We start from the raw sequence: 270,112 nt of genomic DNA, 5'->3' as shown, positions 1-270,112 counted from the left end.
AAGTGAGGAAGAAACTCTCTTAATTAAAGAGCTGTCTGCAGCCTGGTTTAATAAACAGTCCTGACCATAGTTCTTTGTTGGAAATAAACGCTGGCTGAATTGTTGTTGTTCCTGTGTAGTCTGGTCATGTAAAACCCCCTGAAATTCTGGCTTTGAGGGAGGCTGGTGAACCTGGCTTGGCTTTCTGAATTTTGGACTAGGCCAGGGATAGGCAACTGTTCTGGCCCATATAGCTCTATGGCCCATATAGTTCTATGGCCCAGCTCTACGTTGGAGTGTCTGGCAGTTATTGGGTTAAATGCTAGTTATGTGGATGGGTCAGTGGGAGGAGTTCCAAAGGTCATTGGGAGACTTCCTGGACATAAGCCACTTGGGAATCTCTTTGTCTGTAAGGAGCATGGGCCATGGAAGGTCTCCCTATAAGCATAAAGATGGTATAAAGAGCAATATCTTCTTACCTAAAGGACGGATCTAAAAGATGAACAAACATGTATTTCCAGCAGCACAATCTCAACGTGAACGCAAGTAATCTTTCTCATTAAAATATATTTTGTTTATAATAAGATCGTTTCTTTTGAGTTAACTATCTGACAGGATTTAAAAGAGATCACTTAAGTTTGTGTCAGAATAGTAAGAAGATATACTCATAATTTGTGCCATCCTTTGAAAGCAAATAGTAAATTGGCAAAGATTAATTCTTCTCTCAAAGCTGCAACAGTTTGAAGAAAGAGAATCAAATTGGTTAGCCCTTTCTCTACATTAACCTTCAAGGAAGTAAAGATTCTCTTGATGCCTTTAAAAGCCTGCAAAGCAAAGCCAGCGTGTTTGTGTAAAAGACAGCTTTCAAGGAGTGATTCAGAAGTTTTGTTATGCTAATTCGCTTCCTAGCTAACCTTCAAAGTGAAAAGTGCCTTGTATCTGATTCAAAATTACTTTGGACCTGTTCTCAAATTAATGTTTATAGCGGGGAAAAAGAAAAACAAAAATCTACACTTTTGTTCCTTGCATGAAAAGTTTGAATTTTAACACCAAAAGGAGCATGGGCTTTTCCCCCTCCCCTCTTTGCCAGTGAATCATGCAGCCTGAAACAAAGAACTGTTTAATGACTGCCTCTAAAGTTCAGACAAAAGCAAGGTTTATTGCCTTTCAATAAACTCATCTGTTGCCATAGTGACAGCCCTAGGTATGCTTGGAATTTCAGCCAATGTTATAAGGAGGAATCATCGCAGAAGCACCCCCTGGTGGTCATGCAATTTTTTTTTCTAGCTGAGTCACAACAGCCACAATTAATTCAGCACACAACAGAGCAAATCTGTTAGTTAAAGTGCAAGCTACTTAAAGTTATCCCAAGCTACCAACACTCCCCAGAGGGCACAGAGTGATCTTACCAGAAGCATTCACTCACTCACCCAAGCTGAGCACTAAGCTGTTCCAGCTTGAGAGAACTTAGGCAGAAGAAATCAAAGCCAAGTCTCTTTGCTTATTATCACAGCTGATGACCCAGAGTTCCAGGTGGGAGTTTGTACCTCTACATTCTCTCAGTGGCTCACTAGCAGTAACGTGGCAATAGGAAGAATTTGGCTAGCCTTTCTCCAGATGCCCCCTAGTGGTTAAAGGAAGCTCTACATGCAAGCCTTTAACCGCACCCAGAGAAGCCCCTCTAGTGGACAAAGGGTGAACCTCGAAGCCAGAGCACCCCGGTAGCTGACCCACAGCAAGTGATCCCTAGTGGTGAAAGGGTGAACTGCACTGAAGTACCCACATACACAGGAGAACGCACCCAGTGGCATCTCCACCCACAGACAGCACCTCAGAAGCTGATCTACAAGTAGCGACCCCCAGTGGTCAAAGAGAGAAGTTCTTCAAATTCTCTTCAAAATAGCTGAGAAGGACACTGAACCTATCCTAGCCATAGCTGAGCATCTAGCAGAAGGGGTTCAACCTATCAGCCTAGTTGAGATACACCAACCAGCCCACTGCAGCCATGCACTCACATCTGATGGAAAGATGGGAGTCAATCTACAAGCGCCATGAAAGAGGCTGGGAGAGATTGTACAAACTCCACCATGAACAGAAGGAGGAACTCTCCCCAGAATGCGCACACGCAGTAGAAAGAGATAAGGAAGATGCCCTTGAGCAATGGATGGACTCTGAATGGCAACTCAAGGATATTCAGGAACAATTAAGAGACTCAAGAATCGATAGCAAGATGCACAACCTCAAGGTACTAAACAAGGAACGCAAGAAGTTTCTAGAGAGCTCACAGGGTTCCCCACAGCCCAAGCCTCGCCAGAAAAGCAGACTGGTCGACAGGACCGAGTCTGAAGTCTCCCGCTATTCATATGCACCATCCCAATGGTTGCATGCAGATCCATCCCACGTGTCTGGAACAGCCTCATCTTTCCGCCACATATCCAAGACACATTCCAGCATGTCCCAACAATCGCATATCACAGGACCCTCCCGCCTTTCAAAGGCATCTTCCCGTCATAGCCGAACCTCCCGAATCTCACAAATCGAACAAATGATCATAGATGCTAAAGCTGCTGAAGCTGTCTTTCGCATGGCACAAGAGGAGAGGCAGAGAAGGAAGGAGTTGGCAGCCATAGAACTTGAGGAAGCTGAAATAGAGGCCAAGCTAGAAGCCGAAGCAGCTCAAATGGAAGCCAAACGAAAGACTATAGCAGCCAAAATGAAGGCCAAAAGAAAAGACGCCCAAGAAGAACTTGAACTTACCCAAAGCCAAAGAGTTATGGCAGACAAAATGGCTAGAGCGGAAAGCCTTCAGAAAATACTCCAGCACACCACTTTCTTGCCAGACAGGCAACAACTGGAAAATGAAGAGCGTCGTAGCTGCGTACAGACCTACGTGGACAACCAAAGTGCATTCCAGAATGCACAGGTGAGAGCACCTCAGCCAACCACAAGCCCCCCAAGACCAAGTAGACAAACAGAGGAATCTCAACGACCTGATTTGCTGGTCAACCACAGAGTTGATGACACGACACCTAGGTCACAAGATCCTCCTGCCGTTGCTGCCACATCGAACCTGATGGCAACGACTGCACAGCGGGGAGTGCCACAAGATCTTGCCACCATTATTACCCCAGCAACGGCAACAACTGCACAGCGGGGAGTGCCACAAGATCTTGCCACCGTTATTACCCCGTTGAACCCCATAAAACCACACCTACAACACTGCATGCTTGTGACAATCAAACCTGTTTTGGTAGCAACAGTGTTCCAATCGCGCCTAGAACAACACTGCACGCTTGTGACAACCAAACCTGTTTTGGTAGCAACAGTGTTTCAACCGCGCCTAGAACAACACTGCATGCTTGTGACAACCAAACCTGTTTTGGTAGAAACAGTGTTCCAACCGCGCCTAGAACAACACTGCATGCTTGTGACAACCAAACCTGTTTTGGTAGCAACAGTGCTCCAACCGCACCTAGAGCATCGCACGCTTGTAACAACCAAACCTGTTTTGGAAGCAACCGTGTTCCAGACAAGCAAGACTTACTACAACTTAGCCTTGTCCATGAAGGACAAACAAGACAAACAACGTCTCCAAGACTGGGAGTCATGGAGCATACTCCCAAGAAGTATTCAAAGCATGCAAGTGCAGCGTACGTATGTCTCCAGCTCACCTGCCCCAATGCAGAAGAAAGAATTGTATGCTTCCTTAGATGTGTCTACGAAGGTTAACACAGCCTTAAGATACATCTCACTCTACAGCGGGGAGAGCCACACTTACGTTATCTTGTTTGTGACCATAAGATGCATCAGAGTCTACAGCGGGGAGTGCTGCAGTCTCAGTGTCTTCTTAGGAAAAGCGAGACTAACAATACAAGAAGGCCACACCGTACCAAGGTTACAGCTATATGGCACCACTTTGGCTGTAAAGCTGACCAACTTGACAGCAAAGACGTTGTGCCTTGAACTACAGTCCACCACCTTCTACGCAGACAGCAAGGTGATGTCAAGCTACATCTGCAAACAAAGTGGACACTTCTACGTCCATGTAAGCAACAGAGAGAAAAGGATTGAAACATCCTTAAGCCCTGAACAATGGCAACATGTGCCAACAAATAAGAACTTTGTTAACCAAGTGAAGTGGCCCAACCTTGCCACGCAGATAACAGAACTGATCTGGCTAGAAAGTCTTCAGCTCTTGGCCTGTCCAAATAGACAGATGCTACATAGACCAAAACGTTATGCACTTCCAGCTTCAGATCAAAGTGCCAACCTTCAACCTCAGACACCCGGTAAACGTCAACCAATCCACTTCAAAACCCTGTCTAAACGCAGACAACTGAAGTTAAGCATAGTTTTGATCGTCTTGATCACTTGTCTCAGCACCCCAAGAATTAGCCTTGTAGAAGCCTGCAAGGACTTACTGCCTTTCATGGACTCCATGTCATTAAATACACTGACACCCACACATGAAGTCCTCACCCTGACGACAACAGTAGCAGACCTCTTCAGTACTCCACCGGTGGCTCCAGACCCTTCGGTTCTTGAGTATCCTGAGTCTTCTGCTCAAGCTGTTGTTCCTGATTCTTCACTTCCAGCTACTGTTCCTGACCCTTCAGTCCCAGCTGTTGTTCCTGATTCTTCAGCTCCGGCTGTTCCTGAGTTTCCAGATGTTCCTGATCCTGAGTTTCCAGCTCCAGCTGTTCCTGAGTTTCCTGATGTTCCTGATCTTGATTCTTCAGCCCCAGGTGTCCCTGAGTTTCCAGGTCCAGCTGTTTATGTCTTTCCAGGTTTTTCAGTTCCTGAGTATCCTGTGAATCCAGTTCCCCTCATTCCCGAGAAGCTTGGGTTCCAGTTTTTTCTGTTCCAGATTTGGTTCCAGTTTCCTTCACAGGAAGAAGACCTTGTCTCATTGGGAGACAAGACTGCATACCAGAACTATTGGCCCACGGTTCCTGCGCACCGGGCCCACCCACTTGATGAACTAGTTTACCCAGCTGAGATCCAGATCATGAAGCCACGTGAGTCAGGTCGTGACTCAAAGACACTTGTACCAGGCTGATCACCGATTTGGTCTGTTGCTGATGAAGACTGAACCAGAAGATTAAACCTCAAATTATGTATTGTCTTATGCATTATTTGATGTAACACTTGCCTTTTAGCATAATCATGCATGTTTTATGTTTACCTTATAGTTATGCATGTTTGATACCAAGTTTTATCTATTTAGTCACAAGTTAACCACAATGAGTATTGCATGCCTTGATGCTACGTTTTTACTATTTTAGTAGTGGAAATATAAATTTCCAAGCGGGGAGTGTTCTGGCCCATATAGCTCTATGGCCCATATAGCTCTATGGCCCAGCTCTACGTTGGAGTGTCTGGCAATTATTGGGTTAAATGCTAGGTATGTGGATGGGTCAGTGGGAGGAGTTCCAAAGGTCATTGGGAGACTTCCTGGACACAAGCCACTTGGGAATCTCTTTGTCTGTAAGAAGCATGGGCCATGGAAGGTCTCCCTATAAGCATAAAGATGGTATAAAGAGCAATATCTTCTTACCTAAATGAAGGATCTAAAAGATGAACAAACATGTATTTCCAGCAGCACCAATCTCAACGTGAACGCAAGTAATCTTTCTCATTAAAATATATTTTGTTTATAATAAGATCGTTTCTTTTGAGTTAACTATCTGACAGGATTTAAAAGAGATCACTTTAAGTTTGTGTCAGAATAGCAACCTTGGCTCTTTTATCACTCGTGGACTTCAACTCCCAGAATTCCTGAGCCAGGCATGCTGAGGGGAAAGGGAGAGGTTTCCAAGCTGAGCCATGCTGGCTCAGGAATTCTGAGAGTTGAAGTCCACGAGTCATAAAAGAGCCAAGGTTGCCTACCCCTGGACTAGGCTTTAACTTCTCTATGTTCCTTTTCAAAATAAAAGTCAACAGGCAAGCTTGCTTTCTAAGAGACTTCGTTTTGACTTGCATTCCTTTCCTCATCTATTATTTATTCAGCCTTGAGTAACTTACTAGTACCTCATAGTAACTTTGTGTGTGTGTGTGTGTGTGTCTGTGTGTCTGTGTGTCTGTGTGTGTGCATGCGTGTGCGTGCGTGTGCGTGCGTGTCCACGTGTGTGAATCTGAAATTCAGCACACGTCACCAACAAGCATGACCGATGCAATCTCTGTCCTGTTGTATGTCATGCTGCCTTTGTTTTGCTTGTCAAAAGGAGATTTAATGTGGAAATAGGGATGAATTTCCTGGTAGAGTGATCAATCAGTGGAACAGCTTCTCCTGCAGTTCTGGATGCTCCATTGCTGGAGAACTTCATAGATAAAAGTGGACAACCATTTCTCCAGGATAACCCCCTCTGCATCATGGGTGACCAATTGTGATGATTCCTCCCCTCCCCCCTCAAGCTTCCCCTGACACCTCTCCAGATGTCAGCTATGAGGTGTCAAGGTAATTATGATTTAGTAGCTGACCGACACAAGTGATATATAGAGAATGAGTCAGCAGAGTGTTTGGGGGTAGTATCCCTTTAAGACAGAAGTCCCCAACCTTGGCAACTTTAAGACTTGTGGACTTCAACTCCCAGAATTCCTCAGTCAGCTTGGCTGGCTGAGGAATTCTGGGAGTTGAAGTCTACAAGTCTTAAAGTTGCCAAGATTGGAGACCCCTACTTTAAGGGACTATGTCCGAGAAAAACAGCAGTTGGAACCTGTTTGCTCACTTCAACCGTTTGAATATAATTGATTATCTTGTATTCTGTATACTCCCTGAATATTGTTGTTGCATATTGTATATTAAACCAGAGTTTTTTTAACAAACCACTGTCAGATATTTATGCTCCTGTGTTATCACAAGAAGAAAATAAGAAAAAGGCTGTGATAATTTATATTTTAAACAACAGGAGGAGGATGAACCAGTCCCAGGCATATCTGGAGGGGAGTTGGTCAATGGCTCCAAGCAACGATTTGAGAAGATTGGCTGAAGCGCAGCTGAAGCAGGACAGCCCCGAGGCTTCAGGTGGGGAAAGTACACAGTGATGAGGAAGAGAAAATGCCTTCTGGACCTGATCCAAGAACACATAGGGCAAACAAAAGGCAGGAGCAGAGAAGGTCAGCCAGATTACTTGTGAGGAGAAAGCCTCGCCTTTCTTGATGGTTTGCACCAGAAGCTGACTATTTAGCACAGCAGATGGGTGGAGGCGATGCTGGGAACAATGTGTTCCCAGCCTGGCTGTTTCCTGGTCATTGTGATACCTGTCTTGCTTTGGATTGACACCATGCCTTGACTTTGGGTCGTGCCTTATGAACTCTGGACATTTGTTACCTAATGAATTCTCTTGTGTTGTGAATTTATCTTGTCTGGAAAACTTTCAAGTGCCTTGTGGACATATCCTTCCCCCTCTGTTGAGAGACGACTGTTCAGTTTTGACATAGATGGCCTCTTTGACCCCCCCTTTCAAACCAGTGGTGCTCTGTGAAAAAAGGCCCCCCACCAGAGGGGGAGAGGTATGACATCTATCTTCAGTCTACAACACAGTCCTTTCAACAGTTCCAAGAAAGCTCCACACTCATTTGCATTACTCAGGTGACCCTGATGACACAGATAAACCTCCAGGTGGCCTCAGTGACACTCAACAAGAATGCAAATGACCAGCTGTCTGCCAGGAGCATAAATCCTTCCATTCCCCTCCATCCACTCAGAGCTGGAAAAGCTTCTTGGGTGAGAAGTAAAACATCTTCAAAGGAAAAACAAGAAGGTCCAATTGCCTCGTGAAGAAGCATCTTTGGGACAACGATGACTTGGATGACTAAGAATCTCCATAGACACTTAAAGACAAGAAGTGGCCAGATCAGGAGACCAGAGAATAACCTCCCTTACACCCCCATTTCCTGAGAGCTCCTCAAATCAAACCTGTCTGCCTGCAGAGAACACTTTCCCCCCCAGGGAGAAGCCAAGACAAAATAAGGGGGGAAGTACCAGAAAAGGCCTTGAACCTCAGAGTTAGCTTTGAGGCCCCTCCCTCCAGGGGGAGGCCCTACCCAGCCTCTTCTGGAAACCTGCAGATTTTATTTATTTATTTATGAGACTTATATACCGCTTTAAGTGCAAGCACTCTCTAAGCGGTGTACACCATAAGCAATGTATATATATATATTTACATTGCCCCCAACAATCTGGGTCCTCATTTTACCTACCTCGGAAGGATGGAAGGCTGAGTGAACCTTGAGCCAGTGAGGTTTGAACCGCTAACCTGCTGAACACAGTCAGCTAAAGTGGCCTGCAGTACTGCACTCTAACTGCTGCGCCACCTCGGCTCAGCAGTTGGCACCAAGGGAGCTTCTGAAAGACTAGGGAGGCCGATGCTACTCATAGAAACATTTTATTGGAGAAGAGGGTCTCATGGGTAAAGTAGGAAGGGTCATCCTCCCCATTTCCCCCCAAACGCAGAAACAATGGAAGGCTGGCTCTCTTCACCCTCTTGAAGGTGTCCGTGCCAACACTACAATGAAACAGGAAGGACAGAAATATCAAAATTCACGGTGGCATGATTGGTGTCCCTTCCCCAAGCTGAGCATCCAATTCCCTCCTCCCACCCACTCACGTGAGAAAGAAAAGGGAGGCAAAGGAAATGGACGCTGCTTGTTCTCAGGGGCGGACAGGGCCGGCTAGGTCCCCAACCACGCATTGCAGGCCACGTCTGATGAGGGGAAGGACACTGACCCAAAGCAGGCTGGGCGAATTCTCCTCGGTCTTTGGGGGCCTCCCTTGAAGAAGCTCCATCCAGGTGACCAAGAAGGAGGCCTCTTTGGTGGGGAGCAGAAGAGCTGCAGGCCTTGTGCTTGGTCGGAGAAGGCACCCAGGTGGCCTCTTTGCCCCATAGAAATATGGGGGCTGTGCTGGGCTACTGCTCCCCAATTTGAGTAGAGCAATTAATGCCAAATCTGAGTGTTGTCAGCTGTGGACAACCCACACTGTGTTGCCACCCAAAGCACAATTGTCAGTGAGAACGATCTGGGGAACCTCCTCAAAAGCTTTACTGTATTTCTTTCTGGGGGAAGTGGCAGAAAGGGAGTCTCCAGGCTCTCCCGCAGGAGCTGCTCAGCCCTGAGTGCGAAAACATCCCCAAGAGAGGCAAACCATTGGGGCGTCTTTTCAAGAGCCACTTTGGGAGGGGGGAGGGAAGAGAGAGAAAAAGAGGTGTGCAGGGCCCTTCCAGTTGGGGGGCTCAACAGTTGAACCCCTGTGTTTCCTTACCTGGTTGCCTTCCAATTTTCTGCCGCGGATGGCAAGTTTCTTTGCAGCAGCCAGGCTGTCTCCAGCTGCTCCTCTCTGTTCTCATCTTGGAAACACTGGCCCACAAAGACAGTGGTGAAGGCTGAGGGAGGAATCAGCCAGAGACTCACTGGCAGGTCATGGTGTTAGAGCAGTTGGGAGGGGGGGACTATGGTCCATAGATCAAAATCCCAATGGTTTATTCCAGGCTAGTGGTGCCTGGAGGCTCAAGGAATCTTATGGACTCCAAAGTCTTTGGTCAGCTCTAGCTAATGGTGGGGGAGGGGAACATTCAGTGAAAGAACCTGCAAGAAGCAGATTTAAGGAAAGGGAGATCCACTAGATTCCCTCCTCCCCTTCTATTTGCTTCCACCCCAAATAGTGAGTGACTCTACCAGAGATGTTTGACTTGAGAATGAAGCCAAAAGTGGGTTGAGGATCCAGGTGCTGGATGCCCTGCAGCATGAGTGGCGGGATGGTCTTGTTGGTGGCACTTGGGGCCGCCACGTAGACGCCGCTGAACACCCCATTAATGTTGTGGCTGATGACTATCTTGGCGCCCCTGTCATTCACCCATCTGCCAGTCAGGGAGCACTAACGGAGAGCGGGAGAGGGAAGGAAAGCGAGTCACGGCGCTAGCCAAGCCTAGCTGTCCAACAGGTAGAGACTCTGGCTCCATTTTCTCCGGGGGATCTGAAAACACCCGCTGCTCCCACGTGCCCGACCCCCAAGGCTGCCCACGCCGGGTGGGGCTGGCAAAGGGGGCGCATCCCAAAGCCCGTCGGTCGAGGCGCCTGCCAGACCGCGTCGGGGACGACACCCGCCTGCAGATCGCTCTGCCATCTGCGCAGCGAGCGAGAGCACCAGCCCCGGCGGCAAGCTGCCGAAATCGCGGCCGAGCACGGAGGAGGAAACGCTGGGCCGTCCGTCCGTCGGGGACTCAGGGCCTCTGGCGCTCAGCGCGACGGCACCGGGTGCGGTCAACCCCGAGGAAGCGGCACTCTCTGCGCAGCCCGCCGGCTCCCACCAGCTGTTCCTGCCGCCCACCCGAGCAGAGGCTGGTGGCGGGGGGTTTCCCCGGGGGAGGCTGGGACCCTCTGCCCGCCACCCCGCATCTGACCTTGGCGGTTCGCTCCGAGTTTTGGGGTTCGACAAAGGTTCCGGAGCAGCCGAGCAGGAAAGCGAGGAGCCCCAGAGCTGCCAGGCCAATCGCCATGGTGGTGTCCAGGAATCTAGACGTGCCAGCTCCAGGAGGGACGCCCCTTATAAAGCCCCGCTCGCACCGGCTCCCCCCACCCCGAGTTGCCGCCTCCTCCAACCACCAATCCCCTCGCGGCTGGCAGGATGCCCGCCCGAGGGGTCGGACGTTTCTGGGAAATCGCTGAGGAGCACTTCGGCAGCATGGGGGGGGGGGGTAGGCGGGACGGGGGCAGACCACGAAGGCCATCCTGGGGGTCTCCAGGCTTTTCTTGGTTTGCTGCCGGAACATATTTCTCGGTTTCTGGAGAAAACTGGCGAAGGATCGGGCTGCTTCGCTCAGCAATTTCGCTCCACTTTAAGCCACCACCACCACCCTTCCTGCCCGCACGTCGTAGCCCGAGTTACTCCTTGCCCTGCCTGGTGGGGTCCGAAGGGAAGCAAGTCTGCCCCAAACCTACAGCAGTCCACCTGGGGAGGAGCGGGGGTCGGGGGGGGGAGCCTTGCCATTTCTCCAAAAAGGTCCTAAGAAGAGGGGGGGGACGGATTGCCTTGGCCGTTTCCTGGAGCTCCCCCTGGAGTTTCGCTCGCTCGCTCCGCTGGCCTCCCAGCCTGCGAAGGCAGAGAGGAGCGACGGGACACCCCCTACCCCGCGCTCACTAGTTCCCTCGCTGGCTCGCTCTGCGGGAACGACGGCGCCCAGATAAGGAGATGAGCACCATTCAGAGATCCCGAGCAGGGATTGATCTCCGGGAGAAGCTGATCCGCGGAAACGGCCGCCGCGGGGACCTTCTGGGCGCAAGGGCCACGCAGCCTCAGGAGGACCCTACCGTGCCCGTCGTGGCCCAACCTTGGCTCTCCTGAAGCGACTGAACCGCACGGGGGGGCGAGGGGAGGGGACGCGGCAGAAGTTACTTTACGCGCAGACAAGCAACAAGGAAGTGCTTGATGTGAACCCCCCCAGGGGGGCTCGGAGGCTTTGCTGAGCGGCCATTGGGAAGGCTCGGACACCCTTGGCCCGTTTTTCCCCTTCCAGGCGACGGTTTCATTTTCACCCAAGGCGGGAGCCAAAAACGGATTGCAATGTTTTAAATAAGCCTATATGTGTGACCTTCTTCTTCTTCTTCATCATCCCTTCCTACTAGGTCAGCATGAAGACAAACCATCCTTGAGATGTTCGGGTCAGCGAAGAAAAATATTTTGGCTTTTTGGGCCATGAGTTCCAAGCTGAGACGCTTTTTCGGCAGGTAGGGGTGTGTGTGTGTGTGTGCTCCCGCGCACGTTCGTTCGTTAACGACCCAACTAGGTAATTTCATCAATGCCTGTAAGGAGTGGGGTTTCCTCTCACTTTAATATTGTACTGCAGGGGTCCTCAATTTTGGCAACTTTTAAGACTTGTGGACTTTAAGTTTTGCTGCCTGAGGAATTCTGGGAGTTGAAGTCCACAAGTTGCCAAGGTTGAGGATCCCTGTTGTAGTGTCTTGCCCTGTGGGTGTTGGTTGGGACTGCTGTTAGAGCAGTGGTTCTCAACTTTTCTAATGCCGTGACCCCATAATACAGTTCCCCATGTTGTGGTGACCCCCAAGAGGGTGTGGCCACCAATAAGAGGGAGTAGGACAGCTAGGGAAAAGGGAAAAAAATGGCGGACAGTGTGGTTTGGCGACCCCCGTGAAATGGTCGTTCGACCCCAAATGGGGTCCCGACCCACAGGTTGAGAACCACTGTGTTAGAGGTTCTTTGGAAATGCCTGCAAGAAAATAACCAATAAGCTCAGAGAGCAACAAACAACCAAAAGTGGCAATGAGAATCATGCTGCGCATCGCTGGCGGAGGGGGGAAGCTTCCTTTATTTATTCAGGTCTTTACTTTTAGTGTCATGGAAAACAAGATTTTCTCGGTAGTGTTTATGCAGTGTGGAAATCCTATGGAGCCACAGGTGCCTTGGCTGCAATTCAAGCAAAGGCCCAGATGTCCGAGACGGGCTCCTCCTGGGAATCTGGGGGAGGTGGCCACGCAGCCCCCAGGAGGAGCCAGCAGTGCCTTTGGTGACCCTGCTCTGCCTCCCCTAAAGGCACCAAGTCATCTTGGAGATGCAACAGAAGTTCCTTTGCAAGAATGCAGTATGTATTGGGCCCTCTCCCCACTTTCTCCCCCAACCAAAGAGACCCCAGGCGGTGGCCTTCCCTTCTAAAGCACACAAGTGACATGGCCCCCAATCCCCCTCCCCTCAGCTCCAAGCCCTCAGAAGCACTTTGCCGGGCGGGGTGGTGGTGGTGTCTGGCTGCCCTTCACAGCACTTCTGCCATCCCGGTTTTCCTCCTCCAGGCATTGGCTTCATTTTCAGAAGGGGGGGCGCCAATGCCCACTTCCTCCTACTCTTGGGCCAGGCGCTGCCCAGCTGCCTGCAGGACTGACCTGGAACTCTTTTGCTCTCTGGATGGGGGACTCCTGCACTGCTCCTCTGAAGAGACGCCTTGGAACCATGACCACCGAATGGCTTTATCTCCGGCTTGGTCCCTTTGCCAAAGACACGCTTGCCTTGGCCAAGAACCTGGTGCCTCTGCAAGCAGGGGCAGGGGCAATCCCTTGACTTGACTAGGCAGCCACAATGGCCACCAGCAAGAACCTCATTTCACTTAATTATTGAGGGCATCTCATCTGGGGGGACTTATCAGTCCTGGAGCTTCCCAGAGTCTCCAGAGGTCCTGGGAGCAGTTGGGCGGGCTGGCAGGACCCTGGCAGAGAGATTCGCACCAGGGCTGCAGCAACCCCCCTGCCCTGGAAGAAGGAGAGAGGAGAAGCACAGACATCCCCACCTCCAGGAAAGATCAGGCTGCAGGAAGGAGATGCACCTACACTAGGCCAGGGGCACCCATGCAACAACGCCCCTGCTGCCTTCTAACATCATGGTCCTCCTCATCAAGGGCTCTGCAAAGTCTTCTTGCCAAGTTCTATCTTCAGTCTACAACCCAGTCCTTTCAACAGTTCCAAGAAGGTTCCACACTCATTTGCACTACTCAGGTGAACCTGGTGACAGAGATAAACCACCAGGTGGCCTCAGTGACACTCAAAAAGAATGCAAATGACCAGCTGTCTGCCAGGAGCATAAATCCTTCCATTCCCCTCCATCCACTCAGAGCTGGAAAAGCTTCTTGGGTGAGAAGTAAAACATCTTCAAAGGAAAAACAAGAAGGTCCAGTTGCCTCGTGAAGAAGCATCTTTGGGACAACTATGACTTGGATGACTAAGAATCTCCATAGACACTTAAAGACAAGAAGTGGCCAAATCAGGAGACCAGAGAATAACTTCCCTTACACCCCCATTTCCTGAGGGCTCCTCAAATCAAGCCTGTCTGCCTGCAGAGGACACTTTCCCCCCCAGGGAGAAGCCAAGACAAAATAAGGGGGAAAGTACTAGAAAAGGCCTTGAACCTCAGAGTTAGCTTTGAGCCCCCCCTCCAGGTGGGGGTCCTACCCAGCCACTTCTGGAAACCTGCAGACTGGCACCCAGGGAGCTTCTGAAAGACCAGGGAGGCCGATGCTACTCATGCAAATATTTTATTGGAGAAGAGGGTCTGATGGGTGAAGTAGGTAGAGTCACCCCCCCATTTCCCCCCAAATGCAGAAACCATGGAAGGCTGGCTCTTCACCCTCTCATTTGACGCGGTAGAAGGTGTCCGTGCCAACCCTACAATGAAACAGGAAGGACAAAAATGTTAAAATTCACGGTGGCATGATTGGTGTCCCTTCCCCAAGCTGAGCATCCAATTCCCTCCTCCCACCCACTCACGTTAGAATGAAAACGGGGAGCAACAAAATGGACGTTGCTGGTTCTTGTGGGTAGCCAGGGCCGGGTAGGTCTCCAACCACGCATTGCAGGCCACGTCTGATGAGGGGAAGGACACTGACCTTTGGGGGCCTCCCTTGAAGCAGCTCCATCCAGGTGGCCAAGAAGGTGGCCTCTTTGGTGGGGAGCATCAGAGCTGCAGGCCTTGCGCTTGCTTGGAGAAGGCACCCAGGTGGCCTCTTTGCCCCATACAAATATGGGGCTGTGCTGGGCTACTGCTCTCCAATTTGAGTAGAGCAATTAATGCCAAATCTGAGTGTTGCCAGATGTGGGCAACTCAGACTGTGTTGCCACGCAAACCACACTTGTCAGCGAGAACGATCTGGGGAACCTCCTCAAAATCTTTGCTGTATTGAGGGTGGGCGGGTGGGTGAGTGGGTGGGTGGGTAATGACAATATAGACATGGTAAACACTTGGGCATTTCCCCTATGCTGCGTTCATGTGTGTGAGAGGGATGAGAGGGGAGGAAGGAGTAGGGAGCAAGTAGGATGGTTAGAGGAGAAGGGGAGGGGAAGAGAGTAGGAGGGGAGGAGAGAAAGAGGAGGGAAGTGGGGAAGGATTAGAGAGGGTGGACGCAGCCTGGGGGGAATGGGCAGGCGGTACCAATGGTTAGGAATTTAATTGTATTTTGTATGGAATGGAAATGGAAAATAAAAACTTTTTTAATTAAAAAAAAAAAAGCTTTGCTGTATTTCTTTTGGGGGGAAGTGGCAGAAACGAATTATCCAGCCTCTCCCGCATGAGCTGCTCAGCCCTGGGTGCTGAAACATCCCCGAGAGAGACAAACCATTGGGGCGTCTTTTCAAGAGCCACTTTGGGAGGGGGGAGGGAAGAGAGAGAAAAAGAGGTCCGCAATGCCTTTCCAGTTGGGGGGCACAGCAGTTCAGCCCCTGTGTTTCCTTACCTGGTTGCCTTCCAATCCTCTGCCACAGATCCCACCTCTGCACGCAGCAGCCAGGCTGTCTTCAGCTGCTCCTCTCCGTTCTCATCTAGGAAACACTGGCCCACAAAGACGGCAGTGGAGGCTGAGGGAGGAATCAGCCAGAGACTCACTGGCAAGTAATGGTGTTATAGCACTTGGGGGGGGGGACTATGTTCCATAAATCAAAATCCCAATGGTTTATTCCAGGCCAGTGGTGCCTGGAGGCTCAAGGAATCTTATGAACTCCAAAGTCTTTGGGCAGCTCTAGTCTAGCTAAGGGTTATGGTGGGGAGGGGAACATTTAGTGAAATAACCTGCAAGAAGCAGATCTAAGGAAGGGGAGAGCCACTAGATTCACTCCTCCCCTTCTATTTGCTTCCACCATAAATAGTGAGTACCAGAGAAGTTCCACTTGACAACGAAGCCAAAGGTGGACTGGTGTCCCAGGTGCTGGATGCCCTGCAGCAGGGATGGCCGGATGGTGTTGTCGGTGGCAGCCACGGCTGTCAGGTAGAAGCCTCTGAACACCCCAGCATTATTGCTACGGTAGATGGCTATCTTGGAGCCCTTCTCATTCACCCATCTGCCAGTCAGGGAGCACTAAAGGAGAACAGGAGAGGGGAGGAAAGCGAGTCAGGGCGCTAGCCAAGCCCAGCTGTCCAACAGGTAGAGACCCTGGCTCCATTTTCTCCGGAAGATCTGAAAACACCCGCTGCTCCCACGTGCCCGACCCCCAAGGCTGCCCACGCCGGGTGGGGCTGGCAAAGGCGGCCCATCCCAAGTCCGTCCGTCGAGGCGCCTGCCAGACCGCGTCCGGGACGACACCCGCGGGTGGATCGCTCTGCCATCTGCGCAGCGAGCGAGGGCATCAGCCCCGGCGGCAGGCTGCCGAAGTCGCGGCCGAGCATGGAGGAGGAAACGCTGGGCCGGCCGGCCGTCGGGGACCCAGGGCCTCTGGCGCTCAGCGCGACGGCACCGGGTGCGGTCAACCCCGAGGAAGCGGCACCCTCTTCGCAGCCCGCCGGCTCCCACCAGCTGTTCCTGCAGCCCACCCGAGCAGAGGCTGGTGGCGGGGGGTTTCCCCGGGGGAGGCTGGGACCCTCTGCCCGCCACCACGTATCTGACCTTGGCGGTTCGCTCCGAGTTTTGGGGTTTGGCAAAGATTCCGGAGCAACCAAGCAGGAAAGCGAGGAGCCCCAAAGCTGCCAGGCCAATCGCCATGGTGGTGTCCAGGAATCTAGACGTGCCAGCTCCAGGAGGGACGCCCCTTATAAAGCCCCGCTCGCACCGGCTCCCCCCACCCCGAGTTGCCGCCTCCTCCCATTCCCCCGCGGCTGGGAGGGGCAGGATCCCCGCCCGAGGGGTCGGACGCTTCTGGGATATCGCTGAGCAGCACTTCGGCAGCATGGGGGGGGCGGCAGGCGGGGCTGGGGCAGACCACGAAGGCCATCCTGGGGGTCTCCAGGCTTCTCTTGGTTTGCTGCCGGAACATATTTCTCGGTTTCTGGAGAAAACTGGCGAAGGATCGGGCTGCTTCGCTCAGCAATTTCGCTCCACTTTAAGCCAGCCCTCCCCCTCTTGCCCGCACATCGTTGCTCGAGTTACTCCTTGGGTAGCCTGGTGGGGTGCGAAGGGAAGCAAGTCTGCCCCAAACCTAAAGCAGTCCACCTGGGGAGGAGCGGGGGTCGGGGGCGCCTTGCCATTTCTCCCAAAAGATCCTAAGAAGGGGGGGCGGGTTGCCTCGGCCGTTTCCTGGAGCCACCCCCCCTGGAGTTTCGCTCGCTCGTTCCGCTGGCCTCCCAGCCTGCGAAGGCAGAGAGGAGCGGCGGGACACTCCCACCCCGCGCTCACTAGTTCGCTCGCTCGCTCTGCGGGAACGAGGGCGCCCAGATGAGATGAGCGCCATTCAGAGATCCCGAGCAGCGATTGATCTCCGAGAGAAGTTGATCCGCGGAACCGGCCGCCGCGGGGACCCTCTGGGCGCAAGGGCCACGCAGCCTCAGGAGGACCCTACCGTGCCCGTCGTGGCCCAAACCTGGCTCTCCTGAAGCGACTGAACCACACGGGGGGGGGGCGAGGGGAGGGAACGCGGCAGAAGTTACTTTACACGCAGACAAGGCAGCGCTTGATGTGAACCCCCCCCCAGGGGGGCTCGGAGGCTTTGCTGAGCGGCCATTGGGAAGGCTCGGACGCCCTTGGCCCGTTTTTCCCCTCCCAGGCGTCGGTTTCATTTTCACCCAAGGCGGGAGCCAAAGGCGGATTGCAATGTTTTAAATAAGCCTATCTGTGTGACCTTCTTCTTGTTGTCCATCATCATCTTCGTCCCTTCCTACTAGGTCAGCATGAAGACAAACCATCCTTGAGATGTTCGTGTCAGCGAACAAAAATATTTTGGCGTTCTGTGCCAGAAGTTCCAAGCTGAGAAGCCTCCCTGTCGCCACTGGGGGGGGGGGGGAGGCGCTTCGGCTCGGCTTGGGGTGAAGGTTGTATTTTAAGCAGCTCATATGTTTTTCGGCAGGTAGGTTTGTGTGTCTATGTGGTCGTTCATGACCCAACTAGGGTGCGAGATTTTTGGGCTTGCTGTGAAGGTTGTCTTCTTACAAGGGCATTTTATGTTTTGGCAGGTAGATGTTTGTGTATGTGTTCATGATCCAACTAGGTAATTTCATCAGTGCTAGTAAGGAGTGGGGAAGTGCAGGGGTCCTCAACTTTAAGACTTGTGGACTTTAAGCTTTGCTGGCTGAGGAATTCTAGGAGTTGAAGTCCACAAGTCTTACAAGTTGGCAAGGTTGAGGACCCCTGTTGTAGTGGAGGGGTCTTCAAACTTGGCCCTTTTATGACTTGTGGACTTCTACGACTCCCAGAATTCCTCAGCCACGTGGTTGTATGTTCTTGCCCTGTGGGTGTTGGTTGGGGCTGGTGTTAGAGGTTCTTTGGAAATGCCTGCAAGAAAATAACCAATAAGCTCAGAGAGCAACAAACAACCAAAAGTGGCAGTGAGAACCGCGCTGCGCATAGCTGGGGGAGGGGGGAGGCTTCCTTTATGTATTCAGGTCTTTACTTTTAGTGTCATGGAAAACAAGATTTTCTCGGTAGTGTTTATGCAGTGTGGCAATCCTATGGAGCCACAGGTGCCTTGGCTGCAATTCGAACAAAGGCCAAGACGTCTGAAATGGCCCCTCCTGGGAGTCTGGGGGAGGTGGCCACGCAGCCCCCAGGAGGAGCCTGCAGTGCCTGTGGTGACCCTGCTCTGCCTCCCCTAAAGCCCTCAAGTCATCTTGGGGATGCAGCAGAAGTTCCTTTGCAAGGAGACAAACAATGCAGTATGTATTGGGCTCTCTCCCCACTTTCTCCCCCAACCAGGGACCCCAGGCGGTGGCCTTCCCCTTCCCCTTCTAGAGCACACAAGTGACATAGCCCTCAATCCCCCTCCCCTTAGCTCCAAGCCCTCAGAAGCACTTTGCCGGGCGGGGGTGGTGGTGGTGTCTGGCTGCCGTTCACAGCACTTCTGCAATCCCGGTTTTCCTCCTCCAGGCATTGGTTTCTTTTTCAGAAGGGGGAATGCCAATGCCCCCTTCCTCCTACTCTTGGGCCAAGCGCTGCCCAGGTGGCTGCAGGACTGACCTGGAACTCTTTTGCTCTCTGGATGGGGGACTCCTGCACTGCTCCTCTGAATAGACGCCTTCGAACCGTGACCACCAAATGGCTTTATCTCCGGCTTGGTCCCTTCACAAAGACACACCTGCCTTGGCCAAGAACCTGGCGCCTCGGCAAGCAGGGGTAGGGGCAATCCCTCGACTTGACCAGGCAGCCACAATGGCCACCAGCAAGAACCTCATTTCACTTAATTATTGAGAGCATGTCGTCTGGAGTTTTCCAGAGTCTCCAGAGGTCCTGGGAGCAGTTGGACAGGCTGGCAGGACCCTGGCAGAGAGATTCGCAACAGGGCTGCACCAACCCCCCTGCCCTGGAAGAAGCAGAGAGGAGAAGCATAGACACCCCCACCACCAGGAAAGATCAGGCTGCAGGAAGAAGATCCACCTAGACTAGGCCAGGGGCACCCAAGCAACGATGCCCCTGCTGCCTTCTAATGTCATGGTCCTCCTCATCAAGGGCTCTGCAAAGTCTTCTTGCCAAGTTCAATTTATTTTAAATTAAAATTATTCATCATCTAAAAATAACTTCAGATTATACAGAGCGTGATTGTATGCAAATCAAAGGGGGGGAGGTGTGTTGAAGATTGAAGAAGATCGAGACGTCCAAGCTGCCTCCTTGCCAAAGAGCTCAGCTCTGCCCCTGTCTCGGGGGAGGAGGGGCGGCGGGGCTTCCTTCATACCACCCAGGGCGGCCCGAGTGGCACCCGTCGACCTGCTCTGGTTCAGGAGGGCCAAGTGGAGGCAGCTGTCTGTCCACCTCACCTGGCTCACGGGCCAACGGATTTGGCCGCAGGTGGAGCTGGGAAGGGCTGCCCTTGTGCTGCCCGCCGCTCCAAGGCCAGCTGCATGCTCCAGATGCTGAGGGGGCGCATGTAGGCCAGTGAGCGGAAGACCTTCCTCTCACAGTAAGCCTCCGGGGTCTGGAAAGCCATGCCTAGCTGCTCCCAGACGGTCCGATAGCAGCCCTCAGCAGTGCAGAAGCCCTCTTGCACCAGGCCCTGTGCCAGGCAAAAGGAAGCCCAGTCAGCTGGGTGGCATCCCGCACCCACCCTGCCACCCTCCCCCAGTCCCCGTTACCCACCTCCTGGATCATAGTGGCGGCCAGGCCGTACACCACACCCACCCACACCTCATCCGACTGCAAGCTGGAGGTGTCAGGCAGCCCCGAGGGGCGCATGCCGTTCACAGCCCCCATGGACCCCCCTGAAAAGCCGAGCACGTTGAGCTCGAAGATGGTCTTTAAGGCGCTGAGCACGTGGCTGCGTGGGAACACCTGTGGACCAGAGGGAGATGCGTGGAGGCTCGGCTCATCCCCCCACCCCCGCAAGACTCATGGCCCCTGCCCTTACCTCTGACTGCCCCTCGCCCAACCCACACGCCCGTAGGAACCACTGCCCAGCCAGCTGGTCGGCCATGATGCTGTCCGAGGAGGGGCCGCTGCCGCTGTCATAGTTGTAATATTTCCCTGCAAGAGAGAAGGGGGAGATGGTGGCCAGGGGCTCTTTCTGGCCCTGCTGACCCCTCCACAGGAGCCCCCTGCCCTGCCTGGACCTACCGTTCCAGAGCAGCCGCTCAAATGCTGCCGTGCCCTTAGCCAGGATGCCTGAATAGCTCTCAAGGGCCAGCCCATCTCCCAAGGCCTCCGCCATTCTGCACATCACGCAGACGGTTGCCAGCCAGAGGCCCCCGCAGTAGGCACTGGCGAAGCAAAGGAGAGGAGAGGGTTGCCCAAAGGGGGGGGAAGAGGCACCTGCCCAGGACCCAGTTCTCCTGCGTCCCTCCGAGTGGCAGCTGAGCACTCTTCCCTGGCATCAAGAGAGCAGACGGCCAGGCAGCTCTGCCCCGGAAGTCTGCTTCTGCCAGCAGCACTCCGTGGGCTGGTGAGGAGAGTCGGGCAGGGGACCCCAAAGAAAACAGGAGCAAAGTGAGCCGATGGGGCAATGAGACACCCCTCGGGCGTGGCTCAGCCAGGCTCTCCTGGCCAACTTCGGGAGGCTGAAGAGGGATCAATCCTCAGAGCCCATCTCCATAAAGCAGTGGTTCTCAACCTTTCTAATGCCGTGACCCCATAATACAGTTCCCCATGTTGTGGTGACCCCCAACCACTTATACATCACTGGGTGTCAGGGGCATGGCCAAAGAAAAGGGGGAAAAATGGCGGACAGCCTTGTTTGGCGACCCCCGTGAAATGGTCGTTCAACCCCAAATGGGGTCCCGACCCACAGGTTGAGAACCACTGCCATAAAGGAACCGTTCTGTCCTCTTCTGACCTCATCCACCTCGCAGGGCTGGTATCGACTGGCAGCAGAATCCCACAAGGCTGAGGTTGCTTTACTTCCCCCAACCACCCCAAGGAATTGGGGGGGGGAGGAAGCCTCTTCCTGGTGCTACCTTCTTCAGGAGCACTTGGCCCTTCTGACGCCTCTATTTCCCACCAGGCTGCCATCCTCTCCCTCCCTGACACTACAGACGTAGAGGCCATGGAGTAAGCCTGGGATCAAGGCCATGGGACGTGTTGCCCCCCTTTTAGTTCTGCCACCTCTGCAGAGTAGGGCACCCGCTTCTCTCCTCCTCCTTGGCCTCATCCAGACAGGGCAGCAGAATGCCCAGCCCCTTCAGCAGGACAGCCATTCTCTCCACGGAAGCGTAACATCGGGCACCCAGCCAACAGGGGTGTTGTGCAGGGGAGACAGGCGGAGGGTCCTTGCAATTCCCTCAACCAGGGAAGGCAGCAAGGCACTCCGGGGAAGGAGGGGCTCAGAGGGAGGGTCTTAGCTGCCAAGAGGCCACTTCCTCTGGGGGGGGGGTTTTAAACTCAAGCAGGAATTAGCCTTGAATCGTTGCACAGCCGCAAGAGAACCAGGACTGACCCCCACACAAATACACACCCTGGGTGCCATGCAATCTTATCTGCCTGTTCCCAAGGGAAGGCAAACTGTCTGGGAAGATTCCTATATATCAGAATATAATAAAGTAGATGGCTTGAATTCTACAATTGTCGATCTGGTTGCTTGGGTCCGCCACCAGGACCTCCCTCCGGGCACAGGGCCTTTGGCTGACAGGCTCAGTGAGTCAAAAAATCTTCCAGAAAGGCTACGATAGGTTTGGAACTAGGACGCAACACTGGGCATTGGGGTCTCAGGATCATGGTTCAAAGCCCCTGAGAGAAGACCACCCACCCCTGCTACTTAGGGGAAAAGAAATATGAAGGGACAGCAAAGCTACACCAAACAGCCCCAGGCCACACAGCTGGGGTACGAGGAGAGGGCTAAGTCAGCCTTTCCACACAAGAGGCTGGAGAGGGGTTCCCAACACCCACAGCTAGTGGCTTTTCTGACCTGGATTCTAGGATGTGGGAGGAGGGCAAGGCTCCTGCCCCATCACCCACCTGGCTCCAGTGGCCACCCAGGCATCATAGGTTTGGTCAGCAAAACCTGAGTTCTCAATGAGGCCGTCCCCATCTGTGTCAAATCTCAGTTCCGAGTCCACCACGGCCTGAGGGAGGCAAAGGAGTCTGAGGAGGGGTCTGTGGGGGCCCCTGGATGGCTGGCAGCCCCCGCCCTCCCTGCCACTGCACCTGGCAGATAGGCCACATGTCCCGCAAGAACGCCATGTCCTGCATGAGGAAGTAGTCCCGGTACACCTGCAGCACAAACTTCAGGTTGAGGTCTTTCCAGGTGGCCGTATCGTGGATCAGGTAGGCGTTGACCCGCTGCCAGGGCTCGTCGTCTGGCCGAAGAAAGCAGGGGAAGGGGTGGCAGCCCTGTTTTCCAGAAAGCCTCACCCCCCCCCTTCCAGCTTGCAAGAGGCCCCACCATATTCCTCAGCAGCCCAAGGAGGGACCCCACAACCCAAAGGCTGTGACCAGCTGACCTCTGAGCTGCGTACAGACTCTCAGGGAATTTTGCCCAGAAGCCCAAGGCTTCCTCCCATCCATCCAGAGACACAGAAGGCGGGGGGGATGCACAATCTCCTTCCCCAACAGCCCCGCTCACCCCAAGAGCGGCCACAGGGGAAGCTGTCTTGGGGATGCATTCAAGCAAATTGGAGACACCCACCTTCCTGAGGGGCAGCCCCAGGAAGGTCCACACCCTCCCCCACGCAGCAAAGCCCCAGGCTGAGGGAGGGCAGCTGCTGAAGTCCTTGCTAAGGGCAATTGCTGTGAGCTCGCCTATCTTCAGACCGTGCAGCTGCAGAACGAGGCCTGACCTGCATCCAGACACGAAGTGCTTTACCTGGGTCTCCAATGTCATGCGGAACCATATTGCGCAGCTTCACTGGGGCCGTCTGTCCGCTCATGAGGTATTGCCGAGGGTGAGCATCCTCGTTCAGCACCGCAGCAGCTGGGGCAGGGCAGGGCAGGGATGTTAGCAGCAGCCCAAACACCCAGCCAAGCACAGGCCAGGCCATCAGGAGCATTCAACACAGCTCAAGGGGGTGGGCATTCCCTCCCATCCCTGCCAGGGGCACCCCTCCAGCCCAGAGCTCTTCCAATGCTGGCTGAAGGGCACTCCAATATTCAAAGCTCAAGGGAAGGCACCTACCCACATCGTACTGCAGGCTGAGCTCTAGCTTAGGCCACAGCATGGCGAGCGCAAAGGAGGCGTAGAAGTGTACGTCGTAGGTGTTGTACATCCGGTACTCCTGGCCTGGAAGCAGAAAGTAGTGGCAGCTGCGCATCACACTGGCATGCCAGAAGCACCTGGAGCTCCCTCCAGGAGGAAGCCAGGATACCCCCCCCATCCGGGCCCCAAAGCAAAACCTCACCTTCCAGATAAGCAAACCTCCCGTACTCTTGCAAGACCGGGAGCAGCTGGGAGAGGCCCTGGGTGTCCCGCAGGGCGTCTCTGTCCTCGGGTGGTAGCTCCAGCCAGAGGGTGCCTCCGTCGGCCAGAAAGTACAGCTCATTGAAGAGGGCTGACTTGTACCAAGGGGGCAGGTTGCTGCAAGAGGCATGTGCGGGTCCTCAGTGGGGCTTCCTCTCAGGGGCAATCTCAGTCTGCCCACAGACCCCTGGGGGGCCTGCCCACCTGGCTTGGTGACCCAGGGAGAGCCTGGGTGCAGTCACCCACTCAACAGGAATGAGGCAGTCCCCATCGCTCATAGAGTCTGGACAGCCACAGGTGGGGGGGAGGGAACGGGGGGGGAGGAGACAACCTGGAAGTAGCTTAGTTTGGCTGGAGTGGATCATGGAGGCACCTCAGCAGAGGGAGTGTGGGAAAACTCTGGCATGGGCACCTTCCGGCACCTCAGAAGCCTCTCAGCCGCAGGGTGCTACCTGTTCTCCAAAATCGGGCCCTGCCAGGCCTCAATCTTCTCCTCCCAGACCTTGTAGCGGCTGAAGAGATGGTGGGAGAGTGCCGGGCAGGCGTTCCCATCACTGCCAAAGAAGCGGGTGTACCACCTGCAGGCAGAGAGGAAGACGGACCTCAGCCAGAGCATCAGTCAGGAAGCAAAGATAGCCCACCCAGAGGCCACGTCCCCGTCACACACAGGGGACCCTCCAGATGGGGGGGGGGAAGGGAAGCAATTTTCCCAAGAGGTTGCCTGGGAAACTGGGACTGTTGTGGGGCTGCTGTCATGGCTTTTGCCCCCACCCCACAGGCTGGACAGGGACAGCCAAAGGGTCGGATAACCCCACAGGCCGTAGGATGTCTGCACCAAGCAGGGCTGCCCCCTCCAGCCCACAGTTTGATCCTGAGACAGCCCCATCTTCTAGATCAGGTTAGGGTTGGCTTCATGAGTGTGCTGCATGGCGGCTCACCCCTGGAGACCCCCCCCACAGGCAGAGCTGTGTGGGTTGCCCAAGTATGCCCAAACCCAAAGCAGAGAAACCCCCGGGAGCCAGCCCTTCCCAGCAGGCACCCACCGGCGATGCTCCTTCTCCGCCGATCCAAAGCGAACACGAGGCATATCCCAGGCCAGGCCCAGTTCCAGCACTCCGTGGCCGTGAGCTGCCACCACGCACGTGGCACACACGGCTGCTGCACACACCTCCCCTTTCTCCGTAGGGGGGCTCTGACCTACAAGAGAGCCGTGAGCATCAGGAGCCTGTCCTTCTGCCTTCTTCTGCCCACCTTATTGCCCAGAGCTCACCTTGAGGAGATTCCAGCTGGCCATCTGCCAAGAGATCCTGCCAAACCTCTTGCCCAGTGCCAGCAGGGTTGAACGCCGTGAAGTGGGTAACAGTGACACCTGCCTGAGGAGGAATCAAGAGGGGAAATCAAGAAAGGAGGGAACAAGAGAGGGGAAGGATAGGCCAGGCCCCTCTCTCCCTCTCCAGCTTTGCCTCAGCGGGACAGGAGTGAAGGGAGAGGCGGGGAGGAGCAGGGGAGCAGGGCAGCCATGGGAGATGGGAGGGCAGTTTCCATAACAGGCTTACAAGATGGGGAGAAGGCGTTAGGAAGGGGGCCTTCTAGAGTCCAGAGACACCAGAGGTGGGGAATTCACCCACCCCATCTCAGGGCCTCGTAAGGAGAGACGTGGCAAAGAAGCCACAATGGGTCACCGCTGCCACTCCAAGAAGCCTCCCTGCCAGCCTGCAAGAGAGCCCCAAAGGACGTGGAAGGCTCTGGTCCCAGCTGCTGCCCATGGACCATTCCTAACTCTTGCGGGGGTCTCCGTGACATCTACCTTCTCCCGGGCAGAGATGGCCAGGGTGTAGGGGTTGGCAGGGGTCACATGGTGCAGCATCACCCCACGGACGCAGCAGCCCTCCTTCTCCACGCTGAAGGGCTCGTTCCAGTGGCCGCCCTGGCGGTCGTCCTTGGTCTCTGTGCCGTTTTGGAAGGTGAACATGATGGAGACCTCCACTTCCTCTGCACTCTCATTCTCCACCTCCCAGACGAAGGCGCCCACCGGGAGGCTCGAGTCCTAAGCACACAGCACAGGTGGCATATGCCGGGGTCAGAGCCCCTCCCCAGGTTGCCCAGCCTGATCCCCCCACCCCCCCGGGCTTCCTTCCAGGAGCAGCGCCTGGGTGCGACCAGATTAAGAAGCAAATGTGCCCCCCATCCGTAAGAAAGTCTACTTTGGGCTAGAACACGTTGACCATCCCATAGTCCCCAAGTTACAACCGTTCATTTAGTGGCCCAAAGTTACAACAGCATTGAAAAAAATGACTTGCAACTGATCTCGCTTGCAACCATCATGGGAGCATTCCCACGGCCAGGTCAACAAAATTGGCAACCAGCATGTGTTTACGACAGTCGCAGTGTCCTGGGATCACATGGTCCTCTTCTGCGACCTTCCCAGCTGGCTTCCGACAAAGTCAATAGGGTGGTAAGGTGGATGATTTGCTTAGCAACCGCAGTGATTCGCTTAACCACGGTGGTAGATTGCAAAATCAGATGCGACTTATTTAACAAACTCTGTGCTCTCCATTGTAGTGGACTGCCTGTGCAGCATTTTATTGCCTCCCTCAGGCGGCCCTGCCTGCCGTCCTTCCCTTCCAAATCTCCACCCCTCTCATACGTCCCACAAGCTCTAACTTGCAACTCCTCCAGGCAGCCCAGAGACCAGCTCCTGCGCCGTGCCTGGTTGGCCCTTGACCTCCATGAACTGGAAAAGGGCCTCCGGAAGGGGGCACGGTGGTCACCTGGAGGGGCACATCTACAGCCTGCTTCACTCTACAGCTGGCTCAGCTACCTTTTAAGTTGCAACTTCAAGCCTGAACTTAATATATAATCACTCAAAGATTTTGACAGCGATTAAAAATTACAGAGCCTAAGGAGGAGATATTCTCTCCAAGCAGAAGCTCCAGATGAAGAAATTTGCTGGAACAAAGAACTCCAGCAGGTGTGTGGTTGAGAAGCCAAAGGGAGGGGCATGAAGCAGACCTGCAAGTGCAGGGGGGAGGGACAGGGGCTTCCTCAGCATGGGGCACTCCTATTAAGGGGGTCTCTGTGGGAAGATCCCGGCTCAGGAAGGTTTTGGGGGTCCCTTTCCCTGGAAGAGCAGGTGCCGTCCCACATACAGGAGAGCCCCGGGCTTAGAACCACCAGGGCCACCCTTCCCCACAGCGAAGACTAGGGAGCTCACCTGATAGTCGTGCGGGATGATGGGTGTGATCTGCCTGCAGGTCAGCACAACCTCCTGCCCGGGCAGCTGGTAGACGGTCCAGGCGCGGGGGTAGAGCGCGTGGTAGAAAGCGTAGTGGCCACAGAAGCCCCAGTTCCAGCCCTGCAGCCGGCTGGGTCGCCCGGTGGAGAGCACCTGCTGGTAGACCGTCCGGCCCTTCCGGCGCAGGCAGACCGTAAACTGGGGCGGGAACACAGAGACCCCGTGAGGAAGGCGCCGCGGCGAAGGGCCGCGCCGGGGAAGCCCCAGGGCGCTCCTTCCTGCTCCCCCCGCCCGACAAACCTGGTCCGCCACCACGGTCCGATGCTGGTAGAGGCCCGGTAAGAGCTGCCACCTGCAGAAGTCCCCGCGCCAGCCCCGCGTGACGGTGCCGCCGCCCAGGCCCCCCAGCGGGCAGCCTGCGGAGAAGGAACAAGAGGAGGAGGAGGAGGGAGAGGAAGACGGTCAGAGCTCCCCCCCTCCCCTCCCCCAGCCTCGCTCTCCCACACCCTCCCGGGCGGGCCCTACCGTAGATGGGGCGCAGGGGCTGCGGGTGCAGCAGGTCGATGAAGGGCTGCCGCTTCTCCACGCGCGTCTTCCGGTACCACCAGCCGAGGTACCTGGGGGGGAGGGGGCAGCGTCTCAAGCCTGGGGAGGGGCGCCCCCTTCCGCCTCCCCCCTCCCGGGGGAAGGGCCCCCCTTACCTGAAGGCCAGCCCCAGGTGCCGAAAGGCCTGCCCGGGGGAGACGTCGCCGGCCTGCAGGGGCTTCCTGCGCTCGGCGAAGCGGTGGGCTAGGCACAGCCGCCACCCGAACCGCGGCACGCCGCGCCCCGCCGCCCGGCCCTCGTAGCGGCTCATCAGCAGCTCCTCCGCAGCCGCCGCCGTCCCCTCCCCGCGAGTGCCCCCCCGCCCGCAGCCCGCGCAGCCCCCCGTCGCCATGGCGGGATCGCCCGCCGCTGCACAGCCGACGCACCAGCGGTGCCAAGCCTGAAAGTGTAGGGGGCGGGGCCTAGTCGGCGGCTCCGCCCCGCCCCGCCCGGGGAGAGAGAGAGAGAGAGAGAGAGAGCGGAAGAGAGAGAGCGCGAGTTGGTGCGCGTGCGCGCGTGTCCACGTGGCCCTCCCCGCCCCCTGCGGCCATGATCGAGGTGTTGGCGTCGCTGCAGCGGGGCGCCGCGTTCCTGGCGGGGGAGGCGCTGGAGTGCGTGGTGACGCTGCGCAACCCGCTCCCGCCCGACGCCACCTCCGCCTCCAGGTACCCGTCCCGGGGGGGGGGGGATTGAGGTGGGGGGACTCTCTGCCCGAGCCGCTGCAGGCCGGGTGATCCTTGGCCCAGGCTCTCGAGGCCTCCGCTGCTCTCTTGGGTGTCGCCCCCCCCCGCCCGCAGTTCGTTAAAGTCCCCCTTCGTAACAGAATCGCAGAGCTGGAAGGGACCTCGAAGGTCATCTAGTCCAACCCCTTTGCCCGAGTAAGGAGTCCGGAGAAGTGGCTGGCTGTACGTGGTTGGCTGTAGCTACACCATTGTTCTTTTTTTCCAGCCTTATTTTGCTCTACCTTGAATTCCCCTTTGCCGGGCAGGGTTCTGGGTTCAAATATGCGGAGATCCAACTCGGTGGACTCCCTAGACTAGGGGTCTCCAAACTTGGCCCTTTTATGACCCCTGTCCCCCAATTCCTGAAAGGCTGCCACAGGGAAGAGGGCATTGATATATTCTCTAGGGCAGGGGGTAGGCAACCTTGGCTCTTTTATGACTCGTGGACTTCAACTCCCAAAATTCCTCAGCCAGCATATATGGCTGAGGAATTCTGGGAGTTGAAGTCCACGAGTCATAAAAGGGCCAGGTTTGAAGACCCCTGCCCTAGACTCTGCAGTGTGGGAGACCCCCTTCCCCCAAAAGACACGCCCTTTGCTCTAGGGAGGCGGGTTGTAGCTGCTTCCCCCCCCCCCGTCAGTTGGGAGGAGGCCCTGCATTTGAGGAGGTGATGGGGCGGCAGCGGCAGTGGCCTCTTCTGGGACGGGGGTCCCTGGTGGGCCCGACGCCCTATGCTGCCTTCAGCTAAACAAGGATGGCAGTGATGGGAACTGGGCCCAGACAGAATCTGGAGTGGGTGGGTGGGTGGGGGTCCCGTTTGCATATCTTGTTAGGTTCCTATGCCCCCCACCTGTCCTGCAAGGTGACTCCGGGTGGCATATAAATTATAGGAACAAGTGAAGAATAATTTTAAAAGGCTAAAAGGAACTGGCATTAAAATGTTCAAAACTGCGCTAAAAGCTCCCCTGCAAGAACCAAAAGAGGTGGGTGGGAGGGGAATGGCCCTCAGAGGCCTCCAGACAAGAAAGCCCATCTTTGATTCCCCCCCCCCAGTAGGGCCAAAAGGGAGGGGGCAGCTTTCACCTCTGGGGCCAGACGGGGCCGCAGGGGCTGGGCCAAGGCAAGAAAAGCTCCCTTCTTGACCTGCCTGCTTCGGTTCCCTAACAGGCCTCTCCCGCTAGCGCGATTGGCATGGTCTGGTCCCATCTCCGGATACCCTGGGTCTATGGGGGGGCTTCAAAGGTAACTACCAACACCTTGGATCCAAAAGCAAACTGGCCACCAGTGCAGCTCGCACACTGACTGTGTTAGACGTGCAACCGGAGGTGTTCCCAAGACTACGCGCGCCCACCTTGCACTCTGCACCAGTTGCACCAGCCAAATACTCTTCAAGGGCAGCCCCAGGGTTGGTAGAAATTCTAGCCCGCTGAATAATATCAAACAGCAAGTTGAAATTAGACAGAGATTTATTGGACACAACGGTTTGCAAAGCGTGGTGGACTCCAAATAAATATTTGAGCCACACCTAGTCACAACAAAGACACACATTATATGCATTCTATCCCGAAGCCTTGGCCCCTCCTCTGTGGCTTCATTGGCTGAGCTTTAGAGGTTACAATCTTATCAGAATCGCCTAAACAAAATACATTATCCCTGCCCCTTACTATTTTGCTTCACCTATTCCCTTATATGTATGTTAGCATGAAATCCTACAGCCTAGTGTGGAAATCCTATAGCCCAGTGGTTCTTAACCTGGGCGATATCGCCCCCCAGGGGGCAATTTCATTTTTCAGGGGGGCGATGGAACAAAAAGGGGGCGATATGGGGGTGATAGAGTGAGAAGTTTTGGGGACACTTTTGAGCCTACCCCTGTAGCTCCGAGCCTCCTCCGCCATTTGGAGAGACAGACAGAGACAGAGAGAGGCACTTGTGCTTCTCTCTCTCTGGTGCGGATTTGCCCCCTTGCAGGGCTCCTGATTGGCCCTGCGCCTGGGTGCCCCGCCCCCTGGGAGAAGTGCAGCCAGGAAGTCCGTTTCCCTGGCTGGCCCCGTCCCAGGTGCATGTGGCTGGGGAACCGCGTGGGGGATCCACGGGATCCCCGCTGGAAGCAGCCCGCCAGAGCCTCAACTTCCTGCAAGCCACGACCCCGAGCGATCCCCAGCCGCGGGACCGTTGACTGGGAAGGCTGCTTTGTCGGCGAAGAATGTGAGGTGAGTAGAAGATGGGGAGAGAAAGGGAGAGGGGAGGCATTTTCCAATCAGCAACAGAAGAGCCCCGGCCAGACCCACGGGAACGCCTCCTCCTGGAGCCCGGCGCCAGCTTCCTTGCCTTCCTTCTCCTCCCTTCTTCCTCCTGCTGCCCTCCAGGGCAGCAGTCCCGGCTGGGCCGGCGGCCAGCGGGGGCATCGCTCCCTAGGCAACGCTGGTGGGTCGCAGATCGCCGGGAGCGTTGCGCGGTGCGGAGCGGCCCCACTCCTCCACAATGGACCTACCGGCAGCACAGGAGGCTCCAGCGTTGGTCCTGGCAGGAGGCGGATCATTGCCCTGGTTCCGACCGAGGATGCCGGCGGCGCAGGAGAAGGTTTGGCAACGCAGCTGATGGGGGTGTTCCGCAGATGCCCTGGGAGGCTTGGCGATGCAGCCGACGGGCGGGGCATTTCGCAGATGCCCCGTGGCCCCGACTTGAGCCTGGGGACGCCAGCAGCACGTGGGACGGCCTGCCAACATGACCGTGAGCAGCAGGCAGCAGAGCTGGGTGCCTCCTGCGGCGACAGGGGGTCTTCTGCTGCCTCCTGCCGCCCCTCCCCGCCCCTTCGGTGGCCTCTGCCTTTTCTCTCTCTCTCTCTCTCCTCACCTCACCTGGAGAAAGAAGGGGGGAGGGAGAGGAAAGAGAGGGAGAGGGGAAAGAGAGAAAGGAAAGAGAGAGGAAGCGCAAGTGCCTCTGTCCCCCCCTCTCTCCTCACCTGGAGAAAAAAGGGGGGAGGGAGGGAGGGAGAGGAAAGAGAGAGGGAGAGGGGAAAGAGAAAAAGAGAGAGAGAAAGAGAGGCAGCACAAGTGCCTCTCTCCCCCCCCCTCTCTCTCTCCTCACCTGGAGAAAGAAGTGTGGAGGGAGGGAGAGGAAAGATTTGACCACCCACCCAGTCTGCTCTAAAGGCACAGTGAAAACACAGCCAGCACTCCCCCTGAAAATCTCTCATTTTCACTCATTTCAAGCTAGCAGTTGTGGGTCTAAATAGCTTGACTACTCCTGTGATATATAGATTAAAATGTAATTATTAAAAGTCTCTGAATATTCGAACCTTGCCCAGCCCTCACATCCACAAAATTATTAGCTTTATTTTGGGGGAGAGAAATGAAAGTTTATATAAATTCATTTCACATTTTTAGAGGTCTGCAGTATTGCAAAGTTTAAAAGCCCCTGGCAGACTAAATCAGTTAAAGTTATGAGCAGTTTATCAGTGGGCGTTCCATTTTAATCTGTTGGGCTATCGGAGATATGGGGAAAAGACTGGAAATAAATTATTTGCATCGATATGTCCTGATGACAATTTTAAAGAAAACAAAAAAAAAAAAAGGGTTTGCATAAATTGAAGAATTATTTCCTATGTTGTGATTGAGAGGTTATGTTGGGGGAGGGGGGCGATGACAACCTCATTGGCTCAAGGGGGCGATTCGGTCAAAAAGGTTAAGAACCACTGCTATAGCCTACGTGTAGAAATCTTACAAGGTACGTGTACATGTAGAAATTGTGTAGAAATCTTGCAGCCTATGTGTAGAAAATTTTGTGTAGAAATCTTAACAGTCTACATGTAGAAATTTTACAGAATTACGTGTCACTTAACTTCACTTTTCTAAAATTTTATTCCTTACACCAGGTAGAGGGCATTGTTAAATTGTTATCTGAGCAAAAATCACTAGACTTGAGATGGGGAGCCATATATATTGTTTAAGTAAATTATAAAGTATTGGAAGAGGTTATACTATCCCAAATAGACCCAATGTGCAGTTTGGGGGTCCTTCTAGACTCATGACTCCTGCTCAAGGAGCAGAAGGGCTGGAGGGCCTTAGCGCAACTTCCTGTGGGGCACCCATCTTCGGCATGAGACTCATCTCACAGTTTCTCCTGCTTTGGTCACCTCCACGACCTGTATAGGGCTGCCCTGGAGGAGCATCCAGAGCAGACATGTCAAACTGCCGGCCCACGGGCCGGATGCATCACACCAAAACCGCACCCACCCCATTGCCGGCAATGGGGAAAAAGTTGTGATATGTTGTGTGACGTCACGAGTCTGACATGCCTGGTCCAGAGGCTTTGGCTGCTGCACAGTGCAGTGGCGCAGGAGTTATGGATGTTCCTAGGTGTGTATGTGCTGAACTTTGTGCCGTGAGTTTCCTTGCTTGCCAGTTTACCTCTTGAGTGCCTCTTTGATTGGATTTTATAATCGGTTTTAATGGTTGGTTTTATTGCACACTGTCCAAAGTTCCCTTGTATAAAATGGGCAGCCCTATAAATTTGATAACTAAAAATAAATAAATTACCTAGATGAGGCAATAGAAGGAATGCTCTTCAAATTTGCAGATGACACAAGGCTGGAAATGGAGGAGCATTGTTGATAACTAAAAAGGCAGAATCGAACAGAAACCTAGCGGGGGGAATTGCTAAAACTTTAGAACAGTGGTTCTCAACCTGTGGGTCAGGACCCCATTTGGGGTCGAACGACCATTTCATGGGGGTCGCCAAACAACGCAGTCCGCCATTTTTCCCCCCTTTTTCTTAGCTGTGCTACTCCCTTTTATTCTATTGGCTTTTGAAAGCCGATAGAATAGACTCTCTTGAATAGAGTCTAATTCTATTGGCTTTCCAAAGCCATTAGGAATTGTCCAGGCTGTCTCTGCCTTGCTGAGCCCGCCAAAAGTCCCAGTCTGCCAACGGTGCTGCACCAGTTGAGTAGTCCTCGACTTACGACCGGTTGAGTAGTCCTCAACTTACGACCGGTTGGGGGGTCGCGGCATTAAAAAGGTTGAGAACCACTGCTTTAGAAGATAGACTCAAGATTATTCAGGAGGCTCCTGAGAGACTTGAGCTTTGGGCCCTATTCAACAAGATGCAATTCAGTGATGAGAAAAGGAATGTCCTGCAGTTAGGCAGGAAAAACCAGATACACAGGTAGGAGACAGGCAGTACCTGGCTTAACAATGGTGAGAGTGATCTAGTAGACAATCACTTAAGTATGAGTCAGCAATGTGCTGCAGCTACCAAAAACACCAGTGCAGTTCTGCAATGCTGCATCAACAGAGGGGCAGTATCAAAATCACCGGAAGAGATAACACCATTTTATACTGTGCTAGTGAGGACACATTGGGAATACTGCATTCAGATCTGGTCACGGCAGTACAAAAATGGCGAGACTCTGAAAACATGCAGACAAGAGCGACAAAGATGATCCTGGGTCTTGTAGCCGTGGTTTTAGCGCAGTTTTTAGTAATATTTTAATGTCGGTTTGTTTTAATCTTTCAATTATTTTTCACTTCCATGATTTATAAGAGGCTAAATTGTACAATGAGCTACTAAGGGAACTACAGGTCAGTGTGTTTAGCTGAATGAAGGGAAGGCTTAGGGGAGACCTGATACCGGTAGCTGCCCCCCAATACCTGAAGGGCTGCCACAGGGAAGAGGGCATTGATATATTCTCTAGGGCAGGGGTAGGCAACCTTAGCTCTTTTATGACTTGTGGACTTCAACTCCCAGAATTCCTGAGCCAGCCACGCTGAGGGGAAAGGGAGAGGTTTCTAAGCTGAGCCATGCTGGCTCAGGAATTCTGGGAGTTGAAGTCCTCGAGTCATAAAAGAGCCAGGGTTGCCTACCCCTGTTCTAGGGCAAGAAGCAATGGGTGGAAGCTCCTCAGAGGGAAATGGAAATAAGAAGGAATTTACTGACAGTGGGAATGATTAATCAGTGGAACAGCTTGCCTCCTGGAATTATGGGTACTAGAGTTTTTTTAAAAAAAGATTGGACGACCATTTCTCCGGGATGTTATAAGAACTCCTGCCCCGGTCAGGGAGTTAGACTAGAACAGCGGTTCTCAACCTGTGGGTCGGGACCCCATTTGGGGTCAAATGACCATTTCATGGGGGTCGCCAAACAATGCAGTCCGCCATTTTTTTTCCCCTTTTCCTTAGCTGTGCTACTCCCTTTTATTCTATTGGCTTTTGAAAGCCAATAGAATAGACTCTCTTGAATAGAGACTAATTCTATTGGCTTTTGAAAGCCAATAGAATAGACTCTCTTGAATAGAGTTTAATTCTACTGGCTTTCAAAAGCCAATAGGAATTGTCCAGGCTGTCTCTGCCCTGCTGAGCCCGCCAAAAGTCCCATTCTGCAAAGGGTGCTGCACCAGTTGAGTAGTCCTCGACTTACGACCGGTTGAGTAGTCCTTGACTTACGACCGGTTAGGGATCGCAGCATTAAAAAGGTTGAGAACCACTGGACTAGAAGATCTCCAAGGTCCCTTCCAGCCCTATGTTTTTATGATTCTAAGTTCAGGAGTATATTGAAATACTTGAATATTGTGTCTCATCTAACAAAATGCTTTTACATGCTGAGGAATATAGAATGTTGCGCTTAATAGGAAAAATCTGGTAAAAAGGTACAGGGTAGGAGATACACAGTTTGGCAGCAGTGTGTGTGAGAAAGAACTGGGTGTCACAGCACGCATCAGCCAACAATGTGCTGCAACTGTTGAAGGATGTGATGTTGGCTTCCAAGATAGCGTTGAGATCCAGACAGTTCTGCTTCGTCTTTTCTGCCTTGCTCAGCCTACGCCTTGGACACCGGCTCCGGTTCTGCTTATCACCCTAAAAAGAAGGGGGGAGGGCAGGTTATGGCATGAAAGCTGGAGAGGGTCTTGGGGGCCAAACCCTATACAGGGAGCAAGACCTGGGCGTGTTTAGCCTAAGAAAGAGGCAGGAGAGCAGCTTTCCCAGCCCCAGGGAACATGGGAGGAAGCAGCCTTAACAGGGAGAGATCCAGATTCAAAAATAAGGTGGAAATTCCTGCATCGGAGAGCTCTGAAGCAGCTCCAAATCTCTTGGATTCAGGGAGGTTTCGAGGTAGAGGCTGGATAGCCAGTTATTGGAGTGGGGTCTGAGGCTTTGGGAGAGGGTTGGAGTCCCCGATTCTGTGATTCTGTAGCGATGCCTGTTTGGAATGCAACAGTCCCGTTGTGCGCCACTGACCAGCGTTTTATAGCCAGTACAACTCGCTTTTTTTTTTTTTTTGATGTATAGAAACATTTCCAAAATGCTCATTTAGTACTTGAAAGGGAAGGTTTTGTGAGGTTTCATGCTCATATTCTTTCCATACTCTGCCCCAAAATGGATTAACAGGAAGTAATGATTGTGAGCGGCCTCAGTGAGCCTTTTGGCTTAGCAGTTCTGCCCCATTCTTGGCGTTTGCTGCTGAACGAATGCAACGCAGGCAGGTGTGCCTCCTGCTGGTAGTGGTGCATCAGCAGCTGCCAAGCCCTTCTCTGCATGGCGGTTCCCCTCCTGGCCTTGGGGAATCTCTGCTCTCCGGCATCACAGCCTTCATTCTCCAGAAAGGGTGGGGGGGTGTCTGCAAAGGCCCAAAAACTGCTCTTGACCATTGGAGATGCCAGATGCCCTCTTTGGCTCAAGCTTCAAGTAGCCACTCTTTTTCGGGGAGGGGGGGGCTGCTGCTGGAGGTGTCTGTCTTGGGGGGCACGAGGTCTGTGATGTCTGTACTTGTGCAAACGAATGGCAGGGGTTCTCCTGCAAGAAGACAGGAAAGGATTGTGTAATTTTCCAGATGTGCTTGTCTTATTGGTTGTCAGGAGCCCCTGTGATCTTAGCTTCCTCAAAAGGAAAAAGCACCACCCTGATGTGGCTCTTTGGTTCTTCTGTCATGCTCTGCAGCCTCCCTTGCTTCTTCTCGGGCCTTTTGAGGCCTGCAGCCAGCAAGAAAAGTCCTCAGCACAAAATGTGCAACAAAGTGTGTGTGGTGTGTGTGTCTGTGTTTCAGCTCTTCCTCCTGAAAGGCACTTCCTCTGGGCAGGCTTCCTTCAGAGCCACTCTAAGGCCATAGCTTGCTACCCCGAGCTGTAGCTACCCCGCTCAGGCCCAGATCCTTCCTGGATCCTGAGCGGGAGGACCAGCCTCTACAACATGCAGGCTTGATGGTCTAGTTTGAAGACAAGACCGGCTGGTCACTCTTCCTAATCAGGTTCCTAGGCTATTCTGCAAGTTGTTTGCAAGGATTAAGGATGGTGCTGTTCTATGGGCAGAGTAGCCCTCCCCATGCCAGCCAGACAGGCAGCAAAGAGGAGGGCTGCAGCAATGGGGGCCTTGGCTGGAGATTATGCAAAGAGCAGACTTGTTCTTCAGTGTGGTGTTTCAGGATGAAGCTGTCAGCTACTTGTGAAAACACGTAACACTTTGCTAGGTTCACATGTTGACTGGATCAGTGGTGGGCTTCCACTGTTTTTCGGGCCCTTGGAGCTGATTCTCCCCCCCCCCCAGGGCCAAGTACCGTCTTTTGCTGTCCAAGTGCTGAGATGTGCAATCCACTCTAGCTAAGTTCACACAGCTGTCCAATCCAAAACCCCAAACCTACATATTTCCACCTTCCGTTCCCATCTTGAGGCCTTTGGGGTGTGAAGCATCCCCGCCTGCTACTGGCAGCTCCCTGGACTCTTGCCTTGCTGCAGGAGGTCTGGCAGTTACAACTCTGGCCTCCTCAGAGCTGGGAGCTGCAATGATGATGATGGTGGAACTGGGATCTTTTGTAGAACGGAGGTCAGGACAAACCGAAAGCAAGAAGGAAGAGAGATGCTGGTCAAAAGGCAGGAGGATGTGGACCAGAGCCCATTGGAAAAGGGAGCTTCTCCGTTGACCAGGTGCTGGGTGACTGGCCTTGAGCTGATCCAATCAGATAACAGGTTAATGAATGGACGGTCAAGAGGCCACTCCCAGCGCAAAGCAAAGAGGGTGGACAGCCTGGGAAAGAGGAACGCAAGGGTAGCTGGAGCGGCCTCTTTTGCAGGTCAATCCCATTTGGTGGTTTTTTGTGTTCCGCAAGAGAGTTCCAGAGGCCAGGATTAACTAGTTGGGCTGATCGTGGCTTGTATCTAAACCAGTGATGGCGAACCTTTTAGAGACCGAGTGCCCAAACTGCAACCCAAAACCCATTTATGTATCATCGGGTGCCGGGTGGGCGTGGCCCATTGGGTGAGCGTGGCTGCAGTGGTAAGGGCAGGCTGGGTGGGACTAAAAAGTTCAATCAATTCCAACTTTGCAAGATCTTTTTTTTTCCTGCGAGAAGTTGAAATTGATTGACTGAACCCTTTTTTTTTTTTTTGCACACGGCGGCGGAGGCCTAAAGCAAAAACATTTTATAAAACCCAGCTGAAGGCCTAGGACTGGGGCAATGGCATGCGTGCCCACAGAGAGGGCTCTGAGTGCCGCCTCTGGCACCCGTGCCATAGGTTGACCACCACTGATCTAAACTCTGTTACAAGGTGATCACCCGAGCAGAGTCCTGGCAAGCTGAAGCTGGGGCTGTGGAGGAGGCAGCGGGCTTTGGGTCACTTAGGTTCTCCACCAAAGACTGTGGCCGCCCCGGGTGGGGCAGAGTGCACCAACCCCATATCCTGCGCAGTGACGCAGCAGCCCCTGAAGCTGCCCAGGAGCCCCATCCGCCCCCCAGGGACATCAGGAAGGGCGACATAATCGCGTAGAGCAGCCAGGAGGATCAGCTGGGACTTGCTCCTGGTGAAACTGATGGACTGCAGGCAGGAACTCTGTATGAACTGTCCTCGGACGATTGGACAAGAAATACGAATGAAAATCGGCTTCAGAATGCTTTCTACAGAACCCTGTTGAACTCATGCAGAGTGTCAGAAATATTACGCAGTTACACATGTTATAGTCGTTAAAAGTTAACCACATTTCTCAAGATTCCTATGCAATACAGTCACTTTGAAATTATATTTGTATTCAATCTGAAGGGTCTGCCGTAACCACCAAAAGTTTTTCAGGAAGCAAAACCGTGGAAAAAAGGTGTTGACTGGTGATGAAGCGAGCCATAGCCGGGCCGAAAGCCGTCCCCCACCCTTCCAAGGGGGTCGTCTCCTTTCCTGAGCAGCATGGCTGGCAGCCTGACCTCGGAAGACAGCTGGAGCCTGAGCGGTCCAGGCTGACCAGGATTCAAGCAGCAGGGAAGGCAGGCTCCTGAGGGGTCCTTGAGAGGAGCCAGAGCCCCAGACCCTCCATTAGATGGGGCCAAATAGAGGCCGGCATCAGGGTTGTAGGAGGGAATAATTTCACAAGAAACGGGTTCTTGGGCAGAGCACAAAAGGTGCCTGCTGATTAGAGGATTTTGTGGGCTGAATAGCCCAGCGCCCTCCCCATGCCCAGTTCTCTCCTGGCATCCTGGGAGCAGCCAAGGCTGCCTCAGAAGTTCCAAAGGGGGCTTGTTGAAAAGGTAAAGCAGAGTATGGGCGCTGTAGTCCTAGAGAAGGAGGAGAAGGCACGAACCTTATGTAGAAAATGGCACTTGCTATGAGAAGGTCCACCTGGCCCTCTGAAGGTTTTTTTTTCCCCATCGGACTCTAGCAGTGACCTGCCAGGTGGCCTGGCCCTGGCCTTCGCTTGCCTTCCTCTTCCTGACAATCCTGTCCTCTTTCTTTCTTCCAGTGAAATTCTGGCCTGGGCCAGTGCTCAGATCCACTGCCAGTTGCACACCAGCGAGACCCGGGTTGCTCTGCCACCTTCACAAGATACCAGCTTTGATGCCCAGGCGGAAAATGAGACTGTCTTTGTGCCCAATAGAGGTAAGTTGCATCTCAAGGAGGGAGCCTCAGGGGGGCTGGGCTGGTGTCCATTGCCTGATCCCAGAGGATCAAAATGGGAGCCCCTGGGACTTGGAAAGGGAGGCCATTGCCGGTCTTCCAAGTGAGGTACGACAGACTGAAGAGTGCCCTGAAAGTGGAGCCAACAGTCGTGGCAAAGACCACAGAAGCAGTGAGTGGACCGCTTCCTTGGAGTTTCTCTGGATAAGGAGAGGATGGGAGATCGCCTGCATAGGCTTTGGATGACTACTCTTCATGAGTGTAGGCTGCAGGACGGTGCTTTTCTGTGGTTTTGAGTGCCAGGAGACAAAGGGATCGCTTGGTCACAGCTGCTGCAGAGACTTTGAAAGGACACTGTCATGGTTCTGATGCTAAAGACCAATTAAGTCAGAACTCCAAGGCTAGAGGTTTCCTCAAAGAACATGTTTATTGCTTACAAAATATCTGCACGGGCAAAAGTGAAACCAAGTCTGAAATTCCCTCCAAAGAGATTATTACAAAGTCAAGCTTTCCACCCTAGTGCTATGCAGTCGGCTATGTACTAGAATAATTTGATGGGCTTTCTAACAAAACACCCAACCCTCTAAGCCAGTGGTGGTGAATCTATACCACGCGTGCCAGAGGCGGTACTCAGAACCCTCTCTCTGGGCATGTGCGCCGTTTCCCCAGCCCCATCTCCTCCCGCGGCCCCTTCCTCACCAGCAGCCCCAGGAGGAGAGTCACCCCCAGCACGGCCTGCAAGGAGCAGCGCAGCCAAGGACATGGCAATTGGGCAGCGGAGACAAGAGTCCGCCCTTGTGCCCCAGTGCGTGCAGTTGATGCTGAGGGGCACAGGTGGAGGGCGTGGCTACCATTGTGCTGCTGGGCCGCCTGGGCGATCTGCAGTGGACCGTGGAACCGGTGGGTGGGCAGGACGGGAGTGGGACAGGGTGGGTGTGGAGCATGCGGTGCAGGGTGAGGACGGTTTTTGGGCACTCGGTCTCTAAAAGGTTTGCCATCACTGCTCTAAGCTAACCAATAGAATGACCTTGGTTCCCACGGACACAGAATTGTTTAGACTAGCAAAAATAGTCCACACCCCCTCCCTTTCAGGTGGCAACCTAGAACGAGCATGATGGCTGCAGCCAGGTTCCTTGTAGAGTTGACAGACACAAAATTTGCAAACCTCACTTGCTAATTACTTTTGGAAATTGCCCATTAACTCCTCATAAGCTATTAAAGGCTTTTGGACCATAAGTCTTCCTTCAATCCTGAAGGGCAGCCCAAAAGGGCAGAGGTGGGGAGAATAGGCGGGGGGGGGGGGAGTTGCAGGGCTCCTGTGGTCATATGTGCTGCTAGGTAGGGGGGTTGAGTCTTCCAGGGGCAGCTGCGGCTTTGCAATGCAGCCCCCTCCTCCCCCCTTTGCGCACACAGCCTGTGCTGAGCCTCCCCCACTCCTTGAGCCACCCCCACAATCCTTATCTGGGGTTCTGCCCTCTTAATGGATCACAATTCTTGTGTAACCACAACCGGAAGAGCCCAGATTGCAGTTGTGAAGCGAAGTGGTCACCTGGCATCTCACTTAATGATTGCTCTGTTCAGCGACAGAGATTTTGGTCCAATTCGTGCTTGTACGTCGAGGTGACTTGTACATTGTTACTTCTGATAATCCTTGGCAGGCTGGTTGCTGGCACCGGGACCGATCGAGGAGGAGGATCATATAGATTACAAGAGAAGGGATCTGGGATCAGGAGATTGACATTTGTGGCCTTCAGGGGGATGAGGGGGTGGCTAAATTTCTTTATTGCTTGAGATGATGGTTGGAAGTCACCATTTTTTTTCTCTTTATTGCATTCTTGTTTTTCTTTTCTTTTTTTTGTATTTTTCTCCTTTAAGTCTAGTTTGTATTAGATTTCACTATTATAACCAATAAAAGTTACATTAAAAAAAATAGAACAGGAAGGGGAAGGCCTTGCTGTGGGCTAGTGACATGCGTTGCCTTGCAGGGGAGCGGGGTCAGTGCATCCTGTCGACACCCCCAAAGATCCTCTTCTGTGACTTGAGGCTGGATCCCGGCGAGTCCAAAAGCTGTGAGTGCTGCCTTCCCCCCGGGTTGCCCAGAGGGGGGATGATGGGTGGGTGGTTGCCCCAGAGCCGCAGATGGGCAGCAGGAGGGGCTGAGAGCAGAACCCGCCTAACGAGGTTCAGTTTCCTTGCCTGCCCGTGGCTCAGCTGGCCTGGCTCAGCGGCCCCTCCCTCTGCCCCCAGACTCCTACTGCGAGACGCTGCCAGTGGACGGACCGCCCTCCTTCCGTGGCCAGGCAGTAAAGTATGTCTACAAGCTGACCATCGGCTGCCAGCGGGTGAACTCGGCCATCAAGCTGCTCCGGGTCCCCTTCCGTGTGATGGTGCTGCAGGGTAAGCCCCCCTTGGCCTCCGCCTGGAACTCCAGCCCGCCAGACCTCTGACTTTGTGCCCCCGTCTCCCCAGGGCTCAGAGACTACCCCTTCCCCCAGGATGAGGCCGTGGCCCCCTCAAACCCGTTCTTGGAGGAGGAAGAGGGCAGCGTGAAAAAGACATCCCGCCTGGTGGACCTGGCCACAGAGCTCCTGACGGTCGCGACTTCACGGCGGAGTTTGCGTGAGTCCCCTCTCCCGCCGGATGTTCGTCCCTTGTGGCCCTCACCAAAACCCACCAGGGTCCTCTGTGGCTGTGGGCCCCATCCTTGGTCTCCAGTCCCCCATAGGGGGCTCCACCTGTGCCCTCCCTTCCATCGTGCCCAGTGGTTCCTTTGGAAGAAGGTGTCCAAGTGTCCCACAGCCCCTTCCTGACCCCAGCAGCCGATGCGAGGCTCTCCTTGTGAGGCTGAGCACAGCAGGCCTGGACCCCTGACCTTCCATCCTGGGCACCTCTGTCAGCCTCAAGAGGCAGCTCCCCATGGGGCCCTGCAGCCCAGGTGACTCCCTCCCCTTTATAAGCAATGCTGCTTCACTTGGGGCCTGTGCTGGGCCACAGAGCCGCCCCAACCACCCCCAGCCTTAGGGCAGCGCTGTCCATCCCCAGACTTGTTCAACATCAGCAGTGCCCAGGGCCGAGTGGCCACCTTCTGCATCTTCAAGACCATCTACAAGATTGGGGAGGACGTGGTGGGGACCTTCAGCTTCTCCAAGGGTGACACGCCGTGTCTGCAGGTGAGGGGGGGGCTACCCAGGGATTGTGCAGACGGAGGATCAGGAGGCCCACCTTTGCTGACAGTCTCTGTCCCCGCCAGTACCTGGTGAGCCTGCAGACGGAGGAGCGGGTGCAGGACGCCTTCCAGCGCCGCAGGGGGCAGGCTGCGTCCTATAGCACCCACGCCCGGCACCAGGAGTCCTGCCTGCACACGGCCCGGACCAGCTTCAGCCTGCCCATCCCCCTCAGCTCGGCCCCAGGATTCAGCACCAACGTCGGTGAGCCTGCTGAGTCGGAGCTCCTGAAGCAGCCCTGGTCTTCTGGGGGAGCCCTCCCAGAAGGGAGCTGGGGCAATGGGGGGGGGCTGCTCTCACAGCCTCGTGTGGCGGGGAGGTGAGCAGACCAGCCTGGCTCCCCTTGCCCTGAGTGCCCACCTGCCTGCCTTCCACAGTGTCCCTCCAGTGGAGGCTCCACTTTGAGTTTGTCACTCTGCGGGACGTGGCCGAGGCGCCCGTGACGCCCAAGGACCCATCGGAAGCCGCCAGCTGGACAGGAGTGGAGCAGATGGACGTGGACACTTTCAGCTGGGACTTGCCCATCAAGGTGCTGCCCACCAGTCCCCTGCTGGCCACCTCTGTCTCGCAGTTGCCCAGCTGCAGCGCTCTCACCATCTAGACTGGCTGGCAGGAGAGAAACTGGGTGACCCTGGAAGGCTCCTTCTGACACTACCTGAAGCCTGGGGACTCTTCCTCCTCCGTTGGCAGGCTGTGGCCGGCAAGACCTGGCCCCTGTTCTGGCTGGAGCATTTTTCCTCCCCATGGAGACCCAGTGAAGCCCTTGCCCTTCCCTGTACCTTAGGAAACAGCTATGTTGAAAAGGGGAGGGGCCTCTTTTCTGCTCTTCCACCCCACCCAACAGTCTCTTTTGTGTCTGTCAATAAATGGTTCTCCTACCCCCCCCCCCATGTGCCCATGGCAGCTTCCCCACCCCAGGATGCAGGGGAGCAGGCCAGGGGCCCGCGTGCCTGGCTGGAGGATGAGCCCTGCCCTTTGACCCAGGAGCCCCACTTCTGCAGCAGGAGGAAGGAGCAGGAGCCCAGGATAGTCCCTGGCTGCCCTGCCACCTACCTGGGACCAGGGAGCAGTGTCGGAGGGCACCCTCTGTGTGCCCAGGAGTGGGGGAGAAGGGTGCAGGCTGGGTGGGGCTTAGGGGGAGAACAGAGCGGGGGGTAGTGGATGGAAAGTGGCCATTCTCCACATTTATTGTGGCTGCCAGGAGGGAGTTGGTTGAGGAAGGAGGTGGTACTCATGCTGGGACCCCCAGCGAACAGGCAAGCGCCCTTTTGGCCTGGCAAAGTCTGCTCTAGCTGAGCCAAGGCAGATCCTGGCCCCTCGGCCAGTGCCTCTGCTGTGGACATAGCTGCTTCGGGAGGGGGAGGCCTTGAGGAAGCCCTGTGCGGGCAGGGCCAGATGGGGCCACGTGGCCGACAGACGGCTCCTCTTGCAAGGCCAGCACAGCTGAGGGCAGTGGCCGGTTCTTTGGCTTCACGCAAGTACACAGAACACTGAACCTGTGGCTCCTGTGAGGCCTCCGTGCCTCAGCCTCTCCTTTGGCTTCAGCTGGTTGCCCCTGGGAAAAAGCTTCCCTTGTGGAAATCCAGGTAAAATCTCCCTCCTCACACCTGAGCTATTCTCTCTGGTGCCCGAGGGGTGCTGTGCAAACATCTCTGTCTTATTTGCGCAGCTCGCCAAAGGGGCTCCCTGGCTGCCTTTGCCGTGCAGAGAGCTAGGCGACTTTTCGCCTTGGTTGGCTTTCTTCACGTCTCTCGCACGCAAACCATCGGCTTCCCCCAGACTCCACCTGGGCTTCCACTCTGGAGAGGAACCGCTGAGGGGTGGGGTCCCAGGTGGGGGGCCCTGGCAGGAGCTGGATCCCTGCTTAGTGAAGACTTCTGGAATTAATGGGTTCCATTTCATTCCTGATAACCTGGGAAGAGGGTTCTCCAGTCGAGCCCTTCTCCCACCCAGCACTGGTTGGCTGAGACCGGAGGGACAAAGGCTCACCCCCTGATCCCAGCAGCCCCTCTTGCTGGAGGAGTACTAGGGCAGGCCCCGGAGCCCCCATGGTTCTGGTGGGCAGGACTCGGGTGGCGCAGTGGTGGGCTCCATTCCGAAGCATCGGGCTCCTCCCTGAGGGGCTTTGGCTGGTAGACAATCCCCACCTGGGTCTTTGTGGGTTTCAGTTCCTGCTAACCTGGATACTTCTTTGGCATTTGGGGGGGAGGGGTCTGCTTGGTTCACGGTGGGGTCTTGTGGGAAAACAGTTCAGTCTGGCCACTGCCCTTCCCGGACCCTTCCCCGCTTGGCTCCTTTCCAGAGCCCTGCAGCAACTCTGGTTTCAGAGATTATGAAAAGAAGTGGCTGCTGGGGTGGGGCATGAGACACAAGGTCCCTCTCCCCACTGGAGGTTCCCAACAACCCAGTTCTGGCCAGGATTGCAGTGTGGGCTGTGCTCCATTTAATAGCCGGGGGGGAGGGGCATTTTCCTGGGTTTCATGTTTGATCCCAGGCCTGCTTTGTATTGTGTGATTCTGCAAGAACGTAGCCAAGCTCTTCAGATCTTGTAATCCAATCTTACTTTGGTCAGTGAAGAGTTTGGCTTTTCTTACAGCCCTTAAGTTACTCTGTAACTCAAGTTACTTCTTTTTACCTTTTTAGGGAAGAAATTTTAGTATAAGTGGTGTCGTTCCCTGTGAATTTAATTGAACGATCACTAAATAAATGGAAGTAACACTAGGGAGTTGTGTCTTGCTGGTGTTTTGCCATCAGGCTCAGTGGAGGTAGAACGTCATTAGTGCCTGTTTCAAATGATAATTATCAAATTTATTGACTTGGTTTGATTTCCACAGATGGACACAAAATCTAACCTCCACTTGCTTTTGGGATGGAGGGAACCGATGCTATCCACTCACTAAGAGGCTCCATGACTGCTAGGTTAACCCTTGTCTGCCCCTCTTTCCTTGCTGTATTTCTTAACCTCTCCAAAGTCCCTTCCAACATTATTATTATTATTATTATTATTATTATTATTATTATTATTATTATTATTATTATGGATCATCGCATAGTCAGCCAGCTGTTCAGACTGGATTTGGCATTTTGTCTACCTATCGAGTCCTTATCCAGGACCTGGGATGGGCAGATGTGGATGTTTGATGGTATTACAGATATCGTCGCAGGATGGAAGCAGTTCCTAGTAAGGCCGCCTTTTGCAATTGACTGATAGCGAATTTGTCAATGCCAATGGTGTTCAAGTGGTGCTCCAGTTGTTTTGGGATTGCACCCAAGGCGCCTATTACTATTGGTACTACCCTTGCTTGCTTTTGCCACAGTCTTTCTATTTGTAGGTCTTTGTATTTTGTTATCTTCTCCAGTTCTTTCTCATCTATTCTGCTGTCTCCAGGCACTGCCACGTCCCACTATCCAGACTTTTTTGTCTGTCTTATCGACAATTATTGTTGTTATTATTATTATTATTAAGAGGTAAAAGCAGCCAGGAAGGGAGTGAGTCCAGGAACCCTGAGGGAAGGAGGCAGAAGTCCTCACTGGACCAAGAAATAAATACTTCCTCACTCATTGCCCTGTCCTCCTTCCTGGTTGAGATGCCCTCTGGCTGGATTGGAGCAAGGAAGCAGAAGCACTTCCGTTCCTTTGGCTCCCTCTGCTGGTGGTGATTGGAGGTGGGTGGTCTGGACTTAGTGAGATTGGGCGAGGGAGAAAAAGGGGACATGGATGCCAATAGAGGGGGTGCAGTTTCCTTGAATCTACTATGGAGCTGGTCCAGCGTGATGCTGTAGAGAGTAAAGACAAAAGCCTGGATAAAGGGGAGATTGCTACCAAAGCAATAGGGAGGGAAACCTAAGAAGGCATGAGCAAACATCAGAAGGAGACTCCCCCTGCTCCACAGGAGAATAAGAAACTGAGGAGAGGAAATATAATCAAACTTGCAAGGTTCTGGTCCTGTAGATCCTGCCAATCTTTTAACAAAGTACTTTTAATATGGAGCCTGGTCTAAGTAAAGCCACTGAGAGATCCAAGAGGTCCAGGATGGTTGCATCCAGTGGTGGGATTCAGACGGTTTGCACCACTTCGGCAGGACTGGTAGCTAATTTTTTGTTGCCCGGGCCCAGAATGGACTTCTGGAAATGGCATCCACACAGAGAACCAGTTGCATCCCCTCCATCTGCTTCAGACGGGAAGGTGGTGCAGAGAGTGGTGAGGATGGCCAAAAAGATCATTGGCAGTTCCCTCCCTCCCATCCAGAACATAGCATAGAAGCGCTGCTTGAGCAGGGTCCGCAAGATTGTCTGGAACACTACACATCCTCTTCATGACCTGTTTTCCTTGTTCCCTTCTGGGAGGAGGGGGCTTTGTGGTATCCGTAGTAGAACATCCAGATTCAGCCATAGTTTCATCCCATACAGCAGTGTTTCCCAAACTTGACAATTTTAAGGCATGTGGACTTCAACTCCCAGAATTCCACAGCCAGCGTTGCTGGCTGTGGAATTCTGGGACTTGGAAGTCCTCATGCCTTAAAATTGTCAAGTTTGGGAAACACTGCCATACAGGATTAACCTTGTGAACTCTCAAGCTTCTTCCTTCCGTTATATATTCAAGATGGACAATATTTAATATTTATTTGTTACGTATTTGTAGGGGTGTCGGTCTATACATATGTATAGTATGTTATAGGTGTGTGTCATGTATATGTTTCACTTTGAGAGCAGGCAACTAAATTTAATTTTTTGATGTGTGCCATTGTGCCCAGTAAAAAAAAAAAAAGACAATAAAGGTTATCTTATCTATCTTACCTTATCGTGAGACTTCCAGAGATCATCCACGAGGGCAGCCAAGGCTTCCTCCAGAACCAGGACTGAACCCAGACCGAAAAGGGTCCGAATAACCCGCTGCATCCGGGGCTTCTGCACCTGAGCACCACCCACCCTCTCAACAGCCCCCCTCCCCTCCCCCAATCTCTTTTTGCTCAGTTATCTCCTGTTGCAGTTTCTTTGTTTAAGTAGGTCTGTTCTCTCAGCATTTGGACATGATGCCACTTACATGTGACTTTTTCAGAGCAGCTGGGGACCCTTCCAAAGTAGCCCTTTCCTCTCTTTGGGGCTGCATGTCAGCTGTGCCCAGGGGTCTTCTCCCACTGCAGGCCAGGGCCAAGAAAGTTCAACACTGAAGATTCTTGATCCATCCCTGCAAGCCTTTTACAGCTGAGGTGGCCCTTCTCTGCAAGGCTTCTGGAGGAGGGAAGGTCAGAGGGCTGCATGGAAAAGCTGCCCTCTTCCTCTTAGCCTCTGGTCAGCCTCTCTCCCTCCAGAATTCTCTCTCTCTCTCTCTCTCTCACACACACACACACAATCCCACACTCCTTCACTGACAATCCCTTGCAAGCAAAAACCGAGTCTGGGAAAGAGTCTGGCAAAATGAGTTAGGGAACAAAAGGGAGGAGGTTCGTTCTCCGAGCTTATGGGTTGGTTTTTGAAAGTTTCATTATTAGGCTAGGTAACATATTCAGCGGAGTTAAGGGAATGAGCCCCAGTACCTACAGTTGTTAGTTGCGAAGTCGTGTCTGACCCATCGCGACCCCATGGACAACGTTCTACCAGGCCTTCCTGTTCTCTGCCATCTTCTGGAGTCCATTTAAGCTCACGCCTCCTGCTTCAGGGACTCCATCCAGCCACCTCATTCTCTGTCCTCCCTTTCTTCTATTGCCCTCAATCTTTCCCAGCCTTAGGCTTTCTCCAGTGAGTCCTTCCTTCTCATTAGGTGGCCAAAGTATTTGTTTCAACTTCAGGATCTGGCCTTCTAAAGAGCAGTCAGGGTTGATCTCCTCTAGGACTGACCGGTCTGATGGCTTTGCAGTCCAGGGGAGTCGCAGGAGTCTTCTCCAGCAACATAGTTCAAAGACCTCAATTCTTTGGTGCTCTGCCTTATAGTCCAACACAGTCATACATTGCAACTGGGAAAACCATGGCCTTGACTATACGCACTTTTGTTGGCAGGGTGATGTCTCTGCTTTTTAGATTTGCGATAGCTTTCCGTCCCAGGAGCAAGCATCTTTTAATTTCTTGGCTGCAGTCCCCATCTGCGGTGATCTTGGAGCCCAGGAAGATATAAAATGTCACTACCTCCATTTCTTCCCCATCTATTTGCCAGGAATTGAGAGGGCCGGATGCTATGATCTTGGTTTTCTTAATGTTGAGTTTCAAGTCAACTTTTGCACTCTCCTTCACCCGCATCAAGAGGCTTTTAATCTCAGCTTGTTACCTGTATAAAAGACACCTGTCCACAGAAGCAATCAGATTCCAAACTCCACCATGGCCAAGACCAAGGATGTCAGGGATAAGATTGTAGACCTACACAAGGCTGGAATGGGCTACAAGACTACCACCAAGCAGCTTGGTGAGAAGGTGACAACAGTTGGCACGATTATTCGCAAATGGAAGAAACACAAAATAACTGTCAATCTCCCACAATCTGGGGCTCCACGCAAGATCTCACCTCATGGAGTTTCAGTGATCATGAGAATGGTGAGGAATCAGCCCAGAACTACACGGGAGGATCTTGTCAATGATCTCAAGGCAGCTGGGACCATAGTCACCAAGGAAACAATTAGTAACACTATCCTGTGAAGGACTGAAATCTTGCAGCGCCCACAAGGTACCCCTGTTCAAGAGAGCACATGTACAGGCCTGTCTGAACTTTGCCAATGAACATCTGAATGATTCAGAGGAGAACTGGGTGAAAGTGTTATGGTCAGATGAGACCAACATTGACCTCTTTGGCATCAACTTGCCATATTAGGAGGAAGAGGAATGCTGCATGTGACCACAAGAACACCATCCCCACCATCAAACATGGAGGTGGAAACATTATGCTTTGGGGTGTTTTTCTGCTAAGGACAGGACAAGTTCATCGCATCAAAGGGATGATAGACTGGGCCATGTACCGTCAAATGTTGGGTGAGAACCTCCTTCCCTCAGCCAGGGCATTGAAAATGGGTCATGGATAGGTATTCCAGCATGACAATGATCCAAAACACACAGCCAAGGCAACAAAGAAGTGGCTCAAGAAGACATTAAGGTCCTGGAGGGGCCTAGCCAATCTCCAGACCTTAATCCCATAGAAAATCTGTGGAAGGAGCTGAAGATTGGAGCTGCCAAACGTCAGCCTCAAAACCTTCATGACTTGGAGAGGATCTGCAAAGAGGAGTGGGACAAAATCCCTCCTGAGATGTGTGCAAAACTGGTGGCCAACTACAAAAAATGTCTGACCTCTGTGATTGCCAGCAAGGGTTTTGCCACCAAGTACTAAGTCATGTTTTAATAAGGGGTCAAATACTTCTTTCACTCATTAAAATGCATTTTTTCTGGATTTTTTTGTTGTTATTCTGTATCTCACTGTTAAAATAAACCTACCATTAAAATTATAGACTAATCATTTCTTTGTCAGTGGGCAAACGTACAAAATCAGCAGGGGATCAAATATTTTCCCCCCTCACTGTATAGACTTGGTTTACCTCCTGGTTACTGGAACAGGTAGCTTATGAAACTTGGCTTAAGGAGGCCTCGCTCCTCTGGCTGGCATTATCCCATGACTTTGGGCAATAGCTAATAGTTTTTCGCAGTAATTGTTAAGAGTGGAAGACTAAATCTTGTCCTTTCAGATGCACATTTTGCTTTCCAAGAAGTCCAGGGTGTGGGGGGGGGCAGAGGAGGACTCTGGGGAAAATGAATTTTCAGGTGAATGGAAGAATTTAAGATAAATTGAGACCTAAAGAATGTGGCCTTGCAACACTTAACTCAACAGCAGCCCATTGTGCGTTTCTAATCAGAACATTTCTATTGCAACCCCTGAAACTCAAGGTGCAAATATTTCTCCTAACGAAAACGATTGTTCTTTGTAGATAACAGAAGGGCAGGAAGTAACCCGAGGCCCTGGCAAGAAGCAAATAATGGAGGTTCCCAGCAGTGTTTATTAGACAGTCCCTGCTGAGAAAGAAGGGCACTCAGATACATAGAGAAAATGATCCCATCTTTGGTTCCATGGTAGAAAAATGTTTATAATAAGAGGATGATTAAACCATCTGCTCCAGGCTCTCTTCCTGTTTTGATTTTTTTTTTTAAGGTTTCATAAACTTCTCTTAATTCAGGAAGGTTCATTAGAGAATTCTATTTTTTAATTTTTACTTGCTTGTTTTTATGCTGCCCATATAAGGCAACTGTTTATGTTTGCTAAATTTTGTTTCTTTAACTGTTCATCAACCTTTGCCAGAGAAACTTCAACCCTTTTGTCTCTTTTTACAGTAATATTGATAAAATATTATTTGCAACATAAATTATCTGCTATGGTGTTTTCATTTTGTAATTGTAACAATATTTTTTTCTGTCTTCTTTCCTCAGTTTACACGCCAATCATTTCCCTGGCTTATTTACAAATCCAAAATTATTTTGTTTACCTTATTTCATATTTACATCAATTTCCCTTCATGTTAACTTGGACAATTGCTCCTGTAGGACTTTCATTTGTGGTGAAATAATTATCTTTATGCGGATGTTTTTAATTCTTCTTTAATTTTTATCTCATCTAAAAGTGTTTGTATTTTCTCTTGTTCTTTTTTTGAGCTTGCTATAATAAAACATAGAATAAAATATACAACTGAGGGAAATGGGCAATTAAGAAATAGGAAATATAAATAATATAATAAATTTATGTATTATATGGTGTATTATTTGCCAAAGCGCCTGAAGGCAGGACAAGAAGCAACAGATGGAAACTAATCAAGGAGAGAAGCAATCTAGAACTAAGGAGGAATTTCCTGACAGTCAGAACAATTAACCAGGGGAACAGAAGTTGCCTCCAGACATTGTGGATGGTCCCTCACTGGAGGTTTTTAAGAAGAGACTGGACAGCCATTTGTCTGGAAGGGTAGAGGGTTTCCTGCTTGAGCAGAGTGTTGAACTAGAAGACCTTCAAGGTACCTTCCAACTCTTGTTAAGTGTATATTCTGACAAAGTGAGGAATTTGTGACAAGGGATGTACAAAACACAGATTTCTCTGCCTTGAGTTGGGACAGAAGCAGGGAGGGAGGGAGGGGTGGGGAGGGAGCAGAGAGGAAGGGAGGGCAAGGAGCAGGGAAGCAGGAAGAGCAGGGAAGTCCGGGTTAGGATAGACAAGAAAAGGGGCTACTTAAACCAAATTCAATTCTCTAAGGCCAAATGCATTACATCCCAGGATACTGAAGAAAGTAATCAGAAATGGTTGCATAGCCATTCTCCCGGATCCCGAGAAGGACTCCTAGAGGCCTGGGGAGGTCCCAGAAGACTGGTGGAGGGCAAATGCCATCCCCATGTTCAAAATGGTGAGGAATAGAATGCAGCCTTAACACCTGTAGTGAGCAAAGTCCTGCCACTGATCATCAAGCAGTGTGGTTGTAAGCCAAGTGTGGTTCCATGTTTCCAGGAGTCAGGATGTGTAGCTGGCAAACAATACAGGCCTGGCTGGCCTTAAGAGTTACTATATCAGTAGACAACCCCGGGGTAGATCTGCTTTCAACAGAGAAGTTGCCCTCGGAACAGTGGACTGTCTGCTGGGTCCTGGCTGTCCCAGGTCTAAAAGGAAGGAGGCAAATTGGGGTGAGCTCAGAGGGAGGAAACGAGGCCAAAGGGTCTGGATACGGTCGGCTTGCAGATGACATGATTCTCTCTTGGCCCAGAGGGTAAGACCTGTGCTGGTCAGAGTATACAGCCATCTGGTCAGCATATAGCTAGCTTAGGAATTAAGAACTTTTCCCTAAAGAGATAGCCTTCTGATTAATGTAGTTTATGTTACCTGGTCATATCTGTGTTAGGATTGGCTACTGGGAGGGACTTTTGTTTTATTATGGGATATCCTGGTTATGTGCCAGTCAGCGAGGTTTCTATGAATTCCGCCATGACTGTTAGCTCCGTTAATATGGAAGAAGCTATTTTCCTTTTACCTATGTGATGGGTCCAGATTACAATCTATATTCCAGAAGAATCTCTACAGTAACTGTGAGTTATTGACTTGAGGATGCCTGATGAATAAAGTAATTTGTATGAATCTCTTCCATGGAGTTATTCTGCCTGTATCAAGTAATATCCGGCAATCTCCTTTGCTTGAACCAGGATAGGACCAGACCCATCGAGTTCAAAGCGAAGGAAGGAGGTTCAGGCTAGATTAACCAGAAGGAATTCATTTATTTATTAACATTTATGAAAGATGTTTATGAGGCTGTCTGATTCCAAATGACTCAGAGTTAACAGTAGAAATAAATGCAAGGAAGGAGGCCGGCCAGGAGCCAATGTACAATTTTGTGGTGGCCATCTATGCTGAAACGCATTCAGTCTTAGCTCCAAAGGCCGTCTGGAAACAGCGAGGAACTAGCCCCTGCCGCATTGGCCCCGCCCCCTGGGTGCATGCTGGGGAGGTGTCACCCTTTGTGAGGAATGAAGAAATGCACCATCGCCTGGAAGTGGCCAGCAAATGGCCCTCGTCTACTTCACGTATCCAGCTTGATGGGCTCCAGGGGAGGGGTTTCTGCAGGCTCTTCCAGTGGACCATGCCTTGGCGTTTGCCCTGGTCCCACCCCCTTCTGCCAGAGACCCTCAGATCTGTCCCACTCCTGCCCAGGCCCCCACAGGCACCCTTGATGCGAACGATATAGAGCTGACCATGCCCCCCCAGCAGGCCACACCCACTCCAGCCACGCCCACCCAGTAGGCCATGCCCACCCTGGCCACACCTACTTGCCCCCCCCCAGGACAACCGCAATGCTGATGCAGCCCTCAATGAAATTGAGTTTGACACCCCTGCTCTACAGGACTGAATGAGATTACTTCTAAGGTCCATTCCAACTCTGTGATTCAGACGTCTTCTCTATGGAAAATATTCCGGGCACCATTTGCATTTTAGGAAGAGCACTGGCAAGGTGGGGCTTTCAAGAGAAAGCTGTGGAAGAGACTGCCTGTTCTGTTTCAAGCAAAGATGGGTGCTGTTGCTTGATACAGGCAGATAAACTCCACTTAAAGGGTTTCATGCAGATTACTTTAATTCAGTGTTTCTCAACCAGGACAATTTTAAGGCATGTGGACTTCAACTCCCAGAATTCTACAGCCAGCAATGCTGGCTGTGGAATTCTGGGAGTTGAAGTCCACATGCCTTAAAATTGTCAAGGTTGAGAAACACTGCTTTAATTCATCAGGCATTCTCTAAACATTAACTCACAGTTACTGGAGAGATTCCTCTGAAGCACATTTCATAATCTGAACCCAACATACAGGTGAAAAGAGATAGTCTCTTCCATGTTAAAAGAGCAAACAGCTCCCGTGGCTGGAATTCATAAAAAACAAAACTCGCTGGCCTGCAGGTAGCCAGTAATCCCTGGTAGCTGATCAAAAGTCCCTCCCAGTGGCCAATCCGAAACACAGATATGACCAGGTAACTTAAACTACATTACCCAAAAGGCTATCCCTGAAGGGGACAGTTCTTAATTCCTAAAATAGCTATTTACTCTGACCAGCACACTGCCTAGGTCAGGGGCCAAGGGATGCTCTGTCCTGGGAGAGGTTGAAGAGGAGGGATTACTTAGCAGTAGATTCCTGCGCTGGGCAGCGGGTTGGACTAGAGATGGTCTCCAAGACTTTCCAATCCATACCTTCTTTGTCATACCCAGATGATGTAGGAAAGGCTACCTTGCTCAAATGGAGCTGTTTGATCCCAATGCCTGCAAGGCAGGACCGGAAGGGGCCCAGGCCAGGGGTGGCAGGCTTCTTTTGCCAAAGGCTGTGGAAATCCTTCTGCACTGCAACAGCAAAGTCCTACTTGGGTCTTGGCACATGATGGCTGCCAGCTGATTGGTTCAACAACTCTCCTTTGCCCAATTTGCTTGTTCTGGTGAGGCCGGGCACCACCATCCATCTGGAGCCCAGGCATCCAATGCTCAGAAGGTGACCTGGGTGCTGCTCCCTCTCTGGCAGGAAATCAGTGGCTGCCAGCTTTCTTCAAAGAGCTACAGAGCACTGGTCAGCTCTTCCCCTGTCTCTAATTGGGGGAACCCCCTCTGGGGTGCCGAATGCACTCCTTTGTCCACTCTTCTCTTTCCCCCTCCCATGAGCCAAGGCTGTTGCCATCCTGGGTCTGAGGTAGCCTCCCAGAGGGGGATCACAGGCAAGAGACCTGCTGGGGGATGCCCAGTGTCTAGGGCAGTGGTTCTCAACCTTTTTAATGCCGCGACCCCCAACCGGTCGTAAGTCGAGGACTACTCAACCGGTCGTAAGTCGAGGACTATTCAACTGGTGCAGCCCCGTTTGCAGAATGGGACTTTTGGCGGGCTCAGCAGGGCAGAGACAGCCTGGACAATTCCTATTGGCTTTCAAAAGCCAGTAAAATAAAAGGGAGTAGCACAGCTAAGGAAAAGGGGGGGAAAATGGCGGACTGCATTGTTTGGCGACCCCCGTGAAATGGTCATTCGACCCCAAATGGGGTCCCGACCCACAGGTTGAGAACCGCTGGTCTAGGATTATCCTGGACAGCTTGACTGTCCCAAGTCTCCTGTTTCTCCAGGTGCCCAGAGCTAACAATTTGGCCTCCACGAGGTGGCCAGCTGGGTTAAGATACCCCTGCCAACAGGCAAGAGCCTCCAGCCGCTGTTAGGCAACTCCGAGGAGAGCCAGGCCTTTCGGCTGGGGGAATTTGGAAGGCTAATCTTATAAGAAACTGTTTCAGAAGTTTGGGAGTCAGGGCGTGTGGGCGTGTCTCTGTGTTGTGCCTCTCTTCTCTCGTGGAAACCCCGCCGAGGCATCTGCTCTCCTCCTGCTCCAGAAAATTTCAGCCAGGGTGCTTTATTCAGAGCCAACTTTCCTCCATCGGAGCCATCCAGGGCTCTGCACCCAACATTCCGCCTCGGCACGGCTGGAGACGTCTGGGAGGAGGGCGGGCGCCTGGCAGGAGGAGCTGCCCAGTTACGTCCGAGACCGAGTCCAGGTGGCACGCAGCCTCCGGACTCCGACGGGGAGTCCCCCCCCCCGGGGAGGGGGGACGAGAGGCACCATTTCCCCACCGTTTCCACCCACGGCCCCTCTCGGCATCCTCCGGGACAGCCCGCCTTCCTCCCTCGGGGGGCGGGAGCTGCTTGCAGCTTTCCTCCGCTCCGCCGAGGCCTCAGATCCCGTTCGCGGCGCTGCGGTGGGGCGCTCGCTGACTTCCTTCCCCAGGCGGCGGAGGTCGGGGACCGCCTTGCAGTGTGGCCGAATCTGGCCGGGGGACCCTCTCTCTCTCTGCCGGCCGAAGAGCCGCGGGGCAGGCAGGGCGGTCGCGAAAGGGTCCGGCGGCGGCCAGACAGCTGCTCCGCTGCCGGCCCCGCCGCGAGCCTGCCTGAAGCCCCGGGGCCTTCTGTGAAGCGCGGAGACGCCGGCCGGCCTGCCTCTCCTCGGAGGAAGCAACGCCGGCCGGGACGGCGGCCAAAGGCAACGGCGCTGCGGACGGCCCCCTCGCCCGGGCTGCTGGTGCCCGAGGAAGCCGAGGGAGGCGCCAGGGGGCGCTGCCCGCCCACCTCTCCTGGCGCGGGCAACGCATCCGGAGGGAGGGGAGGGTGGGCGGCTGGGGCGGCCTCTCCGGGGGGAGCGCGGGACAGCACGCCCCGCAGAGGGATCCGGCGGCGGCGGTCGCGCAGGAGCCGAGTCGAGTGGAGCCGAGCGGGCGAGCAGATTCCTTCAGCCGCCGCCGGCCGCCCCCATGGCCTCGCCGCCCCCTCCGCTGCCTGCGCTGCTGCTGCTGCTACAGCTGGCCGCCTGGGCGACGACTCTCGCGCCCTGCGCCGCCCTGCCGCCCGGAGCCAACGGTAGCGCGCCGGCCCCGACCGTCCTGACCGTGGCCATGGTGCTGCCCAAGGACAACCCCAACTACCCGTGGGCGCTGCCGCGCGTGGGCCCCGCCGTGGACCTGGCCCTGGAGGCGCTAGAGCCGGCGCTGCGGGCCGCCGGGCTGGTGGTGCAGAAGGTGGTCGCCACTTCCGAGCTGAACGGCGCCTGCTCGGAGTCGGTGGCGCCGCTCAAGGCCGTGGACCTGAAGCTGTACCACAACCCGGACGTGCTGCTGGGGCCGGGCTGCGTGTACCCGGCGGCCGCCGTGGGGCGCTTCGCCTCGCACTGGAGCCTGCCGCTGCTCACCGCCGGCGCCGTGGCCACCGACTTCAGCCGCAAGCAGGAGCACTACACCACCATGGTGCGCGTCGGGCCGTCCGCCTCCAAGCTGGGCGCCTTCGTGGCCCACCTGCACGGGCACTTCAACTGGAGCTCGCGCGCCGCCCTGCTCTACGTGGACCGCAAGACCGACGACCGGCCCTTCTACTTCACCATCGAGGGCGTCTACGAAGAGCTGCGCCGCGCCAGCCTGATCGTCGGCTACCACATCTACGCGCCCCGCGACAACGGCACCGCCACCGGCGACGAAGCGGGGGGCCCGGACGCGGCCGTCCAGTTCATCCGGGCTAACGGGCGAGGTGAGAGTCGGGACAGAAGGGGGCGGGGGCGGCACCGGCGGCGATGACTTGCCCAGCCCAGCGCTCGGAGCGCAGCCCGATGGCGGGTGAGGCTCGCCATTCCTCCTCCCGCGGAGAGGTCGACCTCTGTGCCAGCCGCGGGGCCGGCTGGGGAGGGCGCAGGTCCTCCCGCCGGAGGCCCGGACCTTCCTCCGACGGGGCTCGGGACCCAGGGCGGAGGGGCTGAGGCGGGGGCGAGGCCGGGAACGGGGAGGGGCCGGGCAGCCAACAGCCGGACGGCGCCAGCTTTTCCCTGCGCGTCGCCGCCCGGCCCCGGAGGCACTTATCGATCCGTCGGCCTGCTGCAGCTGCGCCCCTCCATCTTGGCGGCGGCTACCTCTGGAGCTGCTTTGTCATTGGGGCGGGCAGGAATCCGGCGGGGACGGCCCAATGGAAGACCCAGATGCCGCCGCCACGGCTGCCTGCCTGCTCGACCGCCCCCGCCTTTCCGGGAGGAGGCCTGGACGGGCTCGCCCGCCGGCGGATCTGGAGGTCAGCCCAGAGGCAGAGGCTCCGGACCTGGTGGCCGTCGGGTCCGTAGCGCTGCAGTCTGGGGAGGCCCCCGGAGGCGCCAGGGTTATAATGCTCCCGAAAGGCTGGGGAAGGCGAGCAGGGAGTCGCGGTTGGTGGCCCCAGTGGGGGGGGGAGTTTCAGACTGCCCCATCAGCGTCGTCTTCCATCAGAAAGAATCTTCCTCGAGGTGGATCTGCGGACAAGGGACCAGCAGGGTCCGGAGCCCCCTCCGGGAGGTTGCCCTGCACAAAAATGGTGGCAACAGAAGCCATTTGCAAGAAGGAGGAGGGAGCTGTTGATTTTAATCCGGCTTTATTATTTTTATCAATAACTCAGGGTGGTGAACATATCCAGCAAACTTTCCTTTTCCCATTTTTCTGCACAACAACCCTGTGATGTGGGTTGTCAAGAGAGAGAGAAGGGAAGAAGGAGGCTAGGTCGCAATGCTACAGTTAGGGATTGTCTTACAGAAAACCCACAACTTGTAACATTGCCACCTAACCTCCTCCTTCCCATTTCCCACTAGCATCGCACATCTTTGTTACCCCGCAACAGGGGCCTTTCCACTCAGCAACTTCCACCTTCGCCGCCAGAACACCCAATTTCCCCTCATCTTGTTTGGAGAGTCCATCCAGTCCTGCTGCCAGCTGTTCCAGCATTTTTACTGCTTTCCCAAGATGCCACATTCATAATGTCTGATTGCCGTTCTACAGTAATCCTCTCAGTCTTTGGTCAAAAACTGCCGAGTCTGTCCTGCTTCCAGATTTACCTTCATTTGGTCCCTAAGTTCGCAGCTGGGCAGCTGTGCTTTCCTACCTGAAACGGGCTTTCCCCAAGCAGATGAATGCCCTCTCGCCCCGCTCTTGTATCCTTGGTCTTGCCCCGTCCCATTCACCAGCAGTTCTCTAGCAGAAACCTCTTTCAGATTAATTCAGGATCTCCCAGAGGTGCTTTTTCAGGAGGCAACTTCTTTCAAAGAAAACCAAGAAAGTCCAGTTGCCTCCTGAAAAACACTTTCGGGACAGCCGTGATCTGGATGACTGAGGATCTCCATAGACCAGTGTTTCTCAACCTTGACAATTTTAAGGCATGTGGACTTCACAGCAATGCTGGCTGTGGAATTCTGGGAGTTGAAGTCCACATGCCTTAAAATTGTCAAGGTTGAGAAACACTGCCATAGACATTCATTCAGGATGTTACTCAATTTTTTCCAAAATTAATTTCAGGTTTTTCAGTGATCGGCATTCACTAAAGCGTAACTCTAACCAACTCAAGGACATTGTGTGTGTTGTGGGTGAGTGTGAAAATAGACACACCCACAACATACATAACCTCACTTCCTCCTTTCTGACGCGTTTAGCCCTTCTGGTCTAAGTTGCTTGCAGATAGATGTTCGTTACTTCATAAGGTGGAGATGGCTTCCTTTGGCTGCATTATATCCTCCCCTTTTTCCTCACAGGTCTACAGACTCACATTCCTTTCTTTTCTTAGTTTGTGCCCTTTGCCATTCCCCCCCCTTCCATCCCGAGTTGTCTGAGGGCTTCTTCTGATGGGCCCATCAATGTTGGCTTCTGTTGCCCATTGTGGCTTCAGTCAACCAGGGCTTTGCATGACCCTAATTAGTAACAAAGAGGAAGGGTAGACTAGGTAACCAGCCTTAGTGGCATCCAGGCCACAGGCCCAAATTGAGTCCATTGTGACATGTGCACCCAAGCTCACTTTTGCCCCAAACATGCTCATGTTATCCTAGGCAACCCAAGGTCTGTAACAAGGAAGATAGGTTACCTACATCTTAACTTAGAGCAGTGTTTCTCAACCTTGACAATTTTAAGGCATGTGGACTTCAACTCCCAGAATTCCACAGCCAGCATTGCTGGCTGTGGAATTCTGGGAGTTGAAGTCCACATGCCTTAAAATTGTCAAGGTTGAGAAACACTGGCTTAGAGGAAAGTGCCCTTACCAACAGTATGGTACCTGATGTGAGCTGATATGAATTTCTTCACACATTTAAAGGGTCATTTCATGGGTCATCGGTATTTGCAGAACATACTGACCTTGGGGAGGGAACTATACAGTACCAGACTGAAGTGACCAATAGAAAACGTACAAATTAAGGAGATCCAGGAAACGGCAGCTTAGCTTAACAACTCAAACAGCCCCAGAATTCTGTGTTCAGAAAGGCTGGTGCTGGAAAGCATCCAGGACAGAACAAATAAGCATGTGGAAGAAGACCAGTGCCCGAGATCCTCCCCAGAATGTGTTTCTCGTGGCTTCTGAATTGTTTCATCCTCATCTGGGTCGACTCATATGCCAATCTTGGATCACTTCAGTTCATCAAGTGGTGAAGTAAAAAAAAGTTTCAACGTATAAATAACAAAAGAAAAGTCAAAGAAACAGTCACTCCACTTAGGAGAGAAGATGGCAAGGAAATAACAGGCAACAGAGAGAAAGCAGAGCTGCTTAACTCATTCTTTGCACAGGTCTTTACGCAAAAAGAAACTGTAGCCCAACCTATCAAAAACCTAACTGTAAAAGACAGACTAGAAATAAAAATTAAAATAAGTAAGAAAATGGTGAGAGAATACCTGTCTGAGCTTGACCAATATAAATCACTTGATGGTTTACATCCCAGAATTCTGAAGGAGCTGGCAGATGTTATCTCAGAATCACTGTACCATATCTTTCACAAATCGTGGAGCACCAGAGAACTACCAGAGGATTGGAAAAGAGGTGTTGTGGTTCCCATCTTCAAAAAAGGGGAAAAAAAAAAAACAGACCCAAGAAACAACAGACCAATGAACCTAATATCAATATCTGGGAAGATACTGGAAAAGATAACCAAAGATAATCAAAAAACAGATCTGCAAACATTTAGAAACAAATACATTTATAATTAGTAGCCAGCACAATCTTATTTCATTCTTAGACAGAGTGACTAAGTTAGTAGACCAGCAAAATGTTGTGGACATAATATGGTTAGACTACAGCAAGACATTTGACTAAGTAGATGATAACCTATCTCTTGGGAAACTAGAAAAATATGGGATAGACAGCATCATCACCAGATGGATTTGTAACTGGCTGACAAACCATACTCAATGAGTTGTCCTTATTGGTACTACAGCTACATAGAGGGAAATAAGCAGTGGGGTATCACAAGGTTCCTTCTTAGGCCCAGTACTCTTCAGTATCTTCATAAATGACTTAAATGAAGGAATGGGGGTGAACTCATCAAATTTCAGATGACACTAAGCTGGCAGGAATAGCCAACACCCCAGAAGACAAGCTCAGGATCCAAAAAAATCTTGACAGAGTTGAACAATGGGCCCTATCCAACAAAATGAAATTTAATGTGGAGAAAAGCAAGGTTTTACTCTTAGAAAAAAAACAAAACTACAAGTACAGATTAGGCAAAATCTGACTTAAAAACAGTAATTCTGAGAGGGACCTTGGAGTCCCAGTGAACAATCACTTAAATATGAGCCAGTTGTGTGCGGCAGTAGCCAAAAAACGAATACAATCCTTGGTTGTATAATCAGAGGCATAGAATCAAAATCACATAAAGCATTAGTACCATTTTATAAAGCCTTAGTAAGGCCACACCTGGAATGCTACATCCAGTTTTGGTCACCACATTACAAAAGAGATGTTGAGACTTTGAAAAAAAAGTGCAAAGAAGAGTAACTAAGAAGATTAAAGGCCTGGAGACTAAAACATATGAAGAATGGTTGCAGGAATTGGGGTTTGGCTAGTCTAGAGAAAAGAAGGACTAGGGGGGACATGCTAGCAGTGTTCCAGTATTTGAGAGGCTACCACAAGGAGGAGGGAGTCAGTTTATTTTCCAAAGCACTAGAAGCCAAAACAAGAAACAATGGTTGGAAACTGATCAAAGGGAGAAGCAAACTAGAATTAAGGAGAAACTTCCTAACAGAGAGGACAATTACCCAGTGGAAGAGCTTGCCTTCAGAAGCTAGGGGTGCTCCATCACTGGAGGTTTTTAAAAAGAGACTAGACCAGTGGTTCTCAACCTGTGGGTCGGGACCCCATTTGGGGTCGAACGACCATTTCACAGGGGTCGCCAAACTTTTGAAAGCCAATAGAATAGACTCTCTTGAATAGAGTCTAATTCTATTGGCTTTCAAAAGCCAATAGGAATTGTCCAGGCTGTCTCTGCCCTGCTGAGCCCGCCAAAAGTCCCATTCTGCAAACGGTGCTGCACCAGTTGAGTAGTCCTCGACTTACGACCGGTTGGGGATCGCGGCATTAAAAAGGTTGAGAACCACTGGACTAGACAGTCACTTGTCTGAAATGGAATAGGGAATTAGTTGTTTAGCAGAATGATGGCATGAGGGAAAAATGTCCTTGTGTCTAGCTGTGCAATGCCCTATAGCGACATCCTGAGGGGAGGAGTTGAAACATTGGATGTCCAGGATGTGAGAGATCTGTAGACTCTTTCTGGCTTGTGCATTATACAGGTCCTCAATCGATCAGTTGAAGTCTGTGTCTGTCTTGTTTGATTGCTGTTCCAAACCAGACAGTTATAGAGGTGCAAATGACAGGCTCAATAATTCCTCAGCAGCTCTTCGGGCAGTCTGAGCTTTCTGAGTTGGCGCGGGAAGAACATTGTTTGTTGTGTTTTTTTTGATGTCGTTTTTGATGTTAGGTGTTCCTTTTAAATCTTGAGATATTATAGCGCCTAAAAACTTGAAGGTCCCTACAGTTGATACTGTGTTGTCTAGTATTGTAAGAGGTGGTAGACTAGGAGGGTTTCTCCTAAAATCTACTATCATTTCTACAGTTTGTATGTTTAATTCAAGATTGTTCGGCTAGTAGTTGTTCAACCTCACCTCTTTTGAGATGCAGTCACTGGTATAGCAACAGAAGAAAAGTGGAGAGAGCACACAACCATGGGGTGGAGGGGGGGCTGTGCCAATTGAGCTGGTATGCATTGTGATTTTGCCTAGCTTCACTATAACTTGTTGCTTGTATCTTACAATTTATATTGTTTTATTTAGTGTCCTAGTATGATTTATGTCGACCGGTTATTTTAGTATCCTACGACTATCACTAGGCATTGTACCTTAGGATGAATGTATTTTTACAATGACTATGACCGTGATTTATCACTTATTGCTTGTATGTACAGTGAGAGCTTATGCACTGGAGACAGATTCCTTATGTGTCCAATCACACTTGGCCAATAAAGAATTCTATTCTAGCTTTTTAAAAAAAAGACCTCCAAGGTCCCTTCCAGCTCTATTCTGATTGAAGTAGTCAAGGTCCACCTGAGCACAGCGCACAAAGGCAGCTTCTCAGTGGTTCACTGACTGGATGAAGAGGGGAAACCAGACTGGGATTCTCTGCCTGCGTTGCTTCAGACTTCCGTTAGCTCGGTTGGTTGGATGTAGAGTCCTCCCCAGGCCCTTATGTCAACCGCCGGGGGCCTCCCAGGGGCTGCACGAATCCTTGGGAGCTGCAAGAGCCAGCAGAGAACCCAACTGATTGACAGCCCCAAATCGTTCAGAGAGGACCAACCAAGCCGGGGGAGGGGAGTGGGCCTGCCCAGCCAGGAGAGGCCTTTTGGAATTGGAGTGGAGCTTAATGGAAACAGTGACCTAGTGTGTGGCGGTGGCAAAGAGACAACACTGCCAACATCACACTGTGCTTTTATACAACGCGTGGGGTGTGGGGCGCCCTTAGAAGGTTGTGTACAGTTCTACTCCACACAGCGGGGGGAAATGAAGGAAAGCAAGTAGGAGCTACCAGCTCCAGCCAGGCCTTGGGCGCACCTGGGGCTCAGTCCAGAGGCTGAGAGCAAGGTTCTGCCAACTTCTAGACAAGGGGAATAAGCAGCTTGTATTGCTGCTCAAAATGTGACAATTGTGTGGGGGAGGGGGGTGATAGCAAAGACCAGGGGGGAGGTGGGGCGAGGTAGATCTGTGGAAGATGCATTTGAAATGGCTTTCTGGTGGGGTTGGGTGAAGTTATGGCCCTCCAGGGTTCCTGGTAGCAGCTGCTGGGCTGGGCTGGCAGATCCCCTCCCCCTCTGCTGATCAAGGGAGCCTGATATAGCCCCTCCCTGCCCATTTCACAAAGGGAACTGGGGGTTTCTGGGATGTCTTCTTCCTTGAGGTGTTTCATGTCTCCTGGCTGGGAGCTGATGAACACCAAGAGCTGGAAGGGGCCTTGGATGTCTTCTAGTTCAACCCCCTGCTCAAGAAGGAGACCCTATAGTCCAGGGGTAGGCAACCTTGGCTCTTTTATGACTCGTGGACTTCAACTCCCAGAATTCCTGAGCCAACCATGCTGAGGGGAAAGGGAGAGGTTTCCATGCTGAGCCAGGCTGGCTCAGGGATTCTGGGAGTTGAAGTCCACGAGTCATAAAAGAGCCAAGGTTGCCTATCCCTGGACTATACCAAAAACCGTCACTCTCTCTGCCCATCCCTGCCTCACAAATGGAGCCGGGGAGGAAGAGAGGATGGTCTGGCAGCATCTCAAGCACCTTCTCTTCACTCTGCAGGCAGAATCCAGGCTTAGGGCTGCAGGCCACAAGTGGGGACAGGAGCAAGCATGGACCTGACTCCCCATTCCCAGCCCTTGAGGTGATGAAGGAGGGCAGAGCCTCCTCACGGCTTCTCCTTTTCTGCCTTGATTGATGTGTGGCTAGGCGGAAGGGGAGATGGCCAACGGGAGGTTGAATAGGAGCAAATTCCAAAATGGCCCAGCAACCGAGCCTAAAGAGGAAGGATTGAGCCTGCAGGAGAACTGGGGCTGGAGGCATCTGAAGTGTTCCCACCAAGAAGAGGACAATGTCTCTACTGCCCAGAAGCCATGAGTCAAGACTGCAAGGAAGAAAGTTGAAGCGAAACATCAGGAGGAACATAGGAAGGATTAGCAGCCAGGGGAACAGACTGCCACATGAGTGGCAAGTTCTTCATTAGAGGTCTTCAAACAGATGCTGGGTGGCCATCTCCAAGATCTCCTAATCTGAGCAGAAGTTGGATTCTATGATGGGGTTATAGGGTGATTCCATAACTCCCGAGTTCTTTCGAGCAGCTGAGTCCAGGGACTGGAGCCCATTTATATCCTGGATCTGAATCTTGGACCTGAGAAGCCATCAGCAGGACAGTGGCTGAGCATCCTTCAGGCCATTTGAGTGGTCTCCAGCACAGGAGTCAGAGTAGCCAAGCTCAGGAAAAGATGGAGATCCCCCTCTCCTCCCGAGCACTAGGAAAACTTCCTACACACCTGATCCAGAAGAGGCCCTTCATGTGGGAAAGACTGGCCTTGCAGGACCTGGGCAGGGAGCAGCAGTAGGAACCCAAGTTAGAGCAAATAACCAGTGCCCATGGAGAGCTTTGAAGCTATTCACTGATTTGTAACCATGTGATGCGCTCTTAAAGGAGAAGACAAAAGTTTATAGCCAAGCAAGCAATTTATTAAGTTGGCTTACACGCAATACATCACCTTTTCCCGCCTTCCTTATTAGAAACAAACAATAGCTTCAGGAGAAGAACCCAGTCCTACTTTGACCAGACATTGTTTGCTTGCTTCTTTCTTTGGGAATTTGCACGGAGTGGTTTCTTCCAACCTTTGGAGAGCCGGTGCTACTTATTGTGGTGCCATCTCTGTTCTGTGAAGCTTATTCTGCTGTGCACCTGAAAGAGGCCGTTCCTCACTTCTGCTGAGGGCTGCCAATTGAGAGAGGGGGTGGGGTTCATGGAGGCCAGCCTGGTTCAGCCCAGCTCACAGCTGCACACAGGGCAGCTGGCCCCAGTCACAAGCTTTTCCTAATACGTGATCTGCCAGAGGGAACAAAGATGGCATAATGAAGGGTGCCAGTGGCAAGATGGACTCCCCAGCTTTGCATTCAGTCAGGAACTCCCTTGCTGACTGAAGCCGGCTCGCTTCACACATTTAGGATGTTGGCTTAGCTATTAAAGATGGCTCCCTCTGGAATAGCAGGTCAAAAGAGTCCCTGACTTGGATCTAGATTCCCCCCCTGCCCCCCCGTGGCTCAATAGCTCAGACTTGACCTCACACCCTTCCTCCTGACAGCCGTTTGACTCTTCTGCTGCTCTGGCAGACGCTTAGCTTCCTTTTTCTAAAATCTCTCCTATTGTGAGGGAGGCTGGCTGGCTTAGTCGACTAAGGTATCCAAGTCCAGAGGGAAGCTGGATTCAGCCAGAGGCTCTTTTCTCGCCCTCACCCATTGCGTGAAACCACAACGTGAGAAAGTAGTCACTTTTGCAAGCCCTGGTTTTGAAGTATAAACTAGAAAAACAGGTTGTTCAGATAATTCAACAAAAACGGGGGTTTAGTGTATGCCAAATAATTGCTGGCTCTCCTCGTTTCTCCTTATTTCAGCCAGAACTGACTAGGCAGCTGTTTCATTTAGGCTACTTCTGCACATTCAGAAAGGAGGCGAGGTTGTCTTGCAGGAATACAATCTAATGTGAGGGCTAATCCACACGGAGCTCCATTTCCATCTGTCCTGTTTGCCATCGTTCGCTCCCTAGAGATTAAAATGGACGATCTGAAACTTCAGCTGGAAGCCACGAACAAGGAGTGTATATCAGAGGTGGTGGCCCTTTGAGAGCTGTATGCAATGACATTTCATTTTGGCGTATGCCAATTGGTGTACATTCAAAATGACAATAAAGTTATTATTGTTATTTACTAACGTGAGTTTTCCCATGCAAGCTTGGGTGCTCATTTCCTGGCAGGACTTTCCCCACTTCTTCAGATGCAACTCAAAAGAGTTGGCATTTCTCTCCTGGTGCTTCCAGAGACGGTGCCTCCCTTGCAGAGCATGTCTTTCTCCCAGGTGCAGCTCAGGTGACATCCAGTCCCACCTTCTCTCCTAATACCTGCTGCCCTGGCACAGAGCCAGGCCCAGCCCTGCCCTCTATGGAGAAGGGCAGGCAACCTTGTGACCTCAGGGGCAGGGCCTCTTGTCCTGACCCCGACTTGTCCAGTCCTATCACTGCAAGGAAGAAAGGAGGCTGAAAACAGCCCCTCTGGGTTGGAATTCCCAGCCCTCCACAAGTGAAGTTTGTGCTCCCCGATGGAGAGAATCTTCACAGCTAAAGGCTGAGTTGTGGAGTCCTTGGTGCTCCCTGAGCAAATTTCCTTAGAGACGTGCTGAGCTTGCCTTCTTAGAAAAGCAGGAACCCAGGCCCAACCTCCCCTCCCCCTGCTCCTGAGATCAGGCTACAGATCCCATTCTCACAATCAGGCTGGCTGGGCCTAATGCTTGAGGCGGGCACACTGCTGGGAACCCTAGCTCTGGGGTGGGAAGGTGAGCAAATGGGGAGGCTGCCCCAAGGCCTTCCTTCCCAGGAAGGGCTGCTGGGGATCAACTGGCCGGTGGCCTTTTCTCTTGACCCTCCGTGCCTTCCCTCCAGGAGGGCAAACATCTTCCCCAGAGTGCCTGGAATGCCAATCCTGGGTTGGCGAAAACTTCTCAGCCATCCGTATGCCCTTCCTTGTGGGCAATACTTGTTTATTCCACTGTTACAAACAGCATTTGCAGAAGAGAACTAAAACCTCACTACTGAATAATGTCCCCAACCGCAGTTAAAACTAAGCAGGTTTAGCATGTCTTTTGGTCTTTCATGCGCTGGTTGAGCATACTCACGTGGCTGGGTTTTTTCGAGGGAGCATCTCTCCCCAGTTAATCCACTTGTCCCATCAGACCTGGCCAGGGGTTCTGCCATGCAGGCAGCCTTCTCTGCCATGTGCCCCCCTCCCCAAGTGAGGCCAGCTCTATCCCTTATTTCCCAGAGGTCCCTCAATCCTTGGGGATTGGTCAAATTTTGGGTGCCCCTATTTTGTGTGTGTGTGTGTGTGTGTGTGTGTTTTTTAAAGAAACATTTTAAATATGACTATGTTTGACACGTTTACTGTTTTACATGTTTTTCCTGTAAGCTGCCCAGGGATGCTTCTTGTGAGATGGGCAGCCATATAAATGTGATAAATAAATAAAGGCATAGACTCTGCAAAAACGGTCGTTGCATCTTTCCCTGGAGATCACTATCTTCTTTTACTGAGGATTATCTTTGTGTTCACGACTCCATTAGGCACTGTTATGTGTGCCCTACAATTTTATTTTTATCCTGGAAAGCACATTTACCCTGCAGAGTCCTCAAAAGCCAGGTTTTGCTGCTTGGACACTGCAGAGCAGAATTATGCCAGGTTTCACATCCAATACAAAAGACGAGTCTTCACACGTGTCCAAGTGTTCAGATGTGCAACCTGGCAGAAAAGATCTCCGGATCCCAGGGCCCCAAAACGGGGTGAGGGAGGCCTTGTTAAGCAGGGGAGCCTTCCAGTTGCAATCCCAGAGGATGGGGGGGGGGGAGGATGTTGTGGCCAAGTCCAGCACAGCTGGGCCTGCTCAAAGGCCGGGTCATTGCACCAGAGGGCAGGACAAGAAGCTTACAAATAAGGAGAAATTTCCTGACAGTGAGACCAGAGTTGTGAGTGCTCCATTCCTGGCGGTTTTCAAAAATAGAATGGACAACCATTTAATCGGGATGGTATAAGGCCTCCTGCCTTGAACAAAGAGTTGGACTAGAAGACCTCCAACGTCCCTTCCAGCCCAAGGGTTCTATGTTCTACACGCCGGGTTCGGCCGTGGGAAGGCGCCGGGCCGAGCGACGGTCTCTGTCCCCTGAGCCGCTCCTCCACCAAGCGGGTCGGCCTCCTGGTGCTGCCGCTCGCGCTGGAAGGAAAAGGCCTTCCCGCTTCCGCGGGGGGGGGGGAGGCGCGGCTCCCTCCTGCCGGAAACCGCCGGCTGCCTCGGGTTGGCTGCGCTGCTTCGAGGGCTGCGGCTGGGACGGGGAGACGCCTTTGCGGGGCCTGAGCTCCGCTCTCCCCGCCAGCTGGGTGGCCCGGCCAGGCCTCGCGGGCTGCAGGCTGCAGGCCTCCCGCGCGGGGCCGAGCCTGCGGGGCGCTCCCTCGATCGCAGGCTTTTCCGTCGGGGCGCGGCCCCTGCGCAGCGCCGGCCCGGATAGCCGGGCGGATCCCGCAGGGTCGGGGGAGCGGACGCGTGCCGGGGCGGCGGCCTCGCCCTCTTGGCTGAGGAGGAGGGCTGCCCTCCCTCCCTCCCTCCCTGCCGTGGAGCTGCCGGGCCGGCGACCCCTTTCCAGCTGCGCAGCTGGGCCGCCGGTGCTGGAGGGCGGCGGGCAGCCTCCGGCACACCCAAGCAGTATCCCGCCGGCACCGATCTCCCCCCCCCCCTCCCTCTCCGGGACTGGCTTTTATCCAGCCTTCCGCAAAACTGCCCGGTTTGCCCCTTGCATTAGGGAAAGTGGGGAGGGGTTGTGGCAAGGGGCTTGTGGCAAGGGGACCCGGATGCCTCCATCCCACTTTGTGCAGCGGTTGCTAAAATAATTGAATTTGCGCAAAGGGCGATGAGGGGATGGGGTGGCTCTGTGCTCCTCAGCGAAAGAACCTGAGAGTGCTTTGAAGTAACAAAGTTTAAGTTATGTAAACATTAAGGCGCCAGCTATGTTTGCACACATTTGTGTTTCACCTGAACCGCTCAAGGGCCAAGCTTCAACCTTTGGTGAGATTTTGTTTGGTAGCTTCGTCTGGGAATCCCCCTCTCCTCTTGTTTGACTCCCAGAATGTAATCTAAAACTCCACAAGGGTCAGTGGGGGATGGTGCTGTCCACAGAGGAATAATTGCCTGAGCCCAGACAGCCCTTCCCTCGGCCATCAGCTTTGCCACTCCAACCCAGAGGGGAGCTGAGAGGGCAGAGGATGTAGGCCCAGTGCTCTACAACATCTTTATCGATGACTTGGACCAGGGGATAGATGGGGAACTCATCAAATTTGCGGATGACACCAAGCTGGTAGGAATAGCCAACACTTCAGAAGACAAGCTTAACATACAGGAGGATCTGGAAAGACTTGAACACTGGGCACTATCTAACAAAATGAAATTCAATGGTGAAAAAAGTAAGGTTCTACATTTAGGCAAGAAAAACCAAATGTACAGGTATAGGATAGGGGGTACCTTGCTCAATAGAGAAGGATCTCGGAGTCCCAGTGGACAACCACTTAAATATGAGCCAGCAGTGTGCTGCAGCTGCCAAAAAAGCCAACTCATTGCTGGGCTGCATTAACAGAGGGATAGAATTAAGATCACGTGAAGGGTTAATACCACTTTACAATGCCTTGGTAAGGCCACACTTGGAATACTGCATCCAGTTTTGGTCACCACAATGTAAAAAAGATGCTGAGACTCTAGAAAGAGTACAGAGAAGAGCAACAAAGACGATTTTAGGGGACTGGAGGCTAAAACATATGAGGAACGGTTGCTGGAATTGGGTATTTCTAGTTTAACGAAGAGAAGGACGAGGGGAGGACATGATAGCAGTGTTCCAATATCTCAGGGGCTGCTAAAAAGAAGAGGGAGTCAAACTATTCATCGAAGTGCTTGAAGGCAGGACAAGAAGCAACCGATGGAAACTAATCAAGGAGAGAAGCAAGCTAGAACTAAGGAGAAACTTCCTGACAGTTAGAACAATTAGCCAGTGGAACAACCTGACTCCAGAAGCGGTGAATGCTCCAACAGTGGAAGTTTTTAAGAAGAGACTGGACAGCCATCTGTCGGAAATGGTGTAGGGTTTCCTGCCTGAGCAAGGGGTTGGACTCGATGACCTCCAAGGTCCCTTCCAACTTTTTTATTATTATTGATCATCGCACAGTCAGCCAGATGTTCAGACTGGATTTGGCATTTTGTCTACCTATCGAGTCCTTACCCAGGACCTGGGATAGGCAGATGTGGATGTTTGATGGTATTACAGAAATCGTCGCAGGATGGAAGCAGTTCCTAGTAAGGCCGCCTTTTGCAATTGACTAATAGCAAATTTGTCAATGCCAATGGTGTTCAAGTGGTGCTCCAGTTGTTTTGGGATTGCGCCCAAGGAGCCTATGACTATTGGTACTACCCTTGCTGGCTTTTGCCACAGTCTTTCTATTTCTATTTGTAGGTCTTTGTATTTTGTTATCTTCTCCAGTTCTTTCTCTTCTATTCTGTTATCTCCAGGCACTGCCACGTCCACTATCCAGACTTTTTTGCCTTTCTTATCGACAATTGTTAAGTCTGGGGTTATGTTGCAGGTGCTTGTCTGTTTGAATTCTGAAGTCCCAGAGCAGTTTAATTTTATCATTTCTATGACTTTCTCTATTTTATGATCCCACCAGTTTTTGCTTACAGGCAAATGATATTTTTTGCAGATCTTCCAATGCACCATTGTTGCTACTTTGTCATGCCGCTGCTTGTAGTCAGTCTGTGCGATCTTCTTGCAACAGCTTACCAGGTGGTCCACTGTTTCTTCAGCTTCTTTGCATAGGCGGCACTTACTGTCTTTTGCTGTCTTCTCAATTTTGACTTTGTATGCATTTGTCCTTAAGGCTTGGTCTGTGCAGCCAGAATTAGTCCCTCGGTCTCTTTCTTCAATTTTCCTGCTCTTAGCCATTGCCAGGTTTTATTGTTATCTGCTTTCCCAGCTATTTTTTTCATGTATTGGCCATGTAGTGCTTTGTCTTCCTATGCCTCTATTCTGTTCTTCATTTGGTCTTTCTTGTAGGCCAGTTTGGTCTCTCCAGTAGTTAGTAAGCCTTCCTGATATACTAATTTCAGTGCAGCTTCATCATTGTTCTTCAGATATTCTTCCAAAGCCATTTTTTCTTCTTCAACCATCTGATGTACTTGTAGCATTCCACGCCCACCTATCTGCCTTGGTAGATAAAGTCTGTCAATGTCACTGCGTGGATGAAGGGCATGATTCGTTTTTGTTGTTGTTGTTATTATTATTATTATTACACCTCGCCAAGGCAGGGCAACTCTGGCAAATCCACCTCGTATTTTGCACCCTTGCCCCATGGCCACAGAGGAGCTAGTGCAGAGTGGCATAATTCTGAATTCCAGCCAGTTGAGCTGAAAAAGCATTTAAAAACAAAAGAAAAGCAAGTGGGCACTTCCAGGGCGCCCCTAAGGGAGCTCCTCAGCCATGTCCTGTGCTTGGCAGCTACAAGCCAGAGGGATTCACACTGGGGATCTTAAGAAAAAGGAGGAACCTTCCACAGAGCCACGAAGGGCTGGCTTTTCTCCCTTCTCTTGGGCCACGCCAGTAATTAAGCCCCTCAACTCTACTCAAGCCAGAACAGGAGGCTTGCTATGCTCGCCTTTCAAACCTTCGTGGCTTCAGATGATCACGCCAATGTGCCAGGGCATTGGTTGGTTTAGCAGCACACTCTGCCCGAGAGCGATGTGCGAATTGGCACCCACAGCTCTGCTAAGCTTGCTTGCTTGCTTGGACTGAATCTCAGGGCTGGTTCTGAGGCTCTCCTCCAAGGGGAGGCTGGCTACGTGGTGCAGATCCAACCTATTGGATCGGTTTGGGGTTTGGCACATGAGTACAACGTGTTGACGAGATTACTACAATGACCAAGTATTTTGCGAGTTGTTGTGGCTACCAGACCCAAAAAGAAGCAGCAGAAAAACTGCAGGAAAGGAGGACTGACTGGCTGGCTGGGCAAAAAGACGTCCCGAGGAGAACGTGGCAAAGGCCTATTGGAGAAACTGGAAGTTTTTTCCTTGTCTTTACTGATAGGCACCTTGAGGGCTTGTCCCGAGAACTGCAGTTGCCAGTTGAAAAGAAAGGGCAGCCTCCATTCCGTTGCGCGTGGTCAGTCTGTGGAATCCACCCCTGCAGAAAGTAATGATTATCCCCAACTCGGTAGCTTTGGGAAAGCTTTCAGGAGGGAACTTCTGCGAAGAGTTTGAGATTCATTCTGCTGGGTCAGGCTAAGGTCCAGCAGTTGGTTTCTCAGTGTGACCATCCCAGGTGCTTCTGCTTTAGTCATAAATAGACCAAAACATAGTTCCTTCTCCATATTGGTGCTGGAGATAAACATTCTTCAAGACTGTTTTCTGAGTTTTTTCCATCTCCTTGAAACTCTTGTGTTCTGCAGAAGGAGACAAGCCAGTTTGATGGCAGACCTAGCAGGCCCAGATTATACAGAAAGAGAGAAGGCCAAGGCTGCTTTTGCAGGGTCCTCTGAACTAAGAGTTTGCCCAACTGCCTAGGGCAGACATGTCAAACACAAGGCCCGGGGGCCGGATGCGGCCTGCAAAGTATTTTCATGGAGCCTGCGAAGCCATCCTGGAAACAGTGAGGGAACGGCCCCCACTGCCTTGGCCCTGGCCCAGGCCAGCCGGGAACCAATGTACAATTTTGTGGTGGCCATCTTGGCACTTGCCCCAGTGGACCATGCCTTGGCACTTGCCCCGGTCCCACCACCTTCTGCCAGAGACCCTCAGATCTGTCCCACTCCTGCCCAGGCCCCCCATAGGCACCCTTGATGCAAATGATGTAGAACTGGCCATGCCCACCCAGTAGGCCACACCCACTCCATCCACGCCCACCCATTAGGCTGCACTCACTCTGGCCACACACATCTGCCAGGACAACCACAATGCTGATGCAGCCCTCAGTGAAATTGAGTTTGACATCCCTGGCCTAGGGAATCTAGGTCCTTTCTGGGCTGTTAAGGCTGCTTGGGAGGTGACTTGGGTTCATTCTATGCTCCTAGCATCTTTCAGAAAGGGGGTCCTCAGCCTTAAAGCAAGCAGTCATGCGGCCCCTCCTTTGAGGAGCTGACAGTGCTGGATAACTCGCCGCAACCTGACAGTTCTTGACAACCATCATCCTGTTTCTAACCATCCTCCAAACATTAGAGTGTTGACAGCAGTCCTTGGCCTGGGGTAGACATGTATAAATAAATAGATACTCCATGCCAGTGACTTTGCCCATCAGCTTCATGTAGATGCTAAAGAGGAGTGGAAAGGCATACAGCCCTGAGAGCTGGCTTGCAGCGGGATCCCTCCCTCTCCCTAAACACCAGCTGGCTCTAGAGGAGGAAGGAGAACCACTGCAGCACCACTATTCCTCATATCTCAGCTGGTTCAGAAAGATACCAGGATCAGTAGTGTTGAAGGCTGCTGAGAAATCAAGGAGAAAGAAGACGAAAGGAAGAAGGAAGAAGGAAGAAGGAAGAAGGAAGAAGAAGAAGAAGAAGAAGAAGAAGAAGAAGAAGAAGAAGAAGAAGAAGAAGAAGAAGAAGAAGAAGAAGAAGAAGAAGAAGAAGAAGAAGAAGAAGAAGAAGAAGAAGAAGAAGAAGAAGAAGAAGAAGAAGAAAGTTGGAATGGACCTTGGAGGTCATCTAGTACAGTGGTGGCGAACCTATGGCATGCGTGCCAAAGGTGGCACTCAGAGTCCTCTCTATGGGCACGCGCGCCTTGCCCCAGAGATGGCAACTGTCCGTCTTCAACCAGCTGCCCGCTAATTCACTGAGGTCCCACTTGGCTGGGTGCATCCCAGCATGGCTGGTTTCCCTCCCCCCCGTCCCATCCCTCCTGGCCTCACCTGCTCTCCTTTTCCTGGGCATGATCCACTGCATCACCTCCTCAGCTGTCAGACGGCCATCCAGCTCAGAGGCGGCTTCTCTGAACTGGCAGCGGGCTGTGGAGCCCCAGAGTGCGCTGGTCGAGGACCCGGCAGGCTGTGGCTGCTGACGGACATTGCTCGCTGGCCGATGGTGTCAGGCAGCAGCTGCCTCAGCCCCTGCCTCGCCTTGCCCTGCAATAGTGGCACTCTTACCTCGCCTTGCCTCGCCTCACCCCGCAGGACAAGCCTCCTGCCCACTGCCCCACCTGACAGAGACCCCTGGATCTCCCCCAACCCTGCCCGGCCCCCACAGGCATCCCTCCACACAAGCAACATCAAGGTGACCACGCCCACCTTGTCTCCACTCATCCAGTCTGTCATGACCACCACAGCCACACCCACCCAGTGGGCCACGGCACCCGGTGATAAATAAGTGGGTTTTGGGTTGCAGTTTGGGCACTTGGTCTCTAAAAGCCATCACTGATCTAGTCCAACCCCCTGCTCAGGCAGGAAACCCTATACCATTTCAGACAAATGGCTGTCTAGTCTCTTCCTAAAAACTTCCAGTGTTGGAGCATTCACAGCTTCTGGAGGCAGGTTGTTCCACTGATTAATTGTTCTGACTGTCAGGAAATTTCTGCTTAGTTCTAGGTTGCTTCTCTCTTTGGTTAGTCTGATAACTTTGGATCCTGTGAGGGTCTTTTGTGTGGATGCACTTCTCCCTCAATCAAGGGTGAAGTCCAAACCCTGGTATTGCCCCACAGGACAGACCTGGTCAGGAAATAGGCCCCAGAAGCTGCACCTGATCTCTGCTTATATAGGCTATAATAACAGTATCTCTGTGAGCCTCTCTTCCCTTGCTCTTATAGCAGGGGCATCTTTTAATTTCTGTCCTCCTGAGCTTAACTGATATTTTTGTAACAGCTGCCACATAATTTGATCAAGACTATCTCTGTACCTGGGCCCAAGCACGCATCATCTCCCAGAAGACCTGAGTTAGACTATGGATCTAATGCACGCGGCCAAGGACAGATCCTGGGGACTGTGCCCACTTCCTCAGAACTAGGCTCAAATTAATAGGCTCAAATTCTTCCCAGATAATCAAGCCAGACCATGCTCTGCAGGACCTGCATAGCCAAATTCCAACTTGGAGCCAATCCTAGTAACTCTATCCGAGAGATGCTGAGCACGTTCCTCACAGCAGTCCTGCTGATGTTCCTTCCCACTTCCCACGAGGCACCAGGGCCCCTTAAGCAGGGCTGCCGGTGGGCTCTCTGTACACAGGAGAGTTATCTTTGCTGCTCTTTTCACCTTGAGGTGGCCCTTAATAAAGGCTCCGTCAAAATTCATTCTTTGTTTTCAGGGAACTTCCCCAGTTTTGTCACTCAGGGCTTCTCCAAAATCCAGGGGAAATCCTGGAGACCCCAGTCAGAGGCTACCTAAGTTGGGTGGTTCCTCTCGTTCCAAGTGGTGGCTGAGCAATGCCAGCTCCACAAGAAAGCCAGCAGAGCCCACCAGGTGCCGATTGTGGGCAAGGAGCATCTTCGTTGCTGAGGAGCAGCACCGGAGCACTCCAGAGCAATTGGAAGGCAGACAAGGGCGTGGTGAGACAATCTCCCCCCCTCATCCAGATCACATTTGCCATTTCCATAAGGCAAAAAAAAGTGGTACAACCTCCACCATCTGTTGGGGCTTCAGTGGCCAGAACTGGGTCTTTTCCTCCTGTCTTCTGTCTTCAAAGGAAGGAAGTGACTGGCTCGGTAGCTTAATTGCTCTACCATTCCACGATTTCCCTGCTTGCAGTAAATTGCTTCTGCTAAGATGATTATGTGCATCGCGTAAACGGTACAGTAAATTCTTCTCATTTGTCTGTTGAAAACTAACTGGCAATTTCTCACAGTTAGTCCAGCCTTGATCTTCCTATATTGTGTCTTTGGATCCCCTGCTTCCTCAAACCACACCCCTTACTAGCACTGATGATGTTACCTAGTTTGGCTAATGAAACATCTGCAAGGAAACAACCAAGCTCAAGAGAGAACCAAGGATTCCTTTTCTTTGTCTGGATAGCTGCACTTTTCTCCTTGTCAAGAACTTGAGTGATCTTAACAGAATAACAGAGTTGGAAGGGACCTTGGAGGTCTTCTAGTCCAACCCCCTACTCAAGCAAGAGACTATACCCTATCCAGGAGTAGGCAACCTTGGCTCTTTTATGACTCGTGGACTTCAACTCCCAGAATCCTGAGCCAGCCATGTTGAGGGGAAAGGGAGAGGTTTCCAAGCTGAGCCATGCTGGCTCAGGAATTCTGGGAGTTGAAGTCCACAAGTCATAAAAAAGTCAAGATTGCCTACCCCACCAGTGTTTCCCAACCTTGACCATTTTAAGGCATGTGGACTTCAACTCCCAGAATGCTGGCTGTGGAATTCTGGAAGTTGAAGTCCACATGCCTTAAAATTGTCAAGGTTGAGAAACACTGCCCTAGACTATACCCTATACCATTTCAGACAGATGGCTGTCCAGTCTCTTCTTAAAAACGTCCCATGATGGAGCAGCCATAACTCCGAGAGGCAAGCTGTTCCATTGATTGTTCTCGCTGTCAGGAAATTCCTCCTTCATTCCAGGTTTGCTTCTCTCTTCGATAAGCTTCCATCTGTTGCTCCCTGTCCTGCCTTCAGGTGCTTTGGAGAACAGGTTGACTCTGACTCACCCGCAGTTGCATCTCTTTCGAGGCTGCCTAAATCTGTCTTTGTTTGTTGGCCTTTGTTCTTCTTTTCCCAGCTCTGATGCTCCTATTCTTGCCAGCTCCTGAGCCCCTTTCAGCTCTTGCTGTGGGGTGCCCCTCCCCTCCTCTTCTTCCTCTGACTCCCCAGAGCTGCAGTCTGGATGTTTGGGAGTCAGATGGGGGGAAGGAATCATGTTGACCTTCTCTGTTCTCTTACCTGGACCAGAGAGGAAGCCCAGTTGCAGATGAGATGCCCTCTCACCTGGTGACGAAGAGTGACTGCTGGAGTCAGGCTATCCATGGGGAAGCTCCCTTCCCCTTCACATCCCAGGAGCTCTCCTTCCACTGAAAGCAGGTGCTTGCTGCTGGGGGAACGTCCCCCCCCCTTTGAATACTTCTTGTGGCACAGAAGAACTATTTGCAGTGGGCAGGGGGGCCCCTCTCAATGCCTCCATTCCTGGAGAGGTCAGAATGGTCCCTGCTGTCCACATGTGGCCGCCCCCCCCCCTTGGGAGGATTGTGATGTATACCACATGGGGAAAAACTCAGATTCTGGGGGTGGGGGGTGGATTCTCCACAAGCACCTGTCACTCTGCAGAAGCCCCTAAAAGGTTTGAGGCCTGCCCTTCTGGAGAAACAGTCCCATCCCACCCACCCACCCACCCCCCGTTGCACTGTGCCCAGCAGCTGCCATCTTTGGCAAAAGGTTTGTTTGCACAGGCTCCTCTGTCCGTCTGTCCGTCCATCTGGGAAGAGGACCACCCGGGGTCAAGCGGTCTTCTGGACAGCGGTTTTAGAAAGCAGGGAGTACCTTGCCCTGAACCCGCCCTTTGCCTTGGCTTTGGCTTCTTTCAAGAATGCAAGGATCCATTTTTACGCTCTAGCTTGAAAACATTTCGTGTGTGCTTTGTGTGCATCTCTCTGTCTGGATTTTTTTATATATATAGAATACAATATTATACAATGTCAGGTTCTTTCTTTTTTTAAAAAAAAAGTTTCTTATTTGTATTTATTGTAACTGACTATTGGATGTGGATCAAATGTCTTTGCTAGAGCATGAATGATAAATAATTCCAGAAGCTGTGAATGCTCCCAATACTGGAAGTTTTTAAGAAGAGACTGGACAGCCATTTGTCCGAAATGGTATAGGGTTTCCTGCCTGAGCAGGGGGTTGGATTAGATGACCTCCAAGGTCCCTTCCATCATCATCATCATCATCATTATTATTATTGATGATCATCACACAGTCAGCCAGATGTTCAGACTGGATTTGGCATTTTGTCTACCTATCGAGTCCTTACCAAGGACCTGGGATAGGCAGATGTGGATTTTTGATAGTATTACAGATATCGTCACAGGATGGAAGCAGTTCCTAGTAAAGCTGCCTTTTGCAATTGACTATTGGCAAATTTGTCAATGTTATTATTATTATTGTTATTATTATTATTAAATGTCTCCAGCTGTAGAAGGATCAGTGGGGGCAGGTGGGGCTCAGTCCCAGTGGTGGGATTCAGCCAGTTTGCACCGGTAGAAACGGTAGCTAATTTTTTGTTGCCCTGACCCAGAATGGACTTCCGGAAGTGGCATCAACACAGAGAACTGGTTGTTCACATATTTGAATCCCACCACTGCTCAGCCCTGATAACTTTCTGTGGAACCCGTCTGGGAGTTTCATCAGAGCACCGAACTCGCCTTTCTTGGGGATGGGGCAAAGGTCCAGCTGTGGAGGGAGGCTGGCAGTCAGGGTCCACCACAAAAGGGGGGCCCTGCTCCACATTTCTACATGGGGCTCCATATGTGCGGTGGCCGTCACAGCCTGCCTTCTGCTGCCCAGGAACGAGGCTGCACGGGGCCTTTGAGTGCAAACAAAAAAGTTGGGATCGAAGCAATAAATTTGTTTTCTTGGATTTAAATGTAAGTGATATTTCTCATTCACTATATACAATTACATTTGAGGCTTCCCGTGGAGTACGAGCTCTCCCCATTTCTAACCAGAAACAGGGCAACGTAGGGGGATTTTTTAGAGGCCTTCAAGAGCCCCCCGGGAGCTCTGCTGTCAACCACGGGGTGGGTGGGGTGTTGCAGGAGAGCGCCAGCGCAGACGGGCAGAAGAGCAGCTGATCCAAGGGGGTCCCTCCTGCCTTTTCTCTTGGCAGTCATCTACATCTGTGGCCCCCTGGAGATGCTTCACCAAGTCATGCGCCGGGCCCAGTCGGAGGGCATGACCAACGGCGACTACGTCTTCTTCTATATGGATGTCTTTGGAGAGAGCCTGCAAGGGGACGGGCACCAGGGGGCTGCCAAGCCCTGGCAGAGCAAGGAGGGCCAGGACTCGGGCACCCTGCGGGAGGCCTTCCAGGTCAGTCTAGTAGCTGAAGATAAGGAGCCTGCACCTTTGGACACCCAAGCGTGGGGAGGGCTGAAGTGGAGCAGCAGGGATGCCGAGGCTGCCCTCTGGGGGGGGGGAGGAAGGGCCTCTAGCCTTCCGAGGGCCTGGGCTGGGGAGCAGGGAGCCCCACCAGCTGCTCTTCTGGAAACCTGATGCTGGGAGGCTGGCTCTACCCTCCAGGACAACGGTTCAGAGAGTGTCTGTGTACGGAGGTGGGGTGGGGTGGGGTACAGTGGTGGCCAGGTTGAATCCTCCCCTCCTCCCCCTACCCTGCGGTTTTGGGACCCTTAGCTCCTTCTCTGCTCTTGGGGTCTTACCCTGGGCCTGGACCTTCTCTTACTCAGAGGGGAAGGACTTGTGGGTCCCAGCCCTCTAAGCAGGGAGCTGTGCTTGTCTCTTTCCGGCCAGGGTCTGGCAGGAACTCAACTGCTAGAAGAGCTGAGGTGCCCAGTGTGGAGTGCCAGGGGGGATGCATTGGGGTGGTAGTGCTGGTGATCCACCACTTGCTACCAAGTCTGTGCATAAACCCCCAGCAGCCTCTTCTGGCGCCTCCTCTGCTCGCTGCAAGGGAGAAGCAAGGATCCCAGATCTCTCTGCAAGAGCAGCTTAGAAAGGCAGGGATGGGGGGGGGGCAGGAATTCAACCCTTTGCTGCAGGGTGGGGGTAGATATGCTGTGGGGGGGAGCAGAACAGAAGCCCCTGGAGAGCAGCCAGCTTCAGACCCTGAGCTGCTTTAATTCTCTGGCTGCCTGGCCCTGAGCAGCCAATCAGGCCTCTACCTGGCCAATATCAGCTTGACTCAAATTGTGTGTGGGGTGTGTGTGTGTGTGAAGCCAAACCTTGCTGGAAGTGCAGACTGGCTTCCTTGCCCCTTCCTCTCAGCTACTTCCAAATGCAGGTCTTGAGCGTGACAAGCCGTCTCTGCCCCTCCCCCCAAAAGAGGCTGCAGGCTTTGCAGAAATGCTCAGCAGCAGATGGGAAGGGGGAGAGGCAGGATGGGCCAGGGAAGGGGGGAGGCCAGTGCCTGAGGCAAGGGGAGCCACATGCAGCCCCCAGAGGTTGCAAAGCCCCCACCTATTGGCTGTGACAGCAAGGGCAGATGGGAGTCATCTTGCAGCCTGGTGTGAGATTTCCAGACAGCTACGTGCAGGAAGCATGGTGTGTGTGTGTGTGTGTGTGTGTGTGTGTGTGTGTGTGTGTGTGTGTGTGTGTGTGTGTGAGAGAGAGAGAGAGAGAGAGAGAGAGAAGGGGGGGAGGTGTGTATGTGAGTGTGTGTGTGTGTGTGTGTGTGTGTGTGTGTGTGAGAGAGAGAGAGAGAGAGAGAGAGAGAAAGAGAGAGAAAGAGAGAGAGAGAGAGAGATTGCAGAGAGGGAAAAGGCTGGTGCCTCACCAGCAGGGGCATATGGGCTCCTGTGTCCCTCAGCCAATGGCTTTTCTTGCAGACAGTGCTGGTGATCACCTACCATGAGCCCCAAACGTCTGAGTACCAAAACTTCCAGAACCAGGTGATCCTGAGGGCTCGCCAGCACTATCAGGTGGAGCTCAGTAGTTCACTGGTAAGCGCCCCCCCCCCCATCCCTCCAGCACCTCTTCCCCCTCTCTTGAGCTTCTAGCTGGGCGAGAGGAGTCCCCCATAGCCAAAGCCTCTGGCAGAAAGGAAGGCCGCCTGAAGACTGACCAGGGCAAACCTCACACGCAGAGCCTCCTTGAGCAGGGGGAGCCCGGCGGATGCTGGGCCAGCATAGGCAGCCTTGACGCAGAGCGACTGGCCATGCCCATCTTCACAGAACGAAAGCCGGTGGGATGGTTCCCAGCCTGCATGGGGAAGTGGCTGGTAGCAGGGCTGGCCTTGGCCCTTCACTGCTTTGGGAGAAGCACTCTCTTGGGGTCAGCCGGCCTGCTGTAGCTTTGCATGGGGGGAGGTGTCACCCAGTGAGCAGCAGCTCCTTGCGGTACTTAGGGCTTGAGGTCATTCCGGGGCTTCCCGAGTACAGATTGAGCCATTGACACTGTAACTTTAAAGAGGGTCCTGGAAATGAGGCGGGTCCCAGCTCCGTTTCCTGGTCCCGCCCGGGTGAAGGGATCAGAGAAACTGCCTGGTTCTGGAGCTCCTTTCTTGATGCATTAAGGTAGCTGGGTTTGGTGCAGCTGCTTTGAGGGCCTGCCCAAAGCGTGGTGCCCCATTTTGGCTGGAACTGTCAGCCAAATTGCTGGCCAGGGACCTGGAAGCAGCTGCAGCAACCCTTGGGAGGACTTGACTGCTTCATGGCGTCGGGAACATCACACAAACACTAGTCTGCTGTGCAGAGGGCTCCCTCCAGCAAGCACACGAAATCAGGAGGCAAGGCGGTTCAAATGAGTCCACACGCTCACTCACACACGCACGCACTCTCGTGGGGGGGGAGGGAGGGAGGGAGAGAATCCTCTCTGCAAGTTGTCTTAATCCCTCCCCAGCTAGTGTCTTTCCAGGAGTTTGTGCCAGACCCTCCACCCTGTTTCTCCCTTCTCCCTCTCCTTTTTCCTTCTCCCAAGAGTTGTCCAAAGGTTTCTATCCTTTTCACCTCCTTGGGTGTGATGGCCTCACTAGGAGTAGTGGGAGACACACAGATTGTATGTTATGAAAATCCAAAGTTGCAGTCTAGAGCTTTCCATATAGTCCAGTCAGATCCTTCCCCCATCTGTGAGCATGAAAGCTCACAGAATGATTGGGATCCTTCCCCATCCAAGGTGTCCCTTGGTGGAGGTCTCCAGAGGGGGATCCAGAGAGTTTTGCCTCCCACTTTGAGTAGGGACTCTCAGCTGGCAGAGGAAGCCCTGAATGTGGGCGTGGGAGGGTCTTTCTTGGCCTCCTCACCCTTTGCTTGCAGCAAGCTTTGAGACGCTGGCAGGTGGAGTTCAAAGCCCCCTCTCTGGAAGGGGATCCCCACAAGCTCTGGGCTGCCTAGAGCAGAGAGGCCACAATGGAACCTTTTCAGGACCCCTACAGCCAGCCAAGGCCAAGTCTGGGGGGCTGGGAAGGAAGGGAACTCCCAATTGGTCCAGGCAGCCACTAGCCTGAGGGGCTGGGTAGAAGTGGGAGGGGTATATGTGTGTGTCACGCCCATCCTCCTAGGCTGAGGGCAGGGGTCGCTGCCAAAACTTCTGCCTGCAATGGCACAGGAATTACTAGCTGCCATCAACCAGGCACATAGCTACTCTCGTCCAAAGCAAGGCTGTGAGTAGGTTCTGCTCAGAAGGCCGTTCCGTACTGGGCAACTGGAGCTGCCCCCAAGATAAGCTTCACTATGCCCGTCCTGGTTGGCATAGGAGGGGGAGTGTTCTTCCGGAAAAAGAACCAGTCCTGCCCTCTTGAGCTACTAGCAGGGAGGAGCAGCCTGCTCCCCCCCCCACTGCCCAGATGGGTGGCACCTCCTAGGCCCTGGAAAAGTGTTTGGCCTGGAAGCCCTCTGGAAGAGCAGGTGACTCTCAAGGGCCAGCACTGGGGGGGGGGGAAGGAAATTAGGGGCAGTGTTGCTTGCAGGTCCCTTGGAGTCTCTCAGCACTGGTGGCTGGGAGACTAGTAGAGTCCCCTTCTGAAAGAGGCGGGTGCAAGTAATTAACCTTTTCCTTCCCTGGGGGGGGAGAACAGCAGGAACCCCTTTTACCAGGCTTTGGAAGCCAGTCTGGGTGCAGACAGGAAACAGCGGCCACCTCCCACGCACATCCTGCCCCCTCCCCACAGGGCTGCTCCTATTTTTAGGCTCCCCTCCCCATTTTCTATGCAGTTTCCCAGGAACCCACAGGCAGGCAGAAAAAGGCATTAAGGAGAAGGGGGGCTGCATTCACACCTCTCACTCTTCACTGAGCAAGCCTGTTTCCTGATTGGCTGTTCACCTGTTGACCAATCTACTGGCTAAACAGCTGGGCCTGCTCATTCACGGGCCTCCAAGCACTGAGGAGTCCGCAGGACCTGCTGGCGGCATTCCGTCCCCTGAGGGGGTCTGCAGCAGTGAACCCCACTCGCCTGCCACCTTCTGGGCCTTCTACAGCAAGAGCCTTGAACGCCCAGTCACGGTTCAGCCGAGCCCAGCCTGTTGGGTGAACCAGCCAGGGAGGGATACTGGTGACCGGTTCCTCCCACAGCGGGCCATGGGGCCCAGGAAGATAGCAGGCTAAAGACTCTTCACACACTCTGGGTTGCTGGCAAAAGCTGACCTTACAACCGGAGCTGTTCCTAGTCTCCTTTGGGACAATGGAGAGATTTTGCTCCCCTTTTCTGAAATAAACAAGTTCATGTTTTCTACCCTGAAATCAGAGTAAAAAGTCCCTAGTTTTAGCCTCCGGATCAAAGGGCCTGCAGTCACCGGCTCCTCCTGACCACAGGGATACACTGGAGGAGAGGCCCCTTTGCCCAGGGCGCAAGTGGGCCCCTCGGTATCCAAGCAGAGAAGGGCTCCTGTGTTCTGGCATTTAGAAATGTTTGCTTGTTGTGGATTGGGACCAAGGGGAGTTTGAAGTATCTGGAGTTAGCTCACAACTGGTGCCAGGTTAAATTCCTGCTGCCTCCCTGGACAAGGGGGTCTTCCCAAGGGTGGGCCCTTCAGCTGCATGGCTCTCCTGGTCTCCTAGTCTCCTGCTAGAAGGAGGCGCCTCGGAGGGCACTGAGCAATGCCTCCGTCTCCCTCTTTGGCTCCTCCACAACAGAAAAACCTGGTGGCAGGCTGCTTCCACGACGGGCTGCTCCTTTACGCCCTGGCCTTGAACGAGACCCTCCACGAGGGCGACACAAAGCTTAACAACAGCCGCATCCTGGAGAAGATGAAGGGGCGCAGGTTCCAGGGTACGGGGGTTGCAAGGAGGGGGGCTCCCAGACCAAGGGCCAGGCTGAAGATCATCCAAAAGAGATCTTAGAAGGTCTTCCTTATTAGGTGGTTGGGGGGGGGGGCTGGAACGGCTGGAGGGGAGGTCCAGGTTTGGGGCCCAAGCTCACCTGGGTGAGGTGCCCTGGGGAGTGACTTTTCCCCAGCTCCATCTACAAGGGTGACAGCGCTGCTGGCCCCAACTGCTCCTAGGGGCCTGACCCAAATGTGTGGCCACTTTTACTCCTCCAGGGATCACTGGGACCGTGAGCATGGATCAGAACAATGACCGCGACACAGACTTCAACCTGTGGGCCATGGTGGAGGGGGATAGTGGCGAGTACAAGGTAGGCCGCTGCCCCCCAGCAGTCCCTAACTGCAGCCCACCCAGCAACCCAGTTCTCCCTTGCCAGGAGACACCAGCCCTTCTCTCCTGGAGGGAGAAAGTCTGGGGCAATCATCCCCCTCCATTTTCCTGGCAGAGGGGTGAGTGACTGAAGAACAGCAACATCTGGCCAGGTGAGCCAAAGGCCTTCTGCCCACAGGTGGTGGGACACTACGTGGGATCGGAGAAGCAGCTGAAGTGGCTGGGACCCATCCTCTGGGTGAAGGGGCAACCGCCTCTCGATAATCCTCCCTGTTTTGACATGGATGACCCCTCCTGTGACAAAAGTGGGTGTCTGTGGGCTTGCTGCCCAAAGAAAGTTGGGGGAAAGACAGGCTCCACCCTGGGAGAGCTTTGGAGAAAGACTACCCTCAATGATACCCAGCTGCCTTCCTGTGCCCTTCAGGGTGCCTTCCTGGGGGTGGCTGGTAGGCAGAGGCCCTCCCTGATTTGCTTTGTCCTTGCAGGCGCACTTAGCACCCTAGCGATCCTAGCCCTGGGGGCCGGACTCACCTTCATCATGTTTGGAGTTTCCAGCTTCCTGATCTTCAGGTGCCTAAGCAAACTCTTTGGGAGAGAGCAAGAAGGGGTGGTGCCCTGGCCAGACAAGCAGTGTGCAGCCCAGGAGGAGGAGGAGGAAGAGGAGGAAGAGGAGGAGGAGGGTCATTGTTGCAGTGACCACCTGTGTGATGTGTGGTCAGAGGCAGTTTGGGCTTAGCCAAGTGCTTCCTCCTCAGCCTTTGGTGGAGGCTGGGCTGCACCAGAAGGGCCTCCACAACCTCTGAGCGAAGTTCACACAGTAGGCTAAACCAGAGGAAGGTCTGGTTGGTTTGTTCACACGTGCCAGGTTGCTTGGGGTGAACCGGCTATGTGCCCTTGGTTGGCGCTTGGGCTGGGGTGCGGTAGGTGCCTCAGGCTAGGGCAGGTTTAGGCTCTTGCACTGCAGACTCAGCCCTGAGTCCAGGCTGGGTCCAACTGCAGGGCACTTGGGGGGGGGGAAGCTGGGGGCCTGTGGCTGGGTCAGGAAGCTCAGGAGCTGCTCTGCCTTTTGGTAGGAAGCTGATGCTAGAGAAGGAGCTGGCCAGCATGCTGTGGCGGATACGCTGGGAGGACCTGCAGTTTGGTGGCTCGGAGCGCTACCATAAGGGGGCGGGCAGCCGACTCACTCTCTCGCTGGTAGGTACTGTGGGCTACCCACAGAGGATCCGTCCAGGGCCCAGCCCCCCCACCTGTTCCCCAACCCCTCAGCTTTGATGGGGCCCTTTCCCCCTCCTGCCCACTAGGCCTCGGTTGGCTGTGACTCTCTGCCTTGGCTTCTCTCCAGCGCGGCTCCAGTTACGGCTCCCTCATGACAGCCCATGGCAAGTACCAGATCTTTGCGAACACAGGACTCTTCAAGGTGAGCCCCCCTCCATCCCCCCCTCCGTCCCCCTCCCCAGCCCCAGCCGTGTTGGAGGCCAGGCCAGCTCACGCCCTTCCCCCACTCCTCTCTTGCCCTGCAGGGAAACGTGGTGGCCATTAAACATGTCAATAAGAAACGGATTGAGCTGACGAGGCAGGTGCTCTTTGAGCTCAAGCACGTATGTACTGGGGGGGGGAGGGCTGACTGCTCTGGGGGTCTTGTGGAGGGTGGAAGCCTCTGCTGCAGGGACTGCCAGACAGGAAGACACTGGCAGTGGCCTCTGCTCCACTGGTCCATGCTTGCTGCCCCATAGATGCGGGATATTCAGTTCAACCACCTGACTCGGTTCATCGGGGCCTGCATTGACCCCCCCAACATCTGCATCGTGACAGAGTACTGTCCTCGTGGCAGTCTGCAGGTGAGGCAGCTGTCCAGTATGGAGGGGCAGGGGGCAGGGCTTTCCCTGCTGGGCCGTAGCCAAAGCTGACCTGTGCCCCTCCTCGGCCTGCCCAGGACATTCTGGAGAACGAGAGCATCAATCTGGACTGGATGTTCCGCTATGCTCTCATCAACGACATTGTCAAGGTGAGGAAAGGTGCTCCTGGCATTCGAGTGAGGGGATTGGGGGGGGGCTGCCATGCTGTTTTCCCCACCCTGGAATTCCTCCCAGTGGGGCTCTCTGCAAGCTTCTCCAGGCTTCTGGCTGGGCATCCCAGGGACCCCCATCTCCGCCCCCCATTCAGATGGGGCTCAACCTCAAGTGGGCCTCCCTCCATCCTTTGGGGATCTCCTTCTACACTCAGCAGCTGCTTGTCCCCTCTCTCCCCTCCTGCCCCACACAGGGCATGGCCTTTCTGCACAACAGCATCATTGGCTACCATGGCAGCCTCAAGTCCTCCAACTGTGTGGTGGACAGCCGCTTCGTGCTCAAAATCACAGATTACGGTCTGGCCAGCTTCCGCCAGGGCCATGAGAGTGAGGGCAACCATGCGCTCTATGCCAGTGAGTGCCCGGCAAGCCCCTCTAGAGCCTGGTCTCCTGCCCATCCCCTGGGGAAGCCTGAGCCCTGTGCCCCCCTGACCCCAGACTCTCTGGTTCCTGCTTCAGAGAAGCTATGGACGGCTCCAGAGCTGCTGCAGAAGGGGACCCTGCTCCTGCTCCCCCCGGCCATGCAGAAGGCGGATGTGTACAGCTTTGGGATCATCCTGCAGGAGATTGCATTGCGCAGCAGCGCCTTCTACGTGGAGGGCATAGAGCTCAGTCCCAAGGGTGAGAAGGGGCCAGGGGTCTGAGCAGAAACCTACAGCCTAGGAGCCTATCCTGGTAAATGCCAGCCCTGCCCGCCTACAGCCTCCGCTGACATGAAGGGGGATGCTGCTTAGCCCAAAGAGGATCAGGAAAGGTCAGCAGCGGAGGCTGTCTGTCTCTCCCTGCCATGCCCTGTACTGACCTCTTGCAGCTGAGGTGTCCTCCAGCCTGGATGGGTTCAGCAGTGGGCCCAGCCATCTAAGGAGTGCTGCAGGAGGGGCAGGGGAAGTAATGTCTCTGGGTTCCTTGGACACGTACTGCTTGGAGCCCATCCAAGGGGAGAAACTGGGGCTCACCCAGTTTCTTCAGGGGCTCACCCGGGGACTCCCCGGAGGTAACCCCAGCCCAGCCTGTTCCAAAAGCTCACCTGGGCTTTGGCTGCCATGGCCACACCTGGGTGGAGCGAGAGGATGGTACTACCTGAATTCAAGATGGAGGCTTCCACACCAGAGAACGGTAAAGGGGTGATGCTGCTGGCTGTGCCATTGGCTGGTGTTCTGCTGCTTGTGATGATGCAGGTTTGACCCTGTGACCTCTGTCTTTCCAGTCTCCTCCCTCATCCTCATCCCTCACCACCCTTCAGGATTGCCATGTTCACTTCTCTCTCCTCATTGCTCTAGCAGCCAAGTCACCACCTCCCCCCACAAGTCAGCTGCGCCTCCATCCCATCACCCCCACATTCACTCCTGTGCATCCCGCCCCACTCCTCCCCCCCAGAGATTGTGCAGAAGGTGTGCAACAGCCAGCCGCCCTACTTTCGGCCCACCATCGACACTCGCCTGCACAGCGAGGAACTAGCTGTCCTGATGGAACGCTGCTGGGCTCAGCACCCGTCCGAGCGCCCAGATTTTGCCCAGATTAAAGTCTTCATCCGGCGGTTCAACAGGTAAAGTATCCGGAAGGGATTGGGAGTGGGAGTGGCAGCAAGAGACCTGCTTCAGCTTATGCTCCTCTGGGCGGGGAAGCACAGAAGGTCTCCTCCTCACACAGCCTTGGAGAACCTCTCAGGAAGATAGGCAAGGTGCCTGGTTGCGACCATCCCAATGTTGTCTTCTCATGAGATGCACATGTACCTCAAGAAGGCTCCAGTTGGCCCTGAAGAGAATCTCCCTGTATTCCTACCAAACATGGGCTGAGAGTCTCCACGGGGAGGCCCCCAAAGCCTGTGGCTTCTGCTGGATCCCTGAGACAAAGTGGCCACAGGATGAGTGTGTGGTATCCAGGAGAAGCTCACTGTGGCAGAAAATGAATCTGGCTGTGGGAAAGGAGGGTCTCCCAGACTGGGCCCCAAATCTAGCCAGTTTGGCTCTCTCAGGCACTTCTGTGGCTTGGCTGACAGATAGCTCCCCCCTCCTGCCCAAGAGGCAGGCACTCTTCCCACCTACTGGATTCAAGGATGGGCTGTCTAGAGGAGATCAGGGGCAAGGGGGGTTAGGGGATAGATACAGAAGCTGACCCCAGCTGGTTAGATGCTCCATAGTCTTGTGGGGGAGGCTCAGTCCCCAACCTGCAGCAGTATTGCCTGTCATCCAAAGGCTTCAGAGTGAGGGGTTCAGTGGTGGGGGAAGTAATGGCACAGCACCCGCCATACCCTAGCACCATTCCCCTCACCCTGCCTGCACCACTGTGAACTCTGCCCTCCCCCTCTTCCTCAGAGAAGGAAGCACCAGCATTCTGGACAACCTGTTGTCACGCATGGAGCAGTATGCCAACAACCTGGAAAAGCTGGTGGAAGAGCGCACACAGGCCTACCTGGAGGAGAAGCGCAAGGCAGAGAACCTACTCTACCAGATCCTGCCCCAGTGAGTCCAGCCTGCCTCCCTCCAGGGTGCTGTAGCTTGACGCCATCTCCTGCTTGGAGGGTCAGCAGCTCCTGTCCTTTCTATTCCACAGTTCGGTAGCCGAGCAGCTGAAGCGGGGTGAGACAGTGCAGGCTGAAGCCTTCGATTGTGTCACCATCTACTTCAGCGACATTGTAGGGTTCACCTCCTTGTCAGCAGAGAGCACTCCTATGCAGGTAGGCTGCAGCATGGGTGGGTGGGTGGGTGGGCAGTACCTTGCATGCCTGAAATGGATGTGTCTGACTCTAGTCCTGCTTGATTTGTGCTTGGAAAAGTCTCCTCCACACAGCCCACCCCCTGGCTGGAGCAGGTCCAAGGACAGATGCCTGCTAGAGAGTTTTCCCATGAATGTGAGGCGCTCCCTGGTTCCTCTGTTTAAGAATTGGGCTATGGCTTGTTTTCTTCACCCAATGTAGATATGGAGCCCTGTCCTACTTGCATGTGGTGCTGCAACCAAACATGGCTGGCACATTGCAGAAGACTAGTACTTAGCTATCAGTTGCTGAAAAAAGTGGAATGGCTATGTTAACATGCCAGGCCTCCAGAAACTCAGGAAGTGTTCTCTGAGAGTATAGTCCAGACGAGAGGGCAGAGGGAAGAGGCGGGGAGAGGGAGGGAGATCTGGAGAGGCCTCTTTTGACCAGGGTGAATGTGGAGGGTTACATGGCACAGAGTCAAAGTAGGCATATTCTGAATTTTTGACATGCTGAGCCCAAAAGGTTCACCATCTATGATCTATGTTTATGACCATGGCCGATAGATCCCAGTTGCCATGTTCTTACCAAAGAGTTTAGAATGATTATGAATCAGGCTGCTACTTTTACATCCTCCTGTGGATCATTGCTTCGGCATGACATATTACAGGGACACAGCAATCAGGTTTCGCTGCAGATTTGGGCTGTTGTGTCAACGTAGCTATTGGGAAGCAGAGGAAAGGCAGAGCTTGCTATTAATTACCCTCCCAATGTTCACTTATCCCTTCTGCAGGGTGTGGGTGTGGGGTCCCAATTTGACCCTTTTTGTTCAACTTTGTCAGTTGGTCTTTACTTGCTTTCCCAAAAATGTCTTTCCATCTGCCCTGGGCATTTGCAAGCACTGCTGTGCCACAGCCGCGTCTGGTCTTGCCCTGGGCAGCCACCTGTTCTTGCTAGATTAGACTCCCTCCACCTGGCCAGCCAGCTCACCCATCTCCCCCCATCCCAATCACCAGGTGGTGACGCTCCTCAATGACCTCTACACTTGCTTCGATGCCATCATAGACAACTTTGATGTCTACAAGGTGAGATTGGCTGGGATGGGAGGGGGTGTCTTCCTGGATGACCCCCAGCTCAAAGCAATGCTGCAGGGAGCCCCCCCAGCTCACCCTGCTCCTTGGCCCTGGCCATAGGTGGAGACCATTGGTGATGCCTACATGGTGGTATCCGGCCTGCCTGTTCGAAATGGCAAGCTCCACGCCCACGAGATCGTCCGCATGGCCCTTGCACTCCTGGAAGCTGTGAAGACCTTTCGCATCCGGCACCGTCCCAGTGAGCAGTTGCACCTGCGCATAGGGGTCCACTCTGGTGAGTGAGGCGGGCAAGCACGGTCTACCTTTCCTGAGCATGCACAAAGCACCAGCGGTTCAGCCATCCTCTTCTACCTACCTGCAGGGCCAGTGTGCGCGGGAGTGGTGGGCCTGAAGATGCCACGCTACTGCCTCTTTGGGGACACAGTCAACACGGCTTCACGTATGGAATCCAATGGCGAGGGTGAGATACCCCCCCATACTCTTTCTGTAGGGCCCGTGTATCCTTACCTCCCCTCCCTTGGAGCCTGCTACTGGTGCTTCTCCCCACCCAGCCTTCTTTCCAGCCTCCCCCCCCTCCAGCTTCCTTGTGAACTTTCATTCCCCTTCAGTAGATGCTCAGTGGGATGCAATCCAGCCCAGCTGTGCCCCATTTCTGGGAGGCTGAGGGGACTGAGACATTGCCTCTCCTTGAGGGCCTCCTGAACACAAGAGGGTTCCCATCAGGAACAGTTAAAAGCTTCACTAGTTTAGACTAATCAACTTTATTGTGGTACTCTGTAATTGCTGTGGACCGCGAGACTCCCAAGCATGCCACTGGGCCCCTTTGGCAGGGGATCCTGGGGGGCACTCACTCTCCTGCCCCTGTTCCTTCCAGCCTTGAAGATCCACATCTCTGCTGCCACCAAGGAGATCCTGGATGAGTTTGGCTGCTTTCTGCTGGAGCTCCGGGGGGACGTAGAGATGAAGGTGGGCATGGGAAGGAACAGGCTGGGCCCTGCATGGGGGGGGGGGAGGGGAAGGAGGGCAAAGTGGAGGTATGCCTCTCACTTTCATTGCTCTGGGGGGGGCTGCATTGCAAGAAAGGGGGCAAGAGCGCTTCACCTGTCTGCTTTCTGGCAGGGCAAAGGAAAGATGAGGACCTATTGGCTGCTGGGCGAAGAGAAGACGGCCGTCATCTGAGGGGGCCCCTCCCTCTGCAGGGACCCAGCAGCAGCAACTGCTCCCATGAACTTGCGGGGGATTCACTCTGCCTTGGAACAGGGAGGGAGGGTGAGAGGCAGCCAGCCTGCAGGCGAGGATGGCTTTGCCCGAGGGAGGCAGCGGCTATGACTGGAGGCGGAGAGGGGGGCTCTAGTTGCCCCAGACATCAAGGGGTCTTCCCTGCCCAGTCAGCAACAGCCAGGCAGCAGGCACTTGGGAACCCACCTGCTGAGGCAATCACAAAAGCCCTTTGCCCAGCTGGGGCTCCTGGTCCCAATCGATGCACCCCCACCCCTTGGCTCAGCAGGCTGAGCCAGTCTTCCAGCCCTGCTGCTCATTTTCCCCCTCTGGTTGCAAATCCAGGAATCAGGCAAGCAGTCTTGTCCAAACAGAAAGGGGAGGGGAGAATAGCCCCCTCCCCTTCCATTTAGCAAGAGAAAGGATGGCAAACGGCTCTGCCCAGCCCCGGCTGCTTTTGTGGCAGGGGAACCGTAAGGAAGCTTCCTGGAAACGACTCTGGCGGTTGGGCCTTCAGCTCTTGCAGGAATTTAGCAGGGAAATCAACATTTTGAGGAGGGGACTCTGCATCCCCCCCCACCTGCATAAGCTTGGTGTTTCCCAACCAGCCCAGATAGTGCCAAGGTAGCATTCATAGCTTGGGGTAGTTTTCTGGGCTGTACGGCAATGGCTGGTCAAGGTATTCGGACATGGGAGTTGTGAACGTTGCGCACTTCCTGAAAGGGGTGTCGCCAGTCCGGATGCTGGAGATGCCCTGTGGAGAGGGGTAAAGAAGCTGAAGAGCAGCCGGGTGGGCGGGGCTGCCCTCCGGGCCTGCGTCACCCACCCTCGTGGCTGGCTCCGAGCTGCCTGGCCAGAACATACCCTCCATGCTAGGACAACAGGTGCCCGGGCTGCCTGCCCGCCTGCCATGTCCTTTGCAGCCTCTCAAGGACAAGCCTCATGGGAGGAGGCAGGAAAGGCATGGCAACACCAGGTTGGTGCGGGACAGGATGGCACTCACCGGCACCTGCTGGGCATGTTCGAGCCAAAATGTCTGCGGTTGTTCCAGCCGGTAGTCGTGGGGCTGCAAGAGGAGAGGTGGTCACGGAGCAGCTGGGGTGTGTCCAGGAGGGAGGGGGTGGGGAGTCTGGCTGCTACTCTGGCCTGCAAGGCCCCCTACCTGGGTGGGGGGCAGGGGCACAGAACGGAAGCCCTCCTGCTTGTAGTCCCGGTGGGTGATGGAGAGGGACTCCATGGGCTCGGGCGGAGGGTACATTTCGCTTGCTAGGAGGCTCGTCCTGCAAATCAACAGCGACAACAGCAGCTGAGCCAGGAGCTGCACTGGCAGAAGGGGGGGCTGGGCACAGAGGGCTCTTGCCCCCCACCCCAGGGCAGAAACCACCTCCGGGAGTGACAGTGCTTCCTTCATCAAGCTCTGTGAGGGACCTCAAGCACCGTCCACAGCACTGAACCCAGGAAATCTTTTCTTCTTGTTGTCACCAGCACTTGGAGGGAGGGAGGCTGAGTAGGGACAGTGCGGCCCCCAGCCCCATTGAAACCTCATCCTGGAGAGATTTTATACATTCATTTTCTAGGCAGAGAGCAGAAGGGCGAGGCTTCGTTTTTCAACTTGTCCCAAGTGTTTTATGAATAAAAGAGAGCACCCTGCATGGTTATTTCAATGGTTTCCCAAACAAAATGGGTTTTGGCACTGCCGGACCTCTGTGTGCTAATCTCAAAGACTGCCACTCCTGCCGGGTAAAAGGTTGGAAGCAACACTGCAAATATTTATGGGGCTGTATGTCCAAGTTCTAACTTGGCTGCCTCCTTTGTTGTCCAATCACCACAGCCGAGGGGCGGGATCTCCCCTCAGGCACAGAGAAAGGTTGTGCAAAGGGTTGGCACAGCCCTTGCTGGTTTGTGCCATGGTGTCCACCCTGCCTGCCGGTTGGAGGAGAAGGGCAACAAGGAAACTCCAGGGAGCAGCACCAGCACCGCTGAAGGGAGCTTCTGCTGGGCCCAAGGTCCCCCCCCCTCTGTCACTGGTGGATAAGAGGGCCCTGTGCATGGATCACTTGTTTTCAGCAGGGAAAGCCACAGCGGGGGCTCCAGTACTTCTTGTGCAAATGGGGAGGGGAGAGAATTCCTTTGCACGGCTCCACCTTCCAACTTGTTCTCGTCAGATGTCTTCCCGCAGCTGCAGTAGGCCCCGGGGAGTGTTCTTGCACGTGTACCAGCTACAGTGGGCTTCTGCAGCCATGGGCTTGCTGAGTTGTTTCAACTCAAGGAAACCCTAATCGAGTGGGAGAGGAGACGGGGGGTGTGTGTTGTGGGAACAGCCCACCTCCCTTTCCCCAGTACTTCTGTGGAAATGCTCAGTCCTGCTGCTGCTACTTGCCTTGGAGATGGTTCTCTCCACCCCGGTCCCCCTGTGCTGCTGCTGCTCTCTGCCCCGCTGATTTTTGCTCTCCCATGTCCCACATCCCACACTAGTCCTTTCTCCATGGTTGCCCTTCATCCCCCTTTCATCTTCCAAAGTGGAGGCAACGTGGCCTCCCACCAGTCTTTGGGCAAGACTGGAGGCAGTGGCCTTCCATGGTTGCTGCTGCTGTTCAACTGCCAGGCAAAAGGCCCTTGGAGGACCTCGGCTCTTTCCTTCTCTAAGGGAAGAAATGCCCGTGTAGTCCCAACCTCTAGTTTCAGTCCTTGCACCAACCACCTCAGGCTGGCACTCGACCACTCACTCCTAGGCTTCCCCTTCGGAAGGTGCTGATAAGCAGGCTCAAGGATGCCAGCTCTGATCACCCCAGAAAACTTTTTTAGGCAGCTGAAGATGAAGAACGATTGCAAGAACTGGGTATGTCTAGCTCAGACATGTCAAACACAAGGCCCGGGGGGCCGGATGCAGCCTGCAAAGTGGTTTCATGTGGCCCGCGAAGCCATCCTGGAAACAATGAGGGAACGGCCCCCGCTGCCTTGGCCCTGGCCCAGGCCGGCTGGGGGCCAATGTAAATTTTGTGGTGGCCATCTATGCTGAAACGGATTCAGTCTTAGCTCCACAAGGCCATCTGGAAACAGCGAGGAACCAGCCTCTGCCGCGTTGGCTCTGCCCCCTGGGTGCATGCTGGGGAGGTATCACCCTTTGTGAGGACTGAAGAAATGGACCATACCTTGGTGCTTGCCCCAGTCCCACCCCCTTTTGCCAGAGACCCTCAGATCTGTCCCACTCCTGCCCAGGCCCCCACAGGTACCTCTGACGTGAACGATGTAGAGCTGGCCATGCCCACCCAGTAGGCCGCACCACCCTGCCCCCCCCACCCGAGGGCAACCGCAATGTTGATGCAGCCCTCAATGAAATTGAGTTTGACACCCCTGGTCTAGCTTAATGAAAAGAAGGACTAGAGTGGACATGATAGCAGCCTTACAATATCTAAGAGATTGTCACAAAGAAGATGAGGTCCACCTGTTCTCCAAAGCTCCTGAAGGCAGGACAAGAAGCAACGGATGGAAACTAATAAAAGAGAGAAGCAACCTAGAACTAAGGAGAAACTTCCTAACAGAACAATTAACCAGTGGAACACCTTGCCTCCAGAAGTTGTGGATGCTCCATCACTGGAGGTTTTTAAGAAGAGATTGGACAGCCATTTGTCTGAAATGGTATAGGGTTTCCTGCCTGAGCAGGAAGTTGGACTAGATGACCTCCAGGGTCCCTTCCAACTCTGTTGTTCTGAAGCAAGGTGGCCTTGACTCAAGATCTCCACCTAGGCTTGGGAAAGTCCCTGAAGATACAGTGGAGGAGGACTCCCACGCTAGTACAGTATTTAAACTCTCACCCAGCAATCTGACATAGAAGGACAGTGCTCAGAATGGCTAAGGGAGGTCTTCTTGTCTTCTGCAGCTCTGTGGCCTTGAGTACCCCTAGGGTCCTCTATCTCTGGGTCAAGGTTTGATCTGCAAAGGGGCGAGTGGCTCTAGAAAAGGGCTGAGCAAGTTCACAATCCAGACCAGTTGAAGGAAAGAGGTCACCCGTTGACCTTGACAGGTCCACAACAGCTCAAGCTGCTAAATGTATGGGGTGGCAGCGGGGGGGGGGGAGAAGATCCTGTTCCTTACCTGTGTTTCTGGTACAGAAGATGCTCCATCATGGCCTCTCGCTTCCCTGGGGATATAAGGAGGAGACAAGTGAGGTGGGGAGCATCTATGGAGTGGCTGGAAAAGACCCTTGCCCAGGGACGGAGACAGGAAGGTGGGCCCCGAGCCTTCCGCAGGGAAGGAGACGGGAGAGAGACATCCCCACCAGCCCACACACACCCCAGTGCCCTGAATTGAGCCAGGCACTATATTGATGCCAACCTTCTTCCAACTCTCTGTGCTTCATTCAAGGGAGAACCGGAAGGCCTGCTGGGGGCTCAAGCAGGCTCTACTTCCCATTACGGAGGATTAGGTGCCTCCCCACATGACTTGGGGACCACACACAGCCCATTTTAAGAGGCTCTAGGTGGACTTCTGTTTAAAACACCATGGAGCCATTTTTTAAAAAAGTAGCATATTCACAGCCACACTCTGGAAGGATTTACTGCCAGGGCCCTCCAAGACTCACTGCAGCTGCCAGCTCCAGCTCTGTAGATGCTCTGCTGGCCACAAAGCAGCTGATCTACACGCCAGCTGTTTCTTAGGACCTTCCCAAGATTTTTAACTGAGTCCCCTGGCCCTTTCTGCTCAAGGAGATCTGCATAATCCATTCCAACTTTGAGAAATTAAAGCCCTTCCTAGAAGTTGCTTCTTGTCTTTGCTCGCCCCCCACCCCAAGGAGTCCGACCGAAGGCAAGATCTCCCATCCCAAGGAAAGGGATGTCAGAGATTGCCTGTTGTCCCTCTACACAGTTTTACAGTACAGGCAGTCCTCAACTTATGTCCATCCTTGGAACTGAAACATTCACCCTTCAGAGAGACATGGTATGACTGTGATTTACAATCCTCCTTCCAGCTTTCCCACAGAAGTTGCTTGTCGGAAGCTGTCTGGGAAAGTTGCAAAGGGCGATGACAGGACCGCAAGGATCCTTCAGCAGTTGTAAGTCACTTTTTGAAGCACTATTGTAACTTTGAGCAGTCATTAAACAAATGGTCGTAAGCTGAGCACCCCCATCTAATTACAAAAACAATCCCTCGATTTGGGGTAGGCAACCTTGGCTCTTTTATGACTCCTGGACTTCAATTCCCAGAATTCCTGAGTCAGCTGACTCAGGAATTCTGGGAATTGAAGTCCAGGAGTCATAAAAGAGCCAAGATTGCCCACCCCTGCCCTAGATGCTTTAAAGGACAAAAAAAAAAAAAAAAGGGGGGGGGGGAGAGACTAGAAGCCAAATTGTCTTTTTGAAGTATTTTCGGAAGGAATTGCTGTTCACCAAAGAACTGGCCCAGGGGGCTGTCCCAAAGATGGTTTTTTTTTTCAAAAAGCAACTGAATTTTTTTTCGCCTTGAAGATGTTTCGCTTTGAGGAATGGAAGGATTTATATTCCTTGCAATCATCTGGTTGTTCGCTCTCTTTCTGAGAGTCATTGAGGCCACTTGGAGGTTTATCTCTGTCTTCCAAGTAGCCTCAACGACTCTCAGAAAGAGTGCTAGATGTGCCAGATGAGAAAGAGCGCCAGACCAGAGGACTGCAAAGAATATAAATTCTCCCATTCTCCACCATTCAGTTAGAACTGAAGAAGCTTCTTGGATGAGGAGCAAAATGTCTTCAAGGGAAAACCAGTCCAGTTACCTTTTGAAAAAGCACCTGGATGACTGAGAGCCTCATAGACTTGCGGAGGGGGCTGTTTAGGGGGAAGGCCAAGAAGTGGGCAGGGCAGCAGTTGCACATCTGGGCTGCCCAAAGGGAGCAGCCAGACTGTTGCCTAGGGTTCAAGGAGTTCGGTTCCAGCTGCTAATAACTGCATCCTTGACATGGGCTGGGGGGGGAGTCTGCCTGGCTTTCTAATGTGAGTGGAAAACTGCACCTAACTAATTCTCCAGAGTAGCATTGCAACCAACCCTGGGCCGGACCCCCTTCCTCTCCCTGCGTAGATGTTGTTGGCTAAGCCCATCCTGGGCTCCACTCCAGGCCTCTAGCCGCCTCTTGTCCCGCTGCCCACCTCGTACAGGAAGCCCTGTCTTCATGGGACGAGGGTAGGAGTCCTTCAGGGTGGTGGTCGTGGGCATGCCGGCTAGGAAGTCAAGGGTGAGGAGGCCAGGATGCCCGTGCCGGTGGAAGGACCCCTCGGTGCCACACTCGGGTCTTGGCACAAGGTCCAAATCTTTGGTGGCTCTCTGGGAAAAGCAAAAATGAAAACAAAGGAGGCTCCTTCCTCTTGGGGCCATGGGGGGGGGGAGGACAGTTGCTCTTCCCCCACCCCTGGGGAGGGCACAGCTTGGTCCCGCCCTCTCCTTCTGCAGGTCAGGAACAGAAGGGTCGCGCTCCAATTCCTGGAGAGGCTGCGCTCATCCGAGGGGATGCCAGGCTGGGGCTGCGGAGAACCCGGGTGGGGAGCGCCTGCCAAGGGGCAGCAGAGCCTGGGCGCCGTCCTGACCTCCCACCGCCAGCGCCAGACCGCCAACTGGGGGCGAGGAGCCCCGCAGAGCAACCTCACCTCTTCCTGCCAGTTGTGCATCAGGCACTGGCCGCGGGTGGGCGGCTCCCTCGGCGGCTCCGGGACGCAGAGCGGGAGCGGCTGCAGATCGGCGGCCGGCAGCTCTCCCAGGTAGGGCCCCGGCACGCCGTGACAGGGCGGTAGCTCCACCGGGACCGTGGCTCCGGCCTGCGGCTCTGCCTCGGGCTCCGGCGGCATCTCCGCGGGACACGGGGCCGTCTCCGCCGGGCTCCCGCGGGGCTCCTCCGTGCTGCTCTGGGCGGCCTCTCCGCCGCTCGGCACCTGGGCTCTGTCCAGGGAAGAGACAGGAGAGCGCCGGGTCGCGGGCGGGAAGGGGCCCCGGCTGCTCCGGCGAACCAGCGCCCTGCCGAGAGCGCCGCGGGCCCCGAGGGCCCCCCTCCCCGAGTAGCGGGCGGGGCGGTTGACGGTCGCGCCCAAGCTCACCCTTCCGGCTCCATCCTGGCTCCTGCGCTTGGTTGGTCTCCACGGAGACGCGAAACCCACCGCGGGCTGTCCTGGGAGGCGGGCGAGCGGCCGGGGCGACCGTTGGTTGGCCGAGGGCGAGGAGGGGGAGGGGAATGGGGAGGGGCCTCGGGACTCTCCCTCCCGGCCTGGCCCTCCGACCCGGCCGGCGCAGGCGAGGGGGGCGGGGCGAGAGGCGGGGCGGAGAGACCGGCTCAGGACGTGCGTGGACCAAGCGAGGCAGCCGAGAGCGCTGTCCGGAGACTCGGCGGGCCCGGAGAATCCCCGAAGGAGGCGATGAATTGCCTCGCCCGGCGGCAGGTGAGCCTTGCCCCCCCTCCCCCCGACATCCTCCCCAGAAGCGGAGGCCCAGCGGGTGGCTTCTTACGTGCTTCGCTTGTGCTGACTTTTGCTGCTCGCTTAGAGGTTTGGGGGATCTGGTGGGCGTCGGACGGGGGTCGTTGCTTCCTTGTCCTCGGTAAAATAGCACAGGGAAACCCGTAAGAATACGGTCAAAGAAGGCAAGAGGGCAGTTGCGACAGTGCGATTTAAAGTCCACCCAGTTTTTAACATGTCACACATTGTCCAGGTCCGTGGAGACAGGTTGGACTGTCCTCTAACCTCATGTGTCTCTGTGCGCGTGCGTGCGTGTGTGTGTGTGTGTGTGTGTGTGTGTGTGTGTGTGTACATGCACTCATGCACCAAGGGAGAGGAGAGACTGCTTCTATCCAAAGTAGAAGGAAGAGAAAGAAGGGCTGAAGGCGGGGGGGGGGGCTCTGTTGCCTGCAGCCCCGAGGCCCAAGGAGCGTCCTTACTGCCCTTTTCTCCTCCTGAAGGAAGAGATTCTGGCTCCTGTCATTGGTGTGGGGCTAACTGCAGCCAGCACCCTCTTTGGCCCAACCTTGGCCCCTCACTGGCTTCGCTAAGTGGCCTGCATGCCATTTAGCCATCCTGAAAGTAGCATGCAAAGACACAGCCAGCCTGCTGGGAGGCAGGTGGGAAGCTCCTCTAGAGTGGGAGAAGAACAGCTGGGACAAGAACAGCGCCTCTCCTTCTGATTCCTCCACCCACCTCAGCAGCAAGGAAGGGGAAAAGCCATTTGGAGGCCTGCAGGAGCCTGCTCTGAAGCACTTGCGTGGGAGGCCAGTGCTTAAGTTGGGCCAAGGACCAGTGGAGGGTCTGCTTGGAGCCGCTTGCCCTGCTGCCCAGCCGATGCCCTTCTGGTGCTGCAGATTGCGTGGCCTGGGGATTGGCACCTTCCATGCCCATCCTGCGACAGGGCGAGGCTCTCAGCGAGGTGGCCCCGTTGCAAGTGGGGACAGGCTGGAACATCTTCAAACTGCTATCATGATGTGTCTGCACAACATTTGCCAGTAAAAGTGTTTAAATTCCCCTGAGCGTTGATGCTGGTAAAATGTTTGGTAATTGTGAAGGTGGTGGGAGCCCCACTTGCAGAAATGGATTCTCTGCACATTGTCAGTCAGGTTCTTTAGCCTCTAAGGCAGGGGTGTCAAACTCAATTTCATTGAGGGCCACATCAGCATTGCGGTTGCCCTCTGGGATGTGTGTGTGTGTGGCCAGGGTGGGTGTGGCCTACTGGGTGGGCATGGCCAGCTCTACATTGTTCGTATCAAGGGTGCCTGTGGGGGCCTGGGCAGGAGTGGGACAGATCTGAGGGTCTCTGGCAGAAGGGGGTGGGACCAGGGCAAGCGCCAAGGCATGGTCCATTTCTTCATTCCTCACAAAGGGTGACACCTCCCCAGCATGCACCCAGGGGGCGGGGCTGACACAGCAGGGGCTGGTTCCTCGGTGTTTCTAAACGGCCTTGTGGAGCTAAGACTGAATCCGTTTCAGCATTGATGGCCACCACAAAATTGTACATTGGCTCCTGGCTGGCCTGGGCCAGGGCCAAGGCAGCGGGGGCCGTTCCCTATTTCCAGCATGGCTTTGCGGGCCACATGAAACCACTTCGCGGGCCACATCTGGCCCCCGGGCCTTGTGTTTGACATGTCTGCTCTAAGGCCCTCGCCATTCGTGCTGCTTTCCTCTGGACTCTTTTCTGTTCCTCACCATCCCTCCCGTATGGTGGCTGTACAGCTGCAGAGAGGATTCTCAGGGCAATCTGACAGTGCAGCGGAGAGCAGAACTGGCTTCCCGTGATGTCAACATTGTGCCTCTGTTGGTGCAGCTCAAGGTGGCTGTTTTTGGCTGCTGCAGCACACTGCTGGCTCATGCGCAATTTATGGTCTCCTTCGAAGGGCTACTCTTGAGCCAGGCACTGCCCATCTTCTTAAATGTGACTTCTGGGCTACTGCGAGGACCTCCCAAACCAATTCACTTTAATGTATTTAGGTATTTACTACCAAGCCAAGTTGTAGTCAGGTATACTTTATTTTAAGGAGACCGGGGGAGGGGGGATCAGAAAAAGAATGGTTAAGGGTGGCCCTTTTCATTCTCAGTGAACCTCCAGCTTCCTTGTTTGGTTGCCTCAGACCCTTGAGGCCACCAGGGCCATCCCTTGTCGACAACCAATCAATCAGAATAGAGCTGGAAGGGACCTTGCAGGTCTTCTAGTGCAACCCCCTGCTCAAGCAAGAGACCCTTTAGTATTTGAAGTTCACCCTGTTTGTTCCCTAAGCTTCGAGCATTCGTATATAGCCATTTGAGTCCTTTATGGATCTTGGGTATGTTTCTTATATTTCCTACTTTGCTTCTGGGTTTTCCATCCTTCTTCTTCTTCTTCTTCTTCTTCTTCTTCTTCTTCTTCTTCTTCTTCTTCTTCTTCTTCTTCTTCTTCTTCTTCTTCTTCTTCTTCTTCTCCTTCTCCTTCTCCTTCTCCTTCTCCTTCTCCTTCTCCTCCTTCTCCTCCTTCTCCTCCTCCTTCCTCCTCCTTTTTACTCCCTACTTCCTTATATGATTGGTTATCTAGTGGTTTTTGCTTGGAATCAGTTTTTAAGCCAGTGGTTCATTTCTAAAACCCTTTGCTCCCTCATTGGATGTTGGCCTTTTGTTGGAAGTATAGATGAAAACACCACAAGCTCCTAATTCTTCAACTACCTTCCTTAGCTGCTCGTAATCTCTTGTTATTGTTTTTAGATTCATTGTTGTATCATTAGTCCCTATGTATAAGAGAAGAAAGGGGTAGTAATCCATGGGGTTGGTTATTTTAATAGGTTTCTCCATTACATCTTTGATTTTTATTCCAGGGGAGACAACATACTTCCCTAGACTGACTGTTTAGTCTGCAGACTATAGTTTCTGTTCCCCAAAGAATTGAATTTCCTATCGCCAATATTCGCTTTTTTCCTTGGAGAGTGTGGAATATTATACTTCCTGTCAACAGGAATGGTGGATTGTGCGATTATTAGAAACTATTGATGACTGCTCTTTTATAGGGGTCTGTATATTTTCTTCCAGAGGGAGGCTATGAAAGCAGTTGTTAGTTCCAGAGGGGCTTCACTGGATACTAGGGTAGATAGTAGGGGCTTTGCACTTGGTTTCTTCTAAAAGCGACAAGTTTCCATCGATCTTCCTCTTCGGGTGCATGAATAGGGTCATTGTTTTCGGAAGCTGTTTGTTCCCTATTGTTTTCAATTTAGATGTTTTGGTTTTCTTCTTTTTGTTCATATATTGCAGGGGTAGGCAATCTTGGCTCTTTCATGACTCGTGGACTTCAACTCCCAGAATTCCTGAGCCAGCCATGCTGAGGGGAAAGGGAGTTTCCAAGCTGAGCCTTGCTGGCTCAGGAATTCTGGGAGTTGAAGTCCACGAGTCATAAAAGAACCAAGGTTGCCTACCCCTGGCCTAGTCTATTAAGCCTGACAGGAGTAGATTATCAGAAACTGGTAGGCCTAGTCCACGGGTAGGCAGCCTTGGCTCTTTTATGACTCGTGGACTTCAACTCCCAGAATTCCTGAGCCAGCCATGCTGAGGGGAAAGGGAGAGTTTCCAAGCTGAGCCATGCTGGCTCAGGAATTCTGGGAGTTGAAGTCCACGAGTCATAAAAGAGCCAAGGTTGCCTATCCCTGGACTAGATGGTGCTGGTGGAGGGAGGCTGGATCCAGGCCCAGCCCAAACTTCGCCTTTCCCTGCGCTCGTGTGAGAGCAGCGCCTTCTACACTCGATCCCCCACCATACGGCCTCCCTCGTGCTTGGGTTGGGAGCCCGGCCGTCGGCATCAGGGGACCGGCTGGGCAGGGAAGCGCTTCCTCTAAGGAGCGATTCGGGCAAAGGGCTCACTGGCGGGGTACGGGGGCGAGAGCTCGGCGACGCCGTGGCCGGCTTCCCGGGAACCCCGTGGGACAGCAGCGCATTCAGCCGCCTGCGGCCGGACCGACGATGGGGCCTAGTTCCTCAGTGCTTCTGCCAGCCGCTCCCGGAGAACCGGAGCAACTCGGCGGAGTCCACCATTAGCCGGCGCTGCTGGCCCGCTTCGGGCTTAGTACGGAGGGTAGCGCCGCGGGGCGATGGCGGGGGGGGGGGTTGCCCGTCAGCGCCGGCCAGGCTATTATTAGCCGGGCGGGCGGCCCCTAATTGGCGGCCAACAGACGCACCTTCCATTGCAGGCAGCACGTCCGCAGCGCTCCAGGCCCCCGGCTCCCCTTGCAGGCTGGCGAAGAGCGGGAGGGGGGGGGCGAAAGGGCCTTCTGGCGGGTGCATCTGCCGCCTGGCTCTTCGCCTTGGCCATCGGTCTGCACGTAGCCGATCGCTCCAAGAGAAGAGGCTGTTCAAAGGGAGCCCGAGCCCGGGACAGGCGGGAGGGAGGGACTCTCATGGCCTCCCGGGGACGTCCGAGGGGGACTCCCTGCGCCCTTCGACGGCCAGGCCCACCCCAGCCAAAGGCTCCGGTGGGAGGGAGGCGAGACGCGTCTGGAGAGACCGCTGGAGACGAGCCTTCAAGCCTGCTCCATCCCCCCCCCCCCTCGCCCGGAGGTCCCGGTCCCAAACCCGCGTGAGCCCTTGGCTCCCTATCGGCAATTGGTCGCGGGGGACCCCGTGTGGGAATCCTGGGCTCCCCCTGGCTCCCGGTTCCTCATGTCCAGGGTAGCCGCAGAAACTGAGCGGCGCCGGAGATGCGCGGCCCACCTGAGCCCCCAAGCGCGGAGGGGTCGGCCAGAACCGCCTCTCCCCTGGGGAACCGGGCGGGCTCGTTCCGCTCTCCTTGCAGCGCAGCAGCGCCCCCTGGCGTCCGTCCCGCGCACGGCCCACTCCGCCAGAACAAGAGGGTCTTTCATCCCGCGCTGCTCCCCGCAGGGCCCGAACCTCGCCCCGCCGGCCTTCCTCCCGCGGCGAAGCCTCGAGCCAAGCGGCTAAATTTAGACGCGCTGGGGCGGAGTAAGGGGTTCCCGGTGGGCTGCTTAGGGAAAGGCAGCCGAGTGACGACAGGCACAGGAGGAGACCCTGACATAGTCCAGGCTGGGGCGGGGAGGTGGACTCCCCCGCCCCCTGCAGCCGCGGGACTCGATCCCGCCCCAGAGAGGCAAGGAAGGAGGTGCCCCAACTGACCGTCGGGTATGAGTTCCCTGCTCACTTCTCCTGTCTTCCCACAGAGACCCTGTTCCCGCAATACACAGACCAGGTCCTTGAATTCAGGCGTTTATTGGATTCCAGCCATGTGTTTAACCATACATTGCTGCTGCCTTTTCTTTTAATGTTTAAGATTCTTATAACAGCTGCAAGATTATTGGTGGGGCTATATTGGAAGAAAAACTCACTGCCTACCTTGGAAGAAAGGATACTTAAGGTGTCTAATTTAGCAGAAATGGCGAAAATCTCAGCCTATTTGAAGGATCAATCACAAGAAAAATATATTATGGTTTGGAGAAGATGGATTAATAATATTCAAAAGAAATATGAAACTGATAAGTATTTTGCATATGTGTAGATGTTAGATAATTATTAATAGTTTTAATTATATTATTTTTGTTTTAATTTGTTAATATTTGTTTTGAAAAGGAGTTAAAGTGCATTATGGTTTTGTTTGATAGTATAGTTGGTTTACGTTAGATAGATTATGTTTGTTTATTTGTTACCCTGTAATCAGCTCTGGGAAGGGGGGGAGGGGGGAAGGGGTGGGAGGGGTTTACATTGTAATTTTTTTAAAAAACTTTTAATAAAAAATAAGACAGATTCAAAAGAATATCAATACTTAATGAGAATTACATACCACTTGTTGTTGTTGTTGTTAATTGCGAAGTCGTGTCCGACCCATCGCGACCCCATGGACAACGTTCCTCCAGGTCTTCCTGTCCTCTACCATCTTCTGGAGTCCATTTAAATTCACACCTACTGCTTCAGTGACTCCATCCAGCCATCTCATTCTCTGTCGTCCCCTTCTTCTATTGCCCTCAATCTTTCCCAGCATTAGGCCTTTCTCCAGTGAGTCCTTCCTTCTCATTACGTGGCCAAAGTATTTGATTTTCAACTTCAGGAATTACATACACTAGTGATGCTCAATATAACAAATGATATAAAAGCATCATACAACGTATAATCCTTTCAGTGCGGTACCAAAATCTCCAGTATATATTATCTGTAAATGGTAAAAATCCACCCAGATAGTATAGAGAAGTGTTGAATGTCTGCCTCTCTCGTGCTGATGGCCGGCTGGTTGGGGCCTTCCAAGCGCCCTGCAGTCAGCAATGCCCCTGTGGGGACCCAGCAGCCCTGCCCTCTGGAGCGAGGTTCCCTTCCCCCAATTTTAACAGGTCACTCTCTCCTGGGATTTTGAAGGGCCCTAAAGACTGGCTCTGCACCCAGACTCAAGGACCACTGAAGCCCTCCTTCCCTCCCTCTTCTCTTGGTTCATCGTCTGGGCCAACATCCTTCTCTTGTCTTGTGTTGTTTTTGTAGCTTTTGTACTGAGTCGCTGGGAGTGAAGCGGCATATAAATTATTATTTTTTAACATAAACTTTAGAAAGCACACTGTATTTGCGTTGCCATTCTTAAATTCTGCTAAATTTCTGTTGTATATAGAAATGAGTTTCACCACTGCTATACATATTCTCCAATCAAGATATTGTGTCTTTTCTCCAAAGTTGTGCAAAATTTGTGCTTTGCAGCTGTGAACACCATATGCTTGATACTTTATGGTACTTTTTAGTGATGTCTTCCGTTATCTAAAGGTAGCCCTCACTTAACAAAGGTAATTGGGACCAGAAAATATATCGCTAAGAGGCACAGTCATTAAGATGACACATGACTTCAATATCACCCCAGCAGTTAAGGATGCCACATGGCTGCGACATGCAACTTCTTGTCAGCTTTTCCCTTGACCTGGCTTGTGGGCAGCTGGCAGGGAAGGCCACGTTATGCTCAGAACTGTGGGATGTGCAGTGGTCAGAAATGTGGATCAGTTAACCGCATTGTTTGTGATCACGTGCTGTAACAGCCACAGCTACAAGGACTTTGGATGTTTGTGTTATTACTAGTCAGCTGATATGCACAATTTTGTCTTTTTGGGCTTATTTTTTCCAAATCAATGTAACTACCCTAACTGTGCTAACTAAACGGATATGTTGGACAAAGTAGGTGCCATGAATGTAGGTGCCAACAGTCACTGAATGAGTGGCCATTAAGGGAGGACTACCTGTACAAAAAAAAAATTCATTTTGAGGCTTTTTACTGAATCTGGATTAAGAGTGCTGTGTGAACCCAGCCTCCAGCAGGTGCTGAGAGACCTGTGCCCTCTTGCACCCAAATATTATCCAGGGACACCTGTTGGGAAAGTTTGCTGGCACAAATCTTTGGCTGGCCATAGCACTGTGGGGGGAAAACCCTTTTGGGGACACTGGATATTGATGCTTCAGTTCCCCTAAGGACACCGGCCCTCACTCGCTCTTCTGACCAGCTTCTGCTTTGAACTTCTGCATTAGTACAGAATGGCAGGTCAGCGTAGCCCAGATCTGCCTATGAATTTGAACTCTGCTGCCAACTCTCGGGTGCCGTGCCCTTTTCCAACCCATCAGTCCTTACAGAGCTTCCTGCGGCTCCCCAGAACCTCGTGATCAAGGACAGGTGAGGGGCATTGAAAGTGTGCAGCAATCCTTACGTCAGTGGTTCTCAACCTTTCTAATGCCGCGACCCCATAATACAGTTCCCCATGTTGTGGTGACCCCCAACCACTTATACATCACCGGGTTCCAGGGGCGTGGCCAAAGAAAAGGGGGAAAAATGGCAGACAGCCTTGTTTGGCGACCCCCGTGAAATGGTCATTCGACCCCAAATGGGGTCCCGACCCACAGGTTGAGAACCACTGCCTTAGGTGGAAGGAGCCCCCCCCCCGGAAGGCACAGCTGCTCTGCTCAATAGGAACTGGCACTGGAAGGCCTGAATCTGCTCAAGGCTGCTGGGAAGCAGGCTTTGGATGGGGTTCAAGCACTTCTTGGAAGCCCCCAATTGGGTTCACTGGATCGGGCAGGGGAGGCTGAAAAGATCAGGCCCAGACTATATAAAGGGCTGCCCTCCCACTATCAGCTCCTCAGACCTTAAGACAGAGATGGGATGTGCACCATCATGTGCCTGGGCTTCTCCTGCAGAACTCAGGTGTGGCAAAGCCTTCCTTTCAGCCCTCTACAGAGACATGTCAGGGGCCTAAGGGCTGCCACTGCCCTCACCCCCGGGGGGAGATGCCCCAAAGCCGCTTTCCCCTCCCAGATGTGCATTTGCCAGGAACTACAGCAAAAGCCCATGAAGAAGCCTGGTTTGGTGGCACCCAGACGCTCAGCTCCTGCTTGGCTGCTGTTGGAAAGGAAGGTGACCTGGCTCGCCATCTCCACCTTCCAGGCCCACCTTGTACCAGATTCCATGCCTGGGGGTGGGTGGGAGATGACTCCACACCTGTCAGCACTCACACACCTGACTTACTTTAGTTCTCAGGGCGGTTGTGATGAAATCTATGGTTGGAGGAATACCTGTGTTCTGACACAGCCAGATCCTCCTTAAGGCTTTCGGCTTGCTGGTGCTGGCTCCCTCTTCCTGCAGGATGATGGATCAGGAGCTTGGCAGGACCCTGAAGGCTTTCAGAGGGCCCTTGAGATGTTTCCCAAGAACAGGGGTAGGCAACCTCGGCTTTTTTATGACTCATGGACTTCAACTCCCAGGAATTCTGGGAGTTGAAGTCCATGAGTCATAAAAGGCCAAAGTTGCCTAGCCCTGCCCAAGGACCTGCTGGGCACCTAGAAGGTGGCTAGTTGCTGCCTGGCATGGACAGGCAAGAAGGGCCTGCCTGGGAGTGAACGGCTCACCTGAAGCTTTTCATGGCTCAGTTGAACCCAGCAAGAGATGCCTAGAGCAAGCACCATGGGGAGGGGGGGGAGGCAATGCAACAGCAAGTCCAACCAGGGATGTGCAAGTGCCATATTAACATTGTGGGGTTGTATGTACCTAAACACACTAATTTCTCCACTCTTCTCACCTCTGTGCAGACAACCAGCAACCCTTTTTGGGAGGAAGAGCCTCAAGGACACCTGCTGAGCTCCCGTGGGGATTTTTTGTAGGCATCTGGCAGAGGAAGCGGCTTGGATCCAGCTGGACTAAGCTGGCCCAGTTGCTGGGTCTGGGTCTGCCGATCTTGCCGGCTGATCTGGGAAGCCCTTGAGCAGAAGACCCAGGACTCGTGAACTTCCGATTCCTGTCCCTCCTGGCTGGCTCAGGTTACCTGGAAGGCCAGGTGGATCCATGCAATGATGGTGGCCTGCTTGGGGGAGGGGTGTGTGTGCTGGGCCTGAAGGCAGCAATGCCCCTTCCCCATCACAGGGCCTTCCCTGCAGGTGGAGATTGGGCTTCTTACAGAGGGTCCCAGAAAGAATGAGTTAGGGCAGGGGTAAGCAACCTTGTCTCTTTAATGACTTATGGACTTCAACTCCCAGAATTCCTGAGTCAGCATGGCTGGTTCAGGAATTCTGGGTATTGAAGTCCACAAGTCATAAAAGAGTCAAGGTTACCTACCCCTGGATTAGGGAGACCCTTTTTCAGGCAGGAGTGTTGTTGATGCTTGTGGACAGCTTGTACTTGCTATAACTGATAAATGAAGTAAATAAATTGGTGGCACAAGCACAGCACTGGGCGGTTCTCCTTTCTCCAGAGCCGGCTCATCAATGTTGGCAAGAGACGGCCATGTGTGAGCTGAGCCTCAGAGCTTTTATTTAATTCCTGCGTGAAACCTCTGGTCAGGGTCACCTGTCAGTTTGAGGTCAGGTGTCCTTATTCTGAACTGCCAAGAGCGTGGCACAAGATGTGTAGTTATAAAATTCATCATCTGCACACCCCCTCTCAAAAAACTTCTCCCCAGAAACCAACTCTTCCCCCCCCACACACCATTTGAGGGCCTTTAAAACAAGGGTCCTCAACCTGTGGGCCATGAGGGCTTTGCAACCAGGCTGCGGAAATGGCTGGAGAGCACACGTGTGTGCACACGAATCCTCACTTGCGCAAGCAGGTGAGAACGTGCTCCATTTAAGTGAGCGGCAGGCACACGCAGAACCATTCCCCCCCCCCCATCCAGTGTGCAAAGCCAGAAATAGTGGGGAACTCTGCTTTAAAAAGGCACTGGTACTCCCAAAGGCCTGTTCATGCAGGCTTTCTTCTATTTCAGTGTTTCTCAACCTTGACAATTTTAAGGCATGTGGACTTCAACTCCCAGAATTCCACAGCCAGCATTGCTGGCTGTGGAATTCTGGGAGTTGAAGTCCACATGCCTTAAAATTGTCAAGGTTGAGAAACACTGTTCTATTTCCTCTTTTGGGTTTTATTTCTTGATTTTATGTTTTTTTATATGTCAAGCAGGCCTGGGGTTTATAAAATCTGACCCCTGGATGACTGTTCTTGTACTGTTTGTTTTGTTATGTTTTATGTGTTTTTATTGTTAGCCACCCAGAGTCCTCCAGGAGTGGGGCGGCTTATAAATTTTAAAAATAAAATAAATAAAAATAAGCCAACCAGAGGTGACCAGGCTAGAAATCTGATTAATAAATAAACCATCGTGGCTGGAGAGGAGGAACATCCCCTTGTCCACCAGTTCCCGGGTGTCTACTTCAGAATCCAGCCCCAGGTCTTCCTCCCTCCCCCCCACGGTCATTTGGCCAAGCCCTAGAAGATGCAGTAGCAGCTGTGAGTCCCCAGACAGAGTGGGGGGAGGGGGGCCTGCCAGGGTGGCTCCTGAACATTTTGTGTGTTTTTTCATTGCTATTTCACAAGGTTTACTTGCCTCATTTTCCAACTCCCAATCTAATCAAAGCCCTGCGGCCTCTGGACGGTCCCCATCAGCCAAACAGCCACGGCCAGCAAGGCCACCCTTTGGGAAGAAAGAGACCCACGCAGACTCCCTGCAGCCCGTCCAGCGCAGGCCTTTATTGAGAACAGCTTCTGTCCAGGGCAGCTTTACTCAGCCGGGTGGCCAGCCCATCTGGCGCCCCCCCAGCACGTGGAGGTGGAGATGATAGACGGACTGCGCCCCATGCTTGCCCTCGTTGATGACTGCAAGAGGAGGGAGAAAGGGCTGGAGGGGGCACAAGGCGACAATGGACAAGTGCCAGGACCCCTTGCAGCAGGATGAAGGACCAGCCCCTCCCCAGGACAACAGTGGGGCTTCCCAGCTCAGCCCCCTGCACACTTTTCGTGGGGAGGGAGACATCTTTCTCAGCAAAGCCCTGTTCGAGGTCCAAAACAGATCCAAAGGATGAGTTCAGAGGACCAAAGACAGGAAGCCCAGCAACGGGGGCCCCTTCCAGAGAACTTGAGCGCATCCGTCTCCCCTCACTGGATCTCAGGAATTATCAGGCAAGACAGCCCCCGCCCTCCACCCCCGTCCCTGACACTGTTCCTGGTCCTGCTCCTGCCCAGACAGGCAGCCTTCTACTCACCCACTCGATAGCCATCCGAGAGGCCCTCTGCCTTGGCTGTCTGGCTGGCCACCACCAGCAAGTGTCCCAGGAGCTGGGCAGGGAGGGAAGGAGATCGAGTGGTGGTCGCACAGCCCCTCCTCCCGCCAGGCTTCAGAACTGAAATCCAGCAACGAAGCAGGAAAGCATCGACGGAAAGCCCCGCTCCCTGCCAGTGACCCCAGATGGCCCCGGGTTCACCAAGGGCCCGCCCGCCTTTGGCCTGGCCGGCCAGATCCCCGCTCACCTGGGCGTCGCTCGCGGCCACCCGGCTGAGGCGCGCGAGGGGGCGGCGCGGGATCACCAGGAAGTGCACCGGAGCTTGCGGCGACACGTCCCGAAAGGCCATGCACTGCGAGAAAGCCCGGTGAGCCTCCTGCGCCCGGGGGGGGGGGGGAAAGAACCCTCCGGCCGCACCTCCCCACCCCCGCCCGCCCCCTCTGCGCTGCCCACCTGGTCGTCCTCATAGAGCAAGTGCGCCGCGATGGAACCGTCCAGGATCCGGCTGAAGACGGTGGGGCCGGGCTGCTCGGCCGCGCACTGCGCCCGCTCCACTTCCTCGTCCGGCCCGCGTGCCACCAGGCTCCTCTGCCGGACAGACGGCAGCCGGTCACCCGCTGCGGCCCAAGCCTGCCGACCTTCGAGGAAGTTCCCGCGGTTCACCCCCTCCCCACTGCAGCGGGGACGCAGGCCGGGAAATCCCGCAGGTGGGCTCCGGAAAAGCCCTTCTCCGCCGCCCTACCTGCCCGGGGCGCCCCCAGGCACGAGCCAGCAGCGCTTTCCTCGCGGCTGCCACCACCACCGCCATGCCTACTAGCGCCGCCCCCTCTGCCAAGCGCAAGCGCACTCCCGCGCCTTCCCACCTGGCGGCAGGACAAAGGATTGCAGCCCCCCCCCCTCCAAAAAGCAAGACAACCAGCATGGCTAAGAAAGAGCCAACTTTATTCACCAGGTGCTCAGCTGTGCCCAGACAGGCAACCCCCTCCCCACTCAGAAGCCCATGCGGGCCCGTTTCTGCTGGGGTCCCTGGGAAGAGGAGGGGCCCCGCTGGCTGCTGCCCAGGGCTGAGGACTGGCTGGCCGGCAGGTCGTCCTCAGGCGGCTCCGGGGGTTGGTCCAGGACCGCCAGGTACCTTCGCAGGGTCTGGCGACGCTCCCTGGGGATGCCCCGAGCGCTCAGGCTCTGGGAGGACAGCAGTTCTGAGTCCTCCTGGGAACTGAGCGGCAGGGCTGGGGGAGCCTGGAGGGGGGGCTCCATGGGCAAAGCCGGAGGGGACCTGGGGGCCCTGCTGTCCCTCCCGGACCAGTCGCTGAGCTCTGACTGGTAGCTGGTGGAGGAGGTGAAGCTGCCGGACAGGCTTTGCGTCCCCCTGCGCCGCTTGGCTCGCCTCCGCTTCTCCCTCAGCGCCTGTTGCCGGGCCTTGGTGGAGCCCAGCCTCTCCAGCCACCAGGCCACCCAATCGCCGGCCCAGTTAGCTGCCAGCCGCTGGCCAAGCTCTCCCAGGGGCCCCAGGGAGACAGGAGGCACAGGGACCCTACTCTCGTCCCCCCAGGAGCAGAAGAGTCGCTCTTCCTGCATGGCCATGCGCAGGCAGTGGGAAGCCTCCAGAGAGGACGGGACACTCCCCTCCACTCCCCTCGTCTCTCGGTGGGCGAAGAGGCAGCCCTGGTTGAGCGTGGCCGGAGGGAACTGCCAGTTTTGGGCGTGTGGGGTGGCCCGCTTCCAGGCCCTCAGCCAGCGCCGGTAGAGGGCTGCGGCTACTGGGCTACTAGCTGTCTTTGCTCCATCTGGAAAACTGGGTTCTTGGCAGGCTCTGTCCACCACGGCATCTCCGAAGCTGGCCTCCGGGTCCAAGTCAGTGGGAGCGTGCCCCCCGGCCTCCTCCCCACTGGCCTGTGGGAGCAGCGGCTGGTAGAAGAGGTCCCCGGCCTCAGAAAGCTGGAAGACCAGCAGTGTCTGGATGCCGTCCTGCTGACCGAGGGCTGCTGCAATGCCTGGATCGGGGAGGGGGGGCGAGAGGAGGGATGAGATGGGGTGGAGGGGCGGACTCATTCCTGAAGCCCAGCTGGGAATGGCAGAGGGACAGCTCAAAGGCTTGGGTCAGACATGGTATCCTGCCCACCTGCTCGGGGCCAGCCCCAGCCCCTCTTTTCACAAGAAGGGAAGGTCTCTGACCAACCAAGGAGGATGCCCTCCGTTGAGCCCAGGGGAAGAGGACCATCTGCAGGGGAGCCTGACCATCTGGGGGGGAGGCCATGACTCCTACGAAAGATGTCATCACATGCTTTCCTCCCCCCCCCCCCCATGGACCCAGCCATGAAGATGGCAAAGTATATTAGATTATGCTTGATCACATGCAGAAAGGCAAGAGAAGCCAGCCTGTTTCTTGGATTTGGGGGGGGGGGGCAGCCTCTCTTCTGGAGCTGCAGGGAGGCAACCCAGAGCCCTCCTCGGAATGCAGAGCCCGTTTCCCTCCATCTGGTGTCGCTGCCAGCCCCACCTCCTTGCCTGGCCCCTACCTGTCGTGGGGACGGAGAGACGCTGGTTGAGGGCGCTCTGCCTCACAGGCACCTGCACAGGGAAGTGGGGCAGGCACTCCTTGATGGATGGCAACTTCTGGGGGGCACCTTGGAGCTGGCAAGGGAGGCTGTGGCCACCTGTGGAGACAGCCCAGCCCAGCAACCTCAGAGTCCGGCAGCCCCCAGGACATAATTGCCCCAGTGACAGGGGACAGTGAAAGGCGCAGGGGCTGCTTCCTGTGCTCACCTGAGTACTGCAGCAGGAGCAGCTCCTGAGAATGGTGGGCACTCAGGAGCACCCTGTGGTTGTGCTGTGGAGCCCCGGCGGGCGTGAGGTGGGCGTAGATGGGTGGCCACTGCATCATGTGCTCCCAGCGCAGGACAGGCACCAGGGGGAAGCGTTCGTCCAGCACAAAGACCGAAAACTGTGGAGGAAGAATGTTGCAGAGTGTATGTGTGTGTGTGTGGGGGGGGTGTTTTCCAGACAGAAGGACCCTCCAGCCAAGGAACCAACCGCCTGCCTCTGCCAAGCCATGCCAGCTGGGTAGAGACAACAGGGAAGGCGACCTAGCAGCCTCTGCAGAAGGTGGAGAGGTCGGGGGAATGCCCCAGTCTGCGCAACAGAAGGTGCCCACAGCTGCCCCCAGTTCCCAAACACACACACACACACACACACACACACACACACCGCTCCCTGTTACCTGTGTGGTCACTAAGTGGTGGAAGGGCTCTGAATGGCCCAAGTACTTGGAGAGAACCAGGCGTTCCCCACGCTGGCAGTCTGCTTCACTCCCTATCTTGAAGAGCTCAAAGCAGCCACCAGAGGACACCTGGGGGGAGGCCAGGAAGGTCAGCAGCCAGGTGGGGCTTCCCCACCCCCTGGGCCCAGGGCCTTTCCCAGCAGCCCCTCCATCACAAGGGGGAAGGGTCGGCAGCCAGCAGCACTGCTCAGGGGCACCCCCTGCCCCCCACCCACTCAAGCCTTACCCTCTGGTCGAGACCCTTCAGGCCAGTGCGGTCGGCAAATGTCAGCACTCGTGGGTGGGCAGAAAACTCACTCCAGCGCCAAGGAGAAGGGTCCCGGAAGAAGAGGCTGTCGCGGTCCTGGTGCAGCCGTCGGAGCCTGGTGGGAAACGTGGTTAGTCCCTGCCCCCTTCGCAACCAAAAGCTGGCCTGCTGGCAAGAGAGCAACACCCAACTTTCAGAAGCAGCAGGGCCAAAGCACATCCCCCCCCCCGCTCAACGTGTTCAGGGGAGACTCTTTGACCCATTGGCTATTCTCTCTGGCTCCCCCCATCATCACATTTGGGCCAGAGCTGCTTGAACCTCATTCCCCTCCCCCCAGGCCCGGAAGAGCTAAGCAGTACATTCCCCTTAAGGCTGCAAGAGTCCCCCACCAAAGCCCTTCAGTCTGGGGCCCCACCCATAAAGGCCATCAGCCCTGACCTGGCTCACCCCGTCTCCACGTTCCACAGGTACAGCTCCCCTGCCAGGGTGCACAAGGACAGCTCGCCGGGTAGGTGGGGGCTGCAAGGAGAGAGTGGGGCTGGGGAAGGGCAGAAAGACCATCCTCCTGGCCAGGTCTATTGCCCCTACCCCCCCACACATGTCCCCTTGTCCCACCAGCAGATAGCTCCATGAACCCCCACCCCCCACCCCAGCCCCCCCTTGGAGAGAGGCCATGTACCTGACTGTGATGGAAGAGCAGGGGGCTTCTGTGCAAACCACTTGCAGAGGGGTGGGAGCCCTTCCACGCTGCTGCCTCCATGCCGCACAGAAATGGTCCGAGCGGACCCCCAAGAAGTCTGGGATGGGTGGAACAGAAAGGCCCCTTTCAGGACTGGAGCAGCAAGGACAGCAGAGCATGGCCAACCTTCCCGGGACCTGGTGTACCCACCGCTGCCCTCCAGGTGGGTGGCTGCCACTTGCCGGACTGCACCGTTCAGCTCGAACTGGGCGGGGCAGCCACGGAGTTCAGGTCTCAGGGCATTGCTGCTGGCCGCTGGTCTCAGGACCGCCTCCTGGAAGCCTGCAGCAGCCGCTAAGGAAAAGCCCTGCTGCAAAGGGGGCTGAAGACACCCTTGCGCCACGGCCCTGGACCCCATCCCCATCCCCTCCTCACGGAGGATACAGAGCCGGTCCTTGGCCTCCCCGGCTGGGAACACCAGGCAACCCCGGCGTGTGGGTTCTCCAGGGGTGCGGTCAGGCAGCCAGGCCAAGGCACCGCCGGTGGGGGTGTCGTCGAACGATAGGCGCCGCCGCCGTTCGGCCAGGTCCTCGTGGAGCCACTCGGCCACCAGCTTCAGGGGTAGCTCAGACAGCCAGTCGCGGCACACCGAGGCAACGCCGGAGAGGCTGGAACGGGACAACAGAGCAGCCGCCAGTCACACGCCGTTCCGCCTCCCCGACGGCCGCAACGGGAGAATCCTCGGGAGGGCCTGGCCGGACGGGCGGGGACAACGAACCACCTCCCATCCCGAGGGCGGCTCGGGGAAGCAGGCTCGCTGGCCGAGAGCACGTCCCGGGATCCCCCCGCCGCTCGCCCCGCGGAAGGCACTTACCTGCCGCCTCGCGTCGGGCCTTCCAAGGCACGAAGAAAGCGGGTCATCCCGCAGACGCCTCCGGCTCTCCGCTGCGGAAGAGAGAGGCCGGCGGGGGTGACGAGGAACCGGCGGGATCCCCTCCCCGCAGGGCTCCATGGAGGAGAAGCAGCAGCAGCCGGCCGCCCCCCTCCCCCCGTGCGCTCACCCAATTCGTCGAGTCCCCCAGGTAGACGTGCTGGTGCAGCAGCCGGGCCGTGGCCCCGAAAGCCGCCTCCGGGTGGTCTAGGAAGAGCCGGCCCAGCTGCGGGACCAGGGCGGTCAGGGCCGGGCCGGCGGGCGGGCCGGCGGTTCGGGGCGCCGCGTCCGGGGTCTTCAGCGGCAGCGGGGCGGCCTCGGCGGGCAGCCAGTTCTCCCGCGCCCTCCGGCAGCGGCGGGGCAGGAAGAGCGGCGGCGCTCCCGGCTCCCTAGCCGCGACGCCCACCTGTCCGCACTGGCCCCAGCCGGCCACCCGCAATCCGGCCCCGGGACCCTCGCGCCCGGGCGGCCCCGGGCGGAAGAGGCCGGGCAGGAGAGCATCAGGGAAAGCCGCCATGGGCGCGCAAACGTGCGAGACTGCCCGGCCGCGCATGCCTGGAGCCGCCGCGCGACGGTCGCGCCTGCGCCCCCTGGCGGCCAGAAGCGGCGCCGGCGATCTCCGAGCGAGGGGCGGGGCGAATTGCCCCGCAGCTGCGAGCGCCCGCCGTCCGCCCGCAAAGCTCAGAATCGCTCGCCTTTGGCGAGTCCAGACGGCCAGACAGGCGGACGAAAAAGCGGCGGGGCTGAGCAGCCCGAAAGCTTTCTCTCAAGGGAAAAGTGCTACGACTTTGCTTCCTTGCGACGTCCAGGAAGGAAACAGACGGGCGTGCATCACGCTGATCGTTTCCAGCCAGCCGAAGGAAGCAGAGCAGAAAACACGGAGCATTCCCACCCCCCCTTACCCCGATTAGCGCTGTTCTCCTTCACAGGTAAGTTCGGGTGCAGAAAAAGGCCATTTGCACCCGGGCCGGCCTGGAGCCATTCCTCTCCCGCCATCGCTCAGCCCCTTCTTTCCACTCTTCCCCCCCCCCCATCACCTAATCCAAAGCAAAGAAATGCTGGCCAGTTTGGGGGGAAGGAAGCAGCCGTTCAACCCACAAGCCAGAGAACTCCTGTCTCCTGTCGGTGCTCAGGACCATCGGAACAAAATTTCTCTTTCAGCCAAGCCCCCCCCACACACACACTTTCTTCCATGCCCAGAAGACAATTCCCAAAGCCAAGCGCAGCAGGCAGCGGGACTCCTGGATGGAAGGCTGAGGCCCTCTGCTGCTTCCAGGGAGCAACCTGGAGATTCTTGTCCTGCAAGGCACCCCAATTCTTCCAGGCAGTTCCTTAACTGGTCCCACCCCCCCCCCACTTGTGCGTGACAGAGGGTCTGCGCTCACACAGCCCAAATTGCCTGTCAGGTCCCCATAGATCCCTATCCGGAGGCTGCCATTCTGGTGGGAGGGGGGAACCTCGGGGCTTTTTGTGATGTAACCATTTTAACCTTCTTCCTCTTTCGATTTGACATATCTTCCTGGGAAATGGGAGAGGGGAAATGGGAGAGGGGAAATGGGACAAGCCTGGCGACTGGAGGCTAAAACATATAAAGAGCCGAGGTGGCACAGCAGTTAGAGTGCAGTACTGCAGGCCACTTTAGCTGACTGTGTTCAGCAGGTCAGCGATTCAAATGTCACCGGCTCAAGGTTAACTCAGCCTTCCATCCTTCCGGGGTAGGTAAAATGAGGACCCAGATTGTTGGGGGCAATGTAAATATATATATACATTGCTTACTGGTGTACACCGCTTAGAGAGTGCTTGCACTTAAAGCGGTATATAAGTCTCATAAATAAATAAAGAAAGAAAGAAAGAAAAAAAGAAAGAATGGTTGCTGGAATTGGGTATGTCTAGTTTAATGAAGAGAAGGACGAGGGGGGACACAATAGCAGACTTCTAATATCTAAGGGACTGTCTCAAAGAAGAGGGTGTCAAGCTATTCTCCAGAGCACCTGAAGGCAGGACAAGAAGCAACTGGTGGAAACTAATCAATGAGAGAAGCAACCTAGAACTAAGGAGAAACTTCCTGACAGAACAATTAACCAATGGAACAACTTGCCTCCAGAAGTGGTGAATGCTCCAATACTGGAAGTTTTTAAGAAGAGACTGGACAGCCATTTGTCCGAAATGGTGTAGGGTTTCCTGCCTGAGCAGGGGGTTGGACTAGATAACCTCCAAAGTCCCTTCCAACTTTATTATTATTATTATCGATCATCGCACAGTCAGCCAGATGTTCAGACTGAATTTGGCATTTTGTCTACCTATCGAGTCCTTACCCAGGACCTGGGATAGGCAGATGTGGATGTTTGATGGTATTACAGATATCGTCGCAGGATGGAAGCAGTTCCTAATAAGGCCGCCTTTTGCAATTGACTAATAGCGAATTTGTCAATGCCAATGGTGTTCAAGTGGTGCTCCAGTTGTTTTGGGATTGCACCCAAGGAGCCTATGACTATTGGTACTACCCTTGCTTGCTTTTGCCACAGTCTTTCTATTTCTATTTGTAGGTCTTTGTATTTTGTTATCTTCTCCAGTTCTTTCTCTTCTATTCTGCTATCTCCAGGCACTGCCACGTCCACTATCCAGACTTTTTTGTCTTTCTTATCGACAATTGTTAAGTCTGGGGTGTTATGTTGCAGGTGCTTGTCTGTTTGAATTCTGAAGTCCCAGAGCAGTTTAATTTTATCATTTTCTATGACTTTCTCTATTTTATGATCCCACCAGTTTTTGCTTACAGGCAAATGATATTTTTTGCAGATCTTCCAATGCACCATTGTTGCTACTTTGTCATGCCGCTGCTTGTAATCAGTCTGTGCAATCTTCTTGCAACAGCTTACCAAGTGGTCCACTGTTTCTTCAGCTTCTTTGCATAGGCGGCACTTACTGTCTGTTGCTGTCTTCTCAATTTTGACTTTGTATGCATTTGTCCTTAAGGCTTGGTCTTGTGCAGCCAGAATTAGTCCCTCGGTCTCTTTCTTCAATTTTCCTGCTCTTAGCCATTGCCAGGTTTTATTATTATCTGCTTTCCCAGCTATTTTTTTCATGTATTGGCCATGTAGTGCTTTGTCTTCCCATGCCTCTATTCTGTTCTTCATTTGGTCTTTCTTGTAGGCCAGTTTGGTCTCTCCAGTAGTTAGTAAGCCTTCCTGATATACTAATTTCAGTGCATCTTCATCATTGTTCTTCAGATATTCTTCCAAAGCCATTTTTTCTTCTTCAACCATCTGATGTACTTGTAGCATTCCACGCCCACCTATTTGCCTTGGTAGATAAAGTCTATCAATGTCACTGCGTGGATGAAGGGCATGATTCATTGTCATTATTTTTCTGGTCTGCCTATCCATTGCTTTTAGTTCTGCTTGAGTCCAGTCCACTATTCCAGCTGTGTACCTAATGACTGGGATTGCCCAGGTGTTGATTGCCTTTATGGTATTTCCTCCATTGAGTTTGGATTTTAAGATCTTCTTCACTCTCTTGATGTATTCACCTCTAATCTTTTTCTTGACTTCAGTGTGCTTGATGTTGTCAGCTTGAAGGATACCCAAGTATTTGTAGTACTCTTCCTCATCCAGACTCTTAATGTTATTTTCGTGGGGCATCTTGATTCCTTCAGTTTTCACTATTTTTCCTTGTTTGATAGTAAGTGTGGCACATTTGTCCAAGCCAAACTCCATTACAATATCTTGGCTATATATACGGACAGTGTTGAGCAGCGATTCTATTTCAGATGATGTTTTTCCATACAGCTTCAGATCATCCATATAAAGGAGGTGGGATAGTCTGGCAGATGTTTTTGATGTTTGATAGCCATGTCCTGAGTTATTCAGTATTGTTGACAGAGGAAACAGTGCAATAACAAATAGTAATGGTGATAATGAATCTCCTTGAAATATTCCTCTCTTGATATTAACCTCTCCCAGCCTCTCACCATTGATCTGCAACTGTGTCTTCCATTGTGCCATCGATCTTTGCACAAATTTTCTGATGTTTCTACTGACTCCTGTTATTTCTAGGCACTTTATTATCCAATCATGTGGCAGAGAGTCAAATGCCTTTTTGTAGTCAATCCATGCCACATTCAGGTTGGTCTTCCTTCTCTTGCAGTTTTCCAAGATCATTTTGTCTATTAGGAGTTGATCTTTTGTTCCTCTGCTATTGGGGCGGTTTCCTTTCTGCTCAGGTGGAAAGAGATTGTTTTCAACTAGATGCTGTTGTACTGCATCAGCTACCACACCAGTTAGTAATTTGAAAGTTGTTGGTAAGCAGGTAATTGGCCTGTAGTTACCTGGTGTTGCCCCTTTTGCTGGATTTTTCATTATTAGGTAGGTTTTCCCAGTTGTTAGCCACTTTTCAATTTCTCCTCCTTGTAGTATATTGTTGAACTGCTTGGCAATGAGTGGGTGTATAACAGTTAGATGTTTCAACCAAAACCCATGCAGTTCATCTTCACCTGGTGCTGACCAATTTTGATTTTCTTTGCTCTTTTTTCTACCATTTTTGTTGTTATTACTAGTTCTTTCATTTCAACTTCTGTTTTATTTGCATCCACCTCTTTTAACCAAGCCGCATCCTTGTTGTATTTCTTTGGGTTATCCCATATCTGCTTCCAGAACTGCACTGTTTCTTCCTTGTCAGGTACTGACTGATTCCTTGCAGTTTCTCCATTGATGGATTGGTAGAAACGTTTCTGATTGGATTGAAATTGGAGGTTCTGCCTATAGTTTGCAATTCGAGCTTCATATCTACTGATTTTCCTGGCTATAGCTGTTATTTGTTGCTTTATTATTTCCAGTGCTTCCTTGATCTTCCTTGTTTCTAAGTGGTATTTCTTGATTAGGTATTCTTTGGTCTTCTTGTTCTTCAGCTTCTTTTCTTTCATCTGTTCTAGCTTGCTTGCATGTGATCTTAACTTGCTGATCTTATTTTCTAGTCTAACCTTCCATTTTTCTGGTGCACTGTTTGTTTGTTTTTCTTTTTTGTTGATTTTGCATCCCAGGTATTCTGTTATAACTGCAGCTGTGCTGTACATTAGTTGGTTTGTTTCTTGCAGTGAATTGGTGCTTATACTTGATATTGCAGTATTTGCATCTTTTAATGCTTGTGCTAGCTGTTTCTTTGGAACAAGCTTCAATGCAGGCAGCCTTATTCTGTTGTTTTTGTGCTGTTCTAGATGCTCAGTTATTCTTTGTTTCAATTCTTTTATTTCTTTAGTTAGAGGGTTTTGTTCTTCCTGAGGAAGAGGTGCCTGGTTTCCAAATGAGAACAGTTGTATATCTCTGCTGGATTCCTTCACTGCCAACTCCCCCTGGTTTGCCTCTACATTCTGAATTACTTCTGGTAAGGCTTTGATTTCTTTGCCCTGGGTAAACCTTTGCAGTTCGTCCAATTCTGTTTCTGTGAATACTTTATTTCGTGTTATAAATCGGCGTTGATCTGCTAGTCTCTGTTCTGTTATTTCTGATTCTGGATGTTGTTCTTTCCAGAACTGGTGCATTCATTTTAGATATCCTCTTCTTGTTGGACTTGATCTGTAGTAACAGATCATTATTTCTTTGTTTTCCATCACTGTGTATCTGCGACGGGTAAACACCTTTTCTTCCAGTAGTTCTGCAGCTGCTGGCCCTGGTTGCTCAGCCAACAGTCCTGAGTCCTGTAACCCATTTTTCACCAGATATCCAGGAACTCCATATCTAGCGCAGACCTTGTTAACCCGGGCGACGTCCGAGCCGGTATGGCATTCTGCAATTTACGTCTCACCATATTTTTTATGGGAGAGACACTCTTTGTCTGACTCCTCTGATGAGACCTGTCCAGTATGGTTGAACCTCTGGCATAGCTCTCATCTTCCTCAGAGTACACAAGCCCCACAACCACGTCAAGGTAGTGCCTCACTGGGGGTTGTTGTTGTTGTTGTTGTTGTTGTTGTTGTTGTTGTTGTTATTATTATTATTATTATTATTATTATTATTATTATTATTATTATTTTGTCTCATCTCCAGAGAACCAAGGTCCAGGTGTCTGAGAACAACTTCTTATTACTTTCCCAGCTCGAAATTCTCACAGCATCTTTGCCCCTCTGGATTGGCTCTCAATGGACTGGGCAGTTGGGGGGGGTCTGAAAAAGGGGATTTAATCTAACCTTTGTTTGCATGGGAATTTTAGGTCCTGCTTGTCTTCTCTCCAATCACTCTCGATAAAAGATCCTTTTGAAATGCTGCCTATTTCAAGAGCTCCACTTCCTTGAGGGAATAGCTGAGGTGAGATCTTACATTGCCTTTCTGGGATTAAAAGGCAAAATAAATAAATAAATAAATAAATCCCAAAATATACTGCCTCTGTGGTGCCACAGGCAGGAGAAGCATAGATGCAACTCTTGCTGCCTTCTTTAAGAGATAAACAACATCTCACACACCCTGCCCTCTTTTGGGTGGGCAGGCATGGGGGGGGGACGACTTTGCTTTTGGCAGAAGCAGAGAAAAAGCTGGGGGGGGAGGATTTGCAACCCCCAAGATGCCCATGCAGCCCAGGCGGATGTCCTTGACTCGAAGGTGACTCAAAGCAAGCCTACAGCCCAGGAAAGTCAGCTGTGCCCCTCCCATCCCTTGTGCAGGAATGCCCCACATCCCAGGACCAGGGCCTGGAGTGTGCGCCCCCCAACTGGGTGGGGGATGGTGTGCAGACATCAGTCAAGAACCCCACCAGGGCAGAGTCAGCCAGGGAGAAGACCTGCCAGGCAGCTACAGGCTTCTCTTCAGCAAATCAGGATTTGTGCTGTATTATTGTGTTGTCCAACTGCAGCTGAATCGCAGCTCAGGAGGATGGACAATGTCCAGCTCTGGGCCCCCCTGATTCCACACACCCCACCATCTCCGACTCCCTTATCCAAATGGGGGAGGGCAGGTGCCTCTCCCTTGCCTCAACTAAGCAGACAGCCAAATGCTGAGCACATCCCTCTGCCAAAGAAAGGCCTCTTCAGACCAGCCAGTGACGGCTCTTCTGGCAGGCTTGGATGCCCTCTTAGAGGGAGGTGGAAAGCCTGGTGAGTGCCCTCCAATGCTGCCAGCTGCACCCAACGGAACCAGACCAAGGGCCCTTCCCGTAGTCACAAGTGGCCAGAGGGCAGCAGCTCCTCAGCTGGATGTGCTGCAGCCCTTCTGGAGCTACACAAAAGCAGAGGGCCTCTTTGCCCTGATAGTGGAAAGTCTGGGGTGGAAGGGAGATAAGGCTTCATGGTAATTCAGGACCCGCCCCCTAGTAGGCAGCACAGAGCAGTGCCAGCGGGCGGGGCTCCTTTCTAAAGGGGAGGACAGTCTCTTTTCCCTCCAACATCCCTGCAGGGCTGGCAGCTAGGGCAGGGGATGTTCACATCCTGCTGGGCACAGAAGGGGATCCTACCAGCCCCCCACCACCACTCCAGGGAGAAGAATCCCACCCTCAGCCTTGAATCCCCACTGAGCCCAGGCCCCCCACTTGGGACTCCAAAGACAAAGCCACAAAGACCCCCGCCGAGTAAGCTCTCTTTATTGTGCCTCCCATGCTCAGCAGGAAATAGGGCGGAGGAGGCCGCCTCAAGCCTTCTTGTCGTCTTTCTGCAGGAACCGCCGGGGTCCTGGGGGGGGAAGAGGCAGAGCCCTTGAGCCGGAAGAGGTGGGCAGGGTCTGACAGGCCTGGCCCTGCAGAGCCCTGGAGGCGGAAGGGTCCTCAGCGCGCCCCGTCAACACGACCCCATGCAGCTCGGGCAGCTCGGTAAAGGGCAGGTAAGCTTCTCCTGAGGGAAGAGAGGCCACAGGTGTGGGACACGCCCACGGAGGGCCCCGATACAGTAATGCAGATAGGGGGGCCCAGGTAACAGCCTGCCTGGGAACAAGACTGAGGGAGATGGGGCAGCCCCTGATCTGGATCCCCCATTCCCCAACCCGCGGCCCTGGGGGTTTCTGCTTCAGCTCATAAGCAAGTCTTTGTCCGGCTGTGGCTGATTCAGCCCTCCGGACTTGGGGTGAGGCTGGTTTCCCCTTTGGGTCATCTCTGCCTATTCTGGAATGTATAGCCTAATGTAACCCTAATTAGAGAGCAGGTATCGGTATGTGAGAATATCTGGCAGTTATTGGGTTAAATGCTAGGTATGTTGATGGGTCAGTGGGAGGAGTCTCAAAAGGTCATTGGGAGACTTCCTGGACACAAGCCAGGGTGGAATCTCTTTGTCTGAAAGAAGCATGGCCATTGAAGGTCACACAATGAGCTTGAGTCGTTATAAAGATGGTATGGAAGAGAGCATCATACTTTTACCTAAAGAAATGGTCTAAAGAAATGGACAAAGGATGTATTTTCCAGGAGTAACAACCACAGCATGAATGCAAGTAATCTTTCTAATAAATATATTTTTTTGTTTGTTATGAGATCGTTTCTTTTGAGTTATCTATTTGACTTGATTTAAAGAAGGCGTTTTATATCAGAGTCAGAATAGTAAAAGTATGCTCATAATTCATGCCAGCTTTGTAAAGGCAAATAGTACTGCCCTTGGCTGCAGCTGGACTGAGCATGGGTCTGGGGTCTGCCAAAAGGGCTTCGAACCCACCGGCCCCACAAAGCCAGGGCACGGCTGGCTTTGCATCTTCCCCTGGGCAGTTGGGGTCCCTCAACATGGAGGACAAGCAGGGAGCAAGCCCCAGGGCTAGACCCCCACTAGGGGCTCTCCTTGGGACAGCCCTGGATTAGGGTCACCAGCCTGAGCAGAGGCAGAGTCCTGCTGAAAGGAAGAGGAGGAAGGAGCTGGCTAGCGGAGTAGCAGAGGTTCTACTACGGGGAGAGGAAGGACCCGCACTTGGCAAGAATGGCTGCTAAGATGTGGGCAGGTCCTTGCCCAGGCCAGAGGAACAGACACCCTTCCCCCCCCCAGCTGGGAGAAGCCCTGCAGTTGCCACTGGATAGCAGAGAAAGGGGCAAAGGGTGGGAAGAAGCCAGGGAGGGGGCCAGGGAGGGGCCACAAACCGCCTGCCACCCCCATACCGTAAGGTCGGCCACCTCTGCGCCGCGTCTCCTCTGACTCAAAGAAGGTTTCATGCTCCTCCCAGCGTCGGTCGCAGGCTGCACACAGGAAGCTGGAGGTGAAGGCCATGCAGGAGCAACCTGGTGGGGCAGGAGGGGCAACAGGTTAGGGTCAGCATAGCCGGGCACAGGGAGGGGGGGCAGAGCCTGGCACCTGAAGCAACCGCAGAGCCTTTTACAGAGGCATGGGGGTGGGTGGATGGGTAGGAAGGAGGGCTTCCCACCCTGCTGCTGCATTGTTGATGAGAGGGCCAGCTGAACTGTATGTGGGAATGATCTTCAGAGATGGGTCAGGGTCAGGGTTACTTTGAGTCTTGCAAGCTTCTCTTAATGTAGCCTCACAATAAAGATGCACTCGTTGTTCAGCTTCTCGTCTGAATGCATTTCTTCCCTCCTTTCCTTTTCCTCTCTGGAAAAACAGGCCAAGGCCCCCCCTGGCCGGAAGGCAAGAAGAGATGCCAAAGCCCCCAGGAGGACACTGAACAGGCACCGATTGTCCTCGTCCCCCCCCCCACCTCAGCCGGTTGCCACTTTGCCTGCAGGAGGGCTGTCCTCGCCTCTTGGTCAAGCTTTGCACAGAGGGATAACTTTCCACTCTCACCATCAGAAGTAACCCCCCCAATCTCTCAGCCCAGGAAGAGGGGGTGGATGAAGGGAAAAAGGACCCTCCCCCCAGTGCTGTCAGGCATAGGTTGCTGCTGCTGCTGATATTCAGGCGGTTCCAGGAGGCTTGTTGAGGGGAGCCCCTTTGCAGGAGCTGCCCCAGATGAAATGCTCCTGGGGGACGGTGCCCAGATCAGAGTGGAGAGTCTCTGTCTAGGGTGGTCTGGGGGGGGGGCAGGAGGAGGCTCTTTAGCTGTGCAGCTCAGGGATTTGGTGCCACTTTGGAACTGACAGGCTGCCGTGGCCACAGGATACAGAGGCCCTTTATGCCTGCCAATTGAGGAGGGGGCTCTGCAGGGCTGGTGACTGGAAGAGGCTCAGATTTTCTCCTGGACTTGCCGGAGATTACATGGCCTTGGTGAGAGATGGGGGTCAGGATGAGCAAACCCTGGAATAAGACAAGATGGGGCTGGAAGTAGAAGAGCAGCCGGCTGGGGTATGTTGGATAGAGAGGGTGATCTTAGCAGACGGAAGGAAGGGCAGTTACCAAAGCAATGAGCCCATAAAGGTGGCTTCAACCCAATCCAAAAAGGCTGCAGCAACTGGGATTGCATTCCGGACGTGCTCAGCAGCCCCGGGGCACATCCTCTCCACTCCAAGTGCTCACTAAGAGGAGGAAGGGGCCCAAACTGGTCATCAGCTTCAGGTGGTGGGCAACGGGGTGCTCACCTCGGACGCAGCATCTCCGTGCACCGATGGGCGTGTGTTCTTCATGCGTGTGTGTGCACCGGCATTTTGCTCGCCAGGCTGCCACATCAAAGCCGGTTCTTCTCCGAAGCCAGAACTCACCCACCTCCTCTGGGCGTGAAGGAACGAAGAGGAATCCCTGGCATTGGCAACCTGGCACAGTGCAGGGCACAGTGGCTCGTTTCTCTGAAACACAGAATAGGCCGTCTGGCGGGGCAGGTCTCCCGGCAAAGCAAGTGAGGAGCCTCTGGTCCCCAAAGCCTCCTCTGGGGGGGGGAGAGAACCCCCTGGGCAACTGGCTGAAGATCCTCCTCTAAGTGGGAAGGCAAAGGACCCCCGAGTTCTCATATTTGGCTTTATTTTGGACAAGGTACGGTATTTGATAGAGGAAGAGGAGGTCTGTAAAGTCCTCTTAAAAGCCCCAGCCTGCATTCAAGATGGGGGGAGGGTTCATTAAGGCCATTGTTGGGTGCCCCTAAGCTAAGACTCCAGAAAACCAAGATCATAGCATCCAGCCCTCTCTATTCGTGGCAAATAGTTGGGAAAGAAATGGAGGTAGTGACAGATTTTATCTTCCTGGGCTCCAAGATCACCGCAGATGGGCACTGCAGCCAAGAAATTAAAAGACGCTTGCTCCTGGGGAGGAAAGCTATGGTAAATCTAGACAGTACACTAAAAAGCAGAGACATCACCCTGCCAACAAAAGTACGTATAGTCAAGGCCATGGTTTTCCCAGTTGCAATGTATGGCTGTGAAAGTTGGACCATAAGAAAGACTGAACGCCAAAGAATGGAGGCCTTTGAACTATGGTGCTGGAGAAGACTCCTGTGAGTACCCTGGACTGCAAGGCAATCAAACCGGTCAGTCCTAGATGAGATCAATCCTGACTGCTCTTTAGAAGGCCAGATCCTGAAGTTGAAACTCAAGTACTTTGGCCACCTAATGAGAAGGAAAGACTCACTGGAGAAGAGCCTGATGCTGGGAAAGATTGAGGGCAATCGAAGAAGGGGACGACAGAGAATGAGGTGGCTGCATGGAGTCCCTGAAGCAGTAGGCGTGAGCTTAAATGGACTCCAGAAGATGGTAGAGGACAGGAAGGCCTGGAGGAACATTGTCCATGGGGTCAAGATGGGTTGGACACGACTTGCAACTAATAACTACAACAAAGACTCCAGAATCTCTGGGCTGGGCAATAAAACATGATGGGGATATATGAGTTTTATATATATATTACACAGGGTGCCCCCCCCCAGAGGCCCACAAGAAGCCTGTCTCTCCTGCATACGTCCTTAAGAGTGATTGTGGGGAGAGCAGAAAGCAGGTTGTGACAGCTGGGTCCTGCCTGTGACCAGAGAAGCTTAGTTCCAAAGATCCAGGAATGCACCCGACTCTCTGGAACAGAAAAAGCTACGATGGCCTCCAGACGGAAGAAAACAGCCCAGCTCGGCTTCTTGGAAGGCAGCTCTGCCTTCTTCTGCCTATTTGGGAAAGAGCTGCCAGGTCTGCAGCCCCAGGCTTTAAGCCTTGCGGCACAGGCTGGCATGGCTTCCCACTCTCCCTTGGAAGAAACGATGATCAGGATCCCTTCCATCGGATAACAGGCCTGGATCTGAGATGGAAATTTAGTTACAGGAAGTCCTCAACTTATGACCACAATGGAGCCTGCTGATTACCGTCATGTCAAGATCGTTATAATTAACACATCATCATGTGACCAATTTTACGAGCATTTTCTGCGGTGGCCATTAAGCAAATCACTATGGTCATTAAGTGAATCCAGTTAATGTCATTAAGTGAATGCCATGGTCCTTAAGTGAACCCATTGTTCGCTAGGGGGCATTTTTGCCAAAAACATTCTAAATTGCTGGTCACATGACTGGAGGATGCTGCAAAGGTCCAGAAATCTAGGCCAGCTGCCCAGTGCCCAAAATGTGCTCATGTGACTGTGGGAAGCAGGACGACCTTTGGAACTTTGGGATCCGGTCATCAGTAACTTTGGGGGGATCCCCCATAACCCTGAATAGCCACTAAGCAACCTTCGTAAATCCATTTCCTGTATTTATTTAAAAATTTCTATGGGACACATCTTGCACCATACAACTCTGGGAACTTAACAACAGCGATGAGAAAAATAAAAACAACAGGATAAGAAAATAAGAACCAGACTTCCCTCTCCCTCAACAACATTCACTCATCCATATGATCCCCTAAGACATTCTTAGGGAAGTGCAGATGACCTGACTCTTTGCCACGTGGGGCTTTAAGCATGATAGCAATAGCACTTAGATATATCTACCCCTTCACAGTGCTTTACAGCCCTCTCTAAGCAGTTTACAACCTCTTGCCTCCAGCAATCTGGGTCTGCATTTTACAGACCTGGGAAGGATGGAAGGCTGAGTCAACCTTGAGTGTGTGAGAATCGAACTGCCAAACTGCTGACAGCCAGCAATCAGCAGAAGTAGCTTGCAGTACTGCATTCTAACCACTGCGCCACCACGGCTCGTGATATATAGAAAGGGCACCTTCAGTTGCACCCAGGAGGAAACTGGGAGCCACTATATCATATGGCCAAACTGGCGAGTGTCCAGTACCATATGAGCTGCCAAGTCCTGAACCAGTTATAACTTCCAGGTGGTCTTCAAAGACAATCTCATCTCCAGCGTGTTGCAATAGTCCAACCAGGAGGTGACCAAGGCATGAGCAACAGTAAGCGATGGGCCCCAGTCCAGGAATGGGCACCACCTGTCTGTCAACCCCCCCAGTCATATTTTCCACCTGCTCCTCCAGGAGGACACCCACATAGTCTATCAGCTCTGTCTGGCCTGTTTGACGTTTCTGGAACACACACCTGCCGTGGGCTTCCGCAAGGGATGAAGGCCAGCCACGGACCAGCAGAGCCTATCTACTACACCTCCGAATGAGCTGTGGTGTGTGCGCCAGAAGCACCCCGGAGGATGGCCAGCAGTGCCTAATAAGAGCTGTGGCAGTGAGTAGGAGAAGATCTCCTAGAGAGGCAGTCTGCAGCCTTCAGCACATTCATTGCTGCTGGCCCTTGGCAAGGCTTTGCAGAAGGAAGGCAGGCAGGGCTGAGAGCAAGCAGAGGGCCTGTGAGTAGACTCTACCAGCGCTGGGCTTTCCTCCAACCCTTGCTTGAAGGGTCTTCAGACTCTGCCTCCTAGCCACATGAGCCACCACAGCCCCTTGTCCCACTGCCCCCTCCCCAGCTGGCCCATGCAACCTTCCTTTGGCAAACAAGGCTCTGGCATTCTGCTGCGCTCACTGTGCACATCTCAGAGTTGCACCCCCGTTCAGTGCCTGGATCCTAGGCCAGCAGTAGCAGGTGGAGGAAGATAGCCGATTGCCAGCAGCAAAGAGACAAGGGTCAGTAGCAGAGTGTGGAATGGCCAAAAGGGCAGAGATGGGGAAAGAGGGGGTGGTGAAGCAGTGTGTGGTAGAGCAGAACTGTGAAGTCCTGCCTTTACAACGGTGCTGTCCTGACATAATGATCACAACTGGGACTTCTGGAATTGACATTGTTAAGCAGTATGGTCACAGTTGTAAATCAAGGACTACTTGCAGTGAGTCCATTTAATCTGCCCAGTTAAGTGTGAAAGGACATTAAAATAGACAGCAAGAGAAAAAAACGTAGATTCTGAGGCTTCCAGTTCCAGGTTGCGGTGCTGTGGTTGTGCAAAGTGAGTCGTCTCTTCACCGGCCAAGTTTCCTCTGCAGTAGACCCCCGAGTGGGTCGAAAAGTCACTCTGGAGGAGCGACTACCGTTGAGGATGCTCCTCGTATGACTGTAGAAGGGCAGCAGCATCTTCTGCAGTCTGAGTAAGCTCCTTTGGACCGACGAAGTAAAGATCGGTCAGTAAAATGGCCGATCACTTAGCTGCCCCAGCTGTAAGTCATAAGATCATCTAAGCGAAATAGACCCACTGTGGAAGATTCAGTGAAACCTTACCTCTACTTTTCCTACCTATTCCTGTGAAAAGCCTTTTTGGAACTATTTCCCTACTTTGTTAAAGTGGCATTTTTGATGGGGGAAGAAAAGCTTTGGAACAAAAGAAAATTAAATTTTTATCTTTTAATGGTTGATTTTATGGGGGTCCCAAGAAACTTTGTTATAGAGATTTAACACGCTAGTTATTTGGAGAATATTGCTTTCTTCTATTTTTACTGGATCTGAAAAGACTGAATAAGTTTGGTTAACCTTCGGGGGACATCTTGTGGTGAAATTATTTACTGCAATTGTTATTTCCTTCTCTTGGAGTTTGACTTTGGTCTTCAAATGATCACCAAGGAAAAAGATAAAGAAGCTGTACAGCTGGGTGGAGGCAGATATTGACTGATTGCTTTTAAATATAGCCTCCTCCAAAAGAATAATGGCTTCAAATATTATAGAAATGGAGGAACTCTGCCTAGTCTTTAATTATAAGTAAATACTGGATAAAATTCTTGAAAATACTGAGCTAATAGTTGCCTGTACGAAAGAGATTATTCTTCAATGACAAATTAAAGCACAAGGTCTAAGTGAGCCCTTTGTAAGCCAAGAAACAGTAGAGGGGATATATACCCAAGAGACCTGTTCTCAACTTCACTTACAACCTACTGAGGTGGAGGAACTAAATTTACATTTGGATTATCAATTTATATTGGAAAAAATCCCTGGTGCTAATGAACAAATGATTTTTAACATGGAAATTAAGGATGTTATCTCAGAAGGGAAAGCTGACCTGCAGACTCCAACTGACTTCTTGACAGATAAAAAAATCAACAGAAGAAGAACAAAACATGACTAAAGAGAACTATACATCATTTTACTTACAACCTACTAAGAAAATGACTGCAATTAAACTATATGCAATCTCAAAAAGGATGGGAATTGTTCAGTTATGAGCTATCGAGAATTGCTGTAACTTTTTTACTTGGTTTACATACTAACCTTGGTTTACATACTATGGCAAGAGATGAAGGGAGACCTATTTGCAGAACTAGAGACTTTATTATGGAAACCTGTTTGGAATAGAAAGAAAGCTAGAATAAAATATAAATATGGAATCCAAGACTACAGTTATGAGTTGCAAAGGTTTCATAGAGATCCGGACTGATTTGGATTTGGATTTTTTAAAAGAGGTGTCATTAGGATAAGATTTAGAACTTAATATTGAAATATAGTAAGAATATACTTTTTGGAACAATAGATTATCTTTTTTTTCTTCTTGGTTTATTTCCATCCTTTTTGTGTTATTTTTTTATCTTCTTATGTTTTTTCTAATATTAGACATGACAACTAATTTGTGGAGGTATAATGAGAAAAAGATTGCAATAATGGAAGAGATGAAATTAGTAAATGAAGAATTATTGAATAAGAAACAGAATATAGTTGAGAAATGTAAGAATCTAATTATGGAAATAACATGTTTAAATGAGAGAAATTAGGGACACCCGAATAGTAAATAATATGTCTGTCTAAGTCTAAATATTTGGAAATTAATAAAGCTAAAAACAGGATTTTTGAGTTGGAAAGATAATGAGTTGTTGATAACTTTCATTGATTAATGGAACTTTTACTTAGGAATGTATTAACGAATGAATTGCATTTAGATATTTATTAATTTGATTATACTATCCTAATTGATAGAGAGGAAAATCTAAAGGAGTATTATTTGAGCTGTATATTTATGATGTTATCTTGGCATCTTGGTGTAAAAATGGAAAAACCAATACCATTGTTTGGGGAAAAAAAAACATGGATTCTGCTGGAGGAAAGCTGTGTTCATCTATGGTGGCAAAAGAGCCAGAGGATGAAATGTTGCTGCCAGATTCCTCCTGACTTTCTGCTTATTTGGTGGCTGAGGCTTCTTCCATGTCTGGGCTCTCCTGCCCTATCTGGGCATCCCGAAGGCAGCTGCCACGTGCAGGATGCCTGGCACCACTCTCAGCCAGGACCTCTCCTGCCCATCTCCTGCTTTGATACTCACCCACGTACACCTGGTGCAGCTTCAGCAGGTGCCCACAGAAGCACTTGGACTTATCACCCACTCGGAAACAATCCCAAAGGTATTCAGGACAGCGCCAGCCGATGTAGAGACCTGCAGAGGAACAGAGGGGCCTGCTGGGTGGGTGGGCTTGCAGAAGGATGGGAGGCTGTTTGGATGGCCATCAGGGGCCCAATCCCTGCCCCAGCAAGCTCAAATCCCACCCAGCAGCCTCAACACTCATTCCTCTCTCTTGGGGGAAGAGGAGGGCATCCCAGATGCCAGACTGGGAAACAGCTTGGATTCTGCCCAGGGTCGTCGTCCTCCTCATCATCATCCCAGAAGGGAGCATGCAAGCTGCTTCTCAGAAAGCAGCCCCTGGTTGCTGGGCCCACCTGTCCAGAATTCTGTGAAGAGGGTCCCTGCTGAGGCTTGTGGCTGGCATCATTGCAGCAGATCCTGGGGCCTCCCCTCCATGGTCCCTGCAGGGAGGCTCCCACCCACCTGTCTGGATGGACTTGAGGGCCGCCTCCTTCTCCAGGTGGAAGAGCTCCTTGGTATTTTTGGCGAATTTCTCTCGGTGCATGGCCTTGGCCACCGACACCAGCTCCTCCTTCTCGGCTGGCACGATGGTCCTCACCGCGTAGCCTGTGGGGAGAGGAAACGGCCTCAGACACTCCCCAGCCTGGCTCCCAGCCTTGCTTTATGTCCGCTGCCTTCTGTGTTGGGCTCCCGCTGCTGCCCTCCAGCCCTGCTTTCCCTCTGCTCCTTTCCCTGCCTGCCTGCTGCTTCTGGAGGGCTGTGGAAACTTCTACCCTTCTTCAGTCTCTCCCCCAGGGCAGCCCTTCCCCTCCCTGTCCATGAAGCTTCCTGCCTGGTTTGGAGGGGTGCCATTTTCCTGTGTTCGGCTTGGGCCCTGGACAGAAACCACCCACTTCGCTGCCAGCGTCCCTGCTGTTCTGTGGCCAGAGCCCAGCCCGGCGGCCAGAGGGAAGCACAATCTGGACAAAGACTCATGGCTCTGGTGCTTTGTCCTCTCCCTTCCCCCCTGCCCATCAGCCCTGCCTGCCCTGGGCCCAGCTGCACTTCTGGGGGGCCATTGCTCTGGCTGAATCCCACTGACTTGGCATGGCCTTCTTGGCCGGCGGGCCCTTCTTCGTGGCTTTCGTCTGGTCGCCCGGGCCCAACATGGCTTGGGCACCGGTATGCTCCCCACGGCCTTCTGTCTCTTCCAGTTGTGGAAGCAACCCATTGGAGGGCTCCTTCCAGGACAGCGGCGACAGGGAGAGCGAAAGTGAGGAGCACGTGAGAGGGGAACTCTCAAGCGGCACGGAGGATGGTTCACTGAGACTTGTGCCCTGTGGCTCTGGCCACTCAGACGAGGAGGGCAGGGAAATGTCCGGGAGCTCATCCTCCCCTTCCAAGGAGGTCGAGTGCGGGAAGACTGTATCCTCCTCGCTCTGCAGGGAGGTGGAAGCAGGCAGGATCAACTCTTCCTCCACCTCGCAAGCCGTGGGTGATGTGCTGCTGGGGGGCACCACCTCCTCCTCTGCAACTGCCCTTGCCTCCCAAGACTGAGATGTTGCTGCTGGAGGCAATGAGGCTGATGCTTCCATGGGTTCCACTTCCATGCTGGCTCTGCTGGATATAAGCAGGAGAGGCAATCGGGTGGGCCACGTGGCCCGGGCAAGGGCACGGGGAGAGTTCAGTGGAAGGGAGCTGGGCAGAGGCCAAGATGGTTCACATGTGCCTGGCCAAGGATCCCTCGATAGCCGGGCTCTCCCACGGGGGAGTCAAGTGAACCATCTCCCTCTGGCTGTTCTATGTCCAGCAAATCATGGAAAGCCCACCGGTAGACTTTCTGCTACTGGATTGCACCCCTTGTAGTGCGAACACCAGAGCTGCCTTGCCTGAGACAACCACTGGCCCACTGAGCCTCAAGCCCTAGTCAGGCCTCGTGATCTGGCTGCTGGCGGGGCAATTGGGCACTTTCCAGGCACTCCGAGGTGCTTTTTTCTGCCAATGCGATGAAGAGGACAGGTGAATTGGCAGGCTGGGAGGGGTGCAGAGGGAGACTTGGGCAGCTGGGGGGTGGAGGTTGAACAGGAGTCTCATTCCCCCCCCCATTGCTCCTCTACCTTTGTGGGATTCCCCGTTGGGCAGAAGAGCAGCAGCGGCCTGGAGGCCTGGATTCTCTAGTGGGGGGAGGAAACGTTTCCAGGGCAACAGAAGCCTTGTTTTATTGGCATAGCAGCAGCCAGCTGGGTTCCACTTGTTGAAAGAAAAATCTTCATCAGGGTTCAGTCCAAGCTGGGAATAAACAAAATGGAGACCTCTTTAGAAAGAAGGTTGTAGTTTATTGAAGAGGAGAGCCAGACAGGTAACCGTTTTTGGATCTCAGGTTTTTAGCAGTCTCCCTAAAGGAGACATCGGCAGAACCTTGGAATCAGAGCTTCCCATAGTTCAGTGGTTCTCAACCTTTCTAATGCCGCGACCCCATAATACAGTTCCCCATGTTGTGGTGACCCCCAACCACTTATACATCACCGGGTGCCAGGGGCGTGGCCAAAGAAAAGGGGGGAAAAATGGCGGACAGCCTTGTTTGGCGACCCCCGTGAAATGGTTGTTCGACCCCAAATGGGGTCCCGACCCACAGGTTGAGAACCACTGCCATAGTTTCAGGCAAGATTCTGACCATTTACCGCAGTGAGTCTTTTTCTCTGCTTTCCTGGGTCCCCAGAGTGACTCTTTCTTGGAGTCCTGTTTTCTCGCCTGGCTCCTTCTGAATTCAGCCCCTGCTGGGGCACGGACGGCACCCATAGAAATGAGGAAGCTCCAGAGGACCAGCCTTGCCCCGTGGCCCACAGCAGCTCTGTGAAGCTTTGGGGAAAGGAGGTCAGCCTGGGGAGGGCAGCAGAGACCACCCTGAGAAGGTCCAGAGGGTTAGCTCCAGGATAGCATTTCCTCTTGCTCTTTCTTCCACCAAATGAAATTGCCAGCAAGGGAGGACCAGGGTGCCTGGATAATTGCCCCCCCCTTATCACTCTTGCAGGCCTCTCTGATATCTCTCTGCTCATCTGATTCAGAAAGACCTGGCCTGTATCTTCTGCCTGCCCAGAGGGTCCATAGTATCCTCCTCCCTATCTGTTTTCTGTACTACCTGCCATCCTGCATTAATGCCTTTGATTCTTCTTTCTACACAAATGTTGGACTTTGCATTTATTTCTCATTTTTGCCCATGATCCCAGCTTTTAAAGATTCTTTGAAATCTTCATTCTGCCCTCTGAAGTATTTTACATCCCCCCATTTCGTATCATGTCCAAAACTGATTACACTGTTTTCTCCTAAATTAACTTAATTAGTTATTAATTATAATTAATTAATTATAAATATGTCAAACAGCACAAGCCCTGCAATTCCTCACTTCCTTTCAATCAGATCTGCAGCCTTTAATATGCCCTTGTTGGGTTTGATCTCTCCACAGGGTTTGTCCATTTAATGGTGGTGTAGGCCAACCACAGACTGCCGCCTCCTCCTCCTCCTCCTCCTCCTCCTCCTCCTCCTCCAGGATTTCACTAATATTTGTCAAATGTTTTGCTGAAGTCAAGGTACATTGTGTCAGTGCATTCCCATAATCAACTAAAACAGACAGTGTGTCCAAAATATCAGGTTGATCAGGCCAATATTTACTTCCCAATATTAATGAGAAAAAGCCAATGCTGAAACAATGGTTGCCGATTCCCAATTCCTTCTTTAAGGGGAGAATCTGCAATCAGACCGAGGCAAAGGAGCGGGCAAAAAAGACAGGCTAGTTTTCAGGGAAGGATTAGACCCTAACCCCTCCCCCTCCAAACTGGCTTTCTCAACAGCCCCCCCAGGTGATTTACACCCACACCTGCCCGGAAACACAAGCGAAGACTCTAAGCCCCCCCCCCACAAAAAAAAACCTCGGCAGTGCAATAGGTGAGGAAAAGCAAGTATTTTGCGAGAAATTTGAATCTGGTCCTGCGACAGGTTGGGCGAAAGGGGGGGGGGAGGGCGAGGTCGTCCCGAAAGTAAAAGGACACAGAGGAACTTCCCCCTTCCGCCCCCCATCTCTTTTTTTGAATCTCCTCCCACTCCATCCAGGGATCCCTGGGGGGGAAGGGGGAGAAAGCAGGGAGGGTTTTGTTTTGTTTGTGTGAGTGTGTGTGTACGTGTGTGAGAGAGAGGGGGAGGGAGGAGGGGAGGAAAAGGGAAGAGGAGGAAGGCGAGGTGCTGGCCAGTAAAAGATTGGGGAAGGGAGAGCCTTGTAGAGGGGGCAAGCAAATTTACAAAAAGGGAAGCTCTCTCTCTCTCTCTCTCTCTCTCTCTCTCTCTCTCTCTCTCTCTCTCTCTCTCTCTCTCTCCCCCTCCCTCCTTCCGTCCCTCCCACACAAATACACACACACAAAATGCTTTCTCTCCCTTTTTCTTCAAAGGCACCTGGGGGAAGTGTGAGTGTGTGTGTGCAGCCATGCAGCGAAGCTGGTCGGATTGTTATTAACCATCCTATTATGTGGGCAGGAGTGGCAGCCTTCTGAAAGGCTGGGAAGGGACCCTGACCCCCCCCCCGACTGCTTTTTTTTCTCCTCTCCTCATGCGTACATCAAAGCAAGCTCCCCCGCATCCTGCACCCCAGGCTCCCCACTTCTTGGCGTGGGATTGGCTGCCCGGATGAGAGTTTAAATGTCCCACGCAGCCAAATAGCCCTAGAAAAGGGTCCCTCCGTGAAACGCCCGGGAGGAAGGGCGGGACTGGAGCGCTGGCGGACCAATGGCGGGAGAGGAGCGCTGGCGGAGAGCCAGCCAAGAAAGAATGTCCGTGTTGGATCCGCCGCGCTGGGGTTCCCGAGAAGAAGCGCCCTCCCCCGGACCCCCTTGCTGTCGAAGTGCTGCTCAGCGCTCGCAGCAGAACCAGCGATTTCGCAGAGGCGTCCGCCCCTCGGGCGGGGATCCTGCCCCTCCCAGACGCGGGCGGGGGAGGAAGCGGCAACTCGGGGTGGGGGGAGGCGGTGCGAGCGGGGCTTTATAAGGGGCGTTCTGCCTGGGGCTGGCACGTCTAGATTCCTGGAGACCACCATGGCGATTGACCTGGCAGCTCTGGGGCTCCTCGCTTTCCAGCTCGGCTGCTCCGGAACCTTTGCTTCACCCCAATGGGACTAACTGGCCCCTCTCCTTCCAGTGGAAGCAGCCTAATTTGGATCCCATTGGCCAAAAAAATTCTGCTGCTGGGCTCCAGGAGAAGAGCCTTTTCTGCTGTGCCCCCCCCCCCACCCCAGAATATTCTACCATCAGAGGTGAATCCCCCCAGACACACAATCCTGGCCTTCTGGAAGACCCTGAAACTTTATTTCCATTTGGCAATAAAGCAGTTGGTGGTCCATCAGTTTGGTTCTTAACTTTTAATCTTTTTATTCTAGCTTCGATTCTTTTTAGCACTTTATAACTTTTATTAAAATGTAAGCCACCCAGAGTTGCTTTATTAGTGAGATGGGTGGCATAAAAAGGTATTAAAATAAAATAAGCTGACCACTTCTGGGGTTGTTTTTTGACATGCTAAGGTGGAGGTATTTTTTCCCTCTGGATCTTTAACCAAAATACCACATTACTTTTTCTTGTTCCTCTGATGGCCCCACTTGCAAAATTCTTGATTGCAAATCCAATTATTATAACTGAACCGTTTGTAGCCAGTCTCTTTGGCTTCTTCAGGTAAGTGTCGAAATAGGTTCTAGCTAACTGCTGGTTCTAACAAAGACTCTGTCAAACAAAGCTTAGGCCAAGTGATTAGGATGGACCAGCTCTGGATGAAGCTAATTCATGGCTCATTTGCAAAATCCTTTAATAATTTCCTAATAAATTAATAGGTCAGATCCTCAGTGGATTAGCTGCAGGATCCCAAAGTCTTCAAGGGCAAAGGCTGTGTAAAGTGTAGAACAGTAGTAGAGCAGTAGTAGAGACAAAGCTAACTCTTTATCCCAGAGGCCCTCCTCCAAATGGGGGCCCTACCAATCCTCTCCTGGAAACCTGCAGACTGGCCCCCAGAGAGCTTCTGAAAGACCAGGGAAGCTGAGACTGCTCAGGTAAACATTTTATTGGAGAAGAGCATCTGATGGGTGAGGTTGGAAGGGTCACCCCCCCCCAAGGCCCCCCAAATCAAAAACGGAGAAGCCTTGCTCTCTTCACCCTCTCACTTGATGCGCCAGAAGATGTTCGTGCCAACGCTACAAAAAAGGAGGAGGGAGGGAAATGTCAAAATTCATACTGGCATGATTGGTGTCCCCCCCCCCAGGCTGAGCATCCCACCCCCACCGCATTCCCTGCTTCCACCCACTCACGTGATAATGAAAAGGGGGGGGGAAGGATGTTGCAGGTTCTGGGCGATGGCGAGGCCAAGTCTGATGAGGGGAAGGGCACTGACCCAAAGCAGGCTGGGCGAAGTCTCCTCGGTGTTTGGGGCTCCCTTGAAGCAGCTCCCTCCAGGTGGCCAGAAAAGTGGCCTCTTTGGAGGGGAGCAGAAGAGCTGCAGGCCTTGTGCTGGGGGAAGGCACCCAGGTGGCCTCTTTGCCCCATACAAATGTGGGGGCTGTGCTGGACTACTGCTCTTTAATTTGAGTAGAGCAATTTATGCCAACTGTCCAAGTGTTGCCAGCAGTGGGCAACCCAGACTGTGTTGCCACCCAAACCACACTTGTCAGTGAGAGCGATCTGGGGAACCTCCTCAAAAGCTTTGCTCTGTTTCTTTGTGGGGGGAGTGGCAGAAATGGGGTCTCCAGCCTCCCCCGCAGGAGCTGCTCAGCCCTGGCTGCGGAAACATCCTCCAGAGAGGCAAACCGTTGGTCGTCCTCTCAAGAGACACTGGGGGGGGGAGAGAGAAAAAGAGGAGGTGCCCAGGGTCCTTCCAGTTAGGGGGCACAGCAGTTCAGCCCCTGCGTTTCCTTACCGGGTCGCCCCCCAATCCTCTGCTGCGGATCGCACCTTCGCACGCAGTAGCCAGGTTGTCTTCAGCTGCTCCTTTCCGTTCTCGTCCATCAGACACTGGCCCACAAAGACTGTGATGGATTCTGTCAGATCAAAGTTTTTGTACCAATTGGGGGGGGATATATTTCACATAAGGACCCCCGTTCACCAATGCTACCTATAGATTAGGAATATTTTATAAACTCCAAAATATTTGGGCAGCTCCATCTGATTGGGGGGGGGACATTCAGTGAAAAAAGCAGATCTAAGGAAAGGGCGATCCACTAGATTCCCTCCTCCCGTTCTGTTTGCTTCCACACCAAATAGTGAGTGGCTCTACCAGTGACTTTCCAGCTGACGGTGAAGCCAAAGGTGGGTTGAGACCCCAGGTGCTGGATGCCCTGCAGCGGGGATGACGGGACGGGCTTGCCGGAGCTCGAGACTTCCGTTTTGTAGAGGCCGCTGAACACCCCCGTGTTACTGACGCTGGGGATCTCCATGGTGGAGTTGAGGTCATTCTTCCAGGTGCCGAGCAGGGAGCACTAAAAAAGAGCGGGAGAGGGGAGGAAAGCGGCTCACGGCGCTAGCCAAGCCCAGCTGTCCAACAGGTAGTGCCTCTGGCTCCATTTTCTCCGGGGGATCTGAAAACACCCGCTGCTCCCACGTGCCCGACCCCCAAGGCTGCCCACGCCGGGCCGGGCTGGCAAAGGCGGCCCATCGCAAAGTCCGTGGGTCGAGGCACCTGCCAGACCGCGTCCGGGACGACACCCCGCGGCTGGATCGCTCTGCCATCAGCGCAGCGAGCGAGGGCATCAGCCCCGGTGGCAGGCTGCCGAAATCGTGGCCGAGCACGGAGGAGGAAACGCTTGGCCGGTCGGCCTTCGGGGACCAGGGCCTCTGGCGCTGAGGGCGACGGGACCGGGTGCGATCAACCCCGAGGAGCGGCACCCTCTGCGCAGCCCGCCGGCTCCCACCACCTGCTCCTGCCGCCCACCCGACCAGAGGCTGGTGTGTGTGGGGGGGCTTTCCACACGGGAGGCTGGAACCCTCCGCCTCCCACCCCGCATCTGACCTCGGCGGCTGGCTCCGAGTTTTGGGGTTGGGCAAAGATTCCCGAGCAGCCGAGCAGGAAAGCGAGGAGCCCCAGAGCTGCCAGGCCAATCGCCATGGTGGTCTCCAGGAATCTACACGTGCCAGCCCCAGGCGGGACGCCCCTTATAAAGCCCCGCTCGCACCCGTTCTTTCCCCCCCCCCTTTCAGCTGCCGCCTCCCTCCACCCACCGCGGCTGGGAAGGGCAGGATCCCCGTCCGAGGGGCGGACGCTTCTGCGAAATCGCTGGTTCTGCTGCGAGCGCTGAGCAGCACTTGGGCAGCAAGAGGGGCGGGGGCATTTCTTCTCGGAAACCCCATCGCCTCTGACCCAACACGGGCATTCTTACCTCCTCCTACTCCGTCTCCTCCTTCTCCGCCTCCTCCGCCGCCGCCGCTGCCGCCGCCTCCCACGACTGAGACGACAACGCCGGAGGTAGTGAGGGCGACGCTTCCGTGAGTTCCGTTTCCATGCTGGCTCTGCTGCATGCAAGCAGGAGAGGCGATCGTGCGGGCGGCGTGGCCCGGGCAAGGGTGCGGGGAGGGTTCGGCAGCGGCCAAGACGGGTCACGCGTGCCTGGCCAAGGATTTCTGGGTAGCCGGGCTCTCCCACGGGGGAGTCGAGGGAACCCCCTCCGTTTGGGTGCTCTACGTCCAGCAGATCGTGCAAAGCCCACCCGTAGGCTTTCTGCCGCTGGCTTGCGCGCCTTGTGGTGCGAACGCCAAAGCCTCCTTGCCCGAGACTACCGCTGGCCTCGCGATCTGCCGGCCTGCGGGATAATTAGATTCTTTCCCGGCGCCCCGAGGTGCTTTTTCTTGCCGATGCGGCGAAGAGGGCATGGCGAATTGGCGGGCCGGGAGGGGCTCAGGGGGGACTGGGGCACCCGGAGTGGAAGTTGACCAGGCGTCTTAACCCACATACCCCGCAGTACCTTCGTGGGATTCCCGTCGGGCAGAAGAACAGCGGCGGCATGGAGGCCGGGATTCCCCGACGGGGGGAAGGAAGCGTTTCTGGGGCAACAGAAGCCTTGTTTTATTGGCATAGCAGCCGCCAGCTGGGTTCCGGCGTTACTGCTTCGCTTCTCCCGCCTCTCTTCCGGCTGCCGAAACCCGGGTCCCCGCCTGGCCCCTTCCGAATTCAGACGACACCCATAGGAATGAGGAGGCTCACGAGGACCAGCCCTGCCGTGCGCCCCACAGCAGCTCTGTGAAGCTTTGGAGAGAGAAGCCCAGCCTGGGGAGGGCAGCAGAGACCACCCTGAGAAGGTCCAGAGGGAGCTCCGAGGTGCTGAACTCGGCCTGGGATTCTGGGTTAGCTCCATCTTGCTCTTTCTTTCACCAAATGAAGTTGTCAGCAAGGGAGGACCAGGATGCCAGGATAATTGCCCCCCCCCATCACTCTTGCAGGCCTCTCTGGTAGCCTCTCTGCTCATCTGATTCATAAAGACCTGGCCTGTATCTTCTGCCTGCCCAGAGGGTCCATAGTAACCTCCTTCTGCAGGATCCTGTATGGCTTTTCTATACCAGAGGTTCCCAACCTTTTGGTCACCAGGGACTGATTCTGTGGAGAGAGTTTTTTCTGTGGACCGGAGGGGGCGTGGTTCTGTGTACTGCCTGCATCTCATGGATGCAGCATTACTTTTTTGTGGGGACTGGTTCCTGGCATGCCACAGCCTGGTACCTGTACACAGACGGGGGGGGGGGTTGGGGACCCCAATACTATCCTGCAGCGTTTGATTCCCTGTTTCTACACATACTTTGGACTTTGCATTTATCCCTGTTGAAATGAATCATCCTGATTCCAGCTTTTAAAGATCTTTTGAAATCTTCATTCTGCCCTCTGTAATATTTTATATCCCCTCATTTCGTATCATGTCCAAAACTGATTACAATGCTTTCTAACTCCTAAATTAACTTAATTATAAATATGTCAAACAGCACAACGCCTAAAATGGAGCCCTGCAATTCCTCACTTCCTTTCAATCAGATCTGCATCCTTTAATAAGCCCTTGTTGAGTTTGAGCTCTCCACAGGCTCTATCCATTTAATGGTAGTGTAGGCCAGCCACAGGTTGCCTTTCTCTTCACCAGGATTTCATTGATATTTGTCAAATGTTTTGCTGAAGTCAATGTTCATTATATCCACTGCATTCCCATAATCAACTAAAACACACAGTGTGTCAAAAATATCAGGTTGATTAGGGGGTCACCCCAAACCCTTGATGGTCCTGCTAAGCATTAAAATATGATGGGTCTGAGATGGCCCCAGGAGCTCCTTTCAGACTCCTGGACAAGCTGACTTGGAGACTTCAACTCACCCATGCTCTCTCTGTCTCTGTCTTCCTCTCTCTCTGTCGATTCTGCCCAGCTCCATTTGGAGTCTTGGGAGAGAAGACCCAGGGAAGCAGCAGCTCTGCTCTTTTGCCTCTTCCTTGATCATCTCCAACCAGATGCTCCTGGCAGCAGATCCACTCTTTCCTTTCCCTTCCTTTGATCACTGACCCAGTGAACCCCCCCCCCCTTTCCTTCGCTTTTATTTTCTCTTGTGAGCATCTGTTCCAGTTTTGCCTCAGTTTACCTATTTGCTGGAGCACCTCCATGGCGACATAATGGGCTACAAGAGGAAACAGGAGGAAGAGCCTCAACAGAGATGACAATCTCTGGGAAAAAAAAACTGTGTCCAAGGGAGAAATGAAATTTGAGGAAGAGTCTCAGACCTAAGGACTTTCTTCCTTTTCACAAAGATGAAGAGAGGGAAGTGGATTGAATTCATTAATGAGCCTGTCTCGGAGTTGCACCTTAGGACCTCCCCGAAGAAGGCACCTGGGCCTCTCCTGGTAGCCAGCCGGGCAGACTCATTACGAAGCCAAGCCTATTCTTGATTCTAGGCTTTTTAAGGGAAACCTGGGTCTGCCGCTCAGCCTGGGGTCCTGACAAGATAGGGTACATTGGGGCTGTCTCATGGGGTAGACAAGATTCTTAGCCCCAGAATGTCCATCACCTGGGTTCTTAACTTTTAATCTCTTTATTCTAGTTTCATTTCTTTTTAGGTTTTTAAAACTTTTATTACAATGTAAGCCACCCAGAGTTGCTGTATTAGTGAGATGGGTGGCATAAAAATTTATCAAAATAAAATAAGGTCTCAATTCTGGGGTTGTTTTTTGACATGCTAAGGTGGAGCTTTTTGCCTCTGGACCTTTAAGCAAAAATGCCACGTTACTTTTTCTTGTTCCTCTAACTGCCCCACTTGCAAAATTCTTCATTGCAAATCCAATTGTTATAACTGAACCGTTTGTGGCCAGCCTCTTTGGTTTCTTCAGGTAAGTGTCGAAATAGGTTCTAGCTAACTGCTGAGCCTGTCTTGGGGTTCCACCTTAGGACCTCCCCCTAAGAAGGCACCTGGGCCTCTCGTGGTAGCCAGCAGGGCAGACTCATTATGAAGGGAAGCCTATTCTTGATTCTAGACTTTTTAAGGGAAAGTTACAGTACTTAGTGCAGTGGAAAGGATATCCTTTGACTGAACCCACATAGGTAAAATCTAGTGATGTAATTAATAAATTATATGAGAAACACCCTAACAAACCAAGGGGCAACCCCTAACCTATGATTTTGTTCGAATTGCAGGATTTGTCTGCTTTTAGGGGGAGGGCGGATGTCAGGGCTGCTAACATTGGATGTTCCCGCTCTGACAACTGATGAAAATGCAGCCATTTTCCCTATTCCTTTAATAGGCTTTTTCTTAGGATTAGAAATCAGGTGCGGGGGGGGGGGTGGATTGGGATGTAAGCACAGGTAGCCATAGTAATAAAGCTGCTGTGGGAACACAAGGACAATGTGATAATGTTTTGGCGAGCTGAAGAGAAAGCCCGGACTTTAAGCTAATTGGGGAATGTGATTTATGACAGTTTATTGGGGGTGAGAATTGTACTTTGTTACTTTGTATCTGGGTGAAGGGAATTTAGTTTTGGGGTTAACTATGTAGTACTTATACTTTGTTTCCTGAATAAAATGTTCAAGGAAGAACTTTGCCTCCAAGTTATTTTGATGGGTTTCATCTATCAGAACCATGAGACGTGGCCTAAGTTTTGCTTGATAGAGTCTTCATTACAACCAGCAGTTAGCTAGAACCTATTTCGACACTTACCTGAAGAAGCCAAAGAGGATGGCCACAAATGGTTCAGTTATAAAAAATGGATTTGCAATCAAGAATTTTGCAAGCGTGGCCATTAGAGGAACAAGGCAAAGTAATGTGGCATTTTTGCTTAAAGGTCCAGAGGCAAAAAGCTCCACCTTAGCACATTTGAAGTATTTTACAACCCCCATTTCGTATCATGTCCAAAACTGATTACAATGTTTTCTAACTCCTAAACTAACTTGATTATAAATAAATATGTCAAACAGCATAAGGCCTAAAATGGAGCCCTGTAATTCCTCACTTCCTTTCAATCAGATCTGGAGCCTTTAATAAGCCCTTGTTGGGTTTGATCTCTCCACCAGCTCTATCCATGTAATGGTAGTATAGGTTGCCTTCTTCTTCTTCACCAAGGTTTCATTGATATTTGTCAGATGTTTTGCTGAAGTCAAGGTACATAATGTCCACTCCATTCCCATATTCAACTAAATTAGACAGAGTGTCAAAAAATATCAGGTTGATTTGGGGTCACTCCAAACCCTTGATGGTCCTGCTAAGCAGTAAAATATGATGGTCTGAGATGGCCCCATGAGCTCCTTTCAGACTCGTGACAACCTGCCTTGGAGACTTCAACTCATCCATGCTCTCTCTGTCTCTATCTCTGTCTGTCTCCCTCTGTCTGTGTCTGTGTCTGTGTCTGTCTGTCTGTCTGTCTGTCTGTCTGTCTCTCTCTCTCTCTCTGTCTCTCTCTCTCTCTCTCTCTCTCTCTCTCTGCCTCCCTCCCTCCCACCCTCTTGTCTCCTGGTTCCTGCTGGTGATTCTGCCCAGCTCCATTTGGAGTCTTGGGGGCGAAGACCCAGGGAAGCAGCAGCTCTGCTCTTTGCCTCTTTCTTGTTCATCTCCAACCAGGTCCTCCTGGCAGTGTATCAAAAACTATCAGGTTGATTTGAGGTCACCCCCAAACCCTTGATGCACCCTAAGCACTAAAATATGATGGATCTGAGATGGATTGAGACTCCTGGACAACTGGCTTAGACAGTTCAACTCACCCATGCTCTCTTTGTCTCTCTCGCGCTCTCTGCCTCCTGGACAACTGGCTTAGACAGTTCAACTCACCCATGCTCTCTTTGTCTCTCTCGCCTCTCTCTGCCTCTCTCTCTCTCCCCCCCCCCCTCTTGTCTCCAGGTCCCTGCTGGTGATTCTGCCCAGCTCCATCTGGAGTCTTGGGGGAGAAGACCCAAGGAAGCAGCAGCTCTGCTCTTTGCCTCTTCCTTGTTCACCTCCACCCAGGTCCTCCTGGCAGCAGATCCACTCCTTCCTTTCCCTTCCTTGGACCACTGACCCAGCCAACCCCCCCTTTTCCTTTGCTTTTATCTTCTCTTGTGAGCATCTCTTCCAGTTGTGCCTCAGATTACCCATTTGCTGGTGCACCTGTATGGCGACAGAATGGGCTACAAGAGGAAACAGGAGGAAGAGCCTCAACCTAAATGATGATCAGATGAAAAATAAAATGTGTCCAAGGCAGAAATGAAATTTGAGGAAGGGTCTCAGGCCTAATGACTTTCTTCCCTTTCAGGAAGATGAAGAGAGGGAGGTGGATTCAGCCTTGCAAAGTCCTGTTACTTTGTAATAAAAGTAATGTAAGAATTTCCTGGTATTTCATCCTGATCTGCTGAAGACACATGCAGATGGGTAACATCCCATAACAAGCATGGGGGGTGCACTTAGTGAAGTTCTGGGGTATCTGAAGAACTGCTTCTCCCCAGTGAGACTAATTGGCCCCTCTCCTTCCAGTGGAAGCAGCCTAATTTGGATCCTACTGGCCAAAGAATTTCTGCTGCTGGGCTCCAGGATAAGAGCCTTTTCTGCTGTGCTCCCCCCAATAATATTCTACCACCAGAGGTGAGATTCCACACACCACACACCCACACAAACACACAAAAACACAAACACAATCCTGGCTTCCGGAAGAGGCTGAAAACCTGGCTCAGCTTCTCAGCCTGGGGCGGGTCTCACGGGGTAGACAAGATTCTTAGCCCCAGAATGTCCATCACCTGGGATCTTAACTTTGAAGCTCTTTATTCTGGTTTCATTTTTTTTTTAGCACTTTTAAACTTTTATTACAATGTAAGCCACCCAGAGTTGCTGTATTAGTGAGATGGGTGCATAAAAACTTATCAAAATAAAATAAGGTCTCAATTCTGGGGTTGTTTTTTCACACGCTTTTTGCCTCTGAACCTTTAAGCAAAAATGCCACGTTACTTTTTCTTCTTCCTCTAATGGCTCCACTTGCAAAATTCTTGATTGCAAATCCAATTGTTATAACTGAACCCTTTGTGGCCAGCCTCTTTGGCTTCTCAGGTAAGTGTTGAAATAAGTTCTAGCTAACTGCTGGTTCTAACAATGACTCTGTCAAACAAAGCTTAAGCCAAAAGATTGACCAGCTCTGGATGAAGCTAATTCATGGCTCCTTTGCAAAACCCTTTCATAATTTCCTAATAAATTAATAGGCCAGACACTGAGTGGATTGGCTGCAGGTTCCCAAAGTCTTCAAGGGCAAAGGTTGAGTAAAGTGCACAATAGTAGTAGAGCAGTAGTCGAGACAAAGCTAACTCTTTGCCCCAGAACCCATACTATAGATAAGGGTCCTACCCAGCCTTTCCTGGAAACCTTCAGACTGGCCATCCAGAGTTGCTGTATTAGTGAGATGGGTGGCATAAAAAGTTATTAAAATTAAATGAGCTATCAATTCCGGGGGTATTTTTTGGCATGCTTAGGTGGAGCTTTTTGTCTCTGGACTTTTAAGCAAAAATGCCACGTTACTTTTGCTTGTTCCTCTAACTGCTCCACTTGCAAAATTCTTGATTGCAAATCCAGTTGTTATAAGTGAACCATTGGTGGCCAACCTCTTTGGCTTCTTCAGGTAAGTGTCAAAATAGTTTCTAGCTAACTGTTGTGTCTAACAGTGACTCTGTCAAGCAAAGCTTAGGCCAAGTGATTAGGATGGACCAGCTCTGGATGAAGCTAATTCATGGCTCCTTTGCAAAACCCTTTAATAATTTCCTAATAAATTAATAGGTCAGATCCTCAATGGATTGGCTGCAGGTCTCCAAAATCTTCAAGGGCAAAGGCTGTGTGAAGTGCAGAGCAATAGTAGAGCAGTAGTAGAGACAAGTAGAGACTCTGTACCCCAGAGTTAGCTTTGAGCCCCCTCTCCACATGGGGGTCCTACCCAGGCTCTCCTGGAAACCTTCAGACTGGCCCCCAGAGAGCTTCTGAAAGACCAGGGAAGCTGAGGCTGCTCAGGCAAACATTTTATTGGAGAAGAGCATCTGATCGGTGAGGTTGGAAAGGTCACCCCCCCCCAAGGCCCCCCAAGTCAGAAACAGGGAAGCCTTGCTCTCTTCACCCTCTCACTTGATGCGCCAGAAGATGTCCGTGCCAACGCTACAATAAAGGAGGGAGGGAGGGAAATGTCAAAATTCATACTGGCATGATTGGTATCCCCCCCCCAGGCTGAGCATCCCACCCCCACCGCATTCCCTGCTTCCACCCACTCACATGATAATGAAAAGGGGGGCAAAGGAAATGGATGCTGCAGGTTCTGGGGGATGGCGAGGGCCAGGTAGGTCACCAGCCACGCAATGCAGGCCAAGTCTGATAAGGGCAAGGACACTGACCCAAAGCAGGCTGGGCAAAGTCTCCTCGGTGTTTGGGGCTCCCTTGAAGCAGCTCCCTCCAGGTGGCCAGAAAAGTGGCCTCTTTGGAGGGGAGCAGAAGAGCTGCAGGCCTTGTGCTGGGGAAGGCACCCAGGTAGCCTCTTTGCCCCATACAAATATGGGAGCTGTGCTGGGCTACTGCTCTTTAATTTGAGTAGAGCAATAAATGTCAACTCTCCAAGCATTGCCAGCTGTTGGCAACCCAGACTGTGGTGCCACCCAAACCACACTTGTCAGTGAGAACGACCTGAGGAAGCTCATCCAAAGCTTTGCTATCTTTCTTTGTGGGGGAAGTGGCAGAAACAGAATCTCTCAGACTCAAAATGCTGCCCCGAGAGAGGCAAACCATTGGGGCGCCCCTTCAAGAGCCACTTTGGGGGGTGGAAGAGAGAGAAAAAGAAGAGGTACCCAGGGCCCTTCCAGTTAGGGGGCCCAGCAGTTCAGCCCCTGCTTTTCCTTACCGGGTCGCCCCCCAATCCTCTGCTGCGGATTCCACATGCTCACGATATAGCCGGGTTGTCCTCAGCTGTTCCTTTCCGTTCTCATCCACCAGACATTGGCCCACAAAGACACCGGTGGGTCCTGTCAGATCAAAGTTGTTGTACCAATTAGGGGAGGATATATTTCGCATAAAGACCCCCCTCACCGATGCTACTTTTAGATTGGGAATGTTTTATAGGCTCCAAAATATTTGGGCATCTCCATCTGATGGGGGGAGAAGGACGGAGGACATTCAGTGAAAGAATCTGCAAGAGGCAGATCTCAGGAAGGGGAGATCCACTAGATTCCCTCTTCCCCTTCTATTTGCTTCCACAACAAAGACTGAGTGGCTCTACCATCGGAGATCCCGCTGATGGTGAAGCCAAAGGTGGGCTGGAGCCCCCGGTGCTGGATGCCCTGCAGCGCGGCTGGAAAGATGTGTATGGAGTACCGCAGTGGTGTATAGAAGATGCCGCTGAACACCCCCGTGTCACTGACGCTCTCGATGTGTATGGTGTTGGTCAGGTTATTCCTCCAGGTGCCGGTCAGGGAGCACTAAAAAGAGCGGGAGGCAGGAGAAAAGCGTGTCAGGGTGATAGCCAAGCCGAGCTGTCCAACAGGCAGAGACTGTCACTCCATTCTATCCGGGGGATCTGAAAACACCCGCTGCTCACTCGTGCCCGACCCCTGGGGATGCCCACGCCGGGTCGGTCTGGCAAAGGCGGCCCATCCCAAAGTCCGTCGGTCGAGGCGCCTGCTAGCCCGCGTCCGGGACGACACCCCGCGAGCGGATCGCTCTGCCATCTGCGCAGCGAGCGAGAGCACCAGCCCCGGCGGCAGGCTGCTGAAGTCGCGGCCGAGCACGGAGGAGAAAACGCGTGACCGGTCGGTCATCGGAGATCCAAGGCCTCTGGCGCTCAGCGCGACGGCACCGGGTGCGATCAACCCCGAGGAAGCGGCAGCCTCTGCGCAGCCCGCCGGCTCCCACCAGTTGCTCCTGCCGCCCACTCGAGCAGAAGCTGGTGTGTGTGTGGGGGGGGGGCTTTCCACATGGGAGGCTGGGACCCTCCGTCTCCCACCCCGCATCTGACCTCGGCGGCTGGCTCCGAGTTTTGGGGTTGGGCAAAGGTTCCCGAGCAGCCGAGCAGGAAAGCGAGGAGCCCCAGAGCTGCCAGGCCAATCGCCATGGTGGTCTCCAGGAATCTAGACGTGCCAGCCCCAGGCGGGACGCCCCTTATAAAGCCCCGCTCGCACCCGCTCTCCTCCCTACCTTCAGATGCCGCCTCCCTCCACCATCCCCAACGGCTGGGAGGGGCAGGATCCCCGTCCGAGGGGCGGACGCTTCTGCGAAATCGCTGGACTTCTGCGAGCGCTGAGCAGCACTTGGGCAGCAAGGGGGGCGGGGCATTTCTTCTCGGGCACCCCCATCGCCTCTGACCCAACACGGACATTCTTACTCTCCTCCTCCTCCTCCTCCTCCTCCATTAGCTTCCCCAATTAGCTTAAAGCCCGGGGATTCTCCTCCGCTCCTGAGCCTGGGCAAAACCTTATCAGCTTCTCCTTGGGTTCCCACAGCAGCCTTATTATTACGGCTAGACGAGCTTACATCCCAACCCTCCCACCCCCCCCCCCGTGCACCTGATATCTAAACGTAAGAAAAAGCCTATTAAAGGAATAGAGAAAATGGCTGCATTTTCATCAGTTGTCAGAGCGGGAACATCCAATGTTAGCAGCGTTGATATCCCGTGGGGGGGGGGGCTTAAAAATAGGACAGATCCTGCGATTCAAACAAAATCATAGGCTAGGGGTCGCCCCTTGGTTTCTTAGGGTGTTTCTCATAGAATTTATTAATAAGCCTGTCGGCTTTTACGTCACTAGAGTTTACCCATGTGGCTTCAGTCAAAGGGTATCCTTTCCACTGCACTAAGTACTGTAACTTTCCCTTAAAAAGTCTAGAATCAAGAATAGGCTTCGCTTCATAACGAGTCTGCCCGGCTGGCTACCACGACACGCCCAGGTGCCTTCTTAGGGGGAGGTCCTAAGGTGGAACCCCAAGACAGGCTCAGCAGTTAGCTAGAACCTATTTCGACACTTACCTGAAGAAGCCAAAGAGGCTGGCCACAAACGGTTCAGTTATAACAATTGGATTTGCAATGAAGAATTTTGCAAGTGGGGCAGTTAGAGGAACAAGAAAAAGTAACGTGGCATTTTTGCTTAAAGGCCCAGAGGCAAAAAGCTCCACCTTAGCGTGTGAAAAAACAACCCCAGAATTGAGACCTTATTTTATTTTGATAAGTTTTTATGCCACCCATCTCACTAATATAGCAACTCTGGGTGGCTTACATTGTAATAAAAGTTTAAAAGTGCTAAAAAGAAATGAAACCAGAATAAAGAGATTAAAAGTTAAGAACCCAGGTGATGGACATTCTGGGGCTAAGAATCTTGTCTACCCCATGAGACAACCCCAGGGTACCCTACCCTGTTAGCGACCCACGGCAGAGCAAGGTTTTCAGGCTCTGCCAGAAGGACAGGATTGTGTTCTTGTGTGTCTGGGGGGGGGGGAAATCTCACCTCTGATTGTAGAAAATTCTGGGGGGGGGTACAGCAGAAAAGGCCCTTCTCCTGGAGCACAGCAGCAGAAACTCTTTGGCCAATGGGATCCAAATTAGGCTGCTTCCACTGGAAGGAGAGGGGCCAACTGGTCTAATTGGGGTGAGGCAGTTCTGCACATATCCCAGCTGCATTAAGTGCACCGCCCATGCTTATTATGGGATTTTACCCAGCTGCATTTGTCTTCAGCAGATCAGGAACAAGCAATGAAATATAATGAAAGTCTGATGTATTTAGGATATTACTTTTATTACAAAGTTAGGGCAACAGAAACTTGCAAGGCTGAACCCACCTCCCTCTCTTCATCTTCCTGAAAGGGAAGAAAGTCATTAGGCCTGAGACCCTTCCTCAAATTTCATTTCTGCTTTGCACACAGTTTTTTTCATCTGATCCTCACTTCTCTTGAGGCTCTTCCTCCTGTTTCTTCTTGTAGCCCATTCTGTCAGCAGGGAGGTGCACCAGCAAATGGGTAATCTGAGGCACAACTGGAAGAGGTGCTCACAAGAGAATTGCCCCGCTGGCAGGCGGCTCGGGGCTCAGTGGGCCATGGTCCTCTCAGGAAAGGCAGCTCTGGCATTTGCACCACCAGGCGTGCAACCCAGCGGAAGAATGCCTGCCGGAGGGCTTTGCATGGTCTGCTGGATGGGCATGGAAGGTGCCAATCCCCAGGCTTCACAATCTGGCAGCACCAGAAAGGCATCGGCTGGGCAGCAGGACAAGCGGCTCCAAGCAGACCCTCCACTGGTCCTTGGCCCAACTTAAGTACCGGCCTCCCACGCAAGTGCTTCAGAGCAAGCTCCTGCAGGCCTCAGAATGGCTTTTCCCCTTCCTTGCTGCTGAGGTGGGTGGAGGAATCAGAAGGAGAGGCGCTGTTCTCATCCCAGCTGTTCTTCTCCAGCTCTAGAGGAGCCTCCCATCTGCCTCCCAGCAGGCTGGCTGTGTCTTTGGGTGCTACTTTCAGGATGGCTAAATGGCATGCAGGCCACTTAGTGAAGCCAGTGAGGGGCCAAGGTTGGGCCAAAGAGTTGCAGCTGCAGTTAGCCCCGCACCAATGACAGGAGCCAGAATCTCTTCCTTCAGGAGGAGAAAAGAGCAGTAAGGACGCTCCTCGGGGCTGCAGGCAACAGAGCCCCCCGCCTTCAGCCCTTCTTTCTCTTTCTTCTACTTTGGATAGAAGCGGCCTCTGCTCCCCCTTGGGGCATGGGTGACACATGAGGTTAGAGGACAGTCCAACCTGTCTCCACGGACCTGGACAATGTGTGACATGTTAAAAACTGGGTGGACTTTAAATCGCACTGTCGCAACTGCCCTCTTGCCTTCTTTGACCGTATTCTTACGGGGTTTCCCTGTGCTATTTTACCGAGGACAAGGAAGCAACGACCCCCGTCCGACGCCCACCAGATCCCCCAAACCTCTAAGCGAGCAGCAAAAGTCAGCACAAGCGAAGCACGTAAGAAGCCACCCGCTGGGCCTCCGCTTCTGGGGAGGATGTCGGGGGGAGGGGGGGCAAGGCTCACCTGCCGCCGGGCGAGGCAATTCATCGCCTCCTTCGGGGATTCTCCGGGCCCGCCGAGTCTCCGGACAGCGCTCTCGGCTGCCTCGCTTGGTCCACGCACGTCCTGAGCCGGTCTCTCCGCCCCGCCTCTCGCCCCGCCCCCCTCGCCTGCGCAGGCCGGGGCGGAGGGCCAGGCCGGGAGGGAGAGTCCCGAGGCCCCTCCCCATTCCCCTCCCCCTCCTCGCCCTCGGCCAACCAACGGTCGCCCCGGCCGCTCGCCCGCCTCCCAGGACAGCCCGCGGTGGGTTTCGCGTCTCCGTGGAGACCAACCAAGCGCAGGAGCCAGGATGGAGCCGGAAGGGTGAGCTTGGGCGCGACCGTCAACCGCCCCGCCCGCTACTCGGGGAGGGGGGCCCTCGGGGCCCGCGGCGCTCTCGGCAGGGCGCTGGTTCGCCGGAGCAGCCGTGGCCCCTTCCCGCCCGCGACCCGGCGCTCTCCTGTCTCTTCCCTGGACAGAGCCCAGGTGCCGAGCAGCGGAGAGGCCGCCCAGAGCAGCACGGAGGAGCCCCGCGGGAGCCCGGCGGAGACGGCCCCGTGTCCCGTGGAGATGCCGCCGGAGCCCGAGGCAGAGCCGCAGGCCGGAGCCACGGTCCCGGTGGAGCTACCGCCCTGTCACGGCGTGCCGGGGCCCTACCTGGGGGGGCTGCCGGCCGTCGATCTGCAGCCGCTCCCGCTCTGCGTCCCGGAGCCGCCGAGGGAGCCGCCCACCCGCGGCCAGTGCCTGATGCACAACTGGCAGGAAGAGGTGAGGTTGCTCTGCGGGGCTCCTCGCCCCCAGTTGGCGGTCTGGCGCCGGCGGTGGGAGGTCAGGACGGCGCCCAGGCTCTGCTGCCCCTTGGCAGCCGCTCCCCACCCGGGCCCTCCGCAGCCCCAGCCTGGCATCCCCTCGGATGAGCGCAGCCTCTCCAGGAATTGGAGTGCGACCCTTCTGTTCCTGACCTGCAGAAGGAGAGGGCGGGACCAAGCTGTGCCCTCCCCAGGGGTGGGGGAAGAGCAACTGTCCTCCCCCCCCCATGGCCCCAAGAGGAAGGAGCCTCCTTTGTTTTCATTTTTGCTTTTCCCAGAGAGCCACCAACGATTTGGACCTTGTGCCAAGACCCGAGTGTGGCACCGAGGGGTCCTTCCACCGGCACGGGCATCCTGGCCTCCTCACCCTTGACTTCCTAGCCGGCATGCCCACGACCACCACCATGAAGGACTCCTACCCTCGTCCCGTGAAGACAGGGCTCCCTGTGCGAGGTGGGCAGCGGGACAGGAGGGCAGAAGCCTGGAGTGGAGCCCAGGATGGGCTTAGCCAACAACATCTGCGCAGGGAGAGGAAGGGGGTCCGGCCCAGGGTTGGTTGCAATGCTACTCCAGAAGATTAGTTAGGTGCAGTTTTCTACTCACATTAGAAAGCCAGGCAGACCCCCCCCCCCAGCCCATGTCAAGGATGCAGTTATTAGCATCTGGGACCGAACTCCTTGAACCCCAGGCAGCAGTCGGTGAGTTTGGCTGCTCCCTTTGGGCAGCCCAGGTGTGCAACTGCAGCCCTGCCCACTTCTTGGCCTTTCCCCCTAAACAGCCTCCTCGCTGTGGGGGCCGAGCGGAGACAAGAAGCGACTTCTAGGAAGGGCTTTAATTTCTCAAAGTTGGAATGGATTATGCCAGTGCTGCAGAGCTCATTGAGTGGAAAGGGCCACGGGGCTCAGTTAAAAATCCTGGGAGGGCCCTAAGAAACAGCTGGCATGTAGATCAACTGCTGTGTGGCCAGCAGAGCATCTACAGGGCTGGAGCTGGCAGCTGCAGTGAGTCTCGGAGGGCCCTGGCAGTAAATCCTTCCAGAGTGTGGCTGTGAATGTGCTACTTTTTTAAAAACTGGGGGCTCCACGGTGTTTTAAACAGATAGGAGTCTACCCAGAGCCTCTTAAAATGGGCTGTGTGTTGTCCCCGGGTCATGTGGGGAGCCACCTAATCCTCCATAAGGGGAAGAAGAGCCTGCTTGAGCCCCCAGCCGGCCTTCCGGTTCTCCCTTGAATGAAGCACAGAGAGTTGGAAGAAGGTGGGCATCAATATAATGCCTGGCTCAATTCAGGGCACTGGTGTGTGTGTGTGAGCTGGTGGGGATGTCTCTCTCCTGTCTCCCTCCCTGCGGAAGGCTCGGGGCCCACCTTCCTGTCTCTGTCCCTGGGCGAGGGTCTTTTCCAGCCACTCCATAGATGCTCCCCACCCCACTTGTCTCCTTTTATCCCCAGGGAAGTGAGAGGCCATGATGGAGCATCTTCTGTACCAGAAACACAGGTAAGGAACAGGACCTTCTCCCCCCCCCATGCCCCCCCATACACTTAGCAGCCAGGTATTGTCGTGGGCCTGTCAAGGTCAAAGGGTGGTCTCTTTCCTCCGACTGGTCTGAATTGTGAACTTGCTTGGTCCTTTTCTAGAGCCACTTGCCCCGTTGCAGATCAAACCTTGACCCAGAGATAGAGGACCCTGGGGGTACTCAAGGCCACAGAGCTGCAGAAGACAAGAAGACCTCCACCTTAGCCGTTCTGAGCACTGTGCTTCTGTGTCAGATTGCTGGGTGAGAGTTTAAATACTGTACTAGCGTGGGAATCCCCCTCCACTGTATCTTCAGGGACTTTCCCAAGCCTAGGCGGAAATCTTGAGTCAAGGACACCTTACTTCAGAACAACAGAGTTGGAAGGGACTTTGGAGGTCAACTAGTTCCTTGTTGCCTTCTCCCCCAACAGGCATGCAGGGTGGATGCCATGGCACAAACCAGCAAGGGCTGTGCCAGCCCTTTGCACAACCTTTCCCTGTGCCAGAGGGGAGATCCTGCCCCTCGGCTGCGGTGTTTGGACAACAAAGGAGGCAGCCAAGTTAGAACTTGGCATACAGCCCCATGACTACCAGCTGGAACAACTGCAGACATTCTGGCTCGAACATGCCCAGCAGGTGCCGGTAAGTGCCATCCTGTCCCGCACCAACCTGGTGCTGCCATGCCTTTCCTGCCTCCTCCCATGAGGCTTGTCCTTGAGAGCCTGCAAAGGACATGGCAGGCGGGCAGGCAGCCCGGGCACCTGTTGTCCTAGCATGGAGGGTATGTTCTGGCCAGGCAGCTCAGACCCAGCCACGAGTGGTGGGTGACGCACTTAGCTTCTTTATCCCTCTCCACAGGGCACCTCCAGCATCCAGACTGGTGACACCCCTTTCAGGAAGTGTGCAACTTTCACAACTCCCATGTCCAAATACCTTGACCAACTACCCCAAGCTGTGAACGCTATCTTGCCACTATCTGGGCTGGTTGGGAAAAACCAAGCTTATGCAGGTGGGGGGGATGCAGAGTCCCCTCCTCAAAGTGTTGATTTCCCTGTTAAATTCCTGCAAGAGCTGAAGGCCCAACCGCCAGAGTCATTTCCAGGAAGCTTCCTTACAGTTCCCCTGCCACAAAAGCAGCCGGGGCTGGGCAGAGCCGTTTGCCATCCTTTCTCTTGCTAAATGGAAGGGGAGGGGGCTATTCTCCCCTCCCCTTTCTGTTTGGACAAGACTGCTTGCCTGATTCCGGGATTTGCAACCAGAGGGGGAAAATGAGCAGCAGGGCTGGAAGACTGGCTCAGCCTGCTGAGCCAAGGGGTGGGGGTGCATCGATTGGGACCAGGAGCCCCAGCTGGGCAAAGGGCTTTTGTGATTGCCTCAGCAGGTGGGTTCCCAAGTGCCTGCTGCCTGGCTGTTGCTGACTGGGCAGGGAAGACCCCTTGATGTCTGGGGCAACTAGAGCCCCCCTCCCCACCTCCAGGCATAGCCGCTGCCTCCCTCAGGCAAAGCCATCCTTGCCTGCAGGCTGGCCGCCTCTCACCCTCCCTCGCTGTTCCAAGGCAGAGTGAATCCCCCGCAAGTTCATGGGAGCAGTTGCTGCTGCCGGGTCCCTGCAGAGGGAGGGCCCCCCTCAGATGATGGGGGTCCCCTCAGATGACAGCTGTCTTCTCTTCGCCCAGCAGCCAATAGGTCCTCATCTTCCCTTTGCCCTGCCAGAAAGCAGACAGGTGAAGCGCTCTTGCCCCCTTTCTTGCAATGCAGCCCCCCCCAAGCAGTGAAAGTGAGAGGCACACCTCCACTTTGCACTCCTTCCCCTTCCCCCCCCCCATGCAAGGCCCAGCCTGTTCCTTCCCATGCCCGCCTTCATCTCTACGTCCCCCTGGAGCTCCAGCAGAAAGCAGCCAAACTCATCCAGGATCTCCTTGGCAGAGATGTGGATCTTCAAGGCTGGAAGGAACAGGGGCAGGAGAGTGAGTGCCCCCCAGGATCCCCTGCCAAAGGGGCCCAGTGGCATACTTGGGAGGAGAGGTAAGGATGCACGGGCCCTACAGGAAGAGTATGGGGGGCTGGTATCTCACCCTCACCATTGGACTCCAAAGAGGCAGTAGCGTGGCATCTTCAAGCCCACCACTCCCGCGCACACTGGCCCTGCAGGGAGGTAGAGGAGGAGGGCTGAACCGCTGGTGCTTTGTGCATGCTCAGGAAAGATAGACCGTGCTTGCCCGACTCACTCACCAGAGTGGACCCCCGATGCGCAGGTGCAACTGCTCACTGGGAGGGTGCCGGATGCGAAAGGTCTTCACAGCTTCCAGGAGTGCAAGGGCCATGCGGACAATCTCGTGGGCGTGGAGCTGACCATTTCGAACAGGCAGGCTGGACACCACCATGTAGACATCACCAATGGTCTCCACTTAGGGCCAAGGCCAAGGAGCAGGGTGAGCTGGGGGGCCTCCCTGCAGCACTGCTTTGAGCTGGGAGGGCTTTTCTTGGTTTGTATGATTCCATGAGGAATCATACAAACCATATGTCAACGTTCATACAAGCCATATGTCAATGTTCTTCTTTTCACAGCCTGTGTTGGTTGTACTATATTAGGTTGAGTGGTCAGGCAGTTTTTGATAAAGTTGTGTGGATGTCCATTTTGTTGGAAGATGTTGTACAGATGATCTGGGCAACTGTGAGCATCCTAGATCAAGCCAAATAGAAATACTGTCTTCCAATGATGTCTGCTTTTATGGATAGACTTTGTCTAAGAGATGTAATTGAAGGAATAGCAATAGCCCTTAGATTTATATACAGCTTCATGGTGCTTTACAGTCCTCTCTAAGTGGTTTACAAAGTCAGCATATTGCCCCCAACGAACTGCTGGCAGTCAGCAGAGAGCCTGCAATACTGCATTCCAACCACTGTGCCACCATGGTTCTTGACAGATAGGAAGCAACCCATTTTATCCTGAATGAAGGCAAATATAGGTATCCCAGGATAGCATTGCAGAACCCAATCTGAGTCGGTCACTGGGACCAAAAGCTGATTCTTCCAAGCTTTCAAGCTCATGCTGGAGCCCATCCCCAGAGAACTCTCTCTCCAGAATATCTGCCCTGGGCTGTTCTATGCATTGTATTTATATGCTTGCTGGTTGTGTGTAGCTTTTAGTTATTAATTAGGGTCTTGGTGGCTTGTTATTAGGTCACTGTTTCCTTGTGACTCGTCGCTGGTAGACCACTGGCAAATCAGCACTCTTATTCACAGGAGGCCCGTTTCCCAAGCTTCAATAATTTATCTAGTTATTATTGTTTCTGCATGGCCAACAATTGTAGCAGCTGTGAAACTGAATGCATGTCCTTGTTCATTGCAATGTGAGGCTACCAATGAGTTCAGGTCTCCTCATCTAACCACTCTCTCGCTCCTGTTCTTGTCATCTGGTGGTTAGCTTCCTCCCCACCTGTCCTACATAGTCACAGAAGCAATACATGCAGGGAATCTGAATCAAAGTTTCTCCCACTTCCAAACAACCTTTGTGGTGCATAATTTGTCCTTGCATGGTTAGCCTCTGGGTGTTTAGAGATGCCCACTTGCACAGCGGTCCCCAACCGTTCTGGCTCCAGGGACCAGTTTCAAAAGAAAAATTGGGGTTGAGGGTGAGAAATAGGAAGGAGCCGATTCCTGGGACCTTTTGAGCAAGAGAGAGAAGAGGGTCAACCGAAAGGGGAAAAGCCTTGTTTAAAGCGAGGCTGCTGCAGATTCCGACGTTAAGAGGAGGGGAGGCTGAGACCCTCAACCGACACACCTGATGGGGAGGGAATCTCTCCGCTTTCTCACCTCCCGCTTCCAGGCCAACTTTCTTCAGGGGGGCGCTTTGCATTCTGTTCTTCGCTCGCTCTGGGGTTTTGGGGAGAAATGGCCAGCCTTCCCCCAGCCCCCCCCCGCGCGCCATAAGGACAAGGTTAATAACGAACCAATCAGGCTTCGCTGCAAGGCTGCAAAATCCTGCAAGGCGAATATTTACTTCCAAATATTAATGAGAAACAGCAACGCTGAATGAAACAATGGCTGCTGATTCCCAATTCCTTCGAACGGCAGGTCTTTAAGGGGAGAATCTGCAGTCAGAAGGAGGCAAGAGAGCGGGCAAAAAAGACGGGCTAGTTTTGAGTTAAGGGTTAGACCTTAACCCAGAGGTCTTCAAACTCGGCCCTTTTGACTCATGGACTTCAATTCCCAGAATTCCTCAGCCAGGCACGAGTTGAAGACCATGAGTCATAAAAGGGCCGAGTCTGAAGACCCCTGCCTCAACCCCCCCTCCTCCAAACCAGCTCTCTCAACAGCCCCGCCGGTGATTCACACCCACACCCGCACAGGACCACAAACGAAGACTCTACGCCAGCCTTCGCACCCCAAAAACTTCGGCAATGGGGGAGATGCGACAGGTGAGGAAAAGCAAGTATTTTGCCTCGTGGTGAAAAAGCGAGAAATTTGAATCTGGTCCTGCGACAGGTTGGGAGAAAGGGGGGGAGGGCGAGCTTGTCCCGAAACTGAAAGGAGACAAGGGAGCTTCCCCCTTTCTCCCCCCTCTCTTTTTTTGAATCTCTCTCTCCATCTCTCTCTCTCGCGCGCGCGCACACACATAGTGCTTTCTCCCCCCTTCTCTCGCTTTCTCTCCAAAGGCACCTGGATGAAGGGTGCGCGCGAGTGCAGCCATGCAGCGAAGCCTTATCGGGTTGTTATTAACCATGTCATCATGGGGGCAGGGCTGGCAGCCCCCCCCCACTGCTTTCCCCCCCCTCTCCTTGTATGTATATCAAAGCAAGCTCCCCCGCATCCTGCGCCCCAGGCTCCCCACTCCTTGGCCTGGGGATTGGCTGCCCGGATGCGCGTTTAAATGTTCCAAGCAGCCAAATAGCTCTAGAAAAGTGTCCCTCCGTGAAACGGCCGGGAGGAAGGGGCGAGGATGGAGCGCTGTCGGACCAATGGTGGGAGAGGAGCGCTGGTGGAGAGCCAGCCGAGTAAGAATGCCCGTGTTGGGTCAGCGGCGGTGGGGTACCCGAGAAGAAGTGCCCCCCGCCCCCCTTGCTGCCGAAATGCTGCTCAGCGCTCGCAGAAGTCCAGCGATTTCGCAGAAGCGTCCGGGCCGGGGATTTTGCCCCTCCCAGTCGCGGGGTGGTAGTGGTGGAGGGGGGTGGCAGTTCAAGGGGGTGGGAGAGCCGGTGCGAGCGGGGCTTTATAAGGGGCATCCCGCCTGGAGCTGGCACTTCTAGATTCCTGAAGATCACCATGGCGTTAGGCCAGGCAGCTCTGATGCTCTTCGCTTTCCTGCTCGATTGTAGCGGAACCTTTGCCGCACCCCAAAACTCGGAGCCAGACGCCAAGGTGTGATGCGGGGTGGTGGGCAGAGCGTCCCAGCCTCCCCCGGGGAAACCCCCTGCCACCAACTTCTAGTCGGGTGGGCGGCAGGAGCAGCTGGTGGGAGCTGGAGGGCTGCGCAGAGGCTGCCGCTTCCTCGGGGTTGACCGCACCCGGTGCCGTCGCGCTGAGCGCCAGAGGCCCTGGGTCCCTGACGGCCGGCTGGCCGAACGAGCGTTTTCTCCTCCGTGCTCGGCGGCGACTTCGGCAGCCTGCCGCCAGGGGTTGGTGCTCTCGCTCGCTGCGCAGATGGCAGTGCGATCCGCCGCGGGGTGTTGTCCCGGACACGGTCTGGCAGGCGCCTAAACCAACGGACTTGGCGATGGCCGCCTTTGCCAACCCACCCGGCGTGGGTAGCCTTGGGGGTCGGGCACGTGGGAACAGCGGGTGTTTCAGATCCCCGGTAGAAAATAGAGCCAGAGTCTCTACCTGTTGGACAGCTGGGCTTGGCTAGCATTGTGACTTGGTTTCCTCCCCTCTCCCGCTCTCCTTTAGTGCTCCCTAACCGGCAGCTGGAAGAACGATCTCAACTCCACCATGGAGATCAAGAGCGCCAATAACACGGGGGTATTCAGGGGCGTCTACAGAACGGCAGTCTCGGACACCACCAGTAAAATCCAGCCATCCCCGCTTCTGGCCGTCCAGCACCTGGGGGACCAGCCCGTCTTTGGCTTCACCGTCAACTGGAATTTCACTGGTACAGCCACTCACTATTTGGTGTGGAAGCAAATAGAACGGGAGGAGGGAATCTAGTGGATCTCCCCTTCCTTAGAACTACATCTTGCAGATTATTTCTCTGAATGTCGCCCCTCCCCCATCAGCTGAAGCAGCCCAAAGTTTTTCAAGCCGATAAAATTATCCCAACCTAAAAGGTAGCATCGGTGAGCGCGGGTCCTTATGGGAAATATATCCCCCCCCCCAATTGGTACAACAGCTTTGACCTGCCAGTGAGTGTCTGGCCCATTCCTCCCTCAGAATCCATCACAGTCTTTGTGGGCCAATGTCTGGTGGGCGAGGACGGAAAGGAGCAGCTGAAGACAACCTGGCTGCTGCGTGATAAGGTGGAATCTGCAGCAGATGATTGGGCAGCGACTCGGTAAGGAAAATCAGGGACTGAACTGCTGTGCCCCCTAACTGGAAGGGCCCCCGGGCACCTCTTTTTCTCTCTCTTCCCCCTCCCCAAAGTGGTTCTTGGAAAGACGACCAGGACGCCTCAAGGGTTTCCTCTCTGGGGGATGTTTCTGCACCAAGTGCTGAGCAGCTCCTGTGGGAGAGGCTGAAGACTCCATTTCTGCCACTCCCCCCACAAAGAAACACAGCAAAGCTTTTGAGGAGGTTCCCCAGATCGTTCTCACGGACAAGTGTGGTTTGGGTGGCACTGCAGTCTGGGCTGCCCACAGCTGGCAACACTTGGAGAGTTGGCATTAATTGCTCTACTCAAAGAGCAGTAGCCCAGCACAGCCCCATATTTGTATGGGGCAAGAGGCCACCTGGGTGCCTTCCCTGAGCACAAGGCTGCCAGCTCTGCTGCTCCCCTCCAAAGACGCCACTTTCTCGGCCACCTGGAGGGAGCTGCTTCAAGGGAGGACCCCAAAGACCAAGGAGAATTTGCCCAGCCTGCTCTGGGTCAGTGTCCTTCCCCTCATCAGACGTGGCCTGCATTGCGTGGCTGGGGATCTACCCGGCCCTGACCACCCCTGAGAACCAGCAATGTCCATTTCCTTTGCCCCCCCCTTTTCATTATCACGTGAGTGGGTGGGAGGAAGGAATGGGGTGGGGATGGGATGCTCAGCCTGGGGGAGGAGACACCAATCATGCCAACATGAATTTTGACATTTTCCTCCCTCCTGCTTTATTGTAGCGTTGGGACTGACACCTTCTGGCGCACCAAGTGAGAGGGTGAAGAGAGCAAGGCTTCCCCGTTTCTGCCTTGGGGGGTCTTGGGGGGGTGACCCTTCCAACCTCACCCATCAGATGCTGTTCTCCAATAAAATGTTTGCCTGAGCAGCCTCAGCTTCCCTGGTCTCTCAGAAGCTCTCTGGGTGCCAGTCTACAGGTTTCCAGGAGAGGCTGGGTAGGACCCCCATCTGGAGGGGGGGCTCAAAGCTAACTCTGGGGTACAGAGTCTCTGCTTGCCTCTACTACTCCTCTACTATTGCTTTGCACTTTACACAGCCTTTGCCCTTGAAGACTTTGGAGACCTGCAGCCAATCCACTGAGGATCTGACCAATTATTTTATTAAGAAGTTGTTAAAGGGTTTTTGCAAATCAGCCATGAATTAGCTTCACCCAGAGCTGGTCCATCCTAATCACTTGGCCCAAGCTTTGCTTGACAGAGTCATTGTTAGACCCAACAGTTAGCTAGCATCTATTTTGATACTTACCTGAAGAAGCCAAAGAGGTTGGACAGAAAATGTTCAGTTATAACAATTGGATTTGCAATCAGGAATTTTGCAAGTGGGGCCATTAGAGGAACAAGAAAAAGTAATGTAGCATTTTTGTTTAAAGACCCAGAGGCAAAAAGCTGCACCTTAGCATGTCAAAAAACACCCCCAGAAGTAGAGAGCGTATTTTATTTTAATAACTTTTTATGTCACCCATCTCACTAATACAGCAACTCTGGGTGGCTTACAATGAAATAAATGTTAAAAAGTGCTAAAAAGAATTGAAACTAGAATAAAAAGATTAAAAGAACCAAGGTGATGGAAAGCCTGAGGGCAAGAATCTTCATGAGACACACCCAGGGTACCCTACCCTGTCAGGGCCCCAGGCTGAGCAGCTGAGTCAGGCAAAGAGCAGAGGTCTACTTCCCTAGGTCTTCCCCCCCCCCCAGGGCAGATGGAGCTGGGTAGAATCACCAGCTGGGACCAGGAGACAAGGGGGGGGGGAGATAGGGAGGTAGATATGAAGACAGACACAGATACAGATAGAGACAGAGGGAGACAAACAGAGACAGACAGACAGAGACAGAGACAGAGAGACAGACAGAAAGACAGACACAGAAAGAGGTAGACAGACAGACAGAGATGGAGACAGAGACAGAGAGAGCATGGATGAGTTGAAGTCTCTAAGGAAGGATGTCAGGAGTCTCAAAGGAGCTCCTGAGGGTCATCTCAGACCCATCATATTTTAGTGCTTAGCAGGAGCATTAAGGGTTTGGGGCGACCCCAAATCAACCTGATCTTTTTTGACACACTGTCTGATTTAGTTGATTATGAGAATGCAGTGGACATTATGTAATCTGACTTCAGCAAAACATTTGACAAATATCAATGAAATCCTGGTGAAGAAGAGAAGGCAACCTGTGGCTGGACTACACTACCATTACATGGATAGAGCCAGTGGAGACATCAAACCCAACAAGGGCTTATGAAAGGCTCCATATCTGATTGAAAAGAAGTGAGGAATTGCAGGGCTCCATTTTAGGCCTTGTGCTGTTTGACATATTTATAATTAGGTTAGGCGTTAGAAAACATAATCAGTTTTGGACATGATACCAAATGGGGAGATATAAAATACTACAGAGAGCAAAATGAATATTTCAAAGGATCTTTAAAAAGCTGGAATAATGGGCAAAAATCAGAATGATTAATTTCAACAGAGATAAATGCAAAGTCCAACATTTGTGTAGAAACAAAAATCAAAGGCATTAATGTAGGATGGCAGGTAGTATAGAAAACTGATATGGGATCCTGCCAAAGGAGGTTACTATGGACCCTCTGGGCAGGCAGAAGATACAGGCCAGGTCTTTCTGCATCAGATGAGCAGAGAGGCTATGATGGGGGGCCAATTATCCGGGCATCCTGGTCCTCCCTTGCTGACAACTTCATTTGGTGGAAGAAAGAGCAAGAGGAGATGGGATCCTGGAGGCTACCGAGAATCCCAGGCCGAGTTCAGAGCCTCCTCATTCCTGTGGGTGCCGTCAAACCCAAACCCAGAGTGCCAAGGGGATGAGCAGGAGGGGGGATTGGCTAAACCCTCAGAGATCCAGAACCAGGCATGTTTAGCGGAAAGAAGAGAAGGCCGAGGGAGGGAGGGAGACGGCTGGGTTCCTCCCCTTCCTGCTCTGCTCCCTCTGCCCAGCCTGCCCCAGGAGAACCTGGTCAGAGCCCAGAGGCAAGATGGGGACAGGGGGGAGCCAGCAGTCTAGTGTTCTTGGTGGCTCCTGGAACAAGGCCGAGGAGAAGTGGCCACTCAAGGATCATTGGAGCCTGCTGGGCACGAAAGAAACAATGGGGAGATCTTTCTACTTTTGGGGGTTGAGGGTGAGAAATAGGAAGGAGCCGATTCCTGGGACGTCTTGAGCAAGCGAGAGAAGAGGGTCAACCGAAAGGGAAAAAGCCTTGTTTAAAGCGAGGCTGCTGCGGATTCCGACGTTAAGAGGAGGGGAGGCTGAGACCCTCAACCGACACACCTGATGGGGAGGGAATACCTCCGCTTTCTCACTTCCCGCTTCCAGGCCAACTTTCTTCAGGGGGCGCTTTGCATTCTGTTCTTCGCTCGCTCTGGGCTTTTTAGGAGAAATGGCCAGCCCACCCACCCACCCCCGCCTCCTCTCCCAGGTGGACTGCAGCAACTGCGGAGGGGGGGGGGGATTTGCCTCCCATCGGGAAGGGCGAGAAGTAGCGCGGCCAGCGGAACCGGGGATTTGGAGCCAGTCGTAGCGGGGAGCGGATTCTCTGAGCGCAGCAGCCCTTCGCCCCGCAGAGCGGTGGTTTTCGCCAAAATCGGAGAAATATTTCCCGGGCCGGAATGGAACCGCTGAACTCGGCTGCCTTCACGTGCCCACTTCTTCTCAACTCCATGGAGATCATCAGCGTCAGTAACACGGGGGTGTTCAGCGGCCTCTACCAAACGGCAGTCTCGGCCTCCGACATGCCCATTCGGCCACCCCCGCTGCAGGGCGTCCAGCACAGGATTGGGGGGGGGGACCCGGGAAGGAAAAGCAGGGGCTGAACTGCTGTGGCCCCTAACTGGAAGGGCCCTGGCCACGTCTTTTTCTCTCTCCCCCCCCCACCAAAGTGGCTCTTGATAGGATGCCCCAATGGTTTGCCTCTCTCGGGGACCTTTCCGCACCCATGGCTGAGCAGCTCCTGTGAGAGAGCGTGGCGTTTTGAGTCTAGGAGACTCCACTTCTGCCACTTCCCCCACAAAGAAACACAGCAAAGCTTTGGAGGAGGTTCCCCAAGTTGGTCTCACTGACAAGTGTGGTTTGCCTGGCACCACAGTCTGGTGGGCCCACAGCAGGCAACACTTGGGCAGTTGGTATTAATTGCTCTACTCAAATCAGAGAGCAGCAGCCCAGCACAGCCCCCATATTTGTATGGGGCAAAGAGGCCACCCGGGTGCCTTCCCTGTGTGCAAGGCCTGCAGCTCTGCTGCTCCCCTCCAAAGAGGCCACCTTCTGGGCCACCTGGACGGAGCTGCTTCAAGGGAGGCCCCCAAAGACCCAGGAGACTTCGCCCAGCCTCCTCTGGGTCAGTGTCCTTCCCCTCATCAGACGTGGCCTGCAATGCATGGCTGGGTACTGACCTGGTCCTGACCTTCCCTGAGAACCAGTAGCACCCATTTCCTTTGCCCTCCCCCTTTCATTGTCACATGGAATGGGATGGTGGGTGGGATGCTCTGGCCTGGGGGGGGGACACACCAATCACACCACCATGAATTTTCACATTTCCCACCCTCCTGCTTGATTGTAGAGTTCACATGGACACCTTTTAATGCACTGAGTAAAGCTGAAGAGAGCAAGGCTTCCGTGGTTTCTTCCTGTGGGGGGCATGGAGGGTGACCCTTCCTACCTCTCCCATCAGAAGCTCTTCTGCAATAAAATGTTTGCCTGAGCAGCCACAGCTTCCTTGGTCTTTCAGAAACTCCCGCGGTGCCAGTCTGCAGGTTTCCAGGAGAGCCTGGGTAGGATCCCCACCTGGAGGGGGGCTCAAAGCTAACTTTGGGGTACAGAGTCTCTACTTGTCTCTACTACTACTCTGCACTTTAAACAGCCTTTGGACTTGAAGACTTTGGGAACCTGCAGCTAATTCACTGTGGATCTGACCAGTTATTTTATTAGGAAGTCCTTAAAGGGTTTTTGCAAAGGAGCCATGAATTAGCTTCACCCAATGCTGGTCCATCCTAATCACTTGGCCCAAACTTTGCTGGATAGAGTCATTGTTAGAACCAGCAGTTAGCTAGAACCTATTTCGACACTTACCTGAAGAAGGCAGAGGTTGGCCACAAAGGGTTCAGTTATAAAAACTGGATTTGCAGTCAAGAATTTTGCAAGTGGAGCAGTTAGAGGAACAAGAAAAAGTAATGTGGCATTTTTGCTTAAAGGTCCAGAGGCAAAAAGCTCCAACTTAGCATGCCAAAAAATACCCCAAGAAGTGGAGATCGTATTTTATTTTAATAACTTTTATGACACCCATCTCACTAATACAGCAATTCTGGTTGGCTTACATTGTAATAAAAATTAAAAAGTTCTAAAAAGAAATGAAACTAGAATAAAGAGATTAAAAGTTAAGAACCAAGGTAATGGACATTCTGGGGGTAAGAATTTTCTGTATTCTATGAGTCACCAGCTAGGTACCCTACCCTGCCAGGACCCCAGGCTCAGTGGCTAAGCCAGGTTTTCAGGCTCTTCCAGAAGTCCAGAATTGTGTTTGTGTGTTTGTGTGTTTGTGTGTCTGTGTGTGGAGGGAATCTCACCTCTGATGGTAAAATATTCGGGAGTATAGCAGAAAAGGCTCTTCTCCTGGAACCCAGCAGCAGAAATTCTTTGGCCAGTGAGATCCAAATTTGGCTGTTTCCACTGGAAGGAGGGGGGCCAAATAGTCCCATTGGGGTGTGGCAGTTCCACTAAGTGCACCCACCCCTGCTTGTTACCCAGCTGCATTTGTCTTCAGCACATCAGGAACAAGTGGTGAACTATAATGAAATTCTGATATGTTTAGGACTTACATTAATTTTATTACAAAGTTACAGTAACAGAACGTTGTAAGGCTGAATCCACCTCCCTCTCTTCATCTTCCTGAAAGGGAAAAAAGTCCTTAAGTCTGAGACCCTTCCTCAAATTTCATTTCTGCCTTGGACACATTTTATTTTTTCATCTGATCATCATTTAGGTTGAGGCTATTCCTCCTGTTTCCTCTTGTAGCCCATTCTGTCACCAGGGAGGTGCACCAGCAAATGGGTAATCTGAGGCACAACTGGAAGAGATACTCACAAGAGAAGATAAAAACAAAGGAAAGGGGGGGGGGGTTGGCTGGGTCAGTGATCCAAGGCAGGGAAAGGAAGGAGTGGGTCTGCTGCCAGAAGGACCTGGGTGGAGATGAACAAGAAAGAGGCAAAGAGCAGAGCTGCTGCTAACCTGGGTCTTCTCCCCCAAGACTCCAGATGGAGCTGGGCAGAATCACCAGCAGGAACCAGGAGACAAGAGGGTGGGAGGGAGGCAGAGAGAGAGAGAGAGAGAGAGAGAGAGAGAGAGAGAGAGAGAGAGAGAGAGAGAGAGACAGAAAGACAGACACAGACAGAGGAAGACAGACAGACAGAGATGGAGACAGAGAGAGAGAGCATGGGTGAGTTGAAGTCTCCAATGCAGATTGTCAGGAGTCTCAAAGGAGCACCTGGGGCCATCTCAGACCCAACATATTTTAGTGCTTAGCAGGAGTATCAAGGGTTTGGGGTAATCCCAAATAAACCTGATATTTTTGGACCCATTGTTTGATTTAGTTGATTATGGGAATGCAGTGGACATTATGCACCTTGACTTCAGCAAAACATTTGAGAAATATCAGTGAAATCCTGGTGAAGAAGAAGAAGGCAACCTGTGGCTGGCCTACACCACCATTAAATGGACAAACCCTGTGGAAAGATCAAACCCAGCCAGGGCGTATTAGAGGCTCCAGATCTGATTGAAAGGAAGTGATGAATAGCAGGGCTTGTGCTGTTTGACATATTTATAATTAATGAATTATAATTAATAACTAATTAAGTTAGTTTTGGAGTTAGAAAATTGTAATCAGTTTTGGACATGATACAAAATGGGGGGATGTAAAATACTTCAGAGGGCAGAATGAAGATTTCAAAGGATCTTTAAAAGCTGGAATAATGGGCAAAAATGAGGATGATTAATTTCAACAGGGATAAATGCAAAGTTCAACATTTGTGTAGAAAGAAGAATGGGGTATGTGCAGAACTGCCTCACCCCAGTTGGACCAGTTGGCCCCTCTCGTTCCAGTGGAAGCAGCCTAATTTAGATCCCATTGGCCAAAGAATTTCTGCTGTTGGGCTCCAGGAGAAGAGCCTTTCCTGGTGTGCCCCCCCCCCAGAATATTGTACCATCGGAGGTGAGATTTCCCCCCCCCCCCCAGACACACAGGAACACAATCCTGGTCTTCTGGAAGAGCCTGAAAACCTGGCTCTGCCGCTCAGCCTGGGTCCCTAACAAGGTAGGGTACCCTGGGGGTGTCTCACGGGGTAGACAAGATTCTTAGCCCCAGAATGTCCATCACCTGGGTTCTTAACTTTTAATCTCTTTATTCTGGTTTCATTTCTTTTTAGCACTTTTAAACCTTTATTACAATGTAAGCCACCCAGAGTTGCTGTATTAGTGAGCTGGGTGGCATAAAAACTTATCAAAATAAAATAAGGTCTCAATTCTGGGGTTGTTTTTTCACATGCTAAGGTGGAGCTTTTTGCCTCTGGACCTTTAAGCAAAAATGCCACGTTACTTTTTCTTGTTCCTCTAACTGCCCCACTTGCAAAATTCTTGATTGCAAATCCAATCGTTATAACTGAACCGTTTGTGGCCAGCCTCTTTGGCTTCTTCAGGTAAGTGTGGAAATAGGTTCTAGCTAACTGCTGAGCCTGTCTCGGGGTTCCACCTTAGGACCTCCCCCTAAGAAGGCACCTGGGCCTCATTATGCAGACTCATTATGAAACGATGCCTATTCTTGATTCTAGACTTTTTAAGAGAAAGTTACAGTACTTAGTGCAGCAGAAAGGAAACCCTTTGACTGAAGCCACATGGGTAAAATCTAGTGATATAAAGCCGACAGGCTTATTAATAAATTCTATGAGAAACACCCTAAGAAACCAAGGGGCGACCCCTAACCTATGATTTTGTTTGAATTGCAGGATTTGTCCTATTTTTAACCCCCCCCCCATATCAACGCTGCTAACATTGGATGTTCCCGCTCTGACAACTGATGAAAATGCAGCCATTTTCTCTATTACTTTAATAGGCTTTTTCTTACGTTTAGAAATCAGGTGCATGGGGGTGAGGGGGGGATGTAAGGTCAGCTAGCCATAATAACAAAGCTGCTGTGGGAACCCAAGGACAAGCTGGTAAGGTTTTGTCGGGCTGAGGAGAAAGCCCGGGCTTTAAGCTAATTGGGGAAGCTAATTGAAGAGGAGGAGGAGGAGGAGGTGGTGGTGGAGGTGGAGGAGGCGGAGAATAAGAATGCCCGTGTTGGGTCAGCGGCGGTGGGGCGCCCGAGAAGAAATGCCCCCGCCCTCTTGCTGCCCAAGTGCTGCTCAGCGCTCGCTGCAGGACCGGCGATTTCGCAAAAGCGTCCGCCCCTCCGACGGCGATCCTGCCCCTCCCAGCCGCGGGGGGTGGAGGGAGGCGGCAGCTGAAAGGGGGGGGAGAGCGGGTGCGAGCGGGGCTTTATAAGGGGCGTCCCGTTGGGGCTGGCACGTCTAGATTCCGGAAGACCACCATGGCGATTGGCCTGGCAGCTCTGGGGCTCCTCGCTTTCCTGCTCGGGAATTTTGCCGAACCCCAAAACTCGGAGCCAGCCGCCAAGGTCAAATGCGGGGTGGGAGGCGGAGGGTCCCAGCCTCCCGTGTAGAAAGCCCTCCCCCCACACACACACCAGCCTCTGCTCGGGTGGGCGGCAGGAGCAACTGGTGGGAGCCGGCGGGCTGCGCAGAGGGTGCCGCTTCTTCGGGGTTGATCGCACCCGTGCCGTCGCGCTGAGCGCCAGAGGCCCTGGGTCTCCGACGGCCGATCGGTCAAGCGTTTTCTCCTCCGTGCTCGGCCGCGACTTCGGCAGCCTGCCGGCGGGGCTGGTACTCTCTCTCGCTGCGCAGTTTGGCAGAGCGATCCGCCCGCGGGATGTCGTCCCGGACGCGGTCTGGCAAGTGCCTCGACCGACGGACTTCGGGATGGGCCGCCTTTGCCAGCCCGACCCACCGTATCCCCGGGGGTAGGGCACGTGGGAGCAGCAGGTGTTTTCAGATCCCCCGGATAGAATGGAGCCAGAGTCTCTACCTGTTGGATAGGTGGGCTTGGCTATCACCCTGACACGCTCTTCTCTCGCCTCCCGCTCTTTTTTTAGTGCTCCCTGACCGGCACCTGGAACAATGGCCTGGGCAACAACATGGAGATCAACAGCGTCAGTGACACGGGGGTGTTCAGCGGTGTCTTCTATACGGCACCAGGGCGGTACTCCATTCAGATCTTTAAATACCGGCTGCAGGGCATCCAGCACCAGGGGCTCCAGCCCACCTTTGGCTTCAGCGTGAGCGCGAACTTCGATGGTAGAGCCACTCAGTCTTTGTTATGGAAGCAAATACAACGGGAGGAGGGAATCCAGCGGATCGCCCCTTCCTGAGATCTGCCTCTTGCAGATTCTTTCACTGAATGTCCTCCCTCCTCCACCCCCGCCCCACAATCAGATGGAGATGCCCAAATATTTTGGAGCCTATAAAACATTCCCAATCTAAAGGTAGCATCGGTGAGGGGGGGTCTTTATGCGAAATATATCCCCCCCCAATTGGTACAACTACTTTGATCTGACAGAATCCACATCCGTCTTTGTGGGCCAATGTCTGCTGGACCAGAACGGAAAAGAGCAGCTGAGGACAACCTGGCTGATGCGTGAGAAGGTTGGATCCGCGGCAAAGGATTGGGGGGCGACCATGTAAGGAAACCCAGGGGCTGAACTGCTGTGCCCCCTAACTGGAAGGATCCTGGGCATCTCTTCTTTTTCTCTCTCTTCCCCCCCCTCCCCCAAGTGGCTTTTGAAAGGACGACTCAACATTTGCCTCTCTCGGGGATGTTTCCGCCCCCAGGGATGAGCAGCTCCTGCGGGAGGGGCTGGAGACTCGTTTCTGCCACTCCCCCCACAAAGAAACAGAGCAAAGCTTTTGAGGAGGTTCCCCAGGTCCTTCTCACTGAAGTGTGGTTCGGGTGGCACCACAGTCTGGGTTGAACACAGCTGGCAAAACTTGGAGAGTTGGTATTAATTGCTCTACTCAAATAGGAGAGAGTAGCCCAGCACAGCCCCATATTTGTATGGGGCGAAGAGACCACCTGGGTGCCTTCCCTGAGCGAGGGCAAGCCTGCAGTTCTGCTGCTCCCCTCCAAAGAGGCCACTTTTGCGGCCACCTGGAAGGAGCTGCTTGAGGGGAAGCCCCCAAAGACCTAGGAGACTTCGCCCAGCCTGCTTTGGGTCTTGTCATTCCCCGGCCCTGGCCGCCTCTGAGAACCTGCAGAATGGGATGCTCAGTCTGGGGGGTGGATACATCAATCATTCCATCATGAATTTTGACATTTCCCACCCTTCTGCTTCATTGTAGGGTTGGCTGGTTCACCTTCCACCGCATAGAGTGATGGTGAAGAGAGCAAGGCTTCCCCGTTTCTGCCTTGGGGGGCCATGGGCTGGGGTGACCCCTCCTACCTCTGCCATCAGATGCTCTTCTCCAATAAAATGTTTGTCCGAGCAGCCTCAGCTTTCCTGGTCTTTCAGAAGCTCCCTGGGTGCCAGTCTGAAGGTTTCCAGGACAGGCTGGGTAGGACCTCCATCTGGAGAATGGGCTCTAGGGTAAAGAGTTAGCTTTGTCTCTACTACTGCTCTGCTAATGTTCTGCACTTTACTCAACCTTTGCCCTTGAAGACTTTGGGATCCTGCAGCTAATCCACTCAGGGTCTGGCCTATTAATTTATTAGGAAATTATGAAAGGGTTTTGCAAACGAGCCATGAATTAGCTTCATCCAGAGCTGCTCCATCTTAAACTTTTGGCTTAAGCTTTGTTTGACAGAGTCATTGTTAGAACCAGCAGTTAGCTAGAACTTATTTCGACACTTACCTGAGAAGCCAAAGAGGCTGGCCACAAAAGGTTCAGTTATAACGATTGGATTTGCAATCAAGAATTTTGCAAGTGGGGCCATTAGAGGAACAAGAAAAAGTAACGTGGCATCTTTGCTTAAGGCAAAAAGCTCCACATTAGCCTGTCAAAAAACAACCGCAGAAGTGGACAGCTTATTTTAATAGCTTTTTATGCCACCCATCTCAGTAATAAAGAAACTCTGGGTGGCTTACATTTTAATAAAAGTTAAAGTGCTAAAAAGAATCGAGACTAGAATAAAAAGATTAAAAATTAAGAACCAAATTGATGAACCACCAACTGCTTTATTGCTAAATGGAAATAAAGTTTCAGGGTCTTCCAGAAGGCCAGGATTGTGTGTCTGGGGGGATCTCACCTCTGATGGTAGAGTATTCTAGGGTGGGGGCACAGCAGAAAAGGATCTTCTCCTGGAGCCCAGCAGCAGAATTTTTTTGGCCAATGGGATCCAAATTAGGCTGCTTCCACTGGAAGGAGAGGGGCCAGTTAGTCCCATTGGGGTGAGGCAAAGGTTCCGGAGCAGCCGAGCAGGAAAGCGAGGAGCCCCAGAGCTGCCAGGTCAATCGTCATGGTGGTCTCAGGCAGGACACCCCTTATAAAGCCCCGCTCGCACCGCCTCCCCCCACCCCGAGTTGCCGCCCCCTCCCACCCCCCCGCGTCGCTGGTTCTGCTGCGAGCGCTGAGCAGCATTTCAGCAGCAAGGGGGTCGGGGGGAGGGCGCTTCTTCTCGGGAATCCCAGCGCGGCGGATCCAACACGGATATTCTTTTTTGGCTGGCTCTCCGTCAGCCCTCCTCTCCCGTCATTGGTCCGCCAACGCTCCAATCCCGCCCTTCCTCCCGGGCGTTTCATGGAGGGACCCTTTTCTAGGGCTATTTGGCTGCGTGGGACATTTAAACTCTCATCCGAGCAGCCAATCCCACGGCAAGAAGTGGGGAGCCTGGGGTGCAGGATGCGGGGGAGCTTGCTTTGATGTATGCGTGAGGAGAGGAGAAAAAAAAGCAGTCGGGGGGGGGGTCAGGGTCCCTTCCCAGTCTTTCAGAAGGCTGCCACTCCTGCCCACATAATGGTGTGGTTAATAACAATCCGACCAGGCTTCGCTGTATGGCTGCACACACACACTCACACTTCCCCCAGGTGCCTTTGAAGAAAAAGGGAGAGAAGGGGGAGAAAGCATTTTGTGTGTGTGTATTTATGTGGGGGAGAGAGAGAGAGAGAGAGAGAGAGAGAGAGGGAGGGAGAGAGAGAGAGAGCTTCCCTTTTTGTAAGTTTGCTTGCCCCCTCTACAAGGCTCTCCTTTCCCCACACTTTTGCTGGCCAGCACCTCGCCTTCCTCCTCTTCCCTTTTCCTTCCCTCCCCCCTCCCTCTCTCTCTCACACACCTACACACACACTCACACAAACAAAACAAAACCCTCCCTGCTTTCTCCCCCTTCCCCCCCAGGGACCCCTGGATGGAGTGGGAGGATATTCAAAAAAAGAGGGGGGGGAGGGGGAAGCTCCCCTGTGTCCTTTCACTTTCGGGACGACCTCGCCCTCCCCCCTCTTTCGCCCAACCTGCCGCAGGACCAGATTCAAATTTCTCGCTTCTTCACCGCGGGGCAAAATACTTGCTTTTCCTCACCTATTGCACTGCCCAGATTTTTGGTGTGTGTGTGGGGGGGGGGCTTAGAGTCTTCGCTTGTGTTTCCGGGCGGGTGTGGATGTAAATCCCCTGGGGGGCTGTTGAGAGAGCCGGTTTGGAGGGGGAGGGGTTATGGTCTAGGTTGCTTCTCTCCTTGATTAGTTTCCACTCGTTGCTTCTTGTCCGGCCCTCAGGCGCCTTGGAGAATACCTTGATTCCCTCTTCTTTGTGGCAGCCCGTGAGATATTAGAAGTCTGCTATTGTGTCCCCCCTCGTCCTTCTCTTCATTAAACTAGACATACCCAATTCCAGCAACCGTTCTTTATATGTTTTAGCCTCCAGTCCCCAGGCTTGTCCCTCCCCTCTCCCATTTCCCAGGAAGATATGTCAAATCGAAAGAGGAAGAAGGCAAAATGGTTACATCACAAAAAGCCCCGAGGTTCCCCCCTCCCACCAGAATGGCAGCCTCTGGATAGGGATCTATGGGGACCTGACAGGCAATTTGGGCTGTGTGAGCGCAGACCCTCTGTCACGCACAAGTGGGGGGGGGCTGGGACCAGTTAAGGAACTGCCTGGAAGAATTGGGGTGCCTGGCAGGACAAGAATCTCCAGGTTGCTCCCTGGAAGCAGCAGAGGGCCTCAGCCTTCCATCCAGGAGTCCCGCTGCCTGCTGCGCTTGGCTTTGGGAATTGTCTTCTGGGCATGGAAGAAAGTGTGTGTGTGTGGGGGGCTTGGCTGAAAGAGAAATTTTGTTCCGATGGTCCTGAGCACCGACAGGAGACAGGAGTTCTCTGGCTTGTGGGTTGAACGGCTGCTTCCTTCCCCCCAAACTGGCCAGCATTTCTTTGCTTTGGATTAGGTGATGGGGGGGGGGGGAAGAGTGGAAAGAAGGGCTGATCCATGGCGGGAGAGGAACTGCTCCAGGCCGGCCCGGGTGCAAATGGCCTTTTTCTGCACCCGAACTTACCTGTGAAGGAGAACAGCGCTAATCGGGGTAAGGGGGGTGGGGGTGGGAAAGCTCCATGTTTTCTGCTCTGCTTCCTTCGGCTGGCTGGAAACGATCAGCGTGATGCACGCCCGTCTGTTTCCTTCCTGGACGTCGCAAGGGAGCAAAGTCGTAGCACTTTTCCCTTGAGAGAAGCCCCGCCGCTTTTTCGTCCGCCTGTCTGGCCGTCTGGACTCGCCAAAGGCGAGCGATTCAGGGCTTTGCAGGCGGACGGCGGGCGCTCGCAGCTGCGGGGCAATTCGCCCCGCCCCTCGCTCGGAGATCGCCGGCGCCGCTTCTGGCCGCCAGGGGGCGCAGGCGCGACCGTCGCGCGGCGGCTCCAGGCATGCGCGGCCGGGCAGCACCGTGACCCGCTTTCCTCCCCTCTCCCGCTCTCCTTTAGTGCTCCCTGACTGGCAACTTGATGAGCGACCAGAATGGTCATCTCCGACAGCAATAATGCCGGAGGTTCAGCCGCTCCTACCTGACAGCTGAACACTGCAGGGCACCTCTCTGCAGGACACCCAGCACCAGGTTCATCACTTCCTTTCAATCAGATCTGGAGCCCTTAATACACCCTGGTTGGGTTTGATCTTTCCCCAGGGTCTATCCATGTAATGGTAGTGTAGGCCAGCCACAGGTTGCCTTCTTCTTCACCAGGATTTCACTGATATTTCTGAAATGTTTTGCTGAAGTCAAGGTACATTATGTCCACTGCATTCCCATAATCAACTAAATCAGACAGTGTGTCAGGTTCATTTGGGATCACCCCAAACCCTTGATGCTCCTGCTAAGGACTAAAATATGATGGGTCTGAGATGGCCCCAGGAGCTCCTTCCAGACTCCTGGACAGCTTGGTTTGGAGACTTCAACTCACCTATGCATTCTCTCTCCCTCTCCCTCTCTCTCTCTCCCTCCCTCCCTCCTTCCCTCTCTTTCCTGGACCCTGCTGGTGTTTCTGCCCAGCTCCATCTGGAGTCTTGGGGGAGAAGACTCAGGGAAGCAGCAGCTCTGCTCTTTGCCTCTTCCCTGTTCATCTCCAACCAGGTCTTCCTGGCAGCAGATTTTTCTTTACCTTCCTTGGACCACTGACCCAGCCCTACCTCCCTTTTCCTTTAATTTCTTCTCTTGTGAACATCTATTCCAGTTGTGCCTCAGATTACCTATTTGCTGGTGCACCTCCTGGTGAGGTAATGGGGCTACAACGGGAAACAGGAGGAAGAGCCTCAACCCAGATGAGGATCAGATTTAAAAAAATGTGTCCAAGGTAGAAAACCTAAGGACTTTCTTCCATTTCAGGAAGATGAAGAGAGGGAGGTGGATTCAGTTTTGCAAGGTTCTGTTACTCTAACTTTGTAATAAAAGTAATCTAAATCCTAAACATATCAGAATTTCCTGAGATTTCATCACCTGTTCCTGATCTGCTGAACAGAGATGCAACTGGGTAATATCCCATAATAAGCATGGGGGTGCACTTAGTGAAGCTTTGGGGTATCTGAGGAACTGCCTCACCCCAATGGGACCAGCTGGCCCATCTCCTTCCATGGAAGCAGCCTAATTTGGATCCCATTGGCCAAAGAATTTCTGCTGCTGTGCTCCAGGAGAAGAGCCTTTTCTCCTGTGCCCCCCCCCCGAATATTGTACCACCAGATATGAGATTCCTCTCCCAACACATACACACATACACACAAACCTGGTCTTCTGGAAGAGCCTGAAAACCTGACTCAGTCACTCAGCCTGGGGACCTGACTGGATGGGGTACCTTGGGGGTGTCTCATTAGGTAGAGAAGATTCTTTCCCACAGGTTGTCCATCACCTTGGGTCTTAACTTTTAATCTTTCTGTTCTAGTTTCAATTGGTTTTAGCACTTTTTAACTTTCATTACATTGTAAGCCACTTGCTTTATTAGTGAGATGGGTGGCATAAAAAGGTATTAAAATAAAATAAGCTCTGCACTTCTGGGGATGTTTTTTGACATGCTAAGGTGGAGTTTTTTCCCCCCTCTGGATCTTTAAGCAAAATGCCACATTACTTTTTCTTGTTCCTCTAATGGCCCCACTTGCAAAATTCTTGATTGCAAATCCAATTTTTATAACTGAATCTTTTGTGGCCAACCACAAGTGTCGAAATAGGTTCTAGCTAACTGCTGATTCTAACAGTGACTCTATCAAGCAAAGCTTAGACCAAGTGATTAGGATGGACCACCTCTGAGTGAAGCTAATTCATGGCTCACTTGCAAAAAGTCTTTAATAATTTTCTAATAAATTAATAGGTCAGATCCTCAGTGGATTGGCTGCACGTCTTCAAAGTCTTCAAGGGCAAAGGCTGTGTAAAGTGCAGAGCAATAGTAGAGGAGTAGTAGAGACAAGCAGAGACTCTACCCCAGAGTTAGCTTTGAGCCCTCCCTTCAGATGGGGGTCCTACCCAGCCTCTCCTGGAAACCTGCAGACTGGCAAGTTTCTGAAAGACCAGCGAGGCCGAGGCTGCTCAGGCAAACATTTTATTGGAGAGGAGGCTCTGATGGGTGAAGTAGGAAGGGTCACCCCCTCATTTCCCCTGCAAATCCTTGCTCTCTTCATCCTCTCACTCTATGCGGTAGAAGATGTTTGGGCCAACCCTACAATGAAACAGGAGGGAGGGAAATGTCAACATTCATGGTGGCATGATTGATGAACCCCCAAGGCCAAGCATCCCATCCCCCCCCCATTCCCTCCTCCCACCCACTCATGTGAGAAAGAAAAGGGGGTGCAAAGGAAATGGATGCCACTGGTTCTCAGGGGCAGCCAGGGCCGGGTAGGTCCCCTGCCACGCATTGCAGGCCAAGTCTGACCAGGGGAAGGACACTAAACCGAAGCAGCGTGGATGAAGTCTCCTCGGCCTTTGGGGGGGGGGGGCTCCCTTGAAGCAGCTCCATCCAGGTGGCCACAAAGGCAGTCTCTTTGGATGGGAGCAGGAGAGCTGCAAGCCTTGCACTCCAGGAAAGGACACAGGTGGCCTCTTTGGCCCCTACAAATATGGGGCTGTGCTGGGCTACTGTTCTCTGATTTGAGTAGAGCAATTAATGCCAAATCTGAGTGTTGCCAGCTGTGGGCAACCCAGACTGTGATGCCATCCAAACCACACTTGTCAGCTGTCCTGAGAGAGGCAAATCATTGGGGCGTCCTTGCAAGAGCCACTTTGGGGGGGGGGAAAGAGAGAGAAAAGGAAGAGGTGCCCAGGACCCTTCCAGTTAGGGGATGCAGCAGTTCAGTCCCTGCATTTCCTTACCGGGTCGCCCCCCAATCCTCTGCTGCGGATCGCACCTTCGCACGCAGCAGCCAGGTTGTCTTCAGCTGCTCCTTTCCGTTCTCGTCCATCAGACACTGGCCCACAAAGACAGCGGTGGATTCTGTCAGATCAAAGTTGTTGTATCAATTGGGGGGGGGGGATATGGTTCGCATAAAGACCCCTGTTCACCGATGCTACCTTGAGATTGGGAATGTTTGGGCAAAATATTTGGGCAGTTCCATCTGGTTGGGGGGGAGAGGGAGGACATTCAGTGAAAGAAGCAGATCTAAGGAAAGGGGCGATCCACTAGATTCCCTCCTCCCGTTCTGTTTGCTTCCACACCAAATAGTGAGTGGCTCTACCAGTGACTTTCCAGCTGACGGTGAAGCCAAAGGTGGGTTGAGACCCCAGGTGCTGGATGCCCTGCAGCGGGGATGACGGGACGGGCTTGCCGGAGCTCGAGACTGCCGTTTTGTAGAGGCCGCTGAACACCCCCGTGTTACTGACGCTCTTGATCTCCATGGTGGAGTTGAGGTCATTCTTCCAGGTGCCGCGCAGGGAGCACTAAAAAAGAGCGGGAGGGGGGAGGAAAGATGCTCACGGCGCTAACCAAACCCAGCTGTCCAACAGGTAGTGCCTCTGGCTCCATTTTCTCCGGGGGATCTGAAAACACCCGCTGCTCCCACGTGCCCGACCCCCTGGGCTCCCCATGCCTCGTGGGGCTGGCAAAGGCGGCCCATCCCAAAGTCCGTCGGTCGAGGCACCTGCCAGACCGCGTCCGGGACGACACTCCGCGGGCGGATCGCTCTGCCATCAGCGCAACGAGCGAGAGCACCAGCCCCGGCGGCAGGCTGCCGAAGTCGCGGCCGAGCACGGAGAAGGACACGCTCGGCCAGCCAACCGTCGGAGATCGAAGGCCTCTCAGAGCGACGGCACCGGGTGCGATCAACCCCTAGGAAGCGGCACCCTCTGCACTCCCATTAGTTGCTCCTGTCGCCCACCCGAGCAGAGGCTGGGGGGGGGCTTTTCACGGGGTAGGCTTGAGCCCTCCGCCCTTCATCCCGCATCTCACCTTAGCGGCTCTCTCCGAGTTTTGGGTTTTGGCAAAGGTTCCCGAGCAGCCGAGCAGGAAAGCGAGGAGCCCCAGAGCTGCCAGGCTAATCGCCATGGTTGTCTTCAGGAATCTAGACGTGCCAGCACCAGCCGGACGCCCCTTATAAAGCCCCGCTCGCACCCGCTCTCCTCCCCACCTTCAGCTGCCGCCACCCTCCACCACCCTCAGCGCCTGGGAGGGGCAGGACACTCGTCCGAGGGGCGGACGCTTCTGCGAAATCGCTGGCCTTCTGCTAGCGCCGAGCAGCACCTCCGCAGCAAGAGGAGCGGGAGGGCACTTCTTCTCGGGCACCCCACCGCCGCTGACCCAACACGGGCATTCTTACCACCTCCTCCTCCTCCTCCTCCTCTGCCGCCTCCTCTTCCACCGCCGCCGCCGTCGCCTCCCAGGACTCAGACAACGACGCCGGAGGCTGCGAGGGCGACGCTTCCGTGGGTTCCGCTTCCATGCTGGCTCTGCTGTATGCAAGCAGGAGAGGCGATCTGGCGGGCCGCCTGGCCCGGGCAAGGGTGCGGGGAAGGTTCGGCAGAGGCCAAGACGGCTCACGCGTGCCTGGTCAAGGATTCCTGGGTAGCCGGACTCTCCCATAGGGGAGCGGAATGGGCAGCCGGGGGTGGAAGTTGACCAGGCGTCTTAAGCCCGCCCCACGCAGTACCTTCGTGGGATTCCCCGTCGGGCAGAAGAGCAGTGGCGGCCTAGAGGCCGGGATTCCCCGGCGGGGAGCGGAAACACTTTCAGGGCAACAGAAGCCTTATTTTATTGGCATAGCAGCCGCCAGCTGGGTTCCCGCGTTACTGCTTCGCTACTCCCGCCTCTCTTCTAGTCGCCGGATCCCGGGGTCCCCGCCTGGCCCCTTCCGAATTCAGCCCCTGCTGGGGCACAGACGGCACCCACAGGAATGAGGAGGCTCGCGAGGATCAGCCCTGCCCCGCGCCCCACAGCAGTCCAGCCTGGGGAGGGCAGCAGAGACCGCCCTGAGAAGGTCCAGAGGGAGCTCCGAGGTGCTGAACTCGGCCAGGGATTCTGGGTTAGCTCCAGGATCGCATTTCCTCTTGCTCTTTCTTTCACCAAATGAAGTTGCCAGCAAGGGAGGACCAGGGTGCCCGGATAATTGCCCCCCCCATCACTCTTGCAGGCCTCTCTGGTAGTCTCTCTGCTCATCTGATGCAGAAAGACCCGGCCTGTATCTTCTGCCTGCCCAGAGGGTCTATAGTAACCGCGTCCGGGACAACACCCCGCGGTCGGATCGCTCTGCCATCAGCGCAGCGAGCGAGAGTATCAAGCCCGCCGGCAGGCTGCCGAAGTCGCGGCCGAGCCTGGAGGGGAAAACGCTTGGCCTGTCGGCCGTCGGGGACCCATGGCCTCTGGCGCTCAACGCGACGGCACCGGGTACGATCAACCCCGAGGAAGCGGCACCCTCTGCGTAGCCCACCAGCTCTCACCAGCTGCTCCTGCAGCCCACCCGAGCAGTGGCTGATGGCAGGGGTTTCCCCGGGGGAGGCTGGGACCCTCTGCCCGCCACCCCGCATCTGACCTTGGCGGCTGGCTCCGAGTTTTGGGGTTCAGCAAAGGTTCCCGAGCAGCAGAGCAGAAAAGCGAGGAGCCCCAGAGCTGGCAGGCCAATCGCCATGGTGGCCTCCAGGAATCTAGACGCGCCATCTCCAGGAGGGACGCCCCTTATAAAGCCCCGCTCGCACCGTCTCTCCCACCCCCTTGAGCTGCCGCCTCCTTCCCCCCCCCCCGCGCCTGGGAGGGGCAAGATCCCCCCCCAAAAGAACAGCATTTCGGCAGCAAGGGGGAGCGGGGGGGCACTTCGTCTCGGGAACCCCGGCGCGGCTGAACGGCTGGCTCTCTACCAGCGCTCCTCTCCCGCCATTGATCCGCCAGCGCTCCATCCTCGCCCTTTCTTCCCGGTCGTTTCACGGAGGGACATTTTTCTAGGGCACGTTAAATGCGCATCCGGACAGCCAATCGCCATGCTAAGGGGTGGGGAGCCTGGGGTGCAGGAAGACAAGGGACGTTGACAAGAGAAAAAAAACTAGTGGGGGGGTCAGGATCACGGCCTTTTCCTACCCAGCCTTTCAGGGGTCTGCCTTCCCCCGTGCCCCCATAATTAAACAGTTAATAACAATCCGATCAGGCTTAGCTGCATAGCTGCACCCCCATCGCCCCTCTTCGTGCAGGTACCTTTGGAGAAAAAGAGAGAGAAGGGGGAGAAAGCACTCTGTGTGTGTGTGTGAGTGAGAGGGGGGGAGAGGGGGAGAGAGAGGGAGAGGAAGAGAAAGCTATCCTTTTTGTGAGTTTCCTTGCTCCGTCTGCCAGGCTCTCTTCTTTCCCCACCACACTTTTGCTGGCCAGCACACCCTCTTCTCGGCGAGATCCGAAGGGGCGCAAATCCCCCCCCAACCCTCCGCAGTTCTTGCAGTCCACCTGGGAGAGGAGGCGGGCAATTTCCCCGAAAACCCCCAGAGCGAGCGAAGAACAGAATGCAAAGCGCCCCCCTGAAGAAAGTGGGCCTAGAAGCGGGAGGTGCGAAAGCGGAGATATTCCCTCCCCATCAGGTGTGTCGGTTGAGGGTCTCAGCCTCCCCTCCTCTTAACGTCGGAATCCGCAGCAGCCTCGCTTTAAACAAGGCTTTTTCCTTTGGTTTGACCCCCTTCTCTCGCTTGCTCAAAACGTCCCAGGAATCGGCTCCTTCCTATTTCTGACCCTCAACCCCCAAAAGTAGAAAGATCTCTCCACTGTTTGTTTCTGGCTGAGCAGACACCCAACGACCCTTGAGTGCCCACTTCTCCTCAGCATTGTTCCACGAGCCACAAAGAACAACAGACTGCTGGCTCCCCCCTCTGCCCTGTACCAATTGCGGGGGGGGGATATATTTCCCATAAAGATCCAAAAAAACCCCAGAGCGAGTGAAGAACAGAATGCAAAGCGGTCCCCCGAACAAAGTTCGCCTAGGAGCCTTGTCCTCGTCACTCCCCAGGGAGGTGGAGGCGGGCAGGACCAGCTCTTCCTCCACCTCGCGAGGCGTGGGCGACGCCGATGCCACCACCTCCGCCTCCGCCTCCGCCTCCCAGAACTGAGACGACACCCCCCGGAAGCAGCGAGGCCGACGCTTCCGTGGGTTCCGCTTCCATGCTGGCTCTGCTGCATGCACGCAGGAGAGGCGAGCGGGCGGGCCGCGTGGCCCGTGCAAGGGCGCGAGGAGGGCTCGGTGGAAGGGAGCCGGGCAGAGGCCAAGACGGCTCGCGCGCCTGGCCAAGGATCCCTGGGCAGCCGGGCTCTCCCACGGGGGAGTCGAGGGAACCCGCTCCCTCTGGGTGCTCTACGTCCAGCAGATCGTGCAAAGCCCTCCTGTAGGGTTTCTGCCGCTGGGTTGCGCACCTTGTGGGGCGAAGGCCAGAGCCGCCTTGCCCGAAACGACCGCCGGCCCATTGAGCCCCGAGCCCCGGGAGGCCTCGCCGGCCGGCGGAGCAATTGGACTCTTTCCCGGCACCCCGAGGTATTTTTTCCTGCCGATACGGTGGAGAGGGCAGGGCGAATTAACGGGCCGGGAGGGGCGCGGGGGGGGGGGACAGGGGCAGCCGGGGTGGAGGTTGAGCAGGCGCCTCCCCCGCCCCCCGCAGCTCCTCTACCTTCCTGAGATTCCCGTCGGGTGGAAGAGCAGCGGTGGCCTGGAAGCCTGGATTCCCGGGGGGGGGGGGAGGAAACGTTTCTGGGGCAACAGAAACCTTGTTTTATTGGCATAGCAGCTGCCAGCTGGGTTCCGGCGTTACTGCTCCGCTCCTCCCGCCTCTCTTCCGGCCGCCGGAAACCGGGGTCCCCGCCTGGTTCCTTCCGAATTCAACTCCTAGCTGGGGCACAGACGGCACCCATAGGAATGAGGAGGCTCACGAGGACCAGCCCTGCCGCGCGCCCCACAGCAGCTCTGTGAAGCTTTGGAGAGAGAAGCCCAGCCTGGGGAGGGCAGCAGAGACCGCCCTGAGAAGGTCCAGAGGGAGCTCCGAGGTGCTGAACTCGGCCTGGGATTCTGGGTTAGCTCCAGGATGGCATTTCCTCTTGCTCTTTCTTTCACCAAATGAAGTTGCCAGCAAGGGAGGACCAGGGTGCCCGGATAATTGCCCCCCCCCATCACTCTTGCAGGCCTCTCTGGTAGTCTCTCTGCTCATCTGATGCAGAAAGACCCGGCCTGTATCTTCTGCCTGCCCAGAGAGTCTATAGTATCCTCCCTATATGTTTTCTATACTACCTGCCATCCTGTATTAATGCCTTTGATTTTTGTTTCTACACAAATGTTGGACTTTGCATTTATTTCTGTTGAAATTAATCTTTCCGGATTTTTGCCCATTATTCCAGCTTTTAAAGATCCTTTGAAATCTTCATTCCGCCTTCTGTAGTATTACATATATCCCCCCATTTGGTATTGTATCTTATCCAAAACAGATTACAATGTTTTCTAACTCCTGAACTAACCTAAATATGTCAAACAGCACAAGGCCTAAAATGGACCCCTGCAATAAATCTCTCCACCAGCTCTATCCATGTAATGGTAGTGTAGGCCAGCCACAGGTTGCCTTCTTCTTCACCAGGATTTCATTGATATTTGTCAAACGTTTTGCTGAAGTCAAGGTACATAATGTCCACTGCATTCCCATAATCAACTAAATCAGACAGTGTGTCAAAAAATATCAGGTTGATTTGGGGTCACCCCAAACCCTTGATGGTCCTGCTAAGCATTAAAATATGATGAGTCTAAGTTGGTCCCAGGAGCTTCCTTTGTCTGTCTGTCTGTCTGTCTGTCTGTCTGTCTGTCTGTCTGTCTGTCTCTCTCTCTCTCTCTCTCTCTCTCTCTCTCTCTCTCTCTCTCTCTCTCGCCATCTCTGTCTCTGTCTTTCTCTGTCTCTGTCTCCATCTCTCTCTGTGTGTCTCTCTCTCTGTCTCTCTCTCCATTTCTCCATCTCTCTCCGTCTCTCTGTTTCTGTCTTTCTATCTCTGTCTCTGTCTCTGTCTCTCTCTCATCTCCTGATTTCTACTGGTGATTCTGCTCAGCTCCGTGTGGACTCTTGGGGGAGAAACCTAGGGAAGCTGCAGCTCTGCTCTTTCCCTGGCTCAGCTGCTCAGCTTGGGGCCCTGACAGAGTAGGGTACCTTGGGAAGGTGTCATGGGGTAGAGAAGATTCTTGCTCCCAGGCTGTCCATCACCTTGGTTCTTAATTTTTAATCTCTTTATTCTTGTTTCAATTCTTTTTAGCACTTTTTAACATTTATTTCATTGTAAGCCACGCAGAGTTTCTGTATTAGTGAGATGGGTGACATAAAAAGTTATTAAAATAAAATACGCTCTGCACTTCTGGGTGTGTTTTTTGACATGCTAATGTGGAGTTTTTTTTTCCCCTCTGCATTTTTAACCAAAATACCACATTACTTTTTCTTGTTCCTCTAATGGTCCCACTTGCAAAATTCTTGATTGCAAATCCAATTATAATAACTGAACCGTTTGTAGCCAGTCTCTTTGGTTTCTTCAGGTAAGTGTCGAAATAGGTTCTAGCTAACTGCTGGTTCTAACAGTGACTCTATCAAGCAAAGCTTAGGCTAAGTGATTAGGATGGACCAGCTCTGGGTGAAGCTAATTCATGGCTGATTTGCAAAATCCTTTAATAATTTCCTAATAAATTAATAGGTCAGATCCTCAGTGGATTGGCTGCAGGTTCCCAAAGTCTTCAAGGGCAAAGGCTGTGTAAAATGCAGATCAATAGTAGAGCAGTAGTAGAGACAAGTAGAGACTCTGTACCCCAGAGTTAGCTTTGAGCCCCCCCTCCAGATGGGGTCCTACCCAGCCTCTCCTGGAAATCTGCAGACTGGCACCCAGAGAGCTTCTGAAAGACCAGGGAGGCCGATGCTGCTCAGGCAAACATTTTATTGGAGAAGAGGGTCTGATGGGAGCAGTAGGGAGGGTCAACTCCCCGCCATGGCACCCCAAGGCAGAAATGGGGAAGCCTTGCTTTCTTCACCTTCACTAAGTGCCGAAGAAGGTGTTGGGCCAACCCTTTAATGAAACAGGAGGGAGGAAAATGTCAAAATTCATGGTGGCATGATTGGTGTTCCCCCCCAGGCTGAGCATCCCATCCCCTACCCCATTCCTTCCTTCCACCCAGACACGTGATATTGTAAAGGGGGGGGGAGAAATGGATGCTCTGGTTCTCGGGGTAGTCAGGGCCAGGTAGGTCCCCATTGCACGCCAAGTCTGATGTGGGGAACGACACTGACCCAAAGCAGGCCTGTCCTTTTTGGAGGGGAGCAGCAGAGCTGCAAGCCTTGTGCTCAGGGAAGGCACCCAGGTGTCCTCTTTGCCCCATACAAATGTGGGGGCTGTGCTGGGCTGCTGCTCTCTGATTTGAGTAGAGCAATTACTGCCAACGCTCCAAGTGTTGCCAGCTGTGTTCAACCCAGACTGTGGTGCCACCCAAACCACACTTGTCAGTGAGAAAGACCTGGGGAAGCTCATCCAAAGCTCTGCTGTGTTTCTTTGTGGGGGGAGTGGCAGAAACGGAGTCTTCAGCCCCTCCAGCAGGAGCTGCTCAGCCCTGGGTGTGGAAACATCCCCCAGAGAGGCAAACCCTTGGAGCATCCTTTCAAGAGCCACTTTGGGGAGGGAGAAAATAGAGAAAAAGAGAGGTGCTCAGGGCTCTTCCAGTTAGGGAGCAGAGCAGTTCAGCCCCTCCGTTTCCTTACCTGGTCGCCCCCCCCCCCCCACAATTCATTGCTGTAGATCTCACCTCCCCATGCAGCAGCCTGGCTGTCTTCAGCTGCTCCTCTCCGTTCTTGTCCACCAGAGGCTAGCCCACCAAGAGGGAGGTGGATTCACAGGGAGGAATCGGCCAGAGACTCACTGGCTGGTCTAAGTTGTTGTACCAATTGGGGGAGAGGATATATTTCCCATAAAGATCCAAAAGAACCCAGAGGGAGCGAAGAACAGAATGCAAAGCGGGTCCTCTGAAGAAAGTTTGCCTAGGAAGCGGGAGGTGAGAAAGCGAAGAGATTCCCTCCCCAACGACTATGACCATACTTCTTAACAATGGCAATTCCAGAAGTCCTAGTTGTTGGTCATTAGGCCAGGACAGCACCTTTGGGAAGGCAGGACTTCATCATTCTGCTCTGCCACACACTCACCTTTGCTTCACCAACCTCTCTGTCTTCCATCTCCATCTCTGCCCAACCCAAAGATTCTGGAGTCTTTAAACAAGGGGCACCCAACAATGGTATTAATGAACCTCCCCCTCGTTTTGAATGGGGGAGGGCTTTTAAGAGGACCTTACACCCTGCCTCTTCCACTATCAGTTACTGTACCTTGTCTAAAATAAAGCTAAATAGGAGAACTCAAGGGTCTTTTGCCTTCCCTCTTGTGTGTGGGGGTCTTCAGCTAGCTGCCCAGGGGGTTCTCCCCCCCCCCGCAGAGGAGGCTTTTGGGTCCAGAGATGCTTCCTTTTGGATTCTTCCCCTGCCCGATGGCATATTCTGTGTTTTAGAGAAAGGAGCCACTGTGCCCTGTATTGTGGTCGGCTGCTGATGCCAGGGATTCTTCTTCCCTCCTTCATGCCCGGAGGAGGTGGGCAACTTGGCAACCTGGCGAGCAAAATGTTGATAAGCACATCCCTGGCTGGCAATTGAATAGCTGTTTATTCTTTCATTGTGACATACAACTCACAGCTGAAGGAGAAATGGCCCGACAGAGGAAATAGAGAATGTGGAACTACCAATGACAGATCAGGGGAATAATTTGGAAAAGGATGTCTTACTGGATATTTTATTTATTTATTAAATTTATACACTGCCCATCTCACTGTCAAGTGACTCTGGGTGCTATTCAAAACAACCCTGGTAAAGTTTTAAAAATTAAAAAGAAAATACCAAGGATAAATCAAGAGAATGACCTGGAAAATCTATTGAACATTGTTGTTGTTAGTTGTGAAGTCCTGTCTGACCCATTGCGATTCAGGCCTTCCTGTCCTCTAGAGTCCATTTAAGCTCACACCTACTGCTTCAGTGACTCCATCCAGCCACCTCATTCTCTGTCGTCCCCTTCTTCTATTGCCCTCCATCTTTCCCAGCATTAGGCTCTTCTCCAGTGAGTCCTTCCTTCTCATTAGGTGGCCAAAGTATTTGAGTTTCAACTTCAGGATCTGGCCTTCTAAAGAGCAATCAGGGTTGATCTCCAGGACTGACCAGTTTGATTGCCTTGCAGTCCAGGGGACTCGCAGGAGTCTTCTCCAGCACAATAGTTCAAAGGCCTCCATTCTTGGCGCTCAGCCTTTCTTATGGTCCAACTTTGCCATACATTTCAACTGGGAAAACCATGGCCTTGACTATATGTACTTTTGTTGGCAGGGTGAGGTCTCCTTTTTAGTATGCTGTCTAGATTTGCCATAGCTTTCCTTCCCAGGAGCAAGCTATCTAATTTCTTGGCTGCAGTCCCCATCTCCGGCGATCTTGGAGCCCAGGAAGATAAAATCTGTCACTATCTCCATTTCTTCCCCATCTGTTTGCCAGGAATTGAGAGGACCAGATGCCATGATCTTGGTTTTCTTAATGTTGAGTTTCAAGCCAACTTTTGCGCTCTCCTTCACCCGCATCAAGAGGCTCTTTAGTTCCTCTTCACTTTCTGCCATTAGAGTGGTATCATCTGCATATTTTAGGTTGTTGATATTTCTCCCGGCAATTTTAATTCCAACTTTTGATTCATCTAGTCTTGCCTTTCTCATGATGTGCTCTGCATATAAGTTAAATAGGCAGAACCACAGTATACAGCCTTGCCAGACTCCTTTCCCAATTTTGAACCAACCAGCGATTCCGTGTCCAGTTCTCACTGCTGCTTCTTGACCGCATATAGGTTTCTCAAGAGACAAATAAGATGGTCTGGCACTCCCATCTCTTTAAGAACTTGCCACAATTTGTTGTGATGCACACAATCAAAGGCTTTAGCATAGTCAATGAAGCAGAAGTAGATGCTTTTCTGAAACTCCCTAGCTTTCTCCATGATCCAGGGTATGTTGGCAATTTGATCTCTAGTTCCTCTGCCTCTTTGAAATCCTACCTGTACTTCTGGAAGTTCTCGATCCACATACTGCTGGAGTCTAGCTTGTAGGATTTTAAGCATAACTTTACTAGCACGTGAAATGAGTGCAATAGTGCTATAGTTCTGTAATTTCCTGGATCCATTTTTTTTCCTTTTTTGAAGATGGGAACTACATCAGCTCTTTTCCAGTCCTCTGGTAGCTCCCCAGTGCTCCAAGATCTTTGAAAAATATAGTTCAGTGGTTCTGAGATCACATCTGCCACTTCTTTGAGAACCTTGGGGTGTAATCCATCTGGTCCTGATGATTTGAATCCGTCTAGGCTGGACAGGTCCTCACTTACCATTTTCTTGTCTATCTTAACTTGTGTTTCTATTCTGTTTTTTATGGCACTATTTTGATAGGTTGGACTGTTTTTCCCCTTTGTATAAAGACAGATGCAAAAAACAAGTTAAATAGTTCTGCTTTCTCTATGTTGCTTGTCACCTTCTTGCCACTTTCACCCACTAATGGACCAATCATTTCCTTCACTTTTTTCTTGTTTTTTACATGTTGAAAGAAGCTTTTTTTGTTATTTTTGACTTTGGTCGCAAGCCTTAGTTAATTTTGAGCCTTAGCTTTCCTCACTTCATCTTTGCAGGTTCCGGCTATTTGCTGATATTCTGACTTATTTATATGCCCCTCTTTCCACTTTCTATACTTGTCCTTTTTATCTTTCAATTTATCAGAGAGTTCTTTATGCAGCCATGCTGGTTTCTTTTGAGAGCTGTTATTTTTCCTCTTTGAACATTCTTTTGCATTGACTTTCTTTAGAATTGGAATGTAAACTGACCTTTTCCAATCCTGTGGCCACTGTTGAGTTTTCCAAATTTGCTGGCAAATTGAGTGTAGCACTTTTATTGCATCTTCTTTGAAGATTTTTTTTTATTAAAAAGTTTTACAAAAATTACAAAATATACCCCAAACCCACCCACCCTTTCCCCCTCCCCCTCCTCAGAGTGAATACAGGGTAAAAAATATAATAATCATAATCTAACTAACATTAACCAGCTATGTAGATAAACAAATATAATGTGCTTTAACTCCCTTTTAACACAGAATAAACAATTTGCAAATAAAATCATATAAACAAATTAAAATTCTAATTCATAAACAATACAATATAATAAAAATTCCACTATACTAAACTATTAATAATAATAATAACAACAATAATAATATTCTAAAATTTAGTCATAAAATAAATGGAACTTTTTAGTCCCATATTTATTCTGAATATAATCTATCCATCTTCTCTAAACCAAAATGTATCTTTCTTGTGAATGATCCTTCAAATAAGCAGAAATCTTAGCCATTTCTGCTAAATTTGATACTTTAAGCATCCATTCTTCTATAGTTGGCAAACAATCTTTCTTCCAATATTGCCCTACCAACAGCCTTGCTGCTGTTATTAAATTCAACATCAAATTAGTTTCCTTAACATCAAAATCTACAATTATACCCAACAAAAATAGTTGAGGAGTAAACTTTATCTTTCTTTTAAAAATATTTTGAATGTTCCACCAAATTTTAATCTAAAAAGGTTTTATATATCTACAAGTCCACCAAATATGAAAGTAAGTTGTGTCCAAACTACCACATCTGCAACATTTGGGCTGCAAGTTGGGATACATACAAGACAACTTTTGGGGATCCAAATGCCACCTATAAAACATTTTATAAAAAATTTCTCTCAAATTTTGAGCTTGAGTAAATTTTACATTTCTAACCCAAATTGTCTCCCATGTATCCAATAGAATTGGCTCTTGAAAATTTTGTGCCCATTTTACCATACAATCTTTAACTAACTCCGTTTCTTTTAAGATTTTGAATAGCTCAGCTGGAATACTGTCACCTCCACTAGCTTTGTTGTTGCTCAGATTTTCTAAGGCCCATTTCACTTCACATTCTAGGATGTCTGGTTCGAGGTCAGTGACCATCTCATTGTGGTTATCTGGGACGTTAAGCTCATTCTTGTATAGTTCTTCTGTGTAGTTTTGCCATCTCTTCTTAATCTCTTCTGCCTCTGTTAGGTCTCTGCCATTTTGGTCCTTTATCATGCCCATCTTTGCATGAAACGTTCCCTTCATATCTCCAATTTTCTTGAAGAGATCTCTGGTCCTCCCTATTCTGTTGTTTTCTTCTATTTCTTTGCACTGTTCATTTAAGAGGGCATTCTTACCTCTTCTAGCTATTCTCTGGAATTCTGCATTCAATTGGGTGTGTCTTTCTCTTTCTCCTTTGCCTTTCACTTCCCTTCTTTCCTCAGCTATTTGCAAAGCTTCCTCAGACAGCCATTTTGCTTTCTTGCATTTCTTTTTCTTTGGGATGTTTTTGGTTGCTACCTCTTGTACAATGTTGCAAGCCTCCATCCATAGTTCTTCAGGCACTCTGTCGATCAGGTCTAATTTCTTATATTTATTTGTCACCTCTACTGTATATTCATCAGGAATATGATTTAGTTCATACCTGAATGGCCTAGCGTTTTTCCCTACTTTCTTCAATTTAAGCCTAAATTTTGCAAGGAGAAGCTCATGATCTGAGCCAGTCGGCTCCTGGTCTTGTTTTTACTGACTGTATAGAGCTTCTCCATCTTTGGCTGCAGAGCTTATAGTCAATCTGATTTCTGTGTTGACCACCTGGTGATGTCCATGTGTAGAGCCCTCTCTTGGGTTGTTGGAAAAGAGTGTTTGCTATGACCATCCTATTCTCTTGACAAAATTCTATCACCCTGTGCCCTGCTTCATTTTGTACTCCAAGGCCAAACTTGCCTGTTATTCCGGTTATCTTTTGGCTTCCTACCTTAGCATTCCAATCCCCCATGATGATAGGAACATCATTTTTTGGTGTTGATTCTATAAGGTGCTGTAGTGCTTCATAGAACCGGTCAATTTCATCCTCTTCAGCACCAGCGGTTAGGGCATAGTCTTGGACTACTGTGATTTTGAATGGTTTGCCTTGGATTCCCACTGAGATCATTCTGTCATTTTGGGGATTGTACCCCAGTATTGCTTTTCCTACTCTTTTGTTGACTATGATAGCTACTCCATTTCTTCTGAGGGATTCTTGCCCGCAGTAGTATACCTGATGGTCATCTGAATTAAATTCACCCATCCCTGTCCATTTTAGTTCGCTGATTCCTAAGATGTCCATGTTCAGATCTTTACCGCATGGGACTTTCCTTTCACCACCAGATGAATCTATAGCTGAGGTCCTTTCGGTTTTGGCCCAGTCACTTCACTCTTTCCAATGCTATTAGTACTAGCCCTCTGCTCTTCCCCAGTAGCATATTGGACACCTTCCGACGCCATTTTCCAGCGTCATATCTTTTTTCCTTTTAGTACTGTCCATGGAGTTTTCATGGCAAAGATACTGGAGTGGGTTGCCATTTCCATCTCCAGTGGATCCCATTTTGTCAGAACTCTCTGCTATGACCTGTTCGTCTTGGGTGGCCCTGCACAGCATAGCTCATAGCTTCATTGAGTTATGCAAGTCCCTTCCCCAGGACAAGGCAGTAATCCACGAAGGGGATTTTTTTTGTATTGAGCATACAAAAAGCCTTATTGTGAAACCCAAACCCAGAGTGCCAAGGAGATGAGCGGGGGGGGGCCTTGGGTAAATCCTCGGAGATCCAGAACCAGGCATGTTTAGCGGAAAGAAGAGAAGGCCGAGGGAGGGAGGGAGAGGGCTGGGTTCCTCCCCTTCCTCCTCTGTTCCCACTGCCCAGCCAGCCTGCCCCAGGAGGGCAGCGGCTAGATGGGGGGAGGGGGGAGCCAGCAGTCTGGTGTCCTTGGTGGCTCCTGGAACAAGGTCTAGGAGAAGTGGCCACTCAAGGATCATTGGGTGTCTGCTCAGCCAGAAAGAAAACAATGGGGAGATCTTTCTACTTTGGGGGGTTGAGGGTCAGAAATAGGAAGGAGCCGATTCCTGGGACGTTTTCAGCAAGCGAGAGAAGAGGGTCAACCGAAAGGGAAAAAGCCTTGTTTAAAGCGAGGCTGCTGCGGATTCCGACGTTAAGAGGAGGGGAGGCTGAGACCCTCAACCGACACACCTGATGGGGAGGGAATATCTCCGCTTTCTCACCTCCCGCTTCCAGGACAACTTTCTTCAGGGGGCGCTTTGCATTCTGTTCTTCGCTCGCTCTGGGGGTTTTCGGAGAAATGGCCACCCCCCCCTCCGCCTCCTCTCCCAGGTGGACTGCAGCCACTGCGGGGGGGTGGGGGGGATTTGCCTCCCTTCGGGAAGGGCGAGGAGTAACGCGGCCAACGGAACCGGGGATTTGGAGCCAGGCTTAGCGGGGAGCGGATTCTCTGAGCGCAGCAGCCCCGCCCTTCGCCCCGCAGAGCGGCGGATTTCGCCAGAAACGGAGAAATATTTCCCGGGCCGGAATGGGACCGCTGAACCCGGCTGCCTTCACGTGCCCACTTCTTCTCGGGCGCCGCACCGCGGCTCACCCCAGGCAATATGGAGGCAGAGTCTCTACCTGTTGGACAGTTAGCCCGGTGACCTGTTTCCTCCCCCATCCCGCTCTCCTTTAGTGCTCCCTGACCGGCAGCTGAAAGAATGACCTCCACTGTGGAAGTCAACAGGTCAGTAACACGGGGGTGTTTAGCGACGTCTACAAAAGGGCGGTCTGGCCTCCGGCAAGGCCATCCGGCCACCCGCGCTGCAGGGCGTCCAGCACAAAGGGGCACTCAACCCACCTTTGGCTTCACCGTCAGCTGGAAAGTCACTGGTAGAGCCACTCACTATTTGGTGTGGAAGCAAATAGAACGGGAGGAGGGGATCTAGTCGATCTCCCCATCCTGTAATCTACCCCTTGCAGATTGTTTGACTGAATATTCCCCCCCCCCCAATCAGCTGGAACTGCCCAAAGATTTTGGAGCCCATAAAAGACTTTCCCAACCATCGATGAACGGGGGTCTTAATGGGAAATAGATCTCCCCACAACTGGGATAACAACTTTGATCTGCCGGTGAGTCTCTGGCTGATTCCGCCCCCAGAATCCACCTCCGTCTTTTCGGGACAGTGTGTGGTGGACGAGAACGGAAAGGAGCAACTGAAGACAACCTGGCTGTTGCGTGCGAAGATGGGATCCGCAGCAGAGGATTGGGGGGCGACCCGGTAAGGAAATGCAGGGGTTGAACTGCTGTGCCCCCTAACTGGAAGGGCCCTGGGCACCTCTCTTTCTCTCTCTCTCTCCCCCCACCCCAAAGTGGCTCTTGAAAGGGCGACCAGAACGCCCCAATGGTTTGCCTCTCTCGGGGATATTTCCGCACCCAGGGCTGAGCAGCTCCTGAGGGAGCGGCTGGAGACTCCGTTTCTGCCACTCCCCCCACAAAGAAACACAGCAAAGCTTTTGAGGAGGTTCCCCAGGTCGTTCTCACTGACAAGTGCGGTTTGAGTGGCGACACAGTCTGGGTTGCAATGCATGTCTGGGGACCTATCTGGCCCTGCCCCCCCCCCCCCCAGAACCAGCAGCATCCATTTCCTTTGCCCCCCTTTTCTTCTCAAGTGAGTGGGTGGAAAAAGGGAAGGGGGTGGGGGGTGGGATGCTCATCCTGGGGAGGGGACCCAATCATGCCACCATGAATTTTGACATTTCCCTCTCTCCTGTTTAATCATTGTAGCATTGCCAAGGACACCTTCTACGGCACCTAGTGAATGTGAAGAGAGCAAGGCTTCCCCTCAAAAATGTTTCCTCCCCCCGCCGGGGAATCCAGGTTCGAGGGCACCCCTCCCTCTGGGTGCTCTACATCCAGCAGACCGTGCAAAGCCTTCCGGTAGGCTGTGTGCGCTGGGTTGCGCACCTTGTCGTGCAAACGCCAGAGATGCCTTATTTGTCAAATGTTTTGCTGAAGTCAAAGTACATTATGTCCACCGCATTCCCATAAACACCTAAATCAGACAGTGTGTCAAATAATACCAGATTGACTTGGGCTCACCCCAAATCCTTGATGCTCCTACTAAGCACTAAAATATGATGGGTCTGAGATGGCCCCAGGAGCTCCTTTAAGACCCCTGGACAACTTGGCTTGGAGACTTTAACTCACCCATGCTCTTTCTGTCTCTGTCTCCGTCTCCATCTCCATCACTGTGTCTCACTGTGTCTCTTTGTGTCTCTCTGTCTTTGTCTCTGTCTGTCTGTCTCGGTCTCTGTCTCTGTCTCTCTGCCTCCCTCCCTCCTTCTTGTCTCCTGGTTCTTGGTGGTGATTCTGCCCAGTTCCATCTGGAGTCTTGGGAGAGAAGACCTAGGGAAGCAGCAGCTCTGCTCTTTGCCTCTTCCTTATTCATCTCCAACCAGATCCTCTTGGGAACAGATTTTTTTTTTTTTAACATATGGTATTAGTTTTAATAGGGTTAGGAACAAAATGGGGTCAGGATTAGAATGGAGGTTTGGGTTAGGGTTGGGGTTAGGGTTAGGGTTGGGGTTGGAGTTGGGGTTTTCCCAGGTTACATTTTCAATATTTAGCAAACAGCATGGGTACATATAGTTAATTAAGAACAATAGATATAATTTATTATCATAACAGTATTAATTAATCACTCAGTAGCCTTCTTACTAATGTATATTCAAAGTTATATGTCACATTCCTTTCTCTCTGACTCGTTTTTCTAGCCATTGGTAAAAGTTATCCACGTTCTAAAGTAAACTGAGTCTTCTTTCTCTGTAATCCCTAAAGTCAATGTATCCATTTCTACGCATTCTAAAATTTTCTTAATTAGTACTTTTTCAGTTGGTAAGTTTTCATTTTTCCAATATTGGACAAATACAATTCTTGCTGCTGTTAATACATATGTAGTATTAGATATCTACAATCTTTCTCATACTTGGCTCCTATTATTCCTAACAAAAACAATTCTGGCTTGAAGTCTATTTGTTTTTTAGTCGTCTTCTCCAACCATAAATGTATTTCAGTGCGGGTTTTCACGCGCCCAGCGGTCTCCCATGGGTGTTGAAGAACAGACACGTACACGTGGTTTCCTCGGGATGGGAGCCTCGAACAAAGACGAAGCATCCCTTTTATTGTGTTATCAGAAGGCGGGTTTATAGGCACCTGGTGACCACCTTACACCAACCACATTTGTTATGACACAGCATATTAGCATATTACACGTGCTAACTTTGTTTTGCACACGCTACTATACAGCTGTTGCACACGGCACTAACAAACACCAAAACAACATTCCCTTGCACCGCACGGCACAAACTTGTTTACGCCAATCTATTTTCTCTTCTGACTTCCGCATACCTTGGCCTACTGCAGCTGGTGACTCAGCCTAACAGGCCAGATAACCCAATGACTCCAACATCTCCTACTTTTCTGTTTTATTTAAAAAATAAGGAGGTTGCGCTTTATAGGAAGTCATCCTCAGTGTCGCTTGGCAAAGTGAAGGCTGGTTTAGTTAGCAAGGGTTGCTGAACTGCAGTGATAGGTGTAGTTACTAAATTGACCTGTTGGTGGGTGACAGTTCCTGAAGATTACAGTTTATTGCAGAAAGATGGTTCTTCAGGAAATTGCATTATCATATCCTGCTTCCCAGGTGATGGGGCTGACTCCTACAGTTTGGGTGGGGTATGCAGATCTTCTCTTTTGTTTTCTTGATTGCTCTGGCTCCAACTTTCTGATGGTGTTACATTTGCATCTGTATGGGCCTAGCTCTTGTTTGGGGCAGATAGATTTGGGGCCAGGTTTGGTTTTTAAAAAGTCCTTTTGAGGAAAAATATATTTTTCTGCCCTTTTTAATATTTCCTTCGGGGGGGGGGCTAACTTCCATCAATATCCCCACTTTGTGCCTTAAGTGTGTAAATGTATGACATTAAAATTGATCTGGTCAGGGAGACTTGGTAGGCAAGCTTTTAAACTGTTAAGCAAAAAAAGAAAAAGAAGACATTAATGGAGGCAGCAGAAAAAGATCCCTTTAGTGGCTCCCAATTTTGTTAGGTGGAAAAGAAATTTATAGTATCCAATATTCTGTGCCAATCATTTTCAAATGTTGGATGTCACCTTTAGCTTCCAGTCAGGTTTGCATACCTCCCAAAATTCTTCACAGCCATGGTTTTCCTTAGTACATGACAACTGGCTGCCCAATTTCAAGGGTTGTTTCCTGCCTTAGCTCTTAATTCAGTGCATCCAGGTTTGTAATGTCTAATATGCCAGTCTATTAAATTTTCTTTAAATTGCACGTAATGAGTTCTAGGAATTCAAATCTGAGCTCAACAGTGCAAAATATTCAGGGCTGAAGTTTGGGATATTCCCTGTTGCTTCCTTAGTCAGGGCATATGAATTGCAAATCACCTGAGGGGGCCTAGTTCCCTCCCCCTTGGAATCTGTTGGAAGTTGGTCCCACAAAGCTTTGGTGCAATAGAGCAAAAATCAGCCTGGGGGGAACTTTACTAAAGGTAGGTGGAGGGGATAGACTCTGAATGGTGTGAATGGTGTGTGTGTGTGCATATGCAGCTATTTCTACAAAACAGGCAATACAAGCATTCTGGAAAAGTTTTCCCTCCCACCAGATAGAAGTCCAAGATGTTCAGTATTTGTTCTGCCACATATTCCCATCTCTCCATTAATACATTCAACTGGCTTGTTACAATACAAATGGGGCAAGAAAGAAAAGTTTACAATGAGTTTCCACCCTCCCCCCATAGTCTTAATTTTCTCTTCTGAGGCTTCACATGGCACCACCTTCCTTCTGCAGCTCTCACAGGCATCTGGGGAAATGGTAGGACTTGGGAAGATGCATGGTGGCTTTTTAGTGGATGGCTGGATTCAAACTCAATCCCATGGCTCAAATGGATGGAGGCAGCATCTGGGTCTGTGTGTTGTGCTTCCAAAGGCTTGGGAGAGGGTTTCAGGGCTGAAAGATACAAGAACAAGGTCTCCCCCCCCCTTTCTGGACAGACTCTACCAGGAGAGGCAGACAAAAGGTTTGGAGAACAAAGAGCAGGAAAAGAATTGGAAGGGGGGTAGTTTGCAGGCAGTTTGAAAATGCTGAAAACTCCAAATAATTTTAAAAGCCTAATATTTTAAGGTGTGCAACTTGCCAAGGGTAGGAGAACATTTATTCTAAAATAGACCACATCGTTTTAGAGATTAGAAAATGCTTATTTGTTTCAGAAAAGTTTCATAGTAGTTTCACCAGTAAGTTTTAGGATATGAAAAGTAACTTTAAAAAGTTATTTCCCCACACAAGCAGACTTGAGTTTCGAAAGGCTCTTGTAGATAGACACACAGAGAGAAGGAGGAATACAAACAAACAAACACAATTCTTTTTCTTCACTCTGTTTGTTGGCCAGACAGAGTGAGGTTCTTCCTTTTTGTGGCTTATTTTAAGCAGAATTTCTAGCAGACTTTAAAATTCTTTTTCCTTTGGATTTGAAACAGTTAACAGTCACAGTTTTACACATCCTGGTCATTCATGAAAATACTTTCCTAATTTAACCCACACAGACATTTTTAGGGATCCTCCTTCGGGCTATGCAAGGCAATTTAGATATACATATTTTAAGAGGAGGATCAAATCCCTTTTAGTGGGAAGCAGCAAATCTTTCCCATTGTTTTTCCTGATTTAATTATTGATGACTTGGTCAATTCCCTAAGTTCTGGGAGGTGCGCAACCTGAGGCTTAGAGAATTCTGTCCCCATACTCACGGTTTTGGGAGGGTGCTTCGTCTAGCTCTGACGACCGGCCCTGAGTTGCAGTGAGCTCTTCCGCTGAGTAAGTAAGAGGATACCAAGAGATGTAATATTTTGGGAGGGTGCTTCGTCTATCCTGACGACCGGCCCTGAGTTGCAGTTTTGGGAGGGTGCTTCGTCTAGCTGACTGGCCCTGAGTTGCAGTTTTGGGAGGGTACTTCGTCTAGCTGACGACCGGCCCTGAGTTGCAGTACCCAGAGACGTGCTCAGAAACTTGAATCACGTCGGGGTCACCATTTTCGGGTTTTCACGCGCCCAGCGGTCTCCCATGGGTGTTGAAGAACAGACACGTACACGTGGTTTCCTCGGGATGGGAGCCTCGAACAAAGACGAAGCATCCCTTTTATTGTGTTATCAGAAGGCGGGTTTATAGGCACCTGGTGACCACCTTACACCAACCACATTTGTCATGACACAGCATATTAGCATATTACACGTGCTAACTTTGTTTTGCACACGCTACTATACAGCTGTTGCACACGGCACTAACAAACACCAAAACAACATTCCCTTGCACCGCACGGCACAAACTTGTTTACGCCAATCTATTTTCTCTTCTGACTTCCGCATACCTTGGCCTACTGCAGCTGGTGACTCAGCCTAACAGGCCAGATAACCCAATGACTCCAACATTTCAGCCCAATACCTTTTTGCTTTAGGGCATGTCCACCAAATGTGGTAATAAGTGCCTGGCCTTTGTTTGCATGTCCAACAATTGTTTGAAGTATTTTAAAACATTTTCGCTAATCTCACTGGTGTCATATGCCATCTATAAAATATTTTGTATAAGTTTTCTTTATATAGCACTGTTTTAATTAATTTAATATTTCTTTCCAATAATTTTTGCCGCTCTTCTAATTCTATAGTATGTCCAAAATTCTTTGCCCATATTATCATTGTGTCTTTTATTTGTTCTTCCTCCATCTTTAAGTTTAATAGGAATCTACAGTTTCTTGATCAACTTTTCATTCAACAGTATCTGATCAAAGTCTGTCTGTTCTTTATAAAATCCCGTTGTTTGAACATCTTTTTCATATCTCGTTTGAATTTGCAGATATGGCTATCATGCTAAATCAATACCTTGTTCTTGTAATTCTTGTTTTCATTGTCCAAAATATCTTTATAAGTAACAACTTTATCATAGTTAATTAAATTTAGGAAAGCAAAAACTTCTATTGTTGAAAGCCATTCAGGTATCTTAATGTAATTTTTCTCTTTTATTCTTTCCCATTCTGAAAGAAGTGCATTTCTTATAAAATGGTTTTCAAACTATCTATATGTTTTATTCTTTCCATACCACAGAAAGGCATGCCAACCTATATGCAGGTCATACCCCTCTAGGTACAGTCTTTTATCTCTAAGCATTATCCATTCTTTAAGTCATGTTAGAATGGTTGCTTGGTAATATAACCTCCAGTCCGGCAGTCCAAGTCCTCCACTGTCTTTTGCTTCTTGTAGCATGTTCACTTATATTCTAGCTTTTTTTTTTCTTGCCAGATAAATTTCAATATTATTGTATTCAGTTCATCAAAAAAGGCTTTTCCCAGCCTTACAGGGATCCTTTGAAATAAAAAGACTATTTTTGGTAGGATATTCATTTTCACTGTTGCTATTCTCCCCAACATTGAAAGTTGGAGGTTCTTCCACTTTTTCAAATCCAATTTTATTTGTTTTAGCAGTCTCACATAATTATCTTCTTTTACGGTTACAGCATTTGATAGAGGAAGAGGCGGTGTGTAAAGTCCTCTTAAAAGCCCCCCACCTCTGCATTGAAGATGGGGGGGAGGTTAATTAAGGCCGTGGTTGGGTGCCTCTTTTTTTAAGGCTCCAGAATCTTTGGGCTGGGCAGAGATGGGGGAAGACAGAGAGGATGGTGAAGCAAAGGTGAGTGTGTGGCAGAGCAGAACCACGAAGTCCTGCCTTTCCAACAGGGCTGTCCTGGCCTAATGACCACAACTGGGAATTGCCATTGTTAAGCAGTGTGGTCCTAGTCTTTGGAGAGGGAATCTCTCCGCTTTCTCACCTCCAGCTTCCTAGGCGGATTTTCTTCAGGAGACTGCTTTGCATTCTGTTCTTCACTCGCTCTGGGCTTTTTGGGGACTTTATGGGAAATATATTCCCCCCCCCCAATTGGTACAACAACTTTGACCTGCCAGGGAGTCTCTGGCCGATTCCTCCCTAAGAATCCACCTCCCTCTTGGTGGGCCAGTCTCTGGTGGACAAGAATGGAGAGGAGCAGCTGAAGACAGCCTGGCTTGCTGAGTGGGGAGGTGGGATCTACAGCAGAGGATTGGGGGGCGACCAGGTAAGGAAACGCAGGGGCTGAAATGATGTGCCCCCTAACTGGAAGAGCCTTGGGCACCTCTCTTTTTCTCTCTCTTCTCCCACCCCATGGCTCTTGAAAGGATGCCCCAATGGTTTGCCTCTCTGGGGGATGTTTTCACACCCAGGGCTGAGCAGCTCCTGCAGGGGAGGCTGGAGACTCTGTTTCTGCTACTTCCCCCACAAAGAAACACAGCAAAGCTTTCAACTAGGTTCCCCAGACCGTTCTCACTGACAAGTGTGGTTTGGGTGGCACCATAGTCTGGGTTGCAATGCATGGCTGGGGATCTATCTGGTTTTGACCGCCCCCCCCCCCCGTTTTCATTCTCAGGTGAGTGGGTGGAAAAAGGGAATGGGGTGGGGGGTGGGATGCTAATGGGGGGGGACACCAATCATGCCACCGTGAATTTTGCCATTTTCCTCCCTCCTGTTTCATTGTAGCATTGCCAAGGACACCTTCTACCGCACCTAGTGAAGGTGAAGAGAGAAAGTCTTCCCCATTTCTGCCTTGGGGACCATGGCGGGGAGTTGACCCTTCCTACTGCTCCCATCAGATGCTCTTCTCCAATGAAATGTTTGCCTGAGCGGCATCGGCCTCGCTGGTCTTTCAGAAGCTCCCTGGGTACCAGACTGAAAGTTTCCAAGAGAGGCTGGATAGGACCCCCATCTGGAGTGGGGGCTCAAAGCTAGCTCTGGGTAAAATAATGTTTTACATCACCCATCTCACTAACAAAGCAACTCTGGATGGCTTACAATGAAATAAAAATTAAAAAGTACTAAAAAGAATTGAAACTAGAATAAAGAGGTTAAAAGTTAAGATCCAAGGTGATGGACAGCCAGGGGGTAAGACTCTTCTCTCCCCCATGAAACACCCACAATGTTCACAGTTCTGTTCTTCCACACACTCACCTTTGTTTCACCGCCCTCTCTGCCTTCCCCCACCTCTGCCCAGCCCAAAGATTCTGGAGTCTTAAAAAAAGGGGCACCCAACCACGGCCTTAACGAACCTTCCCCCCATCTTCAATGCTGTGGTGGGGGGCTTTTAAGAGAACTTTACACACTGCCTCTTCCTCTATCAGTTACTGTACCTTGTCCAAAATAAAGCCAATTAGGAGACCTCAATGGTCTTTTGCCTTCCCTCTTATGTGTGTGGGGTCTTCAGCCAGCTGCCCAGGGGGTCCTCTCCCCCCCCCCAGGAGGCTTTTGGGTCCAGAGATCCTTCCTTTTGGATTCTTCCCCTGCTGGATGGTCTATTCTGTATTTTAGAGAAAGGAGCCACTGTGCCCTGTATTGTGGCCCGCTGCTGATGCCAGGGATTCTTCTTCCCTCCTTCATGCCCGGAGGAGGTGGGCGAGTTCTGGCTTCGGAGAAGAACCAGAAGAACCGGGTCTGACTTGGCAGCCTGGCAAACAAAACCTTTATAAGTACATCCCAAACTGGCAATTGTATAGCTGCTTATTCTTTCATTGTGACACCCAACTCACAGTGGAAGGAGAAACGGCAATAGAGAATGTGGAACTACTGATGACAGATTTGGAAAAGGATGTCTTACTGGATATTTTATTTATTAAATTTAGACACTGCCCATCTCACTGTAAGTGACTCTGGGTGCTATTCAAAACAACCTTGGTGAAGTTTTAAAAGCTAAAATGAAAATACAAAGGATAAATCAAGAGAATGACCTGGAAAATGTATTTTTTTAATGGAATCTACAAAAGGCCTTATTGTCAAACCCAAACCCAGAGTGCCAAGATGATGGGGAGGGGGGGGGGGCTTGGCTAAATCCTCAGAGATCCAGAACCAGGCATGTTTAGAGGAGAGAAGGCGGAGGGAGGGAGGGAGGGAGATGGCTGGGTTCCTCGCCTTCCTGCTCTGCTCCCTCTGTCCAGCCTGCCCCAACAGAACCTGGCCAGAGGGCAGAGGCAAGATGGGGGGGGGGAGGGAGACAGCAGTCTGGTGTTCTTGGTGGCTCCTGGAACAACGCTGTGGAGAGGAGCCACCAAGGATCGTTGGGTGCCTGCTGGGCAAGAAAGAAACAATGGAGAGATCTTTCTACTTTTGGGGGTTGAGGGTCAGAAATAGGAAGGAACCGATTCCTGGGACGTCTTGAGCAAGCGAGAGAAGAGGGTCAACCGAAAGGGAAAAAGCCTTGTTTAAAGCGAGGCTGCTGCGGATTCCGACGTTAAGAGGAGGGGAGGCTGAGACCCTCAACCAACACACCTGATGGGGAGGGAATCTCTCCGCTTTCTCACCTCCCGCTTCCAGGCCAACTTTCTTCAGGGGGCGCTTTGCATTCTATTCTTCGCTCGCTCTGGGGGTTTTCGGAGAAATGGCCAGCCCCCCTCCGCCTCCTCTCCCAGGTGGACTGCAGCCACTGCGGGGGGGCGGGGGGGATTTGTCTCCCTTCGGGAAGGGCGAGGAGTAACGCGGCCAACGGAACCGGGGATGGGGAGCCGGGCTTAGCGGGGAGCGGATTCTCTGAGCGCAGCAGCCCCGCCCTTCGCCCTGCAGAGCGGCGGATTTCGCCAGAAACGGAGAAATATTTCCCGGGCCGGAATGGAACCGCTTAACCCGGCTGCCTTCACGAGCCTGGGCTGCCAATTCGCACGCCAAACGAACGCGTAGGCCATCTCGGGCACAGGAAGGCAGACAGAAGGGAAAGGGAAGAGGAAGAGGAGGAAGGCGAGATGGTGGACAGCAAAAGTGGGGGGAACGGTGGGTTTCGCAGACAGAACAAGCAAACGTACCAAAAGGGGAGGTCTCCCTCCCTCCTTCCCCATCTCTCTCTCTCTCTCTCTCTCTCTCTCTCCCTCACACACAAACACACACACACAAATGCTTTCTCTCCCTCTCTCTTACACACAAACACACACACACACACACACACACACACACACACACACACAAATGCGTTCCCTCCCGTCTCTCTCTTTCTAACCAAAGGCACCAGGACGAAGTACGGGGAGGGAGGGTGTGTAGCCATGCAGCCAAGGCTGATCGGATTGTTATTAACCATGTCATTATGGAGACCGGGGTGGCAGACCCTCCTCGACCGCTTTTTTTCTCCTCTCCTTACTTGTACATCAAGGCAAGCTCCCCCGTATCCTGTACCCCAGGCTCCCCACCCCTTGGCGTGGGTTGGCTGCCCGGATGAGAGTTTAGATGTCCCAGGCAGCCAAATAGCCCTAGAAAAGTGTCCCGGGAGGAAGGGTCAGGGAGAGGAGCGCTGGCGGAGAGTGCCCGTGTTGGGGCAGCGGCGGTGGGCTTCCCGAGAAGTGGGTTGGACTAGATGACCTCCAAGGTCCCTTCCAACTTTACTATTATTATTATTATTATTAAGTGCTGCTCAGCGCTCTCAGAAGGCCAGCGATTTGGCCCCTCGGGCGGGGATCCGTCGGCCCCTCCCGGTCGAGGGCTGTGGAGGGAAGCGGTGCGAGCGGGGCTTTATAAGGGGCGTCCCGCCTGGGATTGGCACGTCTGGATTCCTGGACACCACCATGGCAATAGGCCTTGCAGCTCTGGGGCTCCTCGCTTTTCTACTCTGCCACGGAAATTTTGCCGAACCTCAAAACTCGGAGCCAGCCTCCAAGGTCAGATGCGGGGTGGCGGGCAGAGGGTCCCAGCCTCCCCCGGGAAAAACCCTCCGCCACCAGCCTCTGCTCGGGTGGGCGGCAGGAGCAGCTGGTGGGAGCTGGCGGGTTGCGCAGAGAGTGCCGTTTCCTCGGGGTTGATCGCACCCGGTGCCGTCGCGCTGAGCGCCAGAGGCCCTGGGTCCCCAACGGACGGACGCCCAGCGTTTCCTCCTCCGTGCTCGGCCGCGACTCAGGCAACCTGCCGCCGGGGCTGGTGTTCTCTGTCGCTGCGCAGAGAACAGAGCGATCTGCCCGCGAGGTTTCGTCCCGCACGCGGTCTGGCAGGCGCCTCGACCGATGGATTTTGGGATGGGCTGCCTTTGCCAGCCCCACCCGGCGTGGGTAGCCTTGGGGGTTTTCAGATCCTCTGGAGAAAATGGAGACAGAGTCTCTACCTGTTGGACAGGTGAGCTTGGCTAGCGCCGTGACTCACTTTCCTCCCCTCTCCCGCTCTCCTTTAGTCCTCCCTGATCGGCACCTGGAAGAATGACCTCAACTCCACCACGGAGACCAACAGCGTCAGTAACAAGGGGATGTCCAGCGGCGTCTACGAAATGGCAGTCTCGGCCTCCGACAATCCCATCCGGCCATCCCTGCTGCAGATCATCCAGCGCCAGGATCCCGGGCCTGTCTTTGGCTTCACCATCATCTTTAACCTCTCTGGTAGAGCCACTCACTATTTGGTGTGGAAGCAAATAGAACGGGAGGGGGGAATCTAGTGGATGTCCCCTTCCTTAGATCTGCTTCTTTCACTGAATGTCCTCCCCGCCCCCATTAGCTGTGGTTGGCAAAATTCTGGAGCCCGTCAAACGTTCCCAACCTAAAGTAGCATCGATGAGTGGGGGTCTTTATAGGAAATATATCCCCCCCTAATTGGTACAACTTTGACCTCCCAGCGAGTTTCAGGCCACTATCTGGTGAACAAGAAGGGAATGGAACAGCTGAAGACAACCTGGCTACTGCAGAGGGAGGTGGAATCCGCGCCAGAAGATTGGGGGGCGCCCAGGTAAGAAAACACGGGCTGAACTGCTCTGCCCCCTAACTGGAAGGGCTCTGGCCACCTCTTTTTCTCTCTCTTCCTCCTCCCCTCCCAAAGTGGCTCTTGAAAGGATGCCCCACGGGATGTTTCTGCACCTAGGGCTGAGCAGCTCCTGTGGGAGACGCTGGAGACTCCATTTCTGCCACTTCCCCCACAAAGAAAGGCAGCAATGCTTTTGAGCAGGTTCCCCAGGTCATTCTCACTGACAAGTGTGGTTTGCCTGGCAACAGAGTCTGGGTTGCCCACAGCTGGCAACACTCAGATTTGGCATTAATTGCTCTACTCAAATTGGAGAGCAGTAGCCCAGTACAGCCTCCATATTTTTATGGGGCAAAGAGGCCACCTGGGTGCCTTCCCTGAGCGCAAGGCCTGCAGCTCTGCTGCTCCCCTCCAAAGAGGCCACCTTCTAGGACACCTGGATGGAGCTGCTTCAAGGGAGGCCCCCAAAGACCAAGGAGACTCCACCCAGCCTGCTTTGGGTCAATGTCCTTCCCCTCATCAGACGTGGCCTGCCTTGCGTGGCTGGGGACCTACCCAGCCCTCTCCATCCCCCAGAACCACAAGCATCCATTTCCTTTGTCCCCCCTTTTCTTTGTCACGTGGAATGATGCGCGCGCGCGGGGGGAGGGGTGATGTTCAGCCTGGGGAAGGGACACCAATCACGCCACCCTGAATTTTGACATTTCTGTCCCTCCTGCTTCATTGTAGCGTTGGAGCCAGCACCTTCTACCGCAGCAAGTGAGAGGGTGAAGAGAGTAAGGCTTCCGCGTTTGTGTCATGGGGGGTGACCCCCCCCAACCTCACCCATCAGATGCTCTTCTCCAATAAAATGTTTCCCTGAGCAGCCTCGGGCTCCCTGGTCTTTCAGAAGCTCCCGGGTGCCAGTCTGTACGTTTCCAGGACAGGCTGAGTAGGACCCCCATCTGGAGGTGGGGGTGGGGGAGCCCTCAAAGCCAGCTCTGGGGTAGAGTCTCTTTACATAGCCTTTGCCCTTGAAAACTTTGGGAACCTGCAGCCAATCCACTGAGGATCTGACTTATTAATTTATTAGGAAATTATTAAAGGAGTTTGCAAATGAGCCATGAATTAGCTTCACCCAGACCTGGTCAATCCCAATCACTTGGCCTAAGCTTTGCTTGACAGAGTCTTTGTTAGAACCAGCAGTTAGCTAGAACCTATTTCGACACTTACCTGAAGAAGCCAAAGAGACTGGCTACAAACGGTTCAGTTATAATAATTGGATTTGCAATCAAGAATTTTGCAAGTGGGGCCATTAGAGGAACAAGAAAAAGTAATGTGGTATTTTGGTTAAAGATTCAGAGGGGGGGAGGGAACTCTACCTTAGCATGTCAAAAAACAGCCCCAGAAGTGGAGAGCTTATTTTATTTTAATAATGTTTTACGTCACCCATCTCACTAACAAAGCAACTCTGGATGGCTTACAATGAAATAAAAGTTAAAAAGTACTAAAAAGAATTGAAACTACAATAAAGAGGTTAAAAGTTAAGATCCAAGGTGATGGACAGCCAGGGGGTAAGACTCTTCTCTCCCCCATGAAACACCCACAATGTTCACAGTTCTGTTCTTCCACACACTCACCTTTGTTTCACCGCCCTCTCTGCCTTCCCCCACCTCTGCCCAGCCCAAAGATTCTGGAGTCTTAAAAAAAGGGGCACCCAACCACGGCCTTAACGAACCTTCCCCCCATCTTCAATGCTGTGGTGGGGGGCTTTTAAGAGAACTTTACACACTGCCTCTTCCTCTATCAGTTACTGTACCTTGTCCAAAATAAAGCCAATTAGGAGACCTCAATGGTCTTTTGCCTTCCCTCTTATGTGTGTGGGGTCTTCAGCCAGCTGCCCAGGGGGTCCTCTCCCCCCCCCCAGGAGGCTTTTGGGTCCAGAGATCCTTCCTTTTGGATTCTTCCCCTGCTGGATGGCCTATTCTGTATTTTAGAGAAAGGAGCCACTGTGCCCTGTATTGTGGCCCGCTGCTGATGCCAGGGATTCTTCTTCCCTCCTTCATGCCCGGAGGAGGTGGGCGAGTTCTGGCTTCGGAGAAGAACCAAAAGAACCGGGTCTGACTTGGCAGCCTGGCAAACAAAGCCTTTATAAGTACATCCCAAACTGGCAATTGTATAGCTGCTTATTCTTTCATTGTGATACCCAACTCACAGTGGAAGGAGAAACGGCAATAGAGAATGTGGAACTACTGATGACAGATTTGGAAAAGGATGTCTTACTGGATATTTTATTTATTAAATTTAGACACTGCCCATCTCACTGTAAGTGACTCTGGGTGCTATTCAAAACAACCTTGGTGAAGTTTTAAAAGCTAAAAAAAAATATACAAAGGATAAATCAAGAGAATGACCTGGAAAATGTATTTTTTTAATGGAATCTACAAAAGGCCTTATTGTCAAACCCAAACCCAGAGTGCCAAGATGATGGGGAGGGGGGGGGCTTGGCTAAATCCTCAGAGATCCAGAACCAGGCATGTTTAGAGGAGAGAAGGCGGAGGGAGGGAGGGAGATGGCTGGGTTCCTCGCCTTCCTGCTCTGCTCCCTCTGTCCAGCCTGCCCCAACAGAACCTGGCCAGAGGGCAGAGGCAAGATGGGGGGGGGGAGGGAGACAGCAGTCTGGTGTTCTTGGTGGCTCCTGGAACAACGCTGTGGAGAGGAGCCACCAAGGATCGTTGGGTGCCTGCTGGGCAAGAAAGAAACAATGGAGAGATCTTTCTACTTTTGGGGGTTGAGGGTCAGAAATAGGAAGGAGCCGATTCCTGGGACGTCTTGAGCAAGCGAGAGAAGAGGGTCAAACCAAAGGAAAAAGCCTTGTTTAAAGCGAGGCTGCTGCGGATTCCGACGTTAAGAGGAGGGGAGGCTGAGACCCTCAACCAACACACCTGATGGGGAGGGAATCTCTCCGCTTTCTCACCTCCCGCTTCCAGGCCAACTTTCTTCAGGGGGCGCTTTGCATTCTGTTCTTCGCTCGCTCTGGGGGTTTTCGGAGAAATGGCCAGCCCCCCTCCGCCTCCTCTCCCAGGTGGACTGCAGCCACTGGGGGGGGGGGGATTTGTCTCCCTTCGGGAAGGGCGAGGAGTAACGCGGCCAACGGAACCGGGGATGGGGAGCCGGGCTTAGCGGGGAGCGGATTCTCTGAGCGCAGCAGCCCCGCCCTTCGCCCTGCAGAGCGGCGGATTTCGCCAGAAACGGAGAAATATTTCCCGGGCCGGAATGGAACCGCTGAACCCGGCTGCCTTCACGTGCGTGGGCTGCCAATTCGCACGCCGAACGAACGCGTAGGCCATCTCGGGCACAGGAAGGCAGACAGAAGGGAAAGGGAAGAGGAAGAGGAGGAAGGCGAGATGGTGGACAGCAAAAGTGGGGGAACGGAGGGCCTCGCAGACAGAGCAAGCAAACATACCAAAAGGGGAGGTCTCCCTCCCTCCTTCCCCATCTCTCTCTCTCTCCCTCAGACACAAACACACACACACAAATGCTTTCTCCCCCTCTCTCTTACACACACACACACACACACACAAACAAACGCTTTCTCTCTTTCTCTCTCTTACACACACACACACACACACACACACACACACACACAAATGCGTTCTCTCCCGTCTCTCTCTTTCTCTCCAAAGGCACCAGGACGAAGTACGGGGAGGGAGGGTGTGCAGCCATGCAGCGAAGGCTGATCGGATTCTTATTAACCATGTCATTACGGGGACGGGTGGCAGACCCTCCTCGACCGCTTTTTTTCTCCTCTCCTTACTTGTACATCAAGACAAGCCCCCCCCCTATCCTGTACCCCAGGCTCCCCACCCCTTGGCGTGGGGATTGGCTGCCCGGATGAGAGTTTAGATGTCCCAGGCAGCCAAATAGCCCTAGAAAAGTGTCCCGGGAGGAAGGGTCAGGGAGAGGAGCGCTGGCGGAGAGTGCCCGTGTTGGGGCAGCGGCGGTGGGCTTCCCGAGAAGTGCCCCCGCCCCCTTTGCTGCCGAAGTGCTGCTCAGCGCTCTCAGAAGGTCAGCGATTTCGCAGAGGTGTCCGCCCTTCGGGCGGGGATCCGTCGGCCCCTCCCGGTCGAGGGCTGTGGAGGGAAGCGGTGCGAGCGGGGCTTTATAAGGGGCGTCCCGCCTGGGATTGGCACGTCTGGATTCCTGGACACCACCATGGCGATAGGCCTTGCAGCTCTGGGGCTCCTCGCTTTTCTACTCTGCCACGGAAATTTTGCCGAACCTCAAAACTCGGAGCCAGCCTCCAAGGTCAGATGCGGGGTGGCGGGCAGAGGGTCCCAGCCTCCCCCGGGAAAAACCCTCCGCCACCAGCCTCTGCTCGGGTGGGCTGCAGGAGCAGCTGGTGGGAGCCGGCGGGTTGCGCAGAGGGTGCCGTTTCCTCGGGGTTGATCGCACCCGGTGCCGTCGCGCTGAGCGCCAGAGGCCCTGGGTCCCCGACGGACGGACGCCCAGCGTTTCCTCCTCCGTGCTCGGCCGCGACTCAGGCAACCTGCCGCCGGGGCTGGTGCTCTCTGTCGCTGCGCAGAGAACAGAGCGATCTGCCCGCGAGGTGTCCTCCCGCACGCGGTCTGGCAGGCGCCTCGACCGATGGATTTTGGGATGGGCTGCCTTTGCCAGCCTCACCCGGCGTGGGCAGCCTTGGCGGTTTTCAGCTCCTCCGGAGAAAATGGAGCCAGAATCTCTACCTGTTGGACAGGTGAGCTTGGCTAGCGCCATGACTCGCTTTCCTCCCCTCTCCCGCTCTCCTTTAGTCCTCCCTGATCGGCACCTGGAAGAATGACCTCAACTCCACCACGGAGACCAACAGCGTCAGTAACAAGGGAATGTCCAGCGGCGTCTACGAAACGGCAATCTCGGCCTCCGACAATCCCATCCGGCCATCCCTGCTGCAGATCATCCAGCGCCAGGATCCCGGGCCTGTCTTTGGCTTCACCATCATCTTTAACCTCTCTGGTAGAGCCACTCACTATTTGGTGTGGAAGCAAATAGAACGGGAGGGGGGAATCTAGTGGATGTCCCCTTCCTTAGATCTGCTTCTTTCACTGAATGTCCTCCCCGCCCCCATTAGCTGTGGTTGGCAAAATTTTGGAGCCCGTCAAACGTTCCCAACTTAAAGTAGCATCGGTGATTGGGGGTCTTTATAGGAAATATATCCCCCCCCTAATTGGTACAACTTTGATCTCCCAGTGAGTTTCAGGCCCCTATCTGGTGAACAAGAAGGGAATGGAACAGCTGAAGACAACCTGGCTACTGCAGAGAGAGGTGGAATCCGCGGCCAGGTAAGAAAACACGGGCTGAACTGCTCTGCCCCCTAACTGGAAGGGCTCTGGCCACCTCTTTTTCTCTCTCTTCCTCCTCCCCTCCCAAAGTGGCTCTTGAAAGGATGCCCCACGGGATGTTTCTGCACCCAGGGCTGAGCAGCTCCTGTGGGAGACGCTGGAGACTCCGTTTCTGCCACTTCCCCCACAAAGAAAGGCAGCAATGCTTTTGAGCAGCTTCCCCAGGTCATTCTCACTGACAAGTGTGGTTTGCCTGGCAACACAGTCTGGGTTGCCCACAGCTGGCAACACTCAGATTTGGCATTAATTGCTCTACTCAAATTGGAGAGCAGTAGCCCAGTACAGCCTCCATATTTTTATGGGGCAAAGAGGCCACCTGGGTGCCTTCCCTGAGCGCAAGGCCTGCAGCTCTGCTGCTCCCCTCCAAAGAGGCCACCTTCTCGGACACCTGGATGGAGCTGCTTCAAGGGAGGCCCCCAAAGACCAAGGAGACTCCGCCCAGCCTGCTTTGGGTCAATGTCCTTCTCCTCATCAGACGTGGCCTGCCTTGCGTGGCTGGGGACCTACCCAGCCCTCTCCATCCCCCAGAACCACAAGCATCCATTTCCTTTGTCCCCCCTTTTCTTTGTCACGTGGAATGATGCGCGCGCGGGGGGAGGGGTGATGTTCAGCCTGGGGAAGGGACACCAATCACGCCACCCTGAATTTTGACATTTCTGTCCCTCCTGCTTCATTGTAGCGTTGGAGCCAGCACCTTCTACCGCAGCAAGTGAGAGGGTGAAGAGAGTAAGGCTTCCGCGTTTGTGTCATGGGGGGTGACCCCCCCCCCAACCTCACCCATCAGATGCTCTTCTCCAATAAAATGTTTCCCTGAGCAGCCTCGGGCTCCCTGGTCTTTCAGAAGCTCCCGGGTGCCAGTCTGTACGTTTCCAGGACAGGCTGAGTAGGACCCCCATCTGGAGGTGGGGGTGGGGGAGCCCTCAAAGCCAGCTCTGGGGTAGAGTCTCTTTACATAGCCTTTGCCCTTGAAAACTTTGGGAACCTGCAGCCAATCCACTGAGGATCTGACTTATTAATTTATTAGGAAATTATTAAAGGAGTTTGCAAATGAGCCATGAATTAGCTTCACCCAGACCTGGTCAATCCCAATCACTTGGCCTAAGCTTTGCTTGACAGAGTCTTTGTTAGAACCAGCAGTTAGCTAGAACCTATTTCGACACTTACCTGAAGAAGCCAAAGAGACTGGCTACAAACGGTTCACTTATAATAATTGGATTTGCAATCAAGAATTTTGCAAGTGGGGCCATTAGAGGAACAAGAAAAAGTAATGTGGCATTTTGCTTAAAGATCCAGAGGGGGGAAAAACTCCACCTTAGCATGTCAAAAAACAACCCCAGAAGTGGACAGCTTATTTTATTTTAATACCTTTTTATGCCACCCATCTCACTAATAAAGCAACTCTGGGCGGCTTACATTTTAATAAAAGTTAAAAAGTGCTAAAAACAATTCAAACTTGAATAAAGAGATTAAAAGTTAAGACCCAAGGTGATGGACAGCCTGGGGGAAAGAATCTTCTCTACCTAATGAGACACCCCCAAGGTACCCCATCCGGTCGGGCCCCCAGGCTGAGCAGCTGAGCCAGGTTTTCAGGCTCTTCCAGAAGACCAGGTTTGTGTGTATGTGTGTATGTGGGGGTGGAGGATTCTCACCTCTGGTGGTAGAATATTCGGGGGGGGGGGCACAGCAGAAAATGCTTTTCTCTGGAGCCCAGCAGCAGAAATTCTTTGGCCAATGGGATCCAAATTAGGCTGCTTCCATGGAAGGAGAGGGGCCAGCTAGTCCCACTGGGGTGAGGCAGTTCCTCAGATACCCCAAAGCTTCACAAGTGCACCCCCATGCTTATTATGGGGTATTACCCAGCTGCATCTCTGTTCAGCAGATCAGGAACAGGTGATGAAATCTCAGGAAATTCTGATACGTTTAGGACTTATATTACTTTTATTACAAATTTACAGTAACAGAACCTTGCAAGGCTGAATCCTCTTCATCTTTTTGAAAGGGAAGAAAGTCCTTAGGTCTGAGACCCTTCCTCAAATTTTATTTCTGCCTTGGACACATTTTATTTTTCATCTGATGATGAGGCTCTTCCTCCCGTTTCCTCTCGTAGCCCATTCTGTCACCAGGGAGGTGCACCAGCAAATGGGTAATCTGAGGCAAAACTGGAACAGATGCGCACAAGAGAAGATAAAAGCAAAGGAAAAGGGGGGGGGGTTGGCTGGATCAATGGTCCAAGGAAGGGAAAGGAAGGAGTGGGTCTGCTGCCAGCAGGACTTGGTTGCAGGTGAACAAGAAAGAGGCAAAGAGCAGAGCTGCTGCTTCCCTGGGTCTTCTCCCCCAAGACTCCAGATGGAACTGGGCAGAATCACCAGCAGGAACCAGAAGACAAGAGGGAGGGAGGGAGAGACAGAGACAGAGACAGAGAGAGCATGGATGAGTTGAAGTCTCCAAGGCAGGTTGTCCAGGAGTCTCAAAGGAGCTCCTGGGGGCCATCTCAGACCCATCATATATTAGTGCTTAGTAGGAGCATCAAGGGTTTGGGGTGACCCTAAATCAACCTGATATTTTTTGACACTCTGTCTGATTTAGTTGATTATGGGAATGTGGTGGACATAAGGTATCTTTACTTCAGCAAAACATTTGACAAATATCAGTGAAATCCTGGTGAAGAAGAAGAAGAAAGCAACCTGTGGCTGGCCCACACTAGCATTACATGGATAGACCCTGTGGAGAGTTCAAATCCAACAAGGGCTTATTTATTAAAGGCTCCATATCTGATTGAAAAGAAGTGAGGAATTGCAGGACTCCATTTTAGGCCTTGTGCTGTTTGACATATTTATAATTAAATTAGGGGGACGGGGCAATTATCCGGGCATCCTGGTCCTCCCTTGCTGGCAACTTCATTTGGTGAAAGAAAGAGCAAGAGAAAATGCGATCCTGGAGCTAACCAAGAATCCCAGGCCGAGTTCAGCACCTCGGAGCTCCCTCTGGACCTTCTCAGGGCGGTCTCTGCTGCCCTCCCCAGGCTGGCAGAGGCTGAATTGGGAAGGGGCCAGGCGGAGACCCCGGGTTCCGGCGGCCAGAAGAGAGGCGGGAGGAGCGGAGCAGTATTGCCGGAACCCAGCTGGCGGCTGCTATGCCCATAAAACAAGGCTTCTGTTGCCCTGGAAATGCTTCCACCACCACCACCACCCCCGCCGGGGAACCCACGCATCCAGGCCGCCGCTGCTCTTCTGCTTGACGGGGAATCCCACGAAGGAGCTGCGGCGTGGGGGGGGGGCTGGTTTGAGACGCCTGGCTATCCCTGTCCTTCCTGCCCGCCCATTCACTCTGCCCTCTTCACGGTATCAGCAAGAAAAAGCACCTCGGGGCGCCGGGAAAGAGTCCAACTGCAGATCGCGAGGCCGGCGGTCGTCTCGGGCAAGGCGTCTCTGCGGTTCGCCCCACAAGGCGCGCAACTCAGCGGCAGAAAGCCTATCGGAGGGCTTTGCATGGTCTGCTGGACGTAGAGCTCCCAGAGGGAGGGGTTGCCTGAAAGCCTGGATTCCCGGGGGGGGGAGGAAACGTTTCTGGGGCAACAGAAACCTTGTTTTATTGGCATAGCAGCCGCCAGCTGGGTTCCGGCGTTACTGCTCTGCTCCTCTCGCCTCTCTTCCGGCCGGATCCCGGGGTCCCCGCCTGGCCCCTTCCGAATTCTGCCCCTGCTGGGGCACAGACGGCACCCATAGGAATGAGGAGGCTCGCGACGACCAGCCCTGCCGCGCGCCCCACAGCAGCTCTGTGAAGCTCTGGGGAAAGGAAGCCAGCCTGGGGAGGGCAGCAGAGGCCGCCCTGAGAAGGTCCAGAGGGAGCTCCGAGGTGCTGAACTCGGCCTGGGATTCTGGGTTAGCTCCAGGATCGCATTTCCTCCTGCATTTAATGGTAGTGCAGACCAGCCACAGGTTGCCTTTTTCTTCACCAGGATTTCATTGGTATTTGTCAAATGTTTTGCTGAAGTCAAATTAGGTAATGTCCGCCACATTCCCATAATCAACTAAATCAGACAGTGTGTCAAAAAAGATCAGGTTGATTTGGGGTCACCCCAAACCCTTGATGTTCCTGCTAAGCACTAAAATATGATGGGGCTGAGATGTTCCCCAGGAGCTCCTTTCAGACTCCTGGACAACCTGCCTTGGAGACTTCAACTCACCTATGCTCTCTCTGTCTCTGTCTCCTTCTCCATCTCTGTGTGTGTTTGTCTGTGTCTCTTTGTCTCTCTCTCTGAGTCTCTGTGTGTCTCTCTGTCTCTGTATCTGTCTGCATCTCTGTCTCTGTCTCTCTGTCTGTCTCTTTCTCCCTCACTCCCTCCCACCTATGTCCTGGTTCCTGCTGGTGTTTCTGCCCAGCTCCATCTGGAGTTACGGGGGAGAAGACCCAGGGAAGCAGCAGCTCTGCTCTTTGCCTCTTCCTTGTTCATCTCCAATCAGGTCCTCCTGGCAGCAGATCCACTCCTTCCTTTCCCTTCCTGACCACTGATCCAGCCAAACCCCACCCTTTTCCTTTGCTTTTATCTTCTCTTGTGAGCATCTGTTCCAGTTTTCCCTCAGTTTACCTATTTGCTGGAGCACCTCCATGGCGACATAATGGGCTACAGGAGGAAGAGTCTCAACAGAAGTGATGACCAGATGAAAAAAAACTGTGTCCAAGGCAGAAATGAAATTCGTGGAAGGGTCTCAGACCTAATGACTTTCTTCCCTTTCACGAAGATGGAGAGAGGGAGGTGGATTCAGCTTTGAAAGGTTCTATTACTTTAACTTTGTAATAAAAGTAATGTAAGTCCTAAACACACTAGCATTTCTTTATATTTCATTGCTTGTTCCTGATCTGCTGAAGACAAATGTAGCTGGGTAACATCCCATAATAAGCATGGGGGTGCACTTGTGAAGCTTTGCAGTATCTGAGGAACTGCCTCACCCCAATGGGACTAGCTGGCCCCTCTCGGTCCAGTGGAAGCAGCCTAATTTGGATCCCATTGGCCAAAGAATTTCTGCTGCTGGGCTCCAGGAGAAGATTTCTGCTGTGCCCCCCCCCCCGAATATTCTACCATCAGAGGCGAGATTCCCCCCCCCCAGACACACAAGAACACAATCCTGGCCTTCTGGCAGAGCCAGAAGTTCCAGTTGACGGTGAAGCCAAAGGTGGGCTGGAGCCCCTCGTGCTGGATGCCCTATAGCGGGGATGGCCCGATGGGATTGTCGGAGGCCGAGACTGCCGTTTTGTAGAGGTCGCTGAACACCCCCGTGTTAGTTACCGACGCTGTTGATCCATGGTGGAGTTGAGGCCATTCTTCCAGGTGCCGATCAGGGAGGACTAAAGGAGAGCGGGAGGGGGGAGGAAAGCGGGTCGTAGCGCTAGCCAAGCCCGGCTGTCCAACAGGTAGACTTTGGATCCATTTTCTCCATGAGATCTGAAAACACCCTCTACTCCCACTTGCCCGACCTCCAAGGCTGCCCACGCTGGGTGGGGCTGGCATAGGCGGTGCATCCTAAAGTCCGTCGGTGGAGGCGCCTGCCAGACCGCGTCCGGAACGGGACGACACCCCGCTCTGTCATCTGCGCAGCGCGCAGCGAGGACACCAGCCACCGCGGCAGGTTGCCAAAGAAGCGGCCGACCACGGAGGAGAAAACGCTGAGCGTCCGTCCGTCGGGGTCCCAGGGTCTCTGGCGCTCAGCACGGCGGCACCGGGTGCGTTCAACCCCAAGGAAGCGGCAGCCTCTGCGCAGCCCGCCGGCTCCCACCAGCTGCTCCTGCCGCCCAGCCGAGCAGAAGCTGGTGGCGAAGGGGGGTTCCCCGGGGGAGGCTGGGATCCTCTGTCCGCCACCCCGTATCTGACTTTGGCAGCTCGCTCCGAGTTTTGGGGTTTGGCAAAGATTCCGGAGCAACCAAGCAGGAAAGCGAAGAGCCCCAGAGCTGCCAGGCCAATCGCCATGGTGGTGTCCAGAAATCTAGACGTGCCAATCCCAGACGGGACGCCCCTCATAAAGCCCCATTCGTACCGCCTCCCTCCACCACCCTAGACTGGGAGGGGCAGGATCCCCACCCGAGGGGCAGACTAATCACTGGCCTTCTGCGAGCGCGCTGAGCAACACTTGGGCAGCAAGGGGGGTGGGGGCACTTCTTCTCGGGAAGCCCCCGCCGCTGACCTAACACGGGCATTCTTACTTGGCTGGCTCTCCGCTAGCGCTCCTCTCCCGCCATTGGTCCGCCAACGCTCCAACCTCGCCCCTTCCTCCCGGCTGTTTCTCGGAGGGACCGTTTTCTAGGGCTATTTGGCTGCGTGGGACACTTAAACTCTCATCCGAGCAGCCGATCCCCGCGCCAAGGGGTGAGGAGCATGGGGCGCAGGATACGGGGGAGCTTGCTTTGATGTACTCGTAAGCGGTCAAGGGGGGGCCGCCACTCCTGCCCCCATAATAACATAGTTAATAACAATCCGATCAGGCTTCGCTGCATGGCTGCATCCCCTCCCCCCATGTACTTCGTTCTGGTGCCTTTGGAGAGAAAGAGAGAGAGAGAGAAGGGAGAGAAAGCATGCATATGTTTGTGTGTGTGTGTGTGTGTGAGAGAGAGAGAGGGAGGGAGGGCTCCCCTTTTTGTAAGTTTGGAGACTCCGTTCCCCATACTTTTGCTGGCCAGCACCTCGCCTTCCTCCTCTTCCTCTTCCCTTTCCCTCCTGGCTCACCTTCCTGTGTCCGAGGTGGCCTACGCGTTGCCGTGCGAATTGGCAGCCCGGATGCTAGTTTAAACGTCTTCTGCAGCCAAATAGCCCTGGAAAACGCCGGGGAGAAAGGGGCGGAGCTAGAAGGCTGGCCTGGGATGAGCCGACGTAAAGGCAGCTGGGTTCACTCGTCCCATTCCGCCCTGGGAAATATTTCTCCTTTCTCTGCTACGCGAAGGGCTGCTGCATTTAAAATGAAATAATTTCTGGGGTTGTTTTTTGACATGCTAAGGTGGGGCTTTTTACCTCTGGACCTTTAAGCAAAATGCCATGTTACTTTTTCTTGTTCCTCTAATGGCCCGCTTGCAAAATTCTTCATTGCAAATCCAATTCTTATAACTGAACCGTTTGTGGCCAGCCTCTTTGGCTTCTTTAGGTAAGTGTGGTATAGATGCTAGCTAACTGCTAGTTCTAACAATGACTCTATCAAGCAAAGTTTATTAACATGGACTAGATCTGGGTGAACCTAATTCATGGCTCCTTTGCAAAAACCCTTTAATAATTTCCTAATGAAATAATAAGTCTGATCCTCAGTGAATTAGCTGCAGTTTCCAAATGTCTGTTTAAAGTGCAGAGCAGTATGGAGAGACAAGTAGAGACTCTGTACCCCAGGGTTAGCTTTGAGACCCCAACCCCCCCCCTCACCTTCAGATGGGGGTCCCACCCAGCCTCTCCTGGAAACCTGCAGACTGGCGCCTAGGGAGCTTCTGAAAGATGGGGGGGGGCAATGCTGCTCAGGCAAACATTTTATTGGAGAAGAGTATCTGTTGGGTGAGGTTGGAAGGGTCACTCCCCAAGGCTCCCCAAGGCAAAAAGGGGGAAGCCTTGCTCTCTTCAGCCTCTCATTTGGTGCGGTAGAAAGTGTCTGTGCCAACACTACAATGAAACAGGAGGGAGGGAAATGTCAAAATTCATGGTGGCATGATTGGTGTGTCCCCCACCCCACCCCACCCCCACCCTATTCCCTCCTTCCATCCACTCACGTGATAATGAAAATGGGGGGGGGCAAAGGAAATGGAGGCTGCTGGTTCTTGGGGGTGGCCAGGGTCTGGTAGATCCCCAACCATACTGACCCAAAGCAGGCTGGGCGAATTCTCCTTGGTCTTTGGGGGCCTCCCTTGAAGCAGCTCCATCCAGGTGTCGGAGAAGGTGGCCTCTTTGGAGGGGAGCAGAAGAGCTGCAGGCCTTGCGCTCAGGGAAGGCACCCAGGTGGCCTCTTTGCCCCATACAAATATGGGGCTATGCTGACTACTGCTCTTCAATTTGAGTAGAGCAATTAATGCCAAATCTGAGTGTTGCCAGCTGTGGGCAACCCACACTGTGTTGACACCGAAAGCACAATTGTCAGCGAGAACGATCTGGGGAACCTCCTCAAAAGCTTTACTGTATTTCTTTGTGGGGGAAGTGGCAGAAACGGAGTCTCCAGCCCCTCCCGCAGGAGCTGCTCAGCCCTGGGTGCGAAAACATCCCCCAGAGAGGCAAACCATTGGGGCGTCCTGGTCATCTTTTCAAGAGCCACTTTGGGGGGGGGGGAGAGAGAAAAAGAGAAGTGCTCAGGGCCCTTCCAGTTAGGGGGCACAGCAGTTCAGCCTCTGTTTTTCCTTACCGGGTCGCCCCCCAATCCTCTGCTGTGGATCCCATCTTCGCACGCAGTAGCCAAGTTGTCTTCAGCTGCTCCTTTCCTTTCTCGTCCACCAGACACTGGCCCGCAAAGACGGCGGTGGAGCCTGAGGGAGGAATCGGCCAGAGACTCATTGGCAGGTCGAAGCTGTTGTACCAATTGGGGAGGGGATATATGTCCCATAAGGACCCCCGCTCACCTATGCTACTTTAGGTAGGGAAAGATTTATGGGCTTGAAAAACTTTGGGTAGCTCCAGCTGATGCGAGGTGGGTGAGTGGGAGGGGGGGGGGATATTCAGTGAAAGAATCTGCAAGATGTAGTTCTAAGGAAGGGGAGATCCACTAGATTCCCTCCTCCCGTTCTATTTGCTTCCACACCAAATAGTGAGTGGCTCTACCATCGAAGCTCCAGTTGACGGTGAAGCCAAAGACGGGCTGGTCCCCCAGGTGCTGGACACCCACAAGCGGGGATGGCCGGATGGGCAGGCCAGAGTCCGAGACTGCTGTTTTGTAGACGCCGTTGAACAGCCCCGTGTTACTGACGCTGTTGATTTCCATGGTGGAGGCGAGATCATTCTTTCAGCTGCCGAGCAGGGAGCACTAAAGGAGAGCGGGAGAGTGGGAGAGGGAAGCGAGTCACGGCGCTAGCCAAGCCCAGCTGTCCAACAGGTAGAGACTCTGGCTCCATTTTCTCCGGGGGGATCTGAAAACACCCGCTACTCCCACGTGCCTGACCCCCAAGGCTGCCCACGCCGGGTGGGGCTGGCAAAGGGGGCGCATCCCGAAGTCCGTCGGTGGAGGCGCCTGCCAGACCGCGTCCGGGATGACATCCCGCGGGCGGATCGCTCTGTCATCTGCGCAGCGAGCGAGAGCACCAGCCCCGGCGGCAGGCTGCCGAAGTCGCGACCGAGCACGGAGGAGGAAACGCTGGGCATCCGTCCGTCGGGGACCCAGGGCCTCTGGCGCTCAGCGCGACGGCACCGGGTGCGGTCAACCCCGAGGAAGCGCAGTCCGCCGTCTCCCACCAACAGAGGCTGGTGGCGGGGGTTTTTTCCCGAGGGAGGCTGGGATCCTCCGCCCGCCACCCCACATCTGACCTTGGCGGCTAGCTCCGAATTTTGAGGTTCGGCAAAGGTTCCGGGACAGCCGAGCAGGAAAGCGAGGAGCCCCACAGCTACCAGGCCAATCGCCATGGTGGTCTCCAGGAATCCAGACGTGCCAGCCCCAGAAGGGACGCCCCTTATAAAGCCCTGCTCTTCCCCCTCCCTTAAGCTGCCACCTCCCCCCACCACCACTACCATCCCCGCGCCTGGGAGGGGCAGGATCCCGCCCGAGGGGCGGACGCTTCTGCGAAATCGCTGGCCTTCCCCGAGCGCTGAGCAGCACTTCGGCAGCAAGGGGGGCGGGGGGCACTTCTTCTCGGGCACCCCACCGCGACTGACCCAACATGGGCATTCTTACTTGGCTGGCTCTCCACCAGCGCTCCTCTCCCGCCATTGGTCCTCCAGCGCTCCAACCTTGCCCCTTCCTCTCGGCCGTTTCACGGAGGGACACTTTTCTAGGGCTATTTGGCTGCGTGGAACATTTAAACGCGCGTCCGGGCAATCAATCCTCAGGCCAAGAGGTGCAGAGCCTGGGAGGCAGGAAGACTGGGACGTTGCTTTGCTGTGCACGCAAGGAGAGGAGAAAAAAAAGCAGTCGGGGGGGGGGGGAATCAGAGTGAGGGCTTTTCCCTTCACAGCCTTTCAGGAGGCTGCCCGCCCCATAATGACATGTTTAATAACAACCCGATAAGGCTTTGCTGCATGGCTGAACTCACACACACCCTTCGTCCAGGCGCCTGTGGAGAGAAAGCGAGAGACGGGGGAGAAAGCACTGTGTGTGTGTGTGTGTGTGTGTGTGTGTGTGTGTGTGTGTGTGTGAGAGAGAGAGAGAGAGAGAGAGAGAGAGAGAGAGAGAGAGCTCCACTTTTTGTAAGTTTGCTTGCTCTCTCTCTCTCCCTCCCCCTCCCTCTCTCTCATACATACACACACACACACACACACACACACACACACACCTTGGTCCAGTTGCCTTTGGAGAGAAAGGGAGAGAAGGGGGAGAAAGCACTGTGTGTGTGTGAGAGAGAGAGAGATGCCCTTTTTGTAAGTTTGCTTGCTCTGCGAGGCTTTCGGTTCTCCATAGTACTACCGGCCAGCACCTCGCCTTCCTCTTCCTCTTCCCTCTCCCTCTTTCTCCCTCTTTCTCAAACACACACACACGAACACGCACACACTGCTTTCTCCCTTCTCCCCTTTCCCTTCAGCGACACCTGGATGGAGTGGGGGGAGATTCGAAAAAAGAGCAGAGGGAGGGGGGAGAGAAGGGGAAAGCTCCCTTGCGTCCTTTCACTTTTGGGACGACCTCGCCCTCTCCCCCTTTCACCCCCCAACCTGTCGCAGGACCAGATTCAAATTTCTCGCTTCTTCACCACGAAGCGAAATACTTGCTTTCCCTCACCTCTCGCATCTCCCCCACTGCCGAAGTTTTTGGGGTGCGGAGGCCTTGGACCCTTCGCTTGTCTTTCCCTGCGGGTGTGGGTGTAAATCCCCTGGGGGGCTGTTGAGAGAGCCGGTTTGGAGGGGGAGGGGCTAGAGGATCTAACCCTTCACTCAAACTAGCCGGTCTTTTTTGCCCGCTGTCTTGCCTCCGTCTGAGTGTAGGTTCTCCCCTTAAACACCTGCCGCTCAAAGGAACTGGGAACCAGCAGCCATTGTTTCAACATTGCTGCTTCTCATTAATACTTGGAAGTAAAATATGGGCCTTGCAGGATTTTGCAGCCCTGCAACGCAGCTTGATCGGTTCGTTATTAACCTTGTTGTTATGGCGGGGGGGGGGGGAAGGGAGGGAAGAGACTGCCCCTAAAAGGCTGGGAAGGGCGGCTTTTTTCCTCTCCCCTCTCCTTCGGTGCACACCTCCCGCCTTCCTGTGCCCGAGGCGGCCTTGGCCTCGCCGTGCTGATTGGCTGCCCGGATGGGCGTTTAAATATCCCCTGCAGCCAAATAGCTCTGGAAAACGCCCGGGAGCAAGGGGCGGGGTTAGAGCGCTGGCGGACCAATGGCGGGAGAGGAGCGCCGGAGCCGACCCGGCTGAGCGAGAAGAAGTGGGCACGTGAAGGCAGCCGGGTTCAGCGGTTCCATTCCGGCCCGGGAAATATTTCTCTGTTTTTGGCGAAAACCGCCGCTCTGCGGGGCGAAGGGCTACTGCGCTCAGAGAATCCGCTCCCCGCTAAGCCTGAATCCAAATCCCCGGTTCCGCTGGCCGCGCTACTTCTCGCCCTTCCCGAAGGGAGGCAAATCCCCCCCACCCTTCGCAGTGGCTGCAGTCCACCTGGGAGAGGAGGTGGGGGGGGGGCTGGCCATTTCTCCGAAAAATCCCAGAGCGGGTGAAGAACAGAATGCAAAGCGCCCCCCTGAAGAAAGTTGGCCTGGAAGCGGGAAGTGAGAAAGCGGAGGTATTCCCTCCCCATCAGGTGTGTCGGTTGAGGGTCTCAGCCTCCCCTCCTCTTAACGTCGGAATCAGCAGCAGCCTCGCTTTAAAGACTTTTTCCTTTCGTTTGACCCTCTTCTCTCGCTTGCTCAAGACGTCCCAGGAATCGGCTCCCTCATATTTCTGACCCTCAACCCCCCCACCCGACGTATAAAGATCTCCCCATTGTTTCTTTCTTGCCAAGCAGGCACCCAATGATCCTTGAGTGGCCACTTGTTCCAGGAGCCACCAAGAACACCAGACTGCTGGCTCCCTCCTCCCCCCCCCATCTAGCCTCTGCCCTCTGACCAAGTTCTCAAGGGGCAGGCTGGACAGAGGGAGCAGAGCAGGAAGGCGAGGAACCCAGCCTACTCCCTCCCTCTCTCCCTCCGCCTTCTCTTCTTTCCTCTAAACATGCCTGGTTCTGGATCTCTGAGGATTTAGCCAATCCCCCCTCCCCACCTCATCTCCTTGGCACTCTGGGTTTCGATTTGACAATAAGCCTTTTTGTAGATTCAATTAAAAATACATTTTCCAGGTCATTCTCTTGATGTATCCTTTGTATTTTCTTTTTAGTTTTTAAAACTTCACCAGGGTTGTTTTGAATAGCACCCAGGGTCACTTGACAGTGAGTGGGCAGTGTGTAAATTTAATAAATAAAATATCCAATAAGACATCCTTTTCCAAATCATTCCCTTGGTTTGTCATCAGTAGTTCCACATTCTCTGTTTCCTCTGTCGGGCCATTTCTTCCTCCACTGTGAATTGTATGTCACAATGGAAGAATAAACAACTATGCAATTGCCAGTTTGGGATGCACTTATCAACAGACAGGAAGATGGAAGCCTAGAAACCGCAGTTTATTGCAAGGCCACCAGGATTCCACACATTCTGAGCTTCAACAGTAAGCATCCACTGACACATAAAAAATTGTGTCAAAACACTATATGGCTGGGTGGGAACACACACTGCAAGCAAAAGCTGCAAGCAAAACAACTGGTGAGCAGGTACCTATGTGAACAATACAAGCAGCATGGGCCCTACAAGCATTTATCACAAGATGCCTGCACAATATGCTGGGGAGAGAAAGGAAGAAACAAAGGTACAAAACGAACTTCATGGCACACCCTGCCATACATTAAAAACATTTCAGAAGCAGTAGAACGTAGTTTCCGAGATCTGTAAGTTCTGGGGGGCCCAACAGTCCATAGCCTGTTGGAAACAGAGCTGTGCAAGTGTGCCAAGGTTATTTGTGCATGTGTGGGTTGTGCACAAGAAGCCATTCCCAGCTCCCCCACACACTGCTACTGCTAATCTGTGAAGACAATTTTTCTTTTGAAACTGGTCCCTGGAGCCAGAACGGTTGGGGACCGCTGTGCAAGTGGGCATCTCTAAACACCCAGAGGCTAACAATATAAGGCCAAATCATGCACTACAAAGGTTGTTTGGAAGTGGGAGAAACTTTGAAGGTAATTTACCAGACTCCCTGCATGTATTGCTTCTGTGACTATGTAGGACAGATGGGGAGGAAGCTAACCACAGATTGCAAGAACACGAGGGAGTGGTTAGATGAGGAGACCTGAACTCATTGGTAGCCTCACATGGCAATGAACAAGGAGATGCATTCAGTTTCACAGCTGCTATGATTGTTGGCCACGCAGGAACAAAAATAGCCAGATAAATTATTGAAGCTTGGGAAACAGGCCCCTTGTCGGTGAATAGGAGTGCTGATTTGCCACTGGCCTACCAGCGAGGAGTCACAAGGAAACAGTGACCTAATAACAAGCCACCAAGACCCTAATTAATAACTAAAAGCTACACACAACCAGCAAGCATATAAATACAATGCATAGAACAGCCCAGGGCACATATTCTGGAGAGAGAGTTCTCTGGGGATGGGCTCCAGCATGAGCTTGAAAGCTTGGAAGAATCAGCTTTTGATCCCAGTGACCGACTCAGATTGGGTCCTGCAATGTTACCCTGGGATACCTATATTTGCCTTCATTCAGTATAAAATGGTTGCTTCCTATCTGTCAAGAACCATAGTGGCACAGTGGTTAGAATGCAGTATTGCAGGCTCTCTGCTGACTGCCAGCAGTTCGTTGGGGGCAATATGCTGACTTTGTAAACCACTTAGAGAGGACTGTAAAGCATCATGAAGCTGTATATAAATCTAAGGGCTATTGCTATTCCTTCAATTACATCTCTTAGACAAGGTCTATCCATAAAAGCAGAATCATTGGAAGACAGTATTTCTATTTGGCTTGATCTACGATGCTCTGTTTCCCAGATCATCTGTACATCTTCCAACAAAATGGATACCCACACAACTTTATCAAAAAGTGCCTGACCACTCAACCTAATACAGTACAACCAACACAAGCCATATGTCAAAAACATCTCAGAAGTCAAACAAGCTCAAAGAACAGCAAGGAACCCACAAACAGACATCATTACTGACAGTGTTGATATTGCAGTTGCTAACTTCTGGCTCCATTTTTTTTCAAAAATTTGAAGAATATTTTCTATCATCCTTTAAGATCTAATTTTAACTGACATCAGACTTGTATTTTTTCCCCTTCTGCTTAGAATCCTTAATCCCCTTTAGTATCCTGTTTCCAAAATCCTCACTTATAACAAAAGCAATTGACACGATAACAAAAATAAATATTTCCCATGAAAAGTTGTTTATTTTTTTTGAAGTTAATTCCAAAACTTAATAGTTGTAATAGTCAATATTTCAAATTTATCTGGATTCTTAATCCTCTTATAACTTACCTAGATGAACATCTTATTTAGATGTTTACTGTTTATTTCAAATTCTTTTACTTTTTAGGTGTGTAATTCTTCTTTCGGACTGCAAGGTGATCAAACCGGTCAGTCCTAGAGGAGATCAACCCCAACTGCTCTTTAGAAGGCCAGGTCCTGAAGTTGAAACTCAAGTACTTTGGCCACCTAATGAGAAGGAAGGACTCATTGGAGAAGAGCCTAATGCTGGGAAAGATAGAGGGCAATAGAAGAAGGGGACGACAGAGAATGAGGTGGCTGGACGGAGTCACTGAAGCAGTAGGCGTGAGCTTAAATGAACTCCAGAAGATGATAGACAGGAAGGCCTGGAGGAACGTTGACCCATGTTGTCCATGGGTCGCAATGGGTCAGACATGACTTCCCAACTAACAGCAACAATTTTTCTTTTGTTCAGAGTTGAAGATAAGCTCACCCAATGAAGACTTTTCAACGGTCCTTCTGTGATTTTTCCTACCTAAGTGCAGGACCTTCCTTTCCTCACCACTGAGCTGCATCTTGAGGAACCCCCATTGCATAGTTTTCTCCATGTAGGTGCAGGCCCCTTTAAGGGCCAGAGGATGAGTGCAGCTGGTCAGTCAACTGCAGGGTCATCAGGTGGTTGCACTGTCTGTCCCACATTGTCCTATCTTACCAAGACATAGGCTGTGGTCTACTTCATCAAGTCCCATACTAAAATCTAACTATACTACATTCACAGCATTTTCTCGGTCCACTAATTTACTCACAGTAAGATTGATACTGGAGATGGAGGCTTCCCTTCTCAGACCTGGAAGGCTATGATGACAAAACAGGAAAGTTTTTCTTGCCAGCTCTAAGAAATCCATGTTTCTCTGCTGTCCATTAAGGCAGTGTGATTGACCGCATCATGGGTTGGCATTACATCATTGTTTATGCTAAAACATCAGGTGGCTTGTGACCAATGGGATGCAGGAAGAATGGGACTGAGGTTCAGACCCCCAGCATTGGTGAATATGAAGTCAAACTCTGCCAAGGAAAGTCTCCAACTGCTTGGCAGCTAACACCTTCAGGGAAAACCTTGTGGAGGGACACACCCCACTTCTGGAGATGGTGTTTTAAGCTATAAGGTACCCAGGGCCAACTCCGGGCAGCCATTGCCCAGGCCGGCTGAGCCCCCGCTGTGGCCGGATCGGGTGCTTCTCCTCCGGCAGGCTTCCCTGCGGGGCCCTCCGGAGACCTGGAAGGCGACCTCCATGCTCCTGAGCCGACTCGTTCCTTATTCCGAGGCTCCGCCACTCCGGCCGCTAACGGCTCGTCGCTGGTGAAATCGCGGCTTTCCGGGCCTGCAACCTGCGACGCCGACGCCGCCTCCACGATCCTCCTCCACGCCGGGCAAGCGCACAATCGGGCGGCCCGGCGGCCCCCAGTCCTTGGTAGGGCGGAGCCTTCCTGTTCCGCGGGTGAGTGAGCGGCGGCTGTGCCGGCCAATGGGCACCCGCGGCCTCCCCCGGGCAGCCTCTCGAGCCGGGCCAATCGGGAAGGCGCGGCGCCCGGGCTGCAGCGGGCCCTGACGACGTCATGGCTGCGGCCACTTCTGCGGGTGCCCGAGCGCGGCAGCCCGTCCCGGCGCGGCCTTCTCGGTATGGGCTGCGCGGCTCTCGGGCGGCTCCAGCTGCTGCTCCAGCTGCTCGCCTGGCTCCGCCTGGGGCCCCCGGCCGGTGAGTGCGCGGCGGGCGGGGAGGCAGCCCTTGGGCGGGGGGCCCGGGCCCGGCGGGAGCTGTCCCGGGCGCCTGGTGCTGAAAGAGCCGCGGAGAGGGGCCGCCGGGAGCCCTTCGACCCGGCGCTCGGAGCTGTCCCCCGCCGCGGTGCTGAAAGCGAGCCGCGCCGACGCGGGAAGACAAGGAAAGCCGCGGCGCTGCGGCGCACAGCAACATCTTCCGCCCAGCTTCGCAGGAGATCGCGCGCCTCTCTGAAACGGGCTGACCATTTTGCCTCCCGGCGGCCCTGCGTCTGGAGGCGGAGTTGCCTTCTTCCTGTACGGCCCGAGTCCGGCCAAAGACCTTGCTGTGCCAATATGGAGAGGGTAGGAAGCAGCAGTGGAAGGTCAGCGGAGGCGGGGGTGGTGGTGGTGGTAGCGAGAACCACTCCTCCGAGGCCAAGCAGTCCTGGTGCAGGGCCTTAAACGAGGACAAGGAGGCCCTGTGCCTTTCCACCCACCGTGCCTGAATTCTGCCAACTCGTCAGGCAGATATCTAGTACCTGGGTGGGGGGGGGCACCATTTCCCTTTGCCACTGCCCTCCTTGTCTTCAGCTTCACAGGCCAGGAGTTTTTACTGCCTGCCTCCAACCAATGAAAAGGACTCAGCCTACTAGAAGCCAGCATGGGTTTCTTAAAAACGGGTTATGCCAGACAAATATTATATCCCTCTTTGATAAAGAGACTAAATTAATGGATCAGCAAAATTATGTGGACAAAGTATACTTGGACTTCAGTACAGCATTTGACAAAATAGACCACAGCCTACTTCTTGGCAAAACAGAACAATGTGGGATAGACATAGCATCACCACCAGATAGATTCACAATTGACTGCAGGCAGTTGGTTCAAGTGCTGAGCCTAAGACAGAAGCAGTGCAAGCAATGTGCAGTCCTTAAGGGAACTATATCTACAAGGAGGGGACTATGTAATGGGGTGCTTCAAAGTTCTGTCTTAGGCCCAGTACCGTTCAACCTCTTAACAAATTATCTAGATGAGGAGATTGAAGCTCATCAGATTTGCAGATGACACAAAACTGGTGGGAATTGCTAATACTTTAGAAGATAGACTCAAGATTCAGAAGTCTTGACAGACTTGAGCATTTGGGATGCAGTTCAGTGGTGAGTAAAGTAAGCTGCTGCACTTAGGTAGGAAAACTCAAATGCATAGGTACAGAATAGGGCTCAACAGTAGCAACTATCTTGGAGTCCTAGAGGACCACTACTTAAGTATGAGCCAGCAGTGTGTGGCAGCTGCCGAAAAAGCCAATGCAGTCGTGGGATGCATCAGTAGAAGAATAGCATCAAAATCATGAAAAATGATAGTACCATTCTATACTACACTGGTGAGGCAACACTTGGAAGACTCCATACAGTTCCAGTCACAAAAAGGATGCTGAGTCCCTAGAAAGCATGCAGACATGATATATAACAAAGATGATAAAGGGCATGGAGGCTAAATCATACGATGAACAGTTGAGGGAGCTTGGTATGTTTTGCCTATCAAAGAGAAGGATTAGGGGGGGCATGATAGCTGTCTTCTGGTACTTGAGGGGCTTCACAAAGGGGATTGACTTATTCTCTAAGGCACCAGAAATAATGGGTGGAAACTTGTTAAAGAGATCCAACCTAGGAGATTTTTTTTGACAGTGAGAACAATTAACCAATAGAATAGCTTTCAAACTTTTCAAAAACCATTTGACTGAGATAGTATAGGGTCTCCTGCCTTGAGCAGGGGGTTGAACTAGAAGACCTCTGATGTCTTTTCTAACCCTAGGATTCTATGTTCCATGCTTCCCTTCCAGCCTATGTGCAGGCTATTCCATTATTCTGTGCTAGAGCACCTCAAGAAAGGAGGGGCACCTTGAGAAGTTATGCTGGTGGCTCACCCGTTCCATGTTTTGGCTGATGGCTGGGAGTAGAAAGGGGAACCCTGTAGTACCCCAGAGCCTCAGGGAGGCTCTGGGGTACTAGAAGGTTCCCCCTTCTACTCCCAGCCATCAGGTGTGGACAGACTTCCCATGTCCCAAATGTTCTTTAGGCTAAACCTGATGACAGCACCAACCAGGCCTGAGCGACCCTTCAAAATTCAGGACCGGGCTGTTTCCCTGTCAGGGCACATTGCAACACTGAGCTTAAAGATCAAGCTTGGTTGCACTGTGGGTGTTCCTCATTCTTTTGTTTCAGGTTAAAATGGCATTGGGGAGTTTGTTGGAATCCAGCCTGGTGTAAGCCAAACCCTCTGATTATATCAGAATCCTTTTCTTTGCAACTAGAAAACATATGCTATATGGTTGTCAGAATGAGGTCTCATTAGCCTGATTTTAGTTACAGATGTATATGTCACTTCAGCCAGCCAGCCAGCCAGTTCTGTCTGTATTATTTGAATGTTGACATTTTTTTTGATTGAACCATGGGCCAGACAGGCATAAAGAAATCAAACCCTCCTCCAGGCAGCAACAGTAGAAACAGAGAGTCCCAGTTGTTCTGGCTGCTTTGTACTTCCCATCAAGACTGTTTTTGCCGGTCTCAGGGGGCTCCTGCCTACTGTAGCTGAGTCTAAGCCAGGCATATGAAGCTCAAAACAAAAGGTGATCTGAGGATAGATTATCTTTTCTTCCAGTTTGCCCAGTGTAAATGAGCCTCAGAGGGGAATCTCCCTAGCTGTGGGGTCCTTGCTGCTTGGCTGTTTGCTTGCAGACATTTCGTGAGGTCGCATCACCATTGCTCTGTGCACATGAGTGCCCTGGTGTTGTTTCCTAATTAGGTCGTGGAATATTTGCAAGCAAGCCTGCACACAACCAAGCTCAGAGAGCACGAAGGATGTGACTGTTAAGGATCCTTTCAGCTTCCCCACCCCAGACCAAAACCAATCATTAAAACACAGCTTAAAAGCCACCCACCACCACAATTCACCCAGATTGCGATACAGAAGGCGGCACGTGCCTGCTCCCTCTGGCTCCAGAAAACAATGGATTCCGATTACAGGGAAGTAAGTTTCAGATTGAATTCCGGATGTATTAATTAGATATCACAATCCTAGTTGTGGCTTTTACTCGGGCCCAGAAGGAACCTGGGCCCTATGGGGAAAAACACGTGGAGGAGGCAGAACACTCTTCTCTGGTGGAGCAGGGCTCCTGAGCAGGCACCTCCATCTAGCTCCAAGAAAGGGCTCCTGGATGGAGAACCTCATAGAAGCAAAGATAGCCTAGCCCCGGGGTGTCAAACTCAATTTCATTGAGGGCTGCATCAGCATTGCAGTTGCCCTCAGGGGGGAGGGGGGAGGGGGCGCCTACAGGGTGGGCATGGATGGAGTGTGTGTGGCCTACTGGGTGGGCATGGCCAGCTCTACATTGTTCGTGTCAAGGGTGCCTGTGGGGGCCTGGGCAGGAGTGGGACAGATCTGAGGGTCTTTGGCAGAAGGGGGTGGGACCAGGGCAAGCGCCAAGGCATGGTGCATTTCTTCATTCCTCACAAAGGGTGACACCTCTCCAGCATGCACCCAGGGGGCGGGGCCGACACAGCAGGAGCTGGTTCCTCGCTGTTTCTAGACGGCCTTGTGGAGGTAAGACTGAATGCGTTTCAGCATAGATGGCCACCACAAAATTGTACATTGGCTCCCGGCTGGCCTGGGCCAGGGCCAAGGCAGAAGGGGCTGTTCCCTCACTGTTTCCAGGATGGCTTCGCGGGCTGCATGAAACCATTTTGCAGGCCGCATCTGGGCCCCGGGCCTTGTGTTTGACATGTCTGGCCTAGCCCTTGCACATTGACCTACCCAATGCTTCTCTCTACATAGGTTTTTCCAGTTTGCCATGAGACAGTGTGTGCATGGACACACACACACCCCCCCTTCCAGCAGGCTGTTTCTGCCCTTGGTCCCTCTGCCAAGACTGGCAGAGGGACCAAAGGCAGAAGCAGCTTGCTGGAGGGGGTGTGTGTGTATGTGCATATGCATGCACAAGACTGGCAGAGGGTGTGGAAAGCCTACTCGCCCAAGCATCCACCCCTCCCAACCTTGGCTTTGGTCTCCTGCCTGCTAGGCTGGTGATGTCATCCATGCTGTCTCTGTCAGAAAGGAACAGGCCTTGCCTCCCACCCAGATAATCTGGGGCAGCTAGTGTTGTGTGGAAGTGTTTCAAGGTGTGGAGGGAATAGACAGCTCAGAGGAGTTAAGTAGGTTGCAGTAGTGTTGAATATCTGTAATATCTGTAGCTCGGATTTAGGATGAGGGTGAAGGTTCATTCTCTGAGCATGAGAGAGAACCTTCACCCTCAGTTGAGCAAGTGCTTGGCCACCCCAGAAGATGGCAGGCCAGGAGCCCCCCCCCCTGCAACTGAAGGCTGCGTCCTTAGAAAGGCCATTTCCAGGATCGGTAGGTGAGCGCCTCTTATTTATTTATTTATTTATGAGACTTATATACCGCTTTAAGTGCAAGCACTCTCTAAGCGGTGTACACCAGTAAGCAATGTATATATATATTTACATTGCCCCCAACAATCTGGGTCCTCATTTTACCTACCCCGGAAGGATGGAAGGCTAAGTCAACCTTGAGCCGGTGAGATTTGAACCGCTGAACACAGTCAGCTAAAGTGGCCTGCAGTACTGCACTCTAACTGCTGCGTCACCTCGGCTTTTGGTGCAAATATGGTGTGCAAGGGCCCTGCAACCTCTTCTACAAGGCAGGCCTAGTAGGGGGAAGAGTCATTTCTTGTGGGGAGGGCATAAGTGCAAGATAAGATAAGATCATCCTTATTGTCATTTTTTTACTGTGGGCACAACGGCTCACATCAAAAATAAAATTTAGTTGCCCGCTCTCAGAGTGAAACATATACATGACACATACCTAAGCATACTATGTACAACATATGTATAGACCCAGACCCCTACATATACATAACAAATAAATATTAAATACTGCCCATCTTGGATATATAATGGAAGGAGGAAGCTTGAGAGTTCACAAGGTTAATACTGTATGGAATGAAACTATGGCTGAATCTGGATGTTCTGCTATGGATACCACGAAGCCCTCTTCCCCCAAAAGATAGCAAAGAAAACAGGTCATGAAGAGGATGTGTAGTGTCCCAGATAATCTTACGGACCCTGCTCAAGCAGCGCTTCTGTGCTATGTTCTGGATGGGAGGGAGGGAGCTGTCAATGATCTTTTCGTCCGTCCTCACCACTCTCTGCACCGTCTTCCTGTCTGAAGCAGGGATGCTTCCAAACCAGACTGTGATACTATATGACAGGATGCTCTGGATCGTCCCCCTGTAGGAAGTGGTCAGGACAGGGGAAGGAAGATGTGCTTTTCTCATGCGACACAGAAAATGCAGGCGCTGCTGTGCCCGCTTCACCAGTTTCTCACTGTTGAGCAACCAAGCCAGCCTACTCATTAGCTGCATACCCAGGAATTTGATGCTGTGTGCTTGCTGGGGGCGGCGGCAAGGGAGTTGTTTGGAGACAGGAGCTTCTCCAATCTTAGGCCAGCTGAGTCTCCTGGGATGGAAACTTCCCGATGCAGAACTTTCTGTTGGTTTGCCTTGGAAGCGAGGCAAACCCATTTCGCAGGGGCGGAAAGCGCCTAACTGCGTCTTGGGCCTGCACTCGGGAGGCTCCTGGCTGACCTTCAGTTACCAGAGGCTCTCCAGGCCTGTGGGATGGGTGGGTGTAGAAAGGCAGCTGGGGATGGGTGGGCGGGTGTCGCTCTGGGACAGGGATGCAGGGAGCATGTGTAGAGGGGGGTGTCTCTGCGGAGCAAGAGCAATCCCGGTCCATTGGGGAACCGGGTGACAGCTGCTCCCTCTTGGCTTGGACTGGCTTCGTGCCCCTGCCCTGCCCAGCAGCCTCCAACCACAGTCCACCCTTCCTCTCTTTCCCCAGCTGGGCTGTTCGTGACCGATTACTTCACCCGGACGCCTCGCAAGTTGAACGCCTTCCGCTCCTTCACCAGCCTGGAGCTCTTCCATTTCCGCATCCCAGAGGACACTGCAGTGGCCGTCTGGAACCTGGTCACCTTCAAAGAGCAGGGCGGCACCCTCGGCGACCGATGCCCGGACCGGAGCATCACCGTGTGAGTCGAGGCAGGGCTGTTTGTCCTGGCTGCGGGGCCTCCCAGGCTGGGTTCTCGCCGGGGCTGGGCTGCACGCACTGGCAAAGCTGTAATACTCCTGTTTCTAGGGGGGGGGGTTGTTCCTTTAACTGCTCCTCCCGCTTCAGAGAAATGGGTGGGAGGGCCTTTGCAAGGTTCGTGGGTTGCACAAAGCTTTAGGCTCTGAGTGTTGCCAGCCGCTTTGAGACTTAAGAAGACTCGTGGGAAACCAAAAACTTTGCACTTGGGGGCAGGGGAGGGGTGTTTTTTTATTAATAATTTGTTCATTTGTGGGGTAGATTAGATCAGGGCTTTTCAACCTTTTCACCAATTGTACCACTTTTAGAATATGGCAATCTTCGAGTACACCAGTCACCTAGCAAGGTGTCAAAAACTTGATGACTAAAAAAACCCGGAAAAAAGTGATAAAGTAAAGGTAGCCCTTGACTTACAACAGTTTGCTTAGCGACTGTACAAAGTTACAACGGCACTGAAAAAAGTGACGACCATTTTTCACACTTATGACTGTTGCAGCATCCCCAGGGTCATATGATTTACATTCGGATGCTTGGCAATCGATTTATATTTATGGTGGTCACATTGTTCCAGGGTTATGAGATCACCTTTTGCAACTTTCTGACAAGCAAAGTTAGTGGGAAAACCAGATTCACTTAACCACCATGTTACTAATTTTACAAGTGCAGTGATTCACTTAACAACTGTGGCAAGAAAAATCATAAAATGGGGCAAAGCTCATTTAACAAATTTCTCTCTCCTCCTTTTATATCCAAGTTCCCTCCCTCCTTCCCTACTTTCCTTCCTTCCTTCCTTCCTTCCTTCCTTCCTCCCTTCCTCCCTTCCTCCCTCCTTCCCGCTTTTTTTTTTTTGAACTGCCAAAGGCTCCCGGAAGTGGTAGCAACAGGCAGGCAGTGGTGGGCAAAGGCTTCCCCTCCCCCGTCATTGCCTCTGCATGGCTTGGTTCAGCTCACCTCTCCCAGGCCTGCACACGTATATGTGTGTGTGTGAGCGCACGCGCCAGGATCAGTGCTGCTTTTCAGCTGATCGGTGCTTCTTTGGGGCTGTCAGGGCTCAGTGGAAGTGCAAGGATCAGTGCCACTTTCCAGCTGGAGCCTGGCACTGATCCTGGCGCTTCCACTGAGTCCTGACAGCCCTGCAGCTCCAGCCGACTCTCGCTCAGGCTTATGCGGTGCTGCCACCGGTTCAGCTCATTCCCCTCCCCCGCTACCACTTTTCTAGGATGGTCATGTACCACCTGCCAGGTGCCAATGTACCACAGGTGGTACCCGTACTACTGGTTGAAAAGCCCTGTATTAGGCAAGGGAAAGCTTCCCAAGCCCAAAGTAGAGGCCTGGATTCCCATTCTGGCAGACAAATATGAGCTCCCCAGCTCCCACCTCCTCTTGCAGCCCCCTCCCATGAGCCCCCACTCCCCCAACTCCGCACAGGCCCTCCTGTCTCTGACTCTTGCCTTTGTCTCTCTGGGCAGGTACTTCCGCTCAGGAGCGCCACCAGTCATTAACCCACTGGGCATGCACTTCCCCAGGGACACAGCTGTGCCCGGCTCCTTTGCCCTCACGCTCACCTGGACGCTGCCCAACAGGACCACTGGGGTCTTCAACATCACCAGCCCCCTGCCCGGAGACTGGTTCCTGGCTGCCCATTTGCCCAGAGAGCAGGGCAAGATCTCTGTCAAGGTGAGTGCGGGTTTCTCAAGCTGCAGGAGAATGCCAGATCCCTAGGGGATCTGGGGGAGCCAGTCCCAACAGCAGGTAATCCGCTGTGCTGGGCAGGGATGATGGGGGTTGTGGCCTAATTCATGCCCATTGAGGAATGAAAAAGGCCAAAGAAGATGCGAGGCTTGTAAACCCCCCTCCATAAAAAATGTCTGGGGAGGGAGAAGTCCCAGGAAATGGCTGGGTTGACTCTTCTGTGGAAAGAAGCCTTGTTCAAGGCAGGGGCAGTTGGTACACAGCTGAACTCCCTGGCGCACTCAATTCACGCTTCCATGGGGACAGCCCAAGAAGGGGTTATTAGGTAAAGGGTTCCTTGTAGGAGAAGAAGCCACATGGAGGGCATTTGCATCACACCTGTCTCGAGGGCAGCACCAGCCCCTCTCTCTTGGGAGAGGCTCATGCGACAGCCTCAGTCCTTCCTGCAAGGCTGGATATATGGACGGGGAACAGGTAGATTGGACTAGGGCAGGCGTAGGCAACCTTGGCTCTTTTATGACTCGTGGACTTCCTTTCCCAGAATCCTTCAGCCAGCATAGCTGGCTCAGGAATTCTGGGAATGGAAGTCCATGAGTCATAAAAGAGCTAAGGTTGCCTACTCCTGGGCTAGGGGTTTCTGACAGGGCCCGCTTCCCCCCACAGGGACTTGCAGAGGACTGCCAGTATCTCTTCCAGCCCCAGCTCATCGTCCAAAGGCTGGTGGGCATTGGTGTGCTACACCCAGGCTATGAGACTGACCACGTCATCTCCCCCCACACTCGGTCCCTGCTCTACAAGTGAGTGTCACGGCCAAGGAACAGGGCTTCTCTTGTGGTGTGGGAGGCAGGCATTCTGCGGGGGGAGGTAGCAGAAGGGAATAATGAAGTAAGGGCTGCAGGATCTGCTCCTTCCCACCCCTTCAAGTGGGGTGCCTGATGGGGAGAAGTCCCAGAGACCTCTGCCCATGTGCCCTTGGCTGAGGGAGCTCTGGAGATGTTTCCAAGAAGCTGGAATGAAGGAGGCCCCCAGTGGTCTAGCCGGAATCCCCAGTGATGCCCCCACAGACCCCAGTGAGGGCACCAAGTTCACACATGGCTCCCAGTCCAAAAATGCTCACCTGGGAAGACAACCATATTGGATCTGGGCTCCACTTTGTAGGCAGCAGGAGGCATGCTGGGAAACCCATGGCATTACTGGATGGGAAGAGAGACCAGGGGGCTTTGGAAAAAATGAAGGTCAAAGAAGAGGGAGGCCTCCCTTCCCCCAGTGCTTCAAATTTGCAGAAAAGGCCAGCTGGAAAATTGGCTAGCCCATCCTGGGTCTCCTCCGGGAGGGGCAGCCAAATGCCAGAGATGGCCAGTTGCCCATCCTTATAGGAGCCACGGAAGACATGGGGCAATGAGATTCCTTTGCCCGTAGGGTCTTCGTTCCCAGCTATACCTCCAGGGTACTTGTGCAGCTGCGAAACTGTCACAGAGGCAACCAGAGTGCATCAAGCTGCCCACTGGGGCTGAAAGTGCGTGGCAAGGCCCCCCCTCTGCACAACTCTACAGCCGTGGACTGCCGGGAGCAGCTGCCCTGCCGCCTTGTGCTGGAGCACCCCTTCTGGCAAAACTGGTACTTCATCCTGGTGGAGAAACTTCTGCCGCTGCCAGACCGGATGGGTTTTCAGCTGGTGGTGCAGCTGAAGGGTGAGTTGGCCCACAAGAGATGGGGATCCTGGGGTGGAAAGCACCAGCTTCATGCCTCGAGTGACACCTAGGAACGTGGCACAGAATGGGCAGAGGTGGCTGTGCAGAATTGGTCTTGGGAGACTTTGTGGAACTGAGCAAGCCCACCTAGCAGGATGAGTTTCCTAAACTAAGGTGCCCTGAGCTCAGGTTCCCAGGTCATGTCATCTAGGGCTCATCCATTCCTTCTGCCCCCCCCCCCGTCAGGGGTGGAAAATAAGGTGAGCTTGAGGATGGCATCTCATTCTTTCCTCTGCTGGGAGAAACCAGGGGGGAGCGACTGACTGCCCTTGTCTCCTGCAGAGGCAGAGGTGGGCAGAAAAAGCAGTGGGGGAGGGATGCTGCTCCTCTGGCATGGCCAAGTGGGAAAGCACTTACTACCCCCCCCATCTCCCAGGTCAGGCCAAGCAGCTTCAAGTGGGGTGCCTGATGGGGAGAAGTCCCAGAGACCTCTGCCCCTTATATGAAGAAGACCCCTCAGCAGAAAGTTCCACTGGGACTGGATCTGGGAACCCAAAGAGGGTCTCCTGAAAGAGAACAAGGGAGGCCCAAGGCTAGGCTATTGAGGGGAGGAGGGCTACTGGTCTGCGGGGCTGTTGGGCCACAATCCAAATGCCCCCCTTCCTGTCTTTGCAGACTGCTCTCAGACTGGCTTGGGTGAAGCCCAGTTACCTGCCTCCCACCTGAACATGCCTCACTCCTTTGGCTCCACCGGAGGGCTGGCCCTGGCAGACATTCTGCCCCCCTCCCTCCCCAGCAGCTTCCAACCCCCAGCCACCCCCACACCCCCCAGGCCTACCAGAGGGGGGGAGCACTGCTGGCCCACCCGGCCCACTCTGCGCAACGAGTTGGACACCTTCTCGGTGCACTTCTACATCTTCTTTGGGCCCAATGTGTCGGTGCCCCCTGACCGGCCAGCTGTCTTTGCCATCAACCTCCTGCCCGTGCTGGACAGCGGAGGGATCCTCAACCTGGAGCTGAAGCTGAACGTGGTGCGTCCGGGCCAGATCTTTCGGCATGTGTAAGGGGGGCAGCTCAACTGTGGTCAGTGGCTTTGGGGCAGAGGCGCAGAAGCTGGGCAGCCAGGGGGTGGGGGCCTGGTGCCCGGGTACAGGCAGGACTGGAGAGACGGCCTCCGTGACTGACTTCTTCCAACCACCCTCTGCCCTAAAGGGGACCCCTGAGGCCGCAAGGGGGCAGACCTGAATGTGGGAACAAGAGGAGACATTGTACGGGATGATAATGCAGACTCCCATCTCTTCCTTTAGTCTTCTCTGCGCGGGGAGAATGCTACCATCTTTGCGTGTCTGAACCACGAGGTGCCTTTGGCCTCAGAAGGGGACTCCTCAGTGACCTGCCAGACAGGTAAGGCCAGCACCTCCCCTGCATCTGCAGTGACCAGCAGGGACTCTCCTTGCAGAGGGCTTTTGCTGCACAACTGGTGGACTGGCCCTCACAAGGCAGCTGAGCTGGCCTCAGCCACTGCTTCTACTTGGCAGAGCTGCTGGCTGGGTTCCTGCTGTCCATAAATGCCGCCTCCCCCTTCACCCGACTGCGGATTCCCTACCCCCAGACGGGCAGCTGGTACCTGAGTCTGCGCTCGCTCTGCACCACAGACCAAAGGTAAGTCAGCCTGGCTGGGCATCCCCCCAAGGAGCAGCAGAAAACAGAGAAGGTAACCACAGTTGCGCTGCTGCTTGGAATGGTCCCAGTCCACGCTCCGAGCTGGTGGTGAAGGACCCTCCCTGTCTGGGAAAATGGCTGGGAGGGCCACCCTCATGCCTGGCAGCTGGCCAGTCACTCCGTCACTCCTTCCAAGCAGTCTGCGTCCTTTTCATTTTAGTCATTTAGCCATTTTAACTGGCATAATATAGATGGCAAACAGGAAAGTTAAAATGATGCCAGTTAAAATGGCTAAATGACTAAAATGAAAAGGATGCAGACTGCTTGGAAGGAGTGACGGAATCTGTGCCATAGAAACTTTCCAGAACACCCTACTATGATGTGGGTGATGTGACAGTCAGGGCAGGAGGCGGCCCAGCTCCTATGGGCCTCTCTGTGGGGCTACCAGGGAGGGGTTCAGCTGTGCGGGGAGGGCCTGATGCCCTCGTCTAGCAGGAGGCAGCGGTGCGGAGGCAGCAGAAGCTGCTGAGAGCTCTCACAGTAAGGGTGTTAGGCTGGTGTTCCCCTGGTCAAAATAGAATCCGAGCCAGAAAGGTAGATTAATATCTTTTATTTATGCATAAGCAAGGGATAGGTCTCCCACAGGCACAAGGTGGAAAGACCCTTAGGAAAGGGGAAAAATCAGTTTACATACACTTCAAACATATTGGGTTTGGAATGTGTTCTTCAACTGGAACAGCACCATATCAAGCAGCTATATATGCCCAGCAACTATATATGTATCATGTAACAATTCATACTATCCCACAATATTCTTAGCAAGAGCTCGTTAATAACTAATTGACCACTCAAGAGGTGTAATTTCACCATTATAATGAACTTTTGAGTTACTAGAGTCCATTTTTCTATACAATTATCCAAGTTCTATATTCCACACAATTTCTTCTTTCTTTAAAGAAACTGAAAATATTAATCAAGAGCACGCCTTATTACCCAAAGAGGCCTCTTTTTCGCACCCATCTGTGGGGAGTCTGGTAGTTCTTGGCTGACCCCCCCACTAGGAAGAGACTCTGGATCCCCCCCCCCCAGCTAGCCCCCCTCACTAGGCCCAGCCCCACAAGCTCAGGCCTGACTCGGCTCTTCTTCCACCAACTGGCTGGGCACTTTCTCACTTCCCTGTGGCTGGGGCCGGGCACGTAGTCTCAAGCGGCAGATGGGATGCTGCCAGGATGCTCCCTCTTGAAATGGCCTGCCTCCCTGCAGGCCCTCATCCTGTGGGAACCTGACCACTGAGGTGTACCTACGTGCCTTCCTCTCCCCCTGCATCAATGACTGCGGTCCCTATGGCCAGTGCAAGCTTCTGCGCACCAACAACTATCTATATGCGGCCTGCGAGTGCAAAGCGGGTAAGTGGGCAGTGGACAGACTGTCGGGGGGGGGGTCTCCGGCTCCGTTCCCACCTTTCTCCATCTCCAGGCTGCTGCTCTTCTGACTTGAAATACGGTGGGGAGAGCACACCCTCTGGGGGGGGGGGCAGTCGACCCTGATGCCAGTACTTGCCCGCAGGCTGGAGCGGCTGGGGCTGCACCGACAACGCAGCCGCCTTCTCCTACGGCTTCCAGCTGCTCTCCACCCTCCTCCTGTGCCTGAGCAACCTCATGTTCGTCCCACCAGTGGCCATTGCGGTGCGGACCGGCTATCTGCTGGAGGCAGCCATCTACATCTTCACCATGTTCTTCTCCACAGTGAGGGCTGCCAGGATGGACCCCTCCCAAGAGAGAAGTGGGAGGGGGAGGACGTGAAGGTTGCCTGGAGTCTGCGGTCACCTGGGGTGGAGGGAGGTTCTGACTGTCCTTCATACTGCCCGCTCTGATGTGCAAAATTATATAAAGCGGGTTGCTGTCCCAGTGGCTTTACGCCTAGGACTGGCCAGTCACTCAGGCTCCTGGGTGGAAGAAGAGGGGCTGCCCACCCTTTCCAGTTCCCGGTGACCCACTTAGTTGGATGAGCCCCGAAGGAGCTCTGTTGCCCTCTTGGCCAAAGACTCGACTGTTCCTGGCAAAGTGAAAAGTCTCCCCAGCACCCCTCCACCCCACAACAGCCACAATGGCTGGTCCGGCTGCCCAGCACACCAGAAAAGGTGCAACTCTGAGTCCTGGGGAGGGTCTACCTTCCCTCCCTCCCCCTGGCCCAAGATCCAGGGGGTCACTGAAGAAGAAGCCAGACTCTCTTGCAAGGCCTCAGCCCCTCCCCGAGCCTCCTGCTTAATGTAGTCTAAGGGGGTCTCGCCCAGAAGGGAGCCACCAAGGGCTAGACCACCTGGCCAAGTTGCAGGGCAAGGAGGGGAAGCCAGGCTGCTGGAAGGGTTGGCCCAGGTGGGGCAAGCTATCAGTGCTCCTCCTGATGGAGTGATCCCTTCTGTCTCTGCCAGTTCTACCATGCATGTGATCAGCCGGGCATCGTGGTCTTCTGCATCATGGACTATGACGTGCTGCAGTTCTGCGACTTCTTGGGCTCCCTTATGTCTGTCTGGGTCACCGTCATTGCCATGGCCCGCCTACAGCCTGTCATCAAACAGGTAGAGAGAAGGGTGCAGGGCTACTGAAAGAAGCAGCTGGGACTCCAGGCTGGAAAAAGGCGGGCCCTAGGAGTTGAGCTGGCAGTGCACTACTGAGCCCTGGGCAGGGGAGGCAGGAGCCAGAAAGAGTCTGGGGCGGCAGCAACCCCTGACTCCTCCCCACAGGTGTATCCCAGCCCAATCCTGGCAGATTCTGGGCAGAGAACATAACAAAAGCTACACAACGCCCTGCAGGACGATGTCTCACCCGTGGAAATAGGGACCAGCTCAGCAAAGCATCAGGGTGGCAGGGCTACCCAGGGGCATGCAGGGAGGCCAGAGACTGCTTCCTAGAAAGGTTCAACAAGGCCCTATCAGATCAGCCTCCCTCGCAGGGTTGTTGTACAGGAAAGAGGGATCCTAGGGATGCCGCCCTGGGTCACGTAGGAAAGGCAAGAAATTGCCACCTCAACTTTGACTCCCCCCTTTCCCCGCCCGAGAGTAAATGAATGCACTGGGGGATCCCCCTCTCCCTGCGCTGTTGTGGGGAATAGACCCCACCTTCACCCAGGATCAGAGTGCTGTGTGGCCCTCCTCCCCTTCCTGAAGGCTCAGCAGAGCCCCAGCATCCATTAAGGCTCAGGCAGGTGAGGAGGAGCGGTGAGCCTGGCATACCGGCAAGGTAGCCCCAGAGAAGATCCAGGGGTGCTGCTGCCAGCCACTTGTGGGGCTCAGGGCTGGCTTGCTGGGCTAACTCTTCTGCTGCAGGGAGGGCTGGGGAGAAGGCTGATTGGGGACAGCTGGTGAAGAGAGGGCACAGGAGGCCAGAACAGGCAGACTACAGGGACCACTCTGCCTGGCTGTCCTGTGGCCTTTGACCCAAAAGACTGACCCTTCCCCCCATGAGGAACTCACTGTGCTTCGCCCGAGCAGGTGCTGTACCTGCTGGGAGCCATGCTCCTCTCCATGGCCCTGCAACTGGACCGGCACGGCCTCTGGAACCTGCTGGGGCCCAGCCTCTTCGCTGTGGGTGTCATGGCCATTGCTTGGGTAAGGACCTTGGACCTTTGACTCCCTCTCCTACCCTGAGGCCCCGGCTGGGCGGCTTGGGCCAGAGGCTCAACTGCCCAGCCTTGTTGTGGTGCTTCCAGATGGAAAGACCTTTGGATGCCCAGCAAGGGCCTCAAAACATGTCCAGTGAATCGGAGAGCCCCTTCAAGAGGCAGCCTGGCTTCTGGGGGACAGCTCCTTCCTTGTTCTGCAGGAAAGAGGGGCTGAGCACAGGGCACCTGTGCCTCCCATACCTGGTCCCCCAAACCTGGGGGTGAGGGGTGGGAAGACTTGCTTTCCAGCAAGTATTCTGGCCAGGCTCCTATGGCAGGGAGCACCAAGGGGACGTCAAGCCAGGGGTGGCCGGAGCTCCCCAAAATGGCTGAGGGGCATGAGCAGCCACTCCTCAGCCAGGCTGCCTCCTGGACTGGCTGCCACCTTCTTCCCCCTGCAGACGGTTCGCAGCATCCACCGGCGCCATTGCTACCCTCCCACGTGGCAGCGCTGGACCTTCTACCTGCTGCCCGGGGCCCTGATTGCCGCCTCAGCCGTGCTGCTCTATGCTTTCGTGGAGACGGAGGAGAACTACTTCTACATCCACAGCATCTGGCACATGCTGATCGCCGGCAGCGTGGGCTTCTTACTGCCACCTCGGTCCAAGGCGGAGGCATCCAGGCTGGCGGGACCCCTGCCTCGCCGGAAGGGTTGCGGCTACCAGCTCTGCATCAATGAGCAGGAGGAGCTCGGCCTGGTGGACCCCGGCACTGCTGGCACTGGTGTCTCCATCACCAGCGTCTGCACCAGCTGATGCAGAGCAGCGGCCTGGGGGACTTTAGACAGACGGGCGGCCAGGATGCAGAACCCCCCAGCCGGACCACTCTTGCTTTAGCCTCTGTGCCAACCATGAAACACTCCCCCTCGGCCCAAGGACCTCCAGTGGCCGGGGGAGGGGAGACTGTCATGTGCCTACCTGCCCAGGGATGATGGAGAAGAGTCTTCCTCCCAGATCACGAGGCTCCCCCACAACACCCTTCCCTTCTGCTTCCCCATCCCCCATATGCACACACTGCACTGCAAGATCATTTCTGGAGGGAGGCGGGACAGCCCTCCACTCCTGCAAGCTGAAGGCCTTCGCATCCTCAGAGGGGAAGGAATAATCAACTGGAGCAAAGCAGCTGCTGCTTCCAGCTTCAGAAGTCTGGGGTGGCCTGCAGAGCTAGATAGGGAAGCCCAAGCCCTGCCTAGTCTGGCCAAATCCACAGAGGAAGACTAGGCTGCTGCCAGTGGCCCCCTGCCTGCCTGCGTGTGGGGAACAGTGTCTCCATTCCAGATGGCAGGGGAAACCCATCATGCACTCCGGCCAAAAGAACATCAGCACCTCTGATTTTTGGCTGGGCTGGGGCCCAGGAGGCCCTGATAAAGTTCCTCGCTTCAGACATGTTGAGCCAGCATCTGCTCTCGAGACAGATATGCAGAGGGCGAGATTTCCCCAGAGACCATCCCTGACCTGCGGAGAGCCGCCCTACTCACTGAGATCCAGATGTTGGGCTAGCCAGCTCCTGCCCACACCTGAAATGTCTCCTGGGCACTCTCCTTTTCCCACCTCCCAGCCAAACCTGACACTTCCCTCCAAGAAACCAGCTCCGACTGCCTGGAGCGGGAGGAGACTTCTAGGCTGGCCAGTCTTTATCTGGGCAGGGGACCACCAAGTTCCAGGCTTGGCAACTTTTCCAGGCCTTCACGCTGCTGCAGGGGGACAAAAGGGCCACGTCCAGTATTAACTGTGGCTTCTCTTCCCCTGGAGCCCCACAGGGAGGGGCTGGGAAGGCGCCTCCCCTAGGGGTCAGCGAAGGCCGGAAACCAGGGTGCTTGATCCTCCTCGGCCTAGAAAGGACTCTACAAAAGAGGGGCTCCGGGGCAGAGGGGGTCCCAGAGGCCCACCAAAAGGTGCCAGCAAATCTTCATTTTTAATGTAGGAAGAAGAAAGTTAGCCAATACACGAGAGAAAACTTACACTCGCTGTATTTAATTTGAATTAAATTGAAATGCACATCAAATGTCTTTTTGCTCCGACTCCACTCGCGTTTTGGGATAGAGCAGTGGTTCTCAACCTTTCTAATACCGTGACCCCATAATACAGTTCCCCATGTTGTGGTGACCCCCAAGTGGGTGTGGCCATCAATAAGAGGGAGTAGGATAGCTAGGGAAAAGGGAAAAAAATGGCAGACAGCATGGTTTGGCGACCCCCGTGAAATGGTCATTCGACCCCAAATGGGGTCCCGACCCACAGGTTGAGAACCACTGGGATAGAGGGTCCCGGCGCCCTCGAGCGGAGGGGCAGAACCGGGCAGCCTCTGGATGAGGGGCGGGTATCGCGGGAGACATCCCGCTTCCACCAGGGCGGCCGGCTGCGCCGGCTGCGGCTGATGGGGAGAGCAGTCCGAGGCCGCTGCGCCCGATCTGGGCGACGGGACATCGTCTCCAGCCCGAAATTCCGGGGAGGCGCCTCGGGGGACTTCAGAGTCGATTTATTTGCTCTCCGCGCTGCCCTCCGCAGCGCCCAAAGCCGCGGCCCTTCCACAGCGGCTTCCACGCGGGACAGGCAAGGCAGCCCGGCCCAGCCCGCCCAGCCACCCCCAACCGGGCTTGCCGCAGGGGTTTCCAAGACGCGACCCCCGGCCTTTCGGGCACGGGGACCACGGGAAGCGGAGCAGGTTCGCCCACCGACCCGGCCCTCCGCTTCGCCCACTCCCTTCCGCGGCCTCCCTAACTACCAGGCCGACTTGGATTCTCTATAAGGGCGCTTCTCACAAAGGGGGCGGCGCCTTTCCGGGATCCCGCCCCCTCCCTTCCCCGCTCGCGGCGGCGTCGCTGCCTGGCCGGGCCTCCTCTGCGGGGACACAGCCGCTCGAAGGAGGCGTGGCAGACCCTCCCCCACCGGAAGAACGGGCGCCGGCTCGCTCGGCCCTTCCGGAAGTGGCGCACCGCCGAGGCCCCGCCCAGACGCAGGGGCGGAGCTTGTTCCAGCGGCGCTCCCGAGAGAGCGAGCGAGCGAGCGAGGCGCCTGCTGGGAACCGTAGTCCGTAGTCCGAGGAGCGCCATGGTGGCTGCGATGCTTCTGCTGGTGGTGCTGCTGGCGGGGGCGGAGGCGGGCGGCGGGCTGTACTCGCGGGAAGCCAACCAGGCCGCCGCCGCCGCTGCTTCCGCCGCGCCGCCCGCCGAGTTCCGCCTGGTGCGCCTGAACCAGCTGTGGGAGAAGGCGCAGCGCGTGAGTGTGGCGGGCCCGGGGCTGAGGCCAGGCGAGGCGACGGGCGGGTTGGGCGGCCTCCTCATCCCTCCGTCTCTCCCCCCCCCCCCCGCAGGTGGGGCTGCCGGCGGTGCGCCTGGCCGAGCTACACAGCGACCTGCGGCTGCAGGAGAAGGACGAGCTGAGCTGGAAGAAGCAGAAGGCAGCCGGGCTGGACGAAGACGGGGAGCGGGAGGCCCGCCTGAGGCGCCGCCTGGAGGGTGAGGAGGGGTCGGCTGCCCCGGAGGCTCGGAAGGGGGAAGGGGAGCCCCCAGCCTCGTTTCTGACGCTGCTTTCCCCTCCCCCCCGCTCCCCTCTTTGCCCGCCCCTCCCTTGCCCCCCCGTTTCCCTCCCCTTTGCTGGGCAAGCTGCTCTTGCAGAGGAAAAGGGGGTTCAGGACAGAGTGCAGGATGCCAAGTAAAATCAGATTCACCCGGGATAAAGAGAATCCTGGGTCATTTATTTACTTATTAGTTGTTTGGTTATCATTGCTATTTCCTGTGAGGCGGGCTGCATCTTCCAGTTAATACATTACCAGCATTAATATATTAACTCCAGGGTAGTTAATGGGTATGACGACTTAGTTACATGTTAACTGTGTTAGTAGAATGTACTGAGCGGGTTGAAAGGTGGTTTGTCTTGAGTCCCGACCCATCCAAAGGCCTGAATCCTTTTTCAGGGGCAGAATTCTCCATCTTGCCTTTTCCTATCTGGCACTTCCAGGTTTCAAAGCCAGCTTCATCCTGCTGGGAGATTTTTAAATTCAGTCATATCACGGATGCTTTGGGCTGTTCCCAGCTCTGGGACACATGTTTGAATAAGCCTTTCTCTTAATCATCAGAGCTTTTCACGTCTTGGGGCACAGCTGGGCTGGCTCCCCAAATCAGCCCTTGCCTGTATATTCAGAGTTTCTATCTTCCTCCTTCTCAAGATACTTTATGAGATACATACATTGTATGGCAGCTCTATTTTATTACTTATTGTTTAAATTTTTATGCCGCCCATATCCCCTGTAAGGTGACTCTGAGCGGCTTACAAAGTATAAAAAAGCAAGTATATAAATAATGAAAATATTGCAAGTATGTAAAACATTTAAAATTATACAAAAAAACCAAGAGTAAGAGATGGCACAGGGATGAAGTCTTCTCTTAGTAGTTTCCAGTGTTTGAACTACCGTTATGCACTATTTTTCATGATTAGACATAGGGTGCTGAAGGTCAGAGAGCTAAGAAAATCAAGCAGTAATTCAGAAGTATATACATGACAGCATTTTTTTTTAAAGCATGAACCTGTTGATCATTAATTGTTGTCAGACCTGCCACAACTTAAACATTAGAAACGATCCTTGGCTCCATTTGTTGAGAAAGATATAGTTTAATAGAAGTCTAATGTATAGCCAGAACTGAGGATCACGTGCCAAAACCCCTAAGTTCAACTTTTCACTCCCTTAACTGCCTCCCATAGCTGTTCCCCTCACCCCCCCAAATCTGGATGAAGCAAGATGTTTTCACAACACTCACTCCAAGTCTAGGTTGATATGCAGCTGCCTTCTTCTCTCAGCCAAGTAACCTTGAAGCAGGGTCTTGGGGAGACACAGCAGGTACTTTTGCTTTCTCCCAAGCATCCCCCCTCCCATCCATTGAGTCCATGGCAGACTGCCATCTAGGGGAGTGAAGCGCAAGCAAGCGTGAGGTGGCAGCAAACAATTGTAGCAATTAATGTCTGACTAAAATGGTCCTGAATGTGCATTTTTTTGTCAAAAATATGCATGTTGTTTTGCTGACTCAGATTAAAGGTCAGTCCACTCTATGGTTGGTTGAGTGGAATTTCCCAAAATACAGAAAGCACTAGATCCTCCTGACATCCCTAAATGGTCTAGTGCAGGGGTAGGCAACCTTGGCTCTTTTATGACTCGTGGACTTCAACTCCCAGAATTCCTGAGCCAGCCATGCTGAGGGGAAAGGGAGAGGTTTCCATGCCGAGCCATGCTGGCTCAGGAATTCTGGGAGTTGAAGTCCATGAGTCATAAAAGAGCCAAGGTTGCCTACTCCGGGTTTGGTGGCTGCTCACACCCAGTTTCGCAAAACCATGAAATTAAATGCTTGTGACCTGTGCCAAAATCACCACCTTGTTCTTCTTTTGATCCCTCCAGTAATTATGACCAAATACGGCTTGAGTGGGAAGAAGGAGAGGCAGCAGTGGGAGACCAACCACATCAAGGAAGGCTTTGCGAAGGATGACTTGGACGACCCCCGGCTGGAGAAACTCTGGAACAAGGTCTGTCTGTCGAGCCACAAAGTGGGGGTGGGAGTGGGGGGGAGTGGAGGAGCTTAGAGGAGGGCTTTCGATTTTAATTGATTCAGAGTTTTCCTTTCTATTTCCCTAAAAGTGGGAATTCTAAAAAGTCATAAGTGAGGGGACTAGACACCCAGTTGCATAGCAGGGAGAAGAAAGATCATACGTTCCCACCCCTTTTCCACTCTAAAACCTGGTTGGGTGGGATATTAAGTCCTCCTTTTTTTAGGAGCTTATAGTACTACAAGGATACTCTTTCCTTCCTCCCCCCACACACACACACACATACACCCCAGTTTTATGCTCCCCAAAGGTCCGTTTGGTAGAGATTGGCTGCCTGTTCCCGGTCCTGGCACTTCCTGTCCTTTGTGTGCCGCAGGGACTCCGGCCATGGGGCTAGTGCATAGCTGGCTCAGGAATTCTGGGAATTGAAGTCCACGAATCATAAAAGAGACAAGGTTGCCTACCCCTGGGCTAGTGGGAGTCGATCTTGCCTGCGAGACCCAGTTGGGCTGCCTGCTGCTGGAATATTGCCTCCTGTTGGCCCTTGAGGAATGCCTTCCCCAGCAGCTCCTTCCGTTGCAATTAGGGGCGGGAGTGAGGCCCAGTAGCAAAATTTAAAGATTAAAGTATTAATGTTAATATTTAACTTTAATATTAATGGACACTAAAATATTAAACAACTAATGTTAGATTCCCCCAGAAAATGTATCTCTCAATATCCTATGGAATAATTTTCGGAAGCGATTATTCCACCGAGCAGGGAGAGACCTTTTTTTTTTTTTAGCAATGCGGGAGTGACCGTTCTGTTTTTCCCTTGGATCTCCCTTCAAGGCCAAAAGCTCCGGGAAGTTCTCAGATGAGGAACTGGAGAAGCTGTGGAGGGAATTTCAGCACCACAAAGAGAAAGTCCACGAATATAACATTCTGCTGGAGACCATGAGCCGGACAGAAGGTACGGAGAGGAGCCCTTGGTGAGCTTAAGAGCTGTCTTGGTGGGGGCAGCAAGGCCCCCTGAGCTGTGATAGGCAGGCTGAGTCTTGCATTAGAACTCACAGGTGGTCCTCGTTTAGTCACACTTGTGACTCGCAGCTCTGTCATTACATGAAGCGTTCTCTAAGTGGGAAGCCAGTGACTGGGGCTGCTTTCCAGGCTGACAAGGTGAATCAGTTTTGCCCTTTCGCCTTCGAGGTTGCTGCCCAGTGGGGAAGAAGACCCGGCATGAGGGCATAAGCGAGCCTCTGCTCTCCTTCCTGCCCCCGACCTCTTTGCTGAAGATTCAGGCAACCCAGACGGGGTCTTTCTCTGACAAATTGTCAGGAGTTTCTCCCTTTCTGATTCTGAACAAGAGAAGCCTGTGTTTTCTCCTCCAGCTTTGTGAATGTTTATCCAAGTGGGGTTAGTGAGGTATCCACCTATGCTGTGAGACCGGTTGTCTAGGCCCTGGGTGGGCCTCAGCTTGGTGCCATTTCCTCTCCTTGCAGACGTCCACAAAAACATGATCAACCCAGTGGAAGACGAAAGCATAGCCAAGATGGAGCTGCTGCATCGCAAGCACTCGGAGCTCAAGGAGCAGCTGCACAGCATCAACCAAGGCTTCGAGCGCCTGCGCAAAGTCAGCCACCAGGGCTATGATTCTGCCAGCGGTAGGTGCTCCCTCCCCCTCTGAGGCTAACCAGGCGGTGGGGAGGGGCAGTGGGCCAAGCACTAGGTGCAGGGACTCCCTCTTAAGTTGACGTAAGGACCAAATGTGTGGGACTTGCTGCCTGGAGGCTCTCGAAGGAAGCCGAGGTAGCAGCCGGTCTACAGCAGCTCTGAGGCTGGAAGGGGCACCGGCTGTCTGGAAGTCCACTACATTGCAGGAGGGGCCCCCAGGAACTGTGCTTGGGCGAGGAGACGGGCAGAGAGAGGAGCCCCAGCCCCAAGGAGTGTCTGCCGGGTTGAACGTCCTTAGGTGGACCTCTGATTGGCTGGGAAAGGCGAGAGGGTCTTAGCCCTTCTTCCAAGCCAGTTCTAACTGCCCCTGCCCGGTGCCCAAGGGCCCTTGTGCTCTTTCTCTACCTTTTTTGACAGAGAGGTCTTACTTTTTTGGGCTGCCTCTTCCAATGCAAACGCATCATGCAGAAATTTGGGCTGCCTCTTCCAATGCAAACGCATCATGCAGAAATTTGGGCTGCCTCTTCCAATGCAAACGCATCATGCAGAAATTTTTCCCAGATAGATAAGATATAAGATAAGATAAGATAAGATAAGATAACCTTTATTGTCATTTTTTTACTGTGGGCACAACGGCACACATCAAAAATGAAATTTAGCTGCCTGCTCTCAAAGTGAAGCACATACATGACACACACCTAAACATCCTAAATACAACATATGTATAAGACCCACATCCCTACGTATACAATTGTTAGTTGCAAAGTTGTGTCCGACTCATCGCGACCCCATGGACAATGTTCCTCCAGGCCTTCCTGTCCTCTGCCATCTTCTGGAGTCCATTTAAGCTCACACCCACTGCTTCAGTGACTCCATCCAGCCACCTCATTCTCTGTTGTCCCATTCTTCTCTTGCCCTCCATCTTTCCCAGCGTTAGGCCCTTCTCCAGTGAATCCTTCCTTCTCATTAGGGGGCCAAAGTAGTTGAGTTTCAGCTTCAGGATCTGGCCTTCTAAAGAGCAGTCAGGGTTGATCTCCTCTAGGACTGACCGGTTTGATCGCCTTGCAGTCCAGGGGACTCGCAGGTGTCTTATACATAACAACCAAATATTAAATACTGCCCATCTTGAATATATAATGGAAGGAGGAAGCTTGAGAGTTCACAAGGTTAATGCTGTATGGAATGAAACTATAGCTGAATCTGGATGTTCTGCTGTGGATACTACGAAGCCCCCTCCTCCCAGAAGGTAGCAAGGAAAACAGGCCGTGAAGAGGATGTGTAGTGTCCCAGATAATCTTACGGACCCTGCTCAAGCAAGGCTTCTGTGCTGTGTCTTGGATGGGGGGGGGAGGTGCCAGTGATCTTTGATGCACACAGAGAGATAAGTAGAGTCAGCTGATGTGTTCATTCCTGAAAATGTGCCTTTCTTTCCTCCTCCAGAATTCGAAGAGCCCCGTGTGATTGATTTGTGGGATTTGGCTCAGTCAACTAATTTCACAGAGAAGGAGCTTGAATCACTTCGGGTAGGCAGCCTGGGGCGTATTTATAACTTCTGTTTGCTCATCCTCAATCTTTGGAGGGAGATGCCAGCCCTCTGCCCGGATCTCTGCCCTATGAATAGGGCAGTTCTCTCACAGACCAGGGCTGCTTATTCCAGAGAGGCCAGTGGGGCTCCTGGGGCCCTTTTCCTCAGACAGAGGGCAGGTGTAGTTGTGTCTGCTCTTTCCTCTTCCCACGGGCCCTGAAAGTGCCTGCAGACTTGTGGCTGGCTCATAGAATGGAGAGGGGCCATTGAACCCAGCCCCCTGTTCAGGGCAGAGTCCCACTGGAGGTGTCCCCAACAGGTGGATGTCCAGACAATGTCTTTGTCCGATGAAAGTTCTGGAACTTGTAAGTTTGCACATTTGGGGTGATCTTTTACTAATGTATTTTCTCTGGCATGGTTAGGAAGTCTTCCATAACTAGATCGGCTGCCTTCTGCCTGCCCCAGCGCGCCCCCTCCCCCTGCACTCTTTGAAAAGGGCTTCAGCGATTGGTCTGTCTGTACCTGAGACAGTTTGTGGGGTTGTATTGCTGTGCATGTGGAAGATGGCAAGTGCTGGTGTTGACTGTCCCAAATTGATCCATTAGAAGAGAAAGACTCTCAGGCCCGTGGTTAGGCAGACAAAAGTACACTTTACTAAAGCCAAGTGGTTACAGAAGAGCAAAGCTGGATCTGAGGTTTTCACGCCCAAAGCATGTGGTTAACATTCCCTTGTTCCCACCTTCCCCCCGGTTATTAACACGTGTCCAGGGTAACAGTCCCTGTCTTCACGGGCTGGTCGGTTCTGCATTCCAACCTTGGAACGGGTGGGCAGCTTGGGATGGTCCAAAGCTTAGTTTTGATTCCTCATCTAACCTTCCCTTTATCCCCTCCCGCCAATCTCTCCCCTCCCCGTTGCTATGGCCGGCTGTCAACAGGCAATGCATAGATTAGCTGAATGGCAGCCCTGACAGCTGGTGTGACTGGCTTCGTCTTGGTGGCTGCTTGAGGAGTGTCCGTTTTGATGAGGGCATATTTTGCATTCTAGGAAGAACTGAAACATTTTGAAGCCAAAGTGGAAAAGCACCACCATTATCAGAAGCAACTGGAGATCTCCCACCAGAAATTGAAGCATGTGGAAGGGACAGGGGACAAGGAGCACCTCAGCCAAAACAAAGAGAAATACACCATGCTGGAAGAGAAGACGAAAGAGCTGGGTTACAAGGTGGGCACCTGGTGGGAGGCTTCTGCCGTGGCCTTCTGCCCCTCCTTGGGGCCAAGGAGCTACTGCATCCTCCCCTGTCTGCTCTTGACTGGGTCTCTTGCCGGGGTTTAAGCCAAAGAAAAAAAATCCCAAACCATAAAATCATTAGAACTGAAATCAAGAGTTAAAATTGGTATCACTAAACCAGTGGTTCTCAACCTTTTTAATGCCGCGACCCCCCAACCGGTCGTAAGTCGAGGACTACTCAACTGGTGCAGCACCGTTGGCAGAATGGGACTTTTGGCGGGCTCAGCAGGGCAGAGACAGCCCTGGACAATTCCTATGGGCTTTTGAAAGCCAACAGAATTAGACTCTATTCAAGAGAGTCTATTCTATGGGCTTTCAAAAGCCAATAGAATAAAAGGGAGTAACACAGCTAAGGAAGAGGGGGAAAAAAATGGTGGACTGCGTTGTTTGGCGACCCCCGTGAAATGGTCGTTCGACCCCAAATGGGGTCCCGACCCACAGGTTGAGAACCACTGCACTAAACTATCATTGAAATGTATTGAGAGGGTCGAGCAGCTATGCCGGTCTGGGGCAGGGTGGTTCCAAGCCCCCTCTGTCCTGGGCCAGAGCCCCTCTGTGGCTGCCCCAAGCCAGGCGAAGCCCTTTCCCTCCAGCCCCACATTGCAAGTCGGCTTTGAGCCTGAGCTGGAAGTCCCGGGAGGGGGTTCAACAAGAGCGAAACCAGGGCAGCAGAAGGGATGTGGCCCTTGGGGGACCGACTGAGGGCCTCCTGGCAGTTACTGAGTTCAGCATCTTCCATGAAGCCCTCCAGAGGACAGAACGCTCCCCTTCCTGTGGGGTGCTCCCCAGCACCTGCCCTTCAGGAGTATGTTTCCTCAGAGCACCTGAGTGAACCTTCAGAGCAAAAGAGCCAGAATTGGAAGATTATTTACCTGAAACACACAGCGGCCAAGATTGCCGGGCCTCATCTGGTAGAAAAGCCTGTGAGGGGCAGTGTTTTTTTTCTTTAAAAAAAAAAAAAAGGTGCCAGAACTCACACACGCCTTGCCTACCCTACAAGGTTCCATTCAAAAAAGGTGCCAGAACTCCGTTCTGGGCGTTCTATGAGAAAAAAAGCCCTGCTTTTATGACTCATGGATTCAACTCCCAGAATTCCTGAGCCAGCATGGCTCAGCTTGGAAACCTCTCCCTTTCCCCTCAGCATGGCTGGCTCAGGAATTCTGGGAGTTGAAGTCCACAAGTCATAAAAGAGCCAAGGATGGCTACCCCTGGTCTAGGACAACTCACAGTGGCCAATGTACCACGGGACATCTTGCCACAGGACGCTCTATAAATCATTTCATTCAGTTACTTTTATTATTATTATTACTATCTATGAGAAAAAAAGCCCTGGCAAGGGGCAAGGCTGCCTGGCCACTCAGCCTGCCTGCAAAGCACCGGTTGGATGTATGGTTTTCATGGAGCTGTTTTAATTTCTGGAAAGGCAGCAAGTCTGGTTAGCTCCAAGCCAAGTTCAGGTGCCGATGTTGGGGGATTCCTTGTCAGGCTGGCCATGGTGCCGGCCTCTCCTGCTTCAGAGGACTTGCTGCCTCTTGCGAGTTGCAGCCAAGTTCATCGCAGTAATGCCCTCGTGGTTGGGATTTATACAATTAAAAAACGCCCAGTTTAAAAGCAAGAAAAGGAAGTTTATGTTTTTATTTAGAAACTAAAAACTGAGTGTGGGCTTTAATGAAAAATCTGTTTTATTTTCTTACTTTATAAATTCATATCCTGTAGTTTTAAAATCCTGGAGCAGACAGGTTACACCTTTTTTAAAAAGTGAAACAGCAGAGTTGTTTGAAATTGGAAGGTGTAAACTAAATAAAGTTAAATTATGACTAAAACGTCAAAATCTATTTAGGATGAATAAAATCTATTTTGTCCTTCCAGGTCAAGAAACACTTGCAACATTTGTCCCGCCGAATTTCTAGAGGCCTTCAGCACAATGAACTCTGAAGCTTCCTCTGCTCTGCACACTGGTCGTAATTCAGTCCTGAAATGTATATATTACTTGACGTTCTGCTGCAGATCTTCACTGACAATTTGGATATTTTTCCTGGTAAAGTTTAAATCCCGATGCCATCCTGGAAGTACTCGCAGTGCCCTGAATGCTTATGATATGGACTTAAGAGCTCCATGAAAGAGAAGCTTCCGAAGGCAAAATCTTGTTCAAGGCAAAGATTCCCTGGCGATGGCTGGAATGGACATATGTGGAAGGTCCGGTGTGCTTGTTCCAGGGTTCATCTCCTGTGCTAATAAAAATGCGGCCCTCTTAGGAAACCCCTGCTGGGCTCGTCTCCACCTGAGCTGGAAGCCTCTGTCCTCCAGGCTCCATCAATTTGTTCCTTGGGCTGCCCTGACTTTCCGACATTGCTTTAAAGCCGAAAAGGGCAATGACCTCTGCTCAGGCAGCAACAGTGTGGGGTCCCTGGGGCTTCTTGGTCGGATTGCGGCAGCCCTGGGGCCACTCAGAACGTCAGCTGGTCACCTGCTTGGTCAGTTTGGGGGAGGGCTCAAAGCAGGAAGGGGGGCTCCATGCTGGAGGAAGGCCGAGGAATGGACAGTAGGCTTTTAGGGATTTGAATAGCATCACCGTGATTTTGGTTGACCTGTGGTCGAGGGTCTAAAAACAAGTTCAGATGAGGGAATGCTTGTGATGGTTGCATAAATGTACCCCTGCCACACCCTGCGCTGTTTGGTGTTGATTTTCTGTTCTTGGGAGGCTGTAATGTAAGAGGGGGAGGGAGAAGACTGGGCATATGAGATTGTAAAAGTTATGTTTTCTGTCATTCTCTTGGTCTGTATCCTCAGGAGTGGGGTGGGGAGGGAGAGGTTATTCTCCAGTAATTCCTTTCAGCAGACTTTTCCAAAAGGTCATCTGTCATCTAGATCAGAGGTCCCCAACCTTTTGGGCAACAGGGGCCGGTTCCATGGAAAGAGGATTTTCTGCGGACTGGAGGGTGCGTGGTTTTGTGTGCTGCCTGCATCCCACGGATGGGGCTTTGCTTGTTTGTGCAGACCAGTTGCTGGCATGGCATGGCCCAGTATTGGCCCACAGACTAGGGGTTGGGGACCCCTAGTCTAGATGTACATGGTCTGAGTGGGTTGGTGTATCTGCAGCTCCTGATAGGCGGTGTTGCTGGGAGAAGAAGCGAATCCTGGCCTTAGCAGCTAACAGGAAGGGAAGTGCAAGGTGGGGGGGGGGGATTTGAGATCATTCATGGGCTATCAGACCCCAAAGACAAACAGTGATATTGGCTATTTTGGCCAAATTATAGCCCTGGAGGGCAGGGCTGGTCCTTGGTTAAAGACAGCCCCTTCCTGTCAGCTGGAGGTCATCAGGAAGGGGTCGCAGGGCCAGCCTAATTATGAGTCCCCTTTCCCTCTGGTATTTATCGAAGACAGCTTGGCCCAGGGCACAGCTGCGGAGCTTCAGATGGATCCCAAGTCTCACCATACTTTCTATTTTTAAATCCCTTCCTTCTGCTGGAGGCTTCAACTCTATGAACATTGTACAATCTTTTCTTAATTTTTGCAACAAACCTCCTTTACATGCATTTTTGCTTATCAACAGCCTTTTCCTCATCCTGTGGTCCTTTTTTGTTTAATCTTCCCCTGGGTGCAACCGTAACCTCCCTTTTTTCCCAGCAGCCTCCTCTGCCTTCTGTCACCTGCCTCCTCACTTTTCATACAGGATTCACCCCCTCTCTTCCCACAGGCGCTTCCTTCTCAGCTTTTCCCCTTCCACATCCAGCATTTCCACGACCCTCCCTTAGCACTGCCAAAAAACAGTCAGTTCCGGGGTCAGTATCCTTGGATTTCAACCATGAACAATAAAGTCAACCATGCTTTCAGCTTTCTCTTCATTCCTTTCCCAGGTGCACATGTGAATAGGTGTGCACACTTCCAGCACAGACTCGGGACAGACATTTTTCCTAAAGAGTCAAAGGCTGTCCTGGTTTGGCTCTTTCGCCTCTTCTCTCCCATCAACTCAGGATGTTTGTTCCCCAGGTGGCACTCCCTCAGGATGGCACTCTCTTCAGTTCTTCAGTTATTTCCAAGGTAAAAGGTTGAGAAAGGCTGACCTGGTGATCCAAAGATGCTTTTTCACGAAGCAACTGGATTTTCTTGTTTTTCTTTGAGGACATCTCTTCACTTCCCAGCCACTTAATGAAGATATAGCTTTAGCCAAGCAGAGAATAGCAAGCATGCTTTTCTTGGAGCAGACATAGAGATTAGATATTGCTTTTACTTGCAAGGGTGCAATCTACTAGCTTTAATTTTTCACTTTGCCAGCAGATGCATGGAGCATAATTCACCTCTTTTTTACTTGAGCGAAGAGAGAAACACGCATGTTCATTTACTAATGCAGGCAGACGAAATTGGCACTCGGGGAAATTAACCCTGTTCATTTACCTGTGAGATGAGTCCATATTACTATCTACATTCTGGAAGAACTTCTACATAACCGAGTTTTGAGAATATCTGTCTGTCTCAAGTGGAATCTAGCAGCCTTTTCTGCGTGAGGCAGAATAGTAAATGAACAGGATTAATTTCCCTGAGTGTCAATTTCGTCTGCATTAGTAAATGAACATGCGTGTTTCTTCGTTAAAGTAAAAAAGAGATGAATTTTGCTCCATGCATCTGCTGGCAAAGTGAAAAATTAAAGCTAGTAGAAAAACAAAGTCCAGTTGCCTCGTAAAAAAGCATCTTTGGGATAACTATGACCTGGATGATAGAATCTCCATAAACATTTAGCTGACTTGGTGAATTCATGCTTGAATCAAACTGCTCTTTCATTTCGCTGCATTAATTGTCAAATTTAGGTCTATTGGATCCTATCCTGTTTTCCCTTTTCTGTCTCCTCCGTCAGTAAGTCCTGCCGTGGTTGGTTGCTCTTTCTAGATTCCAGATAGCCATCTTCTCTCTGCCACGTGCCATGTGCCCTTCCTGGGCTGGCTTGCCCAGAAAATCTTCGGGGGAGTTCTGGCGAGTAAGGAGTTAGTTGCCATGTGGCTGGTGTGCCACAAGAGGGCAGCAGAGCAGCCTGTGAGGGGGAGGAGATAGATGCCCCCACCCTTCTGGGCTCCAGGAGAGAGAGAGAGAGAAGGAGGGAGGGAGACGGTGGTCCTTGATCCTGCAGCCTTGATGCCAGCTGAAGAACCAGATGTGAGTTTTATTCCCTAATGGGAAGGTTTTCTTTTTTAAATTGAGGGGGCATTCCTCACGAGAAAAGGCAGGAGAGGGGGTACTGTGTGTGGAGTCTCGGGAGAGCAGGCACCAGGATTCAGCAAGGCTCCTCAACATCCTGAGCTAAAGGAATAAAATATCCCTAGCCAAGTTAGTCTTAGTTTAGTCGGTTGTGTGAATGCCACTGCCTTGTTCTGAGCTGTGGCTATGGGCACACAACCTCTGGGAGTGAAGCCCTCGCCCATTCCAGATGTGCTGGGTGGCAGCCAGCCTCCAGTTTCGGCCATCCCACTCTCAGGGCTGCTGTGGATATGGTGCCAAAGTGGTTGCTATGCAGGCCGCACAGCTGCAGAGCAGGATGCTGGGTTGCCATGGAGATGGGTAGGTTGCTATGGTTGCAGCAAAAGGGACCAGCACCCTGCCTGAGGATGCCCTGTGGAAACCCCCAAGCTCAGCACCAGGATTGGCTGCTCTCCTGGCAAAGGCATCTACAGAGCCAGTGACCGGCACAAACGCGGGGGGGGGAGGGCCAGTGGACAACAGCACAGGCTGTTTCAGGCCAGAACTTCCTTGCAATCGTGGCATTGGCAGAATCCCCCCCCCTCCACGGTCTCTGCCCACAGCTCCCCTGTCTTCCCACTCAGCTGCGCTCGGGGTACAAGGACTATGGAAGGGGGTTCCATAGTGGCCCCACACATGTAGAGGAAGGCTAGGCCAGTGCAGAAGAGCCTTCCTTGTAGGAGCAGTCTACCAAGGAATGGACCATCACCCTCTGGCACTCTGGGAGCCGGAGCTGCACTTCCTGTCCTATTGCACAGGCTCAGTGCCCAGGCTTGCCTCCCCCTCAGTGCCAGCCACGGGTCTCTGGGGGCTTCTAGAATCAGGGGTGCTGAGTTTGAACCCTGGCGTGATTGCCTTGTGGCTCACAGGTTGCTACCAATGCCTGGCTTGGGATGGGGAGCCTGTGTTTTCCCCCATTACGGCCTTGCCTGTTCAGGTTGCCAAAGGAACCCCCTTCCCTTGGGTCGCCCCCACTCAGAGAAGAGAGGCTGCCAAGGGAAGCCTCAGAGAAGAGGGGCAGGGGCCTCCAGTGGCTCAACGGCCAGAGAAAGAAATGGATCAGATAGTTAAGAATCAGTCAAGGTAGCCTTACAATAAAAGAGGAATTAGCTTACCTAATCCTATTTCCTGTCTGGTTTTTCCCAGGAGGGTTGACGGAGACATTCTGGCAGGGAACTGCTGTGCCAGCCCAGCTACATCCTCAAAATGGTTTACGAGGACTTCGTCAATCCAGAGTGGTTTTCCCAAGTTCCTGTCCAGGGAAAAACCCCTCAGGAGTGGTTTCTGTGCTGGTTCCCTTTTTAAAAAAAAAAATTAAAAAAAATAGTCAATTCAGTTAAATAATTTAAAACATAGAATTGACGGTCAAACTCTTGAGCAGCTCCCAATTAAGAATTAAAGCAATAATAAAACAATACATGTTTAAAATAAAATGAGCACCAGGGTAGTTAAAACTATAAAAAGTTTAATTAAAAGACGCCAAGCTTTCACCGTCACCTGCTGGCATCAGGGCTTAAAAGGGCCACTGCTCCAGAGAGATTTTCATGAGCAGAACCTGGCTGTCCTAGCCAGTGTTTCAACTGCAGATCTATTCACATGGATCTGCTCCAGGGATGTAACAGTAACAGTAATAGAGTTGGAAGGGACCTTGAAGGTCATCTAGTCCAACTCCCTGCTCTCATAGGTGACCTATACCAGTGATGGCGAACCTTTTAGAGACCGAGTGCCCAAACTGCAACCCAAAACCCACTTATGTATCGTCGGGTGCCGGGTAGGTGTGGCCCATTGGGTGGGTGTGGCCCACTGGCTGGGCGTGGCCCATTGGGTGAGCGTGGCTGCGGTGGTAACAGCAGACTGGGTAGGACTAAAAAGTTCAATCAATCAATTCCAACTTGTAGGTAGAAACAATCATAATATACGAGGATCTTTTCCAAGTCCTTCAGGGTCAATCCTAGGAAACAGCTTCATGGCCAGTTCTAAGGCTGTTGCTGTTTGTCCTGTCTTAGTCCTGTTTCTACTCTGCTCCGTGCAGAGCTTGCAGATGACTTGATGGTTTCAGCCCTCAGAGTAACGTCCTCAGCATAGTTATTGATCTCCCTTCTTCCAGTTTTAAACCCTGCTAATCTTGTTCCAGTCCAGCATTCCTCAATCCCCATCACAAAGACCGGCAAAAATGTGCTTGGGAAACAACTGGCTCACTCAGTCCGAAGATCAGAATCGTGAGAGCCACAGTATCTCCCAGCACCCTCTACGGAAGCAGAAGTTGGACTCGGAAGAAGCAGGAGAGGAGAAGCATGGATGGCTTTGAACTTTGGTGCTGGAGAAGATTCCTGATTATATGGTGGACAGCCAAGTAAAAGAATGGATCCTGGAACAAATCAGTCCCGAGTTCTGACTTGAGGCACAAATATTCAGGCTTAAATTGCCATAGTTTAGACCTCTTTTGCAAAGACCCAGCGGAGAGGGCTCTGAGGCTGGGAAAGGTGGAAGGAAAGAGAAGAGGAGGGCCAGCAACCTGCAGGGTGGACGATGAAAGCACCATGGGGAGATTGGAGGACCAGGGAGGGGCAGTGATCTTGCAGAGGGTCAATGTGGTCACTAAGAGCTGATGATGCGCAACAGAATCAAGCAATCCCCTCCCAGAACCTGTGGCTCACTGCCATTGAGGCAGCAAAGAGGCGCATTCACTGTGGGGAAGCCAATGATTCGTGTCTCGCTGGGCCGGGGAAGTCCGCAGTGGGCGGCCGGCTCAGTCCCTGGAGATGAAGCTTTTGGGTGCTCTGCAGGGCCAGAGTTGCAGGAATTTGGGGCTGGGCTTGGCTGGCTGCTCCCCACCCACCAGAGAGTTACTTCTGCTTTCTGCCACCCCAGGAGAGCATTGAGTAGACTCTGCCAGCTGGCTGCAGTTCCTTTTACTCTGCTGCTCCAGGGCTGCCCTAGGCATGGTCTGATGGCCGGGGACATCACCTACGCTGACCTGAGGTTTGCAAGAAGCCCTCCGGAGAAAAACCAGGGGGAAGGTAGGGGTCAGCCTGGTTAGAGTCCTTCTAGGGTCCCCTGTTCCCTCTCCTGCCTGACCCCCCCCTTTGTCTTCCAGAGCCCAATGAGGGGGAGCTCACCTATGAGAACCTCCAGGTACCCTGGGGCCTAGAGAAAGAGGTGGCAGTGTGTGGCCCCCTACAGAATACCCCAGAACTGCCCTGGTGGTCCACCTCCTGTCACTGCTGGAGTCCCGGTGAGTAGCTGTGCCCCCTCCCAATGCCCCAGGCTAGCTGAAGCCTCTCCTGCCCATGGCTGCACAGCAAGAAGGAGGCTGCAGCTGGCACGTGACCAGCCGGTTCCTCTCTCCAAGGCAGAGCCACAAGCTCAGTTCAGCTGAGAAAAAGGAGCTGGATGTTTAGACACCAGCAAGGACTAAAAGAGGCAAAACCGGAGAAAAAGCAGGGAAAAGGAGAGAGACGGAGGAGGGACGGAGGAGAGGGGGACAGAGAGAAAATAAAGGGAAAGACAGAAAAATAGATTCACCCAAAAGTTGAAAGAAAGCGTGTTTAATTCAAGAATGCCCTGTCTTGGAATTTTTTTTCCGTCAAAGAAAGGGTCACCATGCTGAGGAGAAACTTTATTCAAGCATCATTGGGTGGGCTAGAGAAAGAAAAAAGGGCCCCCGGACCATAAAAAGGCAGAGATCTTTTCATATTTGGGGGTTGAGGGTGAGAAATCTGCTGATTCCTGGGGATATTTTTGAGCGAGAGAAAATGGTCAAAGGAAAGGAAGAAGACTTTAAAGCGAAGCTGCTGCGGATTCCACCATTAAGAGGAGGGGATACTGAGACCCCCCCCCCCAAGCTGGCACACTTGATGGGGAGGGAATATCTCTGGTTTCTCACCTCCTGCTTCCTAAGTGGAGTTTTTTTTTTAGGGGAGCGTTTTGCATTGTTCTTGAGAAAGGATTAAAAGGCTGTTTTGGCAGCAGAAACATAACGGTGTTTGGGATGGGCGTTATTCTGGGGCTGGCCCAGTTTAGGAGTGCAAGTGGGGGGCAAAGGCAGCAGAGGCAAATGGGGGAAAAGTTTGCAACAGGAAAAGGGGGGAAGGAGAAGCAAGGAAAAGGGGGGGGAGAGTTTAGAGAAAAGTTTGTTGATTTATTTTATTATTTTTCCATCACATCTTATCATCTGGACATTATTTCAGCTTTATTCAGCTGTGGGATAAGAGCAGCAATTGTTTTATAGCGGTAGAATAAAAGCGGAAAGTGGGACACCAGGTGATCCCTCCTCTATCCCACATCGTGGAAGAAAGAATTTTGAGGACGCATCAAGAAGGATCTGGATTTTTTCTTTCAGTAACAAACCGGCCAATGCTGGGAGCCCTGGTTATTTGTCTCTTCCTTCTGGCCACCAACATTGCGCTTGGCGTCCAGTGTGAGTAGCAGCTGCATTGTGCTCAAACCTGCACCCCAACAATCTCCCGGGAATAAAGGGGCAAACCCCCAAATTCTTGGGAGGGGGAAGAGGAAGGGTCTTCTGGAGTTGTCATGTCTCCCTCCGCACCCGAGGGAGGGAAAGTCCTCACCCAGGCCAAGACAAGCCACGCTGTGGCTGTGGGATACCAAGAGCAGCCTCGCCTGTGCAGGACTCCTGCTCTGGGTCCCCTCCCCAGCTCCTGCTCATCGCCACAAAGGCCAGGGCACCACCAGGAGAGGCAGGGCTGTCGAGCTGGGGGCTGCCTCCCACCTCGCAGTCCAGAATCCTAGAGAAGAGACCTTCATCCGCACCCACTTTCTCTCCAGACTTGCAGGCCACCCAGCAACTCCAGCAAGCATCTGAGGACCACGCAGCCAGGAACCACGTCCTGGGAGACAGAATCTACGTCCTAAAAGCCAGCCTGGAAGACAGCCGGCACCTGCTGCTCCTGATCGAGGAGGAGCTCAACTCCACCAAGAAGAAGCTCCACTCCACCCTGGTGGCTCTTTGGCAGAGCCAGGTGGCCGAGAACCGGACCCAGCGACAGCTGCAGCATCAGGAGCTCCAGCTGGGCCAAGCCAACCGCAGCTTGGCTCTCCTGCAGAGCGAAAGGGTGAGCCTGGAGGTCAACCTCAGCCGGGCCACCTCCTGCCCGCAGATTGGTACGTTTTGGGCTCTGTCTGGGCTCCCCTCTTCCTGCTTCTTTCAGTGGAATAGTCTGCATGGCTGGGGATAACTATTGGGGGGCTTCCCTGAGAAGGCAGCAGGGTGGGCAAATCCCACATTTGTGGGGTGGGCTTGCTTCTCCACATTTGCGAACCTCCTGGGATGAGCTCTCCCCAAGTGCTGACTCTGGTGTCACTGAGCACCATCACCCCCTCCAAAGAAGTATCAGTTCCTCTGCTGAACCAGGCGCCCTGAGCATGACCAGATTCTTCTGAAGCTGTTGCAAACGCCTCTCACTTCTTCTCAGGGGGCTCCCCAGAGATGCTGGTTGCACCCCCCCTTCCCATCCCCTATTAACTGGTTGTCAGGAGAATAAAAATGAGATCCAGACAGCTGTGAAGAAAGAAGAAATATTTATTCCTAAAAGCAAAACAGTTTGCCTCTAGGGACAGGCTGCAGAGAAATGGGGCAGGGGAGGAGATTTTTATATGGGGAGGAAGCTTGTCCAGGATGTCACATGTGTGTGTGTGTGTGTGTGTAAGCAGGTTTATTTTTCTGAACATGCAGTTCCTCTGGGAGACCTAATTTAATTATCTCGGTTTGTGTTTGCAGACCTTCTCCTTTGACATGTGGATTGGGTCTGAGTAAATTATTTTGGGGTTTGAGGAAGTTTGAGAAAGGGATTTCCCCATTTGCTCTTTTACTTGATTAATTCAGTTTCAGCTTGACTGTCAATTATCTAGTGGAAACACTGATTCTCAGACCCCTGTGGATTCTGTTCATATTTTAAGGGGAAATGGAAACACTATAAAAGAGTAAAATATATTTTGATATAAAACTTCTCACAAGCTGCAAGTGGCACTTCAGGAACAGGGGCATGGACTGGGGGAGGCGGGGGCGGGTCCTGGAGCAGCACCGACCCTTCCCCAGCCCCCTCCCCTTTTGGCCGCCACCAACCTCGGGCGGGGTGTCTGCGCTGGCCTTGGCTGGGATGGGTGGATCCGAGGAAATTCCCACGGACACCGCTTGTCCAGTCCCAGCAGGGCCCCCTCTGAGCCTTCCCTCTAGGACAGTGGTGGCGAACCTATGGCACACATGCCAGAGGTGGCACTCAGAGCTCTCTCTGTGGGCACGTGCACTGTCGCCCCAGCCCCGCCTCCCCTGTGGCCCCGTCCTCCTCACCAGCAGTCCCCCCAGAGGAGAGTTGCCCCTGAGCGCAGTCCACGCAGAGCAGCACAGCCAAGGGCATGGCAGCCAGGCAGTGGGGACAAGACTGCCCTTGCACCCTATCACACGCAGATGATGCTGTGGGGCATGGGCGCAAGGATGTGGCTGCCCTGGCGCTTCTGGGCTGCCTGGGCGATCTGCTGCGGTGGGCCGTGGAAGCGATGGATGGCCATGTGGGTGGGTGGGGTGCAGAGCGGGGGTGGGCAGGGAAGCGGCGGCGGTTTTGGGGCACTCGGTCTCTAAAAGGTTCGCCATCACTGCTCTAGGATGCTGCCCCCCCGGATGGACCCTCTTCCGCTGGAGATGCCTGTGGATGTCGAGCGAGAAGAAGAACTGGAAGGATAGCAAAAGGGCCTGTGAGTTGATGTCCTCGCGGTTGGTGGTCCTCCCGAAGCCGTGGACGGCACGAGAGCTCTGGGAGGTTGTTGGCAACCAGCGGTTCTATGAGGTGAGGAAAGGGGGTGCAAGGCACCTCTTGGGGAGGCGGATGTATTCTCTCCATAAAATTCAGTTTGATTGGGACAGATTCCCCCACCCCCCACCCCATACCTAGCCTCAGCGGAGCAGCACCGACCTATGCTTAGAACTTTGCCTGTTCAAACCCTACAGACTTTTTGGGTTGGACTTTGGAATGCCATGGAAACAGACTGGATCTGGAAGTGGGTGGATGGCTCCCGCTACAAAGGGTGAGTGAGGCTGACAGGCCTTTGCTGGGCTTCCATCCATCAGCGCCTGTGGAGGCTGGGAGGAGTGGCAGAGGAGGCTGTCCTGGAGAAGCTGGTGGTCACTCTGCTGGCCACTGGAGACCCTGGTGTTTCCTCAGGGTCTGGTCTTCGTTTGGAAGTAAAGGATGGAGGGGCATCTTCTCCCTGGGTGTAGAGGCAGCCCCTCATCAGCAGAGGGGAGGGGGATGGTACCCAGGAGGGGGTTTCAAGCTCCTGCACACCACCCTTTGGAAGGCTTTGGAGGAGGGAGGCCATTTTGAGGTGAACCCCAGCCTGAGGAAGCAATGCCTGTCCAGCTGCCAGCCTTACAGAAGAACAGAATAAAAAGAGTTGGAAGAGACCCTGGAGGTCTTCTAGTCCAGCCCCCTGCTCAAGCAGGAGACCCTATAACCTTCCCAGACTAGTGACTGTCCAGTCTCTTCTTAAAAACCTCCAGGGACGGAGCACCCACAACTTCTGGAGGCAATTTCTGCTGTTCTCACTTTCAGGAAATTCCTTCCTGGTTTTAGGTTGCTTCTCTCCTTGGTTAGTTTCCACTTGTTACTTTTTGCCCTGCCCTCAGGTGCTTTGGAGAACAGGCTGACCCCTTCCTGTCTGTGAGAGCCCCTCAAATATTGGAAGATGCAATCAGATGTCAGTCCTAGTCCTTCTCTTCACTAGACTAGCCTTACCCAGTTCCTACACCTGTTCATCACCTGGATGTCTTATTTTTGTTCTTCAGTGATGTAGTAGACTGGGCTTTTATTATGTCACTTTTCAAAGTTTCCCAAGCGTCCTGGGTTGTTTTCCTCTTAAGGATTCTCATCCATGAATCCTTCCCAAGCACTCACCAGGTTTGTTGAAATCAGCTCCCTTAAAACCCCAGATTCTAGTTTGACTTTGTCTATTCCTTGTGCTTGCACAATCTTAAATTCCTATATTGCATGCTCACTGACCCTTACATTTCCTGTAACTTTGACACCTTCTATCATTTCATCTCTGTTAGTGGGAATTAAGTCTGTTTGACCCTCTAGTTCCCTTCTCTACCGTTTAGGAGAAAAGTTGTTTGCCGGGTTCAACAGGAACCTGTTCGATCTTCCACTTGATGCAGAGGTCATCTCCCAGTTGATGGCAGGGTAGTTCAAGTCCCCCGTTACAATCATGGTGTGTGCTTCCTACACACCTTAGCTAACCGATTAGCCTTGGAGGAAGAGGCCTTGGAGGGGGTTGAACGTGGTCAAGACGTCTGCCTGTTGCCGCTTCAAGGGTTCAAGTTCAGGTGAGAGCTGGAGTCCGCAGAGCAGGTGACCAGCAAAGACTCACCTGGTTGCCACTGTCTTTCCAAATGGTGCCCTAAGGACCTTCCCTGGTTAAAGAGGGCAGAGACTGTCCCTGGCATAGAGAAGCATCAGCTCTGCAGGGAGATGTTTAGGCCCTGATGCCCCCACCCACCCAGCCCAGTTTTGCATTTCCTAGCCCAGAGCTCTTACCTAGGCTCTTTGCATGACTTACTGGGGGGCGGGAGCATTTTATCTGGATCTCCCTGGAGAGATCAGATTTAACCTGTTTTATGAACTGAAACATATGCCAACTGCTGTACTGCTCTTTCTTGGAACCTCATTTGTCCTTTCTTACCTTTTATTTCTCTTGCAATAAGGATCTCAACAGCTGTCAGTCCCCCAAATCTCTCTGGGACCCATGGAAGACCTGTTTGCTCCCTTCTTAGTTAATTTGTTTGCTGTGGTTTTATATTGCTCTACTGCAATGGCTCAGTGGTTAAAAACGCTGAAGTTGTCAGCTGGAAAGCTGACAGCCCAGGTTCAAGATCCGAGCGCCACGCGATGGGTCAGTGCCCGTTACCTGCCCCAGCTGCTGCCCACTTAGCAGTTTGAAAGCCTGCAAATGTGAGTAGATAAATAGGTGCTACTTTGGTGGGAATGGAACAGTGTTCCATGGGCCATGGAGTAGAGCCATGCCGGCCAATGACCCATGGAAGCATCTTTGGACAATACTGGCTCCCTCAGCTAAGAAACAGAGATGAGCAGCAGCCCCTGGAGTTAGACATGACTGGACAGGGGAAACTTTTACCTTTATTTCCCAGGTGAGAGAGCCAGTTTGCTGCACTGGTTCAAGGCCTCAGACTGGAAGAATGTGAGTCCCAATCTTGTTTCAGGTGACCCAGGGCTGGTACCCCTTCCCAGCCCTGGGGAGAGGGAGGGGAGAGCAGGGCCCCTCTGAAGCTGCAACAGAGGAAGGTGTCAAGAGTGGCTCAAAGGCACCACAACAGGGGTGCAGTGAAAAGCTTGTCGTATTTTGAGGGAAGCAATGCCCGCAGAGAGGGTTGCCATTGCACACCTTTTAACACAAGTCTCACGTTTGCATGGCACAAGGATCCCCACTCTTGTCTTTGCGTTTGCTCAGCAGCGTCAAACTCTCTTGCCCCGTTTCTGACGTCGTTTATCTGCTGGTAGTTCAGTCCACTTTGGAAACTCAGCGGCAGCAGAGTTTGTGTTTCACCTTCAGTAGAGAAAGAAAGCAATCTGTGCAGATGTTGACTTTGGGGTTTCTTCATACGTGTCTTTTGAACATTTCAGAAGTGAAACTCTGCATGATGAATATTATACACTCTATGCAGCCATGCAGAATGGACAATTGTCACCAAAGGGCTCTTCGTGGAAGTTCAGATTCATCTGCGAGAGGGTAGCCAGTCCTGAGGAGCCGCTGCTGAGCGATGGGTACGCAACTCCCTTAAGGAAACCAACAGGCACATTCTAGGAAGCGACCAAATGTTCCATGCAGGAATCAGGCAACACTCTGTGTGTGTGTGTGTGTGTGTGTGTGTGTGTGTGTGTGTGTGTGTGTGTGGAGGGTCCTTGATCAAAGCCTGCAGGAGACACCCCTGCCCTTCCAAGCATGATGGATGTTCTGGTAGAGGAGTCCCATGGGGAAAAGGTGGGCTGGTGGCATGCAGTGATAGAAATGCAGGTGGAAGTTGGGGAAACCAGGATGGGGAGAGGGGAGGAAGGCACAGGGGGAGTAGTGGAGCAGCTGGCACACAGCCATGAGGTGGGGGCAGGGAGAGGACTGGGAAGAGGGGCACCAGCCTCCCCTGACTTAAGATTTCTTTGCATCTGTCTTGGTCCAAAGAGAGGCCAGCCGACCCCCTAAAACTAAGGCTCATTTGGGCCGGATCATGACCTGCCTGGATCAGATCAGTCTAGAATGGGACGGTTCCCTGCAGAGGACAAAATGGGTGACATTTTGTGCACACTCCTACCCCTCATCAGGGATCTGGGAATTTTGATTTTAAACTAAGATTGAGCATGCCAAACCTGGTTAGTTTTAATCTTAGTTGGTTTCTCGTGGTTTAATGTGTGTGGTGGGCTCAGCCCCTTTGGTCAGTTTTTGGCTCAGGGTACCTTGTGAACTCAGAACATGGGTTAATTCCATAACCAGGATAATAAGCACATTACAGAAGGTGACATAAGGACTCTGGATTTCATTTCCTGCCCCCCCCCCTCCATCAGGGGGCTGCAGAGCAAAATCCACTTGGGAACCTCCTGGCAGATGGTCAGAGTCCCTCTGGAAGGAGAGTCTCTATCCCTCTTCTGAGCTCTGTCTGGCCCAACAGGAGCAATTTCTACCCTTAAGAAATTCTTCCTGATGTCCAGCCAAAATCTGCTCCCTCGAAACTGAAGCCCAAAATTTCTGTTCCTAGCTTCAGGCTCTGCCCCTTCAGGCCTCCCCAGGCTTCTCTCTCCAGACTCAGCCACTCTATGTTTCCCTCCAATCCCTACTGCTTTTCTTATCTCCCCTCCCCCCACCAATTTGCCCAAATCCTTCCTAAAATGGGGCTGCAGCATTCTGGAGCGGTTTGCCCGATGCAGAACAGAGAAGAGCAAAGACGTCTTTTGACTCTGATATTCTGCTTCTCTCAATGCAGCCTGGAACTGTCCTTGCCCTTCTTGCTGCTGCATCACACCACCGGCTCATGTTCAGCCTGTGAGCCACTGAGACTCCAGACCCTTTTCATATACAGCATGTCCTCTTCCAGTGATGGCGAACCTTTTAGAGACCGAGTGCCCAAAAACCGTCCCTCCCCATCGCCTGCCCCCCTACTCCGCCTCCCTGCTCTGCCCCGTCTGCCCGCAGGGCCACTCACCACCTCTATGGCCTGCTGCAGATTGCCCAGGCGGCCCTGCAGCACTATGGCGGCCATGCCTTCCGCCCACGCCCCGCAGCAGCATCTGCACCTGATGGGGCACGAGGGCAGAGTCTTGTCCCTGCTGCCTGGCTGCCATGTCCTTGGCTGCGCTGCTCCGCATGGACCGTGCCTGGGGGCGACTCTCCTCTGGGGGGGCTGCTGGTGTGGAGGGGGCCGTGGGGGGAGGCGGGGCTGGGGCAACAGCGTGTGTGCCCACAGAAAGGGCTCCGAGTGCCGCCTCTGGCATGTGTGCCATAGGTTCGCCACCACTGTCCTATTCAGTCCAGCTGCCCAAGTGCACTCCCTCACATCGTTTCCCTCCCACTGACAACATTTCTGCTTTCTTCCTTCAAGGTTGTGGAGTGACATTTGAGAGGCTTTGCGTCTTTTTGGATCACAAATGGCCAGATGTGGGAGAACAAACTGAAACTGAGTTTGTACTATTTGAAGCTGAGGCTGATCCCGGCCGCCAGTCCAGAGCCCGGATGAAGCCCTCTTTCAAAGAGGTAGATGCCTCCACTAAGGAAGTGGGTCACAGCCAGGATCTTCCTCTTCCGGAACTGACCATGAGTGGACAGCAGAGGCATCCACGGGGCTGTCAACCACGTCAAAATGGTGGGCATCCCCACCCCTTTTTATTTGCTTGGGGGCATGCAACGTGCCTTGCAGTTCTGCTCATGCTCACTATTTTGACATGGTTCATGGCCCTTGTAGGTAGCTCCTTAGCAGCAATGTAAGGGGAACCTTTTCTCGGCTTTACCCAGAGGAGAAAAATGTCTGGCTTCAAAGATACTGTCATGCCTCCATCCGAGCCTGACTCTGAGGACGACATGGAGTTCCCTGTTGAGGCCCACGAGGGGGTGTCTGTGGCTTCGGAGGACTGTGGGGAGGAACAGTCTGAAGCAGGCAGGGCCCTTCAAGTGTGGAACAGGGAAGGCAGAGCTCAGGCGAGGAGCAAGGCCCCACCAGATCTCAGAGCAAGGAGAGCAGCGAGGAGGAGGGAACAGAGGCAAGCTCACTTGCTCAGGAGGAGAGCGTCACGCCCCACTCCACAAGGCACACCTGGGGAGTAGGTATTTAAGGAGACGCTATGGGGTGGGGCATTTTCCAGGAACAAATGTGAACTCTTGTGATGTGAGCTCTTGTACCTGTACTCTTTGTATTTTGGATCAAGTTTGTTTCCTGCTGAGTTTTCCTTGCTGTCTTGCAGTTTGCAGGTTACAGGCAAGCTGGGCATTGAAAAGATCATACTTTGTTTGTTATCTGTTTTACTTTAAAGAACTGTTTAACTCCATTGACTGTTTTATTGAATTTGTGCCAGCATATGCGGGGGATGTTGGGTGAACATTGGCAGTGCTTACAAAGACAATTATTCTGACCAGCTAATTGCTTTGCCTCCATTTGGGGCCCTGGATCATCACAGATGCATTAGTGGCCAAAATTGTGGAAACCTTTTTGGGAAAGTGTATTTTTGAGGTTTGATGGCTAATAACTAAGGTGACTAACTTTTTTACACTGAAAAGGAGGACACAAATAAATTGAAGAAAAAAATATTGTAAATAAAAGAAACATTTTATTCATTGCAACAAGGAAGGATTCACTGGAGAAGAGCCTAATGCTGGGAAAGATTGAGGGCAATAGAAGAAGGGGACGACAGAGAATGAGGTGGCTGGATGGAGTCCCTGAAGAAGTAGGTGTGAATTTAAATGGACTCCAGAAGATGGTGGAGGACAGGAAGTCCTGGAGGAACGTTGTCCATGGGGTCGTGATGGGTCGGACACGACTTCGCAATTAACAACAACAATACAGAATACACTATAATATGATAAATGCATAATAAAAACATTTGTAACAATAACATTTTATATTGTAATTATGCTTACATGCCGCGCCCCCGCCCGCAGCCGCCCCGCCGTGTAGAGTGGGCCCTGCGGCTCCCAAAGCACCAGCTGCGCTGGCTCTGGCCCCGGGGGCAGCCCACCATCAACACACCCACCTGCAGCCGCCCCGCCAGCACCACCGCCTACCCTGCGCAGCCCCATGTAGAGCAGGCCCCGCGGTTCCCACAGCATGGGGGGCAGCCGGCCACTGCCACC

At 52.9% G+C, this 270,112-nt stretch overlaps 20 protein-coding genes and 2 long non-coding RNA genes across 42 annotated transcripts; 11 read left to right on the top strand and 11 right to left on the bottom strand.

Annotated features, from left to right (window-relative positions):
- Positions 1-8,350: 8,350 nt before the first annotated feature.
- Positions 8,351-10,507, bottom strand: LOC120319803 (avidin-like). Its single transcript, XM_039369048.1, has 4 exons — positions 10,380-10,507; positions 9,655-9,853; positions 9,242-9,362; positions 8,351-8,486 (listed from the first exon to the last, which is right to left on the bottom strand). The coding sequence occupies exons 1-4, from the start codon at positions 10,473-10,475 to the stop codon at positions 8,354-8,356; spliced, it is 549 nt and encodes a 182-aa protein (XP_039224982.1). The 5' UTR covers positions 10,476-10,507; the 3' UTR covers positions 8,351-8,353.
- An 8,842-nt stretch (positions 10,508-19,349) lies between these two features.
- GBA2 (glucosylceramidase beta 2) lies at positions 19,350-27,844 on the bottom strand. The gene is made up of 17 exons (XM_039369055.1): positions 27,643-27,844; positions 27,467-27,558; positions 27,242-27,357; positions 26,921-27,139; positions 25,514-25,753; positions 24,977-25,079; positions 24,750-24,903; positions 24,159-24,284; positions 23,648-23,823; positions 23,425-23,529; positions 23,116-23,223; positions 22,458-22,609; positions 22,269-22,375; positions 20,436-20,578; positions 20,230-20,345; positions 19,962-20,153; positions 19,350-19,878 (listed from the first exon to the last, which is right to left on the bottom strand). The coding sequence occupies exons 1-17, from the start codon at positions 27,795-27,797 to the stop codon at positions 19,648-19,650; spliced, it is 2,535 nt and encodes an 844-aa protein (XP_039224989.1). The 5' UTR covers positions 27,798-27,844; the 3' UTR covers positions 19,350-19,647.
- A 188-nt stretch (positions 27,845-28,032) lies between these two features.
- RGP1 (RGP1 homolog, RAB6A GEF complex partner 1) lies at positions 28,033-45,060 on the top strand. The gene is made up of 8 exons (XM_039368971.1): positions 28,033-28,191; positions 38,961-39,097; positions 41,101-41,184; positions 41,363-41,512; positions 41,585-41,734; positions 42,158-42,285; positions 42,366-42,543; positions 42,717-45,060. Exons 1-8 carry the CDS (start codon positions 28,076-28,078, stop codon positions 42,938-42,940), a joined length of 1,167 nt encoding a protein of 388 aa, XP_039224905.1. The 5' UTR covers positions 28,033-28,075; the 3' UTR covers positions 42,941-45,060.
- Positions 45,061-55,989: 10,929 nt separating this feature from the next.
- On the top strand, positions 55,990-91,300 carry NPR2 (natriuretic peptide receptor 2). The gene is made up of 22 exons (XM_039369033.1): positions 55,990-56,854; positions 78,749-78,951; positions 80,424-80,537; positions 83,665-83,800; positions 84,072-84,166; positions 84,365-84,491; positions 84,672-84,756; positions 85,260-85,380; positions 85,529-85,603; positions 85,707-85,784; positions 85,920-86,024; positions 86,120-86,191; positions 86,449-86,608; positions 86,714-86,875; positions 87,632-87,800; positions 88,570-88,716; positions 88,808-88,931; positions 89,966-90,034; positions 90,143-90,317; positions 90,405-90,503; positions 90,918-91,009; positions 91,163-91,300. Exons 1-22 carry the CDS (start codon positions 56,089-56,091, stop codon positions 91,220-91,222), a joined length of 3,234 nt encoding a protein of 1,077 aa, XP_039224967.1. The 5' UTR covers positions 55,990-56,088; the 3' UTR covers positions 91,223-91,300.
- Positions 91,301-91,446: 146 nt separating this feature from the next.
- Positions 91,447-98,455, bottom strand: LOC120319794 (sperm-associated antigen 8-like). Its single transcript, XM_039369034.1, has 7 exons — positions 98,317-98,455; positions 97,873-98,161; positions 97,378-97,552; positions 95,357-95,402; positions 92,424-92,541; positions 92,265-92,327; positions 91,447-92,015 (listed from the first exon to the last, which is right to left on the bottom strand). Exons 1-7 carry the CDS (start codon positions 98,328-98,330, stop codon positions 91,893-91,895), a joined length of 828 nt encoding a protein of 275 aa, XP_039224968.1. The 5' UTR covers positions 98,331-98,455; the 3' UTR covers positions 91,447-91,892.
- Positions 98,456-104,665: 6,210 nt separating this feature from the next.
- On the top strand, positions 104,666-108,014 carry LOC120319795. Its single transcript, XR_005559838.1, has 2 exons — positions 104,666-106,351; positions 107,761-108,014. It is a non-coding gene; the product is annotated as an uncharacterized LOC120319795 (long non-coding RNA).
- Positions 108,015-109,656: 1,642 nt separating this feature from the next.
- Positions 109,657-111,093, bottom strand: HINT2 (histidine triad nucleotide binding protein 2). Its single transcript, XM_039369057.1, has 5 exons — positions 110,957-111,093; positions 110,668-110,802; positions 110,462-110,566; positions 110,197-110,269; positions 109,657-109,810 (listed from the first exon to the last, which is right to left on the bottom strand). Exons 1-5 carry the CDS (start codon positions 111,020-111,022, stop codon positions 109,719-109,721), a joined length of 471 nt encoding a protein of 156 aa, XP_039224991.1. The 5' UTR covers positions 111,023-111,093; the 3' UTR covers positions 109,657-109,718.
- Positions 111,094-111,137: 44 nt separating this feature from the next.
- On the bottom strand, positions 111,138-115,902 carry TAF1C (TATA-box binding protein associated factor, RNA polymerase I subunit C). Its single transcript, XM_039369056.1, has 11 exons — positions 115,482-115,902; positions 115,295-115,365; positions 114,865-115,088; positions 114,631-114,762; positions 114,421-114,538; positions 114,189-114,260; positions 113,721-113,856; positions 113,435-113,563; positions 112,981-113,158; positions 112,734-112,871; positions 111,138-112,208 (listed from the first exon to the last, which is right to left on the bottom strand). The coding sequence occupies exons 1-11, from the start codon at positions 115,866-115,868 to the stop codon at positions 111,205-111,207; spliced, it is 2,589 nt and encodes an 862-aa protein (XP_039224990.1). The 5' UTR covers positions 115,869-115,902; the 3' UTR covers positions 111,138-111,204.
- Positions 115,903-121,929: 6,027 nt separating this feature from the next.
- On the bottom strand, positions 121,930-133,963 carry FAM221B (family with sequence similarity 221 member B). 3 transcript variants are annotated; one of them, XM_039369053.1, is made up of 7 exons: positions 133,905-133,963; positions 132,890-133,404; positions 132,271-132,414; positions 131,770-131,880; positions 125,768-125,971; positions 124,397-124,516; positions 121,930-123,158 (listed from the first exon to the last, which is right to left on the bottom strand). In XM_039369053.1, exons 2-7 carry the CDS (start codon positions 133,395-133,397, stop codon positions 122,959-122,961), a joined length of 1,287 nt encoding a protein of 428 aa, XP_039224987.1. In that variant the 5' UTR covers positions 133,398-133,404; positions 133,905-133,963; the 3' UTR covers positions 121,930-122,958. The 3 variants fall into 3 exon arrangements, with proteins under 3 accessions (XP_039224987.1, XP_039224986.1, XP_039224988.1); XM_039369052.1 differs by having other exon boundaries at positions 132,890-133,407; positions 133,905-133,949; XM_039369054.1 differs by having other exon boundaries at positions 121,930-122,999; positions 132,890-133,407; positions 133,905-133,949.
- A 3,971-nt stretch (positions 133,964-137,934) lies between these two features.
- On the bottom strand, positions 137,935-142,322 carry LOC120319783 (avidin-like). Of its 3 annotated transcripts, XM_039369015.1 has the most exons (5): positions 142,150-142,322; positions 140,765-141,045; positions 139,084-139,285; positions 138,727-138,847; positions 137,935-138,007 (listed from the first exon to the last, which is right to left on the bottom strand). In XM_039369015.1, exons 1-5 carry the CDS (start codon positions 142,151-142,153, stop codon positions 137,974-137,976), a joined length of 642 nt encoding a protein of 213 aa, XP_039224949.1. In that variant the 5' UTR covers positions 142,154-142,322; the 3' UTR covers positions 137,935-137,973. The 3 variants fall into 3 exon arrangements, with proteins under 3 accessions (XP_039224949.1, XP_039224946.1, XP_039224947.1); XM_039369012.1 differs by lacking the exon at positions 142,150-142,322 and having other exon boundaries at positions 140,765-142,115; XM_039369013.1 differs by lacking the exons at positions 137,935-138,007; positions 142,150-142,322 and adding an exon at positions 138,224-138,641 and having other exon boundaries at positions 138,762-138,847; positions 140,765-142,115.
- Positions 142,323-147,297: 4,975 nt separating this feature from the next.
- LOC120319788 (avidin-related protein 1-like) lies at positions 147,298-149,349 on the bottom strand. Its single transcript, XM_039369024.1, has 4 exons — positions 149,254-149,349; positions 148,519-148,717; positions 148,144-148,264; positions 147,298-147,410 (listed from the first exon to the last, which is right to left on the bottom strand). The coding sequence occupies exons 1-4, from the start codon at positions 149,347-149,349 to the stop codon at positions 147,377-147,379; spliced, it is 450 nt and encodes a 149-aa protein (XP_039224958.1). The 3' UTR covers positions 147,298-147,376.
- A 1,651-nt stretch (positions 149,350-151,000) lies between these two features.
- Positions 151,001-152,410, bottom strand: LOC120319789. The gene is made up of 2 exons (XR_005559837.1): positions 152,290-152,410; positions 151,001-151,846 (listed from the first exon to the last, which is right to left on the bottom strand). It is a non-coding gene; the product is annotated as an uncharacterized LOC120319789 (long non-coding RNA).
- Positions 152,411-152,488: 78 nt separating this feature from the next.
- LOC120319785 (sperm-associated antigen 8-like) lies at positions 152,489-156,644 on the top strand. 2 transcript variants are annotated; one of them, XR_005559836.1, is made up of 7 exons: positions 152,489-152,628; positions 152,784-153,072; positions 153,392-153,566; positions 154,562-154,607; positions 154,748-154,887; positions 155,057-155,267; positions 155,484-156,644. XR_005559836.1 is itself a non-coding variant. In XM_039369018.1 (3 exons), exons 1-3 carry the CDS (start codon positions 152,615-152,617, stop codon positions 153,692-153,694), a joined length of 606 nt encoding a protein of 201 aa, XP_039224952.1. In that variant the 5' UTR covers positions 152,495-152,614; the 3' UTR covers positions 153,695-154,006. The 2 variants fall into 2 exon arrangements, 1 of the variants encoding a protein (XP_039224952.1); XM_039369018.1 differs by lacking the exons at positions 154,562-154,607; positions 154,748-154,887; positions 155,057-155,267; positions 155,484-156,644 and having other exon boundaries at positions 152,495-152,628; positions 153,392-154,006.
- A 3,187-nt stretch (positions 156,645-159,831) lies between these two features.
- On the top strand, positions 159,832-162,028 carry LOC120319787 (avidin-related protein 2-like). Its single transcript, XM_039369023.1, has 4 exons — positions 159,832-159,986; positions 160,515-160,716; positions 160,995-161,115; positions 161,881-162,028. Exons 1-4 carry the CDS (start codon positions 159,891-159,893, stop codon positions 161,912-161,914), a joined length of 453 nt encoding a protein of 150 aa, XP_039224957.1. The 5' UTR covers positions 159,832-159,890; the 3' UTR covers positions 161,915-162,028.
- Positions 162,029-169,730: 7,702 nt separating this feature from the next.
- LOC120319818 (avidin-related protein 7-like) lies at positions 169,731-171,633 on the top strand. Its single transcript, XM_039369078.1, has 4 exons — positions 169,731-169,822; positions 170,357-170,558; positions 170,821-170,941; positions 171,600-171,633. Exons 1-4 carry the CDS (start codon positions 169,736-169,738, stop codon positions 171,631-171,633), a joined length of 444 nt encoding a protein of 147 aa, XP_039225012.1. The 5' UTR covers positions 169,731-169,735.
- A 5,604-nt stretch (positions 171,634-177,237) lies between these two features.
- LOC120319786 (avidin-like) lies at positions 177,238-180,101 on the bottom strand. 3 transcript variants are annotated; one of them, XM_039369019.1, is made up of 5 exons: positions 179,790-180,101; positions 179,460-179,592; positions 178,383-178,584; positions 178,021-178,141; positions 177,238-177,370 (listed from the first exon to the last, which is right to left on the bottom strand). In XM_039369019.1, exons 2-5 carry the CDS (start codon positions 179,580-179,582, stop codon positions 177,337-177,339), a joined length of 480 nt encoding a protein of 159 aa, XP_039224953.1. In that variant the 5' UTR covers positions 179,583-179,592; positions 179,790-180,101; the 3' UTR covers positions 177,238-177,336. The 3 variants fall into 3 exon arrangements, with proteins under 3 accessions (XP_039224953.1, XP_039224954.1, XP_039224956.1); XM_039369020.1 differs by having other exon boundaries at positions 179,460-179,589; XM_039369022.1 differs by lacking the exons at positions 179,460-179,592; positions 179,790-180,101 and adding an exon at positions 179,093-179,445.
- A 2,085-nt stretch (positions 180,102-182,186) lies between these two features.
- Positions 182,187-205,779, top strand: LOC120319784. 6 transcript variants are annotated; one of them, XR_005559832.1, is made up of 7 exons: positions 191,681-192,832; positions 193,247-193,367; positions 193,874-194,026; positions 200,708-200,962; positions 204,360-204,561; positions 204,795-204,904; positions 205,646-205,779. XR_005559832.1 is itself a non-coding variant. In XM_039369017.1 (4 exons), the coding sequence occupies exons 1-4, from the start codon at positions 182,286-182,288 to the stop codon at positions 205,685-205,687; spliced, it is 705 nt and encodes a 234-aa protein (XP_039224951.1). In that variant the 5' UTR covers positions 182,214-182,285; the 3' UTR covers positions 205,688-205,779. The 6 variants fall into 6 exon arrangements, 2 of the variants coding, with proteins under 2 accessions (XP_039224950.1, XP_039224951.1); XR_005559835.1 differs by lacking the exons at positions 191,681-192,832; positions 193,247-193,367; positions 193,874-194,026 and adding an exon at positions 182,209-182,636; XM_039369017.1 differs by lacking the exons at positions 191,681-192,832; positions 193,247-193,367; positions 193,874-194,026; positions 200,708-200,962 and adding an exon at positions 182,214-182,636.
- Positions 205,780-208,924: 3,145 nt separating this feature from the next.
- On the top strand, positions 208,925-211,105 carry LOC120319820 (avidin-like). The gene is made up of 4 exons (XM_039369081.1): positions 208,925-209,203; positions 209,707-209,908; positions 210,143-210,234; positions 210,974-211,105. The coding sequence occupies exons 1-4, from the start codon at positions 209,111-209,113 to the stop codon at positions 211,013-211,015; spliced, it is 429 nt and encodes a 142-aa protein (XP_039225015.1). The 5' UTR covers positions 208,925-209,110; the 3' UTR covers positions 211,016-211,105.
- A 6,674-nt stretch (positions 211,106-217,779) lies between these two features.
- LOC120319800 (avidin-related protein 1-like) lies at positions 217,780-220,517 on the bottom strand. 2 transcript variants are annotated; one of them, XM_039369044.1, is made up of 5 exons: positions 220,495-220,517; positions 220,131-220,334; positions 219,068-219,269; positions 218,655-218,775; positions 217,780-217,924 (listed from the first exon to the last, which is right to left on the bottom strand). In XM_039369044.1, the coding sequence occupies exons 3-5, from the start codon at positions 219,225-219,227 to the stop codon at positions 217,891-217,893; spliced, it is 315 nt and encodes a 104-aa protein (XP_039224978.1). In that variant the 5' UTR covers positions 219,228-219,269; positions 220,131-220,334; positions 220,495-220,517; the 3' UTR covers positions 217,780-217,890. The 2 variants fall into 2 exon arrangements, with proteins under 2 accessions (XP_039224978.1, XP_039224977.1); XM_039369043.1 differs by lacking the exons at positions 220,131-220,334; positions 220,495-220,517 and having other exon boundaries at positions 219,068-219,859.
- Positions 220,518-225,264: 4,747 nt separating this feature from the next.
- TMEM8B (transmembrane protein 8B) lies at positions 225,265-243,531 on the top strand. 2 transcript variants are annotated; one of them, XM_039369035.1, is made up of 13 exons: positions 225,265-226,659; positions 232,577-232,766; positions 234,292-234,499; positions 235,178-235,311; positions 235,934-236,205; positions 236,881-237,236; positions 237,513-237,609; positions 237,744-237,867; positions 239,131-239,273; positions 239,434-239,612; positions 240,299-240,445; positions 241,358-241,474; positions 241,929-243,531. In XM_039369035.1, exons 1-13 carry the CDS (start codon positions 226,584-226,586, stop codon positions 242,280-242,282), a joined length of 2,397 nt encoding a protein of 798 aa, XP_039224969.1. In that variant the 5' UTR covers positions 225,265-226,583; the 3' UTR covers positions 242,283-243,531. The 2 variants fall into 2 exon arrangements, with proteins under 2 accessions (XP_039224969.1, XP_039224970.1); XM_039369036.1 differs by lacking the exon at positions 225,265-226,659 and adding an exon at positions 226,714-227,024.
- A 961-nt stretch (positions 243,532-244,492) lies between these two features.
- LRPAP1 (LDL receptor related protein associated protein 1) lies at positions 244,493-254,190 on the top strand. The gene is made up of 8 exons (XM_039369038.1): positions 244,493-244,742; positions 244,837-244,981; positions 246,913-247,037; positions 247,890-248,010; positions 248,540-248,701; positions 250,152-250,234; positions 251,282-251,458; positions 253,394-254,190. Exons 1-8 carry the CDS (start codon positions 244,575-244,577, stop codon positions 253,457-253,459), a joined length of 1,047 nt encoding a protein of 348 aa, XP_039224972.1. The 5' UTR covers positions 244,493-244,574; the 3' UTR covers positions 253,460-254,190.
- Positions 254,191-256,619: 2,429 nt separating this feature from the next.
- CD72 (CD72 molecule) lies at positions 256,620-269,559 on the top strand. 7 transcript variants are annotated; one of them, XM_039369063.1, is made up of 9 exons: positions 256,620-256,672; positions 258,888-259,773; positions 259,851-259,988; positions 261,096-261,173; positions 261,542-261,877; positions 263,375-263,556; positions 263,718-263,794; positions 266,407-266,547; positions 268,371-269,559. In XM_039369063.1, the coding sequence occupies exons 2-9, from the start codon at positions 259,362-259,364 to the stop codon at positions 268,387-268,389; spliced, it is 1,383 nt and encodes a 460-aa protein (XP_039224997.1). In that variant the 5' UTR covers positions 256,620-256,672; positions 258,888-259,361; the 3' UTR covers positions 268,390-269,559. The 7 variants fall into 7 exon arrangements, 4 of the variants coding, with proteins under 4 accessions (XP_039224997.1, XP_039224998.1, XP_039224999.1 ...); XR_005559841.1 differs by lacking the exons at positions 256,620-256,672; positions 268,371-269,559 and adding an exon at positions 265,470-265,716 and having other exon boundaries at positions 258,673-259,773; positions 266,407-266,544; XR_005559840.1 differs by lacking the exons at positions 256,620-256,672; positions 268,371-269,559 and adding an exon at positions 265,470-265,963 and having other exon boundaries at positions 258,673-259,773; positions 266,407-266,535.
- Positions 269,560-270,112: the final 553 nt, after the last annotated feature.

This window comes from Crotalus tigris, unplaced genomic scaffold (assembly GCF_016545835.1).
Source record: "Crotalus tigris isolate CLP2741 ecotype Arizona unplaced genomic scaffold, ASM1654583v1 scf7180000020963.25688851:1431469, whole genome shotgun sequence".
NCBI classification, from domain to species: domain Eukaryota; kingdom Metazoa; phylum Chordata; class Lepidosauria; order Squamata; family Viperidae; genus Crotalus; species Crotalus tigris.
The sequence above is the reverse complement of the archived record's forward strand: the minus strand, read 5'-3'. Positions and strand labels throughout refer to the sequence as shown.

Coding starts and splice junctions, on each gene's coding strand:
- RGP1 (XM_039368971.1), top strand. CDS start 28,076: ATGATCGAGGTGTTGGCGTCGCTGCAGCGGGGCGCCGCGTTCCTGGCG. Junction 41,185..41,362: donor TCCCGGCGAGTCCAAAAGCT/GTGAGTGCTGCC, acceptor CTCTGCCCCCAG/ACTCCTACTGCGAGACGCTG. Junction 41,735..42,157: donor GACTTCACGGCGGAGTTTGC/GTGAGTCCCCTC, acceptor GTCCATCCCCAG/ACTTGTTCAACATCAGCAGT.
- LOC120319820 (XM_039369081.1), top strand. CDS start 209,111: ATGGCGATAGGCCTTGCAGCTCTGGGGCTCCTCGCTTTTCTACTCTGC. Junction 209,204..209,706: donor ACTCGGAGCCAGCCTCCAAG/GTCAGATGCGGG, acceptor GCTCTCCTTTAG/TCCTCCCTGATCGGCACCTG. Junction 210,235..210,973: donor GAGGTGGAATCCGCGGCCAG/GTAAGAAAACAC, acceptor GCTTCATTGTAG/CGTTGGAGCCAGCACCTTCT.
- LOC120319800 (XM_039369044.1), bottom strand. CDS start 219,227: ATGGAAATCAACAGCGTCAGTAACACGGGGCTGTTCAACGGCGTCTAC. Junction 218,776..219,067: donor CGTCAACTGGAGCTTCGATG/GTAGAGCCACTC, acceptor TTCCTCCCTCAG/GCTCCACCGCCGTCTTTGCG. Junction 217,925..218,654: donor GAGGATTGGGGGGCGACCCG/GTAAGGAAAAAC, acceptor GTTTCATTGTAG/TGTTGGCACAGACACTTTCT.
- LOC120319784 (XM_039369016.1), top strand. CDS start 182,286: ATGCACGCAGGAGAGGCGAGCGGGCGGGCCGCGTGGCCCGTGCAAGGG. Junction 182,637..193,873: donor CTCTTTCCCGGCACCCCGAG/GTATTTTTTCCT, acceptor TAATCATTGTAG/CATTGCCAAGGACACCTTCT. Junction 194,027..200,707: donor AGACCGTGCAAAGCCTTCCG/GTAGGCTGTGTG, acceptor GTTTCATTGTAG/CATTGCCAAGGACACCTTCT.
- LOC120319803 (XM_039369048.1), bottom strand. CDS start 10,475: ATGGCGATTGGCCTGGCAGCTCTGGGGCTCCTCGCTTTCCTGCTCGGC. Junction 9,854..10,379: donor ACTCGGAGCGAACCGCCAAG/GTCAGATGCGGG, acceptor GCTCTCCGTTAG/TGCTCCCTGACTGGCAGATG. Junction 9,363..9,654: donor TCTCAAGTCAAACATCTCTG/GTAGAGTCACTC, acceptor TTCCTCCCTCAG/CCTTCACCACTGTCTTTGTG.
- TMEM8B (XM_039369035.1), top strand. CDS start 226,584: ATGGGCTGCGCGGCTCTCGGGCGGCTCCAGCTGCTGCTCCAGCTGCTC. Junction 237,237..237,512: donor TGGAGCTGAAGCTGAACGTG/GTGCGTCCGGGC, acceptor CTCTTCCTTTAG/TCTTCTCTGCGCGGGGAGAA. Junction 237,610..237,743: donor CTCAGTGACCTGCCAGACAG/GTAAGGCCAGCA, acceptor TCTACTTGGCAG/AGCTGCTGGCTGGGTTCCTG.
- LOC120319785 (XM_039369018.1), top strand. Junction 153,073..153,391: donor TGCACAACTGGCAGGAAGAG/GTGAGGTTGCTC, acceptor TGCTTTTCCCAG/AGAGCCACCAACGATTTGGA.
- LOC120319818 (XM_039369078.1), top strand. CDS start 169,736: ATGGCGATTGGCCTGGCAGCTCTGGGGCTCCTCGCTTTCCTGCTCGGG. Junction 169,823..170,356: donor ACTCGGAGCCAGCCGCCAAG/GTCAAATGCGGG, acceptor CTCTTTTTTTAG/TGCTCCCTGACCGGCACCTG. Junction 170,942..171,599: donor AAGGATTGGGGGGCGACCAT/GTAAGGAAACCC, acceptor GCTTCATTGTAG/GGTTGGCTGGTTCACCTTCC.
- LRPAP1 (XM_039369038.1), top strand. CDS start 244,575: ATGGTGGCTGCGATGCTTCTGCTGGTGGTGCTGCTGGCGGGGGCGGAG. Junction 244,982..246,912: donor CCTGAGGCGCCGCCTGGAGG/GTGAGGAGGGGT, acceptor TGATCCCTCCAG/TAATTATGACCAAATACGGC. Junction 251,459..253,393: donor CGAAAGAGCTGGGTTACAAG/GTGGGCACCTGG, acceptor TTGTCCTTCCAG/GTCAAGAAACACTTGCAACA.
- HINT2 (XM_039369057.1), bottom strand. CDS start 111,022: ATGGCGGTGGTGGTGGCAGCCGCGAGGAAAGCGCTGCTGGCTCGTGCC. Junction 110,803..110,956: donor CCTGGGGGCGCCCCGGGCAG/GTAGGGCGGCGG, acceptor TCTGTCCGGCAG/AGGAGCCTGGTGGCACGCGG. Junction 110,270..110,461: donor TGGCCGCGAGCGACGCCCAG/GTGAGCGGGGAT, acceptor CTCCCTGCCCAG/CTCCTGGGACACTTGCTGGT.
- LOC120319787 (XM_039369023.1), top strand. CDS start 159,891: ATGGCGTTAGGCCAGGCAGCTCTGATGCTCTTCGCTTTCCTGCTCGAT. Junction 160,717..160,994: donor CGTCAACTGGAATTTCACTG/GTACAGCCACTC, acceptor TTCCTCCCTCAG/AATCCATCACAGTCTTTGTG. Junction 161,116..161,880: donor GATGATTGGGCAGCGACTCG/GTAAGGAAAATC, acceptor GCTTTATTGTAG/CGTTGGGACTGACACCTTCT.
- LOC120319788 (XM_039369024.1), bottom strand. CDS start 149,349: ATGGCGATTGGCCTGGCAGCTCTGGGGCTCCTCGCTTTCCTGCTCGGC. Junction 148,265..148,518: donor CATCAGCGGGATCTCCGATG/GTAGAGCCACTC, acceptor TTGATCTGACAG/GACCCACCGGTGTCTTTGTG. Junction 147,411..148,143: donor GAGGATTGGGGGGCGACCCG/GTAAGGAAAAGC, acceptor CCTTTATTGTAG/CGTTGGCACGGACATCTTCT.
- CD72 (XM_039369063.1), top strand. CDS start 259,362: ATGATGCGCAACAGAATCAAGCAATCCCCTCCCAGAACCTGTGGCTCA. Junction 263,557..263,717: donor GCAACCAGCGGTTCTATGAG/GTGAGGAAAGGG, acceptor CAAACCCTACAG/ACTTTTTGGGTTGGACTTTG. Junction 263,795..266,406: donor GATGGCTCCCGCTACAAAGG/GTGAGTGAGGCT, acceptor TGAACATTTCAG/AAGTGAAACTCTGCATGATG.
- TAF1C (XM_039369056.1), bottom strand. CDS start 115,868: ATGGCGGCTTTCCCTGATGCTCTCCTGCCCGGCCTCTTCCGCCCGGGG. Junction 115,366..115,481: donor TGGGGGACTCGACGAATTGG/GTGAGCGCACGG, acceptor TCTCTTCCGCAG/CGGAGAGCCGGAGGCGTCTG. Junction 113,159..113,434: donor ACCACTTAGTGACCACACAG/GTAACAGGGAGC, acceptor CTTCCTCCACAG/TTTTCGGTCTTTGTGCTGGA.
- LOC120319794 (XM_039369034.1), bottom strand. Junction 95,403..97,377: donor GACAGGGCTTCCTGTACGAG/GTGGGCAGCGGG, acceptor TTATATCCCCAG/GGAAGCGAGAGGCCATGATG. Junction 92,328..92,423: donor TGCCCCTGCCCCCCACCCAG/GTAGGGGGCCTT, acceptor CTCCTCTTGCAG/CCCCACGACTACCGGCTGGA.
- LOC120319786 (XM_039369019.1), bottom strand. CDS start 179,582: ATGGAAGCGGAACCCACGGAAGCGTCGCCCTCGCAGCCTCCGGCGTCG. Junction 178,585..179,459: donor AGGAGGAGGAGGAGGAGGTG/GTAAGAATGCCC, acceptor GCTCTTTTTTAG/TGCTCCCTGCGCGGCACCTG. Junction 177,371..178,020: donor GAGGATTGGGGGGCGACCCG/GTAAGGAAATGC, acceptor GTTTCATTGTAG/GGTTGGCCCAAACATCTTCT.
- GBA2 (XM_039369055.1), bottom strand. CDS start 27,797: ATGAGCCGCTACGAGGGCCGGGCGGCGGGGCGCGGCGTGCCGCGGTTC. Junction 23,824..24,158: donor GGCCCGATTTTGGAGAACAG/GTAGCACCCTGC, acceptor TGCCTCTTGCAG/CAACCTGCCCCCTTGGTACA. Junction 20,154..20,229: donor TGGGCGAGGGGCAGTCAGAG/GTAAGGGCAGGG, acceptor TCTGGTCCACAG/GTGTTCCCACGCAGCCACGT.
- NPR2 (XM_039369033.1), top strand. CDS start 56,089: ATGGCCTCGCCGCCCCCTCCGCTGCCTGCGCTGCTGCTGCTGCTACAG. Junction 78,952..80,423: donor CCCTGCGGGAGGCCTTCCAG/GTCAGTCTAGTA, acceptor CTTTTCTTGCAG/ACAGTGCTGGTGATCACCTA. Junction 90,035..90,142: donor ACAACTTTGATGTCTACAAG/GTGAGATTGGCT, acceptor CCCTGGCCATAG/GTGGAGACCATTGGTGATGC.
- LOC120319783 (XM_039369012.1), bottom strand. CDS start 141,457: ATGAGATGCAGGCAGTACACAGAACCACGCCCCCTCCGGTCCACAGAA. Junction 139,286..140,764: donor CCGACGGGAATCCCACGAAG/GTACTGCGGGGT, acceptor GCTCTTTTTTAG/TGCTCCCTGCTCGGCACCTG. Junction 138,848..139,083: donor CGTCAGCTGGAAAGTCACTG/GTAGAGCCACTC, acceptor TTGATCTGACAG/AATCCATCACAGTCTTTGTG.
- FAM221B (XM_039369053.1), bottom strand. CDS start 133,397: ATGGAAGTGGAACCCATGGAAGCATCAGCCTCATTGCCTCCAGCAGCA. Junction 131,881..132,270: donor CCTCAAGTCCATCCAGACAG/GTGGGTGGGAGC, acceptor GTTCCTCTGCAG/GTCTCTACATCGGCTGGCGC. Junction 124,517..125,767: donor ACGGAGATGCTGCGTCCGAG/GTGAGCACCCCG, acceptor CTGCCCCACCAG/GTTGCTCCTGCATGGCCTTC.